The sequence below is a fragment of the Cupressus sempervirens genome, chromosome 10 (genome assembly GCF_028749045.1).
Source record: "Cupressus sempervirens isolate cs-2001-9-10 chromosome 10, ASM2874904v1, whole genome shotgun sequence".
NCBI classification, from domain to species: Eukaryota; Viridiplantae; Streptophyta; class Pinopsida; order Cupressales; family Cupressaceae; genus Cupressus; species Cupressus sempervirens.
The window spans coordinates 734,682,968-734,971,325 of record NC_143127.1 but is presented as its reverse complement, the minus strand read 5'-3'; the positions used below and the strand labels follow the sequence as shown (position 1 = coordinate 734,971,325).

Genomic DNA, 288,358 nt, shown 5'->3' with positions numbered 1-288,358 from the left:
ATAGTAAAGTACATTTTCAGTGCACAAATGAGAAAAATTTAGAAAAATATAAATGTTAAAAGGACGTATTATTTTTTATATGAAACCTTTCATTATATCTTGCAAGCATTTTAAGTTCACAAGGGGTAGCTGCAAATCACAAAAAGTGGTTTATGGGTGTCATGAGCCCGTGCTTGAACCTCATAAGTGATACAGAAGCTAGCTGCTATAGAGGTACTAGAAAGAATGATATCATGTACTAAATTCAATGCAAGACGTTCATTAAGATTCAACTAGGAGGCTAGATCAAAACAAAGGAAAGGCATTGGAGTAGCGAGAATTATTTCTAGAGCCTTGCATTTAGAAGGGGGCAGGAAATCTATTTTTGCATTGTGATAGCAAAGCAAGTTTAATTGGCCTACTTGTTAAGAAGGAAATCCGATCATTTTGGCCTTCCTTTTTAACAAGCTGATAGTTTTATTTGCCATTTTTCATATGGACTTAGGTATTATAGTGTATGCGTAAGTTTATTAATTATTTTAATGAACCTTCCCTTTATTTTTTGTATAAGTCTTAGTTGTAAAAAGAAAATATTAATGATATCATTATAAATCATTTAATATTTTCTATTCTTCATGCAAAAATAAAGGTTGATAGACTTTTTCATATGCCATGGTCATTAAGTTATAAAGTGACATGTGCTTAAAGAGGGACAGGAGGAGAAATGTTAGGCAAGACTAAATCATGAGAAGGAATTATAGGAGCCAAATGTGGGGTCGAATTTGAACCTCAACTAGGCATTTTTACTATCATTTATAGTCATGGAGAGCATATCTAGGGGTTTTTTTGAGTCATTTCAAATATGGGGTCGAATTTTGACCTTGTCTTTGTAGTTTGAAGCCATTTATTGACTTTTTGAGTCTTTTGAGGGCAATTTAGTGAGTCATCAGTCTCTTTATGGCTTAGTGGACCTTTTTCAAAGGTGAATCATCATTTTCATTGATTATGGCTTCCTTTTTTAGAGGCATTTTTCATGGATTGGACCCTAAGGGGTTTGTATTTAGTTTTTGAACTCTGATTTTGATAGAGAGTTCTGATTATGCAAATAAGGCTTATGTGACATTTTGTCGTTAGCATTTTTGTGCAAAAATTTGTAACTCATTTTGGAAAGATTAAATACAAGTGACAGTGGCTGAGTTTATGTTATCTGAATCCATTTTGGAGCCTTCTCTTCTTTCTGTAATTCTGTGTATTTTCAGGTGATTTGATAAAGACAACTAGTGAATCATTATTTTTCCATGTTGCTTTGTCTCACCCAAACACCTAGCTGTAAAGAAGTATGTTTGTTTGCAGGTTGTAATTCATGTTTTAAAAGGTGAAGCTCATAAGAAAGGCATCTTTTTTCCTCCTTATGTTGGTTCATTTTCAAACTTTATTACAAAATATTTATGCAAGCCTATACAAAAAGGAAGTGTTTTGTATTCATTCAGAGATGCTAGTAATCCCTCCTAGTTACCAGTATTTGAATTTGCATGTCATAGTTTGGTGTATCACCTAGTTCTTTAGTTTAAAGTTTAAGATATTAGATTCATTTCAGTAACTTCTATCCTGTTTCCGCATAAGTCGATGTTAGTTTTCTGGAGTTATCAGTAATTATCCAATAGGAGCCGGCCTAGAATTTGGAGGTTTCATTTCTATTTAAGAATTCCCCACATGCAGAAATGAATTCCATGTCAGGCAAGATTATTGAACTTGTTTAGTTTAAAAGGGTGCAAATTTTAGCCTTAACACACACCACAGAATGAATCTCTCTCCCTAGATACTATGAGACAGTAGGGAGAGAGATTCACAATACTATGATCCACAATAGATTGCATAAAACTCTTCATCTTACATATGAAGGTCTTTTAAGTCTCAAAAATAAGACCCTTCATATTTCCACATACTCAACACTTCATATTACCATATGCATACCTCATCGCATGAGGTATGACACATGTCCTTTTACATAAAATTAACTTATTATAATCACAAATATCTCTTTCAGTCGAAGATGACCATAACGGTCATAAAAAACATATATTTATCTTCGTGATAAAGATCTCTATCACAGCTACAATCATCAACACTCCCTCTTAGCAAGAGAGAGATCTTTGGTCAGGCATACACACATAGCTACAACGAAAGATGAAAAATTCGTGTAAAATATGTTATCTCAACATAACATGATCCATCATAGTTATATCATAAACACATAGAAGTGTAGAACAAAGACTTTCATCTAAAAACTTTCCCAAAGAAGGATGCATTTCCACCATGCGTACTTGCAGAGGGTGATTCACCATACCTACTTGCAAAGGGTGGAACAAGGGCTTTCACCTTAGACTTCTCCCAGAGAAGAATGCATACCATGCCTACTCGTAGAGGGTGATTCACTGTACCTACTTGTAGAGGGTGGAACAAGGGCTTTCACCTCAAACTTCTCCCATAGAAGAATGCATATCCACCATGCCTACTCATAGAGGGTGGTTCACTATATCTACTTGCAGAGGGTGGAACAAGGGCTTTTATCTCATACTTCTCCTAGAAAAGAATGCATATCCATCATGCCTACTCGCAGAGGGTTGTCCACCATACCTACTCGTAGAAGGCGGAACAAAGGCTTTCACCTCAAACTTCTCCTAGAGAAGAATACATTAATAATTGAGATTTTCTCTTATAATAGACTTCCTCTAAACAGGGACAACTTTAATAATGGTATCTCCCTCTCAGCAGGGACAACATTTAATAATGGAGTCTCCCTCTCAATAGGGATAGGAATAATAATAAAGTCTCCTCTTAGCAGAGACAACTTCAATTGACAGATAGCTGACTATTACATAAACTTGGAAAGGGTTAGACATCTCTCTCTATCTTGTAACCGCTCTCTAAAGCCGAATATGGATCTTCCCCTTTTGATTAATGTGCCATCAGTTTAGAATCAAGACTGCAAACAATGTTGCATAATCTCTCACCAACTCATTGCATCCTACAACCACGAGAGATATTAATAACTCATGACTATTAAATTTAAAGAAAATATCCTAGAGATATAACCATTAGTATTTATCTCTTTGTAGTCTTATTTTAAAATGCACACACACATACAAGATTATGTCTTGTGCTTCTCATGACATCAATATTATAAAAAATTTAACATCAGAACAACAATACTTATCTCCTCACAACATCTTTGTACAGCTTTTTATGGAACAACCTCATCGAGAAGAAGGTTCGACCTCGCCTCGTCAACTAGTATTCACCCCGCCTTTGTCATCAAAGTTGCTTACTTTCGTTTCTATTCTTTATAACTCCACACGATGCTCTGTGATTTCAAGAAGGCTTTAGCACCTATAGCAACAATATGATTACATCAAGGAAAACTAATGAAATGCAGATGGAAAATAAGAAATCATAAACCCAAGATTTTCAAAACTGGAAGACTTAAGTTTTATGACGGAGCTGGAGCACATGAAAAGACAAACTCCACCGCTATAAACAAAACAAAGATCCTTTCTTTTTACCCATAGCAAACAAGGCAGAAAAAAAGTTAGAATAAAACTTCCTTTGCCGTTATAAGAATAGGGTGTCATGATTAGACGTGTTGAACAAATGCCTCCTATCATGTTGAGAGCTCGCAGACACCCCTTCGCTTATTGAGCCTAAGATTACAAAAGGAGCGCGAAACCTTGCTTAATGTCCAACTTGCCTTTAGCCAAACTTACACCTTGTCCATCGACACTTCATATCTCTCCTCATAAGAGTCGAATATAGAATAGTAAGATGATATAATAAGACACATCACCTGATGGTAATCACAATTGTAGAAATAAAAAATTGTAGCCCGATTGTGAACAAGCTCTCTTATGAGTCAACATTTCTGCTCTCGGTAAGTATCAAAAGATTCGAAAAATACACATCATTATTAGGACCTAAGTAGTGCATGATTGCATGTTGTGTTTCTTAGAATTAATTACCATGATAACCACTGCTGAGAATATATAACATTTGCATGTCAATTAGAACTCCTAATTAAAATAACACTTGACTTTTTCTCTCCTTCATTTGCCAATTCTCTTCTGAAGGCATCCATCAAACAAGATGTCATCGAGTGAAAGAAAAGATTATCTATTTTTGATCTCAAACTCATCTATGACAATAGAAGACATCCAACACAGAACACTATTGGCAACAAGAGAAAGAATCCAATACAAATAGCAACAAATTACAAAGGGCCACCAAATTCCATTGATGATTCACAAAATGCACTTCAATGGTAGATTAAGCTCCCACAATGTTCAAAAAAACTCTCAAATATCCTCCTGTGAATGCTTGCCACAACCTTTATCATATCAACCAAGAATGATACTTTGGAGATTCAGGATCATTGACGCAGATAGGAACACGCAACATTCCTTGAATAAAATAAATAGAACAAAGATTTTGATATTCATCAATATATTCGATGAGATGGGGATGAACAAGAGATTGAGCAAACACAAGTCTCCATTCAACTTCATTTTGATGCTGTGAAGTTGTCGACTGAGCAGTACAGAAATAGGCGAAGACTCTCCATAGAAATTGACTTCCAATCTTCATCATGAATTTATATCAAACTATCTTGTAATTAAAAAAATCCCAATGACAAAAATAAACCATCATGAGCACAAAGCCTGAACAATCATTTGAGTCCCATATCAAACTATATGACAATACAAACTATAATTTGAAGAATCTCATTCAATCAATATTTAGGGATGCGATTTCAAACACTTCGACACTTACAGGATAGATATACAAGATAAAGAACAAAATGAACTTCTTTATTGCTACCATCTAACCTGGCTTTGGTACCATGTTAAGATTTGAGCCCAACAATCAATGAAGATAAACAACAATAAAAAAGAGCCAAAACTGAAACAAAAAATAACACCAGAATTACCCTGGGAAAACCCTTCTAGAATGAAGGGAAAAACCTAGCCACACAACAAAAATATCATTTTATTGATCATAAAAGTTCAAGTACATAGGTTTTCACTTGATTGATTTACAATGTACCAAGTAATCATATAAATAGATTGCATAAAACTCTTCATCTTACATACGAAGGTCTTTTAATTCCCAAAAATAAGACTTCATATTTCCACATATTCAACACTTGATATTGCCATACACATACCTCATCACATGAGGTATGACACACGCCCTTTACATAAAATTAACTTATTATAATCACAAATATCTCTTTCAGCTGAAGATGATCATAACGGTCACCACAAACATATTTCTATCTCAAAGATAAAGATCTCAATTACAGCTACAAACTTTAACAACCCCAACATGATTTCAGGGAAAAAATGAAAAATCAGGAGTAACTTCATGAATCAATAGCATTGAACATCAGATGATAGACAATGGTGATCCCTGCACCTTCAAGAAGTGCATGCACTTTCAGGGGTAGCAGTAAATGGTAAAATATAATGTTTGACAAAATGGGTAGTTAGACGGTTCACTTATGTATTTGGCATCATTTGATGGAACATTACTGTTATGTACGAAAAACATTTGATGAATGAATAGTATTTTACTTTGTTAAATCATTATGTGTTTCTTTCTTGTTCACCTACAGGTTGAACATTTGGCATCTTTGCCAGTTTGAATCTGGAGTAGTATGGATGACCAAGGATAACTGAGAATAATTGTATCAGATAATCGAAAAACGAATGAGGACAACAAAATAGAACTTTTGGAAGGTGAGCACGAGGCAGCCCAGAACTTTCACATCCTATACCTGTGAGCCTTGAAACATTTGTATAGAGAGAAGCTACAGAGAACAAGGTTACACCAAACAATGTGTGGGATGCTATGCATGCAAGCCCAACCACGATTGCACAAGCATACCTGGCACAGAAAAGACACAAGGAAGAAGTGAAACACGAGGAACGCCATTAGGAGGCCCTCAAGAATTTCTATGAGAGAGACGCACGATGTCGCAAAACTGAACCATGAGCTCTTTAGCCGTGGTGTCAAGAGCACTCAAGAGTCTGTAACTGTTGTCGCATGAGTCAACACATGATGTATACAGATTAAATAAATATGAGTATTTTGTTTTGTTTTTATATAATGGTATACGTCAAATGTCCAATCTCTTCAATAAAAATAGGAACTTGAGGGAGGATGTTGACGAATTACAATCTCTGCAGGGAGATTTAATCTAGGCCGAGCGAAGGTGGTGGCTAAGATAACTTGCCGAAGATTAGACTGTAGGGAAGTCGGAGGAATCACTAAGGGTGATAGAAGACAACTGCGTGGAAGGCACAAGAATTGCCGAAGGGTGCCACAATTCACCAAAACTGCGAGTACATAGCAACAATGAGTTGCTCGAGGAAACACAAACAGAGATTAACTATGCTCAAGGAGACAACGGAACAGTTTCTGCATTCATCCCATACACCACTGAGAGGGAACCCATGAAGAGGTAGGAAGGGAGGCAAGGCCAACAGAAGACACCGAGGCACAAGAAAGTGTCGGAGGGACACTGCACGGTGGTCAAAGTAACCCGTCGAGACCAACTCCTAATAGTTTTGGGACACAATCCAATGGTTGTCAAAAGATGAGAAACACAATGTCTCAAAAGAAAAAACTCCCGAAGTTCATAGGCGACGGGAAGGAAGACCATGTACAACATTGTTGTACATGTGAAACCATATGAACCGCCAACTCGATCATCGACGCGGATGAGTGGTTGAACTAGTTTCCAGCCAGCCTATGGGGAGTGGTTGTGGATTGGTTCTTTGTCATAGAGAAGACGAAGATCTCCACTTGGGACGATCTAAAGAAAGAATTTCAAGCAAAATTTCGACTGCTATGAGACGACAATGAGGTTGTCATGGAGATCTACAATTGTAAACAAGGGGACACTGTTCGAGCCTACAATTGAAAGCTCAAAGATCTTCTTAGCCAGATGGGTACTCAACCCGTGGAAGAACTAAAGAAATGTTGGTTTGTAGGATTCCACAGGGCATTGAGAAGGAAAATGGAGATAGTCCTACCCACATCATACACAGATGCCTACAACTATGCCCTAAACTTAGAAAGTGAGGGCAAGACAACAAAGAAAAAGAAGAAAAAGAAAAGTAAATCCTCATCCTCCTCTAAGAGTGATGAGTCCTCTAACGAGGAAAGTAGTGCAGATAGCAAGGAGGAACCAAGCAAGAAACTACAGGTCCTCCAAAAGGACTTAGAGAGGATGAGGAAGGAGTTCAAGTCCATGAAGGGAACCATTGGTCACATGGAGGAAGGAGAAATATGGTGTACGGATTGCAAAGAAAAAGGTCACCCAAAGGGAGCATTCCCTAAAAAGGCAATGTGTGATACTTGTTAGATGTTGGGTGATTCTACAAAGGAGTGTCCGCTCAACATGAAGACACGAAGTCAATAGATACTATTCACACAGGAACAACCATCCACCTCTAGCACTAATAATGAGACCCAAGGCAACAACAATGCCACATTTGGCACCTACAGAAACAAACACCAATGAGGACGGGCGGCAATGACAAAAGGAATCAAATACAGTATGATTCTAAGGGAAGACCCATAATCCAATGCCAAGCATGTAACCAATGGGGCCACCTCACTAAAGAGTGTCCGAAGAACGACACTCCTCAAAAATTATGTCAATAGTGTGGTCCAGCAGACCACGAAGGCACCAATTGTCCAAAACAAGTAAACCTCCTTAACATTGATGAGGAGAAAGTTCTTGTTGTCACCCGCAACCAGGCCAAGTAGGCAACCTATCCTGACCCCCGCACGGAGAAGCAAAGACTACAGGAGGCATGAGAAGACATAGAATGTAATGACCCTCACTATAAAGGCCACAGAAACCCTCAAACTGAACTTAGGAATTTTGTCAAACACTTGGCGTGTAACAGTAACAATATTCAGAATATGGTAATTTCAGATTTGATACTTTCAGAATATAATCACAAAATTACAATATATATAAAGCCATTGAACTATATTTCAATTACAATGCAATAAATTCTGAAATTATTTTATTACCAATTCTGGACTGATTAGTACAATGACTGTATGACAGCAAATTTACCCAAAAATTGACATATATTTCAGAATGCAAGAACCTGGTTTGAAGAACTATGGAAGAACACCACGTTTTGCTGCAGATCGTTGATGAAGACCTCCAACCGCACCCCCAAACTGTCCTTAATTTGCTGCTGCTGCCCAAACTAGCAGGGCCATACCAGGCCGTACCTGTACGGCTGCTGAAATAAAATAATATTAGGGTTTTGGGACCCCCAAATGCAAGGAAAATGGGCGCCTAGGGTTAGGTAGTAACCCTGTAAAACCATAAAAAATAACTCCAAGGGGTTGAGGAGATATGAGCAATTATGTGGTTCCGAACCCTGCTTTGCCAATTCTGAAAATGCACTTATTTTGTCTTCAAACTCTTGTCAAATGCTTCTCCAATGATAGGGCAAATCTGAAATCCTTATTCCAACCAAAAACAAACCCTAACAACGAATTCTCAATAAGCTCCAATGAGATGGTTGAATACCAACTCCAATTATGCAACAATTCAGGTGATATTTCACACCCTCAAAGTCGCCAATCCAAGGGAGTGATTCGTTCCCAAAGATCGAATAATTTGCAGATCCAAAGTCCACAAATGTCTTCACAATGAAGAAGTAGAAGAGTTCTCCAATCCAAGCATGTCCAAATGAGAGGCCCAACCCTCTATTTATTCACTTTTCTAAGAAGTTGCTAGAACTTCTAGAAACATCCTTTATAATTTCTCATTATAATGCACTTTTTTATAATAAAGTAATTTTTTAAAATAAAAGTGCAACTCAAATTAAAATTATAACATGTGGGCCCCAATATCACATAATGATAAAATATAACCTCTTAACACTTCTTCAAGAGCAAGATATGACTATCTGATCCGCAGAATTGACTCTCTTTCCACACCATTTGCCTACGAGAGTCTGGAATAGGCAAATCCATGATCAATGCCATGTCGAACTAACGAGGGGACATTACATAGAAAGGGCAACGAAGGCTACAAAAGATATGAAAGATACTATTTTTGGACAATTAGAGGGGGAGAACAACTTGGTGAATAAAATGTTGCAAATGGAGGTGCCCATAAGACTTCAAGACCTATTACAAACGATACCACAACTAAGGACGACATTATTGAATGCCCACACAAACTGTTAGAGACGAAGGAACAACCAACTATACTAGGAGGGTTGGCCACAGATCCCATGTTGACAATAAGCAATGGTCGTCACCCGGCAGTGGTCGAGATGGGAATCCTCAAAACCATCCTAACAGGCACCATCGTCGATGGTGGGTCTAGGGTGAATGTTCTCCTCGAGGAGACATGGCAAAAACTGGGGTAGCCTAACTTGTGACTGCCCACATTCAACCTGCTCAGTGCCGACTAGCAGGGGATAAAGCCCTTAGGGACCCTGGTAGCTCAATAGATAACCACCGGAATGCAACCATTCGTGTTGGATTTCGTGGTGATTCCCTTGAAGAAAAAGGGATATGACGCCATTTTCGGAAGAGGATGGATGGTGGCAACCAAAGTGAAGCACAATTGGGAGAAAAATATCTTGTCAATGGAAAATAGAAGGAAAAAGTTTGCCATTGATCTCCGAACTCAAATAGTAAGTGAAGAAATGGCATCGTCGTCAGAGTCCAAGTTAGATGGGGAACATCGAACAAATGAGGTAAACGATGAAGGCATTTTGGAATTGGAAGAATGTTTAGGAGATGAGACTAGTTCACTAAATGGACTTTTCCATTGGTAGATGGAAGATTATGAGCTCTTCCATTCTTACATGCTTGGCATTGAGGAGCCTAAAGATGAGGAGGAGGTATTTCCACTGGAGTTCGTGGAATACAAATAAGGCAACGTGGAGATCAATGAGAGACCCACCCATTGCTTTGAAAGGAAAGCTATAAGATATGAAGAGCCATCAGTAGAGGCTACTAATATTGGCAACGTGGAGAATCCGAGGAACATACTTGTTGGAGACAACTGGAACCTAGTATTGAAGGCTACGGCATTTAAAATCTTTATAGAGCATAAAGATGTATTTGCCTGGACTTACAAGGATTTAAAAGGGGTCCCATTAGAGATGTGTGTCCACCACATACCCTTAGTGCTCAAAGCCATACCTATGCAGAAGAAATTGTACAAAATGAACAAAAACTATGCATCATATGTAGATGAGGAAATACAACGAATGCTGGAAGCCGGCATAATATTCAAGGTCCAAACAAGCGAGTGGGTGTTGTGATATCCATGAAGAAAGATGGGATCCAAATCCAGATATGTGTGCATTTCCGATGTTTGAATGTGGTCACGATAAAAGATCCCTTCCCAATCTTGTTCACCGACACAATTCTGGAAGAAGTGGTGGGACATGAGATGTATTCTTTCATGGATGGATTCTCTGGCTATAACCAGATCTCCATTGCTGAAGAAGATAAACTGAAAACTACTTTTGTGGTGGAGGATGGAGTGTATGCTTACAACCGAATGCCCTTCAAATTGTCTAATGCATCTACTACGTTTTAGAGGACCATTTTGCACATATTTGACATAATGTCAGTAGGCAACTTTCGAGCATTTTTGGATGATTGGCTCATCTTTAGTGGATAGGACAACCACTTGAAGGCACTCCAGGTATGTATGGAGGGGTGTCAGCGAGCAAGGCGGGCATTGAATCCTAAAAAGTGTCTGTTCATGATTTCTCAAGGAAAACTACTTGGGCACATTGTTTGCAAGTCAGGATTGAAGACCAAACTTGACAAAGTAAGGGTGATTGTGGAAATGGAAGCCCCGACGGAGGTGACTGGAGTCAAGTCTTCTCTCAGGCACATTCGATATTATAGATAGTTCGTAAAGAACTACACCCAAATTGCTCTTCCTTTGGAGAGGTTGACACAAAAGGGAGAACCGTACGTCTAGAGTTTCAGTAGGAGACTGCCTTCACATAATTGAAAAATAAATTGTTGGGGGCACCCATCTTGGCATTCTCGATCTGGAACAAGGAGTTCCATGTCCACGTGGATGCTTCAAACTTTGTCATAGGTGCAATGTTGTCGCAAATTGGTGACCATGGCCTTGATCACCCAGCATATTTTGCAAGCCGATTACTTTCAAAGGCCGAGAAGAATTATAGCACCACTGAAAGGGAGGCTCTCGAGATGGTGTACTTGGTACAAAAATTCTGACATTACCTATTGGCTACACCACTTACCTTTACGTAGACCACCAAGCATTGATGTACCTGGTGAACAAACCAATTATCTAAGGCAGGATTAGCAGATGATTGTTGCTACGGCAGGAATTCACCTTTCCCATCATTGTGCGACTTGGGAAGAGTCATGTCATTGCAGACTAGCTCTCCCGAATCAAGTCCGGAGAGCCACCAGTAGGTGTCAATGATGATTTTCCGAATGCACACTTGTTCAAAATCACCATTCTTCCAGGATGGTACAAGTCTATTAGGGAATATCTATCGACATCTCAATTTTCGAGAGAGATGCTGCTAGGCGAACAACAGAAGCTAGTGTTAAGGAACCAAACTTTCCAATTGATAAATGATCTCCTATACAAGATGGGTCCTGATCAAGTGCTGAGGTGATGTGTAATGGAAGAAGTATAGACTGTTCTGTGGGAAGCACATGAAGGTTCGGTAGGTGGCCACATGGGACCCAACACAACAACACGGAAGGTCCTGCTTGTTGGGTTATGGTGGCCCACACTTTACAATGATGCATGGGAATGGGTGTTGAGCTGCGATACATGCCAGAGAGCCAACAAACCACTCAAAAGGGACTTCATGCCATTAAACCCATCCCATGCCTAGGAGTGTTTGAACATTGCAAACTAAACTTCGTGGGTCCGCTAAAGTCGAATAGGGCCTGACATTGCCAATACGTGGTGGTGGCCATTGAGTACTTAACAAAATGGGTAGAGGCACGAACACTACCTGACAACTTTGCAATAAGTACAACAATTTTTTTGTATGAACAGATCATTACACGGTATGGCATACCCATCCAGTTGACAAGTGATAGAGGGGGTCACTTTGTGAATCATGTGATTAGTTTACTAACAACGGAATTCAAGATTTTCATTTGTTATCAAGTCTGTATTACCCACGAGCTAATGGCCAAGTGGAAGTGACAAACAAAATCCTTGTGGCCATCATATAAATCATGCAAAGTAGAATAGGTAGAATAGGAAGAAAAGTTTCCTTCGATGTTGTGGACCTACTGGACAAAATTCAAAGTCACAACTGGATCGCAATTGAAAATAGACTCAGAGATATGGACAGTCTATGTGAACGCCTATATCAATTGAAAAAATTGGACGAGTACAGATTAACAATGCAATGGCGACGGAGGTGGGATAGGCCCGTCGAAAGGCATGGCACGACAAACATTTGAAAAGAACAAGGTTCCAGCTAGGCCAACTCATGCTTCAATACAACGGCCGCAACAAGATAAAACCAAGAAAATTCAAGGTTAAATGGCTCGGACCATATAAAATCAGAGAAATAGGCGACAATGGTTCCATAAAACTATGGACCTTAGATGGGCGAGAAATCCCTGACGCCATCAATGGATCAAAGTTAAAAAATTATCATGAATGCTAAGAAGGTGAAGCAAACGGTAATACCAGCAAGAAAATTGATCCAAGTGGGATCCAAAACCTAATTTAGGAATGAGTGTGTTAGCCGACTGGATGGTTCCGGCGGTGTTCCTGTAGCCGACGGTCCGGCGGTGTTTTTGTAGCCGACGGTCCGGCGGTGTTTCGGTATTCCGTAGCCGACGGTCCGGCGGTAAATAGTTTGTAACGGATAGAATAATTGTGGCCAACAGACTCCTTCGGGAAGGTTCGGGAGTAGTATTTATATCCCGTTTGGGATCATTGTAAATTATGATTCCTCTACTATTGCGAATATTATGCTACTATTCTGCTGTTACTTTCTGTATGCGTTCATTTACTTTACCTGTACGGTAAACATTTGGCGCCGTTGCCTTATGAATCTGGAAGGTGGGAGGCATGAAGATTAATGCCAAATCAGCTTAACAAGGATCGGAATAAGGTGAAGGGAAAAGATGGAATCCGTACTGCGCAAGAGAATTTAATTTTGGCACAGCAAGCCGAACGCCGACGGAGATTCCAAAAGATTACCGACGGAAACCGAAGTGCGGAGGAATTGTTGGAGGAGACTCGACAGCGGGTGGAATTGGTGGAAGAAGCACGAGAGGAGTTCTTGAATTTGTGTTCGCCGAGGGAAGAAAATTCAGACGGGAGAGCATCAACTCGCACGGCTCGCGGTGCCGACGGAGCACGAGCGTGGAGTGACCTCTTCGTCCAGGATAGACTTCCGCGGGAAACAATTTCGGAGGATCCTCCGTCTTCACCAAGGGTTGCAGCTGTCGACACCTCCGGTGTGGGAGTGCAGACTGCTGGTGTGGGAGTACAGACTGCCGGTGTGGGAGTGCCGACCACTGTAGGAGTGCAGACCTCCAGAGTTATGGCGGGACCCAAAGAAAAATTACCGAAATTTGAAGGCGATGGTACAGTCGACCCTCTCCGACATTGTAAGACATGTGAGACGATCTGGCGAGCAAATGGAATCACAGATGCCGACGAATAGGCCAGGCAATTTCCGGCAACCCTACGGGGTGTCGCGATTGATTGGTTTTCGGATATGGATCCGTAGAAGCTAGATACATGGGATAACATTAAAAAGGAGTTCTTGGCGGAATTTAAACTCTTGCGGGATGATAATGAAATCGTAGCAGAAATTTTCAATACCAAGCAAGGGAAGCACGAAACGGTCCGCGTCTATGCCAGGAGATTAAAAGACTTAGTAAACAAAATGGAAAGCAAGCCAGCGGACGGATTGCAGAAAAGGTGGTTTGTGGACGGCCTACGCTCGAAGTTGCAGAGGAAAATGAAAATTGTGCCACCGTCATCATATGTGGACGCATATAACAGAGCACTGGACCTTGAAAGTGCACAGAAGACAAAGAAGAAGAAAAGCAGCTCCTCTGACTCTGATGATGATGAATCCACTCGGGATGATAGTAGCGACGACGAAGGCAGCAGCAAGAAGGTTCGTGCCCTATAGAAGGATATGGTTCGCATGATGAAGGAATTTAAAAACATGCAGAAGGAGCCAAAAGGCAGTGAACTGTGGTGCACGGAATGTAAGACCGACGGTCATACTAAGGGATCGTGCTCGAAGAACCAATTCTGCGACATTTGTTAGATCATGGGCCATTCGACAAAGGACTGTCCTTTTAACATGAAGACAAGAGGATCTCCGCAGGTGCTTCTTACGCAGCAGGCTTCCCCGTCGGGCAATAACGGAAATGCAAACATTGATGGTGCCACACCCGGAGGGTATAGGAATAATAGCAGAGGGCAAAATAACAACAATGCAAATAACAACAATGCAAATAATAACAATAATAATGGAGGCCGAAGTCGAACCCAATATGATGCAAACGGACGGCCAATCGTTCAATGTCGAGCGTGTAATTTGTGGGGTCATTTTGCGCGAGATTGTACAGTGGCAAACACACCGAAATTATGCAGATGGTGCGGACCCGGCGATCACGAAGATTCCAAGTGTCCAAAGGCTGGAGTAAATTTGATCACTGTCGGCACGGATGTAGAGGAGGTTCTGGCAATTACACGGAGGCAAGCGGAGGAAAAGAGAAAAGTGGGGGAAGTGCAGGCGGACATTGCAAAGGCATCGTCGGCGGAAACATCTCAATTGAAGGACATCACCGGCACCTTGGCAAAGAACTTCGCAGAACAAAGCATTGTACGACAGATCTTACAAACGGAGATACCGGTCAAGATAAGTGACCTCCTTCTCACAATGCCCCAGTTACGGACGGCTATTCTGAATCATACACCGTTTTCAAACGCACCGGAGGAAACAGGAAGGAATAGTAGGGAAGTAATGGCAACAGACCCAATGCTGCTGGCACTCACCTTCGGACGGCATCCGGCGGTCGTTGAGATGGGGATTTTGGGAAATGTTTTGACAAAGACAATTGTTGACGGAGGGTCCGGCGTGAATGTCTTACCGGAGGATACTTGGAAGAAGTTGGGAAAACCGACGTTGTGGCCACCTGCATTTCATTTGCTCACGGCAGACCAACATGGAATCAAACCATTGGGAATTCTGAAAGCGCAACCGGTAACAATTGGTACGCAACCATTTTTATTGGATTTTGTAGTCATTCCATTAAAAAGAAAAGGCTATGATGCTATTCTGGGACGGGATTGGTTGGTGCAAGCAAAAGTAAAACATGATTGGAAACGCAATACCCTATCAATGGAGCGCAGAGGCAAAAGATTCATAATTGACCTGCATACGCAAATGGTCGATGAGGAGGCAGCATTGTCAGATTCTGACAGTGAAGGTGAAAGTGATGACGAAGGACAGAGGAGAATGGAACCGGATGAAGGAGGAGTATTGAGACTTGACGGAGGATCGAATGACGACGATCTGGACTCAGTGAATGGCCTTTACCACTGGCAGATAGAAGACTACGAACTCTTTCCGAGTTGTAATATGCTAAGGGTTGACGAAGATGAGGAAAAGGAGGAAAATGAATGTCTGCAGGAATGCAAGGAAGCGGAAGAAGGAAAAGCTGCTATGGCTGAAGCTGAGGGGAAGAACATACAGTCTCAACACAAAAAAACGAAAGATTCCACTGTCCGGTACATGGTGAATAGACCGCGCGGAAAGAAAAGGTCACACTGCAGCATAAAATTAGTGGAAGGGCACCGACAGCAAAGAAATAATCCAGTTGTGCGACGACCGCAGGCACAGTGGGCAACAGAAGTAGCACAGAATAGACGCAAACTCTGGCATGACAAGCATCTGAGACATAACAGATTCCAGACAGGACAATTAGTACTGAAGTATGATGGCCGTAACGAAATCAAGCCGGGCAAATTCAAAGTGCGATGGATTGGACCATATCAAATCCGAGAAATTGGCGACACGGGGACAATGAAATTAGCAACCTTGGACGGACAAAAGATAACTCAGCCAGTTAACGGATCTAAGTTGAAACCATATCGTGTAAGGAAGTACTCCCCGACGGTGAATCCTTCCGTGTTGTCAGTACAGCATTCCCTGGCAATGACGTCACTCAGAGGTACTTTTGTTGAGTAATGTATTCTTTAAAAAAAAAATAAAAAAAATAAACTTGAAAAAAAATAAAAATAAAAATAAAATTTTTTGGGACCCCACGGACTTGAAGTCCCACGGGAAGAAAGCCCCGCGGACTAAGAGTCCCGCGGGCCCCGCGGACTAGAAGTCCCGCAGGAAGAGAGTCCCGCGGACTAGAAGTCCCGCGGGAAGAAAGTCTCGCGGGCCCCGCGGACTAGAAGTCCCGCGGGAAGGGAGGCCCCACGAACTTAAAACCCCGCAGATCCGCAGACGGAAAACTTCCACGGCAGTAGCAAGACAGTTTGGGTGGGCATGTTGAAGAATTTGGTGAAGAATTTGACCAGCAGAAGGCCGCGGGTAGGAGAAGAATGGGTCGCGGGAAGAAAAGAAAGGCCGCGAGAACAGGAAGGCCGCGGGTGATGCAGAGTTAGAGGTTCAGTACTTATAAATAAAAAAAAAAAAAAAAAAAACGTCGACAGAATCAAGTTCTTCAGAATGAGTGACAGATGATGCCAAAGGGAAGGGGACGCATTCGTGGTTGCCAGAAAGAGTGCAGAATCGGCAGATAATGATAGAAATGGTGTGATCTGTGCATTCCTGTGTGGGTTGCGAAGTGCTAATTTGGTCTTGGCGGCGAGGGGCACTGCCCCTCGACCCCGCCGGGGGCGTTGCCCCCTGGACCCCCAGTCGTGGCGAATATCAGTCGTGGGAGTCTGACTAGTTGAGAAGAGTTGAAGTTGCTGCAGGCACGGACTTTCTATGTACCAGAGGTAGTGGGAGAAGGTGTTGGCTGTGAGGCTGTCTAGGTGGATGCGTAGAGAGCTCGGGAGGAGCTGAGCATCCGGTTGGAGGCAGTGCAGCGACACTTGGCTTAGGGTACCAAGGAATTGAAAACAGAGAAATCAGCACAGGTGGCTATCAAGGTCAGCTTGAGGAGACAGTATTGTGTTAGCAGAGGCTACAGATGTAACGGGATGAATGTGGAAGTGATGTGATAGAAGCAGATTTCTCTTGTTGTAGTCACTTTGTTAATGTATTTTGTTTGTTAATTTGTCTCAGATATTTTGTCAGTCGTCAGGAGACGACTTTTCTTTTTGGGGGGGATGGTGTTAGCCGACTGGATGGTTCCGGCGGTGTTCCTGTAGCCGACGATCCGGCGGTGTTTTTGTAGCCGACGGTCCGGCGGTAAATAGTTTGTAACGGATAGAATAATTGTGGCCGACAGACTCCTTCGAGAAGGTTCGGGAGTAGTATTTATATCCCGTTTGGGATCATTGTAAATCATGATTCCTCTACTATTGCGAATATTATGCTACTGTTCTGCTGTTACTTTCTGTATGCGTTCATTTACTTTACCTGTACGGTAAACAGAGTGAGCAAATCAAATAAAGTTCCATCCGGGGACATTACAGTGGTATCAGAGCATACTCCTGCCAGCCTGTAGGATTTCAGAAAAACAGAGAGGACAGCTCAGAGTTTGTCAATTGGTGTGGTGAATGTTATATGCAATTGCTACCATCAATAAGAAGTGTTGTAAAGAAAGTGTGTGAATGAAGAAATTTAATTTATTTAAGGAATGGTTGAAATAAGGACAACAATATTAAAAGAAATAAGAAAAAAATACCGATCCATTGCAATGTTTTTGTATTCTAATAAGGCATTATCTACTTAATAACGGGAAACATAGTAGCATGCTAATTGGCAGTGATTAATAATCTTAGACACCTACTAAGAAAAAAACAGTTAACTTTAGCATGGGAGTCATTAAAATATGAGGATGAGCAGAGAACTAACACAAGTCTCCTGAACCAAACCGTTGGTTTTGGATATATCCTAAGAATGGGACATTGAGATGGTAGTTGCATAGGGGAAGATTTCAATAGATGCAATCAGTGTTCAGAATATATATGCAACAACATCAAACCATCCAATTAGTTTGCAGAGACAATTAAAGATTCATAACTATTCAGATGGTAGATATATTCAAACCACGGAGGGAAAAAAACTCATCTCTGTGATCAGAAAAGAAGATTTAGAATGAAGATAACAATAAAGAATCAACATTCAAAATCATATAATCAGAATATACAGATCAGGAGTTATAGATAAAGTAAGAGGTAAAATTTGATAGAGACATTATAGAATTACAGAGGGCACAAAACAGTCTTTGACATCATTCACTAGCTCACGCACATAGGAATTTCATAGTCATCTAGTGATTTATAGAACTCGACATGGAGACTCCTTCCCTTAATGATTGGTTGAACATTCACAAGAAATCCAGTGGTCGCTATTAATTCATGGAAGGCTTGCATGATATACATACATAGAGTTCATTTCTGGATAGCTGTGAAGATTAGAAGGAAATATATATTTGTGCTGGTGTTTACATAGTCAAACCCTATCGGAGCATTGACAGAGTGTGAAGATCAGCAGGTGCCAATATCACTGTTTGAAGTGGAATCCTAACGAGGTTATTGGGTCTTTCCAAATGGTAGAATGAAGTTAAGTGGGGTCCATCATTTGGTTTAATGAAGATGATTAACAAAAAATCGTATATTATCCCTTTATAAAACGATAGTTGAATCAATAGTTAATTACAATCAAGCATATAGCATTCAGTGTGTTATAATCAATATATTATGGCCAGCAATCATAATTGAGTTACGAGAAGGCACCATAATAATTGACAGAAATGAATACAAATCATAATTAATAAATTTTAGTCATTAAGGTATCAATGGAAGATTCATATTTATTTCATCATTATCTAGATCACACTCATTGAGCATTCACCTACCTAAGATAATCTATTGCATATATTAAAGATATAAATCTGGAATATCAGAAAGAGACTGCAATTATAATCAGTATCAGACAAGCACTCACCTTGGAGAGGGAGGTCTGATCTTGACCAAAACCACAGCATCATTGCATACTTCTAAAGTACGAACGAGAACAGAATTATTGTTTCATCACTTTAAGCTATATGACAGAGATCCATTGCTTAATTTACAATTTTTTATCTGAGATAGAAAGATAAATTGCATAGCATCAAAGTGATAAGGATTATATAATACAAACCTGAAGATCAAAGATATCCATTCTGTATTAGTGATCTCATACAAGAAGAATCAAGTTACGAGTACGTATTGATTATCATTCCTTCAGTTTAGAGCAGTTCATAAGGATAATTGATGGATTTGAAAGACTATCATTATCATACAAGTGGTATCATCAATACAAATCTTACAATGAATCCAGATAGTGTATTGTTTTTAAACTTTTATACTTACAAAAATATAGAAATTAGTTTCTTATAATTGATTGATAAGTAAATAGTTTTAGAATCTGAAGAAATTACAAGAGGGGACATTACAATGGAGTACAACACATTGATGCCAAGCAAGAGATGAATTAATGAAGAAGAGAATATGTTTCAATGTAAAGAACCATGAAGACATAATCATCAGTGCAAAAGAGGACAAGTACATAAGATAGCAGAAGTTGATGATGAAGAAACACCTTGGAAGTAATCAAGACATTCTTAGTGAATGTCAAGAATCAATAGCATGCTTAGTGAGTGCCAAGGACATTCTTAGTAAGTGTCAAATCAGATCAATGCGGTCTTAGTGAGTGTCGAATCAGATCAATGTGTTCTTAGTAAGTGTCAAGATCAAAGGCATTCTTAGTAGTGAGTGCTAAGGACATTCTTAGTAAGGTCTAAAATCGAGGGTGAAGAAGAGCTGAAACTAAGAGGATATTCTTAAGGAATGGTGTGATTCCAGGAAGGAATTAAAGAATTATGTCTTTGAAGGTTTACTCATCTAGGGGAAAAGCAATACCTAACAGACAAGAAGGGAAATACCGATGTAAATCAAGATAAAGTATCATGCTTTGAAATATTCATAATTTTCTAAGTTGGATGTTACAATGTAATATCTTAATATCCGATAAGCTTATGTTTACAAATATACAATGGTTCTAATCTTAAGTTATATTTGTTGAAGGACTAAAAGAAATATATATATCAAATCATAAGAGAATGAACATTGCTTGAGGACAAGCAATTTTTGGGAAGGACGGACTATAATGTACCCCTTTTCTCAAATAGATTTAATAATAAATAATAAAAGAAATAAATTAATTAATAGAATGATAAATAATAAAAATGAACAAATAAATAACAATAAGTTATAATAGAACCTATTATTAAATTAACAATATTATAATTAATAATAATAATGAAAGGATATAATTGGCAACAAACTTCTCTTTAATTATCAATGATTTTCTATTTGCCCGAGATCACAAAATCTTCCTGGAATAATTAGCAAGCTTACCCTCCAAGATAGTAGATTTTTTTTTAATTGGGCTCAGCTAACCTGTGAAATTATTTCAAATCAATACATCCAAGATTTTCTATAAGTGGATACCAATTTGTGAGGTTCAAGCTATTGCAGCAGACACTTGATACACAATGATCAATATACAGATTAGCATAATAAGTAAAAGACATAAGACTACGAAAATTATTTATTATCCAATCTTGAAAAAACATGTCAATACATCCAAGATTTTCTGTAAGTGGATACCAATTTGTGAGGTTCAAGTTATTGCAGCAGACACTTGATACACAATGATCAATATACAGATTAGCATAATAAGTAAAAGACATAAGACTACGAAAATTATTTATTATCCAATCTTGAAAAAACATGACTCGCAATAAGAAAGATAATTTGCATTATTTCCATGAGCATCATTACAGGCAAATGAATATGTAGTTGAAACTTCAAATAAATTTGATGTGCTAAATCCTCTGGATTTCAGCAGGGAATCAATTCAGAGTATCAGAATAAGGAAAGCAATAAAGTAAGAAATGCTCCATATAAAGTCTAAAGTTGCATTACATACTGAGGCAAACAGGAATTTATCTTTGCTAGGACAAAATACACCCTAACTACTAAAAATTTCTCTGAAAATTTAGAAGATAGAAATACAATTAATATGTATTGTCCCCATTTTTAGCAAGTTCATATAGTTGGCTTTGTCAACTCATCATCCTGACCCTCGTGAGATGACAGTGGGATTTGAGGGTCTTAATTGCGTAGTTATTAGGCTTATGGTTAGTTTTGGCTCCGTTTTGAGGGACTTACTATTTATAGTAAGTTGACAATTCATTTTGGTGAGCTTAGTTGAGTTAGGGGAGTTGAGTGATGCTCTCAATTTTTATTTCTAGTTTCTTGTTTGGCCTCCAAGAATCGTGGAGACAGTGTCTATATTTAATAAGTCACCCCATCTATAATGACCCTCACTATAAAGGCCATAGAAACCCTCAAACTGAACTTAGGAATTTTGTCAAACACTTGGTGTGTAACAGTAACAATATTCAGAATATGGTAATTTCAGATTTGATACTTTCAGAATATAATCACAGAATTACAATATATATAAAGCCATTGAACTATATTTCAATTACAATGCAATAAATTCTGAAATTATTTTATTACCAATTCTGGACTGATTATTACAATGACTGTATGACAGCAAATTTACCCAAAAATTGACATATATTTCAGAATGCAAGAACCTGGTTTGAAGAACTATGGAAGAACACCACGTTTTGCTGCAGATCGTTGATGAAGACCTCCAACCGCACCCCCAAACTGTCCTTAATTTGTTGCTGCTGCCCAAACTAGCAGGGCTGTACCAGGCCGTACCTGTACGGCTGCTGAAATAAAATAATATTAGGGGTTTGGGACCCCCAAATGCAAGGAAAATGGGCGCCTAGGGTTAGGTAGTAACCCTGTAAAACCATAAAAAATAACTCCAAGGGGTTGAGGAGATATGAGCAATTATGTGGTTCCGAACCCTGCTTTGCCAATTCTGAAAATGCACTTATTCTGTCTTCAAACTCTTGTCAAATGCTTCTCCAATGATAGGGCAAATCTGAAATCCTTATTCCAACCAAAAACAAACCCTAACGAATTCTCAATAAGCTCCAATGAGATGGCTGAATACCAACTCCAATTATGCAACAATTCAGGTGATATTTCACACCCTCAAAGTCGCCAATCCAAGGGAGTGATTCGTTCCCAAAGATCGAATAATTTGCAGATCCAAAGTCCACAAATGTCTTCACAATGAAGAAGTAGAAGAGTTCTCCAATCCAAGCATGTCCAAATGAGAGGCCCAGCCCTCTATTTATTCACTTTTCTAAGAAGTTGCTAGAACTTCTAGAAACATCCTTTATAATTTCTCATTATAATGCACTTTTTTATAATAAAATAATTTTATAAAATAAAAAGTGCAACTCAAATTAAAATTATAACATGTGGGCCCCAATATCACATAATGGTAAAATATAACCTCTTAACACTTCTTCAAGAGCAAGATATGACTATCTGATCCGCAGAATTGACTCTCTTTCCACACCATTTGCCTATGAGAGTCTGGAATAGGCAAATCCATGATCAATGCCATGTCGAACTAAAGAGGGGACATTACAGTCCGCCCCTCCTGAAATTGCTTGGCCTCAAGCAATCTCAACGCCGGGTGCTGCAAAATAGCCTCCCCCTCCCAAGTAGCATCCTCAACAGGTAAATCTTTCCACTTAACCAAGTATTCTCTGATCACCCTTCTACGAAGCTGCTTTTCTCTACTCTCCAGGATGGATTCTGGTACTAAAATCAATTTTCCCTCATCGTCTAAAGGACGTAATACTGCAGAAGGCACCACATTCTGACCCAACGCCTTCTTGAGGCGTGACACATGAAACACATTGTGCACTCTGCTGTCTGCGGGAAGCTCCAACTCATAAGCCACTTCACCAACTCGCCTGATAATCCTGAATGGTCCATAATAGCGTGGCTTAAGTTTCTCTGCCCCACTCTTCTTAAGAGTAGATTGCCTGTATGGCTGCAACATGAGGTAAACCATATCATCTACCTCAAAACTACGCTCAGTTCTCTTCTGGTCTGCATTCTGCTTCTGCTGGTTCTGAGCTCTTGCAATATTGTCTTTGAGGGTAGCAACTATATCCTTACTCTCCTGTAATAATTCACCTGCACTGGGTACCCGGCTGTCGCTCAACAACAAATCCAAGAAACTAGGTGCTTCATAACCGTAAAGTGCCATGAAGGGTGTCATCTGTATAGTCATATGATATGTAGTATTGTAACAATACTCGCAGAGATATATCCATCTGACCCAAGCTCGTTGCTGAGCTGCCACATAATTCCTTAAATACCCTTCCACCCATTTGTTCACAATTTCTGTCTGACCATCGGTTTGTGGGTGATAGCTAGTGCTGGGTGTAAGCTCCGTGCCACATAACCGGAATACCTCCTGCCAAAAGTGACTCATGAAACGGCTATCCCTATCACTCACAATGTTCTGAGGCAAGCCGTGCAATCTGAAAACCTCCCGAAAGAAAACCTCTGCCACCTGAGCTGCTGAATGTGTAGTGGTGATAGGAAAGAAATGAGCATATTTCGTTAATCTATCTACCACCACATAAATACAATCTCGTCCTTGTACCTTGGGCAAACCTGTGATAAAGTCCATGGAGATGCATTCCCACTTCCAGTCAGGAATCGGAAGTGGCTGTAGGAGCCCTGCCGGATAGCTGTGTTCTTGTTTGTTTTGCTGGCAAACAAGACACTCTCGAACATACTGCAAAACATCAGCTTTCAGCCCCTTCCAAGTGAACCGCTCTCGAACTGACTTGTAAGTCTTGAAGTACTCGGGATGGCCTGCTGTCGGTGAGTCGTGAAGTGCTCTCATAATCAGTTGCTTAACCTTCGATCCTGGGACCAGGTAAATCCTGTTCTTGTAAATGATCAAATCATCCACAAGTGTGTATCTGGTATCAATCACTGTTCCCTCTACTATATCGGAGGCCCATGTATCCCTGGCATACTCTGCTATAATCAAGTGTCGCCAATCCTCTGATATCTGAACCATAAGAGTGAGGTGTGGCCTTCGAGATAGAGCATCTGCAACAACATTCTGAGTTCCCTTGACATATGAGATGTCAAAATCATATGCCTGCAACTTACTTACCCACTTTTGTTGGCGATCATTCAGGTCCTGCTGTCCCAAGAAATGCCTCAGACTGTTATGATCAGTTTTAATACAAAACTTGCTACCCACAAGATATTGTTTGAATTTGGCCAAAGCATGCATGATGGCCAACATCTCCTTATCATATATACTGAATGAACGCTCAGGGCCTCTGAGCTTCCTGCTCTCATAAGCTATGGGGTGCTTATTCTGCATAAGTACAGCACCTACTCCCTCTCCAGATGCATCACATTGAAGCTCAAATGGCTTCGTGAAATCAGGTAATGCCAGAACTGGGCACATAGTCATTATCTCCTTAAATCTCATAAAACAGTCCTGTGCCTTCTGAGTCCACACAAATTCCCCTTTTTTCAGTAAATCTGTCATGGGAGTTGCATGTCGTGAGTAGCCACTGACAAACCTGCGATAAAAACCACATAAACCAAGGAACCCCCTCAACTGTGTAAGGTTCTCTGGTGGAGGCCAATCAACAATAGCGCGAATCTTTTCAGGATCCATCCGCACTCCCTTTGCACTAATGATGTGTCCTAAATATAACAGCTCGGTCATCCCTAAGTCACATTTGGACTCCTTTGCATACAAGGACTCCTTCTGTAGAATGCTCAACACCGTCTCCAAATACTCTAGATGCTCCTGCCATGATCGGCTATAGATCAAAATGTCATCAAAAAACACCAGCACGAATTTCCTCAACTGATGGTGGAAAACTCTGTTCATAGTGGACTGGAAAGTGGCAGGTGCATTGGTCAGACCGAAAGGCATGACTACAAACTCAAAGTGCCCACAATGACATCTGAAAGCAGTTTTCTCAATATCCTGTTCACAGACTCTGATCTGGTGATATCCTGATCTCAAATCAATTTTCGTGAAATAACAGGCCCCATGCAATTCATCTATCAACTCATCAATGCGAGGAATAGGATACCTGTTCTTAATGGTTCTCTTATTTAATGCCCTGTAATCAATACACATCCGAAGCGTTCCATCCTTCTTTTTTACCAAAACAACAGAAGATGCAAAAGCTGACTTACTAGGTCGGATGTGCCCCATAGCTAGCAACTCCTCAATGGTCCTTTCGATCTCATCCTTGAGTCGCTTTGGATGTCGATATGGTGTGATCATGATAGGTTTAGCACCTTCCTCCAGTTCAATAATATGCTCAATACCTCTGTCCGGTGGCCTGCCTGGTGGAATCTCACTGAATACCTTTTCGTACTTAATCCTCAACTTCTGAATATCAGGATGATATTCCGCCTTATGTTGCTCCTCCTGTGTAGGTATCAAAGTACAAACTGCTGTCCACTCTATATCATTATGCCTAGTTAATCTCTCCAGCCGCCTAAATGAGATAGTCCTGATGTCTCCATTACGGATAGCCTTTAGCACATGAATCCTACCATTCATTTTGAATTGTATCTCCATATCCTCTAATCTCAGGGTAACCACCTTCAATGAATGTAGCCACTGCATCCCAAGTACTATGTCCATGTCACCCATGTTGACCACATGATAATCCGCCTTAAACTCATAGTTGTTCAAGCACAAAGGTAAGTCTCGTACCATCCTGTCACAACGAAGAGTGTATCCATCAGCTACCTTGACTCTTAGTCCTTCGAACTCCTCAGTAATGAGTCCACGCTTCTCTACAAATCGTGCATCAATGAAATTATGCGTGGCACCTGTGTCCAACAATGTAATAACCTTCTGTCCAGCCAAGACTCCCCGAAGTCTGAAAGATCCCTCTCTCTGGATACTAGACAGTCGTGCTTCCTGTAAATGTAGCTCTGTTTCCTGCCTTTGCCCTACACTGTCTATCTCCTGCTCTCCCTCTGCTTCATTAGGATCCTCATCATGATGTTCTGAACCATCTGAATCTGAGCCTTCGTAATAAGCCCACATTGCCCGGTTGGCCTTCCCTTTTGGCCTCATAGGACAGTCATGGCCGTACTCATACGGGCCTTTGCAATAGAAGCATAGCTTCTTCCTATGCAAGTCATTAAGTGTCTCCTTGTCCAGCCTCTTACTTTCTTCCTTAGGTAGCTGTGCCTCTCTATGAAAGGGTTTCCTGTCCTTATCTTTTCCTCAAGGGAAACTCTTTGCCTGAAATTTATTTTTAGAAGCTGAAGAGGAATCCATGTCACGAGCTTTCTTAATGGCTTCCTGCAAAGTGGGAGGGTTGAGAGCTTTAATCCACCCTCTCAACGGATCAACTAACCCATCCATAAATAAAACCAATAGCCTTCGTTCAGATACATCTGTTACTAACACTGCAAGTTTCTGAAACTCTGAAATGTATGTTTCCAATGAGCCCCACTGTTCAAGCTGGGCTAATTCCTTGAAATGGAGTTCTGGATCTTTCTTATCAAAACGTTCAATCAGTCTCTCCGTAAACTCCACATATGAGGTAATGTGTGCATGACCCATAGTGATCATACCATGATGCCACCATTCGTGTGCTAACCCATCCAGGTGAATTGCTGCATACTTAATAGCTTCTTCCTCAGACATAGGATTCAATTGAAAGTATGTGTCAAGCTTTTGAACCCAAGTCCTGTCTTGTCCACGGGGCATATGCTTCATCCGCACATCCATATACTCTCTAAAGGTGATTGCAGCTGTAAAATCTGGTCCTCCTGCTTCCCAATCTCTCCTCAGCTGATCCTGTATGTCAGCGATCTGGGGTTCTGGTACCGGCTGCTCTGGAGCTCTAGGAAGGAACGTAGGAATCATAGGCCTCGAACTTACTGTCCGAGCTTGCTGGGGGGCATGACCGAAATTGTTCCCAATTTGTTCGCCTCCATTATGTCTCTCATCCTGATTATTCCCATTCTGATTGTGATCATTCTGATTATTTCCTCCACCTATGTTAGCGTTCAACCCCATTTGTCAAGCCATCATCTGCATCATAAGCTCCATTCTCTGATTCTGTTCTTGTGCTCTTTGTTCGGCTAATCGCTGTCCCTGTGCCAGGGTGTCTAATAACTGTAAAAATCTTTCCTCTTGCGGATCTGGACCGGCATTCCCGCCTCTATCCATATTGTAGTCGTAGTCTTGATCAAAAAATACCTCCCCTGTGTCTGTATGACTGGATTCTATGTCCACCTGGATAGATAAGCTAGACTGTTCGCTCTGCAGGTCAGAAATCCTATCTTGTCTTGCTTTGGTATTGCGAAAATTATAAGGCCTTTGTCGCATGCTCTGATTTTAGTGTTTTGACATTTCGTCAAACACTTTCCCTCCTATCCAGCTGTTCCAAATTCCCTATAAGACCTCCACAGGATGGCAGGACTTATAGCTCTGATACCACTGTAATGACCCTCACTATAAAGGCCACAGAAACCCTCAAACTGAACTTAGGAATTTTGTCAAACACTTGGCGTGTAACAGTAACAATGTTCAGAATATGGTAATTTCAGATTTGATACTTTCAGAATATAATCACAGAATTACAATATATATAAAGCCATTGAACTATATTTCAATTACAATGCAATAAATTCTGAAATTATTTTATTACCAATTCTGGACTGATTATTACAATGACTGTATGACAGCAAATTTACCCAAAAATTGACATATATTTCAGAATGCAAGAACCTGGTTTGAAGAACTATGGAAGAACACCACGTTTTGCTGCAGATCGTTGATGAAGACCTCCAACCGCACCCCCAAACTGTCCTTAATTTGCTGCTTCTGCCCAAACTAGCAGGGCCGTACCAGGCCGTACCTGTACGGCTGCTGAAATAAAATAATATTAAGGTTTTGGGACCCCCAAATGCAAGGAAAATGGGAGCCTAGGGTTAGGTAGTAACCCTGTAAAACCATAAAAAATAACTCCAAGGGGTTGAGGAGACATGAGCAATTATGTGGTTCCGAACCCTGCTTTGCCAATTCTGAAAATGCACTTATTCTGTCTTCAAACTCTTGTCAAATGCTTCTCCAATGATAGGGCAAATCTGAAATCCTTATTCCAACCAAAAACAAACCCTAACGAATTCTCAATAAGCTCCAATGAGATGGCTGAATACCAACTCCAATTATGCAACAATTCAGGTGATATTTCACACCCTCAAAGTCGCCAATCCAAGGGAGTGATTCGTTCCCAAAGATCGAATAATTTGCAGATCCAAAGTCCACAAATGTCTTCACAATGAAGAAGTAGAAGAGTTCTCCAATCCAAGCATGTCCAAATGAGAGGCCCAGCCCTCTATTTATTCACTTTTCTAAGAAGTTGCTAGAACTTCTAGAAACATCCTTTATAATTTCTCATTATAATGCACTTTTTTATAATAAAATAATTTTATAAAATAAAAAGTGCAACTCAAATTAAAATTATAACATGTGGGCCCCAATATCACATAATGGTAAAATATAACCTCTTAACACTTCTTCAAGAGCAAGATATGACTATCTGATCCGCAGAATTGACTCTCTTTCCACACCATTTGCCTACGAGAGTCTGGAATAGGCAAATCCATGATCAATGCTATGTCGAACTAAAGAGGGGACATTACACCATCAGGTTCATTCGTTGTTTTTTTTCATCAGGATCTTCTTCAATCATTTTCGCAAGATGGGTGAATTATTATTATTCAACTACATATGCCAAGGTTTCTATTTTTGCGAGTATTGTATGCTGGCCACCTTAGTGTCATAGTTTATTGGAACCAAGTTGAAAAGTTTTAAATATGGGCACAAGAAACAATGACTTTGGGTGTCAAAATTCCCTGATATGATTGAAAAGGTGATTTTGGGAGCCAAAAGGAAATTAATAAATTATATTATGTGCCTAAGTATAAAGCAAAAAGGCTTTAAGTGAAAGGTGTGTAATTGAAGCTAAGTTGCACAATGGAGATAATAAATATGGCTCTCATAATGAGAATCTATCATTCTTGTCTATTGCCTTTTGATTATTCTCTCTGAGGGTTTGGGGTTTGAGTCTGTGCACCAATCCACTTTTGAGGTAAAGTGGTATTGATTTTCTTTTCAATTTGATTTTGAGGGTCTTCTCAAACTGTATCTACTGTAGCTGAGAAGCATAGATTTCTGAAATTGTTTTTGTTTTCTTTGAGCTGTGATTACTGTTGTTGGGAGGCAACATTGATTGCTGAAGATGATCGTCTTATATCTGCAATTGAGGACATTACATACTGGATGCAATTGGTTTAGTTGGGTGTCTATAATTATCAGTCTCAGCTTGAGAATTATATGCACAGATTTGCTGCGTTTCTAGGCAGCTAAGCCCTACAAAATTGGGTGATTAAAGAGGGGATGGACGACATCAGCTGTCAGGTTTTCGGTGGAGCAGAATACCCTATTGAGTGTGCTTGTTATTGGCTATAAGGGAATTTTTCTTGGTTGGTTGTGGACACTCTCTTCTCAAGATGTGATCTCCCAAAACAAGTACACATTTTGCTGCTGGAAGCTAAAGAGGACTGATAGAGACGTGGTCTGCTGCAAGCTTTTAGAATCAGGTTCTTTGCATTAAAAACTGTAATTTGTTGTGCATTTAATAAAGAAATTAGAGCTGTGGATTGAAGTTTTATTGTATAATTTATTCATAAATAGAACAGTGATCTTTATTTGCAAATCAGGCATCAAGAGCAATTTGTCATTTGCAGCCTGATTAAATATTTGATTTCAGTACTTGGCATACTAGTTGTGGCTTACCTATTTGTGTCTAACATTGTTCAAAAACTATAAAACAATAAACTTGCACAAAGCAATGTTTTCATTCGGTTTTTTGCTTGCCAAGTACTCGACAAAATGTCAACAATTGAAAAGTGAAGAAATCAATGTTTGTCAAAGTTCTAGCCATGGGGTTATTACAGTGGTATCTGAGCGGTTTCCTACCATCCTGTGGGGTAGGAAATTCATTATTATTTTAGATATGTTGTATTTAGAGTGACCAAAACTCTTGCATTTTCTAGCTTTGGAAAAACATAAGAGGTCTAGTGGTTTTAGGAGCTGACGGAGCAGTGTGGAAAATAGTAAGAAAACAAATGCTTTGAGGGAGAGTATGGAAAGACTTTAAGCTTCATCTAAAGATATTAGAGGCCAAACTATTAGATCCGATGACTCTTGGTAGGGCAGCCCAGTACATAGTTTCTGTTTTTAGTAGACCAACATCGAGGATGTAGGGATGGAGGCATGTGTTTTCCCTGACAAGTGTCCATTATATAGATGTACCTATATTTAGTATGACACCCACTAGTCCAATCTACAGTCTTGATGATGGACGTTCCACAAAGAAATGTGTGGATATGTTAAGGCCATTGTTGGATAGAAGCACTAAGCTTCAGAGGTTGAGGATTCCAGAGTTGTTGATGCCGATAGTGCAGAGGCTATTGAATCTAAATCAGGGTCTTGGGATTTGGATATAAGTATGTAGGGATAGGATGGTGAGATTGTCAATCATTGCTTAGATCTTTTTAAAATCTAATGCTCTTCCTTGCATTTGCAGGACTTAATGTGGGAACATGGAAAGCAAGACAACAAGAACAAGCGTGCGAACAACCAGCAACGCCGCTAGTCATTGCAGGGAATGGCTGGCACCCATGACCCATTTTACTTTTTTGTTATTTACTTTCCTCATTTATATTTACATGCATAGATCAGATTTTAATTTACTTTCGTTGATTATTTTCGCGGCCTGTGTGGAACGTGATAAACACTTAATAAATAAAGTTACATTTTTCAGAAAAAAATTATGGTACTTTTTGCTCTATGTGATGACTTTTACTTTTCGTCTTAAATTGTAACTTGTGTGCATGGAATGACGAGTGTTTCACATAACCAAATGCATGACCATAAGCATTCTATTTGCCAGCCAGCCTAGCAATCATGGCTCCTAATTTTGAGCCAGTAGGTGAAAATTGAGCAACAATTTTGGCGACATCTGCTATATGTCTACCTGCTAGACATCATAAAACTAGTAGCCTGAAAACTTCCATTGGGTTAGGAGTTAAATTAGGTATGCAAGAATATGTGATGGTTATCTTCAGCTCATTGTGATTAGCATTGCTTGTGATGATGAGATAGGCTTCCACTAATCATGATGAGTCATGTGTATGACATTGGGCTGAAGGAAATTATGGCATATTCTTGCATATCTAACACATCAACATTATAGGTGGGCAAAATAGAACAATGTTAGATGTGTGTCAGTATCTTGGTTAAGTGACCATGCTGGTAGGTATACTTTGTGAGAAGATTTGAATCTTGTTGAAAATACCATCTTGGAAGCATATATATGAGCAAGCGATCAAGATAGGTGCATACATGTAGCATTGTCGTATTTTGCTCATCTTCGAAAAAAAGAAGCTTGGAAACTCTTATTGAAAGCAAGGTAAACACTAGGAAAACCTAGGCAAACTGTCCATAGCAGCACTTAGGGTAAAACAAAAACTTCAAAACAATAGTACAACAACACTTTATTTGCAACCTATTCTAATTAGGTACAAGGAACCTTGTACATCATACCTCAAAACAACGTTTAAGGTGAATGCCATTAATTGGTATAAGCAACACATCTCCCTCCATAGTTGACAATTGATAGCGTTGGGCTGCTTACATTTTGAAATAAAAAACAAGCCTCCCCAAAAGGAATTAAACTTGGTATGCTTACCCGGCCTACTCTTTAGTTCATTCCACTTGAGAACAACATCACCCACATTGAAGTATCATGCTTTCACTTTCCTGTCAAAACTCTTCTTCACTTTCATTTGTTGAAACTCCATAGCCTTCATTGCTTTTGACCTTTACTCCTCCAACTCCATCAACTAAGTATAACGTACTTACATAGGATCTCCTTTGAACAAAACCAGCTGACTAGCAAGATCAAGAGCTGACAGCTTTGTTGAAATGGACAATTTAGCCTCTTTGCCATAAACTATCATGTAAGGAGAATTCTCAATGATTTTCTTAGGAGTTATCCTATCAACCCATAGGGAAGCCTTTAGTTTAGAATGCCAATCACGCTGATTTTCCTATAGATTCCTCTTCAATATTCTAATCAAATTTTTGTATGTGGATTCTATTAATCCATTGCCTTGTGGGTAATAATTTGAACTATTGTTGAGATAAATGTCATGTTTAAGTGCCCATTTAGTCACTCTTAAACCAATGAAAGAAGTACATTATCAGAGATTATGGAATCAAGAATTCCAAAGCTATGAATAATATTATCATAAAAATTTAGAAGAATAATTTCATTAGCATCCTTTAGTACTGTTGCTTCTGTCCAATGGGTGAAATAATCAATTGCCATTATTTCCACTTGTGTCTGGCATTAGATGGAAGGTTGATAGGACTTATGATGTCGACTCCCCATTTTATGAATGGTTGTTTTGTTTTAATTAGCTGCAGAGTCAAAGCTGCAAGCCTTTCTTTTCCTACAAACAAAGTGCACTTCATGTACTTTTTGACATATGCATGGCTATCCTAAAAAACATCAAGCCAATAATATCCAGCCCGCATGATCCTGAATGCAGTAGTTTTAGGAGAGAAATGACCTCCCAAATACCCATCATGCAAAAAAAGAAGCTATACTTCGTCAATCTGATCTGAATCAATACATCTTAGAAGTACACCACTATGGTCTTTCAATACAAGATATCATTGATCAGTGCAACTGAATATGGAGTGGACTGCAGCCTATAGTACCTTCCATCTGCCTTATCCATACCAGATGGGCATTGACTTGTCTTGAGAAAATGGCTGGTTTTAATTTGTTCATGACAAAATCTTCTAATCAGGCACCCATGAATTCAGCCGTGAAAACTAAAGCATGCATAGTCACAACAAACTACAATTAGAATCAATGTCTATGGTGGCCACTATTCCTGTTTCTACAAATGAGGGCTTTAGTTTCCCTACATGGTTAGGTATCACTATGAAAAGAAGAAAGGTTGTTGTACCTCTTGACAATCTTCCCATCAAGAAAAATAAGTCTAAATCTTTGAAAGACAAGATTGTTTCAAGGATTTTCGTGGATTCTGAAAACACTAAGTATGCAAAGATTCCTAAACCTTTGGTAGATAAATCAACTGAAGAACTTAACCGTTGAGATTACAAGTTCACTAAAATTGAACTTGGTAAACAATCATGACTGAGTTGTCTACAAGATGCTCAAGGTGAACTTGCCAATGTGTCAAAAAGTAATCATAAGCTGTGGGAGAAGAAGAGTCAGCTTAAGCAAGAAGTTGCTCGTCTCAATGAGGTCATTTGCCAACTGTCTTCACAACATGCAGTCACAACATCTCAGACACCTTGTGAAAAAAGGATAATTGAAGCAGCAAAGACTTGGTATCTGAGGCGTTGAAGAAATGTTGCATGGCTTGAATGCGTCTTTGAATCAAGAAGCTGATACCTTGAAAGAAATCTTGGGTAATTGGAATCAAATGGCTAATGTAGATCTACATGGCATGATTGTGTGTGAAGTCATTCCATCTTCAAAAATGTTCTACAGATGTCAAGGACTCATGGGTCACAAAGAGGAGACACTGGGAAAACTTCTACCAAAGTTGTAGGCAACCTTAGAAGATTGCCAATCGATTGAAACAAAGATCATGTGCAATTTGGAATAAATGGGATGTAATTGATGGAAATATTATCGTTAACTCCAAAATTTTGCAACCTATGCTAAGATCCTGAAAACTTTAGCTATTTTGGAGCAACATGGGATCAATCAAAGGTTGTGGGTATCCTATGACCTAATTGAACATTCAGGTTGTAGGTCGGCTCCTATATGATTGACTTGATGATTTCACCTATCCTAAAGCAAACCGTAAAACTTAGATGGAAAAGGGTTGAAGAAATAACTTAAAATGGAAAACCTTTAAAATGCAAAAATATAAGGTGATACACCAATTGATTTGACTGAAGCAAATATCTTTGCAAGCACAATTTGACAACTTGCGGCATTCTAAACACAAATACAACTCCTTGTTATGTACTTTGCACATAAGTATTTCAAAGGAAATTCAAAACATAAAAATATTAAAAAGGAATTAATCACAACCAATATCTTCAAACACTTGATTTAACCCTTGACATGTGCATAGTACTTCAAATAATAAAATATGCATAATGAGATATAATTTTTAGGTTTCTAACAAGAAACACAAGAAAATGAAATCAATCACTATCAAGGCAACAATAGAACTCAAGAAATACATCCAAAATAAGTTGTATAAATTGTCACAGTCTCTGAAAATACATGCTACAAATTTGATACAGTAGGATGATAAACACAATGCCTAAAAATGACAAAGGCCCTCCTTCCAAAAATTGAACCCTTCTCCTAATGAAAGAGAAGCATATATCAACATCAAGAATCAACCATCTCCCCTCAAAAATAGGGATTGAGGGTCGGATATCTGAAAAAACATCTCCGAAAAGGATTCCAGGAACTAGAGAAACATGCCAAATGGCCTCCAAACTTTGCCTCTTCCAAGTCTCCATAATGAACATTCAATGACGACTCAAAAACTCCAATAATCTCTCCAAAAATAACTCAAAAATCAACTTTAGACTAAAAGTCTGAAAAGATAACTAAGACACATGGCGTTACAAAGAGCTAGCACTACCTCATCACACAATAAGACTTCAACTTCCAAATTAGAAATTGAAACTCAAAGCCACAAACTTAGGCAATAATCACTAAACAAACTCCTATAATGAATTGAATTACCTTCTATTTACTATTTTGTTGAATAAAGAACATTATTATTAAATCATTGGTTTATAAAAACACCAATAAATATAATAATAAATACATTTTCACATACTTTCAACAAAATGATAACATATTTATGTACAAAATATATAACTTCAAACAAACAAAGTCATAGACTATGTAAAAAAATAAAAACCTTTAAAAGTCAATGAGCGGTCCTAAAACCATATGTGTGAAAATTAACACTATTGCAGTCACTGATTATTAATCTCCTATCATAAAAAATTATTAAATTCCTGAAAACAAATTCACAGCTAATATCAAAAAATAACACAACTCCAACTTCACCAATAAAATACAGAAAGAAATTCACAACACAAAGAACACAATATTTTCAGACAAATCGTCCTTGGAAAAACCCCCAAGGGAAAACCAGTTCTGCAAATAGAAAATATATTTAACTTCAGCAAATCAAGAGATACAAAATTCCTTGCCTCTCATTAGCAGAATTCAGACAACCTAATATATCTTGCTAATATTCCCCATTGCTATCCCTGACACTATCACTGCACCCTTGCTAATGCTGCAAGACTGTTTGCTATCACTGCAAACTTATTTGCTAACACCGCTAATGCTTCTACAACTTCTTGTGTTCTTTTGTTTTGTTCTGTTCTCCAAATGCCTCCTTTGACCCCTTTTTATACTACTTAACCATGAGGTTTCTAGTTGCTTCTTGATCAAGACAACCTAACCAAGAAGTTTCTAGTTGCTTCCTAACCAATAAGCTTCTAGTTGCTTCTCAATTGAAACAACCTAACCAATAGGTTACTAGTGGCTTCTAGGAGTCAATTAATTAACAAATATTTGTCGTAACTCTAACAATTATTTGCGAGTTAATCACATATGGACGAACAACTGTCCAAGCTACCTAAAACTAAGACTCCCTCTTAGCAAGGAAGTTGTTTTGCATGACACCCAACTTATCTCTAAAGAAGATGAATTTAGCCTTCCCCAATGTCTTAGTCAGAATGTCTGCTACCTACTCCTCTATAGGTATGTATTGTAGCTGAACAACCCACCGTTTTACACATTCTCTGATGAAGTGATATTTGATCTCTATATGTTTAGACCTATCATGAAATACTGGATTCTCAAACAACTTGATGCAACTTTGATTGTCGTAGTATATCACAGTAGTCTCAACCTTCTGACCAAACAAGGCTACTAATAACTTTCGAAGCTATATAGTCTAACATGTTGCCATGCTAGCTGCTATGTATTTTGCTTTTGTTAAACTCAAAGCCACGGATTTTTGCTTCCTGCTGAACCAAGATACAACTCCTGATCCCAAACTGAAGAAACACCCTAAAGTACTCCTTTTGTCTACTATACTTCTTGCCCAATCTGCATCAGTATAGCCCATCAACCTGATACCTTCACTTCAAACATATCTGATCCCATACTCAACTGTACCATGCAAGTAACGCAATACATGCTTGGCTATTGTCCAATGCATTCTCTTTGGTTCAACAATGAACTAAGAGAGTTTACTGCAAATGTTATATATGGCCTAATGTTGACCAAATACATAAGCAAACCCATCAACTGTTTGTATAAGGTGGGATCTACATCCTTCTCCTTAGATGTATCTACCTTCCTCCAATTCGTGATCATCGGTGTAGACATGGCTTTGCAATCCTCCATCCTGAATCTCTTCGAGATTTCAATACAATATTTTCCTTGACCAAGGAAAATCTCTCCAACTGCCACACCTCCATGCCTAGAAAGTAGTGCATAAGTCCCAAATCCTTCATCTCAAACTCTTCTGCAAGGTCCCTCTTGCAGTCTTCTATGAGCCCTAGTGAAACTATAAGAAACAAGTCGTCCACATAAAGAACAAGAATTAGAATCTCACCACCAACCACCAAGTAGTAGAGGTTAACATCTGCTTCACTCCTCACAAAGCCCATTTCCTACAAGTATGTGTCAATGCACTCATACCATGCTCTCGGAGCCTGCTTGAGTCTGTCGAATGCTTTCTTCAATTTGCACACATGGGTCTCTTTGATGTGTGCTACAAAGCCTTCCAGTTGCTCTATGCATACCTCCTCCTTTAACTCACCATTAAGGAATGTTGTCTTGACATACATTTGATGGATCTGCCAACCCATTTGTGCTGCAAACGAGATCACAGCTCATATAGAAGTATACCTAGCCACTGGAGCAAATGTCTCCTCGTAGTCTATTCCTTCCTTTTGAGAGAACCTCTTGGCCACGAACCTTGCCTTGCCATGTATTTCTTGATGCTACCATCTGCACTGTGCTTTATCTTACAGATCCAGCGTGATCCAACAACTACCCTATTTGTTGGTCTAGGCACTACCTCCCACACATCTTTCTGCATTATTGAGGAATACTCCTCAACCATAACATCTTGCCATACCTGATGCTTTGTAGCCTCCTGATGGTTGGAAGGCTCACTATCACCAACTGACTAACTAATGCCACATAGCCATTGAACTTGGCTGGTTGTCTCTGCTGTCTAGTACTCTTCCTAGGAGCTCCCACAAACTCCTGAGTATCCCTTTCTTTCTCTTGAACCTTGTGGTTCCTGCTACCAACTGTAGAGGATAAAATATCAACCTCTAAGACTTCTAGATGCATTTCCTATTGCACTGGTTGCTTCATGCTCTGTGAAACTTCACCACCTGAGCCTACACTTGTATTAGTAACTGTACTTGTGCTTTGTTGCCCTTGACTAGGCCTTGGAGCTTCTGTTTGTTGCTCAATCTGATCATCTGTTGGCAAATCTTTGGACCTTCTAAATGCCTTGTCCTCCATGAACTTAAGATCAAGTTTGACAATAGTTCTTTTGGGTCCCAGGGATTAAAACCCTATATGCCTTTGAGGTTTCACTATACCCAACAAAGTAACCTCTCTCTGTAGTCTGATCTAACTTGGTACGTGTATCACCTAGAATATGACAATATGCCAAACTCCCAAATATTTTGAAATGGCTAACATCAGGCTTCTTACCTATGAAGGCTTCCTGTGGTGTCATCCTCCCTAGTACCTTGTGTGGAACCCTGTTTTGAATGTAGACTATTGTACTATACACTTCTACCCATAAGTAGCGGCGCATATCCTAAAGGAACAGTCCACTCTCTCTTGATTCCTTTCCTGGTATAGAAGCCCTGGAAGTTATTTCCTTTGTACTCGCCTCCATTGTCTGACCAAAGAACCTTTATCTTCTTTCTTGTCGAACTCTCCACTAGAGCCTTGAACTCTTGGAATCGATTGAAATCCTCATCCTTGGTCTTCAAGAAGTATATCAAGGTCTTCCTGGAGAAATCATCGATAAAAGTAACATAATACTCATATCCTCTGATAGATTTTGTTGACATCGGTCCACATACATCTGAATGTACTAGATCAAGAACACCTTCAGATTTGGTGTCACTCCTTGGAGAAGATGCTTTCGCAAACTTCCCCAACACACATCCCTTACATACATCATTATGCTCTTTGCTCACCTCTGGAACACCTGTCACTATCTTACGAAGCAATTTGAGTGCTCCATGATGAATATGGCCCATCCTCCTATGCCATAGCTCTCCAAGACCTCTAGGATTACAGCTGCTTATGAGTGTCTTAGGAGTATCAAACTGCAACCTATAAAGGCGACCACTCCTAACTCCAATAGTTATGGGTGCTTTCCAATCCTTGTGCCTAATCAACACATGTGTCCCTCTAAAGAGTACATTATACCCCCTATCTTGAAGAACAAATACAAAAATCAAATTCATACCTAATCTTGGCACATGCAACACATCATGAACTGGAATTATCTTTCCATTCTCCCTCTAAAGTTGAACAGTCCCTTTCCCAACTGAGTTGAATTTGAACAAGTTTCCCATAGATATCTAGATATTGGTGTTCTTTTTCTTATAACTGGAGAAGTGCTCTCTAACTCCTGTTATATGAAATGACGCCCCACTATCTATATACTACATAGTCTGTGAGGTTGAGCTCACCATACAAGCGATAAGTGCAAATTCATCTTCCATTCTATTGGAGAATTCTTCTACACTTGCTAAAGCTGCCACCTGCTTGTTTGCCTTCTTCCTTTTTGGGCAATCACTGACATAGTGACCATACTCGTGACAACCAAAGCACTTGACCTTTGAAAGCTCCTCCTTCTTCTCACTTTGTGAATTCGATCCTTTCCTAAATCCTTCCTTTGCTTTCCCTTTCCCTGCTAGGGCAACATTCTCCTATTCCACCTCACTTTTCTAACTCTTGTTGGCCCCATTGACAAGACTTAGTCTAAACTCCTCCTGAGTGAAATCGGTCCATAGTCGATCCCAACTCGGTAAGGTATCTTGTCCACTAACAACTTGAACAAAGATACTCCACTGTTTAGAAAACCCATCTAGGGCTATTCTCAATAGCTCATCATCACTTGGGCTATCTCCAACCGCTGGTAACTCGTCCTTGACAAGTCTAAGCATGGTGAGGTAACTTGTGACATCTTCTCCCTGGTTCATCCGAGTATTCTTCAGCTTCTCTCTGAGAATCATCTTCCTGTTGGTGGTAGCATTCTGGTACAGATTTAGAATGGTGTCCCACATCTTCTTCGCTATATCTAACTCCGAGATATGTGGAACAATATGATCCTTGACACCATCAAGGATAATCCTCCTCGCCTTGGCATCGTCCTTCTTATATGCTGCAAGCTATGTCGCATTCATTGGTACAACTATACCAGTGGTAGCATAATCCTTGTTACCATTCTCTTCCAACAATAAAGAAAGTATGGCCTTCCAGACACCAAAAGTCAAGGCACCATCCAATCTATCCTACTCTCTCAAACTAGCTAAAGCTATCTCAAGGGATTAAAGCAATAATAATTCTGAAGAGATCACAATTTATTTCCTAGGGTAAAACTCTTCTACCCTTAATACTGCTCTGATACCATGTGAAAATTAACACTATTGCAGTCACAAATTATTAATCTCCTATTGCAAATGATTATTAAACTACTGAAAACAAATTCACAGCTAATATCGAAAAATAACACAACTGCAACTTCACCAATAAAATACGGAAAGAAATTCACAACACAAAGAACACAATATTTTCAGACAAATCATCCTTGGAAAAACCCCTAAGGGAAAACTAGTTCTGCAGATGGAAAATATATTAACTTCAGAAAATCAAGAGATACAAAATTCCTTGCCTCTCACTGGCAGAATTCAGACAACCTCCTAATTTCTCCCACTGTTGTTCCCCACTGCTATCCCCAACGCTATCACTACGCCCTTGCTAACACTACAAGACTGTTTGTTATCACTACAAACTCATTTGCTAACACTGCAAATGCTTTTACAGCTTCTTGTGTTCGTCTATTCTATTCTGTTCTCCAATGACTCCCTTGACCCCCTTTTATACTACTTAACCAAGAGGTTTCTAGTTGCCGCTTGATCAAGACAACCTAACCAAGAAGTTTCTAGTTGCTTCTCGATTAAAACAACCTAACCAATAGGTTACTAGTGGCTTCTAGAAGGAGTCAATTAATTAACAAATATTTGTTGTAACTCTAACAATTATTTGCCAATTAATCACAGATGGACGAACAGCTGTTCAAGCTACCTAAAACTAACAATATGAAAAGTAATTGAAGAAACAATAAAACTCAGAAAACAAGAGATTTAGGTTATCAAATCTTCTGGAGTTTGAGAGAAACTTGGTTAGAAAGGGTTGAAACTCTAACAGCCATAAAGAAGATATTGAGTCCTCCGAAGTATTTCGTGGGCCTGATTTCCGACATTTTCTTGCCATTCTGAAGTCGTTGCATCTGATGTCGTGAGCTTTGGAGGTTTTAATAATTATTTTTATGTTCTTCAGCATGGAAGTCTCGAGTTTAATGAGCCTGATATGGTGATATTTTTCTGCTCTTTGCCGCCAATCTGAAGACTCTCCCTTATTGAGAATAATGTGGATTATTTCTTTTGATGTTGCTGTATTTGAAGTGATGACCGGAGATATTCTAATGCCCTGGCTTGCTTCTTTGAGCTGCATCTGTGATCTTTTTCCATTTTGGAGACCATCTCTACCTTTTTCTGTGGAGATTTTCCTTTGATGGCAATTTGCACATCCATTTGTTGTTGTTGTGGCTTCAGCGTTTTGCATTTTTACCACCAAATCTAGCACCACTGATGTATGGAATAGAAATCTGGTACTTTTCTTGCATTTTCTCTTGTTATAATACCAAATGTCAAAATCCAAAATGGGTTCTTTTCTTGCATATGACGGCTCTGTCTTTTCCATTCTTATTCTCTTTGCATCTGTTGAGGTTCTCATATTTTCTTTGTAGATTTGACATATAAAAACCTACATATACCTTCTTTCAATTTTCACATTCTGGGTATTTGAAATATATGGATATAGCTATTTATTCCTGTGATTCATGGAATTATTTTGATCTGAGGGTTATTTTGCTTAATCTATTGGCATTTGTATCGTATGTTTCTGTTAAAATGAAAACCCTCATAGTAAAAACATGTAGTATCTTCTATATTGTTTTCTGGGTTTTAACATGATGCATTTGGCCGCCAATTTTTAGCAATCTGTAGATTTCTTTCAATGTCTTTGGCATTTATAAAGAAAAATATACTTGATTCTGTCATTCACGTGTTTCACTGAAGTATTAAAGATTCCTTGAAGATCTTTTGTGGGTTTCTAAGCTCTGAACCGTATGAGGGTTTCAGCTTCTTTTGATACAAACTTTCATATTTCTCCAACTAGAGACAACTTTTTGTTACTTGTATCTTCATATAATGGGTATTTCAGATGAAGTCTTCTTTGTAAAGGATCATGCCTGTCATTCTTTTCACCTTCAATTCACCAGTCCAATGATTTCTTTTCTGACTTTTCCTGAACCGCTGAAAGATTGAGCTTGACAACTTCTTCAATTCTTGCGTCCTGAAAATAGATTTTGAAGATCAACCCTTGCAGGGGTTGATAATTTGTCATCTTCTCCAATCTCACAAAGATCTGCTAAGCTTATCCTCCAGTCCCTGAAGTGTAATTATTGCAATGTTTGGTGGCAGCTCATAACTAGGGGGCAATGTTGAATACTGGGGTGTATTTGGTAGAGCTTTCCTTGATGAAACCCTTATTTCCAGATTTCCTTTAGTTTCCAGATCTCTTTTTGATAAAACTCTGACTAATACATTGATTTGGAATACATCAGCACTCGCTCATATCTTCATTATTCTAGTTAAGGTTCTATTTGATGTGTTTCTTTAATATAGAACAATACCGTATTTGCCGCAGGAATAATAACTTATCTTGCAATTACTATTCTTAATACAGCTACAATGTCTTCCCTTTTTTGAATAATGAAAACTCTCCCTCTGTTTGGAGCATCTTTCCTGTAGCAGCTTTCTTTCTTTCATGTTTGATACATCTTACTGAAAACCATTATAGAGCTGATAATTTATTTGATATGTTGGTCTTCCATTATTTGACAGCTGTAGCGATTTTTAGGAGGAAATAAAAACACAAAATTTATTCAGATTTTCCATGCTGCTTATCTTCTTGCTAATTCTGAAAATCTATTTTTTCTTTGAAGCTCTTGTTGTAGCTTTTCTGTGGTATATTCTGAAACAAAAGGTTTCAAGTTACAATGACCTGTCTCTTTAATGTTTACTTTTCTGAAACTGAACCTGTTGAAGCATATCTGTTGTAGAAGTAAAAGGTTTCATATATAAATACGTCCCCTTAACACTTCTATCATACTATTCTGGATCAGTTACTTTATTCCTATCTCTAACAAGTACGTCGGGCTCAATAACCCTCGTGAGAGCCTACAGTTATATCCACGTACCTATTAAGGATAGAACGCTGCATAGGAAACAAACATGTTAGTAATAAAACATATGATGTGATTGTTTGCTTCTGTTTTTGCTAATAGATGTTCTTATTTTATGAAGATGCATAGAATGACAGTAGCATGAATAGTTATATGTGAGGTGAGACATTTCATAATTGCTTAGATCCATTGGATCTAACACTTTTTCCATGAATGCAGGATTTAGAGACTTCAAGGGAACATGGTTTGAGGCAACGAACAAGCAGGAATGAAAGAATGCAACATAACCAGTCATTATAGGCAATGACTAATGCCCTATGACCCTCTCTTATTCTATTTTCTTCTTCTATATTATACATTTTCTTAAAATAGAGATACCTATCAGCAGACTAGGGGCCACTCTCACGGTCAATTATGTGAGAGGATTTACTTTCAGCATTCATTTCTTTTCAGAATTTGTAAATATCAATTGTATCTATATGATGAATAATACAAGGACATTTTTTCTCTATTCTTTCACTCTAAATGAAAAATGATTTAGTAGTTATAACATGATCTCAAAGCAGTAAAAATGTGTACTTTTACTTTCACGTGATCATTTTTTAGAACTGACTTTTAACATGTGTTAAAATTAAGTAACAGTTATCATTGGTGTCAAATAAATGAAGATAATATTGTCATTGATGGCAAATATGAATTGAGTTCTTACCTTGCAAATGTGAAACAAATCATTACCATTAATGTTGAAATAGGTGGAAGAACAAGTTTGAAGGTGCATTAAGAGTGTCGATGAAGACCAAAGTAGTGATTTAATAAAGTATGAGAATAAATAAAGAAAAAAAATCAAAAGACACCAAAATATGGCAGATTATAAATCATATTTGAGCATGCAATAAGCATAGTATGGTGAAGAATCAAAGATGTCAATTTGAAAGATTCAGCAATGATGAAGTAAAGATATGTTTGTGGCAGTGACAAAAGAAGACTAGATACATATATATCGAACAAAAACTACTGACAGACAACAACGATCTCAAATCAAGAAAGGATGACAATATTCAAACATGTAGCAATGACCTTGTGTTAATGTTATAATTCTGTCGGATAAATTATATTATATATATGAGATATAATATATGACAAATATTATATATGGAATAATTAACTTAGATTAAGAGTGACAATATTCAAACATGCAGCAATGACCTTGTGTTAATGTTATAATTCTGTCGGATAAATTATATTATATATATGAGATATAATATATGACAAATATTATATATGGAATAATTAACTTAGATTAAGAGTGATATATATATATATATAGTTATAGTTTTATAACAATTATAATATATTGAGGGTATATTACTTGTGTTATAACTAATGTAAGTTAATATGTTAAAAAGACATGTCTCTTCAAGAGACATGCCTCTTTATTTCACATATATATTCATTCATATAGTAACTTGGAAAACACATAAAATTCCACAAGTGCTATTACAAGTTCAAATCCTTTTTCACTAACATGGTATTAGAGCAGGTTCCCTTCCTCCCTGTAAGGAATGTAGTGTCATAGACTACAATAATCAATGTTTATGCTTATGATGGAAGACTACAACATCCGCTAGATCAACCTCCTTACCTTCATTGGCTGTCATCTAAAGCATGAAATAAATGACAACGATTATTGATTGGTGATAAGAAATGTATTACTAACATTCGCTATTGTGTATAGGATACAAATAATGTGACAAGATGGGCGATGATCAATCACATATTGACTATTTTTGATATCAATGCCGAAGTATCTTCAAGTATCAAAGGCCTGATTCTCATGAAAAGTGTTGCAGAAGACTTGATTTTTACATCCAGAAACATTTATAACAATGACTGTGAAAATTACCACATAATCAAAGTGGGTCTTGGTTCCAAGCATTATGTATCAACTTCTCCCCTATGCAAGAAAGATTATAAGGTCTAGGGAAAGCTACAGATAGGTCTTTGTGTATTGTGTAAGAGGCGGATTAAAATTTTACAACGCACATAAAGACCCCGCTGTTAAGGTACGAAAAGCTTCCATGTGGATCAGTCTGTGGACGGTACAAGGGGAGGTGACCATTGGACAGGAAAGAGAGAGAAAAACATACATACTCTGATTGGATCAGAATACTCCAGCAAGGCGATTGAAAGGGAAGTCATCAAGAATAACTCGGCATTGGTTCCAAAGGGAATTTTTGGAGGATAGATTGGAAATAAGTCTCAACAACGAAACCAAATATCTACCACGCAATTAGGAAATGGTCCATGGGAATACATAATGTGGGTCAAAAGACACTCAATCTTGAGGGTTGACAGGCCTCCACTTGGCTTGGATGTTGAACAATACAAACAGAAGACAACCATAGACATTCGTTTGAAATAAGCAAACATACTGAACAATCCAAGGGAAAGTAGCAGGAGATCTCATCTACCTGCGTGCAAAGACCATCAATCACCGAGTGTGGGAAAGACTTTGAAAAGAACATACCAATTTAATCACTAACATACACCAAGTATTAATTAAGGGTTTCAGGTACCAAGCCCATTAAAGGTAAACCTACAGATGAAGCTTCCTTTTTATATTTGTAATATTTTTTTTATTCATTATCTATTAAATGGGTATATTAGAGGTATTAACTAAATATGGGAATATATATAAAGGATAATGTTTAGTTATAATATTCAAGGGTGATATTCAATAATGAGACTTAATGAATCAACATTATTATTTTTTGAGGATTAATCAAGGTATTGCATGATAGTAACGTGTTTCTAATAGATCTAATTGGTTAATTAAAACTCTATAGTGCCAGTGTAGGAACTACTCTCATCCTTATATGAATGGTTGAGTACTAGTATAGGTATTGAGAGTATCATTGTATAAATGACCAAATGAGTAATAAAACTATCGTGCCAATGCAAGAGATGAATAACTCTCATATAAGTGGCTAGTAGTGCTAGAGTGAGAGGTCAAGAGAGTCTACATATAAATGGCTACATAAGAATATGAAAGGTTCTAACCTCTTACTTCACCAAGTATTATTTTAGGGAATGAATTAAATTACTAACATTCTTATTTGTATATCTATATGCACTACAAGATATATGCCTTGATCTTTTCTTCTAGTATGTTCTTGCAAGACAATGATGACTGATATGAGATTTAAAGGAAGACTGATATTTCATTAGAGACAACCTTGATTGAGAGGAAGTAGGTATGATTCAGTCAAACTTTGGTGAATCCAACCATATAATATGCAATGTTGTTGGCGTACTTATATGTTCAATAATATAAGAGTGGGAATCGAACATTGTAAGGGGGAATGATAACCAATGTTCTATTCCCGTTTGAACCATTCTTATGTGGCAGCAGAAAAGACGTACTCAAATTGTTTAATTCTTACATGGAGGCATATTCTGAATGATGCATATGGACCTTCATTGGAGCAACTTATATTATTATTGTAGATTAGTATTTATTGTCCTCGGGTATTGCATGTATCTACTCATTGTAGTCTCTCTCTTATTTTGTATTTCTATAATTACTATAAAGAGCTATTTTCCTTGATCTTTTCCTTTGTCTCTGAGGATGTTCTTGTAGGAAAAGAAGATTGGTACATTAGGCATGCTACCAAATATTGTGCAGACTCAATCTTATGATAGTAACTTCAAAGAGGCTGTGATTTAGGATTCACGAATCATCTGATGATTAGGTTGGATAATGTGAGTTTCTTGAAGGAAATATCCTTGATTAAAATTATTAAAGGGATTCTGACCTTGGAGAGGGAGCAGAAAATAATAAATGTTTAAATCAAACTTTTGATGATCTTGGTTCAGAAGGAGTAGACCTCGATTGATGGATTCTACACTAGTCAGAAACTATAATAGCTAAAGGACTATGATTCATGGGATAAAGTCTCATGTATGTAGGCTAGAAGGTCTTATGCTATCAGGATAACTATTGAACTAAGAAAGCATGACATGACTTGCTACCAAGAGTTTAGAAGGATGATAACAGATTCAGAGGAAGTCTGATACTTCATCAGAGAGAACCTTGTGCTAAGAGGTCAGAAAAGTTGATATCAAACTAAGAGGGAGAAACCTTGTTCTCTGATATGTTTTACGGTGAATGTTGTGACAACACCACATGACAGTATTCGTGGAGACTTCATGCGAACTTTTTATGTCATACATGTATGAGCCTGTCCCCTGTGTACATCATGAAGAAGTGACGACTTCTAAATGATTATCACTTGTATTAGGAGAAGTTGTTGTAAAGTGACGTCCTTACAATAACTTGTAGCATGATTCATTTTTGGGAAATTGTTTCATGTAAAGGCTTTATCTTATAAATCAACAACTAGGTAGTTGATATCATTAATTTGATTATCTACAAGTTGCTTGCATAGATATATTTTTGGTACTTGTTGTATATCTTTCTTTAATATTCTGATAGGCTATTACCACATTGAGTACTTGGTAAATATCATTTAGTTGATGTTCGGATAGGCCATTACTCAGAGTATTTGGTGAATGTCATTTGATTGATATTCTAATAGGCCAATGCTCATGTTACCAAATATGATATCAAATAGTAATTGGTGAATATCATATGTTGATATTTTGATAGGCCAATACTTACATGATATCATATTCTAGAAATCTTCAAATCAATGATTTCGTATATGGATTATTTTTGAAATATTACCTATAGTGTAACATCTATGTGTTTTATCCTTCTTCATTAAGAGGGAGTGTTAATGTTATAATTCTGTTAGATAAATTATATTATATATATGAGATATATAATATATGACAAATATTATATATGAAATAATTAACTTATATTAAGAGATATATATATATATATATATATATATATATATATATATATATAGTTTTATAACAATTATAATATATTGAGGGTATATTACTTGTGTTATAACTATAACTAATGTAAGTTAATATGTTAAAGAGACATGTCTCTTCAAGAGACATGCCTCTTTATTTCACATATATATTCATTCATATAGTAACTTGGAAAACACATAAAATTCGACAAGTGCTATTACAATTTCAAATCCTTTTTCACTAACACCTTGGTTGAAATCAATGATGTAATTAAAATGAAGGCCTACAGCTTATGCTATGATCGGACAAGTGAAATGGCAACATTGTGTAGGTTGCGATGATTGTATTCAGTAATATAATGACGTCCAGGAGAAGGATGTGAATGTCTATGTGTGTGTCAAGCAAACAAAGACAAATATCAGCATCACGTATTTTCTGAAGCAGTTAAAATAAAAGACAGATAAGGGATAAAGTTTAAAGCCAAGTTAGCATATGTATTATGCAGAGCAGCAGTATGAAGGAGCGTTAGAAATAATATCTTTGAGGCCTGATAAATGATGATATGATATAGACATCTTTGTGTGGGGAAGAGGAACGTCAACTTAGCAAATTCATGGTGCCATAATACAAAGGTAATAAAACTGCAAGTCCGTCATCAAGCATGATACAAATATTGAATGCAAAAATAAAAAGATTATATAATATGCCCAATGAACAGAAAGAAGTCAACGATGGTGATTTATATAAAAAATGGTTAAGTCAATCTGGATAGCTACCACACATACATATGCAGCGATAACTATATTTGATTAGCAGCAATAATTAAAAGAAATGTGGAAGATGATACCGAAAGTATTCAACGTTAATATAATAGATGGAGTATCGAAAGGAGCCATGTTTAGAGTTTTTATGGCAAACAAAACCTCAATATGGCTACTCTCAGCGATAACCTATACATTCAAATAGAATGGAATATATATGCAGAGATAAATAGTCATTGATTGACCCTACAGAAGTGAAGGCACATAGAGAGACATTTCTCACAGTCACAGAAAGGTGTATTAAAGCGGCAGTATTCTTTTATTTTGAAGGAACAGTGATACGTATGTAGGCAACATCACATAGTATGTTTGCTAAAAGAAAAGAGACAGTCAAAATGCCGATAGTAATGGAGTTTATTGATATATTGTGAGCCCTTTATCAGCAGTGACATAGTTGGAATCAAAGGCGACCGACAATCATATGTCCGACTGGATAACAAGCAGCATATAAGGTGGGTGTGTATATTTTGTGCGGAGGCTGCAATTATTTGTGAAAGAAAAATAGGGGCATTAAAGAAACAACTCAAAGTAAATTAGATCATGATTATAATCAGTGAGTGTATAATTTATTTATGAAAAGACAAACTTTGGGTTTGAAAAGTCACAAGCCAATATAATTCAAGAAATAAATAAGGAATGAATCATCTCAAATAAATGGTAAGAAGTAGAGAAGAAAAAGAAGAGAGGAGGAAGAATAAAACAAAGAACTATATATAATCAGATTTTTAATCTGATATATATCTATTAGAGAGAGATATAGTGAAAAAGAATAGTAAGAAGTAATATATGTATTTGAAAGCTAATTTGACGTAAAAGAAAAATAAGAAGGGTGTGAATAAGTGAGGAATAATGAAATCATAAGTATGAGATTAAAGAAGAGAAAGTATGCAATTAAAATATCCATCATTAGTTCAGTAAGCAATGTTGACAAGGTGGAAAAGAAGTTTGTGCGTAGTGGGTTGGTACTCATGAACACAGTAGTGGGGTTTGGTGCTTCCAGTAGGTCAGAGCTTGCAAAGTGTGGGAGTTGGAGCTTCCAATGAGTCAATGCTCATAAACATTGGGGTTGGAGCATCTAGTAGGTTGTAAACTACAAAACATTGTGAAAGAATAGTTTAAATATGAAAACATTTATTTGCCATGGTTTTCTCTGGCATTGGATTTCCAAATAAATCTTGTGTTATTGTTTTCATGTGCCAACTGAACATGACAACCTAGTCATAGAGGAAATCCATATTATCAACAATAGATAGGAGGACAACAGCAACAAAATCAAGGTGGGAGGCCACCCTATTAGAATATCTATCAAGGGAATAGGCAGAATGTGAACCCAAGGCCTTTTCAAACATATACACTGGCACCTTTGAATGCTGTCAAGGAAATATAACCAGCTCAAAATAATTTAGCTGCTGAATACAAATAGTATTATCCATGTAATCAACCACATAATCAGGCAGCATGCTCTAATGGGGTTATCAATCAAGCATTCATTTGCAAGTGCACAACCAGAAGTAGCTAGAGATGCAACTGAACAACAACATGATTCAACTCTAACTGACACTACTTTCATTAATCGGCAAAGAGAGGAGTTTCTAGGGTGAATGGTGATAAACCAATTGCAACTTATAACAGGACAAAGAAAAGAACTTTAGAAGCAGATCAAGCTGCAAATAAGAGTAAGGGACTTTCAATTAATGAGCCACCATCCACCCAAGCACGTATGACACAAAGCATTCCTATCCTCCCAACTAAAGAGCAGGCACAACCACAATCAAATCAGGCTGATGTCAAGACATATCCCAAGATACTTCCATTTATGCCTTACAACATAGTGGACAACATAAAAAAGGTTAATGTCACAATGTCTGTGGAATTCTTTGGCAATCTCAGGACAAACTAATTTGCTAAAGAAAGCTCTATCTGAAGAGAAGGATCCTAAGCAAGTGGCTGATGAGAACCCCAAGGTGGTTTTGACAAATGTTGTTCCAGAAGTTACTTCTCAAGATAGCAATAAAATTCAAGGCAAGAAAGTGAAACCACTTCCTTTTTACATATATTTGATCATTGGAGATAAGTTAGTGCATAATTGTATGGTAGATAGTGGAGCTACCAGTTCTGTAATGCTAAAGAAGATAGCTGAGCAGCTCGGTTTAATTTATCAGCCTTTAGAGAAGGGGTTAGCGCAGTTAGATGATTCCAATGTTAACACTTTAGAAGTTGTTAGGGATGCCAACTTGACTCTTCATGCATGCCCCAACTTCTCTATCCCTCAAGATATCTTTGTAATTGATCTTCCTCCATACTTTGCCCTTTGTTCGTCAAGAGAATTAACAACAAAAATAGGAGGATATCTTTCTTCAGATTGGTCCCACACGTTGTTTAGAACCCATTATGGGACCAAAGTGACCATCAAATAAGGGACTTGCAAAGAACCACATTGAGTCGTATATACCCAACGTAATCAATGCAAATTGTGTTGCATTTGATCAAAATGAAAACCCTTCTATCCTAGAAATAAGCACCCAAGTAGAGAATATTCCCGATATCCTCCTTGATGAGTGGGGAGCAAAAGATGCATTGAGAGTTCACAACAACATTGTTTTGGATGTTGGTTTAGGAAATTATGTATTCCAAGAAGTTGGGTCAGTCATGCCAAACCTTGTTAAGAGTACAAATGAACTTGATGATAAGCAATCCAAGGTTTGGGAGTTGTACTTTGACGGCTCTAGAAGCAAGAATGGTTTTGACGAAGGGGCAATGTTGGTATCTCCTCAAGGGATAGGTACTATGCAGCTTTTCGATTCGGCTTTGCATATAATAATAGTACAGTCGAATAGGAGGGTTAAATTCAAGGGCTAGAATGGGCTAGAATGAGAGGCATCAAGTGCTTGAAAGTATTTGGCAATAGTGAATTAGTCGTCAATCAAGTTAGAGGGCTGCATGTGACAAAAAATGACATACTAAAGAGCTACAAGCACAAAGTTTGAGACGTAATTGAAAATTTTGACACTTTTAATCCGATTGTTGTCCCTAGAAATTTAAACCAGCATGTTGATAGGCTGCTGCTATAGGAGCGCAGTTCGATATACCTAAAAATATTAATAAGGAAAATGTACAATAGCATATCAAAATTATAGTCAAGCCTTGCATACCTGATAATGGTGTTAACCAGCAAGTGTTTGACAATGATGAATAGATTTTGAGTTTATTACTTGAAGAAGATGTGTTTTCAGCATCCAACCAACATAAACTAAAACAACAATATGGTGATCAAATAATATAGCTTAAGTCCAATAAGTTGCTCAAGGGATTGGTTACCCTTGAATCAATCTTCAATATTTATGATCAAGCCAGAAAGAACAAAACCAACTTGGTGGTCCAGCAAGATCATTATGAAGATCTTGAAATTGCTTAGGGAAAAAACTTAAAGTTTGGAAAGGTAATTTTTGCAGAAGAAAAACAGTCTTATGTTCATCTTTTTCAAGAATTCAATGATATTTTTGCATGGGAGTATGTAGATCTTACAGGCTTTCATCCACAGCTTGCCCAACACACCATTGATTTAGAGCCAAACTACAAGCCTATAAGGGTGAAGCAAAGACTAGTCAACCCAAAGCTTGAACATTTAATGCAAAAGAAAGTTTTCAAGCTTATTGAGAGTGGTATAATTTTTCCTATCAAACATACCAGCTAGGTATCAAACCTTGTTCCCGTTAGGGAAAAAAATTGGGGGGTTGTGTTGATGTTAGTTTTTGTACCACTACATAACATATAGCAATTGAATATCTGATACAGAGTATCAAACACACAATTCCCCTCTTGAAAAGTTAATACTCATGAAGACATGAGAATAACTCCAATGTTCCTTACACCTGTGGATACTAACTCAGTATATCAATGTGATTTGTTGGTAATCACATAGGCAGCCTTACGTTGTTTGTTTGAGGACGATTTGGACTTGGTGGAATGATGGTGATGGTGATTCAGTGTGAATGCTAGATGATGTTGATGGAGAAGGTGATGATGATGGAGGGTGAATGTTTTTATGACTTGTGCCTTTCTAACTCTCTTCTTCAAAATTCCAACTCCTAACTACTTGCTACTCTACTCCTACTCCTATGGATGGAAGATTAACAAACGGACAGGGATCGAATCGAATGAAAGTTAACCAACGGCTCCACCTCCATAGATGCAATGATTCAAAAGAAAGTGAACTAATTTACCACACAAGGCTTCCCAACAAGCTGCTAGGATGCTAGTGGTCTAGTTATTAATCCCTATCAAACATCCACTAATGCTACCATGCAACTATACATCTATTTTACTCTTACTTAGCAACTTGAAATGAAATTTACTTTAACAACTTCAAAATGAAATCTATTTCTAACTATTGGAAGTAGAAACCATGCAACAACACCAAAAGCTCTTAATGACCATGCAAGTCACAACAATGAGAAAGAAACGTGATTTTTTGGCATTATCTTTGCAACAATTTTCTTCAACCATTACAAATCAGAGTAAATGGCCTTATATAGAGGCCAAAATGTACAATTGACGGTAGAGATAAAGAGGCAAAACTGATGATCCAGATTGAATCCTAGAAACCCTAATTAGGGTTGCCACCCCATCGGCCAATGAGAAGATGCCACCTTGCCAATGAAAAAAGTGGAAAAGTAGCAACTAATGAGAAGGCACCAAAATGGTGGCCAATCAGAATTAGACACTTGTCCTACCCTAGAAGAAAGAGAAATTGCCACTTGAGCTTACATCAAATGATCTTCTAATATAAATCTCTCTTTTTCTTTCATTCTTTTAGCTAAGGCAATGAACCTAGCTAGTCTTTCGTTGACTTCCTCCATGGGAGGGCAAGGTGTATGCTTTATCTTGAGCTCAGCTGATTTCATCATGCTGCTTGCTGCCTGTACTGTCTTCTCATTGTCCTTCTCATACTCTTTTGCATATTTGATAAAGGCATTAAGGGAGGAAAGGGTGCCCAAATGTTTCTTCTTGATAGCAACCTTTCCTAACTCATCCAATCTTGATCCAAGTTTTGTCTCATCAATGTCCTCTTCTCTGATGTCTTCAAAATCAAGTGCCGCCCAACGTCGCTCATTATGGTTGAAATGGAAGTGTCAACGCTTGGGCTATGTTGTGCAACTGCATTATGTATATCCTTGAATGTTCTCAATTTGGTAGTCAAGGCAATAAACCAAGACTCAACCATACTCAATCCTCTTTCATCAACCAACTTGGCCCTTTCCAAATATGCCTCTGGTAGCCCAATGAAGGTCTGTAGCCTGGGAATAGCTAAATCCTTGACTGGAAGGAAATCCTTCCACTCCTCTTCAAATATTCCGAATTTGTTTCTAACAATCACTTTGATCAAAATGTTGAGATGAAGGAAGGCAAGAAATTTCACCCGTCTTGGATTGTATCATGGATCCAATCCCTGACTTCATGTACTTGAGCCGATATCTTTTCTAGGTTACTCTCGCTGTCTTGAGGAAGGGCTTCCTGATGAAACTGTTGGATAGGCTAGCAATCTCCAATATTTGTTCTTGGCCTCCAACTTTATGATCCTTAAATTTGCCTTCCTCAACCTTTCTCTGATTGAAGCTATACCCTCCTAGAACTCTTCACATTCCATGTCCTCTGTGTTTCTTCTCAAATTATGCTCTGCTATCTCATATTCTTGAGCTGCAATCTTATCCAATGCCTTGTTGACTATTGGTATAGCAATCTGAACCTTTCGGTGACCATCATTGTTGCTCCTGATTACCTTTGCCACCGTTTTTGCCATTTGTTTTTGGTTCTCGCTATAACCCTTTTCTATTAGTCCTTGGATGTCTTCAACTATTCGAGCAGTTACTACCTTGCCTCTTCGCATAAGCATTTGCCTTAACCATAGTGGTGCGGTCTATCTCCCCAAATCCAGATTTGGTTTGACTGACAGAGCATCACCAATGGCCTCGGGTGTTTGACTTATTGTCTCAATATCAATCGGCCCATCTCCTTTCGCACTAGTAACTGCCATGTCATCTCCACATTGATTTTATGAGAGAGGAGAGTACTCGGTGCTATTACTGTAACCACTTGACTCTGAATCAGAGCTCACTTCTACTGCGGTTCTTCGTTCACTTGTGTTATCTTCTTGGCCTCTAGCCCCAATTATACTTTTCCTTGACAGTGTTGTGTGCTGTCTCTTTGCTGGAGGTTCTGGATGTTCTTTGCTTTTCTCAACCTCCAAAGCTCTCTTCTTGCTTCTAACTATTTCTTGTTGTTGGCTACTTCCTTCACCCTTCTGTTCGACTGATTCTACTTGAAAGATCTTTGATGGATCTCTTCCACTGATCTGCTGTAATTTTATACCTTTAAATTTGTTTTCCCTATTTATTAAAATTTTCTTGCAGAGCTAGACAGAAGTTGTAGAAGGGTTTGATTGTTTTATATTTTTGATGATTTTTCAATAAGTAATAATAGAAGTACAATAACATGAACCAGTTTTGAAAATGTATTCCAAATAAATTTAAACCAAAGTCGTTTCAAGCAGATTTTTTTGAATATATGTCTAATATGTAACCAGATGAAGATTTACAATAATATCCAGATGATTACAACCAAGCACAAAGCCAACCTAAAGGCGTAAAAGTGAAATATGAGCCTAGAAGGAAGCTATGGCAAGAATCCAACTCTCAAATGTTGCATGTGGGAAGTAATATGGCTGCTAGGCACGGCCATATAGCTACAAAGTGCCCAGACATGGGTAAAATGCCCAAACCCCAGCTAAAAGTTTGACTCAGTACTGCGTTCCCCAGAAGAAACAATGCACAATCTCCAAGTTGCTTCTGACTGCAAGAATCCAGACCAATGTTTTGGGGGTTACATCCCAAACAGGCAAAGCAAGTGGGTTGGGCGTCCCAAATGCTGAAAGCTCAATCAAAGCCCAAAACACAAATCCAAGATGTAATATGTCAATGATGCCTCCACAATTTGTCTTTTACCTCCTTATAACCCACCAAACTTAGCTCAAACCCTGGAAGTGTCTCCATGTGGCGTTGGGTTATAAAATAATATATTTCTCATTTTTAAAGTGGTCTAGTATCTAGAAAATGACTTTTTTCCCAATAGAAAGAAATCCGTTCACCGAATTGCTTTGAGTCAAAAGAGAAATATTTAGAAAAGTTCAAGACTTTTCCAACGAGCTATTACACCAAGAGATATTCACCCAGATGAGGCCAAAACCCCCTTATTACTCCAAAATGGCTATAACTTAGCCTTGTTTAAATTATTAAAATGCTAACTTAGGAGAATATTAAAATATATTAAAATATTTCCTAAATAGCGAACTGATAGCTAAAACACCTCTACAAGGTGAAACTGAACTCATCACCTCCTATGACTGATGTTGGATAATTTGAAATAACTGAGTCTCATCCCTCAAAATTAGGGATACTCCTAAAAAAAAGGAACGTCTCTGAATCTCCCCAAATTGAAACCATGGAATGATCTCATAGAGACTCGAACTACAACCCATCTCCACCTCCTAAAATGTAGGAAACTCCTCCTACAATTAAGGAACTGCTCTCAACTGCCCTCCTACTATCTAAAACTCCAGATCCGAATACTGTATACCCTGACTAAGTCGCTTAACACTACTACCAGCCTACGAGACTCTAATGATAGGCCAACTCTATCGTCTCTGATGTCCACTCTAGAAAGGGGACATGACAATCCGCCCTTCCCAGAGATTGCTTGTCCACAAGCAACGAACAAACTCTTGTTGCACCACTCTAATATACACTCTTGGGTGTGTGATATGAAGCAACACATCAAGGATCGCCCAATCAAATGCACTGAATAGGATAATACCAAGATCCCGCACAGGATGAGAGTGTTCCCACAACCAAGGTGGTAACATACTAGAATCCCTGTGAAACAAGGCGTCAAATAAACAACACCGGATTCCAACACCATCTAAAGCAGCACCCATCCATCAAGTATAAATAAGGATAACTGGAAACCTCTATCATGCCATATCTCTTCGCAACCGCTGTGATACCACCACGAAAGTAATAATCATCCAAAGCATCATGTCTACTAATACCCACATCATCATGTAACCATGATTCTGGATGAAGTCTCTGTGATATAGAGGTGATAGCCCATGTCGAAAACTGCTTGACATAATGCTTGATCGTTTGCTGGTCCCACCAACCAATCCTCCCAAACTATTGAGTCAGGTGCCTACAATCAATAACTCTATCCTCTAAATGGGAGCGCACTATCGCAACACGGATAATATAAGTCCTGTTTCAATATCCCCATAGCCTTATGAAGAGCATGAAAATCTACCATGGAAAATCCTCCACTATCCTGCTATCAGTCATAAGAGCACTCCAACTGAGTGTAGGTAACATCTGTCGAGTGATATCAAAGTGCTCAACCACTATGTCTACCTTCCTGTCATCAATCCTGAGTTGTCTAATCAAGCGATGAGGAGTCTGAAAGTGATAGTTCTCAGGCATGTGTAATACCTCTGAATCTGCGCTATGATAGAATATTGTGTTGGAGTCATGTACATCGCTCTAAGGAGTATCCAATATTCATTCACTAATGCATGCATCGTCATTTATAGTACTACAACTTTGTACCTCTAAGACCACCTCCTCTGTCAATGATGAAACTACTGTCACCACACTATGCTCACTCTCATCAGCCCCTCATATGTCTGCACATACAACCAAATCACAATCTTGGGATTCAGTGTCGCTATGAGTAAACACAACTCTGATTTCTAGGGTATGGTCTAAAAAATCAGACTCATCATGACATGAAGTCTCATCACCCAATGCCTCTGAAACAGCTATGTCCGGATTACTCTCTTGTGCAAACTCACCAAAATAATTCTGACCCTCTGTATTACTTGTTGTTCCATCCAAATCAACGCTGGCCTCTTCTTCCGTTGGAAGAAATAAAGATCTAATGGATGATTCCCTTTGTTTCCTTGCATCATCTATCTGATTATGGCATTCTTTGACTCTTTGGAGACGTTTTCTTGCTTGGGTAGCAAGTATCTTTTCTTGCATAGCTCTATCCAACCAATATTTATTCAACCTTTGACAATGTTTTATATCATCTACCCCAAAGTACACAAAATCAGGCTTATGATAACTTGTACCATTCCCATCATCACGTCCCATGCTTGCACCATGTGTACCCTCAAATATAGAATACAAATCATTGTTCTCTTCTTGACCAAAGGATGCCACATCTTGAGGTAACAAAGTTGTGTCACTGCTGTTATGAACTTCAGAATTATTATGATGTGTTTTAGTTATATTTTTTTACCCCTTTAAGTGTATTATCATAGAAAGCCTCATGACCACCACTTGCATACGGGCCTTCATGACTATTCCCAAGTTAAAGAGTTACCATATTACAAGAAGGAGGGTGTAAGCTATCATTGCCCCAAATCAAAGTTGTGGGAGCCTCCTCCATGCTTCCATTCCAATCATCAAACAACACCCCATCTTGATTCTTCACATGCTTAGATAGAAGTGGCCCAAAGAAGTCTTCAACTTGGCTTCTATGAGATTCAAAATCAGACTACATGCATACTAAACTTGTCATCCCATTCTTAAGTTGAATACCATCATCAACATCATTACCTCCATTTGAAATAAATGTTACCTCATGATTTGAACTGCTGTTGCAAATTTCAGAATAGGCCTCACACTTTGGTGTCACATTTCCAACATCTCTAATGGTTTGTCCCCTGATTGTAATCTCTTTCAATTTGTGACCAATGGCTTCTTCATTATCATTTAATATTTCTTTCCCTTTTTGCTGCTGAAAGGAGCTTGTAGATACCCAGTTATCATCTGCTTCAGGTACACCCATAAATTCTATAAAGGAAAGGAGGTTGCGTATCTCCTTAGGAATAGAACAATAATGATGGTAGCTACTCATAACTGCAACATTGAATGTCTTGGCAAGAGGCATCTTACTTGTGCTTGTTAACGAAGATGAAACCTTAGAGCACCCATTTTTATTTCTAGCCATGGTATTGGCTTATAACTGAACTTATTTCTTTACCAACAGGCTGGCAAGTTCTAGGCTCTGATACCATTGGAAGATCCCTAATGGATCTCTTCCGCTGATCTATTGTACTTTTATACTTTTAAATTTGTTTTCCCTGTTTATTAAAATTTTCTTGTAGAGCTAGATAGAAGTTGCAAAAGGGTTTGATTGTTTTATATTTTTGACGATTTTTCAATAAGTAATAATAGAAGTACAATAACATGAACTAGTTCTGAAAATGTATTCCAAATACATTTAAAGAAAAGTCGCTTCAAGCAATTTTTTTTAATATACACCTAATATGTAACCAGATGAAGATTTACAATAATATCCAGATGATTACAACCAAGAATAGAGCCAACCTGAAGGCGTGAAGCTGAAATGTGAGCCCAAAAGGAAGCTATAGCCAGAATTCAGCTCTCAAATGTTGCACATGGGTAAGAATATGGCTGTCAGTCGTGGCCGCACAGCTGCAAAGTGCCCACACATGGGTAAAATGCCCAAACCCCAGCTAAAAGTCTAACTTAGCATTGCGTTCCCAAGAAGAAACAATGCACAATCTCCAAGATGCTTCTAACTGCAAGAATCCAGACCATTGTTTTGGGGGCTACATCCCAAATAGGCAAAGCAAGTGGGTTTGGCGTCCCAAATGCTGAAAGCTCAATCAAAGCCCAAAACACAAATCCAAGATATAATATGTCAATGATGCCTCCGAACTTTGTCTTTTACCTCCTTATAACCCGCCAAACTTAACTCGAACCCTAGAAGTGTCTCCATGTGGCGTTGGGTTATAAAATAATATATTTCTCATTTTTAAAGTGGTCAAGTATCCAAAAAATGACCTTTTTCCCAATAGAAAGAAATCCGTTCACCAAATTGCTCTGAGTCAAAAAAGAAATATCTAGAAAAGTTCAAGACCTTTCCAACAAGCTATTACACCAAGGGATATTCACCCAGATGAGGCCAAAAAACCCCTTATTACTCCAAAATAGCTATAACTTAGCCTTATTTAAATTATTAAAATGCTAACTTAGGAGAATATTTAAATATATTAACATATTTCCCAAATAGCGAACTGATAACCAAAACACCTCTAGAAGGTGAAACTGAACTCGTCACCTCCTGTGATTGATGTCGAATAATCTGAAATAACTGAGTCTCATCCCTCAAAATTAGGGATACTCCTAAAAAGTAGGAACGTCTCCGAATCTCCTAAAACTGAAACCATAAAATGATCTCGTAGAGACTCAAGACTATAACCTATCTCCACCTCCTAAAATGTAGGAAACTCCTACAATTAAGGAACTACTCTCAACTACCCTCCTACTGCCTGAAACTCCAGATCTGAACACTATATACCCTAACTAAGCCCCTAAACACCACTGCCAGCCTACAAGACTCTAATGATAGACCAGATCTATCGTCTCTAATGTCCACTCTAAAAAGGGACATGATACCGCTAGAGCTTCTTTTGGCTTCATCTTCTCATAAGTAAGGGGAATCCTTTGACTTTGTAGCTTCCTTAATCTTTCGTTGTACCATGACTTGGTATGCAAATCAACTGCTCTTGTGACTGCCTCCAAGGAAGGATCCTGAAGATCATCCCAATCTACTGGATTCAACATTGTTCCTTCTACTGTAACATAATCTTCTCTTTACACATCTCCATTATCTTCTAGTTGATCGGGAAAATCATGGCCTCTCCATTTGATATCTCTCATCATGTTCACCGACAATCTAGTCTTCTATAGTGGGAACATGTTTAAATGCATTTCTGTGAGATAAGTTGATAAGACCATTAGGATCAAATCTTTGCCTTGCTTTGTACCATCCCAGATGACACCATTCAAATTCCTTCTCCGCAGCTGCAAAGGCGACCCAATTGGGGCAACTATCATTGCCAATTCCAAACATGAAGGTAATCCCCGTCTTACCCTTGAGTTTCATTATTCTATCATAATGCTCAAGTTGCCCAGCCAATTCCATCAAAACTAACTTGTTGGGTGGATATCTTGGAAGCCTCTTGGGACAAACTGTACTTCCTGCTACTCTAATGTAGGTTAATTGCGAAAATTGGATAAACCAACTCCCATACTTCTTTATCTTTGCTTCTGCTTCCGGTGAGAGTCTCTTAGCAGGTGTCCCCTATAATCTTCATGGTAAAGGCATCACAAAATATTTTGTCATCATTGTTGTTGTGCAAATGAAGCTGTGGATAGCATTCATGAACCATATATTGCCCCGGCCTACTGCCAATTTCTATTAAGGCCTTAAGTCCCAGACTTTTATACAATCTAGCAATTAGGTAAAACAAATAGGATCCCATGTAAAATTGCTTTTGGTTTTGTATGGTTCTAAGTTGCAACTCTAGATTCTCGCTTATGATCCTAGCCTAATCAAATCTTCTTTTTCCTTTTTCAATTTCATCAATAAAGAAGTACATCCAGTTTTTGAATTGCATACCTTGAGCTAGGCCCATGATCCGGCTGAGGACAATGAGATTGCCATATTCTGATTTGAAATCTGCCACTGTGAGCCTTCATGATTTGGTTACTCCTTTCTTTCTCTTGTGTAGCCAATCCTATTTTAGATGTGTGAAATAAGCTTCCTGGTTATCCTGAAATGATTTGGTTGCCTGATCCATCATAACCACTGTCATGCTCTTGTACTAGGGAATGTTAAATGCTTCTTCGATCGTTGATCCGCCAATGTTGGCCAATACCCTCTTCCCTTCATCAAAAATGATGGATTTACTGATCAGATCAAACCTGGATGCACACTCCATAACCAATTCTAGACAAGGCAAGGTAGGAGGAAAAGCTGCTGCGTGTACAATTCCACTTCTGTATATCTTCTTTGCCATGGAGGATTCTCTTTCCTTTAGTCTATCCTTTACCTGTATCATATTTACTGTACTGACATTGGTATCAGTTATTCGCCTCATTTTCGAGAAGAAAGTTGTTTTGGACATCATAACCTCTTTGTCTTTCTTATATTTGTTCCCTTAGGGTTCTTGCTTGCACTAATATCTACCATTCTAAACACTTATTTATGCCCCTTTGTTCTAATTGATATGGACTACCCTTATCGATCTCCAACCTTCTTTCTATCGATGGATTCTACACTTATTTCTACCTCAGCCATGTCCTATCACTACACTTATCAATTTTCAATCTTCAACCTAGGATGGAACTAACACTTATTTCTGCCTTACCGTTACCTTAGGTTGGACTATACTTATATCTCCCAACTTCAACCTAGGGAGGTCTAGCTTATTTCTACCTCTTCAAATGGCCTATCATGGATTCTACCCTTATCAATCTCTAACCTTCAACCTAGGACGGGATGCTGAAGTGGTGGATGATGAATGCAAGAAGAACCAAGGGAAGCAAAACTAGATAAGAACAAAAAAGCAAAATCCGCTGAAGAACCCCTTTCAACTCTAAATGAATTGAATTTACTTTTACTAATGGCCGGGTTTTCTTTTGAATTTTAGATTAAACCTAGGAATTTCAAACCCCTTACAAATCTCAATGCCCTAGCTAGAAAAATCAGAATTTGGTGCTCTTGGAATTGCCCGTGCATGTGCCACAAAAATCAGACTTTACCCCTTGTTTTCTTCACCAACCAAAAATCGTCCAACCTCTAGGAGAAATCGTAGCCTTATATGCTAGAAAATCAGACCTCAACAAGAATCGGCCATGGCAAGGAAAATCTGATCTACCTTTAAAAATCGCCCAAGCATGGAGGAAATCAGGCCTAAACCAACTTGCTAAGCATGGGGGATGTTATTCTTGACAAAAATGCCAAATTTGGAAGAAAATCAGACTTAGATCATGAGAAATCTGCCCTAGAAGAAATTCACAAGTATGGAGAGTGCAGGTCTGCTCTTAAGAAATCGCCAAACATGGGGAGAAGCTCCAAATTGCCTTAAAAAAATTGCCAAATACAATGCCAATCTACCCTCGCTAGAAAAATCATCCAAGGAAAATGCCAATTTGCCCTTTCAAAATCATCCAAGGAAGAAGAAATCTGCTCCTTAGTCTAAATCACCAAACACTATGAAGAGGAAGAATGAGGAATAAGGAGATAAGGGGAAAGAGCTTCCTCTTATACCCAATTTGCTTGCTCTCCTTAGCTGGCCGACTTACACCCTGGGAGCAAAAGAACATTAATTAAAACACAAATCTGGCCCCAATTAAATGCTTAGTTAAAAATTAATTTTGCTAGGATGAAATTTACTTTTTTAAATTGCCGGTTAGACCAAGATTGCAAAAATAAAGTAAATAAAGCCTTGGAGATGCTAAATGTTTCCATTTAATGATGATTTAGTAATTAATATATCATTAAAAATCGGATCTGACAAGCCGAAATTGATTTTTTCAATTTTAAATTACTAATTCTTTTAAATATTTTAAAATCTTCAAGGCAAATTAAAACAATTTAATACTATTTTTTGCAATTTAATCCAAATCGATTTTCCTATGCAATTTTAATTTTTAACAAAAAATAAAATCACCTCTCTAGAGTCTAAAATCGATTTTCCTATTTGACTTCACCATCACAAAATTAATTGTTTCACCAAAAAATAATTCAAGATTTTCCAAAAAACTTAAATCTAACAAAATTTCATTTTTTGAAAATTATTCAAATTTATACAATTATATCCAAATTTTCAAAAAAAATCGTCTTAAGTACAAAATTTACAATTTTATCCTGCCAAGTGTTTTTCTTTGAAATTTGTTCGACCTAAGGATGAAACTAGTCGTTCTAGAAAATCAAGTTGAAACCGGGTGAAAATAAATCTAACCCGCTGCCTTCTAGCTTAAAGGCGTCCAAGACTTAAAATTTTCAAAAAATATCAAAGTTTTTTGGACAACTTCAAAAAACTTTGCCAAGGCGAATAAAAAAAGGGGGTCCCCAAAGTTTTGGGGCGATGGTGTGAAAACTTCACAATAGGTTGTGTGTTGATTTCAAAGAACTCAACAAAGCATCATTGAAGGATTGTGACCCTTTACCATCCATGGAGCAGATACTCCAATGTGTTTCTGGTTTAGAGCGTTTTTTGCTTCTTGATGGTTATTCAAGATATAACCAGGTTTTGGTTAAGGAGGAAGATCAATTTAAGATTGCATTTATCACAAAGTGGGGTATAATGGCATATAGAAGGATGCCTTTTGGTTTATACAATGTAGAAGCAACATTCCAAAAGGCCATGGACATGGCATTTGATAATCTAATGTACACATTTGCATAAGTTTATCTTGATAATATCATAGTTTACTCTAAAAATGTTGCAGATCATATTGTCCATCTTACATAGATTCTTCAGAGGTGCAGAGAAATCGGTATATCCCTCAGTCCTGAGAAATGTGTATTTGTTGTGCATGAAGGCAACTTACTTGGTTATGTTGTATCTAAAAAAGGTATTATTGTTGATCCCGAAAGAGTTGTAGCTATCTTAGAGCTGACTTTACCACATTATAAGGGGCAGCAAAGTTTCATAGGTTAAATAAATTTTGTTAGACGTTTTCTACATGATATAGCTACTCTTTTGAAGCCATTGATAGCAATGCTAAAAAAAATGCAGTTTTCAACTGGACAAAGGAAGGAAAGAACAGTTTTCAAGAGATCAAGGAGGCCTTAGCATCAGCTCCGACATTGGTAAATCTTAATTTTAGGAAGGATTTCATTTTATATGCTTATGGCAGCTATGATGTCATTTCTGCAATTTTAGTCCAACAGAATGACGAAGGTTTTGAACAGCCTATTGCCTTCTTTGGTAAAGGCCTTGAGGATTATGAGCAAAGATACAGTTTTGTTGAGAAGCATGTATTGGTTGTTGTGAAGAGCTTAAAGAAATTCAAGCATATGTTGTCTCATAGAAAGGTACATATAATGGCAGCCCACCCAAGCGTCAAAGAGTTCTTACTAAGTAAAGATTTGAATGAAAAGAGGGTCAGGTAGATTACTAAGGTGATGGAGTACAACATAAATATTCAGATTACCAAGCTTGTTCGAGGAAAGGGTCTTTGTCAGCAAATCTTGGATGCAACCATTCCAAAAGATAAGGAGGTAACAGAAACAACTTTACTTATCTATGGAGCAGCTGCAAATGATCAATCAGCGATCTGGTTGACAGAAATCATTCACTTTCTACAAACCGAAGAGTGTCCACCTAATCTTGATAGAGCCAAGAGAAGGTATTTCAGACTTCAATATGTTCCTTATGTATTGATTGACGATATTTTGTTCAAGAAGGATCACAATGGTATGCTGTTAAGATGCATAGATAATGATTAGTTTTACAAAATCCTATTTGAGTTCCATGATAGACCTTCAGGAAGGTCACTATTCACCTAAAACAACATTTAAAGTTATGAGGGTTGGTTATTACTAGCCAAATTTGTTTAAGGATCGCCATGCTTGGATAAGAAAATGTGTTACATGTGTCATGTTCGCTGAAAAAGAAAGGCTGCCAACTTTACCATTGCAGCATATTCAGGTATAAGAGCCCTTTATGAAGTGGGGAATAGATTTTATTGGAGCAATTAATCCACCCTCGAATGCAAGGCACAAGTGGGTCCTAGTTGCAATAGATTATTTTACCCGCTCGACAGAAGCAATAGCTTTAAAGGAGGCTAGTGAATCAACTGTCCTTGGTTCTTATGAAGATATTGTTTGCAGATTTGGGGTAGCTGATTCCATTATATCGGATAATGCCCTTGCCTTTATAGGGTTGAAAGTAAGTAATTGGGCAATAAAAAATGGTATTTACCTTAACACTTCTTCCAATTACTATCCTCAAGGGAATGGACTAGCGGAGTCCAATAAAAATCTTATAAGGATCATTAAAAGAACCTTGCAGGACAATCAGCAAGACTGGCATTCAAAATTGAAAACTGCATTATGGGTTGATACAATTAACCCTAAAAGGGCAATTGGGAATTCCCCTTACATGTTGGTATATGGGAGAGAAGCACGACTACCAATATCTATCGAGATGACAGCATTAGATCTTGCTAGCCAATTGGTTCTATTTGAACCAATTGATTCTATGATAGTAAGGTATGCCCAACTTTTGGAGTTGGAAGAAATCAGAAACAAAGCTATGCAAACTATGGAGTACCAAAAGTTGCAGACTAAGAAGGTCTTTGATAAGAAGGCAAAATCGAGAGTTTTAAAAGTTAGAGATCTAGTACTCAAGTGGAACGAGCTCAAGAGCAGGCCAGGTAAACATTCCAAATTTGATGCTTTCTGGAGTGGTCCATTCATCATCATAGAGTGCAAAGAACACAATGTGTTTCAGCTTTCAATGATGAATGGAGATGTTCTACCTATCTCGATAAATGGGATACACCTCAAACCTTGCTTTGAGGTATGATCTATCGGTCTCAACTTGTGTATAAATAGGTTAGTTTTCATGCTTCCAATAAGTGTTGTTGCACTAGTTTTTTGATTTGTGTTCTCTAAGTGTTGTTCTAGCACAGGCTTGCTTTAGTTTTAGTGTTTCCTGTTTTCAATCAAGAGTTTCCAAATTTTTGAAGAGTTGGACAAAGCTAAGTAATGCTACATGCATGTAAATGCCGTAATCAACTACACATGCTTACACATATGCAAATGCAATAGTATCCTCAGATCTCATAGCCTTTTTTTATAGTCCATGCACAAGTCCAAATGCATACATCCAAACATGAATACCTGGCTATGACACCTACCACATCCAACACTAGTCTATTTTGCCTATCTATGTTGTATTTTTGTGTTTCGGCTATGTGAGAATGCGCAATCATTCCTTTCAGCCCAATGTCATGAACATAACCCATAATGATGAAGAATTTCTTCCTCACCATTACAAGCAATACGAATCACAATGCATTGAACGAAACAATTACTCATTCCCACATATCTAGATTCACTCTATAGCCTAATGGATTGTTTTTAGGCTACTAGTTCTACTGTTTAGTAGGAAAACATATAGCAAATGTTGCCAAAAATGTTACAAATTTTTACTACACTGTGCAAATTGGTAGAACTGCTATCAACTATTCTTAGTAAAGGTGTCTATGGTGAGTTTCATTCCAATTTGAGGTTGTTTCAGTTTGAGCTTCAAATATAAATGTTGAGAAAAATGCCATGTTGTTATCCTAAGAAAGGAATTTCATTTATTAAGCATTAACAAAAAGGAAAAGCAACTGGAAGAAACAAGTATGCAAGCTAGATGTCATTAACAAAGAGATAGCATAAGCATGTGTTTCATTTCTGAAAATGTTCAAAATAGATACAAGCTCTCCACACATGTTGTGAAGATAGCCCTCAAGAAAGTACAAAATATACATGAAAAGTAAAATGCATATACAAGAGATACATATATATAAGATAAGAGGAGAAGAAGGGACCCATCATTGCCTGTTTGAATGACGAATCCCCATGCAAGCTCAACTAGTGCACTTCTATGCCATCTCTTTGTGTTCTACTTGCATAGATTTCCTGCAAAAAATGAAATAACAACGGTGTCTGTTTTCACTGAGCTGAAGGTCAAATACTCTCATCAGAACCTAATATACATGGCTACTCCATACATGCATCGGAACAACAAAGAGCAAAATAAGATTAAGAAATATCAAAAAACGATCAATGTGCTGGTTTATTTCTAATATGTTTGTTTCATGTGCAGTACCAAATATCGTTGATTAACAAGTGGATGTAAATGCGGCTCCCACAAGGGTTTGAGCTCAGCTTGTTAATAGAGACAAAGAATCAACTAGATTTTTGAAACAATCAAGTGTGCCAATATCAGTTAGCAAGTAAGCATCTTTGCATTGTATCTTTATTCAATGCTGCCTTGAGAACAATATACATAGATAACATTGCATGAAATTAAAAGAAATAACAGGATTAAAACATGTAGTTAACAGTCAAACTAAAAATAAAGGTCAAGTGCATGAACAAAGGAAACATGAATTAGCTTACAATAAGCGATGCATTGAACATGTAATGACAAAAAGAGTTATAAACATAATACTAAGTTTTTTATTTGTCGATGATCTCAAAATAAGTCAAATGTCAAAAGGCAAATATGCATTTTCAGAATGGAATATGTGCTTTAAACAACAAAATGGAAAGCAATCATTTTCAAGATACCCAGAAGAAGCTATAACTGTGTGTAGAGCACACGAAAATAAAGTAGCAATCAAAGTGTTGGAGGGAACATCATGATTACTAGTATGGCTAAAATAAAACAAGTTAAAGCATGGGAAACATGTATATTGTTGCATAATAAAACGGAAGTATGTTTACCATGAGGAAGCAATAAAAGAGAATGCATAGAATAAAGTATCATTTAATGCCATAGGCAAAGCAACATGCATAGCAAATCATGACAGTAGCTATAGTCAAGTTCATCAATGGTTGTGAATCTTGTTTTCATAATAGAATGACAGTCTTGACAGAGGATAAAGAAGCAAGTTTCAAAGTCTTAAACTAAAAAGTGACAATGTAAGTGTTGATGCTATTGTTCTATAGTGAATATTATAGAGGTACGAAGTAAATGATATTTTCAATCAAACAAGTATGTTTGCTTCCATCAGAATTTTAGGAAACATGACATCCAAATAGAGTGCTATAGACATAGCATTTCGGTTTTATCAGAGCCTGGTATTTTCAGTTTTGGAGCAGCAAATGGAGCATTTTTCTTTGTACAAATCAACATGTTAAAACAACAGGAGGTTTTCAAAGTAGAACAAATGTGCATAGTGATACAGAAAAGGAAAAATCAGTTTGTCGTAACTTTCAAATGCCATCATTTATAGAAATATCACAACCAACAGTATGTAAGAGCAGAGAGCAAAGGAAAATGCATTTTTTTATGAAAAGAAAAGCTGATATAAAGTGCAGATTCTGTAAAAGAGAAAATACATCCAGATGCATATAGCTGAAGCAAGAGTTTGCACATCTTCCATTATAAATGTCTTTGAGAGCACAATTTACTTTAATGCTCGGAAATGTATCAAGTATTCATGCAGAGGAAATACCAGAAAAACGTACCCAAAAAGGCCATAGTTTGAGCTCCAACAACTTCATCAAACCCTCTATAATGGCGCTTTAAGTTTCAGCCAAATACACAGGAACAAATCTGCTGTTTGAAGCCCAGAAAATTCATCAAAATGGTGATATTCAAGCTCATAATGGTGCCATAAATTGTAGAGAAAGAAAGAGCAAAAATGACCTTCATTTTTTAGAAAAAATGCATGAGATAACACTAAGAAATGTGCCCAAAATGCAGATTAATGTGCCCAAAATGCAGATTCCGACCTGCTATCAAAGCTCAAAGAAAGAACAGAAAATTTGCTATGAAATGGACCCAAAACGCCCAGAAAATGCCTAGATTTCAAATTGGGCCATCAAATACTATAAAGAAATGCATCAAATCAAGAGCCATCACCAAGACAAACTCCAGCCAAGGCGTGATTGAAGGAGGTGAGCAAAATCGCAAAGTGTCTCCACATTTTCTTCCAACAAACCCTCCTCTCTACATTGCGGCCAGAGCTCAAGCAAGAGATTGTATTTTTAATTCATAAAATTTGCTAATTCCAAAGAATGTGAAAAGCAAAAAATTTGCCCAAGGCATTTTGCCTTTATTTGTTTTAAAAGGCCACAAATGCATTTTTGCCTAAGTGATAATATATTCTACTTTATTAATGTTGCTCAACATTAAATAAAATGATGTTTTATAAATCATTTTATTAATGATTGAGTTAAGACTTAAAATATTGTTTGTTAATTTAAAATATAGAAAAATAGTTATTATTTTTAATATATTTTAATATTTTAGATCAAATTGTTAATATTAATGATAAATAACATAGTTTATATCTATTATTAATAAAATTGTTAACAATAAACACCAAGTATGTTAATGTTATTAATTGATTTGATAATTTTAATAACATCAATATATATTTAATGTTTATTGTTAATAAGATATAATTTCTCAAAAAATATAATAATATATTGAAAATGAGTATTTATTTTTATATTTTAAAATTAATAGATATTTTTGACAAAGTTTGACATAGTGATGGGATGAAAAGCTAGGCAAAGTTATTGTTTTTCAAAGACTTTTGGGTTCTTATTTTGGAGATATGACTGCATTTATAAGGGCATTTATGATGATATTATCAGGCTATGACTTTTGGGTCACGTCTGAGCCTTTTTGAAGACTTTTGAGGGCTTCAATTTTGACATTTAAGACTGAATTCAACTAGGGAATTGGTGGTTAGCATTTATGATGCAGCTAGATGTAAAATGCATAAGTATAAAGCTTGGGGCTCATTTGTAAGAGGTTCCAGTTTTTTATTCAGAGGCAGACTTGATGTTTGGGTCCTTCATAATATTTATGTAGATTGCTTTGTAACTAGTTTGATGAATGTTATTATGCTAACTTTAGAGCTTGAATAAAGAACAGTTTTGGGAGCCTATTTTGTGTTCGCTTTTCTATGTAAGTTACTAATCTGATGTTATTTTTGTGATTAGTTTTGAATCATTGAGTTTATGTCTCAGTTCTAGCACTTGCAAGTGAATTTTCGAATACCCATATAGGTTATAAGTTGTGAAATTATACTTCTTTTCAAGTTGCTAATTCTAAATATCATTATTCCTATTAGTAGTTTGTCTAAAGTCTGTACTTATAAATTGATATTACTCAAGTTTTCTGAGATCAATATTGTGCCTATAATGAATTGTTTAGTAAAGGTTCATTGTGTCAAGTCAATAGTCTTCTCATCTTAAGAGTGTTGGTGCATCACCTTAAGTTTCAATTCAGTTTTCCAATTCACTATTTACATTTCGTGCAAGTAATCGTTCTATCTCTTTTTCTCCTAAGTTTTAAGTTATGTTTGAAGAGCCAATAGGTGAAGCATCATAAGGAGCCGGCCTAAAACCCGAAGGTTCACTCCTATTTTTGGTACACCCAATACCCAGGAGTGTTTCCATGTTACTCAGAGTGATAGGATTCAGTCAGGGTGCAATTTTAGAGATAACAATTATATCACTTGTAATATCAACACACCAAAGATAGTTTAGCAAAGGATGTAGTTGGTGTCAGCGTTTCAGGTACCTATGGTTATTATTAACTCCACAATGCAGTTGGGTGTGTCAGTTATATTGGGGCTTGGGTGTTAATAGAGATGTTGCTTCAGTTAGATCAAGTTTTGATGAGTTGTTTCCTTCATCAATGCCTGTGGTTAGGTTTTGGTTGATTCAATCATTGATATCAGTTATTTGGGTGTTAGTACTTCAAGAGTCACTTGTACATAGCAAGGATAGTATGCGGTTCTACCCTTCAGATTCACATGGACTATGATGTTCATTTTGCTCTGGAATTGCTTGGGGACAAGCAATCTTAGGAAGGGAGGACTGAAATTTCCCCATTTTCAGCAAGTTCCTGCAGTTGGCATAGTCAGTTCATTATCACGACATTCATGGGACAACAATGGGATTTGAAGGTCTCAGTTATAAAATTATTAGGCTTTCTAGTGGCTTATGGTGAATTTTGGCTCCATTTTGAGGGACTTACTATTTCTAATAAGTCAATAGTTGGTTGTAATGAGTTCACTTGAGTTGGAGGAGTTGACTGATGCTCTCAAGTTTTAATTCAAACTTCTAATTTAAGCTCCAAGAATCTTGGTAAGTCACCCTGTTAGGTTCATTGATCATTTATCTTCATCGAGATCACTCATGTGTTGTCAGATTTTGGTTCTAATGCTTCTTCAATAGTTTTTGCAAGATGGGTGAATTATTATTATTATTCAACTAAATATGAGGTTGTTATTTTTGCCTGTATTGTATGTTGGCAACCTTAGTGTCATAGCTCGTTGGAACCGGGTTGAAAAGTTTTAAATCTTGGGCACAAGAAACAATGGCCTCACGTGTCAAAATGTCATTTTTGGGAGCCAAAAGGAAATTAATACATTATATTATGTGCCTAAGTATAAAGCAAAAAGGCTTTTAAGTGAAAAATGTATAGTTCAAGCTAAGTTGCACAATGGAGATATAAATATGCCTCTCGTTATGAGAATTGATCATTCTTGTCTATTGTTTTTTGATTATTCTCTATATGGATTTGGGGTTTGAGTTTGTGCACCAATCCACTACTGAGGCAAAGTGGTATATATTTGATTTTCAATCTGATGTGAAGGGTCTTCTGAAACTGTGTCTACTGTAGCTAAGATGTATAGATTTTCTGAGATTGTTGTTCTCTCGTTTGGGGTGTGATTATTTTCATTGAGAGGCAACATTGATTGCTGAAGTTGATCATCTTATATCTACAATTGTGGGCATTACATGCTGGATGTAATTGGCTTAGTTGGGCATCTCCAATTATCAGTTTCAGTGTGGGAATTATATGCACATAGATGCTGCATTTCTAGGCAACTAAGTCCTACGAATTGGGAGATTTACAAAGGTGGTGGATGGCATTAGCTGTAAGGTTTTTGGTGGAGCAGAATAACCTATCAGTTCTGCTGGTTATTGGATGTAAGGGCATTCTTCATGGTTTCTTGTGGATACTCTTCTTGGGCCGCGATCTCGTAAAATCAGGTTTGCATTTTGCTTCTGAAAACTGAAGAGGATTGAAAGAGACATTGTCTGCTGTAAGCTTTTATTATCAGGTACTTTGCATTTGAAACTGTAATTTGTTGTGCATCTAACTAAGTTACCGATACTGGTTTATATACTGATGTAGGTGCAGGGTGCTGATCCGTGGATGCGTGATTTCTTTTTTCTGTTTTTTTTTTTTGGGGGGGGGGGGGGAGGGGGGGATTTGGGATGCGCTTGGGTGAGTCCATATATATATATATGCAAATAAATGCAAGAAATATACAAAAAACCATTCCATAGCACAATACTTTACCACTGATAATTCAAATTGAAATAAGAAGAGAGCTGAGTTGCAAACAAAATGAGAAGAATGAGCAATGAAAGGCCTTTATTAGGGTCATTTTAGGGTGTAGGAGCAAAAAAAAGCAAAAATAGAATTTAAAAAATCAATTTAACACATGCTTTTTAAAGTAACATAAGTGACCGAGTGTTGAAAGAGTCACAGGTGCTCTCCAGATGCCTCCGAGTGTTGTCTTAGTGCTCTTGGAAGCATCCCAAGCACATCCAAAGTCGTTGAGCATGCTTCCTAGACGCACCATTGCAACATCCAAAAGCACCAATGCATCCTAACGCACTAGCTTATCAACACTCGGTGTTTCTAGGAGGGATTAAATATCTAAGGCATTTAATAAAGGAATTAGAGTTCTGGATTTAAGTTTCAAAGTGGATAACTCATAAATAGAACAATGATTTTTTTTTTTGCAAATTGGGCATAAAGAGCAATTTGTCATTTGTAGACTGATCAAATATTTGATTTCAGTATTTGGCATATCAGTCGTGGCTTACCTATTTGCATCTAATATTGTTCAAAAACTGTAAAACAACAAACTTGCACAAAACAATACTTTGATTCGGTTGAAGTTTGCTTACCAAGTGCTCAACAAAATGTCAACAATTGAAAAGTGAAGAAATTGGTGTTTGTCAAAGTTATAACCAGATTGGGGTTATTACATAATAAGCAACTTAATTATAAGGATCCAAACCCTAATAAGATTGCAAATAATCAAGCATCTGAAAGATTAATCCTTGAATACTGGATCTTCCACCACAATAAGAGATTATGATTTTCCCAGTATTTCCTTGAACCGAAGCTTTCCGCAAAGAATAATAATAGTTTTGATAAATCATGGAAGAATAAAGGAAATAGGAAATTGATCATTCCAACAGAAACGCAGAGGTACTTATGCTCAAGATCAAAGGAAACCATCTATTTCCTCAAAAGGAACCTGAAATCATTCATAAAGAGTATCATAATACATAAGGGGAAGATTGCATTCGAGAAGTCATGCACAAAGGTAAATTGGCATAAATGTTGTACATTTGGGCAACATGGGTTTCCATTTCGTTGATGTTTGATAGCTTCAGTAGGATAAACTTATGAGATATAATTTATATAGATGTGCTCATTATATTTGAGATATATTTTTATTGTTAAATGAGAGAAATTAATATATGTGTGTGTGTGAGAGAGAGATTAATTTTATTACATTAATTTAACGAACAAATGGGACATGTCTCTTCATGACTTATTCTCAATATAAATAATATATCATTGTCATTTGGAAAACACATACTATATATCATGGAAGTGCTTAGTACATTTGTAGCGATCCTAAAAAATCCAACATGGTATCAAAGTCAACTACAAATGTTAAAAAAAAAGAGAGAACATAAAATTATTGAAGGAAGAAATCAATAGTTATCTGAAATAATGAGCAATGAAACGAATATCAATCAATATTTTCATGAAACAAATTTTCTTTTAGAAATTGATAGAGATAATGCGATGAAATACATTACCTTCAGTGTCAGAAGATATCATAACAAAAGGAATGAACACATAGTCATACATGACCCATGAAAAGATTGACAACATCAAGTCGAATTTGTGTCAAGATCATCTTTGGAAGACACTGCAGCTGGATAGGCTATGAAAGACAACCAACACATTTTTTATACATTGCAAAGAGGAGTGTACATAAAATGGCAGAGGGAAAGCTTGCTACGGGATGCTCTATTGTTTCACTCACCACTTCACCAATATCCCTTGTGAGCATTCCTAGGATGTACGCACCCTAATGCGGTCCGAGTGGCTCCATGGCTCCGGAGGTCTTTCATAGGCTTCTCAACAAACATGGTGCCACTAAAACTGATGCACAATGGGTGAAGGACCAATGTCAACTCAAAGCACATTGATTAGGGGGTTGGGCTCACTGTTGCCTGATAGATTGATGTGTGAATTCACAAGAACATTCGAGCAAGGTGGTCTGACCGCCCATGAGAAAGATATATTTTATCACAGACCATGTCATTGGGAACATATCTAAGCAATTGAATACTGATTATAGGCATTGTATCGGGTGGAAGATCAAAACAAAAACAATGTCAAGTCAAGCATAAAGAAAAGATGTGTCAATATAATATGGCACCGCGTGCAAAGAATAATACATCATTCACAGAGACTAAAGGCAATACGGAAAACATGTCATACGTTGTAGACGGGAAGAGGAAAAACATGAAAGAAATATATATCAGGAGCAAAAGCATTTATAATGATCACATACATCTACAACTTATACTTTGCTTTGTGACATAAATTGTTTGAAATCAATCTTGTGTATGCATTAGCACCTTTTAAGGGGTCTCCATGAGTTGGATGCAAATATGATCGAAGCCAGAGATTTTATCAATAGCTTAGGATGGAGCAATCCCAGTTCACAAGATGAAGGTGGTCAAGACACGCATAAACTCATGCAATATTGTTGGTAACCACCAAAAAAAGTCAGGAATGTGTATTTAGATCACAACTATTGCGTCCAGTAATATAGACTTTACTGTGGCCAACGACATGGAAAACTGCCCACGAAATTAAAAGGAGTCCAAGCCATTTAACAGGTCCCAAAGCAATCCTAGTCAACACATAAATGATGTATTTTGTACAAGATTAGAGGAAGAATCATGGACGTGGTGGAAAAATGCAATGGGGAAGTGATGTGGATCAAGTTCTTGCGACAAAAAGACACCACTAAAAAAATCTGATCAAGTGACGTAGTGACATGAATCAAGGTTGCAAATGTACAAATGAAGACCACTAAAAATCTGAGAATAAATACTTACATGTTGAAGAAGGCTTTGTGGACCAGCAATCATGTTTGAGTGCAGTTCAGCCAAAGGATATACATGTAGATGACCATTCAGCGGAAAAAGATTGGACAATGCCAAGTCTACTCTCACGAAATAAAATATATATGTTTTTAAATAGCTAGTAATGGGTAAGGGCATGTACATGATGGTCAGCGCATACACCAGAGTGTCTTGGCTATATTATTAGTAACCAACAAAATTTAATACAATACAAACATCAAGAGTTATGAGCAGTATATAATATCAAATCAACAATACAATCAATGCCTTTGATAATGTAACATATGTAGTCTAAATCTAATATAAATGGTTATCTTTTGTCAAAGGGAAAATTAGTACTAAAAGCACTGAAGATAATAATCTATTATTTCATCATTTTCCCAAGATACAATAACCATTAATGAAGTGCTGAGCTAATACTTCTAATAGTGAGAATACAGAGACAATGATAATTGATCTATTTGAGAATAAAAATCTTATGCGAGGCAACCATTACAAGGGACCTAGGCATCTACGATACAATAGAGCCTACCGAATAAATGGTCAATGAAGAAAATGGTGATGGGAGGACTATTACAGAGCGGGTAATATGCCACATATAGATATAGTGACAACCTATGAATCAAGATATGAAGGAAGGGGCTTCAAACATTAAAGGGGTCTGAGTGTACATAGAAATTGTTGATAGGTGAATAGACGGGAGGCAACTACAACCAAACAATGGAAACAACTCACCGATCCTATTGCAGTGTTGATATTTGTGATACACAACCAACAAATTATGCACATAATAGATGATGCACGTCTTACGCGTTGGTATAATATGCATTGATAGAGTGTCGAACAGTCAGCTCTACATGAGAGAAGTCGTTGAGATTTTGGTTGCATGTGGAGAGGCCAAATTAACATTTCAATGCATGGAAAGTGTTTGGATTTCTGACTATGTCAATGATGACGAAGTGGTCATCAGCAGGAAAAGAGATTGACTCACCAAGGACTAGTGGCTTCCATGTGACAGATAGGAAATGGATGACCCACCCAAAATGGAAATTAATATTTTGTGTAGTGACGTCTACTACCAAGTGGTGAAGGTGACTCTGCAAGCCATGTTATGGAATAGTATCTGATTCAATCAATCAGGTAAGTATGATGTTTAATGTTTAATGTGTTATTTAAATATATAGTGCAATTTAAATTCTTTTATCAACAAATAATATGTTATGTAAGTTACTTACATTAATAAATGGCAAGTATTTGATTATATAGTGATTATATACTTAAAGTAAATGTATTTTCCAAATAATTTCTTATGAATATAAGTGAGATTTGTCACTTTAGAAATATTATATGGCATTAATAAGGAAAAAAATGATATGTTGGAAAGCTTAGATTATATAGTGTCTATATATATTGTCACTGGTAAATATTGTGTAGCCGACAGGATGCATGTCATCAATAAATACTATGTAGTCGACTGGGCCTTCAGGAAGGTTCTTGTTATGTAGCCAACGGCCTGTTGGGAAGGTTCTTAAGAAAGTATATATACACCCTCCAAGATCATCGTAATCATCATCATAAGCATAATGTAATGTCTTTGGCATATGCAAATAAAACAAGGAGTTCTATTGTTCTTATCTATTGTCTGTGTGCATTGATTCATTTATCCCATACGGTAAACATTTGGTGTCGTTGCCCGATGAACTTGGAACGAAGGAGGAATGAAGATTAATGCCAAATCAGCTTAACAAAGATCAAAATAAGATAAAGGGAAAAGATGGAATATGCATTGCACAAGAAAATTTAATTTTGGCACAATAGGCCAAGCGCAGACGGAGATTTCAGCGGGTTACCGACGAACACCAAAGCACCGAAGAATTGTTGGAGGAAACTCGACAGTGGGTGGAATTGGTGGAAGAAGCAAGGGAGGAATTTTTGAATCTATATTCATCGAGGAAAGAGAATCCAAATGGAAGAGAATTAACTCGCACGGATTGGAGTGCCGAGGGAGGAGTGTGGAGTGAACTCTTCATCCATGATATACTTCAAGAATAGACAAGTTCTCTTAACGAAGACCCTTCTTCACCAAACAACGCAGCTGTTGGGAATAAGACGTCTGCCCGAAACAACGTCCATATTGGAGTGCAGAGCGTTGGTGAATACAGAGCGTTGGTGTCGAGATACAAACCGTTGTTATTGGAGAACAAAGCGTTGGTGTCAAGATACAAATCATTGGTACCGAAGAGCAAAGCACTGGTGTCGGAATACAAAGCACTGGTGCTGAAATACAAAGCGCTGGTGTCAGGATACAAAGCATTGGTACCGGAGAGCAAGCTTTGGTACCGAAGAGCAGAGCGTTGGTGTTGGAATACAAAGCGCCGAGGTCAGAGTGCACAACAATGCTGGTGTTGCAGTGCTAAATAGCGCCCATACACAAAATCAAGTAAGAATGGCAGGACCAAAAGAGAAGTTGCCAAAGTTTGATGGCGATGGAACGGTTGATCCAATCTGACACTGTAAAACATGCAAAACAATTTGGAGGGCGAATGGCATAACAGATACAAATGAATGGGTCCAACAATTTCCGACAACTTTAAGGGGGGTAGCGATTGATTGGTTCGCCGATACGGATCCCCAAAAATTAACCAATTGGAACAACATTAAATAGGAGTTTATCACGGAATTTCAACTGTTGCGCAATGACAATAAGATCGTAGCCGAAATATACAACACAAAACAGGGGAAAAATGAAACAGTCCGAGTATACGCCAGGAAATTAAAAGACTTGATCAATAAAATGGAAAATAAGCCAGCTGATGGGCTGCAAAAAAGATGGATCATTGAAGGCCTAGACTGAAGTTGTGGAAGAAGATGAAGATTGTGCTGCCATCGTCATACACTAAAGCATACAATCGAGCAATGAACTTAGAAAGTGAGTAGAAGACAAAAAAGAAGAAGAGTAGCTCATCCGATTCAGATGACGACACATCTTCGAAAGAAGAGAGTAGCGATGATGAAAAGGGCAGCAAGAAGGTCCGAGCTCTCCAAAAGGATACGATCCGAATGATGAAAGAATTTAAGAACATGCAGAAGGAGACCAAGGGAAATGAGCTATGGTGCACAGACTGAAAGACAGAAGGCCATACGAAGGGATCTTGTTCGAAGAACCAGTTCGGCAAGATCTGTCAGATCATGGGACATTCCACAAAAGAATGCCCCTTCAATATGAAAACAAGAGGACCTGAACAAGTGTTCCTGACACAGGAGGCTTCCACGTCAGGAGGGAGCGGAAACACCAGTACGGAGGGTGCTACCTCGAGAGGGTACAGAAATAATAGACAAGGGCAAAACAACAATGCCAATAATAAAAATGAGAGCTGTAGTCGAATTCAATACGATGCAAACAGACGGTCGATGGTTCAATTCTGAGCATGCAATTTGTGGGGCCACTTTGTACGAGACTGTACAACGGCAAGTACACCAAACTTGTTATGCAAATGGTGCGGTCTGGGAGATCATGAAGATGCCAAGTGTCTGAAATCAGGAGTCAATTTGATCATCATCAGGATAGACGAAGAAGAGGTTTTGGCAATCACATGGAAGCAAGCAAAACTCTACCCTGACCCAACGGAAGAAAAGAAGAGACTGGAGGAAGCATGGGCGAAAATTCAAAAAGCAACACAGGTAGAGAAAGCACACCTAAAGGACACTACCGGTACCTCAGCACGGAACTGTGCGAAACAAAACATCATACGACAGATACTACAAACTAAAGTACCTGTCAAAATAAATGATCTGATGCTCACAATGCCTTAACTTCGATCAGCACTAACAAGCATCACTCCAACTGCTAAACTACCAAGAGAACACGAAAGGAAGTAGGAAAGTGGCGCAAGTACAACGGACAGAAGGGAGAAGGAAAGCGGAGCAAGTATAGCAGACCCAATGCTGCTAGCCCTCACATCCGGACGACATCTAGTCGTCGAGATGGGAATCCTGGGAACTGTTCTGACAGACACAATTGTGGACAAAGGTTCAGGGGTAAATGTCCTACCAGAAGATACTTGGAAGAAGTTGGAACAACCGACATTGTGGCCACCTAAATTCCAGTTGCTCACGGCAGACCAGCACGAGATCAAACCATTGGGAGTCCTGATGGCACAACCAGTGACGATTGGAACGCAGTCGTTCCTACTCGATTTCGTCGTCATCCTGCTGAAGAGGAGAGGATATGACGCCATTATGGGCCGAGGATGGCTTGTACAACCAAAGGTTAAGCATGACTGGAAGAAGAATACACTATCAATGGAGAGCAAAGGACGGAAATTTATTATTAATTTAGACACACAAATGGTGGGCGAAGAAGCCGTATCATCTGATTCAGAAGAAGAGGATGAAGGAAAGTTGCGTATGGAACCCAATGAGGAAGGAGTCCTACGGTTGGAAGGTGGATCAACGGACGATGATTTGGATTCGGTAAATGACCTTTTCCACTGGCAAATGGAGGATTACAAGCTCTTTTCGAGCTATACTATATTAAGGGTCGACGAAGGTGAGAAAGAAGAGGGAAATGAATGTCCGAAGGAATATAGAGAAGCGGAAGAACAAAAGGTGGTTACGGTTGAAGCTGAAGAGAAGAACATACAGTACAAACCCAGAAAAAGGAAAGATTCCACCGTACGGAACACAGTAAATGGACCGCGCGAAAAGAAAATGTTATGTTGAACCACGGATATAGTAGAAAGATGCCGACAACAAGGAAGACACATCATACGGTCTGCACAGGAAACAAAGAGGAAGGATTTAAAAGCTATAGTAGTACGGAGTGAAGATTCTAAAATCAAGAATACAGTTATTGACGGCAAAGAGTGGCAGCTGACGAAATTCATGGTACAGAGTGTCGAGAACAAACTGGGCGATATGGAAAACCTGAGGGAGAGATCATGTAACTTAGTGACACAGAACAAGCGCAAAGCATGGCATGATAAACACCTCAAACTGAACAAATTCCAACTGAGGTAGATGGTGTTGAAGTATGACGGCCGAAACGATATCAAACCAGGCAAGTTTAAAGTTAAGTGGGTCAAGCCATATCAGATTCGGGAAGTAGGCGATAATGGAGCAATCAAGTTATGGACACTAGCTGGACAGGAAGTTTTGGAAACAGTGAACAGTTGTAAGTTAAAAATATATCACGCGCAACCTAAGTCGCCACAGTGAATATCAGGGAGCAGTAGATATTTTTTATTTTTTTTAAAGAGTGAAAAGAAAAGTACGATACGGCTATATAAGTTTGCCTTCACCATATGACATTGTGCAACACTGAAGGGGATATCGTCAACTATATGACATTTTGACTCTTTCCTAGAGGCAATCTTTCTTGGAGGCAATCTTGGTTGGAGGCAATCTTACCTGGAGGCAATCTTGCCTAGAGGCAATCTTTCCTGGAGGCACCATACTTTCCTAAAGGCACTGTACTTTCCTAGAGGCATCGTACTTTCCTGGAGGCACCGTACTTTCCTAGAGGCACCAATAACGTCCCCTGTATGACAATATAAAATAGCGTTGCAGGCATCGTTCGGCAATACAAAAGTCTTCATGGGGAACCATTCAGCAATTCAAATTACATAAAGTATGGCGACAAGAGCAAAACATCCGTACAGTGTAAGTTGTGAGGGGTTTTATGCTATCCATCAACAGCAAGTTTTTTTCATCACTGTCTACGCCATATTTCCATGAAGGTTACAGGTCTTCAGTAAGAAGCAAAAGTGTATGTTTGGGTGGATAATGGGAGAGGAATAAAGAACAAGTATTGCAAGCATTCAACGGGTTCACAAGTCCAAACGAAAGAATACCCAATCCTGTACCTTGACGCCAAGAACTCACAGGGCCTTTCTTTATATGGTGCACTTTGGAGGCTGTGGTTGCATGCACATGTGATAGGATGCAAAATTTTTATCCAGAATAATTTGACTGAGGCATCCAGTCTAACGAGAGAAGCAGACCGTACCTGAGAACAACAGAGCAAGCCTTTCAAGAGGGGTGATACGCTTTGAGGCACTTGGAGTAGGTGTTGGACATGAAGCTATCTTGGTGGATGCATACAGAGCTCGGGAGGAGCTGATCATCCAGTTGAAGGTAGTACAACGGCACTTGGCTTAAGGTACCTAGGAGTTGGAAGCAAAGAAAGCTGCACGGGTGGCTATAAAGGTCAACTTGACTAAGGAGACAGTGTGTTTTGGAGATCAATTTGGCGCAGGCACGAAACAAATGTGAAAGTGGTGTGATGAAAACATATCTATCTTGTTGTAGTTAGTCAGTTAATGTATGTCGGTTGTTAATGTGTCTCAGATATTTTGTAATTGTCGTCCGGAGACGACTTTCTTTTGGGTGGGATGATGTCGTTGGTAAATATTGTGTAGCCAACAGGATGTATGTCTTCGGTAAATACTATGCAGCCGACAGGGCCTTCGGGAAGGTTCTTGTTATGTAGGCGACGGCCCGTCGGGAAGGTTCTTAAGAAAGTATATATACACCCTTCAAGATCATTGTAATCATCATCATAAACATAATGTAATGTCTTTCGCATATGCGAATAAAACGAATGCTGTTGTTCTTATCTATTGTCTATGTGCATTGATCCATTTACCCCATATGGTAAACATATATATATATAGTGGAACACTTTAGAAGAGAACTTGGTATGATTGAAAAATTTGAAGATGAGTCTCAGAAATTTGATCATTGCATTCTTTTGGTTCCCTATAAGATGTGTGAAGCTCTTATGCAAATTATGATTTTCAAATGGTTCTCTATTGTGTAAGTTATTTTAAGGTGATATTCTTAAAATAACTAAAATTGTTCTATACAATTTGTGTAAGTGTTACTTAAATCACGAGAATATGTATTTTGTGAGACCTACAACTATGTGCTTAGATGTCATTAAATTGACTGTCTTTGGGTTGTTTGTATAAATACATATTAGAGATATTGGTAAATATGCATTTTGTGAGACATATGACTAAGAGCTTAGACATTAATTATAATGTCTTTTGAGTTGTTTGTACAAATGCATACTAAGTATTTTACTAGGAGCTTAGACATCATTAAGTTGAACGTCTATGGGTTGAGTAAAATATTGTTAGACCATTATCCTTGATTATCAAATTGTATTTATCCTTTTTGACTAAGAGGGAATATTAAAAGGTTTTTTTAGTCAATTGGATATTTCTTCTTGAGTAATTATATCTTTATCATTCTTATATATATATATATATATATAATATGATTTTACTTTCATTAAATAATAATATCATTTCTTTTACAATCTGCTTATTGGAATATAAACTTTTTGTTACTAATTAGTCACCAATTGATGGTCGTGACTATTAGTCACCACCATCGGGTAGTGACTCATTACTTACAACACGACAAGTGTGACTATTAGTCACCACCATCAGGTGGTGCATTTTCCACCCTATATATATGCAACGGGTGAATATGTTATAGGCGTACAAACAACACAGTCCGCTGATAGGGGATATGACTCATTCAACCTTCAGTGATCTCAATCAAAGTGATTCAGAGAGAGTAAACCATGTTGAGATGGACTCTCCAGTGATCAATAAATTGTATTAGTAAAGAGGATTGTTATCCATGAATATACCTCGTGGTTGTGATTTTAATAGGCCTATCCCCTACGTACATCACAAGGAAGTGACAACTTCCAAATGGTGCCACTTGTATTTGTAGAAGTTATTGAAAGGTGATGATCTTACAATAACTTAATTTTTCATTATGATGGATATCTTGAGATGTCTATACAGATTATGATAGAGGTGGATGTTTATATGGTAAGCACTATGAGAATGCATGTGCACAGACCTTATAAACATTCTTTGAATTTATGGTGAATGTTATGCAAATTGATGTTCTAGAGGCCATTACACAGAGTATGTGGTGATTATCACATCATGATATTTTGAAGGCCAATACTCTTGATACCATATGTGATATCAAATGGTGGATACCTTCTGATCAAAGATATCCTTAAAGTTTGTCATTCCTAATATTACCAATGGTGTAATATTTGTCTTATGTCTATCCTCCCTAGCTAAGAGGGAGTGTTGATATTTGATAGCTTGAGTTGGATAAACTTATCAGATATAATTTATTCTCATATCTAAGTAATTAATATAATAATATTGTGTGTGTTTGTGTGTGTGTGTGTGTGTGTGCGTGCGTGTGTGTGTGTGTGTGTGTGTGAGAGAGAGAGAGAGAGAGAGAGAGAGATTAAATTTATTACATTAATTTAATGAGTAGACATGTCCCATGAAGGGACATGCCTCTTCATGACCTATTCTCAATATAAATAATATATCACTGTGATTTGGAAAACACATATCATATATCATGGCAGTGCTTAGTACATTTGTAACAATCCCAAAATATCCAACACATTCCAAACTTTTCCTTAGACGAATACTTCATCAAATTTTTCAAATGGTATCCAGCATTTAGTGTACAAACAATTGAAGAGAATATGCTCCCAACTTGGATATCCATTCCAAACTTTCCTGTAGAACTAATGCACTGTATTATGCTGAAAGGAATTGATGATCTAGTAAGGAAATGATAGGGTTTGAATGTAGTTACACTGATACAAATAATGTGAAACTCTTAATTAAACTCAAACCAGGCACACAATTCCTGAAACCTTTGAAAATATATACGAATCATTAAGATATGACCTGAACCTTGTAATCTATAAAGGATATATTTGAAATATAAATATATTCAATTCAGATTTAAAATGAGGAGAGAGACCATATTTTTCAATTCAAAGATTCTTTACTCTCAATATGATCAATTAACAAGCCAACCTAGATATAAGTGGAACTACTCAAGGAAATAAAGGAGAAATGTTAATTTAGGAGAAGTGTAATACTGAAATTGGAGAGGGTGAAATCATTGAGGGTGAAACACATGAAGAAGAAATGGGCAGAAATTTTTGTCCCCTATTGTTTACCATATAATATAAACTTTTCCTAACAATCTAAGAGCCGAATTTAGAACAGAGGATATACCCACAGAAAAACCCAACTCAAAGGACAGGTCTCCAATTCAACGGACGCCATTAAATCCAGCTGTGAAAGAAGCTTTAAACAATAACTTTAACGATATGCAAGATGTTGCTATCTTTATTAAAAAAGTTCAGTCCAATATGATAAACCTAAATGACTTGATTAAAGAAATGGCATCCATTCATAATGAAGTATGTGATCAACTTCAAACCTGGCATAAATTCCAATCCAACATTAAATTAGATAACCTAAATGTTAAGATCCCTCCAGAACTAAGAAAATTATATAAAGAACACTCTATCCTTACCCCAAAAAACAAAGAAGATTGAATTGAAGACTTGAGAGAAGATATATTATGTAAGAAATCGAAAAATAAAGACACACTCAAAACAAGAAGAATATATTAATCTAATTATTGTTTCTAACGTGACTAAGAATTATAATGGAGATAACAATAAGATAAAATTAGAACTTGATTCTTTTATAGCTCAAGACCACATCGAGGAAGATAACCAACAAATGTTAGAAACAAACTCCTATAAAATAGAGGAGGAATTTTCTGAAATGTTAAGAGGTTTATTCAATAAAGAAATTGAGCATGAATCATTAGACTGTCAAGACAAATCAAGATCCTTTTTAGTATAAGGGAAACTAGGAATGGTGGCTAACATTGAGGGTTTGAGCATTTCAAATATAGCCAAGAGACAAAAGAAAAGAAGGGGTAGAAAACCATTATCTGAATTAAGGACTGTAAAGTTTCTGTAAATTCTGAACAACCAAACTTCTCAATGCCTTTTATCTACTTGCTGAAGATGATCTTCTTTGTATCAGACTTGTATGAAGTGTTAACAATAGTATAAATACTATTCTGAAAAGTTTTATCTCTGCAATAATTCGGATAGGGCAGTATTGCTAAAGGAGCAGACCATATGAATTTCGTGTCCTTTATCCACAATAAAAAGCTACATAAATATGGCAATCAAGGGGCATGTCCCTAGAAGGGACATGTCCCTCCCTAGGTCAGCCTCTAATTGATTCCTTGAAATCGGTGGCTATTGGAGAAGACTTTAGTTAGTGAACAAACAAACTAAAATGATAAAGATTAACCTTCAACAATAATGCCTCTAGGAGACACCGATCACCACCAGGATAATTACAATTGTATATAGGCCTTCATTTCATGCAAGAACAAATCCATACGATCTGTAATCAGACAAATCCCTATCATATTATTGTTTTTTATTCAAATCATCAACCACCTACTTCTACAGCGGATGAATGAGGTATACTATATATAGCCTTTAGGAACCATATAGATTCAGTAACAACGAATTTCAATACTCCTGACCTTTTACGTTTCAATATATTGCAACTTTTGCAATTTTTACCAATTATACATGACAATTTTTACAAAAAATTGCAACTTTTCCAAGATTAAGCCAAATGATCCCAACCATGCCTAATAAATTTAAATGGTCTAAATAGGCCTTATCAAACCCACACAATACCCTAGCAACTAAAATTGGCCAAAATTGACCCTACAAGGTGCTCCTCCACCATTGTTCAAGTGTCTTCAAAACAAAGAGGTGATGAATACAGGTTTTGTTTTTTGATTTATGTCTAGGCTCTTTTTGATAAATTGTTGATATAGTCGAAAAGGACATTTTGTGCTAGATCCCATTCAATAAATTACACCTAGCCCTTAACATAGCCAATTCCACACATTTAGGGATTTGTCAAACATACCAATCTCTTGTACCACAATATCTTCTACTTGCCCCAAGGTACAATCATGAGAAAGGTACATATTAAAAGAGGAATCAAAAGTATTCCCCAATACTTCATCTCATAGAGTAGATGATTGAGAGGTGTTAAAATATTTTCACACAAAAAAGTTCTCATTGGGGGAAAGACTTCAGGGGAGTTGTAAGGTGAGGCCAAAGAAACATCACTTGCATCATGTTTATTCAATTTAGTGGTACTAGGAAAGACCCAATGCAAAGACAAATCAACAAAGATTTATGTTTTATATCAAAATTGGTGGCATGTAATAAAACTTTAAAATATGAAAAGATGTTAATATGCTCATTTTTTTCAAGCATGATGACTCGTGCAATTAATTTAATGTGATTTCTAAAACATACATATGCAAATGATAACTCAACAAGGTGCAAGTGTATAAAATAAGCAATTGATGTCATTTATTGAGTAATACAAGTCAAAAACTAATGAATATCAGTAAGGAATGGATCTAAATCTGAAATATTACATGCAAAAATCAGACCTGAAACTAAAAATCATAAACTATGCTAGTGTAAGAAGAGTTAGGTTAACCAAGATGGAAAAATGTAATGTAAGGAATGGCCAAATAATCTTAAGTAGTGTTGTAAACAAGGAACAACCCCTATTTCACTAAACATTAAAGTATGAACCACAAATAAGAGGTGTGTTCAACTTTACTCTCCCTTGAAAAGAGTTAAGCAATTACCCTTTCTCCTTTAGGGTTCTATACTTGTTGTAACTAAGAGCTTATAAGGAATTTAAGCAAACACAAGGACCGAACCCTCTTTCACTAAAGTATAAGCCAGAAATAAGAGAGGTGCTTGACTTTACTCTCCCATGAAAAGAGTAAAGCAACTACCCTTTCTCATTTAGGGTTCTATATTAGTTTTAATTGAGAACATATAAGAATCTAAGCAAACACAATAAGGCCATATAGCATGCAATTGAGAAAATATAAATAAAATAAGCAAGCAAGAAAGATGGTGTTTGAAATCTACTAATAAACCCAATTCTGAAACTAAGATTTAGAGTTGCACCTATGACTGCAAGTTGATTGTCGATTGGATGGACATGATAACCAAGTGCCTTCATGACGATAGCCCACAAATTGAACACTCATATCAGATCTTATATCAAGGGAATCAACAACCTTTCTCTGGAAATAAATGAGCAACATTAAGTGGTGTTTTGTGCTAGGCACCCAACACCCTGAAATAGTGGCGCTAATCATCAATCTCCTACTGGTGTAATTTTAAAAAATATTGTATGTGTTCACTCTCCAAACCTCTGAGATCCACAAATTTCACCAATCACTTGTATTCCAACATACAAAACTGTTACAAATGTAAATGGCGGAAAATTTGAATGAATTAATCAGACATCAAACTGATCTATATATACAAAGAGGAGAGTCGAATAGAATAGAAACATTCTATTCTAGACTATACTAAATATTAGAAACATTCTAATATTTACAGAGATATAATAAGATACAATAGTGAGCATTAAAAGGAAACATGAAGGTTATTTTAATACCCCCCCTTAATGCTCAATCTATTTACTACACCAATAGATCCCCTGAATTTAACAAACTTGTTAGGACCAAGGGGTTTAGTGAAAATATCTTCTGATTGCTCTAAGGTAGGAACATAGCGTAACTGAATAGATCCATCTTCTACGAATTGTCGGATGTAATGGCAATGAAGCTCGATGTGCTTGGTTCGTTCATGAAACACTGGATTCTTGGCAAGTTTGAGTACGCCCTGATTGTCTGAAAACAAAGAAGTCGGACCTACTTGAGGAATATGCATATCTGCAAGCATCTGCCGAAGCCAAACTGCTTCACAAGCTGCCTTGACAGCTCCTCTATATTCTGCTTCTGTAGAGGAGAGTGCATGTGCCTGTTGCTTCTTACCGGTCCAAGTAACTGCTGCAGATCCGATACTAAACACATAGCCAGAAGTAGATTGCCTATCATCAACTGAGCCGGCCCAATCGGAATCAGTGAATCCACTGAGCTGAGGAGTAGTACTCCTTGTGTAAAGAAGACCATAATCTGAAGTACCATGTACATAGCGTAACACACGTTTCGCTGCAATCCAATGATCAGTCTTGGGGTTTGTCATGAACCGTGAGATGTAGCTGACTGCAAAACTGAGATCAGGTCTAGTAGTAGTAAGGTAGATGAGACTACCTACTAGCTGCCTGAAGAGTGTTTCATCTACAGGAGGAGAAACAGATTGTGCAGACAATTTCAGACCAATCTCCATAGGAGTGGAGGCAGATTTGCAATCCTACATTCGAAACCTATCAAGCAAACTTCTGGCATACTTGGACTGAGACAAAAAAATGTTGTTGTCAGTCTGCCAAACCTCAATACCTAAACAATAATGAAGCAATCCGAGATCTGTCATATCAAAAGTTCTGCATAGATCCTATTTGATTTCTGAAGTCAAATGTTCTGAATTTCCAGTAATGATCAAATCATCCACATAGACAACAAGAAAAAGAATATCATTACCAGAGTGTTTAATATACAGATTACTGTCTGACGGACTACGCTGAAATCCTTGAGTAACCAAGTAATGATCAATCTTTATGTACCAAGCCCTAGGGGCTTGTTTAAGACCATAGAGGGCCTTCTGGAGTCTATATACTTTGTGTTTTGAACCAGCAACCTTAAAACCTAGGGGCTGCGTCATGTAGACTTCTTCCTGTAATTCACCATTGAGAAAGGCGCTCTTCACATCCATCTGATGAACTTTCCAACCATACTGAGCTGCAATTGCAAGAAGAATGCGAATAGTGCTCATTTTGGCTGTCGGTGCAAATGTCTCCTCATAATCAATGCCTTCGCGTTGGGTGAATCCTCGAGCAACAAGTCTAGCTTTGTATTTGTCCAAGGTACCATCTGCATGGTACTTGACCTTATAGACCCATTTACAGCTAATGGGTTTCTTCCTAGGAGGAAGATCTGAAAGAACCCAAGTGTGGTTCTTTTGAAGACTCTGAAGCTCAGAATCCATTGCTTGTTCCCATTCTGGAATTCCTTTGGCCTCTGCATATATCTGGGGCTCAGGGATACTGTGGATGTTGGCCATAAGAGCTATATTAACTGTGTTGTGCTGAAGGCTCTTATTTCTGGAGGTTCTACCCTTAATGAGTTCATCAGGACGAAGATCACTAAGCGTTTGAGCCCACCATTTTGGCCGAAGAGTCGAGGAGCTAATATCAGATGCTGTCGGAATAGCTGGAGGAGAAGCAGGAGCAGGAGTTGTATTATCTGGAAGTGACTAAGGTGGTGTATCAGTAGCATCAGATGACTCATATAAAATAGAAGAACCTAAGTCAGAGATTGCTGAAGACTGAATCTCGGAATGTGATGGGGAGTCAGAGAGCGAAAATGGTCCAAATTCCTCATCAAACACAACATCACGACTGAAGATTAAACGATCAGTATTTACATCAATCAGTCTGTAGGCCTTATGTGTGTGACTGTATCTTGTAAACATAAGTTTCTGGCTTTTGGAATCCAACTTAGTGCGTTTGGCATCAGGAATCCATACATATGCCAGAGAGCCAAAAACTTTCAAATGGTTGATCCTAGGTTTGCGACCAGACCAGGCTTCCTCAGGAGTCTTATGATTAACTGCAAGGGTGGGTGACCGGTTAAGAAGGTAGACAACTGTGGATACTGCTTCTGCCCAATATTTTCTGGGAACATTTCTATGTTCTAGCATAGCCCTAGCCATTTCTGTGATGGTACGGTTTCGACGCTCTACAACATCATTTTGCTGAGGGGTGTGAGGTGTGGTGAACTGACGTCTAATGCCATGAGTAGTATAGAAGGCAGAGAAAGCAGAAGAACAGAATTCCCCCCCATTATCAGTCCTAAGAGTACGGATGGAGGAACCAGACTCTTTTTCTACTAGAGCTTTAAACTACTGAAATATAAGAAAGGCATCTGATTTTTGCTTAAGAAAATATACCCACATTTTGCGATTGAAATCATCCACAAAGAGTAAAAAATACCTGTTCCCAGTAATAGGAGTATTCATAGGACCACATACATCAGCATGGACTAGCTGGAGTACTCTGTATGCCCGCCATGTTTCACCATTCTTAAATGGTGTCCTATGTTGCTTCCCTGCTTGGCAAGCTCCGCAAACGCGATGGTTCTGGGTCTGAATATTAGGTAGGCCATGGACTAAATTATCTCGAGCAAGTTGTGCTAGATATTGAATGTTCAGATGACCGTATCGCTGATGCCAGAGATTGCTGAGAGCGGATGATTCGGCGATGAAGGCATGCTTAAGGGAATCGCCTGAATCTACAAGCCTATAAATACCATGATCCTCAAGACCGGAAGCAAGGGTAGTGCGAGAAGCACGATCAATAATCGAACACTTATTTCCACTAAAAACGACATCCAACTGAGGGGAGTGCTTTATAATTTGACTAACAGACAGAAGATTATGTTTCAAGCAAAAAACTAGTCGGCAGCTTCGAAGATCAGATTTGCAGGAAAAATGGCAGATATAGGCAGATTTTGTAACAAGCGGATTTGAGATAGACGGATCTAGGCAGATAAGGGCAGATTGAACACGTTTTCACTCACACAAAATGCCGAGTTGCAAAAAAAGGCGAGTTGCAGAAAAACGACGGTAGAAACCCGCGATTTGTAGAAGATCAGACGTGAGCCAAAGAAACCTGCGATTTAAAAAACGTGAACTCGGGATTTGCAGAATGAATTTCAGATTTCTCAGAACAGAAACCCTAGACGAGTGGTAGAGAAAATGGCAGAAATAATTTCGAAATTTAGAGCAGATAATTTCGAAAGAAATTATAAACTATTCAAAACCATTTGAAGCAATAGCTCTGATACCATGTTACAAATGTAAATGGCGGAAAATTTGAATGAATTAATCAGAGATCAAACTGATCTATATATACAAAGAGGAGAGTCGAATAGAATAGAAACATTCTATTCTAGACTATACTAAATATTAGAAACATTCTAATATTTACAGAGATATAATAAGATACAATAGTGAGTATTAAAAAGAAACATGAAGGTTATTTTAATAAAAACAGAGAGGAAATTGTGTTTGTGTTATATAAGGGCTTGCCTCAGTCCAACCCCATTTTATGAAAAAATCAGCCCTAAAAGTACTAACATGAAAAGGAAATCTAAGGTGTGAAGTAAATGCTTGCATTGAAATAAAAAGAAAATCTATGGTCTTACATGAATATAGAAAATGAAATAAGGTCATATAGCATGCAATTGAGAACATATAAATAAAATAAGCAAGCAAGATGAAGTTTGAAATCTACTAATAAACTCAAGTCTGAAAGTAAGATATAGAGTTGCCCCTATGATTGCAAGTTGATTGTTGATTGGATGGACATAATAAACAAGTCCTTCATCCCAATAGTCCACAAGTTGAACACTGAAATCAGATTTTATATCAGGGGCATCTACAACATTTCTTTGGAAATAAATGAGCAACATTAGGTGGATTTTTGTGCTAGGCACCCAACTCCCAAAAATAGTGGCACTAATCATCAATCTCCTAGTGGTGTAATTTTTCAAAATATTGTATGTCTTCACTCTCCAAGCCTCTGAGATCGACAACTTTCACCAATCACTTGTATCCCAACCTACAGAACAGGAGAAAATGGTGTTTGTATTATATAAGGGCTTGCCTCAGTCCAGCCACATTTTACAAAAAAATCACCACAAAAAGTACTAACACTAAGAGGGACCTAAGGTGTGAAGTACATGCTAGCATTGAAATGAAAAGAAAATTTATGGTCTTATGTGAATGGTAGAATTGAAGTTAATGCTTGTGTTTAAATTATTATTATAAACTAATGCAAGTAAAAATGCCCACACAAAGCAACATGTAGGGTTCTTGTTGTGTATATGATGTAATCAAGTAATTCATTTTTATACACCAAAGCAAAAATATACTTAGCATCACTTTAGCCTAATAGATGAAAGTGATTGACAGAGCTACAATTGTACTAATAAGCTATAACAAGGCACTAAGCTGAAAAAAGCTATGCATCCATTTGAATATTATTATACAAAGTAGTCAAAGGGCCATTTAAATTGAAAATATAAAATCGCAAATACATTAAGGTAGGCATTTTTTTTTAAAATTAGCCTATAAGAGTAAGCTAGAAAAGGGGACTGCTACACTGACTACACAGCTTTAGGAACATTTACAATGATTTGACGAATACACGATATAATTGAACTTAAAAGAGAATCACAATGCTATAGTAGTACTACCCTAGTGGGAAAAAAAGAGCAATATACCAAAAAAGATTTAATTTCAGCACGACTAATGTAAACACTTCTAAACTTACATTTAGTAACACAATAGGGAAAAAAATCGCATGAGCTTTGGGTGAATTCATTAACATGCTGATTCTTGTGAACCATATTGTAGAAAACCACAAAACTAATAATACATATTAGCAGTGTAACACAGGGACGCGTCCCCCCCCCCCCCCCCCCAAATTGGGCCGTTTCGGAGACGAGGACGTCCCCGGAATGGGGGGACGGCATCTCGGCATTTCGGGCGGCGCCACTTAGAGAGCCGCCGCCGCCGGAGACGACGAGATGTCTCCGAGACGGCTAGAGGTCTCCGAGATGGGGGAGACGTCTCCAAGGCAGCTAGAGGTCTCCAAGTGTGGGGGTGCGGGGGAACGCCAAGGAGTATCCTTCATTGAGTGATGCAGGAGCATCCAGAGGTATAAGGGCAATCTTGTGTCACCCAAAAAAAATACTTAGACTTAGTTTTTGTTTCATGTGTTTTCATTTTTGGATATGTAATGACCCTCTCTATAAAGGCCACAGAAACCCTCAAACTGAACTTAGGAATTTTGTCAAACACTTGGCGTGTAACAGTAACAATATTCAGAATATGGTAATTTCAGATTTGATACTTTCAGAATATAATCACAGAATTACAATATATATAAAGCCATTGAACTATATTTCAATTACAATGCCATAAATTCTGAAATTATTTTATTACCAATTCTGGTCTGATTATTACAATGACTGTATGACAGCAAATTTACCCAAAAATTGACATAGATTTCAGAATGCAAGAACCTGGTTTGAAGAACTATGGAAGAACACCATGTTTTGCTGCAGATCGTTGATGAAGACCTCCAACCGCACCCCCAAACTATCCTCAATTTGCTGCTGCTGCCCAAACTAGCAGGGCCGTACCAGGCTGTACCTGTACGACTGCTGAAAAAAAATAATATTAGGGTTTTGGGACCCCCAAATGCAAGGAAAATGGGCGCCTAGGGTTAGGTAGTAACCCTGTAAAACCATAAAAAATAACTCCAAGGGGTTGAGGAGATATGAGCAATTATGTGGTTCCGAACCCTGCTTTGCCAATTCTGAAAATGCACTTATTCTGTCTTCAAACTCTTGTCAAATGCTTCTCCAACGATAGGGCAAATCTGAAATCCTTATTCCAACCAAAAACAAACCCTAACAACGAATTCTCAATAAGCTCCAATGAGATGGCTGAATACCAACTCCAATTATGCAACAATTCAGGTGATATTTCACACCCTCAAAATCGCCAATCCAAGGGAGTGATTCGTTCCCAAAGATCGAATAATTTGCAGATCCAAAGTCCACAAATGTCTTCACAATGAAGAAGTAGAAGAGTTCTCCAATCCAAGCATGTCCAAATGAGAGGCCCAGCCGTCTATTTATTCACTTTTCTAAGAAGTTGCTAGAACTTCTAGAAACATCCTTTATAAATTCTCATTATAATGCACTTTTTATAATAAAGTAATTTTATAAAATAAAAAGTGCAACTCAAATTAAAATTATAACATGTGGGCCCCAATATCACATAATGATAAAATATAACCTCTTAACACTTCTTCAAGAGCAAGATATGACTATCTGATCCGCAGAATTGACTCTCTTTCCACACCATTTGCCTATGAGAGTCTGGAATAGGCAAATCCATGATCAATGCCATGTCGAACTAAAGAGGGGACATTACAGTCCGCCCCTCCTGAAATTGCTTGGCCTCAAGCAATCTCAACGCCGGGTGCTGCAAAATAGCCTCCCCCTCCCAAGTAGCATCCTCAACAGGTAAATCTTTCCACTTAACCAAGTATTCTCTGATCACCCTTCTACGAAGCTGCTTTTCTCTACTCTCCAAGATGGATTCTGGTACTAAAATCAATTTTCCCTCATCGTCTAAAGGAGGTAATACTGCAGAAGGCACCACATTCTGACCCAACGCCTTCTTGAGGCGTGACACATGAAACACATTGTGCACTCTGCTGTCTGCGGGAAGCTCCAACTCATAAGCCACTTCACCAACTCGCCTGATAATCCTGAATGGTCCATAATAGCGTGGCTTAAGTTTCTCTGCACCACTCTTCTTAAGAGTAGATTGCCTGTATGGCTGCAACATGAGGTAAACCATATCATCTACCTCAAAACTACGCTCAGTTCTCTTCTGGTCTGCATACTGCTTCTGCTGGTTCTGAGTTCTTGCAATATTGTCTTTGAGGGTAGCAACTATATCCTTACTCTCCTGTAATAATTCACCTGCACTGGGTACCCGGCTGTCGCTCAACAACAAATCCAAGAAACTAGGTGCTTCATAACCGTAAAGTGCCATGAAGGGTGTCATTTGTATAGTCATATGATATGTAGTATTGTAACAATACTCGCAGAGATATATCCATCTGACCCAAGCTCGCTGCTGAGCTGCCACATAATTCCTTAAATACCCTTCCACCCATTTGTTCACAATTTCTGACTGACCATCGGTTTGTGGGTGATAGCTAGTGCTGGGTGTAAGCTCCGTGCCACATAACCGGAATACCTCCTGCCAAAAGTGACTCATGAAACGGCTATCCCTATCACTCACAATGTTTTGAGGCAAGCCGTGCAATCTGAAAACCTCCCGAAAGAAAACCTCTGCCACCTGAGCTGCTGAATGTGTAGTGGTGATAGGAAAGAAATGAGCATATTTCGTTAATCTATCTACCACCACATAAATACAATCTCGTCCTTGTACCTTGGGCAAACCTGTGATAAAGTCCATAGAGATGCATTCCCACTTCCTGTCGGGAATCGAAAGTGGCTGTAGGAGCCCTGCCGGATGGCTGTGTTCTTGTTTGTTTTGCTGGCAAACATGACACTCTCGAACATACTGCAAAACATCAGCTTTCAGCCCCTTCCAAGTGAACCGCTCTCGAACCGACTTGTAAGTCTTGGAGTACCCGGGATGGCCTGCTGTCGGTGAGTCGTGAAGTGCTCTCATAATCAGTTGCTTAACCTTCGATCTTGGGACTAGGTAAATCATGTTCTTGTAAATGATCAATTCATCTACAAGTGTGTATCTGATATCAATCACTGTTCCCTCTACTATATCGGAGGCCCATGTATCCCTGGCATACTCTGCTATAATCAAGTGTCGCCAATCCTCTGATATCTGAACCATAAGAGTGAGGTGTGGCCTTCGAGATAGAGCATCTGCAACAACATTCTGAGTTCCCTTGACATATGAGATGTCAAAATCATATGCCTGCAACTTACTTACCCACTTTTGTTGGCGATCATTCAGGTCCTGCTGTCCCAAGAAATGCCTCAGACTGTTATGATCAGTTTTAATACAAAACTTGCTACCCACAAGATATTGTCTAAATTTGGCCAAAGCATGCATGATGGCCAACATCTCCTTATCATATATACTGAATGAACGCTCAGGGCCTCTGAGCTTCCTGCTCTCATAAGCTATGGGGTGCTTATTCTGCATAAGTACAGCACCTACTCCCTCTCCAGATGCATCACATTGAAGCTCAAATGGCTTCGTGAAATCAGGTAATGCTAGAACTGGGCACGTAGTCATTATCTCCTTAAATCTCATAAAACAGTCCTGTGCCTTCTGAGTCCACACAAATTCCCCTTTTTTCAGTAAATCTGTCATGGGAGCTGCATGTCGTGAGTAGCCACTGACAAACCTGCGATAAAAACCACATAAACCAAGGAACCCCCTCAACTGTGTAAGGTTCTCTGGTGGAGGCCAATCAACAATAGCGCGAATCTTTTCAGGATCCATCCGCACTCCCTCTGCACTAATGATGTGTCCTAAATATAACAGCTCGGTCATCCCTAAGTCACATTTGGACTCCTTTGCATACAAGGACTCCTTCTGTAGAATGCTCAACACCGTCTCCAAATGCTCTAGATGCTCCTTCCATGATCGGCTATAGATCAAAATGTCATCAAAAAACACCAGCACGAATTTCCTCAACTGATGGTGGAAAACTCTGTTCATAGTGGACTGGAAAGTTGCAGGTGCATTGGTCAGGCCGAAAGGCATGACTACAAACTCAAAGTGCCCACAATGACATCTGAAAGCAATTTTCTCAATATCCTGTTCATGGACTCTGATCTGGTGATATCCTGATCTCAAATCAATTTTCGTGAAATAACAGGCCCCATGCAATTCATCTATCAACTCATCAATGCGAGGAATAGGATACCTGTTCTTAATGGTTCTCTTATTTAATGCCCTGTAATCAATACACATCCGAAGCGTTCCATCCTTCTTTTTTACCAAAACAACAGAAGTTGCAAAAGGTGACTTACTGGGTCGGATGTGCCCCATCGCTAGCAACTCTTCAATGGTCCTTTCGATCTCATCCTTGAGTTGCTTTGGATGTCGATATGGTGTGACCATGATAGGTTTAGCACCTTCCTCCAGCTCAATAATATGCTCAATGCCTCTGTCCGGTGGCCTGCCTGGTGGAATCTCACTGAATACCTTTTCGTACTTAATCCTCAACTTCTGAATATCAGGATGATATTCCGCCTTATGTTGCTCCTCCTGTGTAGGTATCAAAGTACAAACTGCTGCCCACTCTATATCATTATGCCTAGTTAATCTCTCCAGCCGCCTAAATGAGATAGTCCTGATGTCTCCATTACGGATAGCCTTTAGCACATGAGTCCTACCATTCATTTCGAATTGTATCTCCATATCCTCTAATCTTAGGGTAACCACCTTCAATGAATGTAGTCACTGCATTCCAAGTACTATGTCCATGTCACCCATGTTGACCACATGATAGTCCGCCTTAAACTCATAGTTGTTCAAGCGCAAAGGTAAGTCTCGTACCATCCTGTCACAACGAAGAGTGTATCCATCAGCTACCTTGACTATTAGTCCCTCGAACTCCTCAGTAATGAGTCCACGCTTCTCTACAAATCGTGCATCAATGAAATTATGCGTGGCACCTGTGTCCAACAATGTAATAACCTTCTGTCCAGCCAAGACTCCCCGAAGTCTGAAAGATCCCTCTCTCTGGATACTAGACAGTCGTGCTTCCTGTAAATGTAGCTCTGTTTCCTGCCTTTGCCCTACACTGTCTATTTCCTGCTCTCCCTCTGCTTCATCAGGATCCTCATCATGATGTTCTGAACCATCTGAATCTGAGCCTTCGTAATAAGCCCACATTGCCCGGTTGGCCTTCCCTTTTGGCCTCATAGGACAGTCATGGCCGTACTCATACGGGCCTTTGCAATAGAAGCATAGCTTCTTCCTACGCAAGTCATTAACTGTCTCCTTGTCCAGCCTCTTACTTTCTTCCTTAGGTAGCTGTGCCTCTCTATGAAAGGGTTTCCTGTCCTTATCTTTTCCTCAAGGGAAACTCTTTGCCTGAAATTTATTTTTAGAAGCTGAAGAGGAATCCATGTCACGAGCTTTCTTAATGGCTTCCTGCAAAGTGGGAGGGTTGAGAGCTTTAATCCACCCTCTCAACGGATCAACTAACCCATCCATAAATAAAACCAATAGCCTTCGTTCAGATACATCTGTTACTAACACTGCAAGTTTCTGAAACTCTGAAATGTATGTTTCCAATGAGCCCCACTGTTTAAGCTGGGCTAATTCCTTGAAATGGAGTTCTGGATCTTTCTTATCAAAACGTTCAATCAGTCTCTCCGTAAACTCCACATATGAGGTAATGTGTGCATGACCCATAGTGATCATACCATGATGCCACCACTCGTGTGCTAACCCATCCAGGTGAATTGCTGCATACTTAATAGCTTCTTCCTCAGACATAGGGTTCAATTGAAAGTATGTGTCAAGCTTTTGAACCCAAGCTCTTGCTGTAGACTTCCCCGAGCCATCATAATATGGTAACTGTAGTTTACCTACTTTCTTTCGTAGCTCATAGTTCTGAGTCCTGTCTTGTCCACGGGGCATATGCTTCATCCGCACATCCATATACTCTCTAAAGGTGATTGCAGCTGTAAAATCTGGACCTCCTGCTTCCCAATCTCTCCTTAGCTGATCCTGTATGTCAGTGATCTGGGGTTCTGGTACCGGCTGCTCTGGAGCTCTAGGAAGGAACGTAGGAATCATAGGCCTCGAACGCACTGTCCTAGCTTGCTGGGGGGCATGACCGAAATTGTTCCCAATTTGTTCGCCTCCATTATGTATCTCATCCTGATTATTCCCATTCTGATTGTGACCATTCTGATTATTTCCTTCACCTATATTAGCGTTCAACCCCATTTGTAGATGCACTTGCATTCTTGGATAGGATTCTTCACCTTTCTTCCAAAAAACAAACCAACACAAGTAACAAACAAACAAGCAAAACTAAGAATCAAAAAAAACACACTTCTTGCTTTTTGACTCAAACATGATAAACTTCAAGATGTTCTTCTAGATGCAATTTCATTTTTGGAGTTTGGAGGATTTTCAAGCATTTGTAATGAGAGGATTTCAACTTATTTAAAGACAAATTTCAAAAGACATGGGTTGCATTTGAACAAATGAACAAAAACAAGCCAAAGAATGCAATAATATAGCAAAACAAGTAAGAAATACAGACAAACTTGAAACCTTCTACTTACTAAGAGCACAATGAGCCAAAAATGGAGGAAAGAGAAGTTTAAATGAACAAGTCTTCTCCAAAATCGTGTTCTCCAAGTGCAAACACAAACTAAGTTCCTTTGAAAAATTCAAAGTTGCAAATCTTGATCTCCAAGGTCAAATGCATGGATGTTTTTGCATGTAGAAGGCAAGATGCAAGTTAGAAAACCCATAAAATGCCAAAATGTTTTGAAGTAACGCATGTAGAAGGACATTTTTGGGAAAAAATGAGCCCTCCAAATGCACAAGTATGGGTCATTTTATATGCCCTTGGTAAAAAAATGTGATTCTCATATGCCAAATTGTAATAATCTCTACTGGATTGATGTTAAATTATTGAACTTGAAGTGACAAGAATTTCATCAAACACTTACCATGTAGACAATTCCTCAAACAATTTACAACAGTTATGCCGGTTGATTCCATAATGATAAGGAAAGGTTATCATAAACTTATGAAAACATGCATGTATCTATTAAGTCCTAGATGGTGTCCTCAAGGTTCAACATGGCAACCAGGTACTATATTCAAATCAATGGCAAACCACTGATTACAGTATGTTAAAGCCACTTTTCTAAATCAAATATATGTATATATAGAAGAATAGTAGGAAACCTGGTGAAAATACGATGCATCAACATGGGAGTATGACTCTCCTAAATGCCCATCTAGTTGTCCACGCACAACTATCCATACTTAGGAGCGTTCAACTGCTAAGTTTTTCCAGTCTTCTGCACTTATTCCCACTGTAAGCCACATGAAGTATAATGTATGACCGACGTAATGGAAGTGCGGCTCTCTTAGTGAATGTGCCTGCCTCCCTAAACATACACACGCCATCCTCAACACATAACCCAGCTTTGCCAGTTAATACCACCTTGACCCACCCCCCCCCCCGACCTATATTTATGGATGGGTAGGTTTCGCGTGAATGCTCTGTTAAAGAAGCCATGAGCAATCCAGTTGGTTCCAATTCTATGCCTAGTGTTATCATGGCTGTACTCCTATACTGTCGTATGACAAACAAAAATGAGTCTTTCCTCTTTGATGTGTAGTATACTATCCGGTTCCAGTCCGCTTCAATCTACAAAACTGACTGTTCCTCCAAAGCCGACAACCTAAAGAGTTCACTCTTCACTGACCAAATGTGTTCCTAGTGTTATTCGCAAGGGCCAACCTGAATTAGAAACTGATGTAGGTATCACAAGAAGTTTGGGGCTACATCCAGCTTCTGATTTCTCAAGGATTTTCGTCCTTGAGCTTGCCCAGTCACATTCAAGCAACCAGAGTTTCTAGATATTGAGTTCATAAAATTGTGTGTTCCAATTCCAAGGCGGAGCCTCTTACTTATAACCTCGAAGTGAGGGAAAAGTGTTGGAATAAGAGATGTGGGATAAAACAACGAATTCATCCTATAGCCACTTAAGCCACTTTATAAAGTAAATGACTTTTATAACATAACGTAACTTTATCAAAGAACTTTTAATTTATTAAATGATGAACTTAAGATAAATCTCCCATGTGACTAGTAAGCATCCTGACTATTGATGTCATTAATCTATCTAGATGTGGAGATAGATTAACCCAATGCCATAGAACTAGTGTGGGGGAGGGGACATGACACAAATCTTGCATCGAAACTCCAAAACACCTTCTCCATTTGCAAACGTATGGGCTGGAAGTGCAAATTTTTGCGCATTTTTGACAAAAATGTGCCCTTTAGATGCATATACATGAGGCGTTTTTGGCTTAAGAATGTAAAAACATGTTTCCCAATATCATTTGCATGCATGCCTTTGCTAAAACACACTCTCAATGTGCTATTGCATGTGTTGTTTCTCTTTCAAATTCCCTCCATATGCAAGTTTGAGTCCAATTTTGGATTCTACAATGGCGATTATATGTAATGTTTGGAGGGAAATGCATGTCTTTGGTGCAAATTGCACTCTATATGGGGCATTGCATATTACATGTTGGCTGAAAAAAGCCAATTACATGTAAATGTTGGTCTTGAAGAACCATTACATACTTAAAAGTGCACGTTTTTATTTGCTCAAGTCCTCAACTTGCCTTTCTATAGCAAATCACACTATCCAAGTGCTATTACATGTGACCTTTTTTGCATGTAGAATGGAGTTTTCATGCAAATTGGACTTTTGGAAGTACATTACATATTTAAAATATGCATTTTCAAACCAAAAGCGGACTCTACAAGTGCATTTGCATGAAGACATGTAAAAAGACATGTAGTTGAGTTGCACAACTTAGGTGACCAATTTAGCACAAGTCTAATTGATTTTTGAGTTAATCTCACTTAAAGGGGTTAAATATAATGCTTACACGATATAGATTATATATTATGTGCAAATATTATTCAAAAAGTAATATAACTTAAGTGTTTCAAAATAAAACATTAAGTAAAGCTCAACATTAAACTAGAACTATATATAGCGATAAAGTCACTTAAGTGAAAAATTAAAAAGTAACTTAATATAAAAATATAACATAAACTGTACTATAGCCATTTAAGTGATAAATTTAAGTGTTCCAAGGAACTTAAAAACATAACATAAAGTGAATTTATATTACATTTTTCAAAACGTGAATATCAACATTACAATATAACATCGCATATATTAAATATGTGATTGCATCTGGAGAGTCTATTTTTAGGGTACTTAAATGGTCATATCTTTTGACAACTAAGTCTGGTTAAGCCCTAAGATATATCGAATCAAAGGGCAAACCGACAACAAGAGATTGAACGAAGCAAAAGACTAAAACCAACTAAACACACACTCAAAAACACAAGAAATGACGTTTAAGGCCTCAAAAATCAAGACTAGGCTAACAAAATGAAAAAACGAAAAGGACTTGACAAAGGCCTTCTATAAAAGGATTCACTATGTGAATTGGGAACTATTGGAACTATTGGTTGATCAATGTGGGCCAATTAGATAGTGAATTATCTGAGAGAAATGCAAAACTCTATTGAAAAGTTTTATACTGTTATCTACACTTTGGATAACTAAATGCAAGAAGACATGTAATGTCCCCATTTTTGCCAACATCAAAGTTTGAGAGATTAGTCTATTATTGTGATCCTTGTAGGATAATTATTGTGGATAGAGGGTCTTCTAAGGAGGGCCTTATCTTCTCCACGCTTCAGTAGGTTACTCATTGGTTTTCGTTTGGCTCAGATCGGACTTCATTTGGGCTTAATTTTGTGTACCTACCATTTGTGGTAAGTCAGGTGTTGAATGCGATGGACCCTTTCTATATTTGGAAAGTGCATTTGGTCACATGAAGAAATAATAGGCGACTCCTATTTCAAACAGCATATTTAAATGATGAGTATTTTGAGAGTTATTATATTTTCAGTGGCCAAATTATTACTAAATCATTAAATGGCTTATTATTATAAAGTTGTAGTTTAACTTTATAATATCACTTAAGTCAGAGATTGAGTCATCATTGGAAGGGGTCATTTATTAATTAAATATAATATCACAAGCCTAAGTCAACTATTAAATATAAAAGTGCAATGACTTGTTATATTTAAAAGTTGAAGCCTCTTAAGTGAAAAGTGCCTTCATGAAGCCATGTGCTAGAAAAGATTATTGAATAAAAGAATTTAATGGAAGCTTCTAATTAATGGTGTGTTGGTGAAGCCAAGTGCATTATAAAAGGGAGCTTCATGAAGCAAAGAGATTATCCAAAAGTCTATTTTATATTATTTGTCTTTGAAGGGATTTCTAAATTTACAAATTATCAACTCCATTGCTGAAGTATAATGGTTTTGAAATGAGATTGTGACTTCTACTATGATTTATGTGGCTGAGAAGTGAAATTATTTGTGCTATCCACTACAGAGGTTTAGTGGATTAAAATATTTTGATTTTGGCTGAAGGATTGTCTCTGACTTTTGGGTTGCTCAATCAGTGCTAAAGTATACCAATTTGGTGTTTAATTGCTGCAATTATTATCAAAGGGTATGTAAATTAGAGTGCCTCACATTTAGCCTTCATTACTATTGCTACTATGGCTTGAAGGTGAATTGAAGATTGCTGCAAATTGACATATATTATCTGCACAACATCATATTGCTGGGCAGCGTTGACAATTTGTATTTGGAACTTTTTAAATTCAGCTTGTGATCTCTTATAGGCTGATCTGTATTCCTACCTTGGGCTACATTGTTTACTGTATGGGGTAAATAGTTTAATGCATACAAACAATAGACAAGAACATGTAACACAGCAGTACTCTTTTTATTATTTGCATATATGCCGAAGAGATTGCATAGTGCTTCCAATGATGATTACAACAATAATGATCCAAAGTCCATTCCAGACAGTATACATATGCTATTCTGAAGGGGTGACTCAACCGTCACGGATCCTTTCGGATGCTAATCTACCCATCGGCTATTTTATAACTTTATCGACAACATGCTAATCTACCCGTCGACTATTTTATAACTTTACCGACAACATGCATTTTATGGTTCTTACTCTTGGTGTGGAGTTTTCCTTATTTCAGCTAACACAAATCCAATGCCAATGGTAATCTAGGTTCTCTATTTAATAAGTCAAATTGCATGACAACTATTTACAAAAATGTCTATTGGCTGTACATGCACATTTAACATGTAAAAATCATATTTATGCATTCAAATGGTTAAAAATGATTGGATTGCATTTGTGTTCCAATTCTTTACCTAGATTTCTTAGTAATCATTTGCAAACATTTAAACTTAATTTAAAATCATTTCAAGCTAGCAAATACAATCTGAAAATAAAGGGCAGAGAGATAGAGGGTTCATGCAAAGTGTTTGACAAAATGTCAAAGATATCTAAATAGTGAGGAGAATTCAATGTTTGCGGAGTTAGAACTGATTGGGGTTCTTACACAACAAGTCTAAATAACTTACATTTCAACCATATCAAATTTCTTTCTAAAGTTTCCAACTTTAACTCTGGAGAGAGGCTTGGTGAGAATATTTGTTGTTTGATTGCTTGTACTAATATACTCCAACTGGATTGCATTCCTTTCTACAATATCTCTTACATAGTGGTAAGGAATCTCTATATGCTTAGATCAATCATGTTGCATTGGATTCACTGAGAGCGCAATACAATTGTGATTATCGAAGTGGATAGTAGTAGGTTTCACAGGCTCACCGAATAGTCCCACAATCGACTTTCAAAGCCATACTGCTTCTCTAGCTCCCATTAGAGGTTGTAGTGTATTGGAATTCTGCAGAACTTTGTGCTACTGAAGATTCTTTTCTACTTATCGAAGAAATCATGGCTGATCCAAAACTGAAGCAACATCCTAATGTGCTTTTTCAATCAGTCACACTTCCAGCCCAACCTTAATTAGAGTATCCATGTAGATTTAGGTCAACTTTTTTATATTTGAGACCATATCCAATAGTACCCTGAGCGTACCTCAATATATGTTTTGTGGCAACAAGGTGTATTTCCTATGGTTCACAAATAAAGCGATTCAAAGCATTCACTACACAACAAATATCTGGTCGACTGTTAACCAAGTATATCAATGATCCAATTATCTGTCTATAAAGAATATGATCTGCAAACTTGGATTCTATTGCTGCCTCTTTTAACTTATGTAAGTTGGTTTCTATGGGTGTAGACATCGGTCTACAATTTAACGTATCAAATCTTTTCAAAATATTAATAGAGTATTTTCCTTGATTCAGAAGAATACCATCAGATTTTTGCCAGACTACAAAACCAAGGAAGTAGTGTAAAATGCCTAGGTCCTTCATCTCCAATTTTGAGGCCAAGTCCTCCTTTTATTAGACAATAACGTGATCCCTAGTGATTAGCAGGGCATCAACATATCGAATTAGTATTAAAATATCCCCATTAGTAATTTTAAAGTAGAGGTTTGGGTTTGCATCATTCTTTGTAAATCCCAGTGCCATAAGTAAGTTGTCGATCCTTTCATACCAGGCTCTAGGAATCTGCTTAAGTCCATATAGGACTTTCTTCAATTTCCATACATGTGAGGTTGAATTATAAATCACAAAACCTTTTCAATGTTTTAATTTTCTTTCCAGAAGAAATTTCTAATAGGGCTTTGAACCCTTTGAACCTTTTAAAGATCTATTCTGACTCTTTACACTTAAGGAAATAGATCCAAGTCTTTTTGGAGAAGTCATCCACAAAAATTACATAATATAGCAACCCTCCCTTGAAAGTGGCAGACATGGGTCCACATAAGTCAGAGCAGACTAATTCCAATATATTTTTGGTTCTGCTCAAACTATTTTGAAATTTTCCCTTTGTGCTTTTCCTTAAGGCACACCCTCTGCATGTCCCACTATGAGCTTGATTTAGTTTGGACACTCTTGTTACTAATTTTTCCATGAAGATTAGGGTGTCAAAGTGAATATGCCCTAATCTTCAGTGTCAGATCTCCTTGGAGTCAAAAATATCATGTATGAGGGCTTGTTTTGTCTCAGTGTAGAGTTTGTATAGGTATTATCCTTACCTTATACCTATGCTCTTTCATCATGTCAAAACCTTCCCATCTACGAAGGTGACCCTATACCCATTCTCTTCTACGGAAAATATAGATACAAAATTTCTCTTAATTCCAGGTACAAATAGTACACCAATCAATTGAATAGAGACAACCGATTCCATTTTGATGGTACAAATTCCTATTACAAATGTAAATGGTAGAATAGTTGACTAATTAATTAAAGATCAAATGATCTATATATACAAAGAGGAGAGTCAAATATAATAGAAACATTCTATTCTAGACTACACCTAAATATTAGAAACATTCTAATATTTACAGAGATACAATAAGATACAATACTGAGCACTAAAAAGAAGCGGAAAGATTATTCTAATACCCCCCCCTTAATGCTCAATCTATTTACTACACCAATAGATCCCCTAAATTTAACAAACTTGTCAGGATCAAGGGGTTTTGTGAAAATATATGTTGGTTGCTCTGAGGTAGGGACATAGAGTAACTGAATAGATCCATCTTTTACCAACTGGCGGATGTAATGGCAATGAAGCTCTATGTGCTTAGTTCGTTCATGAAACATTGGGTTCTTGGCAAGTTTAAGGACTCCCTGATTCTCTGAAAACAAAGAAGTTGGACCTGCTTGAGGAATATGCATATCTGGAAGCATCTGACGAAGCCACACTGCTTCACAAGCTGCCTTGACAGCTACTCGATCTTCTGCTTCTGTAGAGGAGAGTGCCCATGCCTATTGCTTCTTATTGGTCTAGGTAACTGCTGTAGATCCAATACTGAACACATAGCCAGAGGTAGATTTCCTGTCATCAACTGAGCCGACCCAATCGGAATCGATGAATCCACTGAGCTGAGGAGTAGCCCTACTTGTGTAAAGAACACCATAATCTGAAGTACCATGTACATAGTGTAACACACATTTTGCTGCAATCCAATGATCAGTCTTGGGTTTCGTCATGAACCATGAGATGTAGCTGACTGCAAAACTGAGATCACGTCTAGTAGTAGTAAGGTAGATGAAACTACCTACTAGTTGCCTAAAGAGTGTTTCATCTACAGGAGGAGAATTAGATTGTGCGGACAATTTCAAACCAGTCTCCATAAGAGTGGAGGCAGGTTTGCAATCCTGCATTTGAAACCTGTCAAGCAAATTTCTAACATAATTCAACTGAGACAAAAAATATTGTTGTTAATCTGCCAAACCTCAATACCTAAATAATGAAGCAATCCGAGATCTGTCATATCAAAAGTTTTGCATAGATCTTGTTTGATTTCTGAAATCAAATGTTCTGAACTCCCAGTAATGATCAAATCATCCACATAGACAACAAGAAAAATAATATCATTACCAGAGTGTTTAATATACAGATTACTGTCTGACGGGCTACGCCGAAATCCCTGAGCAACCAAGTACGGATCAATCTTTATGTACCAAGCCTAAGGGGCCTATTTAAGACCATAGAGGGCCTTCTGGAGTCTACATACTTTTGGTTCTAAACCAGCAACCTTGGAACTTGGGGACTGCGTCATGTAGACTTCTTCCTGTAATTCACCATTGAGAAAAGCACTCTTCACATCCATCTGATGAACTTTCCAACCATATTGAGTTGCAATAGCAAGAAGCAGGCGAATAATGCTCATCTTGGTTGTCCGAGAAAAGGTCTCCTCATAGTCAATGCCTTCGTGTTGGGTGAATCCTTGACTAACAAGTCTGGCTTTGTACTTGTCCAAGGTACCATCTGCATGGTACTTGACCTTATAGACCCATTTACAGCTGATGGGTTTCTTCCCAAGAGGGAGATCTGAAAGAACCCAAGTGTGATTCTTTTGAAGACTCTGAAGCTCAGCTTCCATTGCCTATTTCCATTCTGGAATTCCTTTGGCCTCTGCATATGTCTGGGGTTTAGGGATACTGTGGATGTTGGCCATAAGAGCAACATTAACTGTGTTGTGTTGAATGCTCTTATTTTTGGAGGTTCTACCCTCAATGAGTTCATCAGGACGAAGATCACTAATCATTTGAGCCCACCATTTTGGCCAAAGAGTCAAGGAGCTAATATCAGATGCTATCAAAATAGCTAGATGAGGAGTAGGAGCAGGAGCTGTATTATTTGGAGGTGGCTGACGTGGTTTATCAGTAGCATCAGATGACTCGTATAAAATAGGACCCAAGTCAGGGATTGCTGAAGACTGAATCTCAAAATGCGGCAGGGAGGCAGAGAGCTGAAATGGTCCAAGTTCCTCATCAAATACAACATCACGACTGAAGATTAAACGATCAGTATTTACATCAATCAGTTTGTAGGCTTTTGGAATCCAACTTAGTGCGTTTGGCATCAGGAATCCATAAATATGCTAGAGAGCCAAAAACTTTCAAATGGTTGATCCTAGGTTTGCGACCAGACCAGGCTTCCTCGAGAGTCTTATGGTTAACTGCAAGGGTGGGTGACCGGTTAAGAAGGTAGACAGCTATGGATACTACTTCTGCCCAATATTTTTTGGGAACATTTCTATGTTCTAGCATAGCCCTAGCCATTTTTGTGATGGTACGGTTTCGACACTCTACAACACCATTTTGCTAAGGTGTGTGAGGTGTGGTGAACTGACGTCTAATGCCACGAGTAGTATAGATGGCAGAGAAAGCAGAAGAACAAAATTCCCCCCCATTATCGGTCCTAAGAGTACGGATGGGGGAACCGGCCTCTTTTTCTACTAGGGCTTTAAATTGCTGAAATACAGGAAAAGCATCTGATTTTTGCTTCAGAAAATATACCCACATTTTGCAACTAAAATCATCCACAAAGAGTAAGAAGTACCTATTCCCAATAACAGAAGGAGTATCCATAGGACCACATACATTAGCGTGGACCAGCTGGAGTATTTTAGATGCCCCCCATGATTCACCATCCTTAAATGGTGTCCTATGTTGCTTCCCTGCTTGGCAAGTTCCGCAAACGTGATGGTTCTGGGTCTTGATATCAGGTAGGCCATGGACTAAATTATCCCGAGCAAGTTGTGCTAGATATTGAATGTTCAGGTGACCGTATCGCTGATGCTAGCGGCTGCTAAGAGCAGATGATTTGGCGATGAAGGCAAGCTCAAGGAAATCACCCGAATCTACAAGCCTATAAATACCATGATCCTCAAGACCGACAACAAGTGTAGTGCGAGAAGCACGATCAATAATCGAACACTTATTTCCACTGAAAATGACATCCAACTGAGGCATGATTTCACATGATCTCCAGGTATGCTGGCCATAAAGGCATGGTAGTTAGATTCTTTCTGCTTTGAGTGTTGGGCAGCATTGGCTTTTTTTAATTGAGTCTGACTTCTGATGCTACTGATACAGATGCTCATAATATGTGAATATCTCAAATGGCACAAACTTCGAGGTGAGGAAATGGAAGACCCAGAAAAATCAGAGTACTTAGATGAGAGCTTGAAAAACCTAGAAATAATACGATGTCAAAATTCGGATTCGTAGGCTCAAAAATTGAGGCACGAAAAACAAGGCACCCACAAAAATTTGATGTAGACCCATTTGAGATCTCAAAAAACCCACCAAGAATATGTGATCAAAAAAATTTTCCAAGCCAAAAAGTTAGGGTTTTGGGCAAAACCCTAGCTGTCGGATTGGAGAGTCAAATTTGCAAAAAAAAGGCAATTTTCTTGAAAAAAAAATGTCTAATCTACTTCCCAGATCACGATGACAGACTAAGATGGTGTTGGAAAACAGTGAGGTCCTTCCAAATAAGGATAGACGTGGCTGGAGCAAGGGTTTTTTGTAAAACTCAGCGCCGTTTTTCATTTTTGGATTCAAATCACGCAACAAGGAAAAACAACCCGAATTGCAAGTGAGTCGCATAGACCCAAAACGCGAGCAGCAGAAAAAAATTCCAAAATGACCACAATTTGCTGAGGACAAATTCGAACAAGTCACGAGCAAGAACTTGCGATTTTAGAAGTTGTGATTTGCAGTGCAAACGCAGGTTGCAAAGGTAAATGTCACCTAGTCATGAGGGCAGGCTGCAAATCTCCTAAACCTGATACAAAAAAGCATGATTTATCACAAGGAAATCTGCAATTTCTTTAAAAAATGGCCACAATTTTTCAAATGTTTGATAAACTGATTTTGGATAATAAACCATAGGTGAGTTTGAGAGAAAATCGATTGAAAAAATTTTGAAAAAATTTAAACAAATAATTTCAAGAAGAAATTATAAATTTTTCTTCAAAAAAATTGAAGTATTAGCTCTGATACCATGTTACAAACGTAAATGGAAGAATACTTGACTGATTAATCGGAGATCAAATGATCTATATATACAAAGAGGAGAGTTGAATAGAATAGAAACATTCCATTCTAAACTACACCTAAATATTAGAAACATTCTAATATTTACAGAGATACAATAAGAAACAATACTAAGCATTAAAAAGAAACATAAAGATTATTCTAATAGTTCCCACCCGTTTTACTAGATTTGCAAAATTATTCCCTATGGTTACTTCTTCATTAGTTTCTTCCACCATAGTGTGTAGGTGTTCTTTGAATCCTATGAAGTCTCTTGATGATGCACTATCAATCACCCAAGTGTTAAATTTGTTTGATACATGATTTGATAGTACTGAGTAGAATACAAATTTCTCATAATCATAATCCTTATTCGTTTCCCAACCTTAGCAAAAGATGGTTGTTTCTTTGTCCTGTCAAAGCACTTGACAACATAGTGTCCATATTGATCACATCTAAAACATTCAACTTGAAAAACATTTTTGCTCTGTTCGGATGAATACTTTCCATGAAAAAATATTTTTCTTTTGAAATTCTTCTTCTTGCCTTTCTTATGAGAATTTGTGTTTACGACATCAATATACTCATCCATGGGCTTTTCTTTGTTTCCTTTTGACATCTATCTAGCTTCTTCTTGTAGGCACTCAGATCTTAATTGATCCATTTTTTGAAGTTTTGATCCTGCACTTATTCCTTGAACAAATGACTCCCACTAATTTGGTAAGCCAACTAAATCTACTAGAGATAACTCTTTGCTATCAATTCCAGACCACTCTATTGATAGTTGATCCCTCAACTTGGTTATTCTAATGAAGAATGCATTGACAAATTCCCCTTTGTTCGTGATTATGTGATTAACTCAAATGACTCCCAACCATGCCTAATACATTTAAATAGTCTAAATAGAACTTATTGTACCCATAAAAGACCCTAGACTCCTAAAACCTATCATTTACCCAAGCTTGCAAAAATGATTATTTTGCCCAAATTCACCCTACAAGGTGCTCCTCCACCATTTCTCAAGTGCCTTCAGAAAAATGAGATAATGAATACAGATTTGGCATTTTTAGTTTTGTCAAGGCTTCTTCTGGTAAATTGTTAAAATAGAAGAAAATGAGATTTTGAGTTGGATCCCACTGGGTAAATAACATCTAGTACTTAACATAGCCAATTCCACATGTGAGTGAATTTTCTAACATATAATCTCTTGTACCACAATATCATCCTTGTCCACCAAGGAACACTCATGGGGAAGGTACATATTAGAAGAATAATCAAAAGTATTCCCCAAAAATTCATCTCAAAAAGATAGCTGATTGAGAGGTGTAGAAAACATCTTGCACCAAAATGTCCTCATTGGGGGAAGAGACTTTACAAGGGATGTAAGGTGATATTAGAGAGGCCAAACCAACATCACATTGATCCATTTTATTTGTTTTACCAGGAATGGCCCAATATAGAAACAATCTGGAAAAGAATGATGTTTTATCTACAAATTGACATGTAGTAAAATTTTACAATATGAAAACCAAATGCAACCAAGACATTCAAAGATTAATCAAATACAATCCACTAAAAAATGAGCATGTGACTATAACATAACCAATTACTGCATAAACTAGCACTCAACTGGAGCATAGGATTCATAATTAAATGTAACTTTAACTAATGGAACACTCTGCAATGATAAATGATTTAGGAATAAATTTTCAAAATATTTTAGATGCAACTCCAGAAAGTACCTACACATATCAACAAGGAGGTTATCCTAAACTAGCCCTTAATCTAATTAGCTAAAATACATGTGGGTACGTTCTCGGCAATGTACTCCCCTGCACATACTATCTAGGCTTCCTATTGAACATGATAAAGAACAAAACTTAACATGAAACGGTACCAACAATGTCGAACATTTGGAATAGCAACCACGTGGTACAACCTCCTAAATCAATTAAAAAACTCAATGATCTTCTAAAATCGTGATTTCTAGAATTTTCCTTCAATGGTTTTTGTTTCAGATCTCCAAATTTGTCCTCAAACCCTTCAAACTCTTATTCATGGGACAGCTTTCAGAAAAAGAATCATAACTTTGTGCATACTTGATGAAATTAGATCAAACCAATTGCAAACTATATAAGACTCATTCCTCTTTCCAACTATGTGAATTCCATACCACAAATCTTTTGTCCAATCTGCTGCAACGTAAGACTAATGCCATTTTAAAGTAGACTCAAGGTACTCTAACACACAATCATCTACGCACCATTATCTGTACCTACCAATCTGTACAAGGCATGGAAATACAAGAAAGTGCTACAGAAATCACAAAATATCATGATGATATTTTTATTTTTTTCATTCCAATCCTCAACCACCAACTTACACAGTGATAATGAGACAAATATAGCCTTTACGAACCATATGGTTTCAATTACAACACATTTCAGTTCTCCTGACCTTTCATGTTTCAATATATTGCATATTTTGCAATTTTCACCAATTATGGATGACAACTTTTTACAAAAAACTGCAACTTTTTCATGATTAACCCTAATGACTCCCAACCATGCCTAATACATTTAAATGATCTAAATAGACCTTATTGAACCCATAAATTACACTAGCACCTAAAACCAATCATTAAACCTAGCTCACAAAAATGACAATTTTTCCCAAATTCACCATACAAAGTGCTCCTCCACCATTGCTCAAGTGTCTTTAGAACAATGAGGTGATGAATCGAGGTTATTATTTTTTATTTGTCTAGGCACCTTTTGATAAATTGTTGTTATAGTAGAACACGATATTTTGTTTTGGATCCCATTGGGGAAATTACATTTGGCCCTTAACATAGCAAATTCCATACATTCAGGGAATTGTCAAACATGTTAGTGTCTTGTGGCACATTATCATCCTCTTTCCCCAAGCTAAACTTATGGGGGGAGGTAAATATTAAAAGAGGAATCAAAAGTATTCCCCGATACTTCATCTCAAAGAGTAGATGATTGATAGGTGTTAAAAATATCTTCTCAGATCTAAATGTCCTTATTGGGGGTAGCCTCTAGTAGAGGTGCATCAAGTTTATTCATTTTAGTGGTACTAGGAAAGACCCAACCCAAAGACAAGTCAACAAAGATTGATGTTTTATCCCAAAATTGGTGGAATGTAGTAAAACTTTCCAATATGAAAAGATGTTAACCTGTTCATTTTTTTCATGTATGATTTCTTACTCAATAAAGTTAATGTGATTTCTAAACCATACATATTCAATTGATAAATTAGGGAAGAGCATGTGCGTAAACAAAGCAATTGATGTCATTTTCTGAACAATGCAAGTCAAGAAGTAGTGAATTCAGTAAGGAATGGATCTAAATCTGAAATATTACATGCAAAAATCAGACCTAAAACTAAAAGTCATAAATTATGCTAGTGTAAGAAGTGTTAGTTTCACCAAGATCGAAAAATGTAATATAAGAAATGGCAGAATAATATAAAGTAATCTTGTAAACAAGGACCAAACCCTCTTTCACTAAACATTAAAATACAAACCACAAATAAGAGGTGTGCTCAACTTTACTACCCCTTGAAAAGAGTTGAGCAACTACCCTTTCTCCTTTAGGGTTCTATATTTGTTGTAAATGACAACATATAAGTAAGCTTAGCAAACACAAGGACCAAACCCTCTTTCATTGAACACTAAAGTATGATCCACAAATAAGAGGTGTGTTTAACTTTACTCTCATTGGAAAAGAGTTGAGCAACTACCCTTTCTCCTTTAGGGTTCTACACTTGTTGTAAATGAGAACATACAAGTAATATAAGAAAACTCAACAAGGCCATATAGCATGCAATTGAGAACATATAAAAAAAAATATGCAAGCAAGATGGAGTCTAAAATCTATTAATAAACCCAGGTCCGAAACTAAGATACAAAGTTGTACCTCTCACTGCAAGCTGATCCTTGATTGGATGGATGCTATAAACTAGTGCCTTTATCCCAATAGTCTGCAAATTGACAACTGAAATCAGATCTTATATCAGGGGTATCTAGAAGCTTTCTCTAGAAATAAATGAGAAACATTAGGTGAAGTTTTGTGCTAAGCACTCAACTCCCTGAAACTATGGCACTAATCATCAATCTCTTAGTGTAATTTTCAAAATTATTGTATGTCTTCACTCTCCAAACCTCTAAGATCCACAACATTCACCAATCACTCGTATCCAGACCTACAAAACAGAGAGGAAATGGTATTTGTGTCATATAAGGGCTTGCCTTAGTCAAGCCTCATTTTATGAAAAAGTTACCCAAAAAAATACTAACATGGAAAGGAAATCTAAATCGTGAAGTAAATGCTTGCAATTACATAAAAATTAAAAAATCTAAGGTCTTAAAACAATGCTAGAATTGAAGTAGATGCTTGTATTGAAATGATTGTTATAAGCTAAATCAAGTAAAAATGCCCACACAAACAAACCGGTAGTGTTCTTGTTGTGTATATGATGTACACAAGTAATTCGTTTTTATACACCAAAGCAAAAAATATAGTTAGCATCATTTAAGCCTGAAAAACGAAAGTGATCAACAAAGCCATAGTGGTTCTGATAAGCTACAACAAGGCACTGACTTGGAAGTAAGCTATGCATCCATTTAAATACTATTAAAAAAGTACCCAAAGGGTCATTTAAAATTGAAAATATAAATCACAAATACATTAAGATAGGGCATTTTAAAATATTTAATCATATGAAAGTAAGCTAGAAATACGGCCAAGTACACTGACTGTACAACTCTAGGAACATTTAAAATAAATTCATGAATACAAATTATAATTAGATTTAAATGATAATCAAAATACTACATTACTTTTTCTTTGGCATGAAATAAAGAGCAATATAACAAAAAAAGATTCAATTCAAGCAAGGCTAATATGTACACTTTGAAACCTATATTTAACAACAAATTGATAGGGTAAAAAATTGGTTGAGCTTTGGGTGATTTCATTGACATGCAAATCCCTATGAACTATATTGTAGGAAACCACAAAACTAATAATGCATATTAGACAACTAAGGACAATTGTTCCCGACATGAAACCAACCTGTTGTGTATCTTAAGATCAAAGAATAGGGCCACGACTATAAGAAACATACTAGGTATCATTGCATCTTAAGTGCAAATATACTTAAGCGTCATTAAAATAAAATCTTCAAAAACAATTTGAAGCAAGCTTTGTCTAGCCCACCAAAATATTGTAAAATATGTTGCAACATTTCCAAACAAGCCCTTATTTGAGAGTATCGATACTCATTTCAATATTTCATACGAACTTGGGTCCATTGTTAGTATTTACTCTTCACCTAGCAATCTTACATATGTTATGGTGAAAGGAAATATTTCAAAAGCTATTCAAATAATTACTTGTTGAAGGTTTTACTGATGCCTTGTGTGGCCTCATCTGATTAAGTTGAGTCATAGTTTGAGTTGATAGGATTAAATGTGAAACTCTATTTCTAAAATGCAATGGGCAAAGAAAAAGTGAGAAATGTTCTTATCATTGTTTCCTCATTCAATAAATTCCAAAACACTTGCTTTTACAATGATGGAATGAGGCATACATAGCCTTTATGAACCATATGGATTCAGTTACAATGCACTTTAGCACTTATGACCTTCAATGTTTCACTATGTTGCATCTTTTACAATTTTGACATGTTTGCACATGTTAAACAAAATTGCAACTTTTGCAAGATTAACCCAAATGACTCCCAACATACCCAATACATTTACTTAGTCTAAATAGACCTTATTGTACCCATAAAAGACCCCACACTCACAACAATGACAATTTTGCCCAAATCTAGCCTACAAGGTGCTACTTCACCATTGCTCAAGTGCCTTCAAAACAATGAGGTGATGAATAGAGGTTTGGATTTTTTATTCTTGTCTAGGCTTCTTCTAGTAAATTGTTGATATAATAGAAAATGCGATTCCATGATTGATCCGATTGGATAAATAAACATCTAGCCCTTAACATAGCCAATTCCACATGTGAAGTGAATTTTCAAACATATCAATCTCTTATACTACAATATCATCCTATGACTCACTCAAAATTGCCCACAAAATACTCCATCTGGGAATAAAGACCCCTTAACTGCTTCTGACAAGTCAAATTTGACCTGTAGACTCCTATATTCTCACGAGTTGTTTGGAACCGCTCACGTGCTTAGTCAACACATAATATCTCCTAAATCCTTTAGACTCGACACTATGACACAGATCACATTTTCATGGTAGCCTAAATCGTGAGAATAAAAATTAACAAAGACCATTCACATTTGCATTTTGATAAATAATAATACTATATAAAATGATTTATAGGAATATCACTTTAGTAATATTATTTCACAATGCTTATAAATACAAATGACAAAAGGACTTAATGCAAGAAACTAAGCGATAGAAATGACACCTAGATCCTAAACATTTTCCTAACCCCCACAACATACTCGGGAAAATCAAATAAAATCCCATAAAATGTCTTTGGGCTCCAAATGAAAATAGACTTTGGCATATAGGAATATATCATGCGTTCTCAACCCTAAAAGGTTTCATTTTCACCTTTCCAACGTTTAAAATCTGGAAGGTTCAAAGACAAAGGCCCGCCGTTTCTAGGGTTTGATATTTTTCCTAGTTCTTGCATTCAACTTCTATGGCATTTCTTCTACATTCCTCTATGATTTCCCTGTTGCCAAGCAATGCCAAGGTGAGATTTTCTCCCAAAACCACAAATCAGATATGTTTTCTAGCATTTTTCTCTTAAGTTGTATGTTGATCCATTCGCATGAATCACAGGCCATTTGTTTCTACCTCTAGTGCTTATTGGAGGTTTATGTTTGCTTGCAATTTCTGTAGCATTTTCCAACAGATGCCCTACGTGAACAAGTAAAATAATGGAGGCCTTTTGTTAGTTCCATTTAGAGATTTGGGTATGTATTCTTTTTTGTCAGTGGTTCGCTTCTTATTAGCCACGAGTTCTGTATTTTTCTTTTGATGAAGTTGTGGTCAATTTTTTAGGGTTTTCATTTCTTCCAAATTGACCAGACTTTTTCCATTTGTTGTCTTTCATGACATGGGTGTTGTTTTCTGACAATGAAAGTTGAATATTCTCATTTTTTTCATTTGGGTATTTCAATTTGATGCTTTATTGTAGACGCATCTGAAACTCAAAAGAAGATAAGCACTGCTTTGATATTCTTCTGCGTCAATGTACAGAGATTTTTCTTCTAGAAGGCTACTCCTTTCAGCCTTCATTTCTGAAGTCCAACTCCAACTCCCACAACGATGATAGCTCTCACGGCGAAGTCTTCTTCCCACCATCTGTGTTGTGATTCCCTAACCACATCCACATGGCATCTGTGATTTGCTCCTATGTCTTCCATGCTTGCTTGTGTGCCCGTCGGGATCCATTCCCTATGCCTTCTGCGATCGTGTGTCCTCCGAGATCCATCGTTCTACTCGACTCTCTCTCTCTCCTTTGTTCGTGTTCTGTTTCCATCATTGTGACCAGCATTTGTCAATACAGCCTTTCACAGTTCGTTTACAACCTCTATCTCATCAAATAAAGCTTGCCTTAGAATATCAGATTGCCCCGGAATCGCCAACATATCCCACATCGACATAGTCACATTCATCCTTTTCATATTGTCTACTATACTAAATGGAACAGCAGGATGTGGTCTTTGATGTGTTCGAACTACAACATGGTCTACTTGCTTTGGAATGTTATCTTTGACTGTAGGGATAGGAATACTGGTTGTACCCTCTGTATTAGGTATTGACTCATTAGTAGCAGGTCCTTTACCTTTATTTGCCATTTGCTCCATTTCAAGAGCTCTTTTCTTTGCTCTAGTGTTGGCTGATACTAGTGAGTCATTATTTACTGTGCAAAATTCATCTCTCTTCCAGTTAATTAGTGCAGTCTCAAAAGCATGTATATCATGTTGTTGTTCAAGTACATTAGCAGTTGCAATTGTATTTTGTACCATCAAAGTTTGATTGATCATCCCATTCATGCAAGTAGTCTGATTATGTGCTTCATTACAGGGGTAGCACCACTCGATATCTGTAGCCAAGTTATTTTGCACAGTTACAATGTCTTTGACAAGATTAGTAGCATTAACAGGTGTTGGGTTATAAGGTCTGAAAGGTCTTTGATTGATATTCAGCCTATAACCTGCTGTATTGGCCTAATATGGTTGTCTATTTGCTTGAATCTGGCCTTGGTTTTGCTGCTGGTAAGGTTGATTCATAGACAGATTTTGCTGCTGATAAGGTTGCCTAGCTTTAAATTGTTGTCTTTCCAAATTTACCAACTCATTGTTGAAGGTCTGCATTAAGTTCTCAATCCTAAGCTGACTATTCTTAATTTCCTGCAGCTCTTGTGAAGGGCCTGCTATGGTTATTTCTGGGCTAGGAACAATGGGTAAGGCATTAAAAGGCAGGATTGCTAATGGCATATTTGGCTGAATATCCAAGAAAATAGGCATTGGAGGCCTACGGGCTATTTTGCCTACTTGAATATGTCTATTTTCAGCTCTAATAGCAATATCATATGCCTGAGGCAGCGAGACACCTCCCATTGATTGGATCATCACAAAAATGTCACTATTTAAACTCCTCAAAAAATATAGAAATGCATGGTCTACTGAAGGTCTTACCAAGACAGGTATTTTGGTCCAAATCCTTTGAAAACGATTGTTGAAGTCCATCATTTGCTCTTGGGGAGCACGTTTTATGGTTGTGAGTTGCTCCACAAGAGACAAGTGGTCTGACTTATCTTCGAAATGCCTTGTAAGCGTATCTCCTAAGGCATCCCACGAATCAATAGAACCAACAGCTAGACTTCTAAACCATTGTAGAGCTTTCCCCTTTGATGAAGCTGCGAGTAGCTTAACAGCAACATCTTCTTCTGTGACATGATGAACATTGCACAATGTTGCAACATCTCTGATATGCTCAAACACTGTGGTTTGAGTTTCTCCAATAAAATCAGGTAAACTCTTCAAAGCAGCCAAAGGCATGTCATGATGTTGTGCAAAATTCAAGGGGCTTCCTTGATTGAAAGGCACAAATGCGAATCTTCTGGCCATTTGAGGTGGAGGTGTTTGTTGTTGCTAAATAGGAGCTTTGTTTGGGCCTTTTTGCTTTGCCAAAACACTTGAACTTGCTGCTGTAGCACTTGTACCTGTTGTTGTTACAGTTGAAACAGCAGAAGTATCAAGTTCAATAAGATCAATCCTTAAAGACGGACTGGCTGAATGTCTTGTAATTTTTCCAATTGACTGATTTCTTCTCCTGTAAACACAAATATCAGGTGCTGAAAGTTGTGTCCTTTTAATTGGTTTAGTCCTAGAAAGAGTCCTTCCACATCTTTTTGGAGTTTCCAGCTATAAGTACTCAAAAGTGGTGGAACTTCTGGTCTGAACCTTTCTCATAAACTTTAGTAAAAACACTAATCTCTTGATAACAAAGTCGCTAGATACACAAAAAATACCCCTGAGCTATTGGACACTTTGTTGTTTGTGTATCAGATCAGCAAATTTTCAGAAAAAACTGACAAGGAGTCCCACCGAGCATGCCAAAAATGTTAACTCCAAAAATTGCACCCTATCTTTGCATCAAAATACTAGAGACTTCTGGAGAACATGGGACTAGGCAAAGGTGCGGATGACCTAAAAAAGGAGTGAACCCTCGGATTCTAGGCTGGTTCCTATTGGATTTGCAATGGCATATCACTTAACAACAGGTAACTGGAAAAGAAACTTGTGGGGAAAAAGGATAAGAGAGACTGATTTAAAAACAAATGCCTGAGTAAAATGGTGATACACCAAAAGATTGTGATCAAAACTGCATTTCCTTGAACAAAAGCTGAAAACTTTTAGCAATGGATATACTAATACAATTTCTGACACATTGATTTGCACATAAGTATTTCGAAAGAAGACCAAATACTTGAAGGTATTAAAAGGAACTTAGTCACATTTAACACATACAATAAACTGGTACAATTTTTGACCTGCATAGAACAATAACAGTCACGAAAAAGATGCATAATGGGACAAATCTTAAAGGTTTTAGGATAACACTTCTAAGAAATATAAACCATTAATCTACATGCAAAGACATGACATCAAAAATATATCTCCAATGCTCAATATATTCCTTCAAGGTTCTGAAAATACATCTCCAATCTGAAACAATACTGAAGACAGTGAATAATAACACAAGGTCCATGCTCAATACTGAATGCTTTTACAAGTACAGGTGATAGAATGAATCAAAAACCTCCCTCACTAGCCAACAAATGTCTCTAAAGATGAGGAATCAACTTGGGTCGAAATCATGGAAAAAAGGCTCTAAAAAAGGAGTCAATACCTATCAAAATGATGACTCACTGCCTCATAACCCCCACTGAGTCATAAAGAACCTATGACTCACTCCTAACCACCCATGAAATGCTCTAACAGGTCATAAAGACCCTTAAGATGCACAGTCAAAGTCCAAATTCGACCCCATACCTAACTCCCTCAATCTCTCCTCATGACTCAAACTGATTCACAGTACTAAGTCTTCACCTAAAAATTAGTCTCATATTCTTACACATGTTGAAAATTTGACCTTATCAACATATTGAAATGAACAAAGATAACTAATCAAGTCTTAAACCTTATATTATTTTCTTTTAGAAATAAAATTATCAAATAGCTTATAAGATGCTAATTAATAATTTTATTTTTACATTACAATCAAGCAAATTAAAAAAGGCTTTAGAATTAAATAAAGTGTTCAAAAAAAAACTTAGGTAAACTGCCTTACCTACACTATATTTGATGAGAGGAATATCAAATAAATATATTATTTGAAAGTGGTGATAAATATCAAGGAAACCACTTGGCCAAGAACAGGCAACATGGCAGATTTTACTCCAAGTATTTCATGAGAAATCCCTAAAAACAAAACAACATTATTTTCATCCTTCATTCGCATTTTATCATCATTTGTGCTTTCTCGAATTTTCAAAGGAGCTAGGATTTGCTGGAAGAAAACTTATGTCTGCTACCTGTTTACCGCATAAGTTAATTAAGAAACACACACAGACAAAGAATACGAACATGCACAGCAACCAGCAGAACTCTTTATTATTCGCATATACCAACAGTACATTATGCTTCGATGGTAAGATCTCTGATAAGATGAAGACAATGCTTCCCGAAGCGGTTATTAATACTTTCCGAAGAACTTTCCCGAAGGAGTCCATCGGCCACATACATGTCGTTACATAAAAACCTTTCCGAAGGGATCCGTCGGCTGATACACAATTTCCTTTCCGAAGGAACTCGTCGGCTGATACACAATTTCCTTTCTGAAGGGACTCGTCGGCTGATACACAATTTCTACAGAAGGAACCCATCGACTGATACACAATTTCCTTTTTGAAGGGACCCGTCGGCCGATACACAATTTCTACCAACGACATCATCCCCCCCAAAAAAGAAAAGTCGTCTCCTGACAACTATAGAACAAAACTTAAACAACTAATACAACAATATTGATCTGCCATATTACTTTCACATTCATCCCGTTGCATCTATAGCCTTTGCTAACACAATACTGACTCCTCAAGCTGACCTTGATAGCCACCTGTGCTGCTTCCTCTGCTTCCAACTCCTCGGAACCTTGAGCCAAGTGTCGCTGCACTGCCTCCAACTGGATGATCAGCTCCTCCTGAGCTCTCTACACATCCACCAAGACAGCCTCACGGCTAACACCTACTCTCAATGCCTCTGGTAGACAGACACTCCATGCCTGCAGCAACTCCAAGTCTTCACAACTGGTCAGAATCCCACGACTGATATCCACAACGACTGGGGGTCCAGGGGGCAACGCCCCCGGCAGGGTCGAGGGGCAGCGTCCCCGCGGGGTCCTGGGGCAGCGCCCCGGGTGCACTCCCTAATTAGCACTTCGCAACCCACACAGAAATGCACGAAACACACCAATTCTGTCATTTTCTACCGATTCTACACTCTTTCTGGCAATTGCTGATGCTTCCCCTTCCCTATGGCATCATCTAATATTCATTCTGAGCAACTTGATTCTGTCGTCTTTTTTTTTTTCTTTTTCTTTTTTTTAGAAAACCTCCTATCACCCTTCTGTGATGAAATCCATACGCAAAAACCCCACTCTTCAGAATTTGTAATCTTGCAATCCAAATCCGTGCACATGATATGCTTGAAAAATCCGTACAATCACCTCGCATTCCCAACTGCAATTTCCGTACGCTACTTTCCTTTAAAAATCCGTACAAAAAAAGGCTCTAAAATCCGTATGCTTAATATATTTGCTTGAAAATCAGTACAAAACACAAGCTTATAACAAGCCGTACGGTATCTTCCTCCAAAAATCCGTACAACAGCCTCTTAAGAACCGTACAATTAATTTATCTAGAAAGCCGTACACCATCCTTCAAACATTGAAAACCGTACGGCAGTCCTTTTTACTGTGAAATTTGTACGGTGTTTGTGGAAACCGTACAGTGCCCCTTTACTATGAAAATCCGTATGGTAGCAATGAAATCCGTATGGTGGCAATAAAATCCGTACTCTGGCAGTGAAATCCGTACGGTGGCAATGAAATCCGTACCTTAGCAATGAAATCCGTACGGTGACAATGAAATCCATACCTTAGCAATGAAAACCGTACGGTGGCAATGAAATCCGTACCTTGCAATGAAAATCGTACGGTGGCAATGAAATCCGTACTCCAGACATGAAATCCGTATGTTGGCTTTAAAAACCGTACTACAACATTAAATCCGTACATTCTTAAAAAATCGTACTACAACATTAAATCCGTACATTCTTTAAAAAACGTACTACAACATGAAATCCATACATTCTTAAAAAACCGTACTGCAATTTGAATTGTCTGAAAAACCGTACGCCCTCCTTCAAATATGAAAAAAACCGTACTTACTTCCTATTCCCTTCAGACGAAAACCCCGTACGGTGCTGTCTCCTGCAAATATGGAACCGTACGATACTTTCCAGAACCCGTACGGTGCTTCCCAGAAACCGTACAGTGCTTTCCAAAAACCGTACAGTGCTTTACTTCACTTTTTTTTTCTTTTTTCTTTTTTTTATAAATTTTTTAAACTATGTACAATACTTACCTATGTACAGTACTTACAATCTTCTCTCAGTTGTTCGTCCATGGAGGTGTGTTACTTCTTTCATGGCAGACATTCAACTTCGACCTATTCACCATGTCGGCAACTTCCTTTCCGTCTAGCATCCATTGTTTTACTGCTCCATTGTCACCCACTTCCCGAATTTGATATGGTCCGACCCACTTAACTCTGAACTTGCCTGGGTTGATCTCATTCCGTCCATCATACCTCAACGTCAACTGTCCTGGTTGAAACCTGCTACGCCTGTTCTGTGTCATCTCCATATCGCCTAGTTTGTTCCCGAAGCTCCGTACCATGGACTCCATTAGCTGCCCCTTCTGTCCGTCAATAACACTTTCACTCTGTACTGCTACAACTTTTATTGAAACCTTCCTCTTTGTTGCCTGTGCAAACCGTATCGTGTGTCTTCCTTGTCGTCCGTACCTTTTTCCTATATCTGTGGTTCGACGTAATACTTTCTTCCTGCGCAGTCGTATAGTAGAATCTTTCTTTCTTTTGCGTTCGTACTGTATGTTCTGTCCTTCAACTTCAGTCATATCCGCATTTTCTTCTTTGGCTTCTCTGTGTTGCTTCGAACATTCATTTTTTCCTTTGGCTTCTTTGTATTCCTTCGAACATTCATTTCCTTCTTCTTTCTTACCTTCGTCGATCCTTAGCATATTACAACTTGGAAAGAGCTCGTAATCCTCTATCTGCCAGTGGTAAAGACCATTTACTGAATCCAAATCGTCATCTCCTTCCAATCGTAGGACTCCCTCCTGATCAGGTTCCATACTCTACCTCCTCTTATCGTCTTCTCCTTCAAAATCCGATGACAGAGCTTCTTCTCCAACCATCTGAGTGTGTAGATCGATGACATACTTGCGGCCTTTACTTTCGAGTGATAAAGAATTTTTCTTCCAATCGTGCTTCGCCTTGGCTTGTATCAGCCACCCCTGGCCCAGAATGGCATCATATCCTCTTCGCTTCAGTGGGATCACGACAAAGTCCAACAGGAATGGCTGTGTTCCAATCATCATTGGTTGTGCTGTCAGGACTCCCAATGGCTTGATTCCATGTTGATCGGCTGTTAACAACTGGAAGGTAGGTGGCCACAATGTCGGCTGTCCCAACTTTTTCCAAGTGTCTTCAGGCAACACATTGACACCGGACCCTCCGTCCACAATTGCTTCTGTCAATACAATCCCGAGAATTCCCATTTCGACGACTGTCGGATGGCGTCCAGATGAGAGGGCTAACAACATCGGATCTTCTGCACTTGCGCCACTCTCCTCCTTTTTGTCCACTATACTTGCTCCACTTTCTTGCTCCCTTCCATGTTCTCTTGGTAGTTTAGCAACGGGAACGATGTTTGTGAGTGCCGATCGGAGCTGAGGCATAGTGAGCAACAGATCACTTATCCTGATGGGTATCTTGGCTTGCAAAATTTGTCGTACAATGTTCTATTCTACGCAGTTCCGTACGGAAGTACTCGGCGTGTCCTTCAGTCGTGTCGTTTCTGCCTGTGTCGCTTTCTGGATCTCTACCCGTGCTTCCTTCAATCTCTTCTTTTCTTCCGCCGGGTCGAGGTACACTTTCGCTTGCTGCCGTGTGATGGCCAAAACTTCTTCTTCGTCCATCCTGACGGTGATCAAGTTTACTCTCGACTTCGGACACATAGCATCTTCATCATCACCAGGTCCACACCATCTGCATAACAACTTCGGTGTGTTCACCGTTGTACACTCTCGGGCGAAGTGACCCCACAGATTGCATGCGCGGCATTGAACAATCGGTCGACCATTCGCATCATACTGAATGCGACTCCTTCCGCCTGTATTGTTGTTGCTGCTATTGTTATTATTTTGACCGTGCCGGTTGTTTCTGTATCCGCCCGATGTGGCTCCTTCCGTACTGGTGTTCCCGTTCGCTCCTAACGAGGATGCCTCCTGTGTCAGGAACACTTGCTGCGGTGTCCTTGTTTTTAAATTGAAAGGGCATTCCTTTACCGAGTGTCCCAAGATCTGGCAGATTTCACAAAATTGATCTTTCGGGCAGGATCCCTTCGTATGGCCTTCTTTCTTACACTCTGTGCACCATAAGTCATTACCCTTAGTCTCCTTGTTCATGTTTTTGAATTCCTTCATCATCCGCATCATATCCTTCTGGAGGGCACGGACCTTCCTATTGCTTCCCTCATCATCGCTGCTATCCTCTCCTAGAGATGCATCGTCATCTGAATCGGACGAACTGTTCTTCTTCTTCTTCTTTGTCTTCTAGTCACTTTCGAGGTTCATTGCCCGATTGTACGCTTCATCGTATGTCGATGGTGGCACGATCTTCATCTTTTTTAACTTCGGGTGAAGGCCTTCAATGAACCATCTTCTCCGGAGCCCATCTGTCGGCTTATTCTCCATTTTACTGATTAAGTCCTTCAACCTCCTGGCGAAGACCCATACTGTTTCATTCTTCTTTTGCTTGGTATTGAATATCTCGGCTACAATTTCATTATCATCACGCAAAAGTTGAAATTCCGCGATGAACTCCTTAAAATTATCCCAACTATTTAATTTCTATGGATCAGCATCAGTAAACCAATCAATCGCAACACCCCGTAGGGTAGCAGGAAATTGTCGGATCCATTCTTTTGTATCTGTTATGCCATTTGCCCTCTAGATCGTTTCACATGTTTTACAATGTCAAATGGGATCAGCTGCTTCATCACCATCAAATTTAGGCAATTTTTCCTTCGGACCTGCCATTATCACTGTATGTCGAGGGTTTTGTTGTGTACCTACGCTATTTTGCACTCCCGCACTGTTTTGAGCACCCGCGCTATTCTGAGCTCCCGTGCTGTTTTGAACACCTGCGCTGCTCTACACACCCGCGCTGTTTTCTGCTTCTGCACTGTTTTCAACACCCGCATTGTTCGGTGAAGAAGAGGGTTCATCAACCGAAGCTGTTCGTCCCGAAAGTATATCTCAGACGAAGAGGTCACTCCATGCTCATGCTCCTTCGGCACACCAAGCCGTGCGAGTCGATCTCCTTCCGTCAAGATTCTCTTCCCGTGGCGTATGCAAGTTCAGAAACTCTTCCCTCGCTTCTTCCACCAAATCAAGCCGTTGTCGAGTCTCCTTCAACAATCCTTCCACGCTCTTGTTTCCGTCAGAAATCTTCTGAAACCTCCTTCGACGCTCTATCTGCTGAGCCAAAATTAAATTTTCCTGCGCAACGCGTATGTCATCTTTTTCCTTCAGCTTACTCTTATCTTTGTTCAACTGATTCGGCATTTAATTCATATCCGTCTGCCTGCGTGCCAAATCCATCGGGCAACGGCGCCAAATGTTTATCGCATAAGTTAATTAAGAAACACACACAGACAAAGAATACGAACATGCACAGCAACCAGCAGAACTCTTTATTATTCGCATATACCAACTGTACATTATGCTTCGATGGTAAGATCTCTGATAAGATGAATACAATGCTTCCCGAAGGGGTTATAAATACTTTCCGAAGAACTTTCCCAAAGGAGTCCGTTGGCCACATACATGTCGTTACGTAAAAACCTTTCTAAAGGAATCCGTCGGCTGATACACAATTTCCTTTCCGAAGGAACCTGTCGGCTGATACACAATTTCCTTTCCGAAGGGACCCGTCGGCCGATACACAATTTCTACCGACGACACTGCCGCCATTAATAGGTATTGCTCCATCTTTTGTCGTTCTGAAGGATTTTTCTCTTTCCTCTGTATTTCTAGTTTGGATGTCTGAGCTCAAAAGCAGATACTGGTGATTTTTGCCTTCATTTATGGCTGAATCTGGACTTTTAAGGGACCACAATGTAATTTCTAGACATATTTTAAAACATTCAAAACCTCCCCATTGTCTTCAATCCGCATTATTGAGAATAGGCCGCCATTTATAGGTATTGCTCCATCTTTTGTAGTGCACTTTCTTATTATTTTGGTTTTCATCCCTGCTGTTCAGAATCATGGGTTTTGTGGCTGCTGTGTATTCTTGAAGCATGTCATGACCTTCATCCTGGTTCTCATATGCTGCCATTTCTCAGTTGCTGCTGTTTGGGTTATTCTTCTTTTTGAAATATGCAGCTGGAATTTATAATCTTCGAATCTCAAGACTTTCATGAGTATTTCTGTATTTTTATTTTGACAATGAGGGTTCTTGTAATTCATGCTTTCTCTATAGCTCTTGGTGACTGGAAGTTGTTTTTGCAATATGGCTTTGATTAAAACCACTACTTTAACCATAATCAGTTTTGCGAGATTATCATTTGCTTCCCTTTATGAGCTGAATTCATATCTCTGTTATTTACACTAGTATTGCTCTTGATGTATATATTCTGCTCTTGTGGTTAAATCAAAAAGATTTATTTTGTTTGCTAGAACACCATTACAGGAAACCTTTTGTTTAAAACTAGTTCAAATTTTTTCTTTTGATAATTTCATCTGTAACTCTCTACTTATGTAAATCTTTTACTTGCGCAGAAGTTCTTGAGAAGGTTGCAATATTGAATTAATGCTGCTCACAAAACCCTTTAGTCACCTTCACCAATGTTGCTCTTAATGACTCATTGTAGCTGTTTAGCCCCGATGTACTTGCTGCAATTTCTGCCATTATTACTTATTTTCCAGCAACTACGTATTCTGTAACAGCAACAATAATAATTTTGCATACCTTCTAACAGAGCTCTTCTATTCGTATTTTTCATAACTGCAGATGTGATTTGAATTGGACTTATATCTCCATTTTCTTTGAACTTTAAACACCATTATATTTCTTGTATCTGTTCTTTCTAAAATCTGAATAATGCATGTACTTTTAATCATAGTTTAAAAACTCTGCGAAATATCGCAGATCTCGCAATATATCGCGAGCCAAATCGCTGGGCGATTTTATCGCCGAAAAAATCGGCAACAATATAATGATTTTCACGGCGTGGTGTTTTCCTCAAAAAATCGTGAAATCGCGCGAGAATATGGATTTAAAATCACCACATTTTGTCTGTGGCATCCCTGTTCACCAAAAGACCATTTCCGCAGTAGGCACAGGAAAGCATTTTTGCTATTTTTTGGGTATCCTCATTCATCTTCCGGCTTCCCCACATCAGTGGACATCATAGAGCAATGGGTTGCATGGGAGTAAATTCAACGAGTGGAGTAAAATACTGATTCTCGGCATCTCAGCGAGTTAGGTTTTGCAATGGGTGCCGTTACATTTTGCAATGGCGGAGCCTTCCTATTTCTTTTTTAATTTTCTATTCAAAAAATTACATTATAAAAAATTATCAAGCTTATTTTGGTATTTGATTTTAAGATTTTTATTTTTTTATAGAATTAGAGTATGTATTTTGAAATTTTCAAATAATATGGTATTTCAATTAAATTGTTATTAAATTGTTAACTTGAGTGTGATATTCTTTTATTGTTTTTCTAACATTAAAATAAAATAAATCAAATTATTCTATATTAAAATATTTAATTTACATTTCAAAAATTTTATATAAGATTTGATGACTTGGAAGTATGTAAACTAAACTTTAAGAATATATTATTTATAATAATAATAACTAGAACATTTAATTTTAAATATTTAGTTTATTAGTATTGAGTATACTAATTAAATTAAATATTTTTTATTTTACTTTTATATTTAATAAATTAAATGATTAGATGATTACAACTTGAATTTATAGAAGGCGAATTTAATGTCTAACTTTTATCCAAGTATTTCTTTGTCAAACTTTATTTAGATTCTAGGTTTAGAGGTTTATATGTGCACGTCTTCAAGCTCTATATATATACAAAATTTGAATATGGAGTTTTTTATATGGACTAAATAACAATGAATATTATCGTGACTAAAAATTAATCTTTAAAAAGTTATATTTTCAAATGTTCGATAAAAATGTCGAGTTATTGCCGAGTTATTGCTAATTCCGAGTTTTCCAAAATTTTGGGGTCCGCTGAGTTATTGCCGAATCCGAGTTTTTCAACTATGCTTTTAATGTTTCATTCTATTCATGCTGTGGCCTGTCTTGAAAATCTGTTTTATCCATATCTAAGTGCTGTTGTAATCTGTGTTGTCTCTTGATGTGATACTATGAAGTAAAAGGTTTCAAGTGTAAACTCGTCCCTTTAATACTATTAATTTGATATTCTAACACTTAAGACCCAAACAAGAGCACAATATATCCTCTTGACAGCATTTGCAATTGATTTCTATTGTAAACATTCAGCGATGATCTTTGAATGGTTTCATTTCTATTTTATGCAAGTACTTGTAGAAGAAATGAAATATTTGAACAGATAGGAGGAGGAGAGCTATCATTGCTTAGATCATATGATCTAACTCATTTCATTTCACTGCAGAACCTTGAAGCTGAAACAGTGGAAGCAGCAGAACACAAGCGGCATCCTTGCAAGCAATCAGCCAGTCATAACCAGGCAATGACTGGCTCCTTATGACTCTTACACTCTTTTATTTCATTCACTTGTACACTTCCACTTGCATAGAATAGGATCATTTTATAATGAAAGCTGCTCACAAAGCTTGTGTGGGAATAACCATAGTTGAAAAACTCGGATTCGGCAATAACTCGATAGACCCCAGAATTTTGAAAAGCTCGGATTTGGCAATAACTCGACATTTTTATCGAACATTTGAAAATATAATTTTTTTTAATTAATTTTTAGTCACGATAATATTCATTGTTATTTAGTCCATATAAAAAACTCCATATTCAAATTTTGTATATATAGAGAGCTTGAAGACATGTGCACATATAAACCTCTAAACCTAAAATCTAAATAAAGTTTGACAAAGAAATACTTGGATAAAAGTTAGACATTAAATTCGCCTTCTATAAATTCAAGTTGTAATCATCTAATCATTTAATTTATTAAATATAAAAGTAAAATAAAAAATGTTTAATTTAATTAGCATACTCAATACTAATAAACTAAAGATTTAATGCTCTAGTTATTATTATTATAAATAATATATTCTTAAAGTTAAGTTTACATACTTCCAAGTCATCAAATCTTATATAAAAATTTTGAAATGTAAATTAAATATTTTTATATAGAATAATTTTATTTATTTTATTTTAATGTTAAAAAATAAATAAAAGAATATCACACTCAAGTTAACAATTTAATTGAAATACCATATTATTTGAAAATTTTAAAATGCATACCCTAATTCTATAAAAAAATAAAAATCTTAAAATCAAAGACCAAAATAAGCTTGATAATTTTTTATAATGTTTTGAATAGAAAATTAAAAAAGAAATAGGAAGGCTCCGCCATTGCAAAATGTAACGGCACCCATTGCAAAACCTAACTCACTGAAATGCCGAGAATCAATATTTTACTCCACTCGTAGAATTTACTCCCTTGCAACCCATTGCTCTGTGATGTCCACTGATGTGGGGAAGCCGAAAGAGGAATGACGATACCAAAAAAATAGCAAACACGCTTTCTTATGCCTACTGTGGAAATGGTCTTCTAGTGAACGGGGATGCCACAAACAAAACATGGCAATTTTAAATCCATATCCTCGCGCGATTTCGCAATTTTTTGACGAAAACACAACGCCGTGAAAATCATTATATCATTGCCGATTTTTTCGGCAATAAAATCGCCGAGCGATTTGGCTCGCGATATATCACGAGATCTGTGATATTTCGCAAAGTTTTTAAACTATGGGAATAACATTACATTCAGTTTATCCATTTTATTTATTAGATGTTAATATCATTTGTTCATATCTTTGAATGATTAATACAAAGAACATTTTAACATATTTCAGTTGGCTCAAGATAAAACATGATAGCAGTAGAAGTGAAATGAATGTAAGAGCTAGTCATGTGCATTTGTATGAAACCCTTTGCATTCAGAATTAAATTTCAGCATGTGTAGATATTAAGTAACAGCTACAATACACTCTTCTCGGATTGTTGAAACTGAACAAAAGGTGAAATCATGGGCCTCTCTTTGTACCAACACAGATACTACTGCACCCCGACCGAGCTTGGATAAGATTGTATAGGGAAAGATTGATGACAAGCGTGTACGTCGTGCACGTGAGCTTAACTTACGTGTTCGAGGTCTCTCACCCACTGCTGACCCTATTGCTGCTAGACATTCTTTCCTTTCTAACCAACTCGGCTTATCTGATATCACCTTAGACAAGTGTTGGTTTGGTACTGGAGATACTCTTTTTATCAAGTTTCTCTCTTTTTCTGATAGACTTCGGGCCCTTAGAGCGAAGAGAAAATTATTCTCTCCCCTCTAAAATTTATCTTGATGAAGATCTCACGAAGGCATAGGTTACAAAGCTAAAACAGTCAGGGGGAATTATGGCAAATGCCAGGCGGGCTAGAAAGTGGGTTGTTATTAGGAATCCTAGAGCAGTTTTTGTGATTCTCCTCCTACTGGGTGGGTAGAGAGGACAACCTCCAAAACTGCATGACAGTTTCGGCAACAGTCTGACAAGAGGAAATCCCCTTCTCTTCTTGTCAACTGCTAGAATGGTAATGGCTCTTTATGGTCATTACCTGGTCTTTTTCACGATGCAATGGGGTTCGCTGATATTTTGGTCGTTACAGAGACTCACGTGAGTCCCATGCGCCCTCTTCCTTGATACTATGGATACTAGTGGCTGTTGGTTTGCAGGGATGAGGTTCGCACTTCTAGTGGGGTCCATGCGTTAGGTGTAGTTGCTTGTTTGATCAGAGACGATATTTTTTGGTTTACTTCAATGGTTCGCTCTGATGCCTTTGCCAAATTCATGTGGATCCACATTGGGCGTCATAATCACCAACAGAGGGACATCTTTCTTGTGCTTTGTTATTTTCCACCGACCTCTTTTCCAAATGCCATTAATGATGCTAAGGATGGTGACCCTTTTGGTGACCTTTAGCAGTGTATCTCACAGTTTACTGCCTTAGGTGATATCATTATTCTTGGGGACTTCAATGCACGCACCAAGAACCTCCAAACTCTTATACATGACCATGGCTCTGATTTGATCTCCACTTTTGATATTGATCCAACCAGTATGGGACTCTAGTGCACCTCTGATGATGTTTCTGGATCTTTTTCTTGCTACAGTCATCACCTCCTTCAACTCTATGAGTCTTCTAGTTTGTTGATTCTGAATGGGCTATCCTTCTTCTCGGGCTCTGATCTCTTCACCTACTGGCCTCACTATAATGGTGCAAGTGTTGTGCACTATATCATCACCTCTTCTTCCTTCATTCCCTCCATTCATCACTTCACCATTTCTCGCCTCCCCTTTGCTGACCATGCTCTTCTTAGTATTGTTGTCTTCTTTTCTTCTCATTTGCCACCTTCTTTGCAACCCTCCCCCATCTTATCAGCCCTTGTCTACACTCCTACTCATTTTTGCTATTCTAAGGTTGATGGTGAGCTTTTTTCCTACAATCTTAAGAGACTCCTGACACTAGCTAGTTCTAGTGATTCGCAGGTAGCCTCGATCATGTTTGATTTACTTGCTTCCCTCATTCAGGAGTCCACTCTCCTTTCTATTCCTCACCGCTCCCCTCCTCTTAGGTCTAAGCATAGAATACTTGTCCCATGAATAAATGGTTTGATGATGATTTTAAAGCTTTTCATCAATCTATTCGCTCTGCTTTTGAGACTCACTCCCCTGGCTTCGCCCACCTACGTTTATCTTATCTCCGCTTTCTTCAGCACAAGAAGCGTTCTTTTGTTGCTTCTCAGTGCAGATCCCTTTGATCCATGCTTATCCAGAATCCCAGAGTTTCTAGTGTACCCTTTTCCCCCATTGTCCCCCCCCCGCCCCCCCCAACACTCCATCCTTGACTTCCACTCTTCGACCTCTCACACCATTTCGTTGTATGACATTCCGAGTTAGCCTTCCCTTCACTCCACTCCACCTCCTTACTATCATTTGTCCACTTCCTCCAGTATCTTTGAGGCCATTAGATCCATGAGATGCACTAGAGTTGCAGATGAAGATGGTTTCCAAGCAGAACTCTTCAAACTTGGTGCTTTAGTCCTTGGCTCATATCTTCCTACAGTCTTCAATAGAGTGGATTGTATTGGGTTTCCTGACATCTGGTCGTGGCATGTGATTTATCCTATTCACAAGTCTGGGCCTGATTCGGACCCAAGTAACTACAGGACTATCATGATCAGACATACATTTGCCAATCTTTACGCCACTACTCTAAACACCATGTTATCTAGAAAGTTGGATAGGAAAGGTTGTAGGGCTAAAGGGCAGGCTGGTTTTCATGCTAACTATTAGAATATGGATCACATCTTCACAATGAGGGCTATTATTAAGGAGGCTAGGCATAGCTCTAAGAAAGTCTACTGCTGTTTTGTAGATTTCAGAAAGGCTTTTGATTATGTTCCTAGGATGGCCTTATTTAAGAGACTTAGGGAGATTGGGATCTCAAATATGTTATTGACTGCTATTATGAGATTGTATGAGAAGGTGACTGGTAGGCTCAAGACTCTAGAAGGGTTTTCTGATCCGATTCAGAGCATCATTGGTGTGAAGCAGGGTTGTCCTCTTTCTCCTACTCTATTTGGATTGTATATTGATGAGCTCGAGGAGTTTCTTGTGAACTCCTCGCATCCTGGTGACGGGTGTTATTCGCATCAGGTTTTGATCTCCATTCTCCTTTTTGTTGATGATACTGTTCTCCTGGCTTCTTCTCCTGATAGCTTACAGAGACTCCTTAATGGTCTGGCCTCTTTTTGTTATCAGCATCAACTTGTGGTCGATTTGGCTAAGACTTGTGTTATGATCTTTAACTGCTTAAAGACCTCTCATCTTCATTTCTTTTGCCAAGGGCAGGAGGTTGAGATCACTTCTTCATACATGTATCTCGGAGTCAAGTTTTCAAGACCCCGCTTCAGTTTGAACCCTGCTATTCAATCCAAAATCAGTAAGGGCATGGGATCTCTGGCCACGATTGAGAGACAGTGTTTCAAACATCATTTTCACACCCTTTGATTCTCTGTGGACTCTTTCAAAGTTGGTTCTCATCGTCTTCGGGTCCAGACTAATCACCATTTGGACAGAGAGGATCAGATTTGTAAATTGTGTACTTTGGTGGAGGTCGAGACTAAGACCCATTTCTTATTTTGTTGCTCTATCTACTATGAGATCAAAGGGAGATTTTATTGCCTTTTTAGAGACTGTTACACTCTTTCTGAGTTCTTCAACTATGTTGATCAGCGATGTCTTGCACTTTATCTTCGGGAAGCCACCCAACTTCGTGAGTGTTTACCGTATGGATTAATTAAGCAACGCACACAGGAAATAGACATGAACACGAACAGCAGACAGTAGAACTATTATTATTATTTGCATATACCAACAATACATCATGCTTTTCTCATATAATAATCCTGATTACAATGCTTCCCGAAGGGGTTATAAATACTTTCCGAAGAACCTTCCCAAAGGTATCCGTCGGCCAGATACATTATGTCCGCTACAAACTATTTACCGTCGGCTACATAACAAGAACTTTCCCGAAGGGACCCGTCGGCTGATACACAATTTCCTTTCCAAAGGGACCCGTCGGCGGATACACAATTTCCTTCCCGAAGGGACCCGTCGGCCGATACACAATTTCTACCGACAACAGTGAGCATACCCTTCAATCAGCCACATCTCAAGACCACACCTCAAACCAGCTCATCACCGCCTTTTTCTCCCCCTTGTCCCAGCCATGGGGTATGAAATGTCCTTCTAGCATCACTCCTTCCAAATCGGTCAGACATTGTACCAATCTTTCCAAGCAACGACACTCCTCCAATGGGTCTCGGCGACGACCTATCATTTTCTCTCATCCATGGTCATATCCTTCTGTAACTGACTACTTTGTACCAAGGAAGAATTCTGAGTCCTTACCTTGTGTTTCTTGGTCTTGTATCTTGTTTTGTTTCTTTTCTGTCACTGTTTGGTGATCCTGCTGTTGTTGGCTCTTCTGTTTGTATGCTCAGTCCCATAAACCTTCTTGGTTTTTTGTTGGACATTAATATTATTATCTTATCTTATCTGTGATTATTATACTTACTAATCTTGCCTCTTAATGAAACTCTGCAATGCGGCTCAAACCTTTCACGGTTTCTTACTCAAACTTGATTTTTGAGTTTTTCTTGTCCTTATTTTCTATTGTTTGCTCCTCATAATCATGATTCAAAGGTTTCCTTTATTTTCCCTTCTATAAATTTGTGTTTCAACTTCTTCATAGATTCTCACTTACTAATTATAGCTTTGAATTTTGGTGAAAATTACACAGCTAGAAGAAGGCTTTACTCCTAATGTGATTTCTACCTATTATGTTGCTAGAAAAGATAAATTACGGGCCCATAACTTTTCTCTTTTCCTTTTGCTGAAAGCGTAGATATGATAGGAATGCATAATTCTGAACCCTTCATTTCATTGCTCTGTTATAACAGCAGCAGGCAGGCAACTATATGGTTCCTTTGGTTTTAACCATATGAGGGCTTTTACTTTTCTATTCCCTTTCTATCACTCTTCTTTGATGCAAGCATTTACTGCCCTCCTTTACAACTTTGTTGGGATAGATGACTGTCTATTTTCATTTGCCAGAGATTTGGGTAACATTCAAACCCTTGCCATGGATAACATAGATTTTCCTCTCCATACTGCAGCGTTGCATTCTTTTGACTTGACAGGTTTGTTCATGGCTTTGCAACCAAGGATCATAACTTGTGGGAACTCCATTTGCAATGGCTATTAGACTTCTTCCAGGCCCTTCTCTAATGGCACCAAGCTTTATTGCTACTGGCTTGAGGGGAATCTTATTTGTACTTGTTTTGTTTATCATTGAACCATGTATTGTTTTGGTTAACCACAGACTTTCTCAAACCATAAGTGGCTCCTATAGCCACATAATTTTCATTTTCCTTGTCTTTACTTTGTTTCCTATAGCAACACATGTTCACTTCTCATATTGTGGCATTGAAGATACTTCCTTCAAGATGCAGCTACCTCCCTCCTAATGACTCACAATAATTAGAGGTTTGACATTGAGATCTCTACCACTGTTATCGTACTACTGTAGGTTACTTATAAAACACATGAAGTATGACTTGTACTTAATCTCACTGGAATTTATATACCTATTTACCTCCTTATGACCTGCAAGCTGAAAGCTTAGTATTTGCATTATTTTAATATGTAGCACTTGCTGATTTGATGATTGATTGCATTTTTTGACATCTTTTGACATAGTGCTTGCACTTTGAATTGATACATGATCATGATAGTTGAGGTAGGAAAAACTGTTGCCATAAGCTTATCTCCGGTACTCTTCCGGCAGCATTTGATGTTCTTTTGAAGAATACCACATCAGCAGTTTACACATTTTACTTCTATTGTCTGTTCAAACCGATATTTGATTCAAGATATGTATGCAATATTGTGTTTCTCTATTCCACTATTTGGAAAAGCATTCAATAGTGCTTAGGATATCAGCATCTCTTTACTTTCATTCACCATTTTGGCTTTGAAATGATACATATAGACGATTAAAATAGACAAGAAAACCTTACTTGCTCTGTTTATCATTGGCAATGTTTTATATCTATATGTGTTGCTTTTTGTTTCCATTGCTCATGCACATGAACATACATGTACTAATGTTCTTATTTCACAATGCCCCATTGATTTGTCATGTCCCCTCTTTCACACTAGCTCTTTTGGCACCTGGTTAATCCATCTCCACATCCGGATAGATTAACAACATTTCCAGAAAGGATGCCTGCAAGTCACAAGCGGATTTGATTTAAGTTTGTCATTCAATGTATTAAAGTATTTCAATAAAGTTACTTTATGTTTTATTAAGACTTTCACTTTATAAAGTGACTTAAGGGACTAGAAGACGAAATTGGTGTTTTATCCCACGTCTCTTATTCCAACACTCTTTCCTCACTTCGAGGTTATAAAAAGGAGGCTCTGTCTTGGGAAAAACACAACGAATATATGAATTATCAAATCAAATTAGGTTGCTTCAATGTGACTAGTATTTCCAAAGGACGACAAACCTTTAGGAAATGAGTGATACTAGACGAAAACCTAGTGATCACACTATCTGTTTTAGATACCATAGTTGAGTGGAGACATGATATCTAGAAGACTGGGGCTACTCGACAAACAATAGGTCATCATATCAGGCTCTACTGATTTATGGGATATATACTAGATTCTCCAAAGTCGGGCATTAGTGGCAGACATATTGGTTGGTCTCTACATTTTTGGGGAAGAAGAAAAGAGGTGGCAAATCTCATCCCAGTCAGACAAGACAGAGGTACTAACAGTAGTAGATGCACTGTTAACGTAATTTCCATAGGAACCAGCATTATTTCACGGGTTGCGCCAGTGTTGAAGACATGATTCCCATTATTTTCCAAGCCACGGGCAGTAGTGTGACTGCAATCGCAGGAAGTTTGGAAGGCGCGAAAGAGTATATCGCAATGGATTCCAGAGAGGAATATATAGAGTTGCTGGCAGTGAGCTGAGTGTGTTGGATGAAGACAAGATACATCCTCACTACAAAACCGGACCACTATGCCAGCACACAACAACAAAGTCATGGGTTTGTCTTTAACTAATTTCTCCAGTATTTGTTTGGTACTGCATTTGTTAATATGTTTGTGCTATTGCCGCCAGTTAGTGAAATTGTATGAAATATGGGTAATATTAATGAATCTAGGATGCTAGTGTATGTTTATTTTGAATTTTGAGTTATATCATTTGGTCCCTTTTTCCTTAAGTTAATTCGGAGTGACAGTAAAAGGAAGAACAATCATATTCTCACTGAAGACATGGTTTGCACGCTAACGGTTTAACGAAATGCCTTAAATTTAAAACTGGAATATTCAGTTATAACTACTTCAGAACACTATAGTGGTATCAGAGCCACAAGACTTGCCATCTTGTTGGTTGAACAGGAAGAAAATGATAGCAGGGTACAAAGAAAAAACCTTATAATTTCAGTCACCTCCAACCGGAACAAGCAAGGTCTTCTGAACAAATTGATATTGAAGACAGCTATATAGTGGATGAGGAATAGGCTTTTGGAACAAGTGAACAAGTTGAAGAGGCAAACAGCTTTCAAATGGCACATAATGAAACAAAACTAGACAGGGAAGTTAGGGAAACATTGTGGGCTATTAGAGATGGGCAAAATAGCATAGCTGATGCGCTTCAACAACTTGCAATTAATATACAACAATTAGCCCCTATTAATAGGAGAGCCTCGAGCCATCACAGCGGAGGTAATGGTGTAGTTGGATCACCTCGAGTTGTTAGCTGTTAGGCCTTTGATGCTAGTGTTTAATGCAGAAGAAGAGGCAGCACCACTAGCAACACCAAATCTTCTACCGGACAATGTTATGACAATGTATGATGAATGGGATTTGTTTCCTGATCCTATTAAAGAAAATTTGATCTTTGTTCAATATCTAAATTAGAAAAGGGAGTCAAATAGACAGCAACAAGATAGGAGACCTAGAGCACCTAACAGAGACCTAAAGCATGCTATAAACAAATTATCTCTCCCTACTTTTGATGGCAGCAGTAAGACATCTATGAGAGCTTGGATTCACAAGCTAGACATGTACCAACTCTTAAACCTATGTCAAAGATAGAAGCCATCATGTTTGCTATGATGCACTTAGAGGGGGGCAATGTATGATTGGTGGCATCATGGGTTGGTTACACAGGAACATGATCTCATTACATCATATGAGACTTTCAGCTCTAAGCTGATTACCCACTTTGACAACAAGGATATAGAGGTCTATTACAGGGACTTGGCACAGCTATGATAGAGAGGATCTCAAGATGATTTCATTGACAAGTTTCAGCTAATCTAAGTGATGGTTCCTGATATGACAGAACAGCGTAAGGTAATGTTATTCACTGAGGGTTTGCAGGATAGATATAGAGGTTTGGTTAAGGTACTTAAACTGAACACTTTGGATGATGTTATTAAGCTTGCTAATGATCTAGAGTCACCCTCTTCGATATTACAGCCTCCTAGGAAGACATATAAGGGGACCTCTTCATTCCAAAAGAACAAAAACCAGCATAAAGTTACACCTCCCAGGATGGACTTTGAGACACAGAATGAACTCAGGAGGAATAAACTATACTTCACTTGCAGAGAGCCATGGACGTCGGATCATAGATGCCTTAGCAAGGGTAAGATACATTATGTAGAGATACTTTCAAAGGAGGAGGATGAGAAGCAAGAGGGCAGCGATGTTGAGGGTAGTGATGAGGAGGAGGATGAGGATCGACCACCTAGAGGGAAGAAGAAGGCAGGTACCCAGGAGCAGCCTCCTATCATAGCATCACTTTCTAGCGATCCCACAGGTCACCCCTTTCGTTTGAAAGGAATTGTTAGGGGATAGCGTATTATTTGTCTCTTGGATATAGGTGCCTCGCATAACTTCATAAACTTACGATGGGTTAGCAAGAGAAATTTACAGATTAATGACATACCTAAGTTTGAGGTTAGGGTGGCAGGAGGTGAGAGATTGAGATGTTCAGGGAAGGTGTCAAGACTTTCGATTCATTTTGGTGATTTCCTTCTAGAGGCATATTTTCATGTGGTGGATTTAGATGGACTAAATGCCATGTTAAGGAGACAGTGGTTACAGATCATAGGAAGATATAGGGTTGACCATGAGAAGATGCAGTTAGAATTCTTACAAGATGGCCGACAGGTGGTCCTCAAGGCTATGCTAGAAGGGGAGCCCAGGTTGATAACAGCTCATAGGATGGAAGCCATTTTGAGGCACAACGATATCGAGTGGGCAACACAGTGTTTCATCTCTTCTAAAGAAACATAGGATACAGGACAACAGTACCATTGTAACATCCAAACGGTGCTTGACAAACATAGGAGAGTATTTAAGGATTTACCCCCAAGTATTCCACCGGATAGAGGGTTTGAGCATATCATTGAGCTAGAGGACGGCGTCAAACCCGCCATTACCACTCCCTATCATCACCCCAGGCATTACAAGGAAGAGATAGAGAAGATGATTAAGGAACTGTTAGATATGGGATATATCAGGCCCAGCTCCAGCCCTTTTGCCTCTTCAGTGGTGTTGGTTAAAAGAAGGATGGTACCCTTCGGATGTGTATTGATTATTGCGCCCTTAATAAGAGGACCATTAAAAAGAGGTATCTAATTCCCCGCATTAATGAGTTATTGGATGAGCTTCATGGAGCTATTTATTTCTCGAAGATAGATCTTCAATCAGGATACCATCAGATATGAGTCCGAGAGGAGGATGTGCATAAGACAGCTTTAAGATGCCATTACGGACACTGAGTTTTTGGTGATGCCATTTGGCCTCACTAACGCACCAGCTACTTTTCAATCATGCATGAACCACATTTTTTAAAAGTAGCTACAAAAGAGTGTGCTAGTTTTCTTTGATGACATATTGATCTTTAGCAAGACTTGGGAGGAACATTTGCAGCACCTAGATGAGATCCTTAACCTCATGGAAGAACACTCTATTTGCAAAGGAGTCTAAGTGCGAATTTGGATTAACTGAGATTCTCTATTTGGGTCACGTGATTGGTGCAGAAGGAGTTAGGGTACATCAGGAAAAGATACAGGAAATCCTTGATTGGCCACCATCGAGAGATGTATCTGAGTTGCGGGGCTTCCTTGGCCCGTGTTCTTATTACAGGTGATTCGCCAAAGGTTTTTCCCAGTTAGCAACCCCCTTACCAATCTAACACAGAAAGGGGCATTTAGATGGATAGAGGATCCAAAGGTAGTCTTTGATAGACTGAAATAGGTGATGAGTACGTGCCCAGTTTTGGCACTTCCTGATTTTTCTAGACCCTTAGTTTTGGAGTGTGATGCTTCAAGGAGCGGAATCAGGGCAGTTTTAATGCAGGACTGACATCCCATAGCTTTTGAGAGCAGTAAACTTAGGGGCAGTGAACTATCATATTCTACTTATGATAATGAAATGTTGGCCATAATGCATGCTTTAGCCAAGTTTAGACAATACTTGGTAGGAAGTAAGTTCACAATAAAGACTAATCATAACAGCCTGCGTTACTTCTTGGAACAGAATGAGTTGAATGAATGACAGCAAAAATGGATCAGCAAGGTTCAAACATATGATTTGGACATCGAATATGTCAAAGGTAAAAATAATATAGTTGCTGATGCACTTTCCAGGAGACTCTCAGTGATGGAGTGTTGTGCCATTTCCAAGATTTTAGTAGATTGGAGCTCTCAGCTATTAGTTGAGTATTCTAAAATACTCACGCTTGTCAGATTATGGATGGTCTACTTCAAAATGATCGCTACAAGATAATGAATGATATTATATATTATAAGAATAAAATCTACCTAGTACCAAATTATAAACTTAAAACGAATATTATGTACACTATACATGATGCACCTTCAGCGGGTCACCCAGATTTTTTCAAAACCTACAAGAAAATTAGAGAGATTCTCATGGAAGGAGCTAAAAGACGATGTATTGCAGCATGTTAGAGAGTGCCAGACCTATCAGCATAATAAGTCAGAACAGGGCTTTCCAGCAAGTTTACTATAGCCTCTCCTTATTCCAACTCAGAGTTGGGGAGTATGTCCATGAATTTTATTACGGGGTTGCCGACGGTCCAAGGCAGGGACTGTATTTTTGTGGTGGTGGACAAAATGACTAAGTTCGCGCACTTCTTTGCTATTGCGGCAGACTAGTCAACCTCTCAGGTGGCTGAGTTGTTCTTTCGAGAGGTTTTTTGTCTTCGTGGATTACCCTGAACTATCGTGAGTGATAGGGACAACAAGTTTCTCAGTACCTTTTGGCAAGAGGTTTTTAGATTGACAAGTACAGAGTTGACACCCAGTACTAGCTATCACCCGCAAATGGATGGTCAAACCGAAATAGTGAATAAATGGGTGGAAGGGTATTTGAGGAACTACATTGTAGGTCAGCAAAGCGCTTGGGGTAAATGGTTGTATTTGGGAGAGTATTGTTATAACTCCACATATCATATGTCTATTCGGATGACTCCTTTCAGCTCTCTTTATGGCTACGAACCGCTCTCTTTCATTGATTTGACTTTACAGGACAGCAGGGCTCCCTTAGCCAAAAATTGGATCCACGATCAACAGGACATTCTCTGATCTCTTAGAGATAATATCCAATAGGCGCAAAACCAACAAAAGTTATATGTTGATCGACATTGTACAGAGCGGAGCTTCAAGATAGGTGACATGTTTTATCTTCGTCTCCAGCTATATAGACAGATCTACCTGAAAAAAAGTGGGTCAGAAAAGCTTAAACCCAAATTTTATGTACCTTATTGCATCACCAAGAGGGTTGGTGAGGTTGCTTACGAGTTAGATTTACTTGGTGATAGTCGAATCCACAATGTGTTTCACGTCTCATGCCTCAAGAAGGCAATTGGTCAGCAAGTTGTACCATCAGAGGGCTTGCCTCCACTTGACGATGAGGGTAGACTTATATTGGAGCCGGTAGAAGTGATCGAGACCAGGGAAAAGAAGCTGCAAAACAGATCTGTCAGAGAATATCTAGTCCACTGGAAGGATTTACCGTATGAAGATGCCACTTGGGAAGGTGAGTCCATTTTACAGCATCCAGCATTGAGATTGCTTGAGGGCAAGCAATCCCAGAAAGGGAGGACTATCATGTCCCCTCTTTTGCGCTAGCTCTTTTGGTGCCTGGTTAATCTATCTCCAGATCCGAATAGATTAACGGCATTTCCAAAAAGGATGCCTGCTAGTCACAAGGGAATTTGATTTAAGTTTGTCATTCAATGTATTAAAGTACTTTAATAAAGTTACTATATGCTTTATGAAGACATTCACTTTATAAAGTGACTTAAGTGACTAGAAGACGAAATTGGTGTTTTATCCCACATCTCTTATTCCAACACTCTTTCCTCATTTTGAGGTTATAAAAAGGAGACTTTGTCTTGGGAAAAACACAACAAATGTATGAATTATCAAATCAAATCAGGTTGCTTCAATGTGATTGGTATTTCCAAAGGACAACAAACCTTTAGGAAATGAGTGATACTAGACGAAAACCTAGTGATCACACTATCTCTTTCAAATACCACAGTTGAGTGGAGATGTGATATCTAGAAGACTGGGGCTACTCGAAAAACCATAGGTCATGGTATCGGGCTCTACTAATTTGTGGGATTTATACTGGATTCTACAAAGTCGGGCATTAGTGGCAGATGTATTAGTTAGTATCTGCATGTTTGGGGAAGAAGAATAGCGGCGACAATACCTCATCCTAGTCGGGCAGGACAGAGGTACTAACAATAGTAGATGTAGTGTTAACTTAATTTCCATACGGACCAGCATTGTTTCACGGGTTGCACCAGTGTTGAAGACATGATTCCCATCATTTTCCAGGCCACGGGCAGTAGTGTGACTGCAGTCGCAAAAATTTTGGAAGGCACGAAAGAGAGTATAGCACAGTGGATTCCAGAGAGGAATATACAGAGTTGTAAGCAGCTAGCTAAGTGTATTGGGTGAAGGCAAGATACATCCTCACTGCAGAACCGGACCACTATACCAGCACACGACAACAAAGTCACAAGTTTGTCTTTAACTAATTCCGCCAATATTCATTTGGTACTGCATTTGTTAATATGTCTATAATATTGCCGCCAATTAGTGAAATTGTATGAAATATGGGTAATATTAATGAATCCAGGATGTTGGTGTATGTTTATTTTAAATTCTTAGTTATATCATTTGGTCCCTTTTTCCTTAAGTTAATTCGGAGGGATAGTAAATGGAAGAACAATTATATTTTCACTAAAGAGAGTATAGCACGGTGGATTCCAGAGAGGAATATACAGAGTTGTCAGCAGCTAGCTAAGTGTATTGGGTGAAGACGAGATACATCCTCACTGCAGAACCGGACCACTATACCAGCATACAACAACAAAGTCACGGGTTTGTCTTTAACTAATTCCTCCAATATTCGTTTGGTACTGCATTTGTTAATATGTCTATAGTATTGCCGCCAATTACTGAAATTGTATGAAATATGGGTAATATTAATGAATCCAGGATGTTGGTGTATGTTTATTTTAAATTCTCAGTTATATCATTTGGTCCCTTTTTCCTTAAGTTAATTCGGAGGGATAGTAAATGGAAGAACAATTATATTTTCACTAAAGACACGGTTTGCACACTAATTGTTTAACAAAACACCTTAAATCCAAAACTGGAATATTCAGTTATAACTACTTTAGAACACTTCCTTGCCAAGTTGTAAGGTTTCATCCATTAAATGTTATCCCTTAAACAACTTCGTGCTTTCCAAAACTATAATCTGTATAAGGATATAATAAAAGGTTTCATATCTTTAAATTAATAAGTCCCTTTGATGTTATATGATTTTCCTCTTGTTATATCGGTTGACATCTATTGATCAATGACACTTTGGACTCAAACCCTTGTGGGACACACATATTACGTCCATGTGTGATTGATAATTTTGTTGCACATGACACAAACCAGTTAGAAAATAAATCAGGCTTGGGATTAAGGATATGAATGCATATCCAAGATGGGGTGAGTTAGCTGGCAATTGCTTGGATTGTTTCAATCTAACTCTTTTTTTGTTTCATTTGCAGGGTATAGCGAGGGAGCATGGAAAAGCGAGACAGTGGGATGCAAGGATACGGACAACAATGTGACATGGCCTGTCATTCTAGGCAATGAGTGGCTGCCATGAGCCTCCTTTATTATTTCATGCTTTTCCACATTTGCCTTCTTTATATCAGGCTTTCCTTTATTTATTTCTGGTTAGTTTCACGACCTATGCGAAGCATTTGATAAACACTGATGAATAAAGTTTACATTTTCAGAAAAGTTAAAATGTTGAATCAGTTTTACTTCATATATTGTTTACTTTTCTTCATAAAATAGACTTATATGCATGGAATAAAACAAGTGATTATCATAGGCATTAAACATGAAAATTTGGATTACAATTCAGTTTCAGCAAGCGTGGCTCTACCTATTTGAGCCAGTTGGTGAAAATGGGTAACAACTCTTACTTTGGCGGGAAAGAAAAAGCAATATAGCAAGAAAGATTCAACTTAAGCGCAGCTAATATGTACACTTCTAAACCTACATTTAGCAACAACTTGATAGGGTGAAAAATCATTTGAGCTTCGGGTGAATTCATTGACATGTAGATCCCTGAGAACTGCATTGTAGGAAACACAACTAATAATGCATATTAGCCAACTAAGGACAATCGTTCCCAGCATGAAAACAACCTATTGCATATCCTAAGATCAAAGTCAAAATAAGGCCATGGATATAATAAATATAATAGGTATCATTGCATCTTAAGTACAACTATACTTGAGCCTCATTAAAAGAAAATCTTACAAAACAATTTCGAGCAAGCTATGTCTAGCCAATCAAAATATTGTAAAATATGTTGAAATATTTCCGAATGAGCCTTTACTTGAGAGTATCGATACTCATTTTGATATTTCATACTAACTTGAGTCCATTATTAGTCCTCTTAAATATAAAACAGTGAAAGGAAATATTTCAAAAGCTATTCAAATAATTATTGGTTGAAGGGGTTTTAATTATGACTTGTGCGGCCTCATTCAATTAAGTCAAGTCATAGTTTTGAGTTGGAAAAGATTACATGTCAACTCCATTTCTAACATGTAATAGGCAAAGAAAAAGAGGAAATGTTGTTATTGTTTCCTCATTCAATAAATTCCCAAACACCTACTTCTACAATAATGGAATGAGGCATACATAGCCTTTATGAACCATATGGATTAAGTTACAACACACTTTAGCACTTACGACCTTTCATGTTTGGCTGTATTGTGGTTTTTACAATTTTGACACCTTTACACATGACAATTTTCTTTAAAAAAATTGCAACTTTTGCAAGATTAACCCAAGTGACTCCCAACCATGCCTAATACATTTAAATAGTCTAAATAGACCTTATTGTACCCGAAAAAGAACATAGACACCAAAAACTATCATTTACCCAAGCTCACAAAGATGACGATTTCGCCTTAATTACAAGGTGCCCCTCCAATTTTGTTCAAGTGCCTCTAGAACAAAGAGGTTATGAATAGAGGTTTGCATTTTTTTGTGTAGGCTTCTTCTGGTAAATTGTTCATAAAGTAGAAAAAGAGATTTGTGTTGGATCCCATTGGGTAAATAACATCTAGCCCTTAACATAGCCAATTCCACACATGAAACAAATTTTCAAACAAATCAGTCTCTTATACCACGATATCATCCATGTGCACCAAGGTACACTCATGGGGGAAGTACATAATACAAGAAGAATCAATAGTATTACACAATAGTTCATCTAAAAAAGATAGATGATTGAGAGGTGTTGAAAATATCTTCTCGCACCAAAATGGCCTCATTAGGGGAAGAGACTTTAGGAATGTAAGGTGATATTAAAGAGACCCAAGCAAAATCACATGCATCCAATTTATTCATTCTAGTGGTACCAAGAAAGGCCCAATGCATAAAAAAGATGGAAAACAATGATGTTTACTCTAAAAATTGACGACGTGTAGAAAAAATTTGCAATATAAAATCCAAATACAACAGCCACATTCAAAGATAACCTAATACAATCCACTCAAAAAAAAGCATCTGACTATAACATCAACCAATTACCGCATAATCCAGCACTCACATGGAGCATAGGATTCACAATTCATTATAACTTTAACCAATGGAACACTCTGCAATAATAGGTGATTTAGTGATACATTTTGAAATTATTTTAGATGCAACTCAAGAGAGCACCTACACATATCAACAAGGATGATATCCTAAATTGGTCATTAATCTAATTAGCTAAAATACATCTGGGTACGTTCTCTATGGTGTACTCCCCTACACATACTATTTAGGGTTCCATTTGCACATAATACTAAACAAAAGTTAACATGAACCAGAACCAACAATCTCAAGCATATGGAATATCCACCATGTTGTTTTGAAAGGGAAACCCAAGAGAGAATGATTGAATTCAATAATAAATCATAAAAATAATGGCAACTTAAACAATAAATCAAAAATAAAAAGGGTCAGAAAAATAGACGGATTGAGAGATTTAGTGACCATTCCAAGCATAAGAAATTAAAAAAATTCAATGCCTAGTCCTTACAAAGTGGAATATTTCATTAATATCCAAAATATAAAATCAAACATGAAACACTATCACTTAAAAAAGTAACTAGTATTAGCCACATTTGAGGGAGCAACAACCACACAATACCTACAAATACAACATCCTAGGTACGCTAGAAAAAATACCCAAGCATACTAGGCAAATAACTTGCTTGACTCTAATACAACGCAACAATTAACCACTAGAATATCCAACTATGATTTTCACTCAAATTGAAGACATTTATAAATTTAATGCAATGCAGTCACATCAACAAGAAAAGAGACATATGTTCGTAGTTTTCTAATACTTCCACGTGAAATACATTTAATGCAACACCAACAACTCGTCATCATGATCTTCCTTAGAAATCATCGCAAGTGCAAAAAACTTTCATATTCTACATAGTCTAGAGTTCTATAGCACAAAGAATCTTACTTGAGATGCGCCACAAGGATTGGTAGTTACTCAATGCAAAGAACTCTATGGAGGATTCAAACTAGACAAGAAACACAACTTGAACAATTTCTTGGGACTTAAAGTTCTTTTCAAGACTTCATAGATGAGCTGACCTGGATTCATTGCAAGTGCAACCGACTTCGATATCTTGCAAGTATCGATAGTCTAGAATTTTGTCCTATGAAGAATCTTAACCGAGACACACTACAAGAATCAGTAGCTATTTGATGCAAAGGATATGCTATGGAGGATTCAAACTAGTCAAAACAATTTACAACTTGAACAAGTACTTGTTACTTATAGTGGTTTTCAAGACCAACTCAAATTAGGCCTACTTCAGAAAGCAAGTGTATCAAATTTTCACTCCCAATTATCAAATTGAGTTTCTGAGGCTTAGGCAAGTGCAGAACGCTTTGAATATGTCATTTAAGAGATTTGCAATAATACCCACAACTCCATTTTGCAATTCTAACTAGCTCATTTAACAAGAAATCAGGGAAAATGGCACTAGGGCTTAATTACATCAAACAAAACACCATGGGACGAACGTGCAACCTCCAAAATCAGTTTAACCGCTCAATGATCTTTCAAAATCATGATTTGTTGAATTTTTCTATAGTGTTTTTTGTTTCAAATCTTCAAATTTGTCCACAAACCCTTCAAGCCCTTATTCATAGCACAACTTTCAGAAAAAAGGAACTTCTGTCCAATCTGCTGCAACTGCACTATTTCATAAAATTTTGAAAATTTTAGTCCTAAACAATGAACGTGAGACCAACACCATTTTAGAGTGGATTCAAGGTACTCTAACACACAATCATCTGCACACCATTATCTGCGCCTACCAATCTGTACAAGGCATGGAAATAGAAGAAAATGTTACAGAAATCACAAAATTTCATGCTGATTTTATTGTTTTTCATTCAAATCTTCAGCTGCCTACTTATACAACGATGGAATGAAGCATATATAGCCTTTACAAACCATGTGGTTTCTGTTACAACTCATTTCAGTAATCATGATGACCTTTCATGTTTCAATTTATTGCATTTTTTATAATTTTTACCAATTATGGATGACAAACTTTTACAAAATACTACAAATTTTTCAAGATGAACCCAAATGACTCCTAACCATGTCTAATACATTCAAATGTTCTAAATAGGCCTAATTGAACCCATAAAATACAAGAGCATTTAAAACCTATCATTAACCTTGGCTCACAAAAATGAAGATTTTCAACACAAATTGACCCTACAAAGGCTCCCCCACCATTGCTCAAGTGTCTTCAGAACAATGAGGTGATGAATAGAGGTTTTGCCTTTTTTTCTATCTAGGCTCCTTTTGATAAATTGTTGATATAGTAGAAAACGATATTTTGTCTTGGATCCCATTCGAGAAATTACATCTAGCCCTTAACATAGCCAATTCCACACATTACGGGAATTGACAAACATGTCAATCTCCTGTAGAACAATATCCCCCTTTTCCCAATATGAAAAGATGTTAATATGTTCATTTTTTTGGTGTATGATGTCTCATACAATAAATTTAATGTGGTTTCAAAACAACACATATTCAATTGATATATCAATAAAGTGCATGTGCGTAAACAAAGCAATTGATGTCATTTTCTGAACAATGTGAGTCAATAAGTAATGAATTTCAGTAAGGAATGGATCTAAATCTGAAATACAATCTAAATCTGAAATACAACATGCAAAATCAGACCTGAAACTAAAAGTGATAAAGTATGCAAGTGTAAGATGAGTTAGGTTCACCAAGACAGAAAAATGTGAAGTACAAATAAACTAGTCTTGTAAACAAGGACCAAACCCTCTTTCACTAAACATTAAAGTATGAACCATGAATAAGAGGTATGCTCATTTTTACTCTCACTAGAACAGAGTTAAGCAACTACCCTTTCTCTTTTAAGGTTCTATATATGTTGTAAATGGGAACATATAAGTAAACCAAGCAAATACAAGGACCAAACTCTCTTTCAGTGAACATTAAAGTATGACCTAAGAGGTGAGCTTAACTTTACTCTCCCTTAAAAAGAGTTAAGAAATTACCCTTTCTCCTTTAGGGTTCTACATTTGTTGCAAATGAAAACATACTAGTAAACTCAGAAAATACAAGAAGGCCATATAGCATGCAATTGAGAACATATAAATAAAATAAGCAAGCAAGATGGAGTTTGAAATCTACTAGTACACCCAGGTCCGTAACTAAGATAAAGAGTTGTACCTATGACTACAAGTTGACCCTTGATTGAATGGGCATTATAAACTAGTTCCTTCATCCCAATATAGTCCACAAATTGACAACTGAAATAAGATCTTATATCAGGGGCATCTACAAGATTTCACTTGAAATACATGACCAACTTTAAGGAGTTTCCTATTAAGCACCCAACTCCCTAAAACTATGGCGCAAATAAGCAATCTCCTAGTGTAATTTTCAAAAATATTGTATGCCTTCACTCTCCAAACCTCTAAGATCCACAACATTAACCAATCACTTGTATCTGGACCTACAAAAGAGAGAGGAAATGGTGTTTGTAATATATCAAGGCAAGCCCCGTTTTATGAAAAAGTCACCCCAAAAAATACGAACATGAAAAGGAATCTAAAGTGTGAAGTAAATGCTTGTATTGAAATGAAAAGAAAATCTAAGGTCTTAGCTGAATACTAGAATCGAAGTAAATAGTTGTATTGAAATGATCATTAAAAAGTATAAAACTAAAGCAAGTAAAAATGCCCACACAAAACAACATGTAGTATTCTTGTTGTGTATATGATATAGAGTAGTAATTTATTTTTATACACCGAAGCAAAAATATAGCTAGCGTCATTTTAGCCTAACAGATGAAAGTGATTGACAAAGCCACAGTGGCACTTATAAGCTACAAGGCACTGAGTTGAAAATAAGCTATGCATCCATTTGAATATTATTACAAAAGGTACCTACAGGGTCATCTAAAATTGAAAATATAAAATCACAAATACATTAAGTAGGGCATTTTAAAAATATAAACCTATGAGATTAAGCTAGAAATATGGTCAGCTACACTGACTACACAACTTTAGGAACATTTAAAATAATTTCACGAATACAAAATATAATTAGATTTAAAAGAGAATTAAAATACTTGAAAAGTCTTACTTTGATTGGAAAGAAAGAGCAATATAACAAGAAAGATTCAACTTCAGCATGGCTAATATGTATACTTCTAAACCTACATTTAGCAACAACTTGATAGGGTGACAAATTGCTTGACCTTCGAGTGAATTCACTGACATGCAGAGCCCTATGAACCATATTGTAGGAAACCACAAAACTAATAATGCATGTTAGCCAACGAACCATATCATAGGAAACCACAAAACTAAAAATGCATATTAGCCAACTAAGGACAATCATTCCCGACATGAAACCAACCTATTGTGTATCTTAAGATCAAAGTAAAAATAGGGCCAAGAATATAAGAAATATACTAGGCATCATTGCATCTTATATACTTAACCATTATTAAAAGAAAATCTTCTAGAATAATTCAAAGCAAACTATGTGTGGCCAATCAAAATATTGTTAAATATGTTGAAATATTTCTGAACAATACTTTACTTGACAGTATCGAGACTCATTTAGATACTTCATAATAACTTGGGTCCATTGTTAGTCCTTACTCTTTGCCTAGAGATCTTAAATATAATACGGTGAAAGGTAATATTTCCAACGCTATTCAAATAGTTACTAGTTGAAGGTTTTATTTATGCCTTGTGTGGCCTCACTAACTTAAGTTGTCATGGTCTTGAGTTGGAGAATGTCGTAGGTAGAAATTGTGTATTAGCCGATGGGTCCCTTCGGAAAGGTAATTGTATCAGCCGACGGGTACCTTCGGAAAGGTAATTGTGTATCAACCGACAGTTCCCTTCGGAAAGGTTATTGTGTATCAGCCGACGGGTCCCTTCGAGAAGGTTATTGTGTATCAGTCGATGGGTCCCTTCGGAAAGGAAATTGTGTATCAGCCGACAGGTCCCTTCGGAAAGGTTCTTGTTATGTAGCCGACGGGTCCCTTCGGAAAGGTTTTTGTTATGTAGCAACATGTTGTATGTGGCCGACGGACTCCTTTGGGAAAGTTCTTCTAAAAGTATTTATAACCCCTTTGGGAAGCATTGTATGCAGGAGATCTTATGATTCAAGCATATTGTAATGTTCTGATATATGCGAATAATAATAAGAAGAGTTTTGTTGTTCGTGTTCCTGTTCATTATTTGTGTGCATTTCTTAATTAACCTATGCGGTAAACATTTGGCGTCGTTGCCCGATGGACCTGGTATGCAGGCAAGCAAATATGAATTAAATGTCGAATCAGTAGAACAAAGATAAGAGTAAGCTGAAAGAAAAAGATGAGATACGCATTGCGCAGGAAAATTTAATTCTGGCTCAACAGATAGAGCGCCGAAGGAGATTCCAGAAGATTGCCGACGGAAACAGGAGTGCGGAAGGATTGTTGAAGGAGACTCGACAACGGCTTGATTTGGTGGAAGAAGTGAGGGAGGAGTTTTCGAACCTGCGTACGCCACGGGAAGAGAATCCTAACGGAAGGAGATCGACTCACACGGCTCGAAGTGCCAAAGGAGCACTAGCGTGGAGTGACTTCTTCGTCCGAGATATGCTTCCGAAACGAACAGCTTCGGTTGACGAACCCTCTTCTTCACCAAACAGCGTGGGTGTTGAAAACAGCGCGGACGCCGAAAACAATGCAAGTGTTGGAAATAGCGCGGGTGTGCAGAATAGCGCGGGTGTCCAGAACAACGCGGGTGTTGGAAACAGCGCAGGTGTGCAGAACAGCGTGGGTGTTCAAAATAGCACGGGAGCTCAAAACAGCACGGGTGCTCAAAACAGCGCGGGAGTGCAAAACAGTGCAGGTACACAACAAAACCCTCAACATACACTGATAATGGCAGGTCCGAAGGAAAAGTTGCCTAAATTTGATGGTGATGAAGCAGTTGATCCCATTCGACATTGTAAAACATGTGAAACAATCTAGAGGGCAAATGGCATAACAGATACAAACGAATGGATCCGACAATTTCCCGCTACCCTACGGGGTGTTGCGATTGATTGGTTTACTGATACTGATCCACAAAAGTTAAACAGTTGGAATAACATTAAGGAGGAGTTCATCGCAGAATTTCAACTTCTGCGCGACGATAATGAAATTGTAGCAGAGATATTCAATACCAAACAAAAGAAGAATGAAACAGTATGGGTCTTCACCAGGAGGTTGAAGGACTTAATCAATAAAATGGAGAATAAGCCAGCAGATGGGCTCCAGAAAAGATGGTTCATTGAAGGCCTTCACCCGAAGCTACGGAAAAAGATGAAGATCATGCCACCATCGACATATATTGAAGCATACAATCGGGCATTGAACCTCGAAAGTGAATAGAAGACAAAGAAGAAAAAGAAGACCAGCTCATCTGATTCAGATGACGATGAGCCTTCAGGAGAAAATAGCAGCGACGATGAAGGCAGCAGCAAGAAAGTTTGTTCTCTTCAGAAGGACATGCTTCGGATGATGAAAGAGTTCAAGAACATGAACAAGGAGACTAAGGGCAATGACCTATGGTGCACAAAGTGCAAGAAAGAAGGCCATACGAAGGGATCCTGCCCGAAAGAGCAATTTTGTGAGATCTGCCAAATTCTACGACACTCGATAAAGGAATGTCCTTTCAACCTAAAATCAAGAACACCACAGCAAGTGTTCCTCACACAGGAGGCATCCCCGTTAGGAGGGGACGGGAACACCAGTACGGAAGATGCCACATCGGGTGGATACAGAAACAACCGGCATGGTCAAAACAACAACAATAGCAGCAACAACAATACAGGCGAAAGGAGTCGAATTCAGTATGATGCGAATGGTCGGCCGATAATTCAATGCCGCGCATGCAATCTGTGGGGTCACTTTGTCCGAGAGTGCACAACGACGAACACACCAAAGTTGCTATGCCGATGGTGTGGACCTGGCGATCATGACGATGCTAAGTGCTCGAAGTCTGGAGTAAACTTGATTACCGTTGGGACAGATGAGGAAGAAGTTCTGGCAATCACTCGGAAGCAGGCGAAGCTATACCCTGATCCGACAGAGGAAAAGAAGAGACTGGAGGAAGCACCGGCAGAGATCCAGAGAGCAACGCAGATAGAAACGGCACACCTGAAGGACATGCCGAGTACCTCTGTATGGAACTGCGCAGAACAGAAATTGTACGGCAAATATTGCAAGTCGAGATACCCGTCAGGATAAGTGATCTATTGCTCACTATGCCTTAGCTCCGATTGGCACTCACAAACATCGTTCCCGCTGCTAAACTACCAGGAGAACATGGAAGGGAGCAGGAGAGTGGAGCAAGTAAAGCGGACAAAAAGGGGAAGGAAAGTGGCTCAAGTGTAGAAGATCCGATGCTATTAGCCCTCTCATCCGGACGCCATCCGGCAGTCATCGAAATGGGAATTCTCGGGACTGTATTGACGGAAACGATTGTGGACGGAGGGTCCGGTGTCAATGTGTTGCCTGAAGACACTTGGAAAAATTTGGGGCAGCCGACATTGTGGCCACCTACCTTCCAGTTGTTAACAGTCGATCAACATGGAATCAAGCCATTGGGAATACTCACAGCGCAACCAGTAACGATTGGAACACAACCATTCCTGTTGGACTTCGTCATGATCCCACTGAAGCGGAGAGGATATGATACCATTCTGGGCAAGGGATGGTTGATACAAGCCAAGGCAAAACACAATTGGAAGAAAAATACTTTATCACTTGAAAGCAAAGGCCGGAAGTATGTCATCGATCTACACACTCAGATGGTTGGAGAAGAAGCTCTATCGTCGGATTCCGAAGGAGAAGACATGAGAGGAGGCAGAGTATGGAACCTGATCAGGAGGGAGTCCTACGATTGGAAGGAGATGACGATCTGGATTTAGTAAATGGTCTTTACCACTGGCAGATAGAGGACTACGAACTCTTTCTGAGTTGTAATATGCTAAGGATCAACGAAGGTAAAAAAGGAGGAAATGAATGTTCGAAGGAACAAAGAGAAGCCGATGGAGGAAATGAATGTTCGAAGCAACACAGAGAAGCCGAAGAAGGAAACGCGGGTATGAATGAAGCTGAAGGAAAGACCCAAAAGAAGGAAAGATTCCACTGTACGACCGCGCAGGAAGAAAGTATTACGTCGAACCACAGAGATAGCAGAAAGGTACAGGCAGCAAGGAAGACACACGATACGGTCTGCACAGGAAACAAAGCGGAAGGGTTTAATAAAAGTTGCAGCAGTACAGAGTGGACATATTATTGATGAACAGAAGGGGCAGCTTTGATGGAGTCCATGGTAGCGAGCTTCGGGAACAAACTGGGCGATATGGAGATGACACAGAACAGGCGTAGCAGATTTCAACTTGGACAGTGGGTGTTGAAGTATGACGGACAGAACGAGATCAAACCAGACAAGTTCCAAGTGAAATGGATCAGCGTGCCGTACAAGATTCAGGAAGTGGGTGATAATGGAACAATGAAATCATGGATGCTTGATGGACAGGAAGTGGCCGACACAATGCATAGGTCGAAGATGAATGTCTACCATGAAAGAAATAACGCACCTCCATGGACAAACAACTGAGAAAAGAATGACTGTAAGTATTGTAAATATTGTACATATGTAAGATCAGTAAATTTTTATTTATTTTTTTTTAAATTGAAAAAAAAAAAAATTTAAATTGAAGGGAAAAGCTACCATACGGATTTTGGGTCCTTATTCGCCGTACGAAAATCTTGTTTAAAGCAACAGCTTAGCTGTACACTGTACGGATTCCATCTTGGATAGAGTCACCGTACGGATTCCATCTTTGGCAGTCCCCACCGTACGGAAATTAGAGTCTCAACACGGGAGTTTCTCGAGGTTTTAATAACCGTACGGACTTTAAAACAGTGCAAGTAAAAGTTTATATGTAGTGTACGGCCTTACCAAAGGATGGTGTACAGTTTTTTTCCTTCCCTGAAAGTGTATAGATTTTATGCAGTACGGAATTCATCGGTTTGCATCCGTATGATGTATGGATTTTGGAAGGATATTTGATGTGTTTGTACAGCGATCTTATCAAATGAGCACCGTACGGCTTCTAAAAGTCTGATGTCCATACGGACCTTGCAGTTAAGAGCAGCAAAAATGTATATCTCTGAATGCAACCGTATGGCTAGTAGCAATATTTGATTTTGACTAGCGTACGGCCATGGGAGTGTAGCATACGAGCAGAAATAAGCAATCAGAAAGGAAGGGCAGAAGAAAGCAGTCAGATGGAAAGGAGCTAAAAAAAAAAAAAAAAAGTCGACCAATCAAGAATGCTCATAATGAGTAACGGATGATGCCACAAGGTAGAGGAAGAACCAAAGATTGCCAGAAAGAGTGTGGGATCAGAAGAAATCCTAGAAATTGTGTGTTCCGTGCACTTTTATGTGGGTTTTGGAGTGCTAATTTGATCTTGGCGGCGAGAGGCGCTGCCCCTCGACCCCGCGCTGTACTGCGACCAGTTGAGAAGACTTGAAGTTGCCGCCAGCATGGAGTGTCTGTGTACCAGAGGCACTAGGAGTAGGTGTTGGCCGAGAGGCTGTCTTGGTGAATGCATAGAGAGCTCGGGAGGAGTGGGTCATCCAGAAGGCAGTACAGCAACACTTAGCTCAGTGGACCCAGTGTTGGAAGCAGAGAAAGCAGCACGGGTGGCTATCAAGGTCAGCTTGAGGAGATAGTATTGTGTTAGCAAAGGCTACAGATGTAACGGGATGAGTGTGGAAGTGATGTGACAGAAGCAGATTTTTCTTGTTGTAGTCACTATGTTAATGTATTTTGTTTGTTAGTTTGTCTCAAATATTTTGTTAGTCGTCAGGAGGCAACTTTTCTTTTTGGGGGGATGAGATGTCGGTAGAAATTGTGTATCAGCCGACGGGTCCCTTCGGAAAGGTAATTGTATCAGCCGACGGGTCCCTTCGAAAAGGTAATTGTGTATTAGCCGACGAGTCCCTTCGGAAAGGTTATTGTGTATCAGCCGATGGGTCCCTTCGGGAAGGTTATTGTGTATCAGCCGACGGGTCCCTTCGCTAAGGAAATTATGTATCAGCCGACGGGTCCCTTCAGAAAGGTTCTTGTTATGTAGTCGACGGGTCCCTTCGGAAAGATTTTTGTTATGTAGCGACATGTTGTATGTGGCCGACAGACTCCTTCGGGAAAGTTCTTCGGAAAGTATTTATAACCCCTTCGGGAAGCATTGTATGCAGGAGATCTTATCATTCAAGCATATTGTAATGTTCTGGCATATTGGAATAATAATAATAAGAGTTCTGCTGTTCGTGTTCGTGTTCATTATTTGTGTGCATTTCTTAACCTATGCGGTAAACAAAGAAGATAAAATGTTGAGCTCTATTTCAAAAATGCAATGGACAAAGAAAAAGAGGGACATGTTATCATTGTTTCCTCATTCAATAAATTCCCAACCACCTACTTATACAAAGATGGAATGAAGCATACATAGCCTTTGTGAAACATATAGATTAGGTTACAACACACTATAGCACTTTCATGTTTCACCATAGTCCATTTTTTACAATTTTGCCATGTTTATACATGACAACTTTTTAAACAAATTGCAACTTTTGCAAGACAACCATGGGTAATACATTTAAATTGAGTAAATAGACCTTATTATACTTATAAAAGACCCAAGACACCTAAAATCTATTGTGTACCATAGCTCACAGAGATGATGATTTTGCCCAAATTAACCCTACAAGGTGCTCAAGTGCCTTCAAAATAATAGGTGATAAATAGAGGTTTGGCTTTTTTTATTTTTGTGTAGGCTTCTTCTAGTAAATTGTTGAAATATTAGAAAACGAGATTTTGTGTTGGATCTCATTGGGTAAATAACATCTAGCCCTTAACATAGCCAATTCCACACATGAAGCGAATTTACAAACATATCAATCTCTTGTACCATAATATCATCATTGTGCACCAACGTACACTCATGGGGGAGGTACATATTAGAAAAAGAATTGACAATATTCCCTTAAAAGTTCATCTCAAAAAGATAGATGATTGAGAGGTGTTGAAAATATCTTCTCGCACCAAAATGTCCACATTGAAGGAAAAGACTTTAGGAGAGGCCAAAGGAAACATAACATGAATCCAATTTATTCATTTTAAATGTACCAAGAAGGCCCAACGCACAAACAGGCAGAAAAGAATGGAGTTTTATGTCAAAAATGACATGTAAAATATTCATGATAAAAACCAAATACAACAGCCACTTTCAAAGATAACCAAATAGAATCCACTCAAAAATGAGCATGTAACATCAACAATTACCGCATAAACTAGTACTCACATGGAGCATAGGATACACAATTCAATGTAACTTTAACTAATCAAACACAATGCAATGATAAATGATTTAGCAATACATTTTGAAATGATTTTAGACTCAACTCAAGAGAGTACCTACAGATATCAACAAGGGGGATATCCTAAACTAGCCCTTAATCTAATTACCTAAAATACATGTGGGCAGATTCTCCACGGTGCACTCCCCTGCACATACTATTTAGGTTTATTGTTGACCATGATACAGAAAAAAAAAACTTAACATAAAATGACACCAGCAATGTCAAACATTTAGAATAGACAACATGTGATTTTGAAAAGAGAAACCCAAGAAAAATAAATCATAAAAACTATTGGCAACTGAAACAATAAGCCAAATGTAAAAAGGGTCACAAATAAGACTAATAGAGAGGTTCAGTGACTATTGCAGCCATAAGAAATTTAAAATATTCAACGCTAGTCCTTACAAAGCGGAACATTTCATTAATACCCAAAAATGGAAAATCAAACATGAAACACTATCACATAAACCAGTAACTAATATTAGCCACATTTGAGGAAGCAACTGCCACACAATACCTAAGAATGCCTACTAGGTAGGCTAGGGGAAATACCCAAGCACACTATAAAAATGACTTGTCTGACTCCAATACAATGCAACAAGTGAAAATTAGTTATTTAAGAGATTTGCAATGATACCCACCACTCCATTTTCCAAAACCCTTGTTCGAACTAGCTGATATAAAAAGAAAATGGATGAAAATGGCACTAGGGCTTAATTAAGTTCAAACAAAACACAATGGGACCAATGTGCAACCTCCAAAATCAGTTAAAACACTCTATAATCTTCCAAAATCGTGATTTCTAGAATTTTCCAAAAGTGATTTTTGTTTCAAATCCTCAAATTTGCCCTCAAACCCTTATTCATAGGACAACTTTCAGAAAAATGACCATAACTTTGTGCATACTTGGTGAAATTAACCCAAACCAATTGCAAATGAAAGAAGACTCATTCCTCTTTCCAACTATGTCAATTCCATACCACAGATCATCTGTCCAATCTGCTGCAACCACACTGTTTCACAAAAATCAGAAAACTGTACAATCTTAACCAATCAACATGAGATCAGCACCATTTTAAAGTGGATACAAGGTACTCTAGCACACAATCATCTGCACACCATTATCTGCCCCTACCAATTTGTTCAAGGCATTGAAATAGAAGAAAATGTAATAGAAATCACAAAATTTCATGGTGATAATTATTAATTTTCATTCACATCCTATACAACCTACTTATACAGTGATGGAATAAGGCATATATAAAAGCCTTTACGAGCCATACGATTTCAGTTACAACACATTTCAGTACTCATAATCTTTCATGTTTCAATATATTGCATTTTTTTGCGATTTTTACCGCTTATGGAAGCCAACTTTTTCAACATTAACCAAAATGATACCCAACCATGCTCAATGCATTTAAATGGTCTAAATAGGCCTTATCAGACCCATAAAATACCATAGCACCTACAACCAATTATTAACCCTGGCTCACAAAATGGAGAATTTTGCGCAAAAATGACCCTACAAGGTGCTCCTCCACCATTGCTCAAGTGACTTCAAAACAATGAGGTGATGATTAGAGGCTTTTCTTTTATGTTTCAGTCTAGCCTCCTTTTGATAAATTGTTGATATAGTAGAAAACAATATTTTGCCTTGGACCCCATTGGGGAAATTATATCTAACCCTTAATATAGCCAACTCCACACATTCACAAAATTGTCAAACATGTCAATCACTTGGATCACAATATCATCCTCTTGCCCCAAGGTACACTCATGGGGGAGGTACATATTAAAAGAGGAATCAAAAATATTCACCAATACTTCATCTCAAACAGTAGATGATTGTAAGGTATTAATAATATCTTCTAACACCAAAATATCCTCATTGGGGGCAGAATCTAGGAGAGGTGTAATGTGAGGCCAAAGAAACATCACTTGTATCAAGTTTATTCATTTTAGTAGTACTAGGAAAGACCCAACCCAAAGACAAGTCAAAAAATATTGATGGTTTATGCCAAAATTGGTCATATGTACTCAACTTTTCAATATGAAAAGATGTTAATATGTTCATTTTTTTCGTGTATGATGTTGTAATGTTCCCATTATGAAATAATTAATAAATCAAACTTTTGTAACAGGCCAATTGATTTAATGTATCTTGGACCCATTTTATTTTGTTTCCATAGTTTGTGTCGCCATGGGCTATCTTTGTACACCCTCGGAAAGTTTTCCAACAGGTATTCAAGCACAGCTTGTAGGTAGTCTGTAGTCATACTTTTGGATTATTTTCTATGTACTGCGAGTTCCTGTTGGAGTTCTGGATTGTTCGCCATTTCGGAAGTGAAAGATTTTCCCTATTTGGCTCGTGCGGTTTCGGTGGGATTCAACCCTCACCCTATTCTGTTGTTACATGTAATACTTCGCTCAAATCTGGCAAATCGAAGCATTATCTTCTGGCAATTATTATTTGCATTTGAGTCTCTATTATTGTGTGAATTTCATCAACATTTTCTATGTTTGTGTATGAACAAGATTGTGTTTCGTATCGGTCTCAGATACCTAACTGTGTGTTCTCCCATATTGCTCATTCCTCACCATACGGCACTCATCCATCCATCTGTGCTATTCACAACTTCATTGTACGACTTGAGTTTTATGATTATTGTACAACTTCCCGATTCATTCGTACAGCCTACATACACACCGTACGGCCTCCCAATCCAGCCGGTACGGCCTTCTTGCATACCGTACAACATCAGTTGTATTGTTTTCTGTACAAACTGCCTTAACCCCACCGTATGGTTATCACATCCACCGTACGGCCATCTACTTGAGGTACATTCGTTGCCGCCATACACCCCCTTTCTACTCACCGTACGGCCAGCCAGGCCTTCCCTATGGCACGTGTAGATTGGATTCAAACATTCCTCAGGCATACGCTCCTATTACTAAGGGCCAGAGGACATCAGATCACTACAGATGTCTCATGCAATAAGTTTAATGTAGTTTTTAACAATACATATGCAATTGATAAATCAATGAAGTGCATGTGCATAAACAAAGCAATTGATGTCATTTGTTGAGCAATACAAGTCAATAAGTAAGGAATGGATCTAAATTTGAAATATCACATGCAAAATGTAGACCTAAAACAAAAAGCCATAATGTATGGTAGTGTAAGAAGAGTTGCATTCACCAAGACAGAGAAGTGTAATGCAGGGAATGGCAAAATAATCCAAAATAGTCATGTAAACCAAGACCAACTACCCTTTCTCCTTAAGGGTTCTACATTTGTTGTAAATGAGAACATACAAGTAAACTCAGAAAACATAAGAAGGCCATATAGCATGCAATTGACAACACATAAAAAAAATAAGCAAGCAAGATGAAGTCTGAAATCTACTAATAAACTCGGGTCCGAAACTAAGATACAGAGTTGCACCTGTGACATCAAGTTGATCCTTCATTTGATGGATGTTATAAACAAGGGCCTTCATCCCAATAGTCCACAAATTGACAACTGAAATCAAGTATTATATCATGGGAATCTACAAGTTTCTCTAGAAATAAATGAGCAATATTATGCAGAGTTTTGTGCTAAGCACCGAACTCCCTGAAACTATGCTGCTAATCACCATTCTCCTAGTATAATTTAAAAAAATATTGTATGTCTTCACTCTCCGAACCTCTGAGATCCACAACTTTCACCAATCACTTGTATCCAGACCTACAAAAGAGAGAGGAAACGGTGTTCGTGTTATATAAGGTCTTGCCTTATTCAAGACCCATTTTATGAAAAAGTCACACCAAAAAATACTAACATGAAAGTAAATCTAAAATGTGAAGTATATGCTTGCATTGAAATGAAAAGAAACTCTAAGGTCTTAAGTGAATGCAAGAATTGAAGTAAATTCTTGTATTGAAATGGTCATTATAAACTAAATCAAGTAAAAATGCACACACAAAGCAACATGTGGTGTTCTTGTTGTGTATATGGTGTAGTCAAGTTATTCATTTTTATACACCAAAGAAAATATATCTGCCTATGCACCGAGTTGTGGTGCCAAAAAGGTGACAAGTTTTTTTTTTTTTCCTATTTTCAATAGCACGCACGCGCTAAGCAAAACCAAAAAAGTATATATGATGGGCTGCACACCCGCAGCCCATCATTTTCACTAGCATTTTCTGCTATTCCAACAGAGAGCAACGCGTACGTGAGTTAAAAATTCTACATTTTCACCATCCTTTGCCAAAATGCCTCCTCGCCGACGAAATCCAAGACCACAAGCGCACCCACCACGACGCCATAAGTGATATAAACTTAACTTTGCATTGTTTGATATGTTTTTCATATTGTTTTGTAGGTTTTTTATATTGTTTTGTAGGGTTTTTACAAATTTCATTTAGATTTGTTTATTTATTTGGATTTCAATTGATTTTTTATCAGGAAATGTCCATAATCAACTGGCAAATCCACAAGAACCTCAAAACCCTCAAGAACCTCAAAACCAAAACCCTCCTCAAGAAGAACAACAAATTCCACAACTCAAACCAATTGCAAGACCTCCGCCAGGCACACAAGAAAATATAATAAATGAAATAGAGAGAGGCAAAACTGAATTAGAAAGACTCATCGCTCGGTTGAAAGAATCCGGACAAACCAATCCAATGAGGGCTCAATTGGCATCATCCCTTGAATCCATTAACACCCAGATAGCCTCAATTAGTGGTCAGTTAGACATTTGGCGGGTTAAGAGGGATGAACAAAAAAGATTTTATGCAAATAAATTGTCATATGAAAATGTTAAAAAAAAAGAAATACCAAAAGGTAGTATATGTGCATTATTTAGAAAACCCGGTGAGCAAAATACTATTAGAGAGGGTACTAAACGATTCCCCATCCATTGGTGCATACACGATGCTATTAGAAATAATTTTTGGGATAGATGGTGGATGGTTTTTGATGCCCCTCCTTGCAACAATCACGAGATCCCCATGTATTTTTTGAAAAAATTATATTGTGAGTTTGTCCTCGGGGAGATCCCTAATTATTTTGATATATTAGACTCCTAGGGTAGAGGTGGGGGGTCATCATTTGAGAGGCCGGGAGCACGTCGTGACCCTAATGTAGTTAGAAGACAAACTGAGTGTTTAGAAGACAAACTGAAGATTTGGGTTATAACCTCTTAGACATGGTTGTAGGAAGATGTTACCAAGTCAGAGACCTCCTCTTGAACCCTAGTAGAGTCTAATTCCTTGGGTAGATTCCAAGTGTATGCACCCTAAAATGGTCGCCTAGACTATGGGCCCCCATTATTCAATTTATCAATTTATCAAATTTTTTGAAACAATGGTTTGCAATATTTTATTAAATAAATTTAAATCAATTTCCTTGATCAAATTCAATTATTCTATTTTTCTAAGGTTGATCATTCTATCCTAAGTTTTATTTAATTAAAAGAAAATCTTCCTTTTAATTAAATAAAATAAGTCTCCATTTAATTAAAAGAAAACCTCTCTTTTAATTAAATTCATCCACATTTAATTAATTAAGAGAAAAACCTCTCTTTTAATTTAATTAAATATTTCCTATTTAATTAAAAGAATTTGCTCCCTTTTAATTAAATAAATTAAACCCACTTAAAAAAAAAATTTAAATTAAATAAATATTTTATTTATTTTCTCTACACTTAAATGCACATATTTCTAAGTGGGACTTATCTTTCCACTTTCTTCTCAACCACTCCTCTTTTCTCATTGGTGGAATTTTGCGTCACACGGATCAAACTCTATTATCCCATATTGGTTGTGAGAAGCCTCTCACCTCCATATTTTCCTTTATACGGGAGTGCCCTCTCCTCATTTTAGACATCCACAAATCATCCATGATATACCCGCAATTCACCCACAATTCATCCACAATTACGCTATTCTTATGCTACAGGTTTGGAGAGCAATTTTTGAAGGAGGAGTTTGAGCATCAAAGCTTTTTGTAGAGAACTTTTATCTTCTTGTCTTATTCTCTCTTGCATCCATGGCTTCTATCATGAGGTTTCATCCTTGCATTTTCCTATTATCTTAGAGTCATATTTATTTTCATAGATTAGTATTGCATTGTTACTACATTTCCTTTCTTGCATTGTTTGGCATTGTCATCATATAGATTAGTTTTCATTTTCATTTGCATGTATATTTTTGGATCCTTGAATCTCTTGTTTCATGGTGTACTTGCATGGGCATGAACTACGTCAAATTGAGAGCCTCCATTACAAACCCTTGCACTCCATGAATAGAGAGCTATGAGTCGCCATTCAAGACTTCACTTTCGAGAAATCTTGGATATAATGACCCATAGAAGTGTGCCCACATTTTAGGCATACATTTTTGGTGCCCACCGTGGGGGCAACCCACCTTTGCTTGCTGGTTTTTGTGTAGATCTGTTTGTAGACTCAAAGAAACCCTAGATTTGAATGATTTGATCATATCTTTCAAACCGCTAGGTATTTTGATCTGAAATTTTTTTTGCAGGGTGCTGATATATCCAAAATGCTTTGGTCCAATTTTCAGATTTTTCCAAAATATTTTCGATTTTTTATCATTTTTCCTTAATTTTTCATAAAAATTTATTTTCGGCAGTAAATCAACACATTTTTCGAAAAAATTTACAATTTCGGAAAGCTCTCTGAATTTTAAATAGAGTTGGTTTTTTGTGTTTTGTCTTTAGAGGTCATATTAGGGGTCAATAATTCAATTTATAAAAACTGGTCTATTTTGATAAAATGACTCCCTAGGGCACAAATTAAAAGATTTTTTCAAAAAATTTGCATTTTTGGAAAGCTCTCTGATTTTTGATAGGGGTTACTTTTCCTTATTTTGAGTTTTGGATCCGAATTCATATCATGTAGGTCCAATCTTTATGACTAAGTAAAAAATCAATTGAAAAAAAAGCATTTAATGAATAGCTTGCATTTAATTTTTACAATGAATCAATGGATGATGTGAGCTTTCTTTGGGTTACTGCTGATTATTATCACTCTTAAAAATCAGATTTTTAGATCTAAATCTAGTTTTGCATGAGTTGACATATATTGCATATCTTGTGTTTGCTTGTTTTGTTTGTTGCTTTGTTCGTTGCGAACGAGCGTTCAAGCGTAAACAAAAGGTACAACAAAAAAAAGACACGTTGCAAGGATTACCAAATATTTTGTTTGATCTCTAAAATATTTAGAGTTGGGATTAAAATTAAACCTCTCATGTGTTTGGCTTGAGTGTTTTACATGCTTTCATAAAACACATTTCAATTGATGCTCTTAATGGGAAATGAATGAACATAGATTTGCTTTCATACAAGTTTGTGTAAGTGAATGCTTGTGTTTAAACCTTAAGTAATTCTTGGTTCCAATATCAAATATCTCATTAAGTGATTGAGGGCATGGATTCATTCCTTCTTTACATGGGGAGTTGAATGCACCACTTTATGGACTCACTCTATGTTTACTTGGAAAGTTAAATATTCCATTATTCAACCCTTTTTCATTTGTGAGTAGTATTAATTAGCAGTCTTAGATTACTTGTGATTGATCTAGATTGCTATCTTGGGTTATTGGACTCGCTAATCCGCTGGCCCCTCATTTCCACCCCGTGGTTGCAAGATCAGCGCCACATTAAGGGGGAGGGGTCTACAGGAAAGAAGCATTAATTGCTCCACTAGGCAAACATTTTGTGCTTTTTGGAACTCACTTGTTTTCTAAGGTGTGGACTCACTTTGAGTTGGTGTGAAGAGTTAAATGTTCCACTTTTGGACTCACTTTGAGTTGATGCGAAGAGTTAAATGTTCCACTTTTGGACTCACTTTGAGTTTGTTTGAAGGGTTAAATGTTCCACTTTTGAATTCGCTTCACATTCTCTTGAAGGGTTAAATGTTCCACTTTTGGACTTGCTTCACATTATCTTGAAGGGTTAAATGTTCCACTTTTGGACTCACTTCACATTTACTTGAAGAGTTAAGTGTTCCACCTTTAGTGCTCTAAATACTTTTGATAGTGAGTTAGTTTTTATTCCTAGAAGGCCTGCTTGGGGACATACCACCTCAAGGGACGACCTTAACTCCTGTGTTCTGGCAGAGTATAAATATCGGGAGGTGAATCCAAAGACACCTCTCTTGGGAATTGAGTTTGATATCACTCTTGGCTAAGCCTCAAAGAACTGTATACCTTTGAGAAGTGAAGGAGGAGATTTGGATTATCGTCTCCCCCCGGCTGTGTGATTTTGGATTCTTCTCATCTACGGATTTGGGCCTCAAGTACCTTGTGTATATCGAGGACTCCTTTTAGAAAGCCGCGTATATCTTTGTAGACAACTTGATAAGGTGTTGTTGTGTTCTAAGTGCCTGCTAAAACATTGTCAAGAACATACACAAGTAGAACATTTAAGGAGTAGAAATACTAAGTCACTATACTTGTTCATGCGCAAGAGTGCTTTGCCCCTTGCTCATTGCTTGAAGACTGTTTGCTTGAAATCCCTTATTGCTATCTTGTGTGCTTGGTTCATGATAAAGAATCTATTGATACATCTAGTTGGATATTTAAAATGAACAAAATATGAGTTCTTGAGTTGAGACTTTACGATCCAATAACTTTGTTATCCCATTATTTCTAGTTTTCCTAGGTTGATCCTATTTGGATTAGGCTACTTACCCCATTGTTAGAAGCCTTTTTGCACCTTAAGTTCTTGTGCTTTGACCTCTTGAATTAGTAGTCATTGATTTCACAAGAGACCTTGTTTGGAGTTGGTAAGTTAGAAACCGTCCTTGTTGAGAAAGATATACCTTGGATTCTTTGATATTATGCTTGGAGAGTCTTAGTAATCTCTTGTCCATTCATTTTCATAAAAAATCAATTTTAATTATTTATAATTTGGGTAAATCATCCTCCTGGTCCATATGTGCTAGGGTATTCACCCAAAGTTGTGAGCACCTCTGTGGCAGTGTTGGTTTATGCCTATTGCAAAAATTCTATCTTATTACATCTCTTTTGGACAAGTTAGTGCTTTTACTATCCTAGTTTGGTACCAACGTTTATTAGAGTTATCTTATCAACTAGTACATTTTCTTTCATGTTGATTACAAGTGCTATTACATGTTGCAGTGGTATCAAATTTCATAAAATGACTCTTGGTCTTCTTTCTTCTTCATCTTTCATGTCTTTCTAATCTCCCATTTCTATTCTTTCTCTTCTTCATGTCTTTTTTATTCTTTTCCTCCTATTATCATATAGTCTACCTTCTTCTATTCATCCTTTCTCTTCTTCTATGCTTGATTCTTCTTCTTCTAGAACCATGGATCTTGGATATCTTTTTAGGGATCCTCATTTGAACTCAGATGAAATCCACCTCCTTCTTGAATTTGAAAAGTGTTGTCGCTCCAATGGATACATGGATGCTAACGTTGCAACAAAACTGATTAAAAAAATAGATAAATCAAACACCTTTGCTAAGATCATGTGCAAGATCAAATCACAATATCCTTCTTCCAAATATTTTCCATCTTCCAAGTCTTATCATGATTCTTCTAAATATCATACAGATTCTTCATCCTCCAAGTCTTATCATGATTCTTCTAAATATCGTTCAAATTCCTTATCTTCCAAGTCTTATCATGATTCTTCTAAATATCCTTCATATTCTTCATCTTCTAAGTCTTACGATAATTCTTCTAAATATCATTCACATACTTCATTTTCTAAATCTTATCATGATTCTTCTAAATATCCTTCACATTCTTCATCTTCTAAGTCTTATCATGATTCTTCTAAATATCATTCAAATTCTTCATCTTCTAAATCTTATGATGATTCTTCTAACTATCATTCACATTCTTCATATTCCAAGTCTTACCATGACTCTTCTAAATATCATTCATCTAGGTCTTCACCTACTTCTTCTTCACGATATCATTCTTCTTCTACTTCTACCAAGAGTCTTATTCCTCTTATTGAGATAGATCATAATGAACAACATGAAAAGTCTTGTGATACGCTTATCTATAATTCCTCTAGTGACAATGATTATGATGATGATGACTATTATACTCCTACGCATCCTAAAAGTCCTTTCAGTCCTATGTTTATGCTTAATGGGGATGAGTCACAGAAAGATACTGATGGTAATCCACATGAATCAAATCTTGAAAACAACATTGATAAATTTTGCGAACAATACCTAAATGATAAATCTGCATTTTTTGAGGAAGAGAAAGATTTTTTTTTTTGTGCTGAAATACAACATCAATGGGATAAGAGTTCCTCTTCTAAGAACCCTCATGTTGAAAAAAAAGATTACACTCTTGAGCAAGATCATGTTAATGTTGAACCTTTGTCTTCTGATGCTCCTCTTCCATCTTCTACTTCCTCCACTATCCATACATCCCTTAAAGATTCTGAGTCTCTCAAATCTTCTATCAATCCTTCATCCAACAAAGATCCTTATGATTTTCATGCGGTTGCTTATAGTTATCCTCAAGGGCTACCTCTTAAAGAAACTCAAGCTAACCTTTACTTGGCTGCAAATACTTTTGATAATGCTAAATCTAAAAAGCCTAAGCCTTCATGCGCTATAATGCCTACTTCAGCTAGCCCTTCATCATCTCCTCCAAAGTATTCCATACAATTCCAACATGCTTCCTTCTCCTTAGGAGTGGCTCCATGTCAAGAGGACTCTAAAAATGATAAAGAAAAGAATATAAAAAAAGATTAAGATCAAGAACCTCCTATGTCATCCAATTATTTTCACAATGTCTCTAGTCCATTTCATGGTTCTTTTGATCCCTTACGCCCTTCCTCATTCATTCCACCATGTCTTAAGTCTTCTCCTAAGCAAGATCAAGCTACTACTTACACTGTTGACTTTATTGACAATCTAAATGACCTTAATATAGTTGTGCCTTCCAAAGATGATACTTCCATTAAGGTTATCAAAAATAGTGTTGTTACTTCCAATAATGAGCCTATTGAAAATCAAGAGAAAAACTCTACACTTATGTTATCCAAAGATCTTTGTCAAGATCAAAGTGTTCCATCTTCTTGTTCTACCACTCCATGTTCCCTTCCACTTTCTACTCTTCCTAAGTCTTCTCAAGCTTTAGCTTCTCCTATCAAAGAAGTTGCTCCTATTAAAGATGTTCATGTTACTATTGAAAATCCTGATGCTCACTCTAAAGATGCTGATGTCCTTGACTGTCATATAGATGTTGATGAACTTATTGATTACCCTTTTGCATCTTCCACATCCATCCTTGGACCTCCCCCATCAATACTAAATGTTTCATGTCTTCCTTCCATCTTGGGTCCTTATGTCCCTTCACTTTTCCCTCCCAATTCTCCTAATTCTTCATCAATTTTGGGTCCTTACATCCCTCCCTCTCCTATCTTTCCTCAAGCTCAACGTAAATGCATATCCTTGAATCCTTTTCATACACCCACTTATCTAAACTAGTCATATCATCCTTCTTCTTCCACAAGTCCCAAGTCTTTTGGAAGTAACTTGAATATTCAATACAAGAAAAAGAAGCAATTCAAGAATCCATATAAAAAACACCACCATGTCTCCTCTAATCGACATGGGGGCATAAAGTCAAAAGAGATATCTAAGAAAAAAATTATAAGACAAGTATGGGTTCCAAAATCCATCATTGAAGATATTATCTCTACATCATCAAAAAGAAATGAAAAAAGGCCTATGGCTATATGGATTCCAAAGTCTCTCTTGAGAGAGTCTAATGTTGAACAACAATTGAAGTTGACATTCAAGCTTCCAAAGACTTCCACTTCATCTTCTTCCAAAAGCATTCTTCCATTCCATGTACCTAAACCAAAACCTTTTCTTTCTACTCACGTATTCCTTCATTCACATTTTCTACATCTTCTCACCACCCTTCAAGGCGTGTGTTGACATTGATCTTGCCTTCATTTCCATTTTTCAATCTGACTCACTTCGCATAAAGCCATATCCTCCATTTTTGTCTCCCATCTTCCTTTCCCTATTAGCATCTTTGAGCATATCATTTGAATTCCTTTGTATATCATGGCTTAAACATTCAAGGAGCATTATCTCAAAAGCTTGACTTCTTCCAAAATATTCAAATCAAAAAAGAAAAAAATGAAAAAAAAATTGAAAATGAAAAAATTTGAAAATGTGCTTTGGTGAAAACCTAATAATCAAGCACCTTGGTAGCAAAAGTAAAGAGAAATAAATTCATCCTATGGTGAAAACCACTCCCTTGTGGCACCTTGGATAAGTACCATGATGAAAACCTGACAATCAGGCATCATGCGTAATTCTTCTACATCTTTCATCCATTTCGTCTCCTCTTTTTGATCTTGACAATGTTGACCTATACACAAATGTTTGGCTATCTTGTGAGCTATCATATGATGATTTTGTTTTCATTTCTTTCATGTTTAGCCTTCATATCTATTTTCCTCCATCCATTCTAGTCTTTCGCATCCTTTTCCCATTTACCCCTTTGGTCTTGATCTAATAAAATATATATATATATATGATGCTATGAAGCCTATTGACATGTCTACTCCTTTGGATTGCATCTTTTCCACCTTTACATTATGCTTTCATGAATTATCATATGTTGGCCTTTCATTTCTTGTCCAAATGTGCTTTGCATGAAAATTTTTCCTAGCTTGGATACTCTTGAGGAGTCAATCCTTGAATATCACTTTCACTTTCTTCATACACTCCTTCCTTGTCCATCATATTTATCAGCTTGTTGCTTCATCATGTCCTCTACCTTGCTAAACACTGGGACTGCACGATGTGATCTTGCTTGAGAGTTTGGTCCTTGTTTTTGTTTGGGAACATTGTATATTATTTGTAAATATTTATTGATCTTGAAAAAATACAAAAAAATGATATATTTCAAAAAATACAAAAAAAATGATATATTTTTAAAAATACAAAAAAAATGATATATTTCAAAAAAAACAAAAAAATGATATATTTCAAAAATTCAAAAAAATGATATATTTTAAAAATTCAAAAAAAAAAAATTGATATATTTCAAAAATCCAAAAAAATGATATACTGTGAAAATTATAAAAATTGGAAAATGTCCTGAAAAAATGATCATCTTAGTAATAAGTGCTTTGATGTATCTCAAAAAAAAATTATATATTCTAAAAATACAAAAAAATCAAAAAATTTCAAAATAAATAAAAAAAGTGCCTTGGTGAAAACCTGAAAACAAGCGCCTTGGTAGCAAAAATGCAAAAAAAAAAAAAAAAAAAATCCAAGTGGTGAAAACCTGGAAATGGGTGCTATTTGAAGCCTTTGCACCCCTATTTCTTAGCGCATGTCCTTGACACTTAGCCTTTCTCCATCATGCCTTGTCCTTGTTACCTTGGTTTGGAATTGGTCTTTGTCTAGGGGGCATAACTATGTTAGCTTTGGTCTTTTGGATGTGTTAGTCTTTAGGACACCTCGCAAATGGTGTTTTTCAACACCCATTACTTCAAGTGTTTTTCAACACTTATTGGTTTGGTCTTACCCAATTTTGTCATGTGATCTTACCTACTTGCAAGCATTTGATCCTTATCCTCGGAACTCAGTATCAGTTAACACATTTAAATTTTAAATGCCACACTTAATGCTTGACTTATGTCATGATTTTTTCTTTGTGTGTTGACTATTATTGATTTTTGTTGAGTGTCATTGTCTGATTAGTCTCTCCATGATGCATCGCTAGAGGACTTGGGGCATGGGACATGTTTTTATTTGTTTTTTTCTTGTGAGTGTGGTCTTGAAACTCTAGAGTGTCTCTTGTTGTCCCCTTGAAACACTTGGGAGATTTGAGGCATCATCCTTGATTGTTTTTGCACAACCGTTCTTATGGTCAACTTGGCATCTATGCTTTGATGCGAGCATGGTTTTGCTATATTAAATTGGGTAAGCTAACAACGAAGTCATCTTGACCTTTATGTCTTTGATGCTTATGTTAGAATCTTTCCACATTCCAATCCGATATAAATTACATTCATATCTTCATAGTTGCAATTGTGACTAGTGATGATTGTGTGATTTTTCGATGTCCGTTAATAATCGCCCAATAATGAAAATTTTTTACTTTACATTCTCTAATGAATGATGAAGACAAAATCCTATGTTACAGTTGCTCTTTTGCAAGTACACCATTGCATTTTCATGTACCTTGCATTTTTAGGCTTCATGTTAGTTTGCATTTTTAGGTTGCATTATGAGTTTGAGAGGGTTTTCCCTTCAACTTTCTTGTGGACTTTTAATCAACTATGGTCACGTTTTGATCTTCATTTCATTTTCTTCTTTCGTGATCTCTATCGAAATTTCTATCTTAAACAGTTGATTGATTTTGGGGCATTTTCTTTTCTTCTTTCTATTTATTTCTATATCTTTCAAACTTCTATCTTCCATTTTCTTTTTTCCCACTTCTTTTCTTCTAAATCACCTTTGGGGCATAATATTTCATGCTTGATGATCTACCTTGGTTCTATGATTCTTATATCTTTCATCTTACATTAAGAACTTTATCTTTTGTTCAATTTGATCAAATTTATCAATTTGTTGTCTCTCCTCTATCTCATTTCGATTTCGATCACGAGGGGGCAGTACCTATCAACTTCAATCCTTGATTCAATTTTATCAATTTTATCTTCGACTTTTTCAAGTCAAAATTTATTTGTATTCTTTGTCCTGATGTGTTCTCGATTCGACCACACATCTAGATTGTTTTGTGATCTCAAATCGATCTCACACTTCAATTTCTTTCTTTGACTACATGTGTTCCCAAATTGATCACACATTAGTCAAAGAGGGGCAAATATATGCACCCTAAAATGGTCGCCTCGACTATGGGCCCCCATTATTCAATTTATCAATTTATCAAATTTCCTGAATCAATGGTGTGTAATATTTTATTAAATCAATTCAAATCAATTTCCTTGATCAAATTCAATTATTCTATTTTTCTAAGGTTGATTATTTTATCCTAAGTCTTATTTAATTAAAAGAAAATCTTCTCTTTTAATTAAATAAAATAAGCCTACATTTAATTAAAAGAAAACCTCTCTTTTAATTAAATAATTCATCCACATTTAATTAATTAGGAGAAAAATCTTTCTTTTAATTTAATTAAATATTTTTTATTTAATTAAAACAACTTGCTCCCTTTTAATTAAATAAATTAAACCCACTTGAAAAAGGAAATAAAACAAATAAAAAATTAAATAAATTTTTTCTACATTTAAATGCACATATTTCTAAATGAGATTTATCTTTATCCTCTCCACTTTCTTCTCAACCACTCCTCTTTTCTCATTGGTGAAATTTTGTCTCATATGAATTAAACTCTATTATCCCATATTGATTGTGAGGAGCCTCTCACTTCCATAATTTTCTTTATAAGAGAGAGCCCTCTCCTCATTTTGAACACACATTATTGAAGACCCCATTATTATGCTATTGTTATGTTGCAGGTTTGGAAAGCAATTTTTGAAGGAGTTTTGAATACTAAAGTTTTTGTGGAGAACTTCTATCTTCTTGTCTTCTTCTCTCATGCATCCATGGCTTCCATCATGAGGTTTCACCCTTGCATTTTCATATTATCTTAGAGTCATATTTATTTTCATAGATTAGTATTGCATTGTTATTACATTTCCTTTCTTGCATTGTTTTGCATTGTCATCATATAAATTAGTTTTCATTTTCATTTGCATCAATATTTTTGGACCCTTGAATCTCTTGTTTCATGGTGCACTTGCATAGGCATGAACTAAGTCAAACTGAGGGCCTCCATTACAAACCCTTGCACTCCATGAATAGAGAGCTATAAGTTGCCATTTGAGACCTCATTTTTGAGTAATCTTGGATATAATGATTCATAGAAGTGTGCCCACATTTTAGGCATACACCAAAAATACAAGAGAATCCCAGAGTTGAGTTGTGGTTCCTAGGGGAATATAGGAGGGCTTTGCATCAAACACACACTTGTTGTATAGTCACGGATATTGTGATCATTCATGAACTTGAACAACACCATGTTAGAAATAGTATTGTGAAAAAGGACTACAAAATAGAGGGAAATGGCCATCAAATATGCATGATTTAAATAGCTACATTATCCTTAGTGAGAACTACATCTGTCACTGTCCCATTATCATCAGATCGAGACCTATTTTCCTTCTTACTTTTTGATTATTGTGATCCTCTGCAATTCCAAGCATAAGATGATTAACATACATTGGTACTTGAACAAAGAACACTAATAAATATTGAGGATGTGAATTGATAATACCATTTCGCAGATGATTTTGGCATCTCACCCTTTATCACTTGTGCGTCAACTTTATTAGCCCTCTTCTTTGGTGACTTGCAAATGAAGAATTAGCATAGTAAAAAATCTAAGATAAGAATTAGCCCTCTTCTCTCTCTCTCTCTCCCTATTCAATCTAATGAGCCAACTGGATCTGCTCGACATTTTAATGTCTCAAGTATTGCCTCATGGTCTGACTCGCGAACTTTCCAAAGTATTTTATTATGTGGTTTTCTACCATATTTTATCAAGTGGACATTCGATGCAACAACAAGGTTTGAATAATGAAGAATCTTCCTCTCTGTTTGCCAATCCTCGAATAACCACAAGTTTAGGGTTCTTCATAGAATATTGTCTAAGCCATGTGCCTGTTACAACCACCGCACCGACATGGTACTCTAAACCTTCACCATCTATAACCGAGTGATCCAATTTTTGTTTAGCTTCAACACAACGACACAAATAATAATATGTCCCTTCTTCATTGTCTTCAGGTGCAATAATAGCAAAAACATGGCCTACGGTGACAAATGTACAAAATGCGGTCATTAATTCAGAAAATACTTGGGTAAAAGTTATAAAGTTACATATTGAAATTACAAAGATATATAAATATATATATTACCAGGTTGCACTAGATCTGACAAGCCGTCAAAGTCAATAGACGAATCCATCTCTACCATTTCCAATGCTTGTGGGGGACGATAGGTGTCAATTGGGTCCAAAACCCATATATCCCATTTGTCCACCCATTCAGTCGACTCACAGTCATCCCAATTTTCTTCTGCACATGATGGACAATAGCATGCCATTTTTCGTGTGTGGATACTCCATGAACCTGCATCAGAGCTTCTAAAAGAGTGTAACTCACTAAATCCTATTAGTGTGCAACAATCCTAATATGGTGCAATGTTAGTATTATCTATCAACCAAAAAAATCTACGAACCGTAGACTCACCTTACTTACTTGGACCCATTGTAGCGTTACACCATTGGACGATGGATTTTGCATCTGTCAATATTGCTCCATCTTTGTACTTTAGTTCTTCACGAGCCAACACTCTTTTAATGCATGCACCTGCACCATCGTGCTCTCCCTTACCATGACCAACCTCTGTGAAATTTCACATATATCGAATTCTACACAACCTGTGCATCCTGCTCAACCAATAGAACATACGTGCATTCTTAAATTGAGATGCACAATTGTCTAACCAAATAATGTGTTGACGATATGTTATGCCCCTGTTAGCCAAATCTCCATAAAATAGTTGAAAACAACCATGTACAAACTCTGTAGAATGTGATCGATCATCGCTGATGTAAAAATGGTACTCCCTCAAAATCTTCCTGTCATCCTCTGTACTTGTAAGTGAATGCATGAATGTTATGTAAACAAATATGAAAACCTGTTGAGAAGTATAATACTTTGTTTGCACCTCATTTTGTAGTTGTAGTGTGTAGTTCTCTGCAAAATCTACAACCGAAATAATGATATCCAATGGAAACGTATCCTTGCACAACTTGAATTGCAAATCTAGCCATCGAGCTCTATGGGTATGCCTTGCATATTCGTAAATAATCGTTTCACGAAAAATCTTCATGAACTCATACACTGGAATCTTTTCAATGACTAAATCATATATTTTACCTTGTTTCCCATCTTTTAGAGCATATGTCAGTGTTTTAAATTTTCCGTAATCTACTATTTCATTTCTAAGTGCATGTGTACTATCTATATGTTGACAAGTTGATAAAAGTTGCAAAGAACCACAAAATAAGCACGTACCATCCAAGCATGATGTCTTATAAAATTGTTGGCTGTCCTCTATTTCACATAAAATGTTGGATATGAATTCCCTTGAAGATTTTGGTGGCTCATTTATGTCGCAATCCTGCAAAACAAACTGAGAATGCAAAACTACACATATATGCCTATAAACATGAAAATGCTTAGAAAATTCAATATGTATCGTACAACAAGAAGTTGTGCATGTGTGATTTATCTTCACATAAAAAGGTTTACCCATCTCAAAAAATCTTTAACTTATTCGAATTTGAAGATGCATAGCAATAAATTTTGCAAAAAATTGTGTCTGAGTTGAGTCCAAAAAATGTTTCGCATGTGGCTCGCGATTTTGGCTACCAATCCTCCTTACAACATCTCTTTGATTAGGGGAAACACGTGTGTTATTTTTTCAAAAAAATTCGATAAATAATTTCAAAGCTTCACTAATTTCTTTATCCTTTCGCGGTAGTCTACCGCTAAATGTCCATAACTCATTTTTTGTTGGATCTTCCAATCTCTCACACCTTAGCATGGCTCTCTTTAGAGTACCTCTACCAATTTTTAATGTTTTGCTTGTCTTTCTCATGAGTCGAGCTTTCTTCATTTCGCTACTTACTATTGTCGATGTAAGTACTCGTCTTGTGATATTACTATCTTTGGCGCGTCATTTAGAACCCACTTTGTCATAAGCACTCATTAAATTCTTTACAATATTTTTTTCATTTGAATCATCCATCGTTCTTAGCCCAAAAATCTTCATGATAAGCCTAAATTTCAAATTCCTCATCATTTCAACAAATAATTGGCATTGACCTATAATATTTAATTCTTCAAAAACTAATCTCCACATACGATTAACTTTTCTTTGACAAGTACGCTTGCTAATCTTGTCAGGCATTGATTTCAAAATATTAGTATCAATATGAATCAAATATTTTGGTCTTCTAAAATGAATTCTAGAAGGTGTTATAATCTTTTCCATTCCCTCAATATTTTGAATATCAACATAAGGTCGAGTGTATTGCGTACCTTAAACCGAAGATGATGTGCCTTGACAATAAGATGCAAAAGATGGAATATCACCTACTTGATGTGTCGATGTTGTGCCTTCAACATGACATGATGGAGTGTCTATATCATCGGATCTACAAATCGATGTCTCTTCAACGTGAGAGGACGATATGACTTCAACATTGGAAGGTGTTGTAGCGGACGATATGACTCCAACATTGGAAGATGGTGTAGCTTCACAATTCAATTGTCTTCTTGAGCGTAACAGTCTCATTCGTTCTCTGTCTTTCCAATTCTTCATATTTGTTTCTTTGTATCGGTGGTTCTTGATTCTCTCCGAAAGTCAATTCTTGATTATTGCTTTGCAATTTTCTTTGCTCACGTAATAATTTCATTTTATCTCTTTTAATTGTCAAATCTCTCCCTATCTTCATTTGTTTGAGTTTTTGGTTTCTTCCTTGGCATGATGATGATTTCTACATGTCAAATTATTCAAACATATGAATTACTTAAAATGTGTAAATTACAAATTATTCAAATACATATAAAAATTATAATTATTTGAATGAATACACAACATATATCAAACGACTTGTCAAATTTCTAACCATTTCGAAATAACATTTCATTCAAACATACAAATTTCAATGAATTCACTATATATTAAACATGTCAAATCATAATCAAATTTTTATCTATATATCAACAAACAATATTTAAAATAGATTGCACTAACCTTTTCTATACAAGGAATATTCAAAAAGTTTTCAAATCACATATCCAATGATTGAATTTGGTGTTTGCTATGTTGAAACCTGTGATTTCTGTCGGAATAACAGAGTGCATAACAGATCAACAGCAGAAAATAGATGAAATGGGCCCCAAAGTTGCTTTTGACCATTTTTAGGTGATTTCACATAGTCCGTACGCACTATGTGAAAACACATCACTCCCCATCCTCCCTACTCTCTCCCATCCCCTACCCTCTCTTCCTTTTCTCTCTCTCTCCCTCTCCCTCTCCCACTCCCTCTCCTACTGCCTACCATCTCTCTCAAGTTCTCTCTCTCCCTCTCTAGTCTCTCTCTCTCTCCCATCCTGTACGAGCTCTCTCTGCCACCACCTACTCACTCTCACACTCTCTCCCATCCCCTACTCTGTCTCTCTTACACACACACTCCCATCCCCCCTCTCTCTCTCCCTCTCCCACTGCTTACTTTCTCTCCCCCATGCCCTACTCTCTCTCTCCTCTCCCATCCCCTACTCTCACACTCTCTCCCATCCCCTACTCTATCTCTCTTACACACACACTCCCATCCCCCCTCTCTCTTACCCTCTCCCACCACCTACTTTCTCTCCTCCCTCATCGTACTCTCTCTGCCACCCCCTACTCTCACACTCTCACACTCTCTCCTACCGCCTACTATCTCTCTCTCTCCCATCCCTTACTCTCACTCTCTCTCTCCCATTCTCACACTCTCCCATCCCCTAATCTCACACTCTCTCCCATCCCCGTACGAGCTCTCTCTACCACCACCTACTCACTCTCACACTCTCTCCCATCCCCTACTCTGTCTCTCTTAAACACATTCCCATCCCCCCTCTCTCTCTCCCTCTCCCACTCCCTCTCCCATCGCCTACTTTCTCTCCCCCATCCCCTACTCTCTCTCTCTCCTCTCCCATCCCCTACTCTCTCCCATCCCCTACTTTGTCTCTCTTACACACATTCCCATTCCCCCTCTCTCTCTCCCTCTCCCACCACCTACTTTCTCTCCCTAATCGTCGTACTCTCTCTTTGCCACCCCCTACTCTCTCTCACACTCTCACACTCTCTCCCATCCCCTACTCTCTCTCTTTCACAGACACACACTCTTATCCCCCCACTCTCTTCTCTCCCATCCCCTACTCTCTACAACTGTCACACACACTCCCATCCCTCCTATCCCTCTCCCACTCCCTCTCCTACTGCCTAATATCTCTCTCTCAAGTTCTCTCTCTCCCTCTCTACTCTCTCTCTCTCCCATCTCCTACTCTATCTCTCTTACACACACTCCCATCCCCCCTCTCTCTCCTTCTCCCACTGCCTACTTTCTCTCCCCCATCCTCTACTCTCTCTCTCCTCTCCCATCCCCTACTCTCTCTCACTCTCTCCCATCCCCTACTCTGTCTCTCTTACACACACACTCCCATCCCCCCCCTCTCTCCCTCTCCCACTCCCTCTCCCACTGCCTACTTTCTCTCCCCCATCCCCTACTCTCTCTCTCCTCTCCCATCCCGTACTCTCACTCTCACACTCTCTCCCATCCCCTACTCTGTCTCTCTTACACACACACTACCATCCCCCCTCTCTCTTTCCCTCTCCCACCTACTTTCTCTCCCCCATCATTGTACTCTCTCTCTGCCACCCCCTGCTCTTACAGTCTCTCTCATCCCCTACTCTCTCTCTCTCTTTCATAGACACACACACTGTTATCCCCCCACTCTTCTTCTTTCCCACCCCTTACTCTCTACATCTATCACACACACTCCCATCCCCCTTATCTCTCTCCCTCACTCTCTCCCTCTCTGACTCCCTCTCCTACCGCCTACTATCTCTCTCTCTCAAGTTCTCTCTCTTCCTCTCTACTCTCTCTCTCTCTCTCCCATCCCTTACTCTCACTCTCTCTCTCTCCCATCCCCTACTCTCTCTCACGCTCTTCCATCTCGTAATCCCACTCTCTCTCTCTCTTCCATCCCATACGAGCTCTCTCTGCCACCTCCTACTCTCTCGCAAACTCTCACACTCTCTCCCATCCCCTACTCTCTCTCTTATAAATAAATACACATTCCCATTCCCCCACTCTCTCTCTCTCGCAGTCCCTCTCCCACTGCCTACTCTCTCCCATGCCGTACTCTATCTCTCTTACATACTTCCATTCCACCTCTCTCTCCCTCTCCCTCCCACTCCCTCTCCCACCGCCTACTTTCTCTCCCCCATCGCCATACTCTCTCTTTGCCACCCCCTACTCTCTCTCACACTCTCTCCCATCCCCTACTCTCTCTCTTTCACAAACACACCCACTCTTATCCCCCCACTCTTCTCTCCCATCCCCTACTCTCTAGATCTATCACACACACTCCCATCCCCCCTATCTCTCTCCCTCTCCCTCTCCCACTCCCTCTCCTACTGCCTACTATCTCTCTCTCTCTCAAGTTCTCTCTCTCCCTCTCTACTCTCTCTCTCTCCCATCCTGTACGAGCTCTCTCTGCCACCACCTACTCACTCTCACACTCTCTCCCATCCCCTACTCTGTCTCTCTTACACACATACTCCCATCCCCCCTCTCTCTCCCTCTCCCACTCCCTCTCCCACCGCCTACTTTGTCTCCCCCATCCCCTACTCTCTCTCCTCTCCCATCCCCTACTCTCTCACACTCTCCCATCCCCTACTCTGTCTCTCTTACACACACTCCCATCCCCCCCCTCTCTCTCCCTCTCCCACTCCCTCTCCCACTACCTACTTTCTCTCCCCCATCCCCTACTCTCTCACTCTCTCCCATCCCCTAGTCTCTCTCTTACACATACACTCCCATCCCCCCTCTCTCTTTCCTTCTCCCACCTACTTTCTCTCCCCCATCGTCGTACTCTCTCTCTGCCACCCCCTACTCTCACTCTCTCTCCCATCCCCTACTCTCTCTTTCATAGACACACACTGTTATCCCCCCACTCTTCTTCTCTCCCATCCCTTACTCTCTACATCTATCACACACACTCCCATCCCCCTTATCTCTCTCCCTCTCCCTCTCCATCTCTCTCTCCCTCTCCCACTCCCTCTCCCACCGCCTACTATCTCTCTCAAGTTCTCTCTCTTCTCTACTCTCTCTCTCCCATCCCTTACTCTCACTCTCTCTCACGCTCTTCCATCTCGTAATCTCACTCTCTCTCTCTTCCATCCCATACAGCTCTCTGCCACCACCTACTCTTTGTCACACTCTCACACTCTCTCCCATCCCCTACTCTCTCTCTCTCTCTCGCCCCCATCCCGTACGAGCTCTCTATGCCACCTCTTACTCTCTCTCAAACTCTCATACTCTCTCCCATCCCCTACTCTATCTCTCTTATAAATAAATACACATTCCCATTCCCCCCACTCTTTCTCTCTCGTAGTCCCTCTCCCACTGCCTACTCTCTCCCATCCCCTGCTTTATCTCTCTTACACACTTCCATTCCAACTCTCTCCCTCCCACTCCCTCTCCCACCGCCTACTATCTCTCTCTCTCCCTCACTCTCTCCCTCTCTCTCCCATCCCTCTGCCATTGCCTTCTCTCTCTCTCTCTCTCTCTCTCTCTCTCTCTCTCTCTCTCTCTCTCTCTCTCTCTCTCATTCCCTACTCTCTCTCTTTCACACACACACACACACCCATCCCCCCTCTCTCCTCTTCCATCCCCTACTTTTTCTCTCACTCGCTCTCCCTCTCCCACTCCCTCTCCCACCACCTACTCACTCTCACTTTCACTCTCACTCTCTCTCTCCCCCTCTCTACTCTCTCTCTGCTACCCCCTACTCTCTCTCTCTTTCTCTCTTACACACATTTCTATCCCCCCTCTCTCCCTCTCCCACTCCCTCTCCCATCGCCTACTCTCTCTTCCATTCCCTACTCTCTCTCCAACTACTCTATCTTCCCCCTCTCCCATTCCATACTCTCTCATTCACACACATGCACTACCATTCTCCTCTCTCTCACTCTTCCTCTCCCACTGCCTACTCTCTCTCTCTCCCCATCCCCTACTCTCAATCTCTCTCTCCCAACCTGTACTCTCTCTCACACTTCCTCTCTCTTCCATCCCCTACTGTCAATCTCTCTCCCCCATCCTACACTCTCTCTTTTCCACCCCTACTCTCTCTCACACCTACTCTCTCGCATCCTGTACTCTCTCTGCCACCCTTACTCTCTCACACTTCCTCTCTCTCCCATCCCCTATTGTCAATCTCTCTCGCATCCTGTACTCTCTCTGCCACCCCTACTCTCTCACACTTCCTCTCTCTCCCATCCTATACTCTCTTTGCCACCTTTACTCTTTCTCACTTTCTCTCTCACATCTTGTACTCTCTCCCCTCTCCCATCCCCTACTTTCTCTCTATCTTTCTCAAACACACACACAGCTATTCCTCTACCCCACCCCCACCTAGTTATGTTTTGTAATTTAGGTGTTGATAGTGTGTGCGCCTTATAGTGCGTACGCACTATAGCGCACACGCGCTACTTAACGCAAACTTAAATAGCGTGTGTGCACTATAAGTTGCACGCGCTATTGAAAGCTTTGCATTAAACCCAAGCCTAAGGCTTGGTTTTGCCTTGGAGATCCAACCCACAAGTTTGGAGTTTATAAACAGGTCTGAGACATGTTTTCCAACAAACATACCAAAAATGATTGCTTTTTCTTGTGTGCTGCCCTTCAAGATTCCTCGTGGTTGGGTATCGATAAGATCAGGTTACATAGCATTATAGGTCTCTGTGTTAGCTATCTAACCATATGATTTATTTTTAATTTGAACTATTTCAAACCTTTCATCTATAATTTCTTTTGAATGTATGTTCATTTTTTTTCAAAAACGACCATGTACTAATTGGGCTATAGATTTTAGCTCGTTCATCAAATTTTGCAGCAACTTAGTTTTTTAGAAACTAAACTCCATTCTACACACTTTGAAAAAAAAAATTGATTTTAGGTTAGTTTTCAATTATTTTTTGGGGGAGCACACAAATATTTCACGTTTTTGGGATGTGTCTAGTTAAAAAATTCATTTTTAAAAAAATACACATTATAAAATTATCCGAAAAATCTGGGATAAACTACATAGTGTTAAATAACTTTTGACCAGAGTGATTAAAGAATTTCAAAAAAAAAAAGTTAAAATTTTAGGGGGGCCACACTTTGTACTATGTTATGTTTTTTTGGAATAAACAGTACCACTTTTTGTGGCCCACTTTTTTAACGACCTAAAACTAAACCATTTTGAAAAAAAAATAGTAGTTTAGAAACTAGATTCAAAGGACTACGACTTTTGTTTTTGTCATATCTTAAAATTTTGAACGTAACTATTTTCAAATTCTTGTTGAAGTTCAAAATTTGCAGATTTCAGAAAAAAGGTGTCCACTTATACCCCCCTTTTGGCACAACTTGGTGCACTTACCCATTATAGTTAGTGTCATTTTAGCCTAACAGATGAAAATGATTGACAAAGCCACAATGACACTGATAAGATAAAACAAGGCATTAAGCTAAAAATAAGCTATGCATCCATTTGAATATTATTACAAAAAGTTGACAAAGGGACATTTAAAATTGAAATTATAAAATCGCAATACCATAACATATGGCATTTCAAAAAATTTAAACCTATGAGAGTAATCTAGAAACACGACCAGCTACACTGACTGCATAGCGTTAGGAACATTTGAAATTAATTCACAATTAAAAATATAATTAGATTTTTAAATGAATCAAAATACTAGAATAGTCATACTTTGGTAGGAAAGAAATAGCAATATAACAAGAAAGATTCAATTTGAGCACAACTAATATGTACAATTCTAAACTTACACTTAGCAACAACTTGATAGTGTAGAAAATCGTTTGAGCTTCAAGTGAATTCATATTGTAGGAAACCATAAAACTAACAATGCATATTAGCCAACTAAGAAGAATCGTTCTTGATAGGAAAGCAATTAGTTTTGTATATTAAGATCAAAGTAAAAATAGGGCCACAAATATAAGAAATATACCAGGTATCAGTGCATCTCAACTACAAATATTCTTAAGCATTATTAAATGAAAATCATCAAGAGCAATTCGAAGCAAGGTATGTCTAGCCAATCAAAATATTGTAAAATATGTTGAAATATTTATGAACAAACCTTTACTTGAGAATATCGAAACTCATTTCAATATTTCATACTAACTTGGGTCCATTGTTAGTCTTTCCTCTTTACCTAGACATCTTAAATATAATATGGTGAAAGGGTTCAAATAATTATTGGTTGAAGATTTTACTTATGCCTTGAGTTGCCTTGTTTAATTAAGTTGGGTCATAGTTTTGAGTTTAAAAAAATTAAATAACAAACTCTATTTCTAAAATACAGTGGGCAAAGAAAAAGAGAGAATTTTTGTTATCATTGTTTCCTCATTCAATATATTCCTAAACACCTAATTTTACAATCATGGAATGAGACATACATAGTCTTTATGAACCATATGGATTCAATTACAACACACTTTAGCACTTATAAACTTTCATGTTTCGTTATATTGCATTATTTGCATTTTGACATGTTTAAACATGACAACATTTTAAACAAAAGTGAAACTTTTGCAAGATTAACCCAAATGACTCCCAACCATGCCTAATACATTTAAATAGTCTAAATAGACCTTATTGTACCCATAAAATATCCTAGACACCTAAAACCTATCATTTACCCAAGCTCCCAAAGATGACAATTTTGCCCAAAATCACCCTACAAGGTGCTCCTCCACCATTGTTCAAGTGCCTTCAGAACAATGAGGTGATGAATAGAGGTTTGGCAAAAAAAACTATCGATGCTTCTTGTGGCAAATTGTTGATATGATAGAAAACCAAATTCAATCTTGGATCCCATTTGGTAACTAACATCTAGACCTTAAGATAGCCAATTCAACACATGATGCAAATTTTCAAACATTACTATGTCAGTGATTGCCTAGAGAGGAAGAAGGGTAAGAAGCAAGTGGCAGCTTCAGCAAGTGTGGAAGAACTCTCTAGTAGAATGGAAGATGAGTTTGCACTCATAGCTTGTATGGTTATCTCAACCTCACAGTGTGTTTGGTATATAGATAGTGGGGCATCATTGCATATGACAGGAGTTAGAGAATACTTCTCCAGTTACAAGGACGAGATACTTTACCGAGTTGGGATCGACTATGGACTGATTTCACTCAAGAGGAGTTTAGACTAAGTCTTGTCAATAGGACCAACAAGAGTAAGAAGAATGAGGTGGAACAAGAGAACGTTGCCCTAGCGAGTAAAGGGAAAGCAAAGAAGGGATCTAGCAAAAAATCGAATTCACAAAGTAAGAAGAAGAAGAAGGACCTTTCTAAGGTCAAGTGCTTTGGATGTCACGAGTTTGGCCACTATGTCAGTGATTGCCCAGAGAGGAAGAAGGGTAAGAAGCAAGTGGCAGCTTCAGCAAGTGTGGAAGAACTCTCTAGTACAATGGAAGATGAGTTTGCACTCATAGCTTGTATGGTTATCTCAACCTCACAGTGTGTTTGGTATATAGATAGTGGGGCATCATTCCATATGACAGGAGTTAGAGAATACTTCTCCAGTTACAAGGACGAGATACTTTACCGAGTTGGGATCGACTATGGACTGATTTCACTCAAGAGGAGTTTAGACTAAGTCTTGTCAATAGGGCCAACAAGAGTCATAAGAATGAGGTGGAACAAGAGAACGTTGCCCTAGCGGGTAAAGGGAAAGCAAAAAAGGGATCTAGCAAAGGATCGAATTCACAAAGTAAGAAGAAGAAGGACCTTTCTAAGGTCAAGTGCTTTGGATGTCACGAGTTTGGCCACTATGTCAGTGATTGCCCAGAGAGGAAGAAGGGTAAGAAGCAAGTGGCAACTTCAGCAAGTGTGGGAATGGAAGATGAGTTTGCACTCATAGCTTGTATGGTTATCTCAACCTCACAGTGTGTTTGGTATATAGATAGTGGGGCGTCATTTAATATGACAGGAGTTAGAGAATACTTCTCCAGTAACAAGGAGGAGGACACCAAACTCAACCCAGTGGGGAAAGGGACTGTTCAGTTTCAGAGGGAGAATGGAAAGATAATTCCACTTCATGATGTGTTGCATTGCATGTGCCAGGCTTAGGTATGAATTTGATTTCTATATTTGTTCTTCAGGATAGGGGGTATAATGTACTCTTTAGAGGGAAAAATGTGTTGATTAAGCACAAGGATTGGAAATCACCCATAACTATTGGAGTTAGGAGTGGTCACCTTTATAGATTACTGTTCGATACTCCTAAGGCACTCATGAACAACAGTAATCCTAGAGATCTTGGAGAGCTATGGCATAGGAGGATGGGCCATATTCATCATGGAGCACTTAGATTGCTTCGTGAGACAGTGACAAGTGTTCCAGAGGTGAGCACAGAGCATGACGATGTACGTAAGGGAAGTGTGTTGGAGAAGTTTGCGAAAGCATTTTTCAAAGGAGTGACACTAGATCTGAGGGTGTTCTTGACCTAGTACATTCAGATGTTTGTGGACCGATGTCGACGAAATCTCTCAGAGGATATGAGTACTATGTTACTTTTATTGATAATTTCTCTAGAAAGATCTAGATATACTTCTTAAAGATTAAGGATGAGGTTTTCAATCGATTCCAAGAGTTCAAGGCTCTTGTGGAGAATTCGACAAGAAAGAAGCTAAAGGTTTTTCGGTCAGACAATGGAGGCGAGTACAACGAAAATGTCTTCCAGGTTTTCTGCACTAGAGAAGGAATCAAGAGAGAGTGGACTGTTTCTTACAATCCGCAGCACAATGGAGTTGCTAAGAGGAAGAACCATTCTATATTGGAGGCAGCAAGAGCTATGCTACATGACCAAGACATGCCCCATTACATATGGGCAAAGTGTAATACAGCAGTCTATATCTAGAATAGAGTTCCACACAAGGTACTAGAGAAGATGACACCGGAGCAGGCTTTCACAGGGAAGAAGCCAGATGTTGGTCACTTCAGGATATTCGGAGTTTGGCATATTGTCATATTCTTGGAGATACACGTACAAAGTTAGATCAGGTTGCAAAGAGGGGGTACTTTGTTGGGTACAGCGAGACCTCAAAAGCATATAGGATTTTCATTCCAGGGACAAAGAATTATTGTCAGACGTGATGTCAAGTTCATGGAGGACAAGGCATTCAAGAGATCCAAAGATTTGACAGCAAATGATTAGAGTGAGCAGCCAACAGAAGCTCCAAGACCAAGTCAAGGGCAGCAAAGCTCAAGTACAGTTACCAGTATGAGTGTAGACTCAGGTAGTGAAGATTCACAAAGTATGGAGCAACAAGTGCAACAGGAAATGCATCTAGAGTACTTAGAGGTTGACATTTCATCCTCTACAGTTGGCATTAGGAACTATGAGGTTCTAGATACACAAAGGGATACTCAGGAGTTTGTGGGAGCTCCTAGGAAGAGTACTAGACAACGGAGACAACCATCTAAGTTCAATGACTATGTGGCATTAGTTAGTCAACTCATAGATAGTGAGCCTTCTAGCTATCAGGAAGCTACAAAACATCAGGTATGGCAAGATGCTATGGTTGAGGAATATTCCTCAATAATGCATAATGATGTGTGGGAAGTAGTGCCTAGACCAACAGATAGTGCAGTAGTTGGATCACGCTGGATCTATAAGATAAAGCAAAGTGCAGATGGTAGCATCGAGAAATACAAGGCTAGGTTCGTGGCAAATGGGTTCTCTCAGAATGAGGGAATAGACTATGAGGAGACATTTGCTCCAATTGCCAAGTATACTTCTATACGAGTTGTAATCTCACTTGCAACACAGATGGGATGGCAGATCCATCAAATGGATGTCAAGACAGCATTTCTTAATGGTGAGTTGAAGGAGGAGGTATACATAGAACAACTAGAAGGCTTTGTAGCACACAGCAAAGAGACCCACGTGTGCAGATTGAAGAAAGCATTGTACGGACTCAAGAAGGCTCCTAGAGCATGGTATGAGGGCTTTGTGAAGAGTGAAGCGGATGCTAACCTCTACTACTTCGTGGTTGGGGGTGAGATTCTCATTCTTGTTCTTTATGTGGATGAACTATTTCTTATAGGTTCACTAGGGCTCATAGTGGACTGCAAGAGGAACCTTGTAGAACAGTTCGAGATGAAGGATTTGGGACTTATGCACTACTTTCAGGCATGGAAGTGTGGCAGACAAATGGGAAGATTTTCCTTGGTCAAGGGAAATATTGCATTGAAATCTTGAAGAAATTCGGGATGGAGGATTGCAAAGCCATGTCAACACCCATGATCACAAATTGGAGGAAGGTAGATACATCCAAGGAGAAGGATGTAGATCCCACTTTATACAGACAATTGATTGGTTCGCTTATGTATTTGGTCAACACTAGGCCAGATATAACATTTGCAGTTAACTCTCCTAGTTAGTTTATAGTTGAACCAAAGAGAATGCATTGGACAGCAGCTAAGCATGTGCTACATTACTTGCGTAGTACAATTGAGTATGGGATCAAATATGTCCAAGGTGAAGTTATCAAGTTGATAGGCTATACTAACGCAGATTAGGCAAGAAATACAACGGACAAAAGGAGCACTTTAGGGTGTTGTTTCAACTTAGGATCAAGAGTTGTTTCTTGGTTCAACAGGAAGCAGAAGTCTATGGCTCTGAGTTCAACGGAAGCAGAATACATAGCAGCTAGCATGGCGACATGTGAAGCTATATGGCTTTGGAAGTTGTTAGTAGCTTTGTTTGGTCAAAAGGTTGAGACTACTGTGATACATTGTGATAATCAGAGTTGCATCAAGTTGTCTAAGAATCCAGTGTTTTATGATAGGTCTAAACATATAGATATCAGATATCACTTCATCAGAGATTGTGTACAACGGGGAGTTGTTCAGCTATAGTACATACCTACGGAGGAGCAAGTAGCAGACATTCTGACTAAGGCATTGGGGAAGACAAAATTCATCTTCTTCAGAGATAAGTTGGGTGTCATGCAAAACAGCTTCCTCGCTAAGAGGGAGTGTTAGTTTTGGTAGCTTGGACAGTTGTTCGTCCATATACTATTATTTAGTATATAATTGCTTTTGCTAACAAATTGGTTAGAGTAAGGTCAATTATTTATTAAATAATTGACTTCTTTAAGAAGCAACTAGAAACCAATTTTGTTAGGGTTGGTAAGTTGTTTTATATCTCAGCTATCGATTGTAAATCGATCTTGGCCGTTGGTTTACCAACAAGAGTAGTATAAAAGGGGGTCTAGGGGGCATTTGGAGATGAAGAAGTTTGGAGAAAAAAAATTCGTGCTAGCAAATGAGTTTGTAAGTTTGTAGTGTTGGCAAACAGTCTTGCAGTGTTAGCAAGGGCACAGTGTTAGCGTGGAAATAGCAATGGGGAATATCAATGGGAGAAATTAGGAGGTTGTCGGAGTTCTGCCAATGAGAGGCAAGAAATTTTGTATCTCTTGATTTGCTGAAGTTTAATATAATTCCTCATCTATAGCACTGGTTTTCCCTTAAGGGTTTTTCTAGGGACAATTTGTCCAAAAATATTGTGTTCGTTGTGTTGTGAATTTCTTTCCGTATTTAAGTGAAGTTGCAGTTTTGTCATTTTTCAATATTAGCCGAGAATTTGTTTTCAGCAGTTGAATAATCGTTTACGATAGGAGATTAATGATCAGTGACTGCAATAGTTGATTTTTCACAACAAATTGATAGGGTGAAAAATAGCTTGAGCTTCAGGTGAATTCATTGACATAAAAATCCCTGTGTTTTACGTATGCCTTAAGTGGCATCATTCAATTAAGTTGAATCATAGTTTTGAGTTGAAAAATATTAAATGTCAAACTCTGTTTCTAAAATGCAATGGGCAAAGAAAAAGCAAGAATTGTTGTTAGCATTGTTTCCTCATTCAACAAATTCCCAACCACCTCCTTATACAATGATGGAATGAGGTATACATAGCCTTTATGATCCAAATTCCATATGGATATAGTTACAACACATTCTAGCATTTATAAACTTTCATGTTTCGCTATATTGCATTATTTACAATTTTGACATGTTTATACATTACAACATTTTAAACAAAAGTGAAACTTTTGCAAGATTAACCCAAATGACTCCCAAACATGCCTAATATATTTAAATAGTCTAAATACCCAAATTGTACCCATAAATGATCCTAGACACCTTAAACCTATCATTTTCCAAGCTCTCAAAGATGACGATTTTGACCCAAATCATTGTACAAGGTGCTCCTCCACCATTGTTCGAGTGCCTTTAGAACAATGAGGTGATGAATAGAGGTTTGGCATTTTTTTTTGTTGAGACTTCTTGTGGCAAATTGTTGATATGATAGAAAACCAGACCCTGTGTTGGATCCCACTGGGTTAATAACATCTCGCCCTTACCATAGCCAATTCCACACACAGTGAATTTTCAAACATTTCAATCTCTTGTACGAAAATATCATCCTTGTGCACAGTACACTCATGGAGGAGGTACATATTAGAAGAAGAATCAACAATATTCTCCAATAGTTCATCTCAAAAAGATACATGATTAATAAGTGTTGAAAATATATTCTCACACCAAAATGTCCTTATTTGGAGTAAGAGACTTTAGGAGGGGTGTAAGGTGATATTAGAAAGGCCAAAGAAACATCACAATCATCCAGTTTATTCATTTTAGTGGTACCAGGAAAGACCCAACGCACAAACAAGCACGAAAAAAATGATATTTTATCTCAAAGTTTACATGTAGTAAAATTACCACTATGAAAACCAAATACAGCCACCACGTTCAAAGATAGCCAAATACAATACACTCAAAAATGAGCATGTGACTATAACATCAGCCAATCACTACAGAAACTAGCATTCACATGGACCATAGAATTTGCAATTCAATGTAACTTTAACTAATGGAACACTCTGCAATGATAAAAGATTTAGCAATACATTTTGAAACTAATTTAGACGCAACACAAAAGAGTACGTACACATATCGAGGATATCCTAAACTAGCCTCAATCTAATAACTAAAATACATGTGGGTACGTCCTTCGTGGTGCACTCCCCTAAACATACTATTTATGATTGCTATTGAACATGATACAGAAGAAAGCTTAATATGAAACGGAACCAACAATGTCAAACATTTGAAATATCCTCCATATGATTTTGAAAAGAGAAAACCAAGTGAGAGTGATTGAATTCAACAGTAAATCATAAAAATGTCGGCAACTTAAACAATAAGTCAAATGTAAAAAGGGTCACAAAATAGACGGATAGAGAGGTTTAGTGACTATTCTAGGTATAAGAAATTTTAAAAATTCAATGCTAGTCCTTACAAAGTGGAACATTTCATTAATATCCAAAATGAAAAATCAAACATGAAACACTATCACATAAAGAGTAACTAATATTAGCCACATTTGAGGAAGCAACCACCGCACGATACCTAACAATACAACATCCCTAGTACGCTAGAGAAAATACCCAAGCACAATAGGCAAAATGACTTGTCTGACTCCAATACAATGCAACAATTAACTACTAGAATAACCAACTATGCTTTTCACTCAAGTTGTAGACATTTATGAATTTAATGCAATGCGGTCACACCAATAAGAAAAGAGACATATGTCATAGTTTTCTAACACTTCCATGCAAAATACATTTAGCGCAACACCAATAACTCATCATCATGATCTTCCTACAAAATTATTGGAAGTGTTTAATTTTCCTGTCATAAAATAAATAAATAATCAAACCATTGTTTATGGGCCAATTCATTTAGTATATCTCGGACCCATTTTTATTTAATTGTTTAATTGGTGTGGCCGTCGGCTATCTTTGTAAACCCTCGGGAGTTCCTCCGAAGAGTATTTAAGCACTACATATAGGTAGTATTTGGTATGCGTCTTTGGATTATTTCTTTATACTGCGATTTCTTGTTGGAGTTCTCAATTGTTTGTCATTTCAGAAGTGAGAGATCTTCCCTATTTGGCTATTTTGGTTTCGGTGGGACTCAACCTTCACCCTATTCCGTTGTGTACGGTTTGGCTCAGAATATGCAAATTGAAGCACCATCTATATGCGGAAATATCATTACTATTTGGTAACAAGTTGTATGTATCTATTTGGTCTCTGGTATTTGCAAGTTATTTGTGTTTGATATATATATCATTTGCATTTTCAATCGACATTTCCAAAATTCCTACGCATTCCCTCTGCCTTCGATCACACAACCTCCTGCTTGCACCATATGGACCCTAGCCTCCACCGTATGGTCGTACGACATCATACCAACTGTACGCCCTCATCTTCACCCCATCGTACGACTCTACAGGCCTCCGCCTTGTCCCACCATACGGCCAACCCAATCAATACTGTACGAACGATTGTACAACCATATTCTAGCACCGTATGGACACCTCTTGCATATAGTTTCTGTGGATATATGATTATGAAGGGTTGGAAGCCGTTAGGAACATTACTATGGCATCAAAGCAAAAGATCATGCCAACTTGTGGATTGTGAATGAAAGTTTATAGACGCAAAAGAAGGAGATCCCATTTAGTTGATAGAATGGCAGATCAAGAACCCACTCCTTTGGAAGTCTTGGCACTCTTGAGGGATCTTTTGAGGAATTAGGCACAGATCAATGACACTGAGAGACTTACGGAAGAAACTCTTTGGAAATTGGTAGACAATAAGATATCTAGGGTACAGAATGGTCACAATAACAACTTGGTTTCGAGAAAGGCGAATCTTTATCCGACACGCTCGACTTTCCATGCTAACTTTCCCTACATGAGTGGAAGTACCTCATGGAGGAAGGAAACCAACCTTTGAGGAAATTCAAGGACAGTTGAAAGAAGATTGGAAGAATGCAAACTTGGAAGAGGATATATCCTACAAAGATTACGCAGAGTTGAGAATGAGATATTTCGGAGTCAGAAATCAAGGATATTTTAACGATGATCTCAAAAGAAGGTTAAGTAAATCTGTCACCATTTGACGAATCCGGATCAATATATGCGCAAGCATGGGAAATGAAAGTTGATACTTCCAACTTAATCAAATGCCAGAAGAAGAAGCAGTTGAATTTGCAGCACTCCACTTGGAGGGAGTGGCGCATGAATGGTGGCATTATGGCCTATCATACTAGGGCATGACTAAGTAAATACTGAAAGATTGATGGATCGGTTCGATGGTAAAGATCCGAAGCTTAATCTTAAAGAGTTGGCATGATTGAGGCAAACTGGATCGGTCGACCTCTACATCACAGAATTTCAAAAACTCTCTATTTTGGTTACGGACATTTCTGAAAAAAGACGGATAGTGCTCTTCATGGACGAACTGACAGAACTGTTGAAGGTTGGGTAAAAGGTTTCAATCCTGCCACCCTTTTGGAGGCTATAAAAAAGGCGCAAAGCATGGCATCATCATTGACATCATCCTCTCGAGGTTACTCTCACTCCAAACCGCTAGTATTTCCAAGGGACAAAGATAACAAACCTCTGCCGAAGAAGCCTTCGTTGGACATAGCTACTAGACAGGAGCTCCAAAGGAAGAAATTATTTTTCAATTGTAAGGAACCATGGGAACCTCAGCACAAATGCCTCATTAAAGGGAAAATACACTAAATCAAAGTCGTGTTTGATGATGAGGATGATCAAGAGAATCTATCCACAGAGGACTATCAATCCCACAAGGACTCCAAAATGGTTAATTTGAACCGTATGAAGAGGATCACTTCATTAGTACAACGTGGAGGAACCATTGCCCTAGCTGGTAGCTTGAAATGTACGGTATTTCAAGTATGGGGAACTCTTCAAGGACATAGGATCATTGTGATGCTTGATACCAAAGCCACTCTAAACTTCATAAACTCATCTTTGGTGAAAAGAAGAGGTCTACCTACAAAGACGCACGCAAGATTCCAGGTCAAGGTCATCAAAGGAACACTTTTACCCTACATGCACCTTGTTCCTTAACCGAGTATCACAATGGCTAATCACACTATGACAGAGGATTTCTTTATAGTGGACCTGGATGATATGGAGGTTATTCTAGGCATACAATGGATTGAGACACTAGATGAATATACACAGAGTTTCAAGCGAATGGACTTCACTTATTGTTGTCAATGGAAAGAAGGTTGTTCTTCGTAGGACAGCCAATGAGGGACCAAAAGTTTCAGCACAACAGATGGAGGCCATTTTTTGACATGATGCCATTACATGGGTTGCAAATGTTTTGTTTCGGCAGAACCAATAAAAGGACAATGGACACCCCACTGGGATGATGATCTCCAAAATGTCTTAAGTACCCATGATAAAGTTTATATGGACATTCCTCCTAACATACCTCCCATCGTGGGTTTGAGCATACCATCGAGTTGGAAGCTGGCGCCAAACCAGTCATCACCACACCATACCACCATCCCAAAAAATTTCAAAGATGAGATCGAGAAGACGATTCAGGAGCTACTCGAGAAAGGATGGATTTGTCCTAGCGCTCGCCCTTTTGCATCATCAGTAGTATTGGTGAAAAAGGATGAGACGATGTGCATGTGTGTGGACTATCATGTGTTGAACAAGAAGACAATAAAAAATAGATACTCTATTCCCAGGATCAATGAATTGTTGGATGAGCTACATGGCATGGTTTATTTTTCTAAAATAGATCTCCATTCCGGATACCATCAAATCCGCATGCAAGAAGAAGACATGGAGAAGACAACTTTTCGTTGTCACTATGGGCATTATGAGTTCTTGATCATGTTATTTGGGTTAACGAATACACCAGCTACTTTTTCGTCTTGCATGAATCGCATCTTCAACAAACATTATAGCAAAACTTGGGAAGAACACCTGAGACATTCGGATGAAGACCTAAGGATCATGAGGGCTCAATCCTTGTTCGCCAAGCAATCCAAGTGTGAATTCAGAATGATAGAAATATTGTAAGTAGGGCACGTTATAGTTAAATATGGAGTGTAGGTCCACCCGTAGAAGATTCAAGCTATCCTTGACTAGCCCCCACCAAAATTGCTCTCTAAGTTGTCAGGGTTCTTTGGACTTTGCAATTATTACCAAAGGTTTGTAAAAGGATTCTCTCAACTCAGTGCATCGTTAACAGATCTGACTAAGAAATGCTCCTGCCAGTGGAATGAAAAAGCGCAACACACTTTTGATAAGTTAGAAGAAGCAATGAGCACTTGCTCAGTTCTCACCTTACTAGACTTCACTCAACCATTCATTCTGGAGTGTGACGCATCCAAAGAGTGCATTGACGCAGTACTGATGCAAGATAAACACACTATACCCTATGAGAGTGGGAGACTTACACAAGCGGATCATCTATATTCCATTTATAACAAAAAGATGTTGGCCATTGTGCATGCACAGACCAAGTTCTGACAATATCTGGTGGGTGCCAAGTTTGTCGTCTGTACCGATCATTATAGTTTGAGATATTTTTTGGAGCAACAGGATCTGAACAAGAGGCAACAAAATGGGTAAGTAAGATTCAATTTTTTGATTTTGACATTGAATATGTGAAGGGAAAGAACAATGTGGTTGCAGATCCTTTTTCACGAAAACCCATCATCTGCTTACTGTCTCATATTTCAGCAGACTTGAAAGCACATTTATTGGTGTAATATTCCAAAAATACATTTGCATGTAAGCTAATGGACGACACTCAGGATAACCGATACAATCTAGTGGATGACATCATTTAATATAAGGATCGGATATACTTAGTGCCTGAGTCCAAATTGAAGCAAAAAATCTTAAAGGAAAAGCATGCCTCGCCCTTGGCTAGGCACCTGGGGTTTCTCAAAACATATAGACAACTCAAGGAGAGGTTTTCGTGGAAGGGACTTAAAGGAGATGTATTGTAGTACGTGCGGTAATGTGAAGTCTGTTAGAAAAACAAATCTGAACACACTTTACCTTTCAGGTTCATGCAACCCTTGCCTATACCATAAAAGTAGGAAAGTATCTCTATGGACTTCATCACTAGACTTCCTAAAGTAAATGGAAAGGATTGTAACTTTGTGGTGGTTGACAGTCTGACGAAGTATGTTCACTTCTTTGCCATCTCCTCAGATTTCTAGGCTACACAGGTAGCCGATTTATTTTTCAGAGAAGTTTTTCCTCTGTACGAGTTACTGTGAAACATTGTTAGTGACCAGGATAGTCGATTTCTCAGTATTTTTTGGACAGAATTGTTTCAGTGGGCAAGAATAGAATTGTCACCAAATACTAGCTACCACCCTCAGAAAGATGGAGATTGTAAACAAGTTGCTAGAAGGCTACCTCCAGAACTATGTTTTGGCACAGCAACAGACATGTGTCAAATGGATGCATCTGGGGGAGTATTGTTACAATACCACTTATCACATGTCCATTGGGATGGCACCCTTAAAAGCATTATATGAGTATGAACCCATTTTATTTATCAACATGCTACTGGGTGACAGTCGCACACCAAGGGCAAGGGAGTGGCTTCAGAAAGGGCAAGACATCCTGAGATTCTTGAAGGAGAACTTACAAAGGGCACAAAATCAACAAAAGATCTGCGCCAAAAGACACCAAATCGAGAGAATTTTTGAACTAGGAGACTTGATCTATCTCAGGCTCCATCCATACAGGCAAAAGGGAAAGAAAAATTGAAGCCACATTTTTATGGTCCTTATCGTGTAGCTCGTCGCATCAATGAAGTTACCTATGAACTGAAACTTCCAAAAGGGAGCCACATCCATAACATCTTTCATGTCTCCTGCTTGAAGAAAGTTGTGGGACCAAATCATTGCAATAACCACAGATCTTTCGCTGCTCAATGAAGAAGGGAAGCTTATATTAAAATCAACCGAGACCATTGATGTACAGGAGAAGACTCTGTGGAACCATACCCTGAGGGAAAACTTTGTACGCGGAAAAACTTGTAGTTGGATGATGCGACTTGGGAAGGTGAACACATTCTACAGCATCTAACATTGCATTTGGTTGAGGACAAGCAAATTTTGGGACAAGAGGACTGTAATGTTCTCGTCGTAAAATAAATAAATAATCAAACCATTGTTTATGGGCCGATTGATCTAGTATATCTCAGACCCATTTTTATTTAATTGTTCCCATAACGTCTTTCATGTCTCCTGCTTGAAGAAAGTCGTGGAACAGAACATCGCAATAACCACAGATATTTCACTGCTCAATGAAGGGAAGCTAGTATTAAAACCGGCTGAGATCATTGATGTATAGGAGAAGACTCTATGGAATTGTACCTCGAGGGAAAGCTTGGTACACTGGAAACACTTGCCATTGGATGACGCGACTTGGTAGAGTGAACACATTCTGCAACATCCGACATTTGCATTTTCTTGAGGACAAGCAAATTTTGGGACACGAGGACTGTAATGTTCCTGTCATAAAATAAATAAATAATCAAACCATTGTTTATGGGGCGATTGATTTAGTATGTCTCGGACCCATTTTTATTTAATAGTTTCCATAGGTGTGGTTGTCGACTATCTTTGTAAGCTCTCGGGAGTTCCTCTGAAGGGTATTTAAGCACAACATGTAGGTAGTACTATTAAGATAATATCTTTAATATCTTTATTAAGATATTATCTCCTTAGTTAAATACTTTCTATAATGGTCAACTACTTGTCTATAGTCCATCTTTCAGTCTAGATAGGAATGTTTCCTATCCTATCTCTTTTGTCTTCGTTCCAGATAGGAATGTTTCCTATCCTGTCTTCAGTCCACATAGGAATGTCCAATTAAGATATTATCTCCTTAGTTAAATACTTTCTATAATGGTCAACTACTTGTCTGTAGTCCGTCTTTCAGTCTAGATAGGAATGTTTCCTATCCTATCTCTTTTGTCTTCAGTCCAGATAGGAATGCTTCCTATCCTGTCTTCAGTTTTGTTTCTAATTTCGTCTTCAGTCTACATTGTTTCTTTTAAAAACAACGTCCTTGTAATTCTTTATAAGGAACACATTTGTTCCTTTGTTAATCAATCAATCATACAGAAATCCGTTGATCTACCAATTCTTGAATCTTGTAAGATGGTATCAAAGCAAATACTTCAAATTTTTTCAAAAAAAATTATAATTTCTATTGAAATTATTTGTTTAAGTTTTTTGGAAATTACTTTTGGTTTTTCACAAACAACCCGACTAGGGTTTCTGTTCGTACACCCAATCACGGCCAGGGTTTCTGTTTGGTCTGTTTTTTGAAAAACGTCAATTGCATCCTTTTCTTAAAAGCACGGGTTTTAGCGTCTAGTTTTTCTCTGAAAATCGCCTTTTTTCTTCAGCAAGCTCATGTGGTATCAGTCATTTTACTAGCTCTTGGCTCTAGTCTTTGTTTCCACTTGCGACTAGAAATTCGCGGCTTTCCGACTCGTGGCTCTGCATTTTTTTTACAAACCTTTCCACCTACCAAATATGCCATTGTTTGAGGTCAAACACAATCATTTTCGACTAGAAATTTGCGGCTTTCCGACTTGCGACTGCATTTTTTTTACAAACCTTTGCACCTACCAAATCCGCCATTGTTTGAGGTCAAACACAGTCGTTTTCAAATGGCTCTATTTTTTTAATAAAATAAAATCCCAGCCATTGCCAAATCGACCATTTTTTCCAGAAAATCAATGTTTTTTTTTGCAGATTTGACCTCCATAGCTGCCAACTAAATTTTTGCTTGAAACCCTAATTTTTGGGGTCAAAAAAAATTTTGATTGTAAATTCTTGATGGGTTTTTCGAGACCTCAACTGGGTTGTCATCCGTTTTTCTGAGTGACTCGATTTTCGTCCAGCGGATCCAAAAATCGACAACATATTCCTTCTGGGTTTTTCAAGCTCTCTTCTAGGTCACTCTGATTCTTTTGGGTCTTCCGTATTTTTGCCTCAAAGAACGTGCCTTCACAATTTTTCACAATTTTTCATTGAAACACGTGCCATGGCATCTCTAACACAGATATTCTGCTTAAGCATAATTCCAAATTCAATGGTCACAATTATGTAACCTGGAAGCAGCGCATCATCACAATTTTTGAATATGGGAACACTGATCAACTTGTTCTAATTGTTACGAAGAGTTCGACTTCTTCGGATCCTGATCAAGGCAAAGCTGCATTTTTCGCCTTCTAAATCTGTTTCTATTTTTTTGGGTTTGTTGATTTTCTTCTTAAAAATCAGTTCATGTTGTCTGTAATATGCAAGGTTGCGTGAGATTCTGGGTTTTACCGTTTTTTTCACAAAAATGAAGTTTTGTAATTGCAATCTGTTTTGAGTCATAGCACTCTTCTAGCAAAGCTTCTTGATTTAAGCATTCTGTAGATCCAGGGAGGGTCTCAGTTATCACAAAATGTTCCGACATTCGTATGTTGACCATTAAGGGAGGTTATTAAGATAATATCTTTAATAAAGATATTAAGACATTATCTCCTTAGTTAAATACTTTCTCTAATGGTCAACTACTTGTCTGTAGTCTGTGTTTTAGTCTAGAAAGGAATGTTTCCTATCCTGTCCCTTTTGTCTTCAGTCTAGATAGGAATGTCTCCTATCCTGTCTTCAGTTTTGTTTCTAATTTCGTCTTCAGTCTGTATTGTTTCTTTTAGAAACAACGTCCTTGTAATTCTTTATAAGGAACACTTGTTCTTCTGTTAATCAATCAATCATCCGGAAATCTGTTAATCTGCCAATTCTTGAATCTTGTAACAAGTACTTGGTATGCATCTTTGGATTATTTCTTTATACTGCGAATTATTGTTGGAGTTTTGCATTGTTTGTCATTTTGGAAGTGAAAGATCTTCCCTATTTGGCTATTTCGGTTTCAGTGGGACTCAACCCTCACCCTATTCTGTTGTGTACGGCTTGGCTCAAATCTAGAAAATCGGAGAACCATCTGTATGCAGAAATATCATTACTATTCGATAACAAGTTGTGTGTATCTATTTGGTCTCTAGTTTTTGCAAGTCATCTGTGTTTGATATATATATATATATATATATAATTCGCATTTTCTATCCATATTGCCAAAATTTCTCTACATTCCCTCCGCCTTTGATCACACAACCTCCCCATACAACCTCTTGCCTGCACTGTACGGACCCTTACCTCTACCATACGGCATCATACCAACTGTACACCCTCATATTCACCCCATGGTACAACTCTACTAGCCTCCACCTTGTCCCACCATATGACCTACCCACACCATATGGCCAACCCAGCCAATACCTTACAAATGACTGTATAGCCATATTCTAGCACCATACGGACACCTCTTGCGTACAGTTTCTGTGGATATACGGTTGTAAAGGGTTAGAAGTCATTACGAACATTACAAAGTGCAACAAAGCTTCAACATTCTGCAAATTTGCATAATCTAGAGTTCTATAGTATCAAAAATCTTGCCTGAGACGCATTACAAGGATTTGTAGTTGATGCAGAGAACTCTATTGAGGATTCAAACTAGTCAAAACAACCAACAACTTGAACAATTTCTTGGGAGTTAAAGTTCTTTTCATTACTCCATAGATGAGTTGACCTAGATTCATAAGTGCAAGTCTGTGTAGTCCAGAGTTTTGTACCATAAACAATATTAACCAAGATGCGCTACAAGGATCAGCATCTATTTGATGCGAAGGGCTCTATGGAGGATACAAACTAGTCAAGACACTTTACAACTTGAACAATGACTTGTTACTTCAAGTAGTTTTCAAGATTGACTCAAAAAGGCAAGATGAGGGCATACGGACATGACTACAAGGCTCACTTCATGCAAAAAACATTTTCTAAACAAGACCAATGTTGCTATGACTTTTAGAGCATCATAAGACATCAAACCACCACTTTCAATGCTTGACATCAACTTTTACCGACCACCAAAGGTACTTCCTTCATTAAGTACTTCTAGGACTACTAGCCCTTGCAACCTTTCTTTTGGGCAAACAATTTTTAATCTGCGATAATAGACACAAAAGAAAAACCTGATTTAGATACTGCTTTGGCGTATATATAACATATCTTATTTGAAGCATAGAAAATTTCAAAACACACAAGTCAAAATTGGTGATTTTGGTTTCTTTAAGGACCCCAATTAGGCCTACTTCATGAAGCAAGTGTATCAAATATTCACATCCAATACTTAATTTGAGTTTTTGAGGCTTAAACAAGTGTAGAAAGTATTACTAAGTAATTGGAAAATATTTGCTTGCTATTAACAGTGATCAAGAGATCAATTTATACAAGAGAGTGAACAATGTTTCCTTAAGAAACAATTGTAAAAAATAGAAACATTCTATACTAGAAACAGAAAACTAAATATTACAAACATTCTAAAATTTACAGAAGATTACAATAGATAACCATTAGATACTAGACAAAGATAATAGAAAGTATCTATTATCATAATACCCTCCCTTAATGGTTAATCTATCTAGAGCATGAAGCTGTCAAAAAGCGTAAAAGGTAGATTATGTCTGCTCAAGGTGCTCTACACTATTCGCTGTGGGCTGCGAACCAAATTGCTTAAATAGGGCAGCTAAGCGCTTCCGACATTTAACATTCATGTGCCTAAACTTGTGGTAAGAGTTGCATTGAATGTGAATTGAAGGGTGACGCAGAACAGAACTCAAAAAACCCAAAAAGAATCTATTATCAATTTCTAGATTGGCTGGCTCAAAAATTGAGACAACAAAATTGAGGCACCCAAGAAAATAGACAACCCAATTCAAATATCATAAAACCCACCAAGAATCTATTAAAAAAATGAATTTAGTACAAAAAATTAGGGTTTTGAACAAAAACAACTTACTGCAAAAAACGGCGAAAATGTGAAAAAACAAAAGCAGACGGATCTGGACAAAAATGGGTTGCAAAACCTAACCAGAAGTCAATGAATTCATATCTCTCAAAATGGAAACCCTAGTTGGAAGCAAATATGCATGCAAATAATTTTGAAAATAAAAGGCAGATAAATTCAACCAATAATTTACATTTATTTTTGACAAAATTTAGAGTATTGGCTCTAATACCATGTTACAAAGTAATGGAAAAATATTTGTTTGTTATTAACAGTGATCAAGATATCAATTTATACAAGAGACTAAAGGATGTTTTCTTAAGAAACAATCGCATAGAACACAAACATTCTATTCTAGAAACATAAAACTAAATATTAGAAACATTCTATTATTTACAGAAAATTACAAAAGATAACCATTAGATACTAAACAGAGATAACAGCAACTATCTATTATTGTAATAGAAAGGCCTGAATATGTCATTTAAGAGATTTACAATCATACCCAAGACTCCATTTTGCAAAACCGTTGTTCTAACTAGCTGTTTTAACAAGAAAATCAATAAAAACAGCACTAGGGCTTAATTAATTTCAAATAAAACACAATGAGACCAACATGCAAGCTCCAAAAAATCAGTTAAAACACTAAAAGATAATAGTCATTTTTGTTTCAAATCTCCAAATTTGTCCTTAAACACTTATTCTTTGGACAAGTTTCAGACAAAGGACCATAACTTTATGCAGACTTCATGACATTAGACCAAACAAATTGCGAATGAAAGAGGACTCATTCCTCTATCCAAATATGTGAATTCCATATCACATATCTTCTGTCCAATCTGCTGCAACCGCATTGTTTCACAAAAATCAGAAAATTTTAATCCTAACAATCAATGTGCGCCCAATGCCATTTCAAGGTGGATTCAAGGTACTCTAACACACAGGCATCTGCACACCATTATCTGGCCCTACCAATCTGTAAAAGGCATAGAAATAGAAGAAAATATTACAGAAACCACAAAATTTCATGGTGATATTATTTATTTTTATTCACATCCTCAACCACCTATTTATACAGTGATGGAATGAGGCATATATAAGCCTTTATGGACCATATGATTTCAGTCACAACACATTTCAGTACTCATGACCTTTCATGTTTCAATAGATTGCATTTTTTTGCTATTTTTGCAATTAATTTTCATTCACATCCTCAACCACCTATTTATACAGCAATTGAATGAGGCATATAAGCCTTTACGAACCATACAATTTCAGTTGCAACACATTTCAGTACTCATGACCTTTCATGTTTCAATATATTGCATTTTTTTGCAATTTTTACCAATTATGGATGGCAACTTATTAAAAAAGACTGCAACTTTTTCAAGATTAACCCAAATGACTCCCAACCATGCCTAATACATTTAAATGATCTAAATAGGACTTATCGAACCCATAAAACAACCTAGCACCAAAAACCTATTATCAACCCTAGCTCAAAAACATGACAGTTTTGCCCAAATTGACCCTACAAGGTGCTCCTCCACCATTGCTCAAGTGTCTTCAGAACAATGGGGTGATGAAAAGAGGTTTTTCTTTTATATTTCTATCTAGGATCCTTTTGATAAATTGTTGATATAGTAAAAAATGATATTTTGTGTTGAACACCACTGGGGAAATTACATTTAGCCCTTAACATAGCCAATTTCACAGATTCACCGACTTGTCAAACATGTCAATCTCTTGGAACACAATATTATCCTCTTGAACCAAGCTACACTCATGGGAGAGGTACCTATTAAAAGAGGAATCAAAAGTATTCCCTGATACTTCATCTCTCAGAGTAGTTGATTGTGAGGCACTAAAAATATCTTCCGACACCAAAATGTCCTCATTTGGGGCAGAATCTAGGAGAGGTGTAACATGAAGCCAAAAAAACATCACTTGCATAAAGTTTATTCATTTAAGTGGTACTAGGAAAGACCTAACCCAAAGACAAGTCAATAAAGATGATATTTTATCTCAAAATTGGCAGTATGTACTAAAACTTTCCAATATGAAAACATGTTAATATGTTCAATTTTTTCGTGTATGATGTCTCATGCAATAAATTTAATGTGATTTCTAAACCATATATATGCTATTGATAAATCAATGAAGTGCATGTGCATAAACTAAGCAATTGATGTCATTTGCTAAGCAATGAAAGTCAATAAGTAATGAATTTCAGGAGGAATGGATCTAAATCCGAAATATCACATGCAAAAATCAGTCCTGAAACAAAAAGTCATAAAGTATGCTAGTGTAAGAAAAGTTGTGTTCACCAAGACGGAAAAATGTAATGTAGGGAATGGAGAATAATCTAAACTAGTCATCTAAACAAGGACCAACTACCCTTTCTCCTTTAGGATTCTACATTTGTTGGAAATGAGAACATACAAGTAAACTCAGAAAACACAAGAAGGCCATATAGCATGCAGTTGAGAACATAAAAAGAAAATAAGCAAGATGGAGTCTGAAATCTACTAATAAACCCTTTTGCAAAACCCTTGTTCTAACTAGCTGTTTTAACAAGAAAATCAATAAAAATGGCACTAGGGCTTAGTTCATTTCAAACAAAACACAATAGAACCAATGTGCAAGCTCCAAAAAATCAGTTAAAACACTAAAAGATATTCCAAAATCGTGATTTCTAGAATTTTCCGATAGTCATTTTTGTTTCAAATCTTCAAATTTGTCCTCAAACCCTTATTCTTTGGACAAGTTTCAGACAAACGACATAACTTTACGCATACTTCGTAACATTAGACCAAACAAATTGTGAATGAAAGAGGACTCATTCCTCTATCCAAATATGTAAATTCTATACCACATATCTCTGTCCAAACTGCTGCAACCACATTGTTTCACAAAAATCAGAAAATTGTAATCTTAAAAATCAACGTGAGCCCAACGCCATTTTAAAATGGATTCAAGGTACTCTTAACACACAAATATCTGCACACCATTATCTGGTCCTAACAATCTGTAAAAGGCATGGAAATAGAAGAAAATATTACAGAAATCACAAAATTTCATGGTGATATTATTAATTTTCATTCACATCCTCAACTACCTATTTATACAGCGATGGAATGAGGCACATATAAGCCTTTATGAATCATACAATTTCATTTACAACACATTTCAGTACTCATGACCTTTTATGTTTCAATATATTGCATTTTTTTGCTATTTTTACCAATTAATTTTCATTCACATCTTCAACCACCTATTTATACAGCGATGGAATGAGGCATATATAAGCCTTTATGAAGCATACAATTTACGTTATAGCACATTTCAGTACTCATGACCTTTTCTTGTTTCAATATATTGCATTATTTTTCTTTTTTTACCAATTATGGCTGGCAACTTTTTCAAGATTAACCCAAAGGACCCCAACCATGCCTAATACATTTAAATGATCTAAATAGGCCTTATCGAACCCATAAAATACCCTAGCACCAAAAAACTATTATCAACCCTAGCTCAAAAACATGACAATTTTGCCCAAATTGACCCTACAAGGTGCTCCTCCACCATTGCTCAGGTGTCTTCAGAACAATGGGGTGATGAACAAAGGTTTTGATTTTATATTTTTGTCTAGGATCCTTTTGATAAATTGTTGATATACTAGAAAATGATATTTTGTGTTGGACATCATTGGGGAAATTACATTTAGCCCTTAACATTGGGGTGATGAACAGAGGTTTTGATTTTATATTTTTGTCTAGGATCCTTTTGATAAATTGTTGATATACTAGAAAATGATATTGTGTTGGACACCATTGGGGAAATTACATTTAGCCCTTAACATAGCCAATTTCACACATTCACGGACTTGTCAAACATATCAATCTCTTCGAACACAATATCATCCTTTTGGACCAAGCTACACTCATGGGGGAGGTATATATTAAAAGAGAAATCAAAAGTATTCCCCGATACTTCATCTCAAAGAGTAGTTGATTGCGAGGTACTAAAAATATCTTCTCACACCAAAATGTCCTCATTGGGGGCAGAGTCTAGGAGAGATGTAACATGAAGCCAAAGAAACATCACTTGCATAAAGTTTATTAATTTAAGTGGTACTAGGAAAAACCTAACCCAAAGACAAGTCAATAAAGATGATATTTTATCTTAAAATTGGCAGTGTGTACTAAAACTTTCCAATATGAAAACATGTTACTATGTTCAATTTTTTCGTGTATGATGTCTCATGTAGTAAATTTAATGTGATTTCTAAACCATATATATGCTATTGATAAATCAATGAAGTGCATGTGCATAAACTAAGCAATTGATGTCATTTGCTAAGCAATGAAAGTCAATAAGTAATGAATTTCAGAAGGAATGGATCTAAATCTGAAATATCACATGCAAAAATCAGTCCTGAAACAAAAAGTCATAAAGTATGCTAGTGTAAGAAAAGTTGTATTCACCAAGACGGAAAAATGTAATGTAGGGAATGGTAGAATAATCTAAACTAGTCATCTAAACAAGGACCAACTACCCTTTCTCCTTTAGGGTTCTACATTTGTTGGAAAGGAGAACATACAAGTAAACTCAAAAAACACAAGAAGGCCATATAGCATGCAATTGAGAACATGAAAGTAAGCAAGCAAGATGGAGTCTGAAATCTACTAATAAACATGGGCCTGAAACTAAGATATAGAGTTGCACCTGTTGCTCCAAGCTGATCCTTGATTGGATGGACGTTATAGACGAGCACCTTCATTCCAATAGTCTGCAAATTGAAAAAATGAAATCAGATCTTATATCAGGTGCATCTACAAGCTTTCTCTTGAAATAAATGAGCGACATTACATGGAGTTTCATGCTAAGTACCCAACTCCCTGAAACTATGGTGCTAATCATCAATCTCCTAGTGCATTATTATATTGGATGTCTTCACACTCCAAACCTTTGAGATCCACAACTTTCAACAATCACTTATATTTGGACCTACAAAAGAGAGAGCAAATGGTGTTGGTATTATATAAGGGCTTGCCTTAGTCAAGCCCCATTTTATGAAAAGGTCACCCCAAAAAATGCTAACATGAAAAGGAAATCTAAAGTGTTAAGTAAATGATTACTTTGAAATGAAAAGAAAGTCTAAGGTCTTACGTGAATGCTAGACTTGAAGTAAATGCTTGTATTAAAATGATTGTTATAAACTAAAGCAAGTAAAATGCCCACACAAAGCAACATGTAGTGTTCTTGTTGTGTATATTATGTAGAAAAGTAATTCATTTTTGTGACACCAAAGAAAAAATAGAGTTAGCATCATTTTAGCCTAAGTCAGCATGAATGTGATCGACATAGCCACAGTGGCACTAATAAGCAACAACAAGGCACTGGTCCGAAAATAAGCTATGCATCCATTTGAATATTATTACAAAAAGTACTCACAAGGTCATTTAAAATTAAAAAGATAAAATTGCAAGGACATTAACATAGGGCATTTCAAAAAATTTAAGCCTCTGAGAGTAAGCTAGAAATATGGAAAGCTACAATGACTGCACAACTTTAGGAACATTTAAAATAATTTCACGAATACAAAATATAATTAGATTTAAAAGAGAATCAAAATACTACAATAGTCTTACTTTAGCAGGAACGACAGAGCAATATAACAATAAAGGTTCAACATGAGCACGGCTAATATGTGCACTTCTAAACCTACATTTAGTAACAACTTGATAGGGTGAAAAATCGCTTGAGCTTCAAGTAAATTCATTGACATATAGATCCTTGTGAACCATAGTGTAGGAAACGACAAAACTAATAATGCATATTAGCCAAATAAGAAGAATCGTTCCCGACATGAAACCAACCCATTGTGCATCTTAAGATCAGAGTAAAAATAGGGCCACAAATATAAGAAATTTAATAGGTCTCAATTGAATCTTAACTAAAAATAAAGTTAGGCGTTATTATTAAAAGAAAATAATCAAGAACAATTCAAAGCAAGCTTTGTCTAGCCACTCAAAATATTGTAAAATATGTTGAAATATTTATGAACAAGCCTTTAATTGAGAATATCAATCACTCATATCACTATTTCATACGAAGGTTTTACCTATGCCTTGAGTGGCCTCATTCAATTAAGTTGAGTCATAGGTTTGAGTTGAGCAAGATTAAATGTCAAACTCCATTTCTAAAATGCAATAGGCAAAGAACAAGAGAGAATTGTTGTCATCTTGTTTCCTCATTCAATAAAATCCTAACCACCTGCTTATACAATAATGGAATGAGGGATACATAGCCTTTCTGAACCATATGAATTTAGTTACAACACACTTTAGCACTTATAAACTTTCATGTTTTACTATATTGTATTATTTACAATTTTGACATGTTTACACATGACAACTTTTTAAGCAAAAGTGGAACTTTTGTGAGATTAACCCAAATGACTCCCAACCATAGCTAATACATTTACATAGTCTAAATAGACCTTATTGTACCCATAAAAAACCCTAGACACCTAAAACCTATCATTTACCCAAGCTCCCAAAGATGACGATTTTTCCTAGAACCACCCTACAAGGTGCTCCTCCACCATTGCTGAAGTGCCTTCAAAACAATGAGGTGATGAATAGAGGTTTGGCATTTTTATTTTTGTTGAAGATTCTTCTAGCAAATTGTTGATATGATAAGAAACCAAATTCTTTGTTGTATCTCATTGGGTAAATAACATCTAGCCCTTAACATAGCCAATTCCACACATGAAGCAAATTTTCAAACATTTCAATCTCTTCTACAACAATATCATCCTTGTGCACCAAGATACATCATAGGGGAGGTACATATTAGAAGAAAAATCAACAATATTCCCCAATTGTTCACCTCAAAAAGATAAATGATTGAGAGGTGTACAAAATATCTTCTCGCACCAAAATGTCCTCAGTGGGGTTAAGTGACTTTAGGAGGGGAGTAAGGTGATATTAGAGAGGCCAAAGTAACATCACAAGCATCCACTTTATTTTTTTTAGTGGGTACTAGGAAAGGCTCAACACAGAAAAAAGATGGAAAAAAATTATATTTTATCTCAAAATTGACATGTAGTAAATTTTCCAATATGAAAACCAAATACAACCACTGCATTCAGAAATAGCCAAATACAATCCACTAAAAAATAAGCATGTGACTATAACATCAACCATTCACCGCATAAACTAGCACTCACATGGAGCATAGCATTTGCAATTCAGTGTAACTTTAACTAATTGAACACTCTACAATGATAAATGATTTAGCAATACATTTCAAAATTATTTTAGACACAACTCAAGAGAGTACCTACACATATCAACAAGCGGGATATGCTAAACTAGCCCTCAATATAATTAACTAAAATACATGTCGTTAAATTCTCCATGGTGTACTCTCCTAAACATACTATTTAGGGTTACTATTGAACATGATACAGAGAAAAACTTAACATGAAATGGGACCAACACTGTCAAATATTTGGAATAGCCAGCATGTGGTTTTGAAAAGAGAAACCCAAGAGAGAGAATGATTGAATTCAACAATAAGTCATAAAAATGTCGGCAACTTAAACAATAATTCAAATGTAAAAAGGGTCACAAAATAGATGGATAGCGAGGTTTAGTGACTATTCTAGGCATGAGAAATATAAAACATTCAATGCTAGTCCTTACAAAGTGGAACATTTAATTAATACCCAAAACGAAAAACCAAACATGAAACACTATCACATAAAAGAGTAACTAATATTAGCCACATTTGAGGGACTAACCACCACACGATACAGAAGAATACAACATCCCAAGTACGCTAGAGAAAACACCCAAGCACATTAGCCAAATGACTTGTCTAGAATATCCAACTATGCTTTTCACTCAAATTGCAGACATTTCTGAATTTAATGCAACACAGTCACATCAATAAGCAAAGAGATATATGTCGTAGTTTTCCAACACTTCCACGCGAAATACTTTTAATGCTACACCAAGAACTTGTCATTATGATCTTCCTTCGAAATCATTGAAAGTACAACAAGCTTCCACATTCTGCAAGTATGTATAATCTAGAGTTGTGCAATATAAAGAATCTTGCCTAAGATGTGCTTCAAGGATTGGTAGTTACTTAATGCAGAGAACTCTATGGAGGATTGAAACTAGTCAAGACACACAACTTGAATACTTTTTTGGTACTTTAAAGTACTTTCAAGACTTCACAAATGAGTTTACCTGGATCATTGCAAGTGCAACCAACATTGATATCCGCAAGTTTGTGTAGTCTAGAGTTTTATACCGTAAAGAATCTTAACCAAGATGTGCTACAAGGACTAGTAGCTATTTGATACAAAGGACTCTATGGGGGAATCAAACTAGTTAAAACAGTTTACAGCTACAACAATTACTTGTTTAAAGTGGTTTTAAACGCCAACTCAAAAAGGCAAGATTAGGGCATATGGACTTGACTACAAGGCTCACTTCATGCAAAAAATGTGTTCTAACATGGACCAATGTTGCTATGACTTTTAGAGAATCATAAGACATCAAACAACCACTTCTGACACTTGACATCAACTTTTACTAACGACCAAAGATACTTCCTTTATTAAGCACTCCTAGGCCTAGTAGCCCTTCCAACCTTGTTTTTGGGCAACCACTTTTAATTGCTGATAACAGAAACAAAAGGGAAACCTGATTTAGATACCGTTTTGGCTTTCACATAACATATCTTATTTGAAGCATAGGATCTTTTGGAACCAACAAGTCAAAATTGGGGATTTTGGTTTATTTAAGGACCAATTAGGCCTACTTCACAAAGCAAGTATATCAAATTTTCACTCCCAATTCTCAATTTGAGTTTTTGAGGCTTGGGTAAATGTAGAAAGGTCTAAATATGTCATTTAAGAGATTTGCAATGATAGCTAAGACTCCATTTTGCAAAACTCTTGTTCTAACTAACAGATTTAATAATAAAAATAGTGAAAATGGCACTAGGGCTTAAATGATTTCAAACAAAACACCATACGACCAACATGCAAACTCCAAAATCAATTAAAACACTCAATCATCTTCCAAAATCATGATTTCTAGAATTTTCCTACAATAGTTTTCATTTCAAATCTTTAAATTTGTCCTCAAACCCTTCAAATCCCTATTCATATGTCATGTCCCCATTTTGGAGGCAATTTGATTTAATTAATTTAATTAATTAGGTTATCCAAAATAATGAATATTTTATGAGGATGACTAATTAATTATTTTAATTAAATAAATAAGTGGTATTAAGTTAATTATTTATAAAGTTATCAAATAAATAAATATTAAAAGGTAACTTTATATTTAATTAATTTAATAAAGTGACTTGAATTATAAAATATTTTATAAAGTCACTTGATAGATAAAATAAAATAATGTTCTAGAAGCCTCTGGAGAAAGTGGAGAAAAAATAATAAATAGGCACCCCGGGCTTCATTCTAATCATCCAGATTTGTTGTTGTTGATGTTGATGTTTGTTGATGTGCATTGTGGAGCCTAGGGTTTCTGCAATAGTCACAACTGGCCATTGAGAACGAAAACTCTCAATTGGTACGCAATTTTGAGGGTGTGAAATATCACTTGAATTATTACAGCTGGGAGGAAGATACTTCAGTCTTCTATTTGTGCTACATTGAGAAAAAATATTTGAGTACAAAAAGCAAGCCGAAAAAGCAGTTCGAAAAAGCAGGCCGAAAAAGCGATTCGAAAAAAGCAGTCCGAAAAAGCAGGCCGAAAAAGCAGAACCGAAAAAGCAGGTCCGAAAAAGCAATCCAAAAAAAAAAGCAATCCGAAAAAGCAAATTCGAAAAAGCAAAGAAAATTATTACAGCCATCTACAATCAGGGGCGGCAGCTAGAGAGGGCACTTGAGGAGGTTATTTTCTGTTCAGTCGTATTGCAATACATCTATTCTCTAAGGCGACTTCATATGCCAGGTCTGATGTGTATTTTCATAGTTGCCTTTCACTATAGAGTGTTGTTGTAATTGTCATTTCGTATCAGACCTATCATTCATTAATAGATACATCATTCATTTTTACAATCCTCACAATGGTATCAGCAATCCATGGCTTCAGTTGTATTTAATCATGATTAGCGTACTGCTGTAGGGGAGTATTGAAGTTAGATATTTAGTATTGCATTAGTTTTCATTGGCAGTTTTAGGTGCATATTACTTTACCAGCAATCATCATATTTTGATATCTTTGTAAATGCCAAGAGTCTTGGCTAACTTAGTAAGAATATTGTATTGGATACTCATTCTCAATCAAGGAAATACAATTGTTGGTCATTAATAGTTGTCCTTGAGCGTTAATATATCATTTTTTATCAGCCAATTAGCTTGCATACCAACTGTTTGTTAAAATACCAGTTGGCTGTAGGTGATCATTTTCATGATTAGAACTCATATATGCATTCACTATTGCCAAAATTAATTGCATATTTATGTTAGGACATTGTTTAGACGATTTGGAGTCTTTGTAAGCATTCTCTTTGAGGCAAATCCAAACAAGAATCACTGCAGCAATCTGAAAAGTTATATCAGTCAGATGACCCTTGCTTGCAAAGTGTTTGACGAAATGTCAAACAACTGAAGTATAAAGATTTTTGGTGTCTGAAGAAGTTATAACCTATTGGGGTTATTACATCATAGGACAGCTTTCAGAAAAATGACCATAACTTTGTGCATACTTGAAGAAATTAGATCAAACCAATTGCAAATGAAAGAAGACTTATTCCTCCTTCCAACTATTTAAATTCCATACCACAGATCTTCTGTCCAATCTGCTGCAACTGCACTGTTTCACAAAAAACTGAAAATTTTAATCTTAACCGATCAATGTGAGACCAACACCATTGTAAAGTGGATTCGGGTTCTCTAAAACACAATCATCTGCACACTATTATTTGTTCCTACCAATCTGTACAAGTCATGGAAATTGAAGAAATGTTACAGGAATCACAATATCTCATGGTGATAACGTTTCTTGTTCAAATCCTCAACCACCTACTTATACAGCAATGGAATGAGGTACATATAGACTTTAGGAACTATATGATTTCAGTTACAACACATTTCAGTACTCATGACCTTTCATGTTTCAATATATTGCATTTTTTGCAATTTTTACGAATTATGGACAACTTTTTACAAAAAACTGCAACTTTTTCAAGATTAACCCAAATGACTCCCAACCATGCCTAATACATTTAAATGGTCTAAATAGGCCTTATCAAACTCATAAAATACCCAAGCACCTAAAACCTATCATTAACCTTGGCCCACAAAATGACAATTTGGCCAAATTTAACCTACAAGGTGCTCCTCCACCATTGCTCAAGTGACTTCAAAACAATGAGGTGATGAATAGAGGTTTTTCTTTTTTATTTCTGTCTAGGCTCCTTTTGATAAATTGCTGATATAGTAGAAAACAATATTTTGTGTTGGATCCCATTGGGGAAATTACATCTAGCCCTTAACATAGCCAATTCCACACATTCAGGGAATTGTCAAACATGTCAATATTCTTCTTGTACCACAATATCATCCTCTTGCCCCAAGGTACACTCATTGACGAGGTACATATTAAAAGAGGAATCAAAAGTATTCCCCGATACTTAATCTCAAAGTGTAGATGATTGAGAGGTGTTAAAAATGTCTTCTCACACCAAATGTCCTTATTGGGTGTAGACTCTAGGAGAGGAGTAAGGTGACGCCAAAGAAACACCACTTTCATAAGGTTTGTTCATTTTAGTACTACTAGGCAAGGCCCAACCTAAAGACAAGTCAACAAACATTGATGTTTTATCTCAAAATTGGCGGTATGTAATAAATTTAATATGATTTATAAACCATACATATGGAATTGATAAATCAATGAAGTGCATGTGCATAAACTAAGAAATTGATGTCATTTGCTTAGCAATGCAAATCAATAAGTAATGAATTTCGGTAAGGAATGGATCTAAATCTGAAATATTACATGCAAAAATCAGACCTGAAACTAAAAGTCGTAAAGTATGCTAGTGTAAGAAGAGTTAGGTGCACCAAGACAGAAAAATGTAATGTAGGGAATGGAAAAATAATCTAAACTAGTCTTGTAAGCAAGGACCAAACCCTCTTTCACTAAACATTAAAGTATGAACTACAAATAAGAGGTGTTCTCAACTTTACTGTCCCTTGAAAAGAGTTAAGAAACTGCCCTTTCTCCTTTATGGTTCTATATTTGTTGTAAATGAGAACATATAAGTAAGCTAAGAAAACACAAGGACCAAACCTTCTTTCACTTAACATTAAAGTATGACCTGCAAATAAGAGGTGCACTTAACTTTACTCTCCCTTGAAAAGAGTTAAGCAACTACCCTTTCTCCTTTAGGGTTCTACACATTTGTTGTAAATGAGAACATAAAAGTAAACTAAGAAAACACAAGAAGGCCATATAGCATGCAATTGAGAACATATAAATGAAATGGACAAGCAAGATGTAGTCTGAAGCTAAGATACAGAGTTGCACCTGTGACTGCAAGTTGATCCTTGATTGGATAGACGTTAAACTAGTGCCTTCATCCCAATAGGCAAATTGACAACTGAAATCAGATCTTATATCAGGGGCATCTACAAGCTCTTTCATGAAATAAATAAGCAACATTATATGGAGTTTCGTGCTAAGCACCCAGCTCCCTGAAACCAAGGCACTAATCATCAATCTCCTAGAGTAATTTTCAAAAATATTGTATGTCTTCACTCTCCAAACCTGGGAGATCTACAACTTTCACCAAACACTCGTATCTAGGCCTAAAAAAGAGAGAGGAAATCATGATTGTGTTATATAAGGACTTGCCTCAGTCAAGCCCCATTTTATGAAAAAGTCACACCAAAAAGTACTAACATGAAAAGGAAATCTAAGTGTGAAGTAAATGCTTGCATTGAAATGAAAAGAAGATCTAAGGTCTTACGTGAATGCTACGATTGAAGTAAATGCTTGTATTGAAATGATCGTTATAAACTAAAGCAAGTAGAAATGCCCATACAAAGCAAAATATAGTGTTCTTGTTGGGTATATGATGTAGACAAGTAATTCGTTTTTATACACCAAAACAAAAATATAGTTAGCGTCATTTTAGCCTAATAGATGAAAGTGATCGATATAGCCACATTGGCACTAATAAGCTACAACAAGGCATTGAACTGAAAATAAGCTATCCATTCATTTGAATATTATTACAAAAAGCAGCAGAAGGGTCATTTAAAATTGAAAATATAAAATCACAAATACATTAAGATAGGGCATCTTTAAAGATTTAAGCCTAGAGTAAGCTAGAAATATGGCCAGCCATACTGACTGCACAACTTTAGGAACATTTAGCATAATTTGACGAATACAAAATATAATAAGATTTAAAAGAGTATCAAAATACTACAATAATGTTACTTTGGAAGGAAAGAAAGAGCAATATAACAAGCAAGATTCAATTTAAGCATGGCTAATATATACCTTGACAGGCTGAAAAATCGCTTGACCTTCGAGTGAATTCATTGACACTCAAATCCCTGTGAACCATATTGTAGGAAACCACAAAACTAATAATGCATATTAGCCAACTAAGGACAATCATTTCCGACATGAAACTAACCTGTTGTGTATCTTAAGATCAAAGTAAAAATAGGGCCACCAATATAAGAAACATACTAGGAATTATTGCATCTTAAGTCCAAATATACTTGAGCATCATTAAAAGAAAATCTTCAAAAACAATTTAAAGCAAGCTATGTCTAGCCAATCAAAATATTGTAAAATATGTTGACATATTTCCGAACGAGCCTTTACATGAGAGAATCGATACTCATTTCGATATTTCTTACTAACTTGGTCCTATTGTTAGTCTCTACTCTTTACCTAGCCATCTTAAATATAATATGGTGAAAGGGAATATTTCAAAAGCTATTCAAATGATTACAAGTTGAAGGTTTGACTTATGCCTTGTGTGTGGCCTTATTCAATTAAGTTGAGTCACAGTTTTTAGTTGGAAAAAAGAAAATGTCAAACTCCACTTCAATAAATTCCCAACCACCTACTTATACAATGATGGAATAACACATACATAGCCTTTATGAACCATATGGATTCAGTTACAACACACTTTAGCACTTAAGAACTTTCATGTTTCGCTATATTGCATTTTTTACAAGTTTGACATGTTTACACATGACAACTTTTTAAACAAAATTGTAACTTTTGCAATATTAACTCAAATGACTCCCAACCATGCCTAATAAATTTAAATAGTCTAAATAGACCTTATTGTACCCATAAACAAACCTAGATGCCTAAAACTTATCATTTACTGCAATGTCCCCTGAGTGGATCTAAAGAGCACACAATTATACTGAGAAGGGTGGGGAGGAGGAATCAGTATAGAAACTTTTGCCAAAAAAACATTTTATCCAACTAACTTTAAGTGTTGGAATCAACTGTTATGCACATAACACAATAACACAAGATTTACGTATAAACCCAAGGCGGTAATAAATACAACAAAATAATTGCTTTATATATAATTCTTTTACAATATTTTTGTAGGCTCCAACCTACTAGAGGCTTCAACCTCTATTTATGAGCATCGACTCACTGATAGCTCCAACTCCCACACTTCGCAGGCACCGACCTACTGGAAGCACCAACTCCACTATTGTCTTTGTGAGCATTAATCCACAACACACAAACTTCTTTTTCCGCATTGTCAATGTTGCTTACTTCACTGGTAATGGATTCTTCAATTGCATACTTTTTCTCTTCTTATATCTGTATGAGTATTTTCACTCTTCTCCCTTGTAGTCAGCCTCTAATAAAGATATATTCTTCTTATAATTTCTAATACACTCTATAATAAATATATTAAATTAGATAAAAGTATAATATTTTCAATTCCACTTTATGTGCTCTTACTTCACTTTTATTATATATATATATATATATATATATAAAGATTAGAATAAAAATCTAATTATATATTTTTTCATTATTTTCAACTTCACTTTTTCTTTATATCTGCATATCTCATTATATTTGCATTTGAAGAATCTTCTTTTATCCTACTTACTTTTGACTGACTATACATTTAATACATACTTCATCACAATGCTATTTTTCTTCTCCCTGACTTCATTCTTCATTCCATGCCTTTTTATTTTCAAAATGAATCTCTTGTTTTACATCTTCATCTCCTAAAAGTAGCCCCTTTTCAAATGAAGAGGCACATCTTTATAACCTTACTAACAAATGTGACTTTTCATTAAAACCTTATTAAATAAAATAAATTTCCTTGGTCTTAGTTGCATGGTAACACAAATTCATATTCTTTCACATATGGTAAACTTTGAATGGCATCCCTTAAATAAGTATTACAAATCATGACTCATTTTCCGTAGTATTTCTTTACCATTGTCTTCCACATTTCCTGTGTATACTCTCATGTGTCCACTGACGTACTCCTCCAGGATGATGTGAAGTCTATTTCCATAGTGTCACGGTCTGTTCAAATACAATTGTTGTAGACAAATATATCACCATCTTCTCCAAAGTTAGACTTCTATCATTCTTTATTTGCAGACTTTATAAATTTTGATAAAGACGTTTTTACCATATATATAATCTGAGCCACTGTGTTTCAAACAGACTATTCCTTATATTCACACACGATAACACTTGTCCTTTGAGCAATTTCAAACCTTTTACTTTCTCTCTTCATTAGTCACCACCAGACAAAATGCTCTATTCGTTACTCAGTTCTAGCTCTATGTTGATGCTCAATAAAATATGTTACGCAGTTTTCCTTGATATGATGTATATTTGTTTATGTGACTCCTATACATTGCATGGATATTTTGTTCATCGATTGTGATGACTGCCAACATATTGATCTTCAACATCAATCTATGGTATCACGTTAAACATTTCCAATGGTGGTGTCCATCTCTTCGTCAATTTCTTTATTTCCTTTTGTTTTATTTACTAATTTTGTTTTGACCATGTTTTCTGGTTTGGTCATGTTTGCTCGATGCTGTTGTTATATAAATCATTGCTTTAATATGCACGTCACTCCCATTTGCAAGGGAATTTAGCATTTTTATTGCTGCTTACAAACTTCAGAAAATGCTGCACATTTGAAACATATCAACTCTGTCTTCAATTTCATTTCTGCTATTGAGAATCTTACATCGTGCAATCAAGCAATCATGTTTATAATATTGACATCAATGACCATACTTAATATTGCTCATGCAGTTAATTACTTATTTTTCCAAAAACCATCACATATGCACATCGCTTGTGTATTCCTCATTGCTGTTGCCCCATTTTTGTACAATTGCCTACATGACAGCCTAGTTAGATATCCATTTCTGATTGTATACTTGTTACTGACTCCTTTTGGGTCGTATTGTGTAATATATATCTCTGGAAACTGTAACTAAAACTATCATTTTCCCTTATATTCTCCTCCTTATTCACTGATCACAAAGGATGGACTTGGTCGCCTATGTTATTATCCTTCTGATTGTTATGTTCTCCCCCTATTCGATTTGGGGATAATATCTTAAGTTGAACTCTATCTTCGTGGTTACTATTCTACATCCGGACTGTTCATGCGTAATCATCTGATGTTGATCTGATTCATATGACATTCCTTGGCCTTGGAACTTTGACATTATCCTTAGCATCAAGGGCATGTGCTCTTCGCATTCTAATACTAATTACTGTGTCTATACCAGCTGCTCCCTAACTCTAGATTGTTGTTGCTTCCCATGTCCATTCCTCGATTATCGCATGTTATTCTCCTTCCTCGTTACCTATCATTCCAATCAATTTATTTGTGGTGGCAACCTTTGTATGTGTGTGTGTGTGTGTACATATACATACATACATATTTGATAATTCATGTTCATGCGCTGACTGTCCTCCAGAGATTAACGTGCTAATGTAGCTCCTCAATTGTCTCTTATAATGCCCCTAAACCTTGTCTTGTCAAGTGCTATATATATATATATATATGATCTCTGGAGGTCAGTCATGTTCATATATATATTTATATATATATATATATATATATATATATATATATACAGTCATGTTCATGTATACATGTATATATATGTATATATATACATGTATATATATGTATATATATACATATATATATAATCTCTGGAGGCCAGTCAGCGCATAAACATGAATGATCGAATACATATGTATGTATCTATATACATAAATATATATATATATATATATATATATGTATGTATGTACATACATATATACATATATATATAATCTCTGGAGGACAGTCAGCGCATGAACATGAATGATCGAATACATATGTATGTATCTATATACATAAATATATATATATGTATGTATGTACATACATATATACATATATATATATGACATACATATATGTATGTATGTATGTATGTACATGCATATATATATATATATATATATATATATATATATATATATATATGTAACTGTAACATATATACATATATGTAACATGCATATATACATATATGTATGTTACGTATATATATACATACATATATATTTGATAATTCATGTTCATGCGCTGTCTGTCCTCCAGAGATTAACGTGCTAATGCAGCTCCTCAATTGTCTCTTATAATGCATTTACACGTTGCCCTAACACTATCTTCTCCACTATGATACCTACTTATGTCTTTTGTACAATTATCACTGTAGCAATCCTGGAAGTACCTACTATATCTTATCAACTCCCTTTTTTCCCCTCAGCGGGATCTGTTTTATATATATATATATATATATACTGCTTAGAATGGCAAGAGACGTGCCCCTTGCCTATCATATATTTTCTAATTATTTTAGAGTACGCATTTATCTCATTGAGGCATTAATTTACATCCTGAATATAATAGCATTTACACAATAGGTTTCCACTTTGCCTTGAATAGAATATGCATATCTTCTTATTTAGTAAAATTATTATTGTTATCTATAATTATATTATTTATTTATTATCTATGAATATTATAATCATACTTTCATTAATTAATTATTAAATCTTTATTCAAGATATGGGACATCACATTAACCAAGCTCCCAAAGATGAAGATTTTGCCCAAATTCACCATACAAGGTGCTCCTCCATCATTGTTCAAGTGCCTTCAGAACAATGAGGTGATGAATAGAGATTTGGTTTTTTTACTTTTGTCTAGGCTTCTTCTAGTAAATTGTTGATATAGTAGAAAACAAGACTCTGTTGGATCCCATTGGGTAAATAAAACCTAGCCCTTAACATAGCAATTTCCACACATGAAGCGAATTTTCAAACAAATCAATCTCTTGTACCACAATATCATCCTTGTGCACCAAGGTACACTCATGGGGAGGTACACACTAGAAGAAGAATCAACAATGTTCCCCAATAGTTCATCTCAAAGATATAGATGACTAAGAGGTGTTGAAAATATCTTCTCTCACCAAAATGACCTCATTACAGTTTATTCGTTTTAGTGGTACCAGGAAAGGCCTAATGTAGAAACAAGCCAGAAAATATGATGTTTTATCTCAAAATCAACATGTAAAATCTTCCACAATGAAAACCAAATACAATTCACTAAAAAATGAGCATGTGACTATAACATCAACCAATCACCACATAAACTAGCACTCACATGGAGCATAGAATTTACAATTCAGTGTAATGTTAAGTAATGGAACACTCTGCAATAATAAATGATTTAGCAATACATCTTGAAATTATTTTAGACGCAACTCAAGAGATCCTAAACTAGCCCTCAATCTAATTAGCTAAAATACATATGGGTACATTCTCTGTAGTGTACTCCCCTAAACATACTATTTAGGGTTCCTATTGAACATGATAAAAAACAAAAATTACATGAAACAGGACCAGCAATGTCAAACATTTGGAATAGCGACCATGTGGTTTTCAAAAAGAAACACAAGAAAGAGAATGGTTAAATTCAACAATAAATCATAAAAAAGCCGGCAACTTAAACAATAAGTCAAATGTAAAAAGGGTCACAAAATAGATATATAGAGAGGTTAAGTGACTATTCCATGCATAAGAAATTTAAAAAAATCAATGCTAGTCCTTACAAAGTGGAACATTTCAATAACATCCAAAATGAAAAATCAAACATGAAACACTATCACATAAAAGAGTAACTATATTTGAGGGAGAAACCACCACACGATACCTAAGAATACAACATCCTAGGTACGCTAGAGAAAATACCGAAGCACACTAGGCAAATGACTTGTCTGACTCCAACACAATGCAATAATTAACCACTACAATATCCAACTATGTTTTTCACTCAAGTTGCAAACATTTATGAATTTAATGCAATGTGGTCACATAAATAAGCAAACTGACATATGTCGTGGTTTCCAACACTTCCACACAAAATACTTGCCATCATGATCTTCCTTAGAAATTATTGCAAGTGCAACAAAACTTCCATATTCTGCATAGTCTAGAGTTCAGTGGCATGAAGAATCTTACCTAAGACACTACAAGGATTGTGAGTTACTTGATGCAGAGAACTCTATGGAGGATTCAATCTAGTCAAGGCACACAACAAGTTGAACAATTTCTTAGGACTTAAAATGCTTTTCAAGACTTCATAGATGAGCTGACTTGGATTAATTGCAAGTGAAACCAACTTTGATATTCTGCAAGTCTGTGTAGTCTAGAGTTTTGTACTGTGAAGAATCTTAACCGAGGCATGCTGCTAGGATCAGTACCCATTTAATGCAAAGCACTCTATGGAGGACTCAAACTAGTCGAGACACTTTCCAACTTGAACAATTACGTATTACTTACAAGGGTTTTCAGGCCGACTCAAAAAGGCAAGATGAATGGCATATGGATTTGACTACAAGGCTCACTTCATGCAGAAAACATGTTTTGAATAACACCAATGTTGCTATGACTTTTAGAGCATCATAAGACATCAAACAACCACTTCCAATGCTTGACATCAACTTTTACCTACCACCAAAGGTACTTCTTTCGTTAAGTGCTTCTAGGCCTACTAGCCCTTACAACCTTTTTTTTGGGCAACAACTTTTAATGTCTAATAATAGACACAAAAGGGATACCTGATTTAGATACCATTTTAATGTTTATATAACATATCTTATTTGAAGCATAGGATGTTTTGGAACACACAAGCCAAAATTGGTGATTTCAATTTCTTTAAGGACCAATTAGGCCTACTTCACAAAGAAGGTGTATCAAATTTTCACTCCCAATTCTCAATTTGAGTTTTCGAGGCTTAGGCATAGAAAGGTCTGAATATGCCATTTAAGAGATTTGCAATGATACCAAGACTCCAATCTGCAAACCCTTGTTCTAACTAGCTGATTTAACAAGAAAATCAGTTAAAACACTCAATGATCTTCCAAAATCATGGTTTCTAGAATTTTCCAACAGTGATATTTGTTTCAAATCTTCAAATTTGTCCTCAGACCCTTATTCATAGGACATCTATCGGAAAAATGACCATAACTTTATGCATACTTGGTGAAATTAGACCAAACCAATTGCAAATGAAAGAAGGCTCATTCCTCTGTCCAACTATGTGAATTCCATACCACAGATCTTCTGTTCAATCTGCTGCAACTGCAATGTTTAACAAAAATCTGAAAATTATAGTCAATAAAATTGTCATAACTTGAGTGAATCTTAACCAATCAACATGAGACCAACGCCATTTTAAAGTAGATTCGAGGTACTCTAACACACAATCATCTGCATACCAATATCTGCCCCTACCAATCTGTACAAGACATAGAAATAGAAGAAAATGTTACAAAAATCACAAAATTCATGATGATATTATTGTTTTTCATCCAAATCCTCAACTACCTACTTATACAGCGATGGAATGAGACATATATAGCCTTTACAAACCATATGGTTTCAGTTACAACACATTTCAGTACTTATGACCAAAGTAACATGAATCGGAATCATATTGAAATCGGCACAGCCGAATCGAATCGTGAATCGGGGGTGAATCGCCAGTGAATTGGCGATGAATCGGCAAATTTGAAAAAACCCTTTAAATGTAAAGATTTTAACAATTTAAGACTTATTTCATGCACCCTTTATTGAATATAACTTAAAAACACTATAACATCATCAAATAGAATCTAACATACATAAACATGAAACATAAAATCCATCACATACGTAACTATGTTATCATTATGTACTAAAATGTAAATTGCATGCTAGCTGAAGTAAATAAAAATCAAATGATCATAATGATTCAAATCATAGAATCAATAAGATGAAATCATGAAGATCTATAAGACATCAAATCATAAATGTATGTACTATGTACTATGTATAAATCTAAGATGAAGATCCATGAAAGTTTGAAACATATGTCTATTAGTGATTCAGTATCACTATCAATATCTATACAGTGTAAACAAAATATAAAAACAAGGCTCCAGCTCAAGCCTCATCATCCTCTATCTCTGCTGCAGCCTCAACCTCAACCTCTGAGTATCTAGTTTGCCTATGAGAAAGGCGTGTAAGGTAGGTCCTGGAGGACCGCCGAGCCATGTCCCCTGCATGGGCAATGGGCTCACGAATAACGTCGCTAGGGCCTGCGTCTGTGCGTGCGCGTGTGCGTCTACCAATGCCTGAACGTGCTCTAGCTGCCTCCTCTGCCCTAGCCACAGCCTCAGCCTCTTCATCCACCTGGTCAACCCACGCGCGGTCTTCCTCAGTGAAGACTAGGTCCACGGTCTCCATGATCCACTTTGATTCTAGAACAATCTCCTCCAGAATGATCGGAGAGGAGTCAGCGCCCAAAATTTGTCTGATCCTAAGACGAAGGTTGTAATGAACAAAGACAAGATCATTCAACCTCTGCACTGTCAACCTGTTTCTCCTCTTCGAGTGGATGTGCTCGAACATGGACCAATTGCGCTCACATCCAGAAGCGCTGCTTGGCTGACTAAGAATGCGGATGGCAATTTTTTGAAGGTTTGGGGTTGTGGCCCCAAACATTTGCCACCATCTATCTAAAATAAGGAAAAAACAAAAACAATTAGTCTCATTTACAAATTACAACTCTAAATTAATGCATTATATAATCAACTTTAAGTTTAGAATCTAGATTTGTTAGAAATGGAAAAAGAAATCTGTAAATAAGCAATACCAGGAAAGAATCTAAGTGAGTAAATGCATGAAAAGATATTACCATAAAATACGAGAGAGAAAGCTTCAAGCTCCAACACCATGAGACAAGATATTTGGAAAGGGGAAAGCAAAGAAAACCCCTTGTGACATTATGAATGAGGCATGAAAAGCCTAAGAAGGAGAGAGAGAGAGATAGAGAGCAATGCTCATACAATAATAGAGAAGAGGAAGAAACCTCATTGTTGTTGAATGAGAGAAGAGGAAGAAACCTCATTGTTGTTGAATGAGAGAAGAGGGTCATCTCTTAAATAGAGATGAGAGAGAGGAGTTAGAATGTAACTCCCATGTCTATGAATGCCACCATTCATAAGTGTGTGAGGCCAAGTGTGAGATTCCTCTTAAGGAGGAATAATCTAAAATTAGAAATTACAATATATATATTTGTCCTCACATATTCCACTAGATGACAAAATAAGATGTAGTGGAAAAAGGACAAAAAAGAAATATATTAGGATACCTTGGCTTATATCCTAATATATTACAACAATAAGGAAGAAGGTCTAACCTTGGTTTATAAATACACCAAGGAAAGATTACAACTTCTAACAAGATTCATGAACATTGAATATATTATTTAATTTTTACCTGGCTATAGTGTTGTCTGAGCATTTATGGCCATCTTGCCAGAGAAAAGTGGCCCCTCCTTATTGTTGAACTGGTCTAGCTCAACAATCTCAGCAGCGCTATTTTCATCGCTACTCAATCTCTAAATCACTGTGTATAAGCCAGTGAGAACCTTCGCATCCGCATTGAACTCAGGATGGAAACGAAATGCCGGATTCAGATAGTAAGTTGCTATGTGGATGGGTCGATGGAGCTGATTCTGCCATCTCCTATCGATGATGTCCCAAATAGGGCCATACCTCTCCTGCACTCCTGCATATTGGGCTCTGATGGCCTCCTTGGCCCTATCCATGCCCTCATAAATGTAGCCCATAGAGGGCTTCTCCCCATCAGCAGTTCGTAGCAAAGCTACAAGGGGCTCAGTGACCTACATATAAAGTAAAACAAAAAATTTGAGTCAAAACTTAAATATAAAATAATATAACTTAAAGTAAAAGCAAAATACTAAATGTTAAATTGCAATAAATTTACCTTAAGGATTTCTCTAGCAGGTTTCCAAAAACCATCCTCATCAAATATGCAATCCGCCACATCTAACCCTACAATGGTCATAGCACAGGAAGAGCAAATCCACTCCTGCCCAACAAACATGCTCCTCAATCCATCCCTTGATGTCAACAAGGACTGCAAGGTGATGAAATTCGAGGCAAACCTCGTGATACCTGGGCGAGCTAACTCCTTTCCTTTTTTGTACTTCCTCATTGTGCTAAGGACAAATGCATGATTATAAATGAATTTGCATATGTTTTTTGCCCTTTCCACACATGACTTGACAAACTCAAGTTTGCCAATTTCCTCCAACATGAGGTCAATGCAGTGTGCCGCACAAAGGGACCAAAATATAGTGGGATGCCTCTCCATCAAAAGTTTACCTACAACAATTTTAAGTCAATTAGAAACTCAAATTTCAAAATTCAAATAAATTTATTTTCAAAACTTGCAAAGTTAAAAGTTTACCTGCTGCAACATAATTTGCTGCATTATCCATCACCACCTGGATCACATTTTGTTCCCCCACCTTTGCTATTACTTCCTCAATAGCCTCACATAAATATGTGGCATTTTTCACATGTGCGGAAGCATCAATGGATTTTATGAACATGGTATATCCTACAAGTAACAAAACAACGGATTATAATATTAAATGGATCATTAACGAATTAGCATTCAACAAATCAAAATTTACAATGTATGTAGGAAAGTAGAATGATCAATCACCTCCACAAGATACAAGAAAATTGAGGAGTGTTCTATTCCTCCTATCGGTCCAACCATCAGTCATGATGGTGCAACCCTTTGCAATTCATTCCTTTCGATTCTCCTCGAAGTCAACCCTCATGTCCTCTACCATCTCATCCAGGAGGTATCCGCTCAACTTAGCCTCAGTTGGGACTTTAAACCCCAGACCACAAATAGCAACCGCATCTATCATATTCTACCAATAAGGAGCCCTGTCACAAATGAAAGTTTAGATGTCAAAGACTCAAATTATAAAACAAGTAGATATAATTAAAGTTTTACTTTTACTTTTAATTTTAACTTTAAAAAAAACAAAGAAAAAAGAATCAATTACCTGGCTGCAATAAATGGAATGTTGCAAAAGTACCAAAATTTGCATATCTCCTTTCTGGCAGCATCGTGAATCTCCTTGTTCAAACCCATGCCCTCAAGCGTGGGTTGGGAACCAGGAGTAGTGCAGGGCACAAAGTAACTATCCATTCTGTTTTTCCACACTCTAGGCTGCAATAAGTTGGTGTGGGACTCTGTCTCAGTATGTGACCGACTAGCACTAGCACGAGCAGAAGAACTAGAATAAAAAGGATATTACAATAATAGATAAGACGTCTATTATTAGTTAATAGTTATCTTGTAAATATCTTTAGCTTTAGTTTGCTTTCGTTTTTTGCTTTCTCTGGAATAGAATGTTTCTATTCTTTACGATCGTTTCCTAAGGAAACATCGTCTCTTCCTTTTGTATAAATTGACCTTTCGGTCTCTGTTATTAATAAGCAAGTATTTACCAATTACCTTGTAATATGGTATCAGAGCTAAATACTTAAATTTTTTTGGAAAAATTTATAATTTCTTCTTGAAATTATTTGTTTAAGTTTTTCCAAAATTATTTCAGCTAATTTCTCCAAAACCCACCTAGGGTTTTTCTGCTTGGAGAAATTCCCGAATTACGGGTCTGCAAATCGCGTGGAAATCGTGGCCATTTTTTGGAGACTCACGTTTTTGGGGTGAAAATCTGCATGTTTCTATATCAAATCTTCATGCTCTTAGCCGTCTCAGTCTGCCATCATGCTCTGGGAAGCAGATTCGACCATTTTTCATCAAGAAATCTGAAGTTTTTTCAAGCTTTTTTCAGCTAGGGCCGTTTTTTTTCGAAACCCTAATTTTTGGGGTCCAAAAAATTATTTGTTTGCAAATTCTTGGTGGGTTTTTCGAGAGCTCAACTGGGTTGTCCGTTTTTTCTGGGTGCCTCGATTTTTGTGCCTCGATTTTTGAGCCAACGGACTCAGAAAACGACAACAGATTCCTTTTGGGTTTTTCGAGCTCTCTTTTGGGTCATTCTCTGATTCTTCTAGGTCTTCTGTATTTTTGCCTCGAAGAACGTGCCTTCACAGATTTTCACAATTTTTCATTGAAAAACGTGCCATGGCATCTCTGACAAATATTCTGCTCGAGCATAATTCCAAATTCAATGGTCGCAATTATGGAACCTGGAAGCAGCGCATCATCGCAATCTTCGAATATCGAAACACCGATCAACTTGTTTTGGGTGTTAAGCAGCGTCCAACTTCTCCAGGTCCTGATCAAGATACATGGGATCTGAACAATTGAGAGGCAGTAATGCTTCTCAAACTATCCGTAGCTGATGACCAGCTTTCTCAGATTCCATCCGGCAAGACAGCGGCCGAAATCTGGACACATCTAAAAGGTCTTCATGAGACTTTCGACAAGAGCAGAGCCTTCTTTCTGAAAAACACTCTGTTTTCTATTGTCATGGATGAGCGCACCTCGCTCCAGGCACACCTGAATCAGATTCAGGAAATCCGTGATCAGTTACTTGCCATCGGTCGCAAGATGGAGGAAGAGGATATTGTGGTAATCACTCTTCGGAGTTTACCAAATTCCTATGAGCATTTTATCGAGACTCTCAACATCACATCTACTGGTGTTGATCTAAAGTTCACTGATCTCTGCACCCAGCTACTTCAGCAAGATCGGTGGAAACAACAGTTCGGTAGCAGCTCCAGTTCCACCTCCACTGAGCAAGCATTTGCTGCAAAATCCTTTCAAAAGGATAAGGGCAAGTTTCAGCAACCATCTCAGCAAAAGTCTTTTGCTCCAGCATCCGATGGTACCAAAAAGAAGAACATTCAATGCAACTATTGCCACAAGTATGGTCACATGAAGGTTGCATGTCGGAAACACTTAGCTGCCCAGTCTAAGCAATCAGGTTCGCAACTCAAAGCGAACAATGTAGAGCACAATGAGCAGGCAGAATCTGCCTTTTACGCCTTCATGGCTAAAAGACCCGCAGATCATGTACAGTCATCTGCCTGGTACATTGATTCAGGTGCCTCTCGACATTTCACTCACCGTAGAGATTGGTTTATTGACTACCAGCCTTATTCAGATTCTGTTATCTTTGGTGGTGGAGAAGAGTACACGGTTGTTGGTAAAGGCAACATTCAAATTCAGTCTGTTGGGAGGAAGCTCATATTCCTTGATGTGTACTACGTTCCAGGGATGGAACTAAATCTACTCTCGGTCAGTCAGTTGCTGCGACATTCTCCACACTTGGCAGTCACCTTCAGTTCACATCAGTGCACCATCACTGATCGGGCGACTAAGTCTACTATTGCAGTTGGTCTTGAGGATCATGGTCTTTTCAGACTTACTGATTCTAGTGATTCTCAGGACTTAGCTATGGCTGCTCGGCGATCTTCCATCAGCACACTTTGGCATCAGCGATATGGGCACTTAAATGTGCATTATCTCTCACAACTTGCTCGGGATGAGCTTGTTCTTGGTTTGCCAGAGATTCAAACCCAACACCTTGGAGTTTGTGACGCATGTCAGGCTGGGAAGCAACATCGCACACCTTTCCCTAGTGGCGATTCTTGGCGAGCTTCTCAAGTACTTCAGCTTGTTCATGCTGATATCTGCGGCCCTATGGCCACTCCTTCTGTTCTTGGGTACAGGTATTTTCTGTTGTTTGTAGATGATTTCAATAGAAAAATGTGGGTGTATTTCCTTTAAAAGAAATCCGATGCATTTATTGTATTTCAGAAGTTTAAACCCTTAGTTGAAAAAGAGTGGGAAATCTATTATTACTCTTAGATCAGACAATGGGGGGGAATTTTGTTCTAATGTTTTCTCCAACTTCTTGGATACACATGGCATCCAACGCCAGTTCACCACACCCCACATGCCACAACAGAACAGTGTAGTTGAACGTCAAAACAGGACAATCACCGAGATGGCTCGTTCCATGCTCGAACACAGACATGTTTCGAAGCATTTTTGGGTAGAAGCAGTTAACGCTGCAGTTTATCTATTGAACTGGTCACCCACAATAGCGGTCAAAAGTAAAACTCCGGAAGAGGCCTGGTCAGGTCGCAAGCCCAGAATCAGTCACCTGAAGGTTTTTGGCTCTCTTTCTTTTGTTTGGATCCCTGATGCTTCACGCACCAAGTTGGATGCCAAGAGTCAGAAACTGATGCTTGCTGGATATAGCAGTCTTCACAAAGCCTACCGCCTTATTGATGTTGAGACATCTCGTCTCATATACAGCTGCGATGTAGTCTTTGATGAGCAGCGAGGACCATTCATGCCTGTTTCTCCTATTCCTGATCCAGCAAACCAGCCTATGCAGGGTCATGATTTGGGAGTTTGGCTTACATTAGGTCCACCTGATGGGAGTGCTCCAGTAGCTCCTACAGCTCCAGTCCTGCCAGTGATACCTATACAGCCACCTCCGGCTTCTCCTGTAGAATCACCTCGTTTTGAAGATGCTTCACCTGAGTTTGATCCAGATTCTTCTGATCAGGATCCTGCTGATCAAGCATCTCCTAGTACTACTGTTGGTCATTCTCCTCTCCGGCCTAAGTGGTGGGCTAAGACACTTGTTGATCTTCATGATGATGAGCTCATTGATGGGAGAACTACTCGGAAAAAGAGCAAAACTATAGATTCTGTTAACTTTGCTCTTATGGCCAACATTCACAGTGTGTTTGAACCTCAAACATATTCCGAAGCTAAAGGAATTCCAGAGTGGGAACAGGCCATGCAATCTAAACACCAAAGGCTGCTGAAGAACAACACTTGGGTCCTTTCTGATCTTCCCCCAGGGAAGAAACCCATTAGCTGCAAATGGGTCTGCAAAATCAAATACAAATCAGATGGTACTTTGGATAAGTACAAAGCTCGTTTAGTGGCAAAAGGCTTTTCTCAGCATCAGGGCATTGATTTGCTCCTACTGCAAAGATGAGCACCATCAGATTAGTCCTAGCCATGGCAGCACAGTTTGGCTGGAAGGTCCATTAGATGGACGTAAAGAGTGCTTTCCTGAATGGTGATCTCCATGAAGAGGTCTACATTACGCAGCCTCCTGGTTTCAAGGTTGCTGGTAAAGACCATCAAGTTCTCAGATTGGTAAAAGCTCTCTATGGTTTGAAGCAGGCCCCTCGGGCATGGTACATCAAGATTGATACGTACCTCAGTGATCAAGGCTTCAAGAGGAGTTCTTCAGACTCAAATCTGTACATCAAGACTACTGACAGTGACATCATCCTTCTAGTTATCTATGTGGATGATCTGATCATCACTGGCAGTTCGGCATCTTTGATTCAGGGAATCAAACAACACTTATGCCAGTCTTTTGATATGACTGACCTTGGGCTCATGCATTATTGCTTAGGTGTTGAAGTTTGGCAACAGTCTTCTGGTATATTCATCTCTCAGTCCAAATATGCTAGGGCCTTGTTAGACAAATTCCGAATGCAGGATTGCAAACCTGCATCTACACCTATGGAGAAAGGTCTCAAGTTATCAGTCAAGTCTGATTCTCCTTCCGTTGATGATACTACGTATAGGCAACTAGTAGGCAGCCTCATCTACCTATCTGCTACTAGGCCTGATATCAGCTTCGCAGTCAGCTATATTTCACGCTTTATGACAACTCCTAAGGCAGATCATTGGATGGAAGCAAAGCGTGTGCTTCGTTATGTGAAGAGCACTTCTGATTATGGACTTCTGTATTCTCGGAGTTCTAATCCTAAACTTAGTGGGTTCACAGATTCAGATTGGGCAGGCTCTGTTGATGATAAAAAGTCAACATCTGGATATGTGTTTAGTTTGGGATCCGGTGCAGTCACATGGACCAGCAAGAAGCAGCAGGCAGTTTCTCTCTCTTCTACAGAGGCTGAATACAGAGGGACTGTTAAGGCAGGATGTGAAGCTGTCTAGCTTCGTCGGATGCTTGGGGATATGCAGATGTCACCAGCAGGACCGACTACTCTGTTTGTTGATAACGAAGGCGTTATAAAGTTAGCACAGAATCCAGTCTTCCATGAACGAACCAAGCATGTGGATGTTCATTGTCAATACATACTGTAGACACCTAAAAAACCTTTAGAAAATAAAGTATTTTTATTTTCTAAAAAAGTCCTGATGACATCATCATTAATTAATTAATTAATTATTTTATTTATTTATTTATTTTTATGCCAATAAATCCCTTTATCTTAATTAAAAATATTTAATTAAGGAATCCCTCCCAAAAATGTTTAAATCTTATTTAAACATTATTTCCTTATTTATTAATTATTTAATTAATAAATTGACCAAAAAATCCTAAAATAAATAAAAAATTTATTTTTTGCCCAAAACTTGGCAAATTTCCTTATGATCAATAACCTCTTCCAAAATCTTCTAATCCTTCTTTAATTTTAATTAAAGGCTAATCCCATCATTTCCTACCCCTAATCCCAACTCAAAATATTTAATTAAGATTAAATATTAATCCTCATGTTTATTAAAAAAGTTTTAATAAATATCTCCTCAACCCAAACCCTTGAAATAAATAAAACTTTATTTATTTCCTAAAAATCTAATTTACCCTCATCCTAAGAAGTTCTAGACTCTTCTAGAAAGTCTTCATCCTCATCCTAGGAAATTCTAGACTATTCTAGAAAGTCTTTATCCTCATCAAAAGTCTAGACTCTTCTAGAAGATGTCTTTAAACCTAATCCTAATCCCCTCCTAACCATGTCACATTCCCTAAACATGGGTTAAGACTTACTAACCCAAGCCAAAGTTAACACATATCTCCTCCTTCACCCACCCTCATTAAATGCCATCCACTTGCCTATCCCTAAGCTAATCCTAAACCATTCTAATCCATCCTCTAATCATTTGCACAAGCCTAAGAGAGCTTAAAACCTTCCTAATCAAGTCCAAGTCAAAATTGCTCTCATCACCCTCAAAATATCTCAACCATAAAACTTTATGAAGTCCACTAGGTCATAAATGACTCTTATAAGTCCTTTTATTGCTCTTACAAGTCATTATGAGGGTCTTTATGAAGATTTTATCCCCTTGAGCCTCTTTTGTTGACTCATCCTTCCCCTTTCCTCCATCCTCTCACCATGTGACATGTGTCACTCCTTGATTGGCTATAAGGAAGCACAATCCATGTGCTCTCCTCTCATGCAATCTGAGCCCTCCATAAGCCTTTTCCCATCCTTGCATCTTAGCCCTCAATCCCTCAAGCCTCTTGCCTATAAATTGGATCCTTCCCCTTTGCAAAATAACACAATCCATGAAGTAAAGTCATAATGCCATTTTGAGAAGCCATTTTACATCAAAACCATACACCCACACCCAAATTCCAACTCCATTTGAAGCCATTTTTGAAGCATAAGCTTGAGCATACATCCTATCTATTTAGACAAAGCCACTCAACAAGAGAGCTTCTTATTGAGAAACTCCATTAATGGCTCATATTCTCAATTAAGAGCTCATCTTAGTCTATCTTGAAGTTTATGAATTTTGTTTAGTTTGTAGAAGCTTTATTTAAATTTGGTTTCTATTAGCATACTAACATTGCGCTGACATAAAGGATCCCACTTGAAGTTCTCATCCTTCTTCAGTAAATGTGAAAATGGTGTACACTTATCTGCAAGCTGGGAGATGAAGCGCCGAACAGATTGGAGCTTTCCTTGAAGAGAGCGAAGCTGTCCCAGTGTCTGGGGAGGAGGCATGTCTAAGATAGCCTTGACCTTCTTGGGGTCGATCTCTATACCTCGTTTAGAAACTATGAAGCCTAGAAGCTTGCCAGATGTGACCCCAAAGACACATTTCTTGGGATTCAGCATGAGATGATATTTGGCTAACCTATCAAAGACTTTCTCCAAGTCAGCAAGATGATCCATGAAGGTATGAGACTTGACCAAGATATCATCCACATAATCCTCCAAAATGCTATGGATGAGATCATGAAAAATGGCTGTCATAGCTCTTTGATAGGTAGCCCCAGCATTCTTTAGGCCAAAAGGCATCATGTTGTAGCAAAAGGTTCCCCAAGGGGTAGTGAATGTTGTCTTATGCTGATCCTCTTCTGCAATCTTGATTTGATTATACCCAGAAAATCCATCCATGAGGGACAAAATTTCATGTCCAGCTGTAAGATCTACAATCATATCTATGTTGGGCAAGGGAAAATCATCTTTTGGACAAGCTTTGTTAAGATCTCTAAAATCAGTGCAGATTCTGATGTCACCGGAAGGTTTAGTGACAGGGACCATGTTGGAGGTCCATTCTGAGTAGTCGATAGGTCGGATAACCTTAGCAACTAACATTCTTTCTAATTCAGCTTTGACCAATAATGCCACCTTGGGATGCATTTTTCTAAGCTTTTGTCTGACGGGCTTGATCTTTGGATCAACTGCAAGATGATGAACTACAAGCTTTGGATCAAGTTCTGGCATGTCTTGATATGACCATGCAAATCGGCCAATGTTCTCTCTTAAGACCTCAAAGAGGAGGTCAGCTTGGTCTTGTGATAGGGATGCAGCAATGTGAACAAGTCTGGGGATCTCTGAAGAACCAATGTTGACTTCTCGAGTATCCCCAATTAGAATAGAAGACACCTCTGGTCGATTATCTTGAGGAGGCAATGCTAAATCCTCATGTTCTTCTTGTGGCTCTGGATTTTCTTGCTGAGGGGTTCTCTTCGTTGCCTTAGCTAGTCTCAGATTCACCTTAATTCCAGTTTTGGGTGTATTGGAACTAGGTTGGGGATTTTCACCAAAATACCCCTTGGGATCTAGCTTGTAGATATAGGCAGAATCTAGCTTTGTTTTCTTGTGAGGAGTTTCGGCTCCCATGAATCTTAGAAGTGCCTCCTCTGATGTGAACTCATCGATGTGTATGACACTTGGTTGGTCCCAATCTATGAGTTGTGGATGGGCGAGTGGTAGGTCAATGAGGTGGATGGATAGTTCTTGGAGAACAGAGTCTCCGAGGGAGTTTTGGTCTAGGATATCGTCGTAGGCTCTCTTTTCAACTTCCTCAGGAATGTCTTCGATTTTGACAAGGTTGCGGTGAATGTTCGAAAAAGCATGACCGTTCTCATTGGTGCCCCCAGTTGTGGGTATGCCAAAGCCAAGACCTGACTTCGATTCCCACTTGTGTGCATCAATGGGGCACTGCATGCCTCTTTCTTCTGGTCCTAGACCACCACCTTGATAGTTCCATTTGTCAGTGATGAGCTTATGTTCTTGGGGATACTTTTGGCTGAAGTGATCAAGGCGTGCTTGATTTCTTTGAGGTGCATCCTTATGTAACCATTTGTTGATATCTGGAGTGAGCTCCTCATGAAGAGGGATTTTCGAGGATATAAAGGTTGTTGGGCCAAACTGTTTGTATCGAGGAGGTGGAATCTCCTTAGCTTTGTGATATGTCGGTCGTCCATGGGCATGTGGATCAAGTGGGAGTGCCCCGACAGCAAATGCATCTGACAGACTATACTCTCCACAACCTTTGTTATTGATCTTCACGGTAGACAGGGTAGAGGCGAGGATGGTTTCTGGGTCATTATAAGTGTGGGATGAGCTGGCGATGGATGTGCCGATATCAATTCCAGGGCAATGGTTTGTATATGAAGCTTCAACCGCATTGCAGTAAGCAAAGGGTTCTGGATCGGCATGGATGGTTACCTCAGTGCCTTGATGCGAAAATTTGACGCACTGATGGTAAGTGGATGGAACGGCTTTCATGGCATGAATCCATGGGCGACCAAGGAGGATGTTGAATGGTAGGTTTAGATCAATAACATGGCAGAGTGTTTCTTGGATGACTGGCCCAACCTTGATTGGCTACAAAGTAGTTCCTTCTGTGGTTCTTTCCAAGTTGTCATAAGCTTTGATGGTGATAACCTCACTGATGATATCTGCCTCAGTATACCCAGCTTGTTTTATGAATTTTAGGGTGCAAATATTCAAAGCTGATCCATTATCTATCATTACTCTTTTCACAGCGAAGTTGGATACCATGATGGCTATGCGAAGCGGAAGGGTGTGATCTGGCTCGACCACGGGTATGTCGGTGGGTTTGAACGATAGGGCACATGAGGATGAGAGGTGTCCAACAAGATTACGAAAATCAGTAGCATTGATATCAGAAGGGACACGGGATTCTATGAGAGCACTGTCAAGGATGTTCTTGTACACAAGACTAGTGCGAAGAAGGTCTAAAATGGAGATTTGGGCTGGCATGTTCCCAAGGTATTGTACTGGCTTTTTGATGGAGCTGATGGTGTTGGTGGAATGGGTGGGCCTGCGATGTTAAATTGTGCTCTTCGAGTGGTGACTGCACACTCATTATTTGGTCCTTGGATATTGATAACATTGACAGAAGGCTCTTTCTCAGATATACAACCTATAAGGCTACCATAGTCTATATAGGATGAAGTGTGGTCATTGTTCTTCCCATGCTGTTGGTTTGGCTGACGGTTGTTGGTGTTGTTGTTGTTGGTTTGGATAGGTGCTTTTCCAAGATTTTGGTTGTGGTGTGGAGGAAAAGCATTTTGATAGATCTGTAAGCCTGCATTGGGAGAGGTTTGGGCACCAACAGTGATTTCCTTCCAATCAATGAGGTCTTGCACATAGTCTTTCAGTTTCATGCATCTGAGGGTAGTGTGACCTTTTACCCTATGAAATTTGCAGTACTCATTATCTTTGTACCATGCAGCTTTGGATTGGCTTGGGTCAATTTGCTGGGTAGGAGGAAATTTGATGAGGTTTTCCTTGACTAATTTCTCAAAAATTACATCCAATGGCTCACCAAGGGGTGTATAGTTTCTAGGTGTAGGTTGGAATCTAGGCTTTTGTCCTGCAGCTACATTGATGGCATTAGCTTGATTGCTAGACACTTGAAAGTTGGGTCTTGGATTGTAGTTTTGATAGCTTTGGTGATTATGTTGTTGGTAATTGATAGCTTGTTGATTGTTTGGTTGATATGGTGGGTTGGACAGGTTTTGAGAAGGACCAACAATATTCACATGTCTGGTGTCAGTGACGCCATCTGTTGCAACGTGCTTGTTTTTGTTCCAATACCTAGACTTGTCATTGGAATGTGATTGATTTTGGTTGGCTTCCTTGTAAATCTTGACCACACCATCTTTAATGAGTCCTTGCTCAAGGATCATTCCTTTCTCTTTGATATCTTTGTAGGTCTACAAACAGTTCATGGTCATGTGGTGAGCCAAGCTAGGATGGGCATTATCAATAAACATTTTCACCACATGGTGCTCTGGCAAGGTGCAAGATATGCGGGTGGTAAGGGTTTGCCATTTTTGCAGGTATTCAGCAAGGCTTTCTCCACCTTTTTGCTTAGTGTGGACAAGGTCAACTATTGATAGCTCTGTTTCAGCAAGATGGGCATATTGGGCTACAAATGCCTCAGATAATTCAGCAAAGTTTTTAATTGTGCCATAGGGGATTCTATATAACCATTCAAGAGCTGGTCCAGCCAAGCTTTTGGGAAAAAGGCGCAAGAGGAAGACATCATTGTATGCTACGTCCTGGCAGTGCATGTAAAATTCTTTGATATGTGTGATAGGGTCTCCTTTTCCTCTGAATTTGTCAAATTTGGGTACCTCAAAGTGTTTGGGAAATGGTATCATGGTAATGGCTCTGTCAAATGGGTAAGGACACACATTCTCAAACTTGAATGTCTTCGGATCATTCCCTTCTTGGATGGCTTTCAGAGCTATCTTCATTTGCTCCCATTCTGAATTGATAGGTGATGGCTGGGGTGCCCCCAATGTAGGAGTGCCTTGAGGTAGGTATGTGCTGGATGGGGCCACTGAATATGGATGGCTGTGAGGGATTTGCTGATAGGGATTGTACATTGTTTGGGCAGCTGCATGGTGGATGACAGGTTGCTGAGGGGGAGGTGGCGCATATTGCTGCATGTGTTGCGAGGCTTGCTGTTGATATGGGATTTGAGGTTGGGATTGAGGAACATAAGCTGGCTGTGGGATAAATGGATTGCTTTGTGGAGGTAAGGTATAAGATGGTTGTGAGGCTTGGGGAAAGGATCGGGGGGCTTGTGGGGTTTGACCAATATATGTGAGTTGTGCCCCCATTTGGGATGGTATCTGCAAATAATTGGTGGTTGGCTGAGGTGGTGGATTATCTCCTAGAAGTGGCATTGAAAAGTAGTTGGTAATTGGAGGTAATGGATTAGTTGGTGGTGGAGGTGGTGGGAATTGAAAGCTTGGGAATGGAACTGATGGGGTTTGATAGCTTTGTGGTTGGATTTGGAAGCTTGGTAGAGTGGTGGCAGGGGCTGATGTCACTTGGGAGCTTGGTAGAAAATTGGTAGTAGCTTGTGGGATTTGATAGCTCTGTGGAGTGAGGGTAGTAGCTTGTAGATTTGTGGCTAATGGTATTGAGCTCCCAATTCCTAATGGAAATGATGGGATTGTGCTTTGGGCTTTAGTGAACAAGCTGGGGGTGATGAAAGGTTGATTACTTGGCCCCATGGGTGGTATCCCTGTTGTATATTGCTGAGGTTGGCCAAAGATGCTAGCACTGATTTGGGAGATGGGTGGATTTGGAAGGCTGGGTTGGGGAGCAACAGCAGCAATAGTGAAGGGGGTGAACGGTGAGCTGTTTTGGGTTGCAAAGATGGTGGAGGGGGGATGACATAAGATTTCTTGAAGGAGTGATGGGAGGCTGGCATGGTGGGCTTGGAGATAGGCTTGGTTTGGGGGTGTGGTGTACCAACACCTTTAGATGGTGAGCCTTTGGATACATATCCAAGACCATGAATTCTTAGATTTTTTTGAGCAATAATAGCTTTTTTTGTGCAAGGAATCAGAGAGCCTATTATTGCACAAAAAAATCTAGGATTTCATGGTCTTGGATATGTATCCAAAGGCTCACCAGCTAAAGGTGTTGGTACACCACACCCCCAAACCAAGCCTATCTCCAAGCCCACCATGCCAGCCTCCCATCACTCCTTCAAGAAATCTTATGTCATCCCCCCTCCACCATCTTTGCAACCCAAAACAGCTCACCGTTCACCCCCTTCACTATTGCTGCTGTTGCTCCCCAACCCAGCCTTCCAAATCCACCCATCTCCCAAATCAGTGCTAGCATCTTTGGCCAACCTCAGCAATATACAACAGGGATGCCACCCATGAGGCCAAGTAATCAACCTTTCATCACCCCCAGCTTGTTCACTACAGCCCAAAGCACAATCCCATCATTTCCATTAGGTCTTGGGAGCTCAATACCATTAGCCACAAATCTACAAGCTACTACCCTCACTCCACAGAGCTATCAAATCCCACAAGCTACTACCAATTTTCTACCAAGCTCCCAAGTGACCCCAGCCCCTGCCACCACTCTACCAAGCTTCCAAATCCAACCACAAAGCTATCAAACCCCATCAGTTCCATTCCCAAGCTTTCAATTCCCACCACCTCCACCACCAACTAATCCATTACCTCCAATTACCAACTACTTTTCAATGCCACTTCTAGGAGGTAATCCACCACCTCAACCAACCACCAATTATTTGCAGATACCATCCCAAATAGGGGCACAACTCACATATATTGGTCAAACCCCACAAGCCCCCCGATCCTTTCCCCAAGCCTCACAACCATCTTATACCTTACCTCCACAAAGCAATCCATTTATCCCACAGCCAGCTTATGTTCCTCAATCCCAACCTCAAATCCCATATCAACAGCAAGCCTCGCAACACATGCAGCAATATGCGCCACCTCCCCCTCAGCAACCTGTCATCCACCATGCAGCTGCCCAAACAATGTACAATCCCTATCAGCAAATCCCTCACAGCCATCCATATTCAGTGGCCCCATCCAGCACATACCTACCTCAAGGCACTCCTACATTGGGGGCACCCCAGCCATCACCTATCAATTCAGAATGGGAGCAAATGAAGATAGCTCTGAAAGCCATCCAAGAAGGGAATGATCCGAAGACATTCAAGTTTGAGAATGTGTGTCCTTACCCATTTGACAGTGCCATTACCATGACACCATTTCCCAAACACTTTGAGGTACCCAAATTTGACAAATTCAGAGGAAAAGGAGACCCTATCACACATATCAAAGAATTTTACATGCACTGCCAGGACGTAGCATACAATGATGTCTTCCTCTTGCGCCTTTTTCCCAAAAGCTTGGCTGGACCAGCTCTTGAATGGTTATATAGAATCCCCTATGGCACAATTAAAAACTTTGCTGAATTATCTGAGGCATTTGTAGCCCAATATGCCCATCTTGTTGAAACAGAGCTTTCAATAGTTGACCTTGTCCACACTAAGCAAAAAGGTGGAGAAAGCCTTGCTGAATACCTGCAAAGATGGCAAATCCTTACCACCCGCATATCTTGCACCTTGCCAGAGCGCCATGTGGTGAAAATGTTTATTGATAATGCCCATCCTAGCTTGGCTCACCACATGACCATGAACTGTTTGCAGACCTACAAAGATATCAAAGAGAAAGGAATGATCCTTGAGCAAGGACTCATTAAAGATGGTGTGGTCAAGATTTACAAGGAAGCCAACCAAAATAAATCACATTCCAATGACAAGTCTACGTATTGGAACAAAAACAAGCACGTTGCAATAGATGGTGTCACTGACACCAGACATGTGAATATTGTTGGTCCTTCTCAAAACCTGTCCAACCCACCATATCAACCAAATAATCAACAAGCTATCAATTACCAACAGCATAATCACCAAAGCTATCAAAACTACAATCCAAGACCCAACTTTCAAGTGTCTAGCAATCAAGCTAATGCCATCAATGTAGCTGCAGGACAAACGCCTAGATTCCAACCTACACCTAGAAACTATACACCCCTTGGTGAGCCATTGGATGTAATTTTTGAGAAATTAGTCAAGGAAAACCTCATCAAATTTCCTCCTACCCAGCAAATTGACCCAAGCCAATCCAAAGCTGCATGGTACAAAGACAATGAGTACTGCAAATTTCATAGGGTAAAAGGTCACACTACCCTCAGATGCATGAAACTGAAAGACTATGTGCAAGACCTCATTGATCGGAAGGAAATCACTGTTGGTGCCCAAACCTCTCCCAATGCAGGCTTACAGATCTATCAAAATGCTTTTCCTCCACACCACAACCAAAATCTTGGAAAAGCACCTATCCAAACCAACAACAACAACACCAACAACCGTCAGCTAAACCAACAGCATGGGAAGAACAATCCCCAACCCAGCCTTCCAAATCCACCCATCTCCCAAATCAGTGCTAGCATCTTTGGCCAACCTCAGCAATATACAACAGGGATACCACCCATGGGGCCAAGTAATCAACCTTTCATCACCCCCAGCTTGTTCACTACAGCCAAAAGCACAATCCCATCATTTCCATTAGGAATTGGGAGCTCAATACCATTAGCCACAAATCTACAAGCTACTACCCTCACTCCATAGAGCTATCAAATCCCACAAGCTACTACCAATTTTCTACCAAGCTCCCAAGTGACCCCAGCCCCTGCCACCACTCTACCAAGCTTCCAAATCCAACCACAAAGCTATCAAACCCCATCAGTTTCATTCCCAAGCTTTCAATTCCCACCACCTCCACCACCAACTAATCCATTACCTCCAATTACCAACTACTTTTCAATGCCACTTCTAGGAGATAATCCACCACCTCAGCCAACCACCAATTATTTGCAGATACCATCCCAAATGGGGGCACAACTCACATATATTGGTCAAACCCCACAAGCCCCCCGATCCTTTCCCCAAGCCTCACAACCATCTTATACCTTACCTCCACAAAGCAATCCATTTATCCCACAGCCAGCTTATGTTCCTCAATCCCAACCTCAAATCCCATATCAACAGCAAGCCTCGCAACACATGCAGCAATATGCGCCACCTCCCCCTCAGCAACCTGTCATCCACCATGCAGCTGCCCAAACAATGTACAATCCCTATCAGCAAATCCCTCACAGCCATCCATATTCAGTGGCCCCATCCAGCACATACCTACCTCAAGGCACTCCTACATTGGGGGCACCCCAGCCATCACCTATCAATTCAGAATGGGAGCAAATGAAGATAGCTCTGAAAGCCATCCAAGAGGGGAATGATCCGAAGACATTCAAGTTTGAGAATGTGTGTCCTTACCCATTTGACAGAGCCATTACCATGACACCATTTCCCAAACACTTTGAGGTACCCAAATTTGACAAATTCAGAGGAAAAGGAGACCCTATCACACATATCAAAGAATTTTACATGCACTGCCAGGACGTAGCATACAATGATGTCTTCCTCTTGCGCCTTTTTCCCAAAAGCTTGGCTGGACCAGCTCTTGAATGGTTATATAGAATCCCCTATGGTACAATTAAAAACTTTGCTGAATTATCTGAGGCATTTGTAGCCCAATATGCCCATCTTGTTGAAACAGAGCTATCAATAGTTGACCTTGTCCACACTAAGCAAAAAGGTGGAGAAAGCCTTGCTGAACACCTGCAAAGATGGCAAACCCTTACCACCCGCATATCTTGCACCTTGCCAGAGCGCCATGTGGTGAAAATGTTTATTGATAATGCCCATCCTAGCTTGGCTCACCACATGACCATGAACTGTTTGTAGACCTACAAAGATATCAAAGAGAAAGGAATGATCCTTGAGCAAGGACTCATTAAAGATGGTGTGGTCAAGATTTACAAGGAAGCCAACCAAAATCAATCACATTCCAATGACAAGTCTAGGTATTGGAACAAAAACAAGCACGTTGCAACAGGTGGCGTCACTGACACCAGACATGTGAATATTGTTGGTCCTTCTCAAAACCTGTCCAACCCACCATATCAACCAAACAATCAACAAGCTATCAATTACCAACAACATAATCACCAAAGCTATCAAAACTACAATCCAAGACCCAACTTTCAAGTGTCTAGCAATCAAGCTAATGCCATCAATGTAGCTGCAGGACAAAAGCTTAGATTCCAACCTACACCTAGAAACTATACACCCCTTGTTGAGCCATTGGATGTAATTTTTGAGAAATTAGTCAAGGAAAACCTCATCAAATTTCCTCTTACCCAACAAATTGACCCAAGCCAATCCAAAGCTGCATGGTACAAAGATAATGAGTACTGCAAATTTCATAGGGTAAAAGGTCACACTACCCTCAGATGCATGAAACTGAAAGACTATGTGCAAGACCTCATTGATCGGAAGGAAATCACTGTTGGTGCCCAAACCTCTCCCAATGCAGGCTTACAGATCTATCAAAATGTTTTTCCTCCACAACACAACCAAAATCTTGGAAAAGCACCTATCCAAACCAACAACAACAACACCAACAACCGTCAGCCAAACCAACAGCATGGGAAGAACAATGACCACACTTCATCCTATATAGACTATGGTAGCCTTATAGGTTGTATATCTGAGAAAGAGCCTTCTGTCAATGTTATCAATATCCAAGGACCAAACAATGAGTGTGCAGTCACCACTCGAAGAGCACAATTTAACATCGCAGGCCCACCCATTCCACCAGCACCATCAGCTCCATCAAAAAGCCAGTACAATACCTTGGGAACATGCCATCCCAAATCTCCATTTTAGACCTTCTTCGCACTAGTCTTGTGTACAAGAACATCCTTGACAGTGCTCTCATAGAATCCCGTGTCCCTTCTGATATCAATGCTACTGATTTTCGTAATCTTGTTGGACACCTCTCATCCTCATGTGCCCTATCGTTCAAACCCACCGACATACCCGTGGTCGAGCCAGATCACACCCTTCCGCTTCGCATAGCCATCATCCAACTTCGCTGTGAAAAGAGTAATGATAGATAATGGATCAGCCTTGAATATTTGCACCCTAAAATTCATAAAACAAGCTGGGTATACTGAGGCAGATATCATCAATGAGGTTATCACCATCAAAGCTTATGACAACTTGGAAAGAACCACAGAAGGAACTATTTATCTGCCAATCAAGGTTGGGCCAGTCATCCAAGAGACACTCTGCCATGTTATTGATCTAAACCTACCATTTAACATCCTCCTTGGTCGCCTATGGATTCATGCCATGAAAGCCGTTCCATCCACTTACCATCAGTGCGTCAAATTTCCTCATCAAGGCACTGAGGTAACCATCCATGCCGATCCAGAACCCTTTGCTTACTGCAATGCGGTTGAAGCTTCATATACAAACCATTGCCCTGGAATTGATATCGGCACATCCATCGCCAGCTCATCCCACACTTATAATGACCCAGAAACCATCCTCGCCTCTACCCTGTCTACCGTGAAGATCAATAACAAAGGTTGTGGAGAGTATAGTCTGTCAGATGCATTTGCTGTCGGGGCACTCCCACTTGATCCACATGCCCATGGACGACCGACATATCACAAAGCTAAGGAGATTCCACCTCCTCGATACAAACAGTTTGGCCCAACAACCTTATATCCTCGAAAATCCCTCTTCATGAGGAGCTCACTCCAGATATCAACAAATGGTTACATAAGGATGCACCTCAAAGAAATCAAGCACGCCTTGATCACTTCAGCCAAAAGTATCCCCAAGAACATAAGCTCATCACTGACAAATGGAACTATCAAGGTGCTGGTCTAGGACCAGAAGAAAGAGGCATGCAGTGCCCCATCGACGCACACAAGTGGGAATCGAAGTCAGGTCTTGGCTTTGGCATACCCACAACTGGGGGCACCAATGAGAACGGTCATGCTTTTTCGAACATTCACCGCAACCTTGTCAAAATCGAAGACATTCCTGAGGAAGTTGAAAAGAGAGCCTACGACGATATCCTAGACCAAATCTCCCTCGGAGACTCTGTTCTCCAAGAACTATCCATCCACCTCATTGACCTACCACTTGCCCATCCACAACTCATAGATTAGGACCAACCAAGTGTCATACACATCGATGAGTTCACATCAGAGGAGGCACTTCTAAGATTCATGGGAGCCGAAACTCCTCACAAGAAAACAAAGCTAGATTTTGCCTATATCTACAAGCTAGATCCCAAGGGGTATTTTGGAGAAAATCCCCAACCTAGTTCCGATACACCCAAAACTAGAACTAAGGTGAATCTGAGACTAGCTAAGGCAACGAAGAGAACCCCTCAGCAAGAAAATCCAGAGCCACAAGAAGAACATGAGGATTTAGCATTGCCTCCTCAAGATAATCGACCAGAGGTGTCTTCTATTCTAATTGGGGATACTCGAGAAGTCAACATTGGTTCTTCAGAGATCCCCAGACTTGTTCACATTGCTGCATCCCTATCACAAGACCAAGTTGACCTCCTCTTTGAGGTCTTAAGAGAGAACATTGGCCGATTTGCATGGTCATATCAAGACATGCCAGGACTTGATCCAAAGCTTGTAGTTCATCATCTTGCAGTTGATCCAAAGATCAAGCCCGTCAGACAAAAGCTTAGAAAAATGCACCCCAAGGTGGCATTATTGGTCAAAGCTGAATTAGAAAGAATGTTAGTTGCTAAGGTTATCCGACCTATCGACTACTCAGAGTGGATCTCCAACATGGTCCCTGTCACTAAACCTTCCGGTGACATCAGAATCTGCACTGATTTTAGAGATCTTAACAAAGCTTGTCCAAAAAATGATTTTCCCTTGCCCAACATAGATATGATTGTAGATCTTACAGCTGGACATGAAATTTTGTCCCTCATGGATGGATTTTCTGGGTATAATCAAATCAAGATTGCAGAAGAGGATCAGCATAAGACAACATTCACTACCCCTTGGGGAACCTTTTGCTACAACATGATGCCTTTTGGCCTAAAGAATGCTGGGGCTACCTATCAAAGAGCTATGACATCCATTTTTCATGATCTCATCCATAGCATTTTGGAGGATTATGTGGATGATATCTTGGTCAAGTCTCATACCTTCATGGATCATCTTGCTGACCTGGAGAAAGTCTTTGATAGGTTAGCCAAATATCATCTCATGCTGAATCCCAAGAAATGTGTCTTTGGGGTCACATCTGGCAAGCTTCTAGGCTTCATAGTTTCTAAACGAGGTATAGAGATCGACCCCAAGAAGGTCAAGGCTATCTTAGACATGCCTCCTCCCCAGACACTGGGACAGCTTCGCTCTCTTCAAGGAAAGCTCCAATCTGTTCGGCGCTTCATCTCCCAGCTTGCAGATAAGTGTACACCATTTTCACATTTACTGAAGAAGGATGAGAACTTCAAGTGGGATCCTTTATGTCAGCGCAGCTTCGACCATCTCAAGCAGTATCTCATCAATCCCCCTATCTTGGTTCCACCAGTTCCTGGTCGTCCCCGGATTTTGTACATATCAGCAACACCTACTGCTCTAGGGGCACTTCTAGCACAGCTTGATGACTACAACAGAGAAAGAGCCATCTACTACATCAGTAGAACCCTAGTTGGTTATGAACTCAATTACACTCCTATGGAAAAAGCTTGTTTGGCAGTTGTTTTCTCAACTCAAAAGCTTCGCCATTAAATGCTAAGTCATACCATCCAACTAGTCTCCAAGATTGACCCTCTCAAGTATATGCTCTCTAGAACAGCACTTACAGGCCGCTTGGCCAAATGGGTTATGCTCCTTAGTGAATTTGACATCCAGTATGTGGATAGAAAGGCAATCAAAGGGCAAGCTATAGCAGATCACCAGCTGACGCACCTCTAATAGATGCTTATCCATTGATCACAGAATTACCAGATGAGCATATCTGTCTAATTGAAGAACAACCCCCATGGAAACTTTATTTTGATGGCTCATACACATCTCATGGATCAGGGGCAGGAATATTGTTGGTCACACCTCAAGGAGATTACATTCCAAAAGCCTTCAAGCTACAATTCCCTAGCACCAACAATATAGCTAAATATGAGGCCCTCATAGCAGGATTAAAGATAGCTGAAGAATGGAACATTGTTGAGCTACAAATCTTTGGCGATTCTCAGCTCATCATCAAGCAAGCCCTAAATGAATATCAAACCAAAGATGAAAAGCTATTACCCTACAAAGAGCTAGTTGATCAGCTAACCCAACATTTTACAAAGCTTCAGTTTACACAAGTGCCTCGAATAGAGAACAAAGCAGCAGATGCTATGGCTACTATAGGCTCGCTCTTGGAAATTCCCCAAGCAGCTACACAGTATGAGTTTTTAGTGGAGCAGCTCCTCACACCCGCCTATGCAAATGAGGATTCAAATCGTGTTTGTATCTTGGTTGGTCCCCAATCCCCTTGGTACCATGAGATTCACACTTACCTTAACGATGGTATCATATCCCCTCACCTCACACGTACCCAACGCCAGAACCTCATCCGAAAATCATCCCGCTATGTTATCATAGCCAATACCCTATATCGTCGAGGTTATCACGATACTCTCTCTCGATGTTTAGACCAAAATGAGGCCGCGATGGTGTTAAAAGAAGTACACTCTGGACTTTGCGGTGCCCACACGAGTGGTATTGTCCTAGCGCGACAAATCCTTAGAGCAGGCTACTATTGGCCTACCATTGAAGAAGACTCCTGTGACTTTGTCAGAAAGTGTCTCCCATGTCAGCAGCATGCAAATCTTGTGCACGCTCCAGCACAGGATCTACAGCCTATTGCACCACCTTGGCCTTTTGCTTGTTGGGACCTTGATCTAGTTGAAACTATCACACCCCTCTCATCTGATGGACATAAATGGATAATAACAGCTACAGACTATTTCACTAAATGGGTGGAAGCAGTCCCCCTAGTCTCAGCTACAGGAGTTCAGGTCTCCAAGTTCATCTTGTACCACATTGTTTGCCGCTTCGGCATCCCATCCACCATCTTCACCGACCACAGAGGTAACTTTGAAAATCTCAACATGGAAGAATTATGCACTTCCCTCCGCATCCATCACCACTTTTCTAGCCCATATTTCCCACAAGGTAACGGCCAGGCAGAGGCAACTAACAAAACCCTCCTCAAAATTCTAAAAAAAGTTGTCAATGATTTCGGCCGTGATTGGCACCTACAAATAAATCCAGCCCTATGGGCCTATCGAACTTCCTTCCGTACATCCACAGGCACAACTCCATACTCCCTAGTCTATGGTGCCGAAGCGATACTACCTATAGAGGTTGAACTTCCCTCCTTGCGCATATCTTTGCAAGGGCAAATATCAGATGAAGAATATAGAGTAGCTCGACTCACCCAGCTAGATCTTTTAGACGAAAAGCGACAACAAGCCTATGATCATCTCACAGTCTATCAAACTCGTCTCAAAAGGAATTTCAACAAGAAGGTGCTTCCACGACACTTTCGGCCAGGTGACATGGTCCTCAAAGAAAACATGAAAGTCCAAGTAGATCGAGAAAAGAAAGGCAAGTTTGAACCTACATGGCTTGGTCCTTATGTTGTCACTGCTTCCTTTGGCTCCGGAGCTTATCAGCTATCTACACCAGAAGGAGAACTCTTGAATGATCCTACTAACATCATTCATCTCAAGAAGTTCTATGCTTGAAGATCCTTGGTATACCCAGCTTTTGAAAAATACAAAAGAAAAAAATAGTAAAGAGAAACAAGCGTCCAATGGTGAAAACTTGGCAATTCAAGCACCTTGGATAGGTACCTTGGTGAAAATCGGGTAATTCAGGCGCCTTGTGTACTAAAGACTAATCCATTATCTATCACTATCCTATCCCTCATCCATTCACCCACCATCCCATAAGACACACTTGCTTGTTCCCTTGGTGTTCCAACCAAATATCCAAAATCTGATGAAGCTTGTAAATACCTCATGTACAGCTTGTAAATCTTGTACCAAAGCTTGTATTATACCTTGTAAATCTTGTACCATACCTTGTCTATCCGAATCTTGTCCAAGGTTTGTACCATATTCTAGCCTATAAATAATCTTGTATCCTAGCCTGTATACTATCACGTGCACACACAAAACCCCATTTTCACTTAAGCTTTTCGCAAATCATCTACCTATCCACCTATCACCTATTATAGACATCTCATCCTTCACAAACATTTCCATCTCACAAAAACCAAAACATGAACAAACTTGTACATTTGTAACATATCTTGGTCCATCAGCTTGTACATCCTCTTTAGCTTAGTACCATTGTATCTATCCAGCGTTCATGTCAGTTCGTCCTTGATCAGCATCTTGCACCCATCGCACATCTTGGTTAGCTATTCCAATGCATCCTTTAGCTAGATTTCCTATCACCAAAGTGTTATCTTTCTTAGTCTAGCTTGCCAGACGCATCACTCATCCAAATCCACTAGCTTAGGTGCTCTCCGATAGGTCCTTGCAGGATATAGCTTTCCTCATGTCTGATCTTGGTCTGTTAGTACCTCGTCCTACCCATCTCGTTGGCAAACGGTTCTCTTTTGGATTTTCACTTTCTTTTCATTTGGACTCTTCTTTTTTGGGTCTTGAAATATCTTTTCCAAGCAATCTCCTTGTTCCCTCCTCAAGGTTGCCACGATCTTCCATATCATGGTATGCTGCGAATGGGGCAATTAGAGCATAAGGTCTTGATCAGGTCTTTCATTTGTTTTTTTTTTCTGCTTGTGGGTTCTCCAGTGTCGTTTCCACGCTGCTTCCTCTAGGATTCATGTGTGATGCTAGGGGAATCCTTGCGTGTTTGTTTTGAGTTAGTTTTTCAGTCCTTTGGACGGTTGGTGAAAAGGCCTTGATGTTCTTGGTAACCTTGGCAATTAACCAATAGTCCTATAGAAAATCTAGTGCTCAACTACATGGTGGTACTTCTCTTTGAAGTATCCCCCCGCTCAAAAAGCTTCAATGGTTTTCCTTCATCTCCATTATCCCCCATCCATATCCAGCATCCGTCTCTCCTACCCCAACTTATGCATCAGTTTCTCTTTGAATCACTCATCATTCTTAGCTTTAGGGATCCACAATCCTAGTCTTAGGGATCCACCAATCCAAATCAATCCACCAAGCCTCATCTTTCGAGATCCACAATCCTAGTCCTAGGGATCTCTGAAACCCATCTTCCACCAATCTAACTCTTTGAAATCCTATTGCATCAGCTTTATCATCCCATCATCCATCTCCCTATCCTGGATTCCTTTTATAGCGCTCCACTCCATCCTCTGCAATCCATGAGATCTTAAGCTTACTTCCTCTTGTGCCTCTGATTCTCCCTTTATCATTCTCCCGTAGTGAGAGTTTGCGCTAACTAAACCTCTTCTCTTAAGCCAATTTGAGTCTTCTTGCTCATCTCGAATTCTTGTACTTTTCAAGAAGTCATCGAGCCTTGCTTTCTCTCCCCGCCGCCTTCTTGAGGGGGCATCTTGCAGTCCATTCTCTCCTCTTTTGCTCTAGCCTTGGGCATCTTATTTTCTTATCTTTGATGCCATGCCACTTGCGGCATCACATCAAAGAGGGGCAAAATGTAGACACCTAAAAAACCTTTAGAAAATAAAGTATTTTTATTTTCTAAAAAAGTTCTGATGACATCATCATTAATTAATTAATTAATTATTTTATTTATTTATTTATTTTTATGCCAATAAATCCCTTTATCTTAATTAAAAATATTTAATTAAGGAATCCCTCCCAAAAATGTTTAAATCTTATTTAAACATTATTTCTTTATTTATTAATTATTTAATTAATAAATTGACCAAAAAATCCTAAAATAAATAAAAAATTTATTTTTTGCCCAAAACTTGGCCAATTTCCTTATGACCAATAACCTCTTCCAAAATCTTCTAATCCTTCTTTAATTTTAATTAAAGGCTAATCTCATCATTTCCTACCCCTAATCCCAACTCAAAATATTTAATTAAGATTAAATATTAATCCTCATGTTTATTAAAAAAGTTTTAATAAATATCTCCTCAACCCAAACCCTTGAAATAAATAAAATTTTATTTATTTCCTAAAAATCTAATTTATCCTCATCCTAAGAAGTTCTAGACTCTTCTAGAAAGTCTTCATCCTCATCCTAGGAAATTCTAGACTATTCTAGAAAGTCTTTATCCTCATCCAAAGTCTAGACTCTTCTAGAAGATGTCTTTAAACCTAATCCTAATCCCCTCCTAACCTTGTCACATTCCCTAAACATGGGTTAAGACTTACTAACCCAAGCCAAAGTTAACACATATCTCCTCCTTCACCCACCCTCATTAAATGCCATCCACTTGCCTATCCCTAAGCTAATCCTAAACCATCCTAATCCATCCTCTAATCATTTGCACAAGCCTAAGCAAGCTTAAAACCTTCCTAATCAAGTCCAAGTCGAAATTGCTCTCATCACCTTCAAAATATCTCAACCATAAAACTTTATGAAATCCACTAGGTCATAAATGACTCTTACAAGCCCTTTTATTGCTCTTACAAGTCATTATGAGGGTCTTTATGAAGATTTTATCCCTTGAGCCTCCTTTGTTGACTCATCCTTCCCCTTTCCTCCATCCTCTCACCATGTGACATGTGTCACTCCTTGATTGGCTATAAGGAAGCACAATCCATGTGCTCTCTTCTCATGCAATCTAAGCCCTCCATGAGCTTTTTCTGAAATGACCTTCTTATATAGGTCAAAGGTATACCAATACTAGACTAGGACAATTCGTCAAATACTTGACATGTAACCATCAATTTATATTAGCTCCAGTAAATATTCGTCAAATCATATAACAAAGGGTAATAATACCGGCAATGTTCAAGAAGAATCAACTCTTACAAATTTTAATAACAATTCAGTAATCGGATAACAGAGCCCAGACATATATAAAAAATTAAAAACCTAAGTTCGCTGTCTTCATTGAAAGGTTGCCGCCCGCCCACTGATCAAGCTCATGTACAGGTCGGAACAAGGGTCGCTTTCATCTCTTTTCACCCACAGCTTTGTTCAGGATTGCGATTTCCATGGATTCCAACTGGTCGCAATTGAATTGAAACGTTTCCTTGGCCGCCTGCCAACACTGTAATCTCATGTGATTATCTGGTCGTGGTCACTGCTTGGAGACTCACCTTGAAACGGGAATCGCGTGGCAAAATATCTTCATTTATGTTTGCTGATATTAGTTACGGACTTAGCTAAATCGCGTCTTGATAGGGCACGCTGGAACTGATGGATCAGGAGTTCCTAAATGATCTCTCAACATTCCGAATCCGCTGTAATACCCTCCACACTCGTCTGACGGAATTCGTCGCACTGCACGGACACGGGTTTTGTTCCCAATCTCCCAATGAAGGCTGCGATTTTAATTGAGTTCAGAAATCTCTGTGATAGGCGTGCCTCGTAAAAAGCTTTGGTTATGTTGTGAAACCCTGAGATCCGATCTTATGCAGTAGCCGCTCAACTCTCGACTCACAAATTTTCCATTTTAATGAATCCTCAAGACTCCCGCCCGTGATGAGATGATCCAAAGTTCGTTAAGAGGTAACAGCTTCAGGAGAAGTCAGGCAGCGGAAATTATCCTTGTAAAATTTCGTAGCTACTGTGAATTCCGTTTTTGGATGTGCCCCTCTGAATTGTATCACATTGCCTTGCCCACCTTGCTAGATTCAGACATCTTAGTTAACTCGATTCTTAATTCATCCACCATGAAATGGCTGAAAACCATCTCCAATGTGCAACCCTTCGGGGGAATATTTCACCTCCTCAGTTATGCAGATCCAAGGGAGTTTTCGTTCCCAGAGACCTAATGGAAATTTGCAGAACAATGACCACAAATTGCCTCAATTGGAATATAAACCGAATCCTCAAAATCGCTTGTTCCAAATGGGAGCCCTATGTCTTCTATTTATTCCCTTCGCTGAGAAGTTTCTGGAAGTTTTCCGGAATCATCCTTAATGATATAAAACTTTATAAAATTAAATAAATAACTTGATAAAGTTGGAGTACAACCTTTATTTAATATTAGGACGAGTTGGCCCCACTTACTCAATTGTAATTATCGGAAGACAAAAATGACCCTCTTCCCATAATCATTTGCCTACGAGAGTCGATGATAGGCAAATCCCCTGTAAAGTTATGCTGTTTAAAAAAGGGACATGACATTTTCCCATCCTTGCATCTTAGCCCTCAATCCCTCAAGCCTCTTGCCTATAAATTGGATCCTTCCCCTTTGCAAAATAACACAATCCATGAAGTAAAGTCATAATGCCATTTTGAGAAGCCATTTTACATCAAAACCATACACCCACACCCAAATTCCAACTCCATTTGAAGCCATTTTTGAAGCATAAGCTTGAGCATACATCCTATCTATTTAGACAAAGCCACTCAACAAGAGAGCTTCTTATTGAGAGAGTCCATTAATGGCTCATATTCTCAATTAAGAGCTCATCTTAGTCTATCTTGAAGTTTATGAATTTTGTTTAGTTTGTAGAAGCTTTATTTAAATTTGGTTTCTATTAGCATACTAACATTGCTCATATACACATACGATAGTTGGTTGAAGACGGGACTATAGATCTGCAATATGTTCCTACCACAGATCAGACTGCAGACATTCTCACCAAGCCTCTTGGTCCCGATAAGTTTGTCAAATTCAGAGGACAGCTTGGTGTGTTAGATAGATTAACCATTAAGGGAGGGTATTACAATAATAGATAAGACGTCTATTATTAGTTAATGGTTATCCTGTAAATATATTTAGCTTTAGTTTGCTTTCGTTTTTTGCTTTCTCTGGAATAGAATGTTTCTATTCTTTACGATCGTTTCCTAAGGAAACATCGTCTCATTCTTTTGTATAAATTGACCTTTCGGTCTCTGTTATTTATAAGCAAGTATTTACCAATTACCTCGTAATAAAGGAGGCCTAGAAGAACCCTCTCCAACACAACCTACGGATGCGGAAGCTGATGCAGATGCAGATGTGGATGTGGCTGCGGATGCGGGAACATGGGAGCCAATACCCCTTAACTCTTCAACTTGCATTTTCATATTTGCTTTGTCTTTTTCAATTTTTTCTAATGCCATTAAGCAAGTGCGTTTTGCCTCAGGAGTTTGGTGAGTGCAAACTGTAACATCGTGTCCAGGTATAGCAGCAATGTGGAATTTCAATCTATAATACCCCCAGAAGTTATTTTTTCTTTACAAAACATGCCTTTTGTTTGATATTTGGTTCTTCCAGGAAACTCTTCATTATATTTCCAACATTCATCTTTTTTACCCATTGGAATTTGCGAAAAATAAGAGCAAAGGCTGCTGCAATAAAAAAAATTATGTAAAATATCAAAATTTGAAGCTAATAAAAATTAGAAAACAACAAACCCTAGCTTGCAACTTAGTAAAAATAAAGAACATTCAAGATTTACACTAAAATTCTTGAAAACTATAGAAATTTTTTAAAAAAACGCATAATACACTAAAAATTTAACAAAAAATGCATAATACACTAACATGCAAGAAAAAAATAAGCACTTACCTCTTGCAAATGAGTTGAGGAGTGTTGATATTGGCTCCTTAATTGGCTCCTTAATGCTCCCAAAGCAATTGATGGGCTCCCCAAATGGCCTACTGATCTCTTTGGTGCTCTTCCTTCTTGCCGGTTGGAAACCTATGGCTTTTCTTTTCTCTTCTTCTCTCTCACTTTTCCTCTCTTCTACTCATGCTTAACAAATAGAAGGCCCTTTAGTGTTATAACAAAGAGAATAGGTCAAAAACAAAGTGAAAAAAACAAGTGTTTTTTTTCTAAATTTCAACTTCTCTTTTTACATACCACGGGCAATTCATACCTGATTTTTAAAGGCGATTTGGGCGATTTTTACATGAATCGCCTGAATCGGCGATTCAGGCGATTAATGGCCCAGAAATCAGTGATACCGATACACGATGCAAAAAAATCGCACAGCATGAATCTGGTCACGGAATCGCCGATTCAGGCGATTTTTGGGTGATTCTTGTTACTATGCTTATGACCTTTCATGTTTCAATATATTGCATTTTTTGCAATTTTTACCAATTATGGATGACAACTTTTTACAAAAAACTGCAACTTTTACATGATTAACCCAAATGACTACCAACCATGCCTAATACATTTAAATGGTCTAAATAGACCTTATCTAACCCATGAAATACCCTGGCACCTAAAACCTATGATTAATCCTGGCTCACAAAAATGACAATTTTGCCTAAATTGGCCCTACAAGGTGCTCCTCCACCATTGCTCAAGTGTCTTCAAAACAATCAGGTGATGAATAGAGGTTTTTCTTTTTTTATTTCTGTCAAGGTTCCTTCTGATTAATTGTTGATATAGTAGAAAACAATAGTTTGTGTTGGATACCACTGGGGAAATTACATCTAGCCCTTAACATAGCCAATTCAACACATTCAGGGAATTGTGAAACACATCAATCTCTTTTACCACAATGCCATCCTCTAGCCCCAAGGTACACTCATGGGGAAGGTACATATTAAAAGGGGAATCAGAAGTATTCCACAATACTTCATCTCAAAGTGTAGAAGATTGAGAGGTGTTAAAAATATCTTCTCACAACAAAATGTCCTCGTTGGGAGGGGGGGCTTTAGGAGAGGTGTATGGTGAGGCCAAAGAAACATCACTTGGATCAAGTTAGCTAATAATATAATGAATAATAACATCTCATAATAGTGATTGTCGTGAACCATGATCCCTAGTCCATTGTGCTTACTTAGCATCGACAATTACGGGGAACCCATAGTCATGTTTGAAACTGGCATATATAATTCACAAAAAGGATGGCTTCTAGTCAAAGAATAGCAATCACTATACAAAAGCTAAAGTATGTGCCTTATAAGGACAATTAATAAATTGTCAGTCAATTGAAGTGTTTGATTCATAGTAACGAGAATCGCCCAAAAATCGCCTGAATCGGCGATTTCGTGACCAGATTCATGCTATGCGAATTTTTTTGCATCGTGTATTAGTATCACCGATTTTTGGGCCATGAATCGCCTAAATCGGCGATTCAAGCGATTCATGTAAAAATCGCCAAAATCGCCTTTAAAAATCGGGTATGAATTGCCCGCAGCATGTAAAAAGGGAAGTTGAAATTTTAAAAAAAAACACTTGTTTTCTCACTTTGTTTTTGACCTATTCTCTTTGTTATAACCCTAAAGGGCCTTCTATTTGTTAAGCATGAGTAGAAGAGAGGAAAAGTGAGAGAGAAGAAGAGAAAAGAAAAGCCATTGGTTTCCAACCGGCAAAAAGGAAGAGCACCAAAGAGATCAGCAGGCCATTTGGGGAGCCCATCAATTGCTTTGGGAGCATTAAAGAGCCAATATCAACACTCCTCAACTCATTTGCAAGAGGTAAGTGCTTTTTTTTTTCTTGCATGTTAGTGTATTATGCATTTTTTGTTAAATTTTTAGTGTATTATGCGTTTTTTGTTAAATTTCTATAGTTTTCAAGAATTTTAGTGTAAATCTTGAATGTTCTTTATTTTTAATAAGTTGCAAGCCAGGGTTTGTTGTTTTCTAATTTTTATTAGCTTCAAACTTTGATATTTTACATAAAAAAATTTATTGCAGCAGCGTTTGCTCTTATTTTTCACAAATTCCAATGGGTAAAAAAGATGAATGTTGGAAATATAATGAAGAGTTTCCTGGAAGAACCAAATATCAAACAAAAGGCATGTTTTGTAAAGAAAAAATAACTTCTGGGGGTATTTATAGATTGAAATTCCACATTGCTGCTATACTTGGACACGATGTTACAGTTTGCACTCACCAAACTCCTGAGGCAAAACGCACTTGCTTAATGGCATTAGAAAAAATTGAAAAAGACAAAGCAAATAGGAAAATGCAAGTTGAAGGGTTAAGGGGTATTGGCTCCCATGTTCCCACGTCCGCAGCCGCACCCACATCTGCATCTGCATCAGCTTCCACATCCGTAAGTTGTGTTGGAGAGAGTTCTTCTAGGCCTCCTTTTTATTCTAGTTCTTCTGCTCGTGCTAGTGCTAGTGCTAGTGCTAGTCGGTCACATACCGAGACAGAGTCTCACACCAACCTATTGCAGCCTAGAGTGCGGAAAAACAGAATGGATAGTTACTTTGTGCCTCGCACTACTCCTGGCTCCCAACCCACGCTTGAGGGCATGGGTTTGAACAAGGAGATTCACGATGCTGCCAGAAAGGAGATATGCAAATTTTGGTACTTTTGCAACATTCCATTTATTATAGCCAGGTAATTGATTCTTTTTTCTTTGTTTTCTTTAAAGTTAAAATTAAAAGTAAAAGTAAAACTTTAATTATATCTACTTGTTTTATAATTTGAGTCTTTGACATCTAAACTTTCATTTGTGACAGGGCTCCTTATTGGCAGAATATGATAGATGCAGTTGCTATTTGTGGTCCGAGGTTTAAAGCCCCAACTAAGGCTAAGTTGAGCGGATACCTCCTGGATGAGATGGTAGAGGACATGAGGGTTGACCTCGAGGAGAACCGAAAGGAATGGATTGCAAAGGCTTGCACCATCATGACTGATGGTTGAACCGATAGGAGGAATAGAACACTCCTCAATTTTCTTGTATCCTGTGGAGGTGATTAATCATTCTACTTTCCTACATACATTGTAAATTTTGATTTGTTGAATGCTAATTCGTTAATGATCCATTTAATATTATAATCCGTTGTTTTGTTACTTGTAGGATATACCATGTTCATAAAATCCATTGATGCTTCCGCACATGTGAAAAATGCCACATATTTATGTGAGGCTATTGAGGAAGTAATAGCAGAGGTGGGGGAACAAAATGTGATCCAGGTGGTGACGGATAATGCAGCAAATTATGTTACAGCAGGTAAACTTTTAACTTTGCAAGTTTTGAAAATAAATTTATTTGAATTTTGAAATTTGAGTTTCTAATTGACTTAAAATTGTTGTAGGTAAACTTTTGATGGAGAAGCACCCCACCATATTTTGGTCCCCTTGTGCGGCACACTGCATTGACCTCATGTTGGAGGAAATTGGCAAATTTGAGTTTGTCAAGTCATGTGTGGAAAGGGCAAAAAACATATGCAAATTCATTTATAATCATGCATTTGTCCTTAGCGCAATGAGGAAGTACACAAAAGGCAAAGAGTTAGCTCGCCCAGGTATCACGAGGTTTGCCTCGAATTTCATCACCTTGCAATCCTTGTTGACATCAAGGGATGGATTGAGGAGCATGTTTGTTGGGCAGGAGTGGATTTGCTCTTCCTATGCTACGACCACTGTAGGGTTAGATGTGGCGGATTGCATATTTGATGAGGATGGTTTTTGGAAACCTGCTAGAAAAATCCTTAAGGTAAATTTATTGCAATTTAACATTTAGTATTTTGCTTTTACTTTAAGTTATATTATTTTATATTTAAGTTTTGACTCAAATTTTTTGTTTTACTTTATAGGTAGGTCACTGAGCCCCTTGTAGCTTTGCTACGAACTGTTGATGGGGAGAAGTCCTCTATGGGCTACATTTATGAGGGCATGGATAAGGCCAAGGAGGCCATCAGAGCCCAATATGCAGGAGTGCAGGAGAGGTATGGCCCTATTTGGGACATCATCGATAGGAGATGGCAGAATCAGCTCCATCGACCCATCCACGCAGCAGCTTACTATTTGAATCTGGCATTTCGTTTCCGTCCTGAGTTCAAGGCGGATGCAGAGGTTCTCACTGACTTATACACAGTGATTCAGAGATTGAGTAGCGATGAAAATAGCGCTGCTGCGATTGTTGAGCTAGACCAGTTCAACAATAAGGAGGGGCCACTTTTCTCTGGGAAGATGGCCATAAATGCTCAGACAACACTACAGGCAGGTAAAAATTAAATAATATATTCAATGTTCATGAATCTAGATTCTAAACTTAAAGTTGATTATATAATGCATTAATTTAGAGTTGTAATTTGTAAATGAGACTAATTGTTTTTGTTTTTTCCTTATTTCAGATAAATGGTGGCAAATGTTTGGGGCCACAACCCCAAACCTTCAAAAAATTGCCAGTCGCATTCTTAGTCATCCGAGTAGCGCTTCTGGATGTGATCACAATTGGTCCATGTTCAAGCACATCCACTCGAAGAGGAGAAACAGGTTGACAGTGCAGAGGTTGAATGATCTTGTCTTTGTTCATTACAACCTTTGTCTTAGGATCAGACAGATTTTGGGCGTTGACTCCTCTCTGATCATTCTGGAGAAGATTGATCCAAAATCATAGTGGATCACAGAGACCGTGGACCCAGTCTTCACTAAGGAAGACCAAGCGTGGGTTGACTAGGTGGATGAAGAGGTTGAGGCTGTGGCCAGGGTAGAGGAGGCAGCTAGAGCACGTTCAGGCATTGGTAGACGCACAGACGCAAGCCCTAGCGACGTTATTCGTGAGCCCATTGCCCATGCAGGGGACATGGCTCGGTGGTCCTCTAGGACCTACCTTACACGCCTTTCTCATAGGCAAACTGGATACTCAGAGGCTAAGGTTGAGGCTGCAGCAGAGCTAGAGGATGATGATGAGGATGATGAGGCTTGAGTTGGAGCCTTGTTTTTATATTTTGTTTACACTGTATAGATATTGATAGTGATACTGAATCACTAATAGACATATGTTTCAAACTTTCATGGATCTTCATCTTAGATTTATACATAGTACATACTACATACATTTATGATTTGATGTCTTATAGATCTTCATGATTTCATCTTATTGATTCTATGATTTGAATCATTATGATCATTTGATTTTTATTTACTTCAGCTAGCATACAATTTACATTTTAGTACATAATGATAACATAGTTACGTATGTGATGGATTTTATGTTTCATGTTTATGTATGTTAGATTCTATTTGATGATGTTATAGTGTTTTTAAGTTATATTCAATGAAGGGTGCATGAAATAAGTCTTAAATTGTTAAAATCTTTACATTTAAAGGGTTTCTTCAAATTTGCCGATTCACCGGCAATTCACCCCCGATTCACGATTCGATTCGACCGTGCCGATTCCGATATGATTCCGATTCACGTTACTTTGGTTTGATTAGATGAAATGGTGTGGTTGGTATTTAGGGAATCAGGTATAGACATGAGACATATTGTTTGGAGCGCACTTCAGCATTAATTTTGCAAGATATAAGGAGGCATTCAATACGACTTCAATGGGGGAGGGGGTAGATAAGAAAAAGTCACAATAAGCATATGAGCAGAGTAGACTGTAAGTTTGAAATGATGCAGAAGAAAATATTGACGAATAGTAAGGATAAACATTTTTAGATTTCTATAACAAATAAAGCAGTGAATAGAAAGAGAAATCTTACATTAGACGAAGAGCTTTCAGATTAAATAGGAGAAAATGAACACACTTGTGCCCAAGCATTTAAACTATTTTAGCTCCAATTTTCAGAATTGATTTTTCCATGAAAAGGCTCTCCTTGCAAGATTGAAGGAGACAATTTAGTAGTTGGAAGTTGGAGAAGTTCCATGGACTATTTTCACACCTTCACCACATGATCAAAGTTCCCCAAACATGCATGCTCTAAATGGTATGCACTTTTTGCTTATAGATCTATGAAACCTACAAAGATACTTTGAAGTAATTTAAGGAATACCAAAGATATCAAGCTTGTATCATTATAGAGGTCTTATAAACAGCCCATAGAGTCTTAAGAAACTATTAAAATCTATTAAAATCTATAAGAACATTAAACCTAATCAAAAATGATAGAAGGTTATGGAAAAAGGACTTCCTTTACCATCAACCCACTTGAGGCACAGATGTTGAATGATATCTCTCGCAAACAGAAGCACTCACACAAAGGGGTATTGGACAAAGAAGGTAATAAAAGATCATTATAGTGTAATTTTTCAGTGAGAGATCAAGAATCAGAAATGAGTGTTCAGGATACACCTTGCATATCAAAATTAGAGGACCTTTATATATATATACATATATATATATATATATATATATACATATATATATATATATATATATATATACATATATATATATATATATAGTGAGAACCTTTATCTGTCAAACACATCTTATCCAATTCCATACAAGATTTGCCCAAGAAGAACAACTGTCACAGCTCTTTGATTACAAGTTAAACCATAGTTCCAAAAATCGCCATGAAATCGCCAAAATCGCCGAAATTGCGATAAGATTCATGGCTCCCGATTTTTTTGGAATCGGAAATCGCTGGTGGCGATTTTTTCGCTTGAATCGCCAAAATCGGCGATTCATGGCAAAAATCGCCAAAATCGCCATCGTGAATCTCCAGAAATCGACCGCAGCAGCAAGGATAGAAAGTTCAATTTTTTAAAAAAAACACATGTTTTATTTGCTTTCTAAGTTGACTTTCCTCTTTGTTATAACCCTAAAGAGCCTTCTATTTGCTCAGTATGAGTAGAAGAGAGGAAGAGTGAGAGAGAAGAAGAGAAAAGAGAATCCATAGGTTTCCAACCGGCAAGAAGGAAGAGCACCAAAGAGATCAGAAGTCCATTTGGGGAGGCCATAAATTGCATTGGGAGCATTAAGGAGTCAATATCAACACTCCTCAACTCATTTGCAAGAGGTAAGTGTTGGTTTTTTTTTTGCATGTTAGTGTAGTATGCATTTTTTGTTAAATTTTTTTAGTGTTCATTTGCAAATCTTGAATGTTTTTTATTTTTAGTTTTACTAAATTGCAAACTAGGGTTTGTTGTTTTGTAGTTTTTGTTTAATAGTTGCAAACTTTGATTTTTTACATGAATTTTTTTATTGCAGCAGCCCTTTGCTTTCATTTTCCAATTTCCACAATGGGTAAAAAAGATGAATGCCGGAAATATAATGAAGAGTTTCCTGGGAGAACCAAATATCAAACAAAATGTATATTTTGCAAAGAAAAAATAAATTCGGGAGGTATCTATAGATTGAAATACCACATTGCTGGCATACCTGGCCATGATGTCACAGTTTGCACTCAACAAACCGCTGAGGCAAAACGCTCTTGTTTAGTGGCATTAGAAAAAATTGAACAAGACAAGTTGACTAAGAAAATGCAACTTGAAGGGTTAAGAGGTATTGGCTCCCGTGCTCCCACATCCGCAACCGCATCTACATCTGCAAGTGCATCTGCATCAGCTTCCGCATCCGTAGGTTGTGTTGGGGAGGGTTCTTCTAGGCCTCCTTTTCATCCTAGTGCTAGTGCTCATGTGAGTGTTAGTGGTAGTCGGTCTCATACTGAGACAGAGTCCAACACCAACCTATTGCGGCCTAGAGTGCGGAAAAGCAGAATGGATAGTTACTTTGTGCCCCGCACTACTCCTGGCTCCCAACCCACGCTTGAGGGCATGGGTTTGAACAAGGAGATTCATGATGCTGCCAGAAAAGAGATTTGCAAATTCTGGTACTTTTGCAACATTCCATTTATTGCAGCCAGGTAATTGATTCTTTTTTCTTTGTTATCTTCAAAGTTAAAGTTAAAAGTAAAAGTAAAACTTTAATTATATCTACTTGTTTTATGATTTTAGTTTTTGACATCTAAATTTCTAATCAATATCATTATTGGCAGAACATGATACTTGTGACAGGACTCCTTATTGGCAGAACATGATAGATGCAGTTGCCATTTGTGGTCCGGGGTTTAAAGCCCCAACTGAGGCTGAGTTGAGTGGATACCTCTTGGAGGAAATGGTTGAGGATATGAGGCATGAGCTTGAGGACAACCGAAAGGAGTGGATCGAAAAGGGTTGCACCATCATGACTGATGGTTGGACAGATAGGAGGGGAAGAACACTCCTCAATTTTCTTGTATCCTGTGGAGGTGATTGATCATTCTACTTTCCTACATACATAATTTTGAATCGTGATTGACTATTTCAAATTTTGATTTGTTGATTGCTAATAGTAATTATAATTCGTTGTTTTGTTACTTGTAGGATATACCATGTTCCTCAAATCCATTGATGCTTCTGCTCATGTAAAAAACGCCACATACTTATGTGAGGTTATTGAGGAAGTTATAGCAGAGGTGGGGGAACAACATGTGGTGCAAGTGGTGACGGATAATGCAGCAAATTATGTTGCTGCAGGTAAACTTTTAACTTTTTAAGTTTTGAAAATAAATTTATTTGAAATTTGAACTTTTTCTAATTCTAACTTAGAATTTCTAAGTTTCCTAAGTTCTAAGTTCTAACATGTTTGAAATTTGAATTTCTAATTATCTTAAAATTGTTGTAGGCAAACTTTTGATGGAGAGGCACCCCACCATATTTTGGTCCCCTTGTGCAGCACACTGCCTTGACCTCATGTTGGAGGAAATTGGCAAACTTGAGTGGGTCAAGTCATGTGTGGAAAGGGCAAAAAACATATGTAAGTTTATTTATAATCATTCATTTGTCCTTAGCACAATGAGGAAGTACACAGGAGAAAAAGAGTTAGCTCGTCCAGGGATCACGAGGTTTGCCTCGAATTTCATCACCTTGCAGTCCTTGTTGACATCAAGGGATGATTTGAGGAGCATGTTTGTTGGGCGGGAGTGGATTTCATCTTCCTATGCTACGACCACTGCAGGGATAGATGTGGTGGATTGCATATTTGATGATGATGGTTTTTGGAAACCTGCTAGAGAAATACTTAAAGTAATTTTATTGCAATTTAACATTTAATATTTTACAGTTTACTATGCTAATTGTTTAATGATTTAGTTTTACCTTATATTATTGAATTATTCTATGTTTAAGTTTTGACTCAAATTTTTGTTTTACTTTATATGTAGGCCACTGAGCCTCTTGTATCTCTCCTACGAACTGCTGATGGGGAGAAGCCCTCTATGGGCTACATATATGAGGGCATGGATAGGGCCAAGGAGGCCATTAGAGCTCAGTATGCAGGAGTGCAGGAGAAGTATGCCCCTATTTGGGACATCATTGATAGGAGATGGCAGAATCAGCTCCACAGACCCATCCATGCAGCAGCTTACTTTTTGAATTCGGCATTTCGTTTCCGTCCTGACTTCAAGGCGGATGAGGAGGTTCTCACCGGATTATATACAGTGATCCAGAGGTTGAGTACTGATGAGGATAGCAGTGCTGCAATTATTGAGCTTGATAAGTTCAATAATAAAGAAGGGCCACTTTTCTCTAGCAGGGTAGCCATAGATGCTCGGGAAACAATACAGCCAGGTAAAAATTAAATAATATATTCAATGTTCATGAATCTAGATTCTAAACTTAAAGTTGATTATGTAATTTTAGAGTTAACTTGTAATTTGTAATTTGTAAATGAGACTAATTATTTTTATTTTCCCTTATTTCAGATAGATGGTGGCAAATGTTTGGGGCCACAACCCCAAAACTTCAAAAAATTGCCATTCGTATTCTGAGTCAGCCAAGCAGCGCTTCTGGATGTGAGCGCAGTTGGTCCATGTTCGAGCACATCCACTCGAAGAGGAGAAACAGGTTGACAGTGCAGAGGTTGAATGATCTTGTCTTCGTTCATTACAACCTCCGTCTTAGGATCAGACAGATTTTGGGCACTGACTCCTCTCCGATCATTCTGGAGGAGATTGATCCAGAATCAGAGTGGCTCACAGAGGTTGTAGATCCAGTCTTCACTGAGGAAGACCGTGCGTGGATTGACCAGGTGGATATAGAGGTTGAGGCAGCTAGAGCACGTTCTTCAGGCATTGGTAGATGCACACGTGCACGCACAGACACAGGCCCTAGCGACATTCGTGAGCCCATCTTATATGCGGGAGATATGGCTCGACAGTCCTCTAGGACCTACATTAGATGCTTTGCTACTAGGCAGACTGGATACTCAGAGGCTGAGGCTGAGGCTGTAGCCGAGCTTGAGGATGATGTTGAGAATGATGATGACTATGAGCCTGAGGCTTGAGCTGGAGCCTTGTTTTTATATTTTGTTTACAGATATTGATACTGAATCATCGATAGACATATGTTTCAAAGTTTCAAACTTTCATGGATCTTCATCTTAAATTCTTACATAAATTTATGATTTGATGTCTTATGGATCATCTTACATACATTCTATGATTTAAATCATTATGATCATTTGATTTCTATTTACTTCAACTAGCCTACAATTTACATTTTAGAATCTTAGATAACATAGTTACGTATGTGATGGATTTTATGTTTCATGTTTATGTATGTTAAGTTTTAACTTCTATTTGATGATGTTATAGTGTGCTTAAGTTATATTCAATAAAGGGTGCATGAAATAAGTTTTAAATTGTTAAAATCTTTTATTTTTAGGGTTTTTTCAAATTTGTCGATTCATCGCCGATTTATTGCCGATTCATTGCCGATTCACGATTCGATTCGGCCTTGCCGATTCCGATCCGATTCCGATTCACATTTCTTTGATCTTAATGGAGAGATTGGCTATGTAATGTTAACATTTTTGGTATTATGGATGAGTTAGATTCACCATCAGTACTTGTATACTTACAAAATGATAATGAGTTCCTTCAATCAACCAATGTTGATTGTATATTTAAATTTTGTAGAGTGATCAATGTATATAAAACTCTCTTGAATATTAAATGTCAAGTCTGGGATCAAGATATATTCAAGACCCTCTATAAATCGAGTGTAATTTAATTATATGAATTACTGATTTATGACTAAATAAAGATATGAAACTGGTATTATACAAGAGCCAAGGAATGGATTGTATTGGTATATAAATATATTGATCAAGTCGTTGTTTTGGATGGAGGTTAAATGCTTACAAACTTATCTATGTCACTGTTTTCAGATTTGTCTTGAGTCCATACAATCACAATATTATTCGTGATCTATAATGTTTAACTCAAAGAAACGTGAATCGGAATCGGATCGGAATCGGCAAGGCCGAATCGAATCGTGAATCGGCGATGAATCGGCAAATTTGAAAAAAACCTTTAAATTTAAAGATTTTAACAATTTAAAACTTATTTCATGCACCCTTTATTGAATATAACTTAAGCACACTATAACATCATCAAATAGAAGTTAAAACTTAACATACATAAACATGAAACATAAAATCCATCACATATGTAACTATGTTATCTAAGATTCTAAAATGTAAATTGTAGGCTAGCTGAAGTAAATAGAAATCAAATGATCATAATGATTTAAATCATAGAATGTATGTAAGATGATCCATAAGACATCAAATCATAAATTTATGTAAGAATCTAAGATGAAGATCCATGAAAGTTTGAAACTTTGAAACATATGTCTATGAATGATTCAGTATCAATATCTGTAAACAAAATATAAAAACAAGGCTCCAGCTCAAGCCTCAGGCTCATAGTCATCATCATCCTCAACATCATCCTCAAGCTCGGCTACAGCCTCAGCCTCAGCCTCTAAGTATCCAGTCTGCCTAGTAGCAAGGCGTCTAATGTAGGTCCTAGAGGACTGTCGAGCCATATCTCCCGCATATAAGATGGGCTCACGAATGTCGCTAGGGCCTGTGTCTGTGCGTGCACGTGTGCGTCTACCAATGCCTGAAGAACGTGCTCTAGCTGCCTCAGCCTCTATATCCACCTGGTCAATCCACGCACGGTCTTCCTCAGTGAAGACTGGATCTACAACCTCTGTGAGCCACTCTGATTCTGGATCAATCTCCTCCAGAATGATCGGAGAGGAGTCAGTGCCCAAAATCTGTCTGATCCTAAGACGGAGGTTGTAATGAACGAAGACAAGATCATTCAACCTCTGCACTGTCAACCTATTTCTCCTCTTCGAGTGGATGTGCTCGAACATAGACCAACTGCGCTCACATCCAGAAGCGCTGCTTGGCTGACTCAGAATACGAATGGCAATTTTTTGAAGTTTTGGGGTTGTGGCCCCAAACATTTGCCACCATCTATCTGAAATAAGGGAAAATAAAAATAATTAGTCTCATTTACAAATTACAAATTACAAGTTAACTCTAAAATTACATAATCAACTTTAAGTTTAGAATCTAGATTCATGAACATTGAATATATTATTTAATTTTTACCTGGCTGTATTGTTTCCCGAGCATCTATGGCTACCCTGCTAGAGAAAAGTGGCCCTTCTTTATTATTGAACTTATCAAGCTCAATAATTGCAGCACTGCTATCCTCATCAGTACTCAACCTCTGGATCACTGTATATAATCCGGTGAGAACCTCCTCATCCGCCTTGAAGTCAGGACGGAAACGAAATGCCGAATTCAAAAAGTAAGTTGCTGCATGGATGGGTCTATGGAGCTGATTCTGCCATCTCCTATCAATGATGTCCCAAATAGGGGCATACTTCTCCTGCACTCCTGCATACTGAGCTCTAATGGCCTCCTTGGCCCTATCCATGCCCTCATATATGTAGCCCATAGAGGGCTTCTCCCCATCAGCAGTTCGTAGGAGAGATACAAGAGGCTCAGTGGCCTACATATAAAGTAAAACAAAAATTTGAGTCAAAACTTAAACATAGAATAATTCAATAATATAAGGTAAAACTAAATCATTAAACAATTAGCATAGTAAACTGTAAAATATTAAATGTTAAATTGCAATAAAATTACCTTAAGTATTTCTCTAGCAGGTTTCCAAAAACCATCATCATCAAATATGCAATCCACCACATCTATCCCTGCAGTGGTCGTAGCATAGGAAGATGAAATCCACTCCCGCCCAACAAACATGCTCCTCAAATCATCCCTTGATGTCAACAAGGACTGCAAGGTGATGAAATTCGAGGCAAACCTCGTGATCCCTGGACGAGCTAACTCTTTGTCTCCTGTGTACTTCCTCATTGTGCTAAGGACAAATGAATGATTATAAATAAACTTACATATGTTTTTTGCCCTTTCCACACATGACTTGACCCACTCAAGTTTGCCAATTTCCTCCAACATGAGGTCAAGGCAGTGTGCTGCACAAGGGGACCAAAATATGGTGGGGTGCCTCTCCATCAAAAGTTTGCCTACAACAATTTTAAGATAATTAGAAATTCAAATTTCAAACATGTTAGAACTTAGAACTTAGGAAACTTAGAAATTCTAAGTTAGAATTAGAAAAAGTTCAAAATTCAAATAAATTTATTTTCAAAACTTAAAAAGTTAAAAGTTTACCTGCAGCAACATAACTTGCTGCATTATCCGTCACCACTTGCACCACATGTTATTCCCCCACCTCTGTTATAACTTCCTCAATAACCTCACATAAGTATGTGGCGTTTTTTACATGAGCAGAAGCATCAATGGATTTGAGGAACATGGTATATCCTACAAGTAACAAAACAACGAATTATAATTACTATTAGCAATCAACAAATCAAAATTTGAAATAGTCAATCACGATTCAAAATTATGTATGTAGGAAAGTAGAATGATCAATCACCTCCACAGGATACAAGAAAATTGAGGAGTGTTCTTCCCCTCCTATCTGTCCAACCATCAGTCATGATGGTGCAACCCTTTTCGATCCACTCCTTTCGGTTGTCCTCAAGCTCATGCCTCATATCCTCAACCATTTCCTCCAAGAGGTATCCACTCAACTCAGCCTCAGTTGGGGCTTTAAACCCCGGACCACAAATGGCAACTGCATCTATCATGTTCTGCCAATAAGGAGTCCTGTCACAAGTATCATGTTCTGCCAATAATGATATTGATTAGAAATTTAGATGTCAAAAACTAAAATCATAAAACAAGTAGATATAATTAAAGTTTTACTTTTACTTTTAACTTTAACTTTGAAGATAACAAAGAAAAAAGAATCAATTACCTGGCTGCAATAAATGGAATGTTGCAAAAGTACCAGAATTTGCAAATCTCTTTTCTGGCAGCATCATGAATCTCCTTGTTCAAACCCATGCCCTCAAGCGTGGGTTGGGAGCCAGGAGTAGTGCGGGGCACAAAGTAACTATCCATTCTGCTTTTCCGCACTCTAGGCCGCAATAGGTTGGTGTTGGACTCTGTCTCAGTATGAGACCGACTACCACTAACACTCACATGAGCACTAGCACTAGGATGAAAAGGAGGCCTAGAAGAACCCTCCCCAACACAACCTACGAATGCGGAAGCTGATGCAGATGCACTTGCAGATGTAGATGCGGTTGCGGATGTGGGAGCACGGGAGCCAATACCTCTTAACCCTTCAAGTTGCATTTTCTTAGTCAACTTGTCTTGTTCAATTTTTTCTAATGCCACTAAACAAGAGCATTTTGCCTCAGCGGTTTGTTGAGTGCAAACTGTGACATCATGGTCAGGTATGCCAGCAATGTGGTATTTCAATCTATAGATACCTCCCGAATTTATTTTTTCTTTGCAAAATATACATTTTGTTTGATATTTGGTTCTCCTAGGAAACTCTTCATTATATTTCCGGCATTCATCTTTTTTACCCATTGTGGAAATTGGAAAATGAAAGCAAAGGGCTGCTGCAATAAAAAAATTCATGTAAAAAATCAAAGTTTGCAACTAATAAACAAAAACTACAAAACAACAAACCCTAGTTTGCAATTTAGTAAAACTAAAAATAAAAAACATTCAAGATTTGCAAATGAACACTAAAAAAATTTCACAAAAAATGCATACTACACTAACATGCAAAAAAAAAACCAACACTTACCTCTTGCAAATGAGTTGAGGAGTGTTGATATTGACTCCTTAATGCTCCCAATACAATTTATGGCCTCCCCAAATGGATTTCTGATCTCTTTGGTGCTCTTCCTTCTTGCCGGTTGGAAACCTATGGATTCTCTTTTCTCTTCTTCTCTCTCACTCTTCCTCTCTTCTACTCATACTAAGCAAATAGAAGGCTCTTTAGGGTTATAACAAAGAGGAAAGTCAACTTAGAAAGCAAATAAAACATGTGTTTTTTTTTTAAAATTGAACTTTCTATCCTTGCTGCCGCGGCCGATTTCTGGAGATTCACGATGGCGATTTTGGCGATTTTTGCCATGAATCGCCGATTTTGGCGATTCAGGCGATTTACGCGAAAAAATCGCCACCAGCGATTTCCGATTCCAAAAAAATCGGGAGCCATGAATCTTAACGCGATTTCGGCGATTTCGGCGATTTCATGGCGATTTTTGGAACTATGATTAAGATATTGTGATCTCCCTAAACTAGTTTAATTGCAAGTTGAGATAGATAGTGCAAGTATAAGAAATTGAAGTAATATCTAGATATCCCTAACTGGGGACGTTACACAATTTCATCAGTGACTAGGATTATTTAAAGGAAATGTCATGAGATCCATCAGTAAAATATTTAATAAAGTAGAAATCTACAAGAAAGGAGGCAAGTTTTATGCATGCCTTGGGTACAGCCCAAGGAAAAGGAGATACTGTTTCTAAGGCATCTTTTATCTAAAGGAAGATGTTGATATAATACAAGGGCACTTTAATGATGTCAATGAGTTTGATGGAAGACACTCAAATTTTGATTTGTTTTCAATGGTATATAAATAAGGTATAAAAAGAAGAAGCAGTTCTCACATTATTCGATTATGTTGCACAAGGAACGTGATAAAAATTGTTGTTGATTTAGTGGACAGCTTGTATTTTATAACATTACCATTCCTCAGCACTGTGCTCCACCATTTGCAGCTATATGGATCTGTTCACTCGTACGATTGAGGGAACATCAATTTGTTGCTGTTATTGGAGAGTCCCCTGTTTGTGGCCTCTATGTTGCTAATTTTTGCAAGGGATTTACAATATTGCAGCTGTTGTACCATTTTACTACTAATCAAATGCTGGATTTTTAATTTTAGACTGTTATTGTGAGTCATGTTCAGCTACTGTTTGCAGATTTGTGGAAATCTTTAATGCAGCATACAGCCTGTAAAAGGTTTCAACCATTAGAGCAGCAGAAAACAATTTTTAATAACTACTGTTTTTTATTTTGACTCTGACTTAGCGTAGATTTAGATTGTTGCAGCTACATGGATATGATCCATTAGAACTTCAGTAATCATCATCATGCTCATTTTTATGTCAAACTGGTGTAGATAAATATGGTGGCATATCCATACATCATCCTTAGGTCTTGTGAGAATATGTGGATAGTTTCAGTTATCTTCACAAGCTTATGGAGAATTGGTTGCCTTCCATTTGATCCAAATTGGACATGGAAACCTAAAAAGTCCAGACACTGTGAACATGTCGACCTAACTCAAGACATTGGCGTGATGGCATTCCAGCATTAAGCTCTGCATCATGCTCTTTGGCTAGAGATGCATCATCTAACAACTACAGTCATGACCCATCACATTGGCACAGTGATACTTGCGTATCTAGGCTTGCAATTGTTGAGGGTAAACAAATTCTAGAAAAGGTGAACCTCTCGTGTCCTTATTTTTAGAATTAAACATTAATAAAATTAGGATGAATCACTTAATAATAAAATAGGTGCTAGCTAATCAAAAATCGATTAAAGAATTTAATTAATTTTAAAGTGACTTATAAACACTTGGAGCAAAAATAAATAAATGGAAGGTCTAGGGAAAAGACAACCATAAAGGAGGCAAGAGAACAAAACAAATCAGCCGGCTATGTGAATTTCACTTTCCTTCTAATTTAGAGTTTCAAATTATTCAAAGACAAAAACCCTTGGTATTCAAGGGAAAAAAAAAACCTTGGTGTGCCAGTAATAGAAGGACAAAAGTCCTTCTAATTGTATTACCAGGTTTGAAGATGAAAAACCACTCTTTCATTGAGGCAGTTTCATTATGGTTATCGATATTGAGTATGTTTGAATTTGCAAATGCCCGCGAGCATATCCTTCCTTATGACTCATCTTTGAGTTTTTAGCTTGCTATAAGGGACAAAAAAGAGACCAGGGATGTGACAGAGTCTAGTGTGGGATGGCCAAAACATTGTTAGCAAATCTTGTCATTCCTCGGAGGTCTATTAGTCGGCTGCCCTGACTGACATTCCTACAGTTTTCTATACACATTTGAGGTGTGCGAAGCAGTTTACTAGTGTACATTACAATCACACGCAAGTTTGTCCTCTTTGGGGAGGTTTCCCAATAAGTTTTTGGTTAATTAATTTTTGAAATCTTTTATTGAGTGTCAAGCAATTTTTGAAATCTTTTCATGTGTGCTTTTTTTTAAAGATAACAAAGATGAGAAATGAAAGATTCCTAAAACTCCAAATGCAAAGCATAAGGAGTAACCAGATTGAGAGGAACGGAAAAGGGCTTTTAAAATAAAGAGCAATTCTTCACACCAAAAGTTTTTCAACATAATATAACGTCCCGCAAGTAGTTTAAAGAAAATAACATAAGCAGAACCAATGCATGACATTTTCGCTATTGCACTAAATATGAGACAAAAAAGATTTGAAACGAATATACATTGACTGGAAGGAGAAAAATCGTCCCTCCCATTGATTCGCTTTTGCCGCATCATCCTCTGCCTCTTCTCTGTTTCTCCGGTACACAGATCAAGACTTCAATACACAGTTATATACTCCGAACAGATTCAACTGGTACCATAATGTCCTCCCCCGCCTCCCCACCCTACTCGACACAGATTCAACTGGTACCTCCCCTGCCCTTGCACCCCACCTTGGCTCCTCTTTCCAAAACGACTCTAGGAATCATTTCACACTCAAGCCATCGGAACTCCTCTATAAATTCATAATTTCCACAAAACAGCATTCACCCTTTTCCCAGACCCATTTTTACATCCTCGATGCGCATATAAAGGTGTGATGCCCTCCCAAAAGTGGGCTTCCAAACAGAAAAACTGATATATCCTTCTTTCCTATTCAAGACAATGATCTCTCCCTCCTCCTCTGAGAGCCCCCCGAATCCCGTAGACATATCTACCGCTATCAATGCTATAGGGAATGCATTTCCAAAGATGGCATATACAGTGTTATCAACTCGTCGAGTAAAGCCCTTTCCTCTGCTTCGCCTCTCCCATTTCAATTGTGCAACTATGAGATTAGAAGGCGAACGGTACGATATAGATATTTCATCTCATATATTTCATCGTCCCACGTGCAATAGAGCCGTTGCGTTTTGTGGGGCAAAAGCAGCCGTTGTTTTGGGGGAAAAAGCATCATTTCTTTTGCGCGGGATTGCTTTCTTTCTTCCAAATGCAAGAGATGAGATTAAAATAATAATAATAATAGTAGTAGTAGTTCAAGGGAGCTATAAAATAGAAGAGAGTATGTATGTTATTTGATTCATGTCTTTTTTAAATTTTAAAAATTAAATGAAATATAAAAAATACTTTTAAAGACAAAGAGACAATAATTTATACTATAAGATTGATACGTTCATGTACATAGAAAAAGTTATTATATCATATTTATGGTGGGAATTTATCTAAAACAAAATTGTAGAAAAAGAGCTTATATAGAATATATTCATTATTAAAAATACTTGTTTTAACATGTATAATTCTTACATAAGATATTTTTTAAATATATAAAAAAAATAGAAATATATTTTTAAAAATTACAAGTATTTAAAAACATATGTATGTCATATTACATAAATGTTTGATCATTTGATGTGTGAACCAATCACATCTTATGGTTTAATCAATTCCAAGAGTGTTTATGCATTGGTAACATTTATAGAAAGTGTTAACTTGGTGTTATTAATTCTAATTTTTGCTTATATCCACAATACCTTCTATAATAATCAGCTAAGAAGAGTGGCTAATGAAAATTACATGAAAAGTATTTAAACTAGCAAAAATAATTCAATTCAAGATATGTATTATTTTTTATTTGCTCTACTTAATACATTGAACAGTTGAAGTCAATTAATATATAATATTTTCCAACAAAGAGGGTGCAAGGCTAGTCAAAGTTCAATTGTCCCCTTTTTATGTGCCTCATTGCTCTCGAGTTCACTAGATTTGATTTTATTTCTTCCACATTTTATACCATCTAAAAATTTTCAATATTTAGAAAAACCTTTAAGGATTATCATTATGTTTTAATGGTACATGTCTATGAGGGTATAGGATGTCTTGCATCATCCAAAATATTGTCTAGCTTTTCAATAAGGGTTATCTTTGCACGAATTTACTATTTCTAGTACAAGTTATTTTTTTGAGCTATGAATGTTCTAATTTCTTCTCTAAAGGTTCACTTTGGTTATACTAGTCTGTCAATAAAGTTCCATTGTAAGACCAAGTCTACCTTTTGAAAATATTAATATTTTCTTTTTTGGCAAAAGGGTTAAAAAATTGAACTCAATTTTGAGGGCTTTAGATGCAACAAAATGGGGTTAAACTTTAGCTAACTAGTGGATCATTAGTCAAGCATTGTAGAACACTTCTTATCATATCCAAAATGGGGTTATAATAGCCAATTGAGTCAACAAATGAAGAGTTATGGCCTTTGAAAGTTGCACTACTTAGAATAGAAAAATAAAATTCCTTCAAACACTCATTTGAGTTCCAAAAGTTGTCTGGACCCATTCCAATGAAACAAAAGATAAAGAATAATGTTTTAAGGATGGTCAACCCCAAAGTTTAGGGTTAAAATTTATAGGACCTTCTAGGGTAGTTAAATTTCCCCCTATGTAAAGAAGTTTGTAGGGTTATCTAGAGTAGTTTTGATGGAATATGTGGTGGTTCCATCTTGCAAATATTTGTAACGAAAATGCCCATGTGGTTATAGCTTGTCATATTTTTGGATATTGTAATATCATTTCATTGAAGAAAATAGAAAGTAATTTTCATATTCTTAAAATTACTTGGTTCTTGCAATTTATTGTTTATTTTTCTATTTTGTTGTGTGTGTTAGTATTAATAAGGAAAGGACCCTTAATCAACATTTCCCTAGAAAAATTAGGTGAGTGATAAAAAATAAAATCTTTAGTTGTGAAGATGCTTCCAATGTGAGTAAACAAAACCATTATCATTTTATTTATTTGAAAGAAGCGCACACTAACATTCACATGTTTATATAATGTGAATGTTATTGAATGTATGTGATGTCTAAATTGAATGCAATGTCGGTAAATATAATAACATGATGATAAATCATACATATTATTGCAAGTCATCCCTAAGAGGGAAAGAAATTTATGTAGGAATTTAAATTGTCTTTAGGTGGCAATAAGCATAACTAGTTAATCACCAAATTAGACTTTATTTCTACATGGGAATATTTAATGCAAACTTAGTGTAGATATATTTTACCAATTTTAGTTCATTGAAAATTGTATCATCAAATTATAAATGGTAAATTATATTGTTAATAAAGATCCTAATCTTGGAGAGAGTTCGCATCTTTCATTAGTGTGTCAATTGGTGCATGCTTGATTGTTGAATTGATATAAAAAACAACTACACATGATGTAGTGAAAAATGAGAAAGGTGTTTATGTATGGAGAATACTTACAAGAAGATATCATTCTAGATGTTGACTTTGACCAAGTGTGATTTCTCATTCTAGTAGTACCTTGTATGACCACTCAAATTGGTGGTTTAATTCTTGACTAAGACTAACAATCCATATAATAATGCTAAAAGTAATTTGTTGATCATAGAAGATATTGTTTAATGCAATACTTTTATATACCTTATTGTTAATATTTGGAGCTAATGAGTGAAGTTCTTCCACCATCCAGTGCTTGGTGTAAATGGAGCAAGTTGGTCTAATTATGCCTTGGCGATGTAATAGAAACTATAGTTATTTTAAACCATAAATGGCATCCCTTTGTTTGTATATTGCTTATAAATTTGTGTTGTAATCAAGTACTCTATAGTAAGTTGAATCTTGCAAAGAAATATTAGGGTGTACATGTTTTCCATTAGACATATTTTCATATTGTTACATAAATTAATTATTCATGTGCAACATGCATTCCTTCATGAATAGATTATGTTGCAAATAGTTAGTAACATACATGCCTTCATATATGTTGGGACACAATAAGTTGGCTTGATTACAACCTTTGGTCAGAGACCTTGGATAATGTTGGCTCCTGATTTGATAGTGATTTTTACTACCTTTTGAGAATGCAGAGGAAACCTAGGAATTGGCTAAATACCATGACAGATATTCTCAAGCAAGCCAATAGGATGGACAAGACTTTACAATCTTCTTCCCTTTGAATTATGTGGGATTTAGGTGGGTATACCTTGGAATTTATTAGTATTTTCTCTTATAACACTATTTACCATAAATTCCTTTATAGAAGATATTTGCCTTTAATTCTTCTAACCTATAGACTATATAAGGGATGTAATTTAGCTACTATTTCATAACCTAGATCTTTCTCTAAATCAAGCACACACTATCCTTTTGGATCTACAAACAAAACATAGGATATTTCATTTTGGATTTTGAAATTTAATAATGTGCATCCTTACAAGATCTATCTATCACCAACTTATGATCAATACTTTATCCATTTGGAAAATTTATTCACAAAACTTGAACATATTCGAATGGACCTTTTTCTCTCACTTTGTGAAAAGAACGTCAATACTCAATTCCAAATCCTATACTTATCAGATCTCCCTATGATATTTTGAATTCCCTCAAATCACATCAAGCATTTACATAATCATTTTTATTATTGTTAAGTACTAGAATTTGCACCTCTTACTAAATTGAAAGAGTTCAGTAATTCTGGCATAACATGGGAATCACTTCTTGGTGAGACATGCAATTGAAGTGAAACCTTTGGTTTCTAGGTTGGCTCCTATTGAATGATCAGTGGAATTTCCATGAATCTAATCTAAACTTGTGGGAAAAAGGATAGATATTACTGAAAATAATCCTAAAAACCTACAATCTAAACCAAAAAAAAAAAAAGTGATACACCAAAAGTGATATGAAAGTTTGGATATAAATGACAGAGAAGGATTATTCAATTACTTGAGTAGATACAAAATGCTCCCTTCCTGTAGTGCCTACCCTCGTTCACATCTTTTCTGGACATATTATTGCTGTTATTATCAGACTATGATAGACTAGCTTTATGTTAATGGATTAGTGGTATTGTTTTGACATTATCAAACATTATGTTATGGATTCAGTTGTTATATGATGAGATCATTTAGACTTTATATTTCATGTATGTATGATGATCATTATATTGTTATTGTTGATGATTAGTTAGATGGTTTATTATCTCATGTGTTTTATTATGGATACTTACCCCATACTTGCATGTGTATGGTGTGCGTGTTTTCTTATTGTATGGCGTTTTTGATGTGGTTAAGGAAGGGAGTCGTAGTCACCTGCTTAGTCGGGATCTACATGATGCACCACTTCCTACCATTGCCTGTTTAGTTTAGCATTATATATATATATATATATATATATATATATATATATATATATATATATATATATATATATATATATATATATATATATATATATATATATATATATATATATATATATATATATATATATATATATATATATATATATATATATATATATATATATATATATATTGTATGTACATGCACGGTTTTTCTGTAGGTTGCAAGTACCGGGTATCGACTTCCCTGAATTGCCAGGATGAGTGTACCGTATTATACTATCTCAATGATAAGAGAAGGGAGATAAATTCTCAAGTCCAAATCCCAAACCCTAAAACCATTTGTCCTAGTGAGTTAGGACAAGTATCAGAGTTGAGTACCCATTGAATGTGTCAGATGACATATTTCGTGATTTTTAATCCTTTAGACTGATTTTGTATGAATTGTCCTATGATTGGTTTTCATATTTTGTCTTGAAGGTCTATGGTGAATTTTCTATTAATTAAGTCTCAACAAATAGATTTAATTAATAAATTAATTATTTAAGAAAATTAAATATCATGATTTTTGATATTTTGATTATAATTAATTCAAGGAGAATTAATTGAGAAATTAAAAAATTAAATAAAAAGAAAATTAGAAAATTAAAATAAATAATAATTATAAAATACTAATAAATTAATAAACAAATAATAATAATAAAAGTTATAAAAATTAAAATAAAAGTTATTAAATTAAAATTGGAGTTATAAATATTTAAATGGAAATTATTTAAAAAGTAATTGGAGTTATAAGCTTGCTTGGGAATTAACGCAGTTCTCCATTTTTCATGTGTCAACAACACGGAGGTTAGTGCATCAATTAAGCACATGGTGTCTACAACCCTATGGCTCATCAAAAAGGTTGGAAAAGACCCATGCTTAGTTGGTGACATCTTCCAGCTGTTTCTAGAAGCATTCTAGAGGTATCCTGAGAGCTCTTTATATTCAGGCATTCCTAGAAGCTTAGATATAGGGTGGATAGCGTGGAGGACAATTGGAGCATTGGAGGACTCGAGAATTCTGTAGAAGGGAGCTTGTTCTGCGGGAGAGCGATATAGCATCAGAGTCCGGGTAGATTCATGTGATTTCACTTATGCTATTTCCGCATCTTGCTTTCCCTGTCTTCTTCGTGTCTTCCATATGTCTTCATTATGCATTTTCAATTTGGGCAGTTAAAATTTATTTGAGGATTCTATATGCTTAGATCTAAAAATGAGATGGGGCTAGGGTTGCAATTCATAGACAAACCCATTAGAATTAATTATTAGAAATTTTGAAAACCAAGTTTCATAGAGAAATTCTGAAAATGAAAGCTTGTATTCATAAATTATCATTTATATATATATATATACTGTGATATTTATAATTCTGTATATTATATATATATACATATACCTTTATATATACATATACATACATATATATATACATATATATGTATATATATATGTATGTATATATATATATATATATATATATATATATATATATATATATATATATATATATATATATATATATATATATATATATGTGTGTATGTATATATATGTATATATATATATATATACATATATATACATATATATGTATATATATATGTATGTATATGTATATATGTATATATATATTTATATATATATATATGTATGTATATATATATATATATGTATGTATGTATGTATATATATATATGTATGTATATATATATATATATATGTATGTATGTATGTATGTATGTATGTATGTATGTACATATATTCATATGAGTTAAAAGTCGGATATCTTATTGTGGGCAGAAATGTTCTAATAAATGTTTGAAAAAAAAAAATCGCGTAGCGATTGTTTTAAAAAAATATATATATATATATATAAATTACATTTGGGTGGGGGCAAAATTGCACCCCCGTACTCGTGCTTTGCATGGATCGCAAGGTACCTGCTACGCAGCGTACCCATGGCAGTAACAGTCGCAGGGTACTTGCGTCAGCAGGGTACCCGCGGCAAATGTCACTTCGGTGATAGCCGACGGCATGTATAATTCAACTTTGTTAAAAAGAAAGATTGTTATTCGATTTTTATTGTTATATGATATAATTCGAAATTAATAATATTCGATTTTTATAAAATGCGATAATAAATATTATATATTTTATATATATATATATATATATATATATATATATATATATATATATATATATATATATATATATATATATATATATATATATATATAATATATATATATATATATATATATATATATATATATATATATATGTATATGTATATATGTAATATGTAAATATGTTATTAAAAGATTTAAAATTGTTTGATAAAAGATTTAAGAATTCATCTTTTATAATGATGAATAGTTTTGTAATTTTATAATTTTAACTATTAAGATTTAATTAATAGTTTTAGATTATAAAATATGTAAAGTATATGAAAATTAAAGTTGGTGGGGAACGTTTTTAAAATATTATAATTGGAAATTGAAGTTTAGAGGGAAAACTTTTAATCCATCCAAAAATAGTACATGAAAAAAAAACGTACAAAATATTCCTTTAAACTCTTTCTCTAAACTTGGAAACATTAACTGAGACTTGGCATTTGAATTTTAAAATTTGAAACTTAGCAAAACCAAAACATGTGTTTACATTGTGTATTCCTTATGCTAATGTTTTGGGTTTTGGGTTGACTAGTGTTGACCAGTATAGGATGTCTATCAGAGGCTTGGGGGTTATGTGATTGTGATGTCATGATGATGTTTTACTCTCGATCTTTATAAACCCAACCATGATTATGTGATGGAATGCTCTATGTATTGGTTGTGGTTAATGATTGTTAAAGTTGAGATTCTTATGTTTGAGACCCTTGACTTAACCATTATTTTTGGTCATCGATCAGTTATCCTTGGTTATATTCTAGTCGCCATGATGGGACTAATATGTGGATTTATTCTTGATGATGTCATGTTGTGACATGTATGGCTCAACCATTTTGGAGTCTTCGATCAGTATGTTTTTGAGATATTCTTGGTTGCTTGTTGAGAACCAATGGATATGGTGATCTATTTTGAGATATATTTTGGTTATTAAGAACCAATGGATACTTTGATTATCAGTGATACTTCAGTTGCCAATAGAGAGCTGTTGTAGTCATGATTTTCTATGGATGTTGCTCATGGAGATTTGATGCTTTTATGCATATTTGATGATTTTATCATGGATATTTGATGATTCTTATTGTGGACATTTGATGATTTTATGGACTTTCTTTATGATTATGATACCATGAGCATTAGGGTAGGATATCTACATGTAGTGACGGGAAGTGGCTTGCAATGGGGGTCGGGGCCCTAAGAGGCTGCCAAGGCAACTCATTGTAAGTTGGATTAATAAGTGACAACATTCACACTTAATACTAACTGAATGAACCTAAAAAGATAAGAGTTTTGGTTCTTTCCCATGTCTTGAGTGCTTGTATAGGCTAGGATGGGAGTAGTGAGAACGCATGGTTGTGAACTTGCATTCCATAGTATGCCTTGTCAGTATGAAAGGATACTAGTGGCCACATGAGATCTGTATGGACCCGTGGAGTTTAGCTAACTGCCAGGGTAACTTGTATGAGATAAATGCGATGACACTTTCTCGCCTGCATAGTAGGTTCCTACATGTCATTGTGTGCCTCTGGGAAGTAGATGTTTGTTTTGTGATTGGAACCTTTGAGTTAGTATACTTTTAGGATTCCTGGACTTTAGAGACTTGTGCTATGTGATTTTGATAGCCTATTTGGGACTTGAGATTATCTCCTCAGCATGGTGGGAGTGGACCGCTTAGGTACCACGCGGTCGGGTGGTAGTGTATTTTCCACTCTTATCATTTGAGATTCATTGAGACATCGTGGCTAAAGCATCCTTTGTGATGGTGGATATGTATCCTTTCATTGATGATTAGCATATGTTAGATGATGTTATCTTATTCTTATATTTGCATGTTAGATTACTTTCTACATATGATGTTGTATTTATTAGGAGTGACATTTCTACTATGTTAATACCGATGATCTCTTCGGTGATTTGGAATGTTACGCATGGAGGGATGGCTAGGGCCCACGATGGTCTAATGATGTTATTAATGGTTGGGAGGAACCGTGCACTTAGTTTATTTTGTTTGATCTTTATGATGGATGTATATGACTTTTATGATGATGTATCATGCGAATCATGTGATTATCTTTACTTTGATGTATCATGGATAAGAATAGGATGATGTACCTTGTTTCACATATATATATATATATATATATATATATATATATATATATATATATATATATATATATATATATATATTCTTTTAAGCCTTCATACCCTGCGAGATGTACAGTGGATGATTGAGCATTTGGAAATGTAATGTATGAACATTGGACTTATCATTATTATTTCATGTGGTTGTTGTACTAAATAGTTTTCATGTATGTAATTCAACGTTAAGGGATCTTAAAGAATGTAATCTGTTGTGCATGTTATGTTTACTCTCTAGATGGACATTGCTATTGCTTCTGTGATTGTGAATAAGTTATATGCAGTATTTACTTTCATGTAATTTCAAAAAAAAAAAAATGCTACCAAACTTAGTGAAATTATAGGTTAATTCTTTGGATCCCTTGGCGGGGCATTACACTTCCTGTAAAGACTTGCATAAATAATTTGTAATAAAGTCTAAAGAATGAACTTGCAAAAGGAGGAATACAAATGCCTCTCTCCTGTCAATTTCACCTTCTAAAACATAGATTACAATCTGCAAATAAACTTACTCCTCTACAACAAGGTGTTTGAGTGAGACAAAATAATAAGGAATAATAACAATTCACTAATTGTTCTTATCAAATCACTTTGACAATACACACAGAATTTCAAAAAGAAAAGAAGGTTCAAAAATGGACTCAAAATAACATAAACTCAACTATTGTCAGCTGTATTTAACTTCCAAAATAAATTATAAATTTCTACAAACAAAATGCTAAGGACTCAAAAGTCACAAAAACCTTTCTCTACATAATCAGAACTCCCTTCAATAATGAGTTCAAAACTAACTAAATACAATACTTAGCTCTTGGTTTGAATGCCAGAAAATAGCCTAGAAACGAGGACTTAATAACTCATGAAATAAAATCCTATCCCTGAAAAAGCTCCACTAACTCATTATGAACCCCATGAATCACTCAAAATTGTCCATGAAAAGCTCTAATCCTCAATAAAGAGCCTGTAAATGCCAAGGTAAAGTTAAATTTGACTACAATCCTATATTTCCTCCATATGTTTCCCAACTAAACATAATTTCAGTCAAACATGATACCAATAATAAGTCCTAGAATATAACTCCCTAAGACTTAACATTTATCAACTGTCAAAAAAAATATTGACCTATTAGTCGTTAGACACAAATAACCCTTTTATTTGCATTTAAAATAACAAAAAATATTTAAATGATTTATGATTATCATTTAATATTTTTGTTTTAACAAGAAGCTATATGCAAATAAAACAATTACCAAAAGAAATCCATCCCCTCTAAAAGAAAACACGACGCAAAAAAGTATTCTTTTCAAATAGGAAATAAATCCTAAGAAAAAGCAATGTGGACTTCAAACAATATGAAAAAGGAAATAGAGCATGATATATGTTTGTTAACCCTAAAAAGTCTTCATTTTTGCATTTATTGATGAAGAGTATGGAGAGGAAGGAATAGGGTTTTCTAGTTTTCTACGACTGTTAATGTGGCCGTCATGGTACCTACTTTGCTTATTTGCAGTTTGCTCTGCTTCAAAGGCTATCATGAATAGAATGTTGCCTGGGAAAGACATTGTGCATTTCTCATGAGCATCCTGGAGAAATAGAGGTAGCGTTTGTTGGTTTTAGTTGATGGTCACCACTGTGTTAGTTGCTACTATTAGAGATGAAGCTTGAATTTTTTCTCTCTCCTATGAATCTATTAATATTTGCTTGTTAAGATTCACTACTGTTGAGATGGATTTCCTTTATTTGGATATTTGATGTAGACATCATTTTCCACTAGAGAGCGATTTAGTAATCTCTCTTCTTGAAAATCTTTTCCTCTTCTATTTCTATTTGTGCTTTCTTCTCCTTCGAATCCCTTCACAACTCAAAGATTCCATAGCAGATCCAAAACAGGTATCTGGCTTGGAACATGGAATTTTTTTGTGTCACGATAGTGTATTGAATCTTGATGTTAAGAGTTCCCTACTAAAAGATAGTTTCCTCATTGCATCTAATCTACACCCAACTTATATTGTTTTAAAAGTTTTAAATAATAAAAAATTGGTGCATTTCCTCAACTTCATGTACTATACCAATTTTCTTGGACAAGGGCAATAAAATTCATCATAAAAATGAGCTACCAAGATCTTTTCTACCTTATTTCCATTTATGTTTGAAACAGGTGATATCATGGTTATCTTCATGGCAAGGTGAAAATAACTATAGCCATCATTTAGATCAAATTCACATGCATTGTTCTCCCACACTTCTGAGGTAAGAATTCAACTGACCTGATGTAGCTAATATAAGGCCTAACTAGGGTGCAGATGGTTTGTCTGATCATGATTTGAATTCTAGATGGAATTGAACTCTAACAAAGAAAGGGTGACCAGGTATCTCCATTATCTCCATCTATTTGCCACTTTCATCCCTATCCACAAAAATAAATCCAACCTTTTCCAAATCATCAACTACCTCAGGATTGATCTCATGTCGATGTCTATGTCTCTCTTCCACAAAGTGAATATTTCCATATAGCTTAGTAGTAATGCAATTAGGAATTTAGAAGATTATTTTTCTTGAACCTAGCCACATTGTACTCCCCATATGAGTCTTTGAGCCCTCTTGCATGAAAATGACACATGGATGTGGAGTTTGCTCATCAAATTCTGTACTATTGGCACCCCCTAAACCAAGAACAGATCGTGCAAATTCAATTATAGAAATTTGCATCCCCAAGAAAACACCAACATAGGGTATACCATTTTAATGAGCATATTTTGCAGCTAGTATTTTCCTTCTATACCATGCTCACCAAATCCTTCTAGAACCAAAATAGTAGCTGCACTCTTTAGAGTATTCCATGCAGATGTATGCAGATCTAGTGTCATGGCAATTTTGATAGGCGTTGTGAGGTTATCATAGTGCTTTGCTCTTTCTATCTAGACCTCTAATAATAGGGACTTATAAATGCTTAACATATTCTGTTGTTCAATATTGCCTCATGAGCCTTCTGATCCATTAGCAACAAAGGTACATGCCAAATTTTTGGTACATCATGAATGTTGAGAATATTCCTTGATGGAACATGACAAAACTAAGACAACTTCTCCTTCACATTCTCTAGCAAAGGCTGATAACTACTATTCCTTCCAACTCAATCACACGTACATCAATTGAACCTTCTTTCCCATACATGAGAATTTGAGATACACCTGTTATCCAGTCCTTAATGGCATCTGTAATATGTGGAATTACTTGTACATTCTTTCTTAGGTACTCTCACCTTTGTTCTTTGTCAATAATAAACTGATATATCTTTCTAGCAGTAATATTGTTGTCCTTAGTCAATGTCACATCTAAAAAATACTCACAATTACCAAGATCCAAATCCACTTGCATTTATGTATAGCTCTACCTCTTTTGTTATAGAATTGAAAGCTCTTTGTTTGTTTTTATTGTTACTGTTGTATTACCTTCCATTTTCGTGATATTTGAAAGAGTATTTTATGAGGTTCGAGCACAAGCTTGTGACATCATAAACCATTCTTCTGTGATTTGTTGTTCCTTGTGAAATCAACATGCTTGTTCTTGATTATAATGAAAGGTTTCATATCAGAATTAATATGTCCTTTAACATTATATTTTCTACTTTTTCTCACATGAACACTTAGAATGCACTTTAGTGTTTTTTATATGTATTCAAAATAGGAAAAATATTGCATGTGTGGGTACCTAGTTGTAGCTATTCAGTCATTTCTTAGATCTTTCAAGATCTAATTCCATTTTTTCCTATGCAGGAGAACAAAGACTGGGAACTACCAAATCAAGAGCTGGAGTAGGAGCAGCATCAAAGACCATCTAACCAATCAAAAGTTGAAAAGGCAATGATTGGTTACCTCTAACTCTACCTTCCTGTGTTATATTTTTCTTCATTCTCAATATGTATGAAAGGTAGTAGTTAGACTCATGGCTTGTGTGAGATTCCTCATTTCTAGAATTGTCTATTCATTCCATACTTTGTAAAACTAAAAATTGTACATATCAGTTGATGATTTATACAATGAACATTGTACTTCCTTTTTCTCACAGTTTCTATATGATTGCAAAATTATGAAATGTAGATGAATAGAAAATGAATGATTTGGACGATTTCTTGTGCAATGTTACTATTAAGGTAAAATTCTAGCATGTGTAGAATTTTAGTAACAATTATCATAAAAATATGAACTAAGGTATGATACTAAATGAATCATAACTAGAGTTTAGAATACTTATTCTTAAACCTTAGAAAATATGAAAATAACATAAGAAGAGACAAGATCATAATTGGGCACTCAAAATACTTCTTTCTTTGTATTCATTTTGCTTGAAAATAATACAATCCTTATGTTGAAACTTTTTGAATATCAACTCAAAATAAATATGCAATCTTGTTCTATACCATTCTAAATCAAAATACATAGTAACTTGATTGACTCTAAGAAAACCTAGAAAATATATTCCCTTCAAAATTCTCAAACCCTCAATTTTAGTCCTGGAAATCCTTTTCTAAACAAGGATTGCAACAAGATTCAAACCTAGAAGAGTTATATACACATATATTTCAATAAAAGGATACAAAACATAGTTTTAGAAGAGACAAAATGTCATTATCAACAACTTTATAAGACAATTATTTAGACATACAGCTGGCATTTTACATGTTTTGAAGGAAGCTTCATAATTTTTCATGTAGGTGTATCCATAGTGGATGAACCACAAAAATAAGATACCCTATTTAGATAAATAATTCTTCCTTTATTTTTTCCAATGTGTCTTATTCAGTTGTTGATTTATTATCCTTGTCCAACTCAATTGCAACCTTCTCAATTAGTTTTGTAACCTTTTTTGCTTTAGGGACATTCTTTTTAACAGGTTTAGGAGAAAACTCTTGAGTATGTTGAGAAGAGACCTCTTCAGTAGGTTGCAAAACCCTTTTCTATTTCCTCTTTCTCTTGTGCTTGACCCTCAATTTCCACCTATGGGTCCTCTATTTTGGATGCATGCTTTGTTATACACTCATTGTAAATAGTATCACTAGATTAATTAAATTCTATGATCTCCTTTTCCATGAGAGTAACTTCTTTCCATTTTCACTGATTAACATCAAACATATGAGATTTATAAAAAAAAATTGCTTCTACCATTCTCTCTATAGTTTCTACAAACATATCATCATCATCATTGTTTATTATCTCATTCATTCTATTGTTCAGCAAGACCTATAAATATTAATCCCTTTCTTCAAAAGTTTTCACACTATGCTCCTTATTGAAAATAGAGGGAAAAGGGTGAAAACTCTTATTCCCATATTTGGAGAGATAAAACTTCACCTTTCTTTGTATCGATTCTCGTTTTATAAAAAACTCTACCAAACCCATGACATAGTCGTGCCTATTTTCTCAATTGCATCATTAGTGTCAGATTCGTCTATGATATATTGTACATACATTGATCATTTATTCCTCTCGATCAACCCATTAATGCAAAATTTTCCTCAACATATCTTCATTTTAATTCAAGGATTTCTTAATAATAAGGAGTTTTGACATCTCATGGTGTAACAATCTAGTATCAATTCTTGATGCTAGATGCAAAACAATGCTCCTCATCTTATCCTCATATCTCCTCACTACTTCTAACTAAGCAATCTTGAGCTTACTTTTTTCTTCTTCAATGTCTTTGTTTGATAATTCTTCATAGTGTAGTGGGGTCTGGAGGAGTTCAATGATTGGGCTAGTAGGGGGAGGTAGACCTAGTGATGATGCAATCATCATCTAAGAGGATTCACCCACTATTTTTTGCTTCCTTTGTTACTTCTCAAATATTGCAATAATATTTGTCATCTCATTGGTTTTTCTCCCTCCTTCATCATATGCTTCTAACACTTTTATATACTTGGTATTTAAATCAATAAGCACTTATTTTTATTTTCTAGCCACATCCAAGTTGAAATCAACCAATTCTTTTCCCACGAGAGATGGCTATTAATTATCAACCTCTACCACCATAAACACCATCAAGCTTCCCATCTGGTTTGTATCAAAGGCTTCTTGATGCCTTGATTTGCCTCTTTTTTGTAAGGACCACATCACTAAAGCCTCATGGTCTTCACTATACTTTACTCCTTTATGAGCCTCATTAGCTTCTTCCTATGTTATGTACTTAGTAACTGTATGATGGTATCAATTATCGTAGCATTTGTAATATCTCATTCCTAGAGTATTAGTTTACCATAATCTTTTAGCATTTTTCTCCCTACTTCTGGAGTAATTCTATTGAAACTTTCCATCAATTCATCTTTAATATCTTCTCTTATAACAAAGTCATCTTTATTAGGTTGCTCTGTTTTCATCTTTTTGCACTTTACTTCAAAATCTGACATACTCAACCTCCTAAAAATTGAACAAATACCCTTTATTTAACAAAATCATCATCTGAGATGAATTGCTATCACTATTATAGGATCCAACTCTTTTCCCTTAAAATATTCTATCCTATAGCATCCCTTCCTCCAACTTTGCAGTAGTTACCAAAATATCATCACGACCTCCCATCTGCATCAATTGCTTAGCCATTTTTTTCTCATTATCAAAATGCATGGGGATTTGGGAGGGCGAATATTCCTCAACCTTTGGTGATGTTCCTTCCTCCAATTTATTCTTCTTTGTAGAGGGCTCAACATGAGGGGTCTCAGAGTATTGTCTCTTATAGACTTGGGCAAGATGAATATTTGTGTTCCTAACAATGACATACTCAGTTCTCCTTTGGAGAGTGTATCACCTTGGTTTTATTTTAGACATATTTGAAAAAAAAAATCATCAACTCATTTGCCTTATATAGATGTGAACTTAT

The 288,358-nt window shown here is 37.6% G+C and overlaps 6 protein-coding genes, 1 long non-coding RNA gene and 1 pseudogene across 7 annotated transcripts; 2 read left to right on the top strand and 6 right to left on the bottom strand.

The window, feature by feature from the left end:
• Positions 1-67,115: 67,115 nt before the first annotated feature.
• On the bottom strand, positions 67,116-207,610 carry LOC149535952 (uncharacterized). Its single transcript, XR_016357050.1, has 6 exons — positions 207,307-207,610; positions 207,142-207,205; positions 114,267-114,383; positions 114,098-114,161; positions 68,758-68,845; positions 67,116-67,200 (listed from the first exon to the last, which is right to left on the bottom strand). It is a non-coding gene; the product is annotated as an uncharacterized LOC149535952 (long non-coding RNA).
• Positions 207,611-223,844: 16,234 nt separating this feature from the next.
• On the bottom strand, positions 223,845-272,830 carry LOC149535946 (uncharacterized). Its single transcript, XM_089805260.1, has 2 exons — positions 272,233-272,830; positions 223,845-224,593 (listed from the first exon to the last, which is right to left on the bottom strand). Exons 1-2 carry the CDS (start codon positions 272,285-272,287, stop codon positions 224,019-224,021), a joined length of 630 nt encoding a protein of 209 aa, XP_089661386.1. The 5' UTR covers positions 272,288-272,830; the 3' UTR covers positions 223,845-224,018.
• LOC149535951 (uncharacterized) lies at positions 225,478-251,930 on the bottom strand. Its single transcript, XM_089803515.1, has 3 exons — positions 251,834-251,930; positions 225,867-226,267; positions 225,478-225,762 (listed from the first exon to the last, which is right to left on the bottom strand). The coding sequence occupies exons 1-3, from the start codon at positions 251,928-251,930 to the stop codon at positions 225,478-225,480; spliced, it is 783 nt and encodes a 260-aa protein (XP_089659641.1).
• LOC149535950 (uncharacterized) lies at positions 252,068-262,996 on the top strand. The gene is made up of 6 exons (XM_089803513.1): positions 252,068-252,165; positions 254,696-254,840; positions 259,182-259,281; positions 261,670-262,324; positions 262,476-262,708; positions 262,824-262,996. The coding sequence occupies exons 1-6, from the start codon at positions 252,068-252,070 to the stop codon at positions 262,994-262,996; spliced, it is 1,404 nt and encodes a 467-aa protein (XP_089659639.1).
• On the top strand, positions 263,532-264,783 carry LOC149535949 (uncharacterized). The gene is made up of 2 exons (XM_089803510.1): positions 263,532-264,068; positions 264,203-264,783. The coding sequence occupies exons 1-2, from the start codon at positions 263,717-263,719 to the stop codon at positions 264,781-264,783; spliced, it is 933 nt and encodes a 310-aa protein (XP_089659636.1). The 5' UTR covers positions 263,532-263,716.
• Positions 265,997-268,037, bottom strand: LOC149535948 (uncharacterized). The gene is made up of 3 exons (XM_089806528.1): positions 267,451-268,037; positions 266,908-267,313; positions 265,997-266,773 (listed from the first exon to the last, which is right to left on the bottom strand). The coding sequence occupies exons 1-3, from the start codon at positions 267,838-267,840 to the stop codon at positions 266,193-266,195; spliced, it is 1,377 nt and encodes a 458-aa protein (XP_089662654.1). The 5' UTR covers positions 267,841-268,037; the 3' UTR covers positions 265,997-266,192.
• Positions 268,027-269,423, bottom strand: LOC149535947 (uncharacterized). The gene is made up of 3 exons (XM_089806529.1): positions 268,652-269,423; positions 268,268-268,500; positions 268,027-268,152 (listed from the first exon to the last, which is right to left on the bottom strand). The coding sequence occupies exons 1-3, from the start codon at positions 269,323-269,325 to the stop codon at positions 268,049-268,051; spliced, it is 1,011 nt and encodes a 336-aa protein (XP_089662655.1). The 5' UTR covers positions 269,326-269,423; the 3' UTR covers positions 268,027-268,048.
• Positions 272,831-283,801: 10,971 nt separating the features above from the next.
• On the bottom strand, positions 283,802-284,944 carry LOC149535945 (uncharacterized; annotated as a pseudogene).
• Between the last annotated feature and the right edge of the window lie 3,414 nt (positions 284,945-288,358).

What these genes read in the sequence shown, in the direction of transcription:
- LOC149535951 (XM_089803515.1), bottom strand. Translation starts at nt 251,930, where the DNA reads ATGAGATTACAGTGTTGGCAGGCGGCCAAGGAAACGTTTCAATTCAAT. An exon ending in AATCCTGAACAAAGCTGTGG is followed by an intron (nt 226,268 to 251,833) that starts GTGAAAAGAGAT and finishes AAATTGTTGTAG; the next exon opens with GTAAACTTTTGATGGAGAGG. An exon ending in CTGCTAGAGAAATCCTTAAG is followed by an intron (nt 225,763 to 225,866) that starts GTAAATTTATTG and finishes CTTTATATGTAG; the next exon opens with GTCACTGAGCCCCTTGTAGC.
- LOC149535950 (XM_089803513.1), top strand. Translation starts at nt 252,068, where the DNA reads ATGGATCAGGAGTTCCTAAATGATCTCTCAACATTCCGAATCCGCTGT. An exon ending in CCGATTCAGGCGATTTTTGG is followed by an intron (nt 254,841 to 259,181) that starts GTGATTCTTGTT and finishes TGGGTTGACTAG; the next exon opens with GTGGATGAAGAGGTTGAGGC. An exon ending in ATTCCATTTATTGCAGCCAG is followed by an intron (nt 262,325 to 262,475) that starts GTAATTGATTCT and finishes TACTTGTGACAG; the next exon opens with GACTCCTTATTGGCAGAACA.
- LOC149535949 (XM_089803510.1), top strand. Translation starts at nt 263,717, where the DNA reads ATGGGCTACATATATGAGGGCATGGATAGGGCCAAGGAGGCCATTAGA. An exon ending in TCGGGAAACAATACAGCCAG is followed by an intron (nt 264,069 to 264,202) that starts GTAAAAATTAAA and finishes CCCTTATTTCAG; the next exon opens with ATAGATGGTGGCAAATGTTT.
- LOC149535948 (XM_089806528.1), bottom strand. Translation starts at nt 267,840, where the DNA reads ATGGAGAGGCACCCCACCATATTTTGGTCCCCTTGTGCAGCACACTGC. An exon ending in CTGCTAGAGAAATACTTAAG is followed by an intron (nt 267,314 to 267,450) that starts GTAATTTTATTG and finishes CTTTATATGTAG; the next exon opens with GCCACTGAGCCTCTTGTATC. An exon ending in TCGGGAAACAATACAGCCAG is followed by an intron (nt 266,774 to 266,907) that starts GTAAAAATTAAA and finishes CCCTTATTTCAG; the next exon opens with ATAGATGGTGGCAAATGTTT.
- LOC149535947 (XM_089806529.1), bottom strand. Translation starts at nt 269,325, where the DNA reads ATGAATTTTTTTATTGCAGCAGCCCTTTGCTTTCATTTTCCAATTTCC. An exon ending in ATTCCATTTATTGCAGCCAG is followed by an intron (nt 268,501 to 268,651) that starts GTAATTGATTCT and finishes TACTTGTGACAG; the next exon opens with GACTCCTTATTGGCAGAACA. An exon ending in TTTTCTTGTATCCTGTGGAG is followed by an intron (nt 268,153 to 268,267) that starts GTGATTGATCAT and finishes TGTTACTTGTAG; the next exon opens with GATATACCATGTTCCTCAAA.
- LOC149535946 (XM_089805260.1), bottom strand. Translation starts at nt 272,287, where the DNA reads ATGATGCGGCAAAAGCGAATCAATGGGAGGGACGATTTTTCTCCTTCC. An exon ending in TTTTTCTCCTTCCAGTCAAT is followed by an intron (nt 224,594 to 272,232) that starts GTATATTCGTTT and finishes TCCTTATTTTAG; the next exon opens with ATAGATGGTGGCAAATGTTT.